General features: G+C 49.9%; 10 protein-coding genes, 2 long non-coding RNA genes and 6 other non-coding genes across 26 annotated transcripts; 7 read left to right on the top strand and 11 right to left on the bottom strand.

Annotated features, from left to right (window-relative positions):
* The first annotated feature begins 2,092 nt into the window (after window positions 1–2,092).
* MLLT6 (MLLT6, PHD finger containing) lies at window positions 2,093–24,155 on the top strand. Of its 4 annotated transcripts, none has more exons than XM_036091652.2 (20): window positions 2,093–2,434; window positions 3,639–3,718; window positions 4,189–4,243; window positions 4,476–4,585; window positions 5,514–5,617; window positions 5,803–5,896; window positions 8,186–8,347; window positions 9,158–9,256; window positions 11,578–11,803; window positions 12,321–12,935; window positions 13,394–13,581; window positions 13,817–13,925; window positions 15,114–15,180; window positions 15,380–15,525; window positions 16,055–16,252; window positions 16,359–16,447; window positions 17,553–17,902; window positions 18,342–18,432; window positions 19,378–19,728; window positions 20,290–24,155. In XM_036091652.2, exons 1-20 carry the CDS (start codon window positions 2,326–2,328, stop codon window positions 20,329–20,331), a joined length of 3,285 nt encoding a protein of 1,094 aa, XP_035947545.1. In that variant the 5' UTR covers window positions 2,093–2,325; the 3' UTR covers window positions 20,332–24,155. The 4 variants fall into 4 exon arrangements, with proteins under 4 accessions (XP_035947545.1, XP_035947548.1, XP_035947547.1 ...); XM_036091655.2 differs by having other exon boundaries at window positions 11,578–11,716; XM_036091654.2 differs by having other exon boundaries at window positions 8,189–8,347.
* A 526-nt stretch (window positions 24,156–24,681) lies between these two features.
* CISD3 (CDGSH iron sulfur domain 3) lies at window positions 24,682–27,765 on the top strand. Of its 2 annotated transcripts, none has more exons than XM_078065654.1 (4): window positions 24,682–24,827; window positions 25,143–25,199; window positions 25,747–25,866; window positions 26,237–27,357. In XM_078065654.1, exons 1-4 carry the CDS (start codon window positions 24,786–24,788, stop codon window positions 26,477–26,479), a joined length of 462 nt encoding a protein of 153 aa, XP_077921780.1. In that variant the 5' UTR covers window positions 24,682–24,785; the 3' UTR covers window positions 26,480–27,357. The 2 variants fall into 2 exon arrangements, with proteins under 2 accessions (XP_077921780.1, XP_035947526.2); XM_036091633.2 differs by lacking the exon at window positions 26,237–27,357 and adding an exon at window positions 27,364–27,765 and having other exon boundaries at window positions 24,698–24,827.
* A 224-nt stretch (window positions 27,766–27,989) lies between these two features.
* Window positions 27,990–40,812, bottom strand: PCGF2 (polycomb group ring finger 2). Of its 3 annotated transcripts, XM_078065655.1 has the most exons (11): window positions 40,632–40,812; window positions 39,739–39,851; window positions 33,245–33,396; window positions 32,588–32,684; window positions 32,233–32,288; window positions 32,100–32,150; window positions 31,766–31,874; window positions 31,535–31,589; window positions 31,347–31,442; window positions 30,244–30,324; window positions 27,990–29,695 (listed from the first exon to the last, which is right to left on the bottom strand). In XM_078065655.1, exons 3-11 carry the CDS (start codon window positions 33,354–33,356, stop codon window positions 29,318–29,320), a joined length of 1,035 nt encoding a protein of 344 aa, XP_077921781.1. In that variant the 5' UTR covers window positions 33,357–33,396; window positions 39,739–39,851; window positions 40,632–40,812; the 3' UTR covers window positions 27,990–29,317. The 3 variants fall into 3 exon arrangements, with proteins under 3 accessions (XP_077921781.1, XP_035947529.1, XP_035947527.2); XM_036091636.2 differs by lacking the exon at window positions 40,632–40,812 and having other exon boundaries at window positions 39,739–39,852; XM_036091634.2 differs by lacking the exons at window positions 39,739–39,851; window positions 40,632–40,812 and adding an exon at window positions 37,918–38,044.
* A 2,566-nt stretch (window positions 40,813–43,378) lies between these two features.
* TRNAN-GUU (transfer RNA asparagine (anticodon GUU)) lies at window positions 43,379–43,452 on the bottom strand. Its single transcript has one exon. It is a non-coding gene; the product is annotated as a tRNA-Asn (tRNA).
* A 798-nt stretch (window positions 43,453–44,250) lies between these two features.
* Window positions 44,251–54,382, top strand: PSMB3 (proteasome 20S subunit beta 3). The gene is made up of 6 exons (XM_036091644.2): window positions 44,251–44,407; window positions 44,724–44,908; window positions 47,543–47,650; window positions 51,277–51,454; window positions 53,037–53,131; window positions 54,269–54,382. The coding sequence occupies exons 1-6, from the start codon at window positions 44,405–44,407 to the stop codon at window positions 54,315–54,317; spliced, it is 618 nt and encodes a 205-aa protein (XP_035947537.1). The 5' UTR covers window positions 44,251–44,404; the 3' UTR covers window positions 54,318–54,382.
* Window positions 54,383–55,428: 1,046 nt separating this feature from the next.
* On the bottom strand, window positions 55,429–80,720 carry PIP4K2B (phosphatidylinositol-5-phosphate 4-kinase type 2 beta). 3 transcript variants are annotated; one of them, XM_036091643.2, is made up of 11 exons: window positions 80,448–80,574; window positions 79,799–79,898; window positions 71,421–71,518; window positions 68,516–68,612; window positions 66,011–66,163; window positions 65,015–65,161; window positions 64,051–64,089; window positions 63,456–63,569; window positions 60,527–60,785; window positions 60,000–60,103; window positions 59,347–59,522 (listed from the first exon to the last, which is right to left on the bottom strand). In XM_036091643.2, exons 3-11 carry the CDS (start codon window positions 71,483–71,485, stop codon window positions 59,442–59,444), a joined length of 1,059 nt encoding a protein of 352 aa, XP_035947536.1. In that variant the 5' UTR covers window positions 71,486–71,518; window positions 79,799–79,898; window positions 80,448–80,574; the 3' UTR covers window positions 59,347–59,441. The 3 variants fall into 3 exon arrangements, with proteins under 3 accessions (XP_035947533.1, XP_035947532.1, XP_035947536.1); XM_036091640.2 differs by lacking the exons at window positions 59,347–59,522; window positions 79,799–79,898 and adding an exon at window positions 55,429–59,071 and having other exon boundaries at window positions 80,448–80,720; XM_036091639.2 differs by lacking the exon at window positions 79,799–79,898 and having other exon boundaries at window positions 59,346–59,522; window positions 80,448–80,719.
* Window positions 80,721–81,657: 937 nt separating this feature from the next.
* Window positions 81,658–104,090, bottom strand: CWC25 (CWC25 spliceosome associated protein). The gene is made up of 10 exons (XM_078065656.1): window positions 103,755–104,090; window positions 101,153–101,325; window positions 94,484–94,720; window positions 91,046–91,115; window positions 90,284–90,411; window positions 89,544–89,607; window positions 88,706–88,917; window positions 88,191–88,289; window positions 83,593–83,754; window positions 81,658–83,091 (listed from the first exon to the last, which is right to left on the bottom strand). The coding sequence occupies exons 1-10, from the start codon at window positions 103,770–103,772 to the stop codon at window positions 82,977–82,979; spliced, it is 1,278 nt and encodes a 425-aa protein (XP_077921782.1). The 5' UTR covers window positions 103,773–104,090; the 3' UTR covers window positions 81,658–82,976.
* Window positions 104,091–116,560: 12,470 nt separating this feature from the next.
* Window positions 116,561–116,632, bottom strand: TRNAC-GCA (transfer RNA cysteine (anticodon GCA)). Its single transcript has one exon. It is a non-coding gene; the product is annotated as a tRNA-Cys (tRNA).
* Window positions 116,633–117,355: 723 nt separating this feature from the next.
* On the bottom strand, window positions 117,356–120,793 carry SPMAP1 (sperm microtubule associated protein 1). Its single transcript, XM_036091631.2, has 3 exons — window positions 120,587–120,793; window positions 118,490–118,589; window positions 117,356–117,618 (listed from the first exon to the last, which is right to left on the bottom strand). The coding sequence occupies exons 1-3, from the start codon at window positions 120,791–120,793 to the stop codon at window positions 117,461–117,463; spliced, it is 465 nt and encodes a 154-aa protein (XP_035947524.1). The 3' UTR covers window positions 117,356–117,460.
* A 2,940-nt stretch (window positions 120,794–123,733) lies between these two features.
* RPL23 (ribosomal protein L23) lies at window positions 123,734–129,172 on the bottom strand. The gene is made up of 5 exons (XM_036091632.2): window positions 129,062–129,172; window positions 128,399–128,482; window positions 127,977–128,105; window positions 123,959–124,072; window positions 123,734–123,856 (listed from the first exon to the last, which is right to left on the bottom strand). The coding sequence occupies exons 1-5, from the start codon at window positions 129,072–129,074 to the stop codon at window positions 123,774–123,776; spliced, it is 423 nt and encodes a 140-aa protein (XP_035947525.1). The 5' UTR covers window positions 129,075–129,172; the 3' UTR covers window positions 123,734–123,773.
* LOC118535304 (small nucleolar RNA SNORA21) lies at window positions 128,233–128,367 on the bottom strand. The gene has a single exon (XR_004917121.1). It is a non-coding gene; the product is annotated as a small nucleolar RNA SNORA21 (small nucleolar RNA).
* A 4,377-nt stretch (window positions 129,173–133,549) lies between the features above and the next one.
* On the bottom strand, window positions 133,550–133,621 carry TRNAC-GCA (transfer RNA cysteine (anticodon GCA)). Its single transcript has one exon. It is a non-coding gene; the product is annotated as a tRNA-Cys (tRNA).
* Window positions 133,622–137,471: 3,850 nt separating this feature from the next.
* On the top strand, window positions 137,472–137,543 carry TRNAC-GCA (transfer RNA cysteine (anticodon GCA)). Its single transcript has one exon. It is a non-coding gene; the product is annotated as a tRNA-Cys (tRNA).
* A 1,698-nt stretch (window positions 137,544–139,241) lies between these two features.
* TRNAC-GCA (transfer RNA cysteine (anticodon GCA)) lies at window positions 139,242–139,313 on the bottom strand. The gene has a single exon. It is a non-coding gene; the product is annotated as a tRNA-Cys (tRNA).
* A 675-nt stretch (window positions 139,314–139,988) lies between these two features.
* LASP1 (LIM and SH3 protein 1) lies at window positions 139,989–179,302 on the top strand. The gene is made up of 7 exons (XM_078065657.1): window positions 139,989–140,249; window positions 147,329–147,423; window positions 156,535–156,619; window positions 164,185–164,292; window positions 172,984–173,110; window positions 173,522–173,625; window positions 176,325–179,302. The coding sequence occupies exons 1-7, from the start codon at window positions 140,181–140,183 to the stop codon at window positions 176,496–176,498; spliced, it is 762 nt and encodes a 253-aa protein (XP_077921783.1). The 5' UTR covers window positions 139,989–140,180; the 3' UTR covers window positions 176,499–179,302.
* LOC144380849 (uncharacterized) lies at window positions 140,268–146,534 on the top strand. The gene is made up of 3 exons (XR_013445067.1): window positions 140,268–140,471; window positions 142,449–142,555; window positions 146,297–146,534. It is a non-coding gene; the product is annotated as an uncharacterized LOC144380849 (long non-coding RNA).
* A 2,668-nt stretch (window positions 179,303–181,970) lies between the features above and the next one.
* Window positions 181,971–183,822, top strand: LOC118548194 (uncharacterized). The gene is made up of 2 exons (XR_004923510.2): window positions 181,971–182,338; window positions 182,920–183,822. It is a non-coding gene; the product is annotated as an uncharacterized LOC118548194 (long non-coding RNA).
* Window positions 183,823–187,158: 3,336 nt separating this feature from the next.
* Window positions 187,159–209,604, bottom strand: FBXO47 (F-box protein 47). The gene is made up of 11 exons (XM_036111991.2): window positions 209,438–209,604; window positions 206,601–206,810; window positions 206,002–206,172; window positions 203,244–203,320; window positions 201,390–201,467; window positions 200,191–200,299; window positions 195,558–195,734; window positions 193,856–194,002; window positions 193,053–193,195; window positions 191,453–191,612; window positions 187,159–190,779 (listed from the first exon to the last, which is right to left on the bottom strand). The coding sequence occupies exons 2-11, from the start codon at window positions 206,782–206,784 to the stop codon at window positions 190,667–190,669; spliced, it is 1,359 nt and encodes a 452-aa protein (XP_035967884.2). The 5' UTR covers window positions 206,785–206,810; window positions 209,438–209,604; the 3' UTR covers window positions 187,159–190,666.
* Between the last annotated feature and the right edge of the window lie 16,085 nt (window positions 209,605–225,689).

Below are 225,689 nucleotides of genomic sequence, written 5' to 3' on the forward strand. Positions count from 1 at the left end.
CCTGGATGTAGGGACCGATGGGCCTTCGAGTGACCCTCGTCCGGCGAAACCCAAAACTTCGGCCACTTCGGCCGCGGTCGGTCCCAAAACCAAATACTCAAATATTCCGAAACTGGTGCATGGCTAGGGCTGACATTTTTGCGTTTAATTTTCTTGAAGTTTTATTCTTGTCAGGAAAAGTAATTCGTTCGAAACTCCTAAGTGAGACTTCTCGTCTGTTTCTTAACTTTTCGTATGAGCGAAGTTCACAAAGCAGACCAAGATACGGGCACTTGGCAGTCCTCGCAGGGGGCACCGACAATCCTCGGGCTCTCGGCCCCCTCCCCCAGGCACGGAAGCCGCAGAGACAGGCCTCCTCCCCGCCGCGCCCGTTTAGACAGAGCTTCTACGTCCTGGCAGCCCTCCGGGATTCTCTGGTCCCTTGCCGGAGTGAGGGGAGCTGGAGGGCTGCAGTCCAGAGCTCAGCTTCCCCGACCTCCCCAAACGCCAGTGTCGCTGGGATTAGGGAGTAAATCCCTGACGCCAAAGACCAGGTCAAGGACAAGTTCTCCCCCGTCCTCCTCCCCCCCCCCCCCCGGCGGGAATTCATCCCCCCCCCCTTCCCGGATGAAAGGTACTAAATAGACGCGAAGGGAGGGGTGGCGGCGGGTCCCGGCCCCTTGATGTTCCGGTTGAACAGGTGCTGGTGAAAAGGAGGCGGTCCCGGCGGAAGAGTCGGCCAGGGGGGCAGTGCGCCGAAGTGGGGGCAGCCTCCTCCCACCCTCATAGTCCCCTTGCCGGTCTTCCCCTCTCCTCTCCCTCTGCCCCTCCCCCGCAGGAAGCGTTCCCGGGCGCGAGGTCTTTGAAGTGTCGCTGAAGCCCTCAGGGCTGCCTTCTCCCCTCCGCCACCCCACCTCCCGCTGAGGGAGTGTGACCTTTGGTCCCTGAGGGCGTCCGCCCCGCTTTAGGAAGGGGGGGTCAGATTGCGTCCCACTGGCCCACTCCGGTCTCGGGATAAAGCCATCGGGCTGACGCCCCTCACTTCTTCCCAGACCCAATTTCAGGGTCTTTAGTCCTTTGGGGGTGCTGTGTGTGAGTTTATGTTCTGTGTTTGTGTGCGTGCCTAGAGGTCAAGTGTAACTGTGCTGTTTCCGGGCACTTCCGTAATCGTGGGTCTCTAACTGGCGTGGTTCTCTAAGCGTGCCTGCGGGGCCGGACCTGGGGTTTGTGTCTCTCTGAAAGAGTCAGGTGGTGTGGCCGGATGAGGCTGGGGGTGAGTTTGTGTCTGTGGGTGCCTCGGTGTGCCTCTAAGGGGTGCGAGTCCCTGTGCGCGCGCGTCTGAGTCTATAAGCTGGATCAGAAGCTCCCTGAGGGCAGGAATCAATACCTGTTCTGTTCACTGCTCTATCCCAGCGGCTGCACATAGTAAGCATTCAATAAATATTTGTGTAATGAACAAACGTCTGCATGTGAAAGTGTCTACCCTCCAGAGGGGCCTCCGAGGAAAGACCCCACGAGCGGCCACCCAAAGAGCACCCCGCCCCAGACACGGAAGGGCGAGCGGCCCACGTAGCTCCCGTTCGTTCTAGCGCCCCTTCCTCTGATCTCCACCTCGGAGTTTCCTTGGAGTTGAAGAGCAGAGACGAAGCCCTGGGCGGAGGGGCATGGAGAATTGGAGAACCGGGGCCGAGACGGAAGGGCAGGCGGAGCGAGAGCTCAGGAGCAACCACCGAGAGCCACCGAAAGAAAAAGAAAGAGGGAAAATACGCGCGGAGCGAGCGAGCGAAAAGCTCCCTACCAAGCCAGGCTTTGTTCCCTGAACCTAAGACTTTACCCGGCGGCGGGCGGCGGGCGGGCCGGGAGCGAGCGGAGGCGCGCGGCCATGGCTGCCGCGGCGGGGCAGGGGGGCCGGGGGGGCGGCGCGTGAGCGGGCGGCGCGGGGCGGGCGCGGGGCGGGCGCGGGGCGGGCGAGCGCCCGCGATGTGCCACTCGGCGCCTCCCCCGCCGGGCCCGGGCTGTGCGGCGGCCGGGCGGCCCTGGTAGCTGGGCGCGCGGCGCGGAGGGGGCGAGCCCGGCGCGCGGGTCTTATTGTTGGGGGGGGGGGCCCGTCGGGGCATGAGGGCGAGAGCACGGCGGGGGGGGCGGCCAGACAGAGCGAGCGAGGAGGAGGAGGAGGAGGACGCCGAGGAGGAGGAAGGAGGAGGCAAAGAAAAGAAGCGGCGGCGGCGGAGGAGGAGGAGGAGGGAGCGAGGAGGCGCGCGGCCCCCCGCTCCCTCCCTCCCCCCCTGACCCCCGACCCCCGCCGGCCGGCCCCCCGCCCCAGCCCCGGAGGGAGCTCATGGGAGTATGAAGGAGATGGTAGGAGGCTGCTGCGTATGTTCGGACGAGAGGGGCTGGGCCGAGAACCCGCTGGTCTACTGTGATGGGCACGCGTGTAGCGTGGCTGTCCACCAAGGTACGGGGGTGGCCCGCGGGGGGCGGCGGGACCCCGGGGGCGGCGCGCGCGGGGAGCCCCGGGCCGCGCCCTCCGGAGACCTCCCGGGGCCCGGGCGCCCCTCCCCCACCCCACCTGAAGGGAAGGGAGGCGTCGGGGGGCTCCCCCCGCCCGGTCCTGGAGGACCGGGTCAGGCATTGTTTTCTTGCCTATTGTTCCAGTCCCGCGCCCCCCACCCCAAGTTGAGGGAGTTTGGGGACAGACTAGGGGGCAGTGAGTGCACTCTCCGCGCCCCACACCGCCAGTGTCGGGGCTGCTGGGGGAATGTTTACCTGCGAGGTGTCCCCTCCCGCCCGGTTATTTTGGTCCCGGCTCCCGGAGGGAGAGGTCAAGGGGGGGTCATCCCCCCCTCCCGCTTCCGGATACTGGGAGGAGCGGAATTGGGAAGGGAGGAGAAGGGTCCCAGGGGAGAGGGGACTCCTAAAATCCTCCGGGAAGAGCTGCGGATAGGAGAGAGGTTGTGAAGGGGGCCGGGAATTGAGAAGAGGGAGGTTTGGAGTTTCCCCCAACAGCACATGGTTCGGGAGTTAACTCCTTGAGGAGTCTTGCCGAGGGCGCAGGCTGGCATCTCCCGCCTGTCTGGCACAGCCAGCTAACCCCCCCCACTTCCTGGGACAACCCTTAATGCTGTCTCTGTCCGGGCTTCCCGCCGCTCTCCTATTGGTTACCTGCACTGCACCTGCCCTTGGCCTTGACTTTTGACCTGTACCTATTATAATTAGAGGCTTATGATGAGGTCCCTGGACCCCCTACTTCCCCACCTCTTCCCTTACTGGCCCTTTAAGAAATGCCCCCCCCCCCCATAACAACAAAACGTGTTTGACTATCGTAAATGTTGTCCCTCTGGTTTTCTCTATTCCTGATGATGAAGACTGTTCCCAGGCAGGAGTTGAGAAACCGATCCAGAAAGAGCATGGGGTGGCGGTGGGGGTCTTCTAGAAGTTTAAGGTCAAGGACTCAGACTTCTCATCCCTGTTTGGAGTGCTTGGTTGTGTGGTTGAAGGCTGGCCATGTGCCGTTAGGCATTCCTTGTGATCCAGCTGTCTAGTGAGTGACTCCAGACAGGGGAGCAGCCCCACCTCCTTTAGAGTCACCCCCTTCCCCCAGTTACTCTGAGAAAAGCCACTGCCGACAGATTTACTTGGTGATTCTTCCCCACCCCCAGCTTGCTATGGCATCGTGCAGGTGCCAACGGGACCCTGGTTCTGCCGGAAATGTGAATCTCAGGAGCGAGCAGCCAGGGTGGTGAGTTTGAGACTCCCTCCCCGCTTCTGTACACCTGAGCATCTCCTCCCAGTTGAACTAGGGGACTCAGCCTCAGGCTGAGGCTAGGGCGGGACTGTCACACAGGACTTCCTGTTTCCTGCACATCTCTCACCAACCCATCTCTCCCTCAGCTTATCCTTTACTCTGCCCCACCCCCAGCACTGGGCCTTTTATTTTTGTTAGTTGTTTGAACTTTTTATTATGGAAAGTTTCCAACACGTATAGAAGTAGAGGGAATACTATAATGAATTTCACGTCCCCATCGCTCATCTCCGACAATCACCACTCATAGCCAACCCGGTTTCTTCCATACCCCCGCCCATCCCCCATAGACCACTCATTTCATCCTGGGGCCCTGTGAATGTGTTCAGGAAGGGCCCAGCTCAGCAGATCCCCCCCACCCCCTTTTGGAAAGCCCCCCAAAATCCCTGTGCCCCTTGCATTGGCAGAGGTGTGAGCTGTGCCCACACAAAGACGGGGCATTGAAGAGGACTGATAATGGAGGTGAGGGGGGCCCTGAGCCCCAGAGCTCATCGGTCAAGGTCAGCAAGGCCCCCTGAGCGGGGTCTGGGAAGGCAGGAGTGGACTATTTTGGGGTGGCCAGGGTGGGGCTGGAGACTGGGTTTTCCTTCCCTTGCTGGCAATGGAATCTGATGGGAAGGCTGTGGAGGGGGGACCGTGTGCAGCTTGGGGCAGTGAGGGGCCAGGGTCTCAGGCCATCCCCCCACCGCCCCAGGCTGGGCCCACGTGGTGTGCGCCCTCTACATCCCGGAGGTGCAGTTCGCCAACGTGCTCACCATGGAACCCATCGTGCTGCAGTACGTGCCTCACGACCGCTTCAACAAGGTCAGTGGGCCCTGTCCGGCCCCATACCAGCCAGCCGTCCTGGGGTCCCTCAAGCTCTCTCTCCATCCAGTGGAATCTGATTCTGTCCAGCCAAAGGGGGACTCAGGAGGTGGGTAGGCGCCTTCCCCTGCCAGACACCTGCCTGTGCTCTGGAACTCCTGGGGACGAGTAGGCTCCGTGGCAGTAGTAACGCTGGGTCGTGGACCTGAGCAAGCGCGTCACTTATTCATTCACTGAACCCGTTGTACAGAATGCCTACTATGTGCCAGACCTGGGCCGAGGTACCAGGCGCACGGGGTCACTTATCAAAACAGATGTGTTCTCTGCCCCGTGGAACGCACACTTTTGTGTGGGAAGACTAAATATCAATAAACAGGCAAATAAAATAAATGCAGTTTGTGGTCAGTGCTGTGAAGAAAAGAAACAAGGTACAAAAATAAAGACTACCTCATAGGAGGTCTGACGTTAGATAAAGTGGTCAAGGAAAGAGACATGTGGGCTGAGGCCAGCCTTGAGGAGGGTGGGGTTCTGGATCCAGGCATAAGGAACAGCATTAGCAAAGGCCCAGAGGTGCAATAAGCTGACTGTAAGCAAGGCAGACATAGTCCCTGGCCTTACAGGGCTCACCCTCCAAGGACCGCTGTCCAACACAGTAGCTACCAGCTACATGCGGCTACGTAAATTAGTTAAAATGAAATACGATTTAAAGTCCCAGTTCCTCAGTCGCACTAGCCACATTTCGGGCGTTCAGTAGCCTGCGTGCTTTATGGCTACTGTATTGGACAGCGCGGTATGGAAAATTCCCATCGTCACAGAAACTTCAATTGGATAGCACTGGCCTAGGATCCCGCGGAGAGGATAGAGCTGAGAAGGCCGAGGGGTCCCTCGGGTAGAAGGGAGAAGGGGATGACTGTACCGTGTCCTGCAGACGTGCTACATCTGTGAGGAGCAGGGCCGGGAGAGCAAGGCGGCCTCAGGAGCCTGCATGACCTGTAACCGCCACGGATGTCGGCAAGCTTTCCATGTCACCTGGTGAGACCCCTGCCTGTGCCACTCCCCCTCCAGGGTTCTCTGGAGTCCCTGGGCAGCTGGCCCAGCCCCCTCCGAGGCTTGCCACGGCCAGCTGTCTTTTTGGTGGCGATAGCAGTGACGGTGGGAAGAAGGTGGCCGGTCTGGTCTGCGGCCACACGCTTCTCAGGCTACCCTGTTTCGCTTAGCGCCCAAATGGCCGGCCTGCTGTGTGAGGAAGAAGTGCTGGAGGTGGACAACGTCAAGTACTGTGGCTACTGCAAATACCACTTCAGCAAAATGGTGAGTCTTGTCCGCCAGGTGGTGAGTGGGTCAGTCAGTCCTGCTTTAGAGGGTAGGGGTTCCAGGCCAGGCTGGAGCCAGGTGCTGGGAGGATGGAGATGGAGGGAGCCCAGGCCCTGCTGTGAGGAGCTGTGCCACTGGATAAGGAAGGGGTTGAGGTGCAGCCCGTGGGAGGTGAATGAGGGCTGAGCCAGGCGGTCCGTCCCAGAAGACAGCTCAGACCCTGCCTGTCAGAGTCTGGGAGCCTTCAAGGAAGAGGCAGCATTTAAGCGCAAGTAGAAGCAATAAGAGCCAACCTTTGTGGGGGTGACTGTGCTCTGGCCTCTGTGCAAAGCTCTTTACATGTGTCATTCTACGTGGTCCTCCCCGCAACCCTAAGAACTGGGTGTACAGTATTCTCCACGTTACAGATGAGTAAACTAAGACCCACCAAGGTCGTGTAACTTATCCCACAGCTGGTGTGCGGGATTCGGAACACACAGTTTGATCTGAAAGCTCCTTGGGGACCTGCCAAGCAGAGACAGAAAGAAATGAGTCCTAGGTGGTGCCACTGGCATGGGCCGAGTCCTGAGGTGATAAAGAGAACTTGGGGACAGAACAGGGTGCTTGGGGAGAGTGAGGCAGGAGATGACCACAACACTCAGGCAGGGCCAGAGCAGGGCTGGCCTCTGCCCTGGGCTTCCGGGGCCCAAGAAGAGCCTGGAGGAGGGCTTCTATTCCATGGTTGTGGAGAGACCTGCATACTCCAGAAACTCTGGCGGTGTCCTAGAGAGGGAGGCTGCAGCCTGAAATGGGAATTCAGCTTGGACCTTAACCCCCCCACCCCCACCCCGCCCCAGGGCCACAGGCTTCTAAGCGGGAGGGTAACATGATCAGATTTGTTTTTTAGGAAGATTACCCTGGCAGCCACTGTGAGGCTGGATCCCAAGGGCTGAGGCTGGAGGCTGGGAGACAGCTGCGAGAAGGGGGGGCTGGAGGGATAAGGCTGGACTCTAGAACTGTTTCTAGGTAGACAGGCCTACATGTGGGGGTGGCTGAGAAGGAGGATTTGAGGGTGGGACAGAGGACCCAGGCTCTCAGGGCTTGGGCACCTGGGCCTGCTATGAACAGGGGGATGCAGTGGGCTTCTGTAGGGTTGGCCTATGTCCTATTCTGCCCTGGATAGTTCCAGTTTGTGCCTGTCACCCTGGTGTAATTAATAGTGTCCCCTTTTGTTTTCAAAAGTGTCCTGGTTTGGATCATAAATTATATGGTCACCTTGGTTTCAGGGTTTGATGACAACTTAGGACAAGGTAGGGAGCTCCGTGGGGCTAACAGGAGGGGCCACATGGGGATGTTCAGGTGTGGTGGCTGTCGCCCCCCGCCCCCCAGCAGGGTGGTGGTGGCAGCCCCAAGGAGAGAAGGCTGGACTGGAATCCTCAGGTGCCCACCAGGATACGGTGGGGCAAGGTGTGAGGGGGACCGAGAAGGGGAGAGTCTTGTGTTTGGCAAGGTAGGAGCAGTACCCACCACTGGGGAGCAACTGGGTTGGATGGGGCTTGAAATTAGTCCTTGGATTTGGCAACTGAGAGGTAGTGGGTGACCTTAGAGGGGACACCTGCAAGTCTGGGACAGGTGAAGCTGTCAGGCAGGGGGCAGTCCTCAGCTGTAAAGGGAAGGAGGGGGCAGACACTGGCTGGATGGAGAGGCAGAACGAGGATCATTTGGGTTTTTGCTGTTGTGCATGTTTACTTCCCCCTTCTTAAGGGCATCAGGTCCTTTGGGACAGAAGGACCCCCTGTGGGTTTGATGGAGGGGGAGGGCCAGGATCAAGAGAGGAAAGGGCTGATGGCTAGAGCGAAGTACCAGGGGGCATGGGGCGGAGTGCAGGGGAGCAGGGACTGCCCAGGACTGCCCATGCAGCCTCTACCCCAGCGAAAGAGGTGGAACTGGGCTGTGGCTCAGGCTGCCTGAGGTGGGCCAAGAGGCACCATGGAAAGATGTGGGCAGAAAATAAGAGACTCAGGCCCCTGTCCTACCTCCAGTGGTTCCTTGCTAGGGCCAAGATGCCTCTAGCTCTTCTGGGCCTCAGTTGCTGAATCTGTGCATTGGATAAGCCAACTGGGGAAGCTCTAGGATTTAAGACTAGAGAATGCCTTCTGCTGAGCAAAGCAGCATTGAAGACACAAGGTCCTTTTAGTGACAAGCAGGGTGGGAGGGACTGGCCACCCGGGATCGCTTGACTTCCAGGAATCTTGTCCTAACCTAGCGAAAGGAGGGTTTGGCACTTCCTCTCTCTTCTTTCCCCAGAAGACATCCCGGCATACTAGCGGGGGAGGCGGAGGGGCCGGCGGAGGAAGTGGCACAGGGGCAGCTGGCAGTGGCTTTATCAGTGGCCGGAGAAGCCGGTCAGCCTCTCCATCCACCCAGCAGGAGAAGCACCCTTCCCACCATGAAAGGGGCCAGAAGAAGGTAAACGTCTTCTCCCTTTCCTTCTCCTGCCCACACCCACAAACACATAACTTTCTTTCTTTCTTTCTTTCTTTAATATTTTACTTATTTATTTGAGAGAGAGATTGAGAGAGAGCACGAGCGGGGGGGGGGGGGCGGAGAAGCAGCTCATGACCTGAGCCGAAGGCAGACACTCAACCGACTTGAGCCCCCCAGGCGCCCCAACACATAACTCAGGAAACCACCACAAGGTGCCCCTGAGGCCACTAAAGGCCAGCAGGGGACTGAGGCAGTGACACACGAGGGACAGGGCGGGTAAGGTGAGGGCCTGGCTTCCCTGGAGCTCTCTGTGTGGTTGCTCCGCATCCTCCTCGTGACATGACAGTCTCCAAAGCCTTCAACACACAGCCCTGCGCGTTTGCAGACACCTCCACAGTCTAGCCATGGGGCAGCCCACTTGTCTCTGTCCCCTCGTGCTGCACATCCGGGTGTGCCGTGTTCCCATCCCAGCTGCACGCACAGCTCCATGTCCCAGGTGGACACCCTCGCAGGTGCGGGCTCCTGTGTGTGGTACTCTGTGTCCCTGATGTGCTAATGGGACAGGCTATTTTTAGCAAGCAGTCAGGAGGAGGGGGAGGGGCCTTTGGCTCCCAGGGCAACCTGCCTGAGCCATTCTTGTCCAGCCTAAGTCTCCCAGTCTCTCCGTAGGGGGAGATGATGCCCACAAAGCCCATCCCTGAGAGGGGACTATTCCCCCCGTGCACATGGCATGTGTATCCTCAACCAGACTGTCCCCCCACAACCCAGATCTGGTCACTTCTCCCTCCCCAGAGTCGAAAGGACAAAGAACGCCTTAAACAGAAGCACAAGAAGCGGCCTGAGTCACCCCCCAGCATCCTCACCCCGCCTGTGGTCCCCACTGCTGACAAGGTACTCTGCCCACACGCAGGGGAGCAGCCGAGGTAGGGGAGGGAGACAAGTTGCAAGGGGTGGGGGTGAGCCAGGGACTCTGGGCAGCCCCCAGCAGCTTCAGGTTACTGTGCCTCTGTTCCCTACCCCACCCCTCTCCACTCCCCCCTTCTACCCTATGCTCCTCAGCCCCACCAGTCACTGACCAACCAGGAGGGTCGGGGTGGGGTGGGGGGTGCTGCCCTGCCTGCTGGCTGCCAGATGTTTACATCTGCCTCTGTCCAGACAGAGAGCGTCAGCACTGGGCTCTTGTCTGCGGGTTCAGTACTCAGGCTGGTTCTTCACGTTCTGGGGCCTATTTCCCCAGAGATAGGCAGAGAGGACCCCTTCGCTCTTACCCCTCCCCCACGTCAGGACACTGCCCAGAGCCTGTCTCCCAACCAAAATCCCATGGTGGCATGGGCAGGCCCACGGACAGCACCCCGAAACTCCCACTCATCCCACCCTTCCCAGGCTTGGTATGTCGGGCCTGTCTCCAGAAATGGGCAACATCTGGAGGAACAGCCAGCAGGCCCTCCCCGGGGCTACAGAGTCGCTAATCCAAGCCAGAGCACCCCTTCCTTCCCCCCACCCCCCACACCGAAGGAGCACAGGGGCCTGGAGAAACTGCTTCTTCCTGTCCCCGTTACTACCCCACTCACCTCCACCCACCTTAGGAGGTTGGCAGAGCTCTGGGCATCTTAGCAGGAGGCTTGGGTATCGGGTTTCCAGGATGATGTTGTGGCAACTGTCCCAGTAACCCTCTCCCCGCCTGCTTCCCAGGGCTCACCTGGAAAAGCTTGTCATTCATGCCCTCTGACCTTTCCCTGGGGCCTGCAGGGCCAGAGATATGGGAATTCCCAGCGGCCAGGTATTCTCTGGACATGTAGGAGACTTCTGCCCATCCCCCTCCACCCACCCCAGCATTTCAGCTACCCCTCCCCCTTGCCCCTCTCCTCCCTTGCTCTCAGAACCACATCTGGCTCCCTTCAGAACTCCAGCTGTTGAAAAGAACAAAGAGGAAGACAGAGACCAGGGCTCCGCCCAGGGAAGGGCAGCGCAGGGTGGCTATCGTCCCCTGATCCATCCTTCCTCTAGCATTTGTTCCGTTACTGAATACCTGGTCTCCACCAGGAGGAAAAGCACCATCCCTGGCAGTAATACGAAGCCCTAACTCACTCACGCATCACATGCCAGGGTCCCTTCTCGAACAGGAGGATAGAAGGGGTCTGTGGGGATTAGCTCATTTAATCCTCAAAATAATCCAATGAATTAGGTATTTTTATTAACCCAGTCTAATAAATGAAGAAGCCGAGGCATAGAGAGGTTAAGTAATTTACCTTAAAAGCACACAGCTCGTGAGTGGGGGAGCGGAGATTTGAACACAAGCAGTCTGGCTTGAAGGCCCACTGTCGGTCTCTGCGGCATATTCATCACGGCTACCGGCGTCTGCCACTGTTGACCCCACGCTATGTATCTGGCTCTGTGCTCCTCGTGCCAGTTCCAAAGAGACCTCGCTGGCCCTGTCAGGACCCTGAAGCTCAGCAAGGTTGAGAGGCCACACCGCATACCACAGCAGTAGATGGCAGAGCCCACCAGGCCCACAGCCTGCCCTGCCTGACCCCAGAGCCCATGCTGCCCTCCGGGGCGTGCTGGAGGCCTCCGATGTGGGGACTGGATATTCCAGTGCAGTGTGGCAACTGTTGACAAGGCTGATGTGAGGACACGGTGCCCTAGAACTAAGAGGACAGAGTGACCCCGTCCACCCCAGGGATCTAGGTGGCCTCATGGATCGAGGCCTCGTGGACTTCCAGGCATGAGAAGTTTCCCAGGCAGAGTAAGGAGAGGCCGTGCTGGCAGAGGCTTGGCACTACAAGCTCAGGTTGTCTAGGAAGGGCCCAGGGTGGCCAGGGGAGGGGGTGTCCGCCAGGTGGAAGGGCGGTGACTGGCGGGCTCAAGGATGGGGCCTGGGCAGTGCTCCCTCTGCCCTGCGCACGTCACGGCCAGCACAAGTCCAGCCTTCTGGGACCCACTAAGCATTTCTTCAGTGGATGACTGAACCGATGGGCACATCTGGACAGGCTCAGGGACTGTTGTCACTCTCCTTTGCCTCAGGTGAAGGACAGACTCCCCTCTCCTCACACCCACCTCCCCGATCTGGGCTCCCCGCCCACAAGTCCTTCCCGAAGCCAACCTGGACTCTCCCCCTAGCGCCCGGGGCCGTGTGTCCTCCTGTCGCACTGCCAGGTCCAGGTGAGCCCAGGCAGCTGGCCTTGAGCCTTGCCCTCTCCTCCTTCCCTCAGGTCCCCTCCTCAGCTTCGTCCTCCTCCCACCATGAGGCCAGCACTCAGGAGACCTCTGAGAGCAGCAGGGACTCGAAGGGGAAAAAGTCTTCCAGCCATAGCCTGAGTCACAAGGGGAAGAAACTGAGCAGTGGGAAAGGTGTGAGCAGTTTCACCTCCGCCTCCTCCTCCTCCTCCTCCTCCTCCTCCTCTTCCTCCTCCTCTGGGGGGCCCTTCCAGCCTGCAGGTGAGTGTGGGCATCCTGGAGGAAGCTGGGGGCGGGACAGCCTTCGGCCCAGAGCTTCTCTAGCCAGGGCCTCTGCGCACTGCTTTGCGTCTCATTTGCTTCTTAAATTGGTTAAAGATGGGGGCTCCCCACCAAGTGACTCCTCTCCGGACCCTCCCCTCAGCCCCTCCTTCTCAGGCCCCCCACCCCCCCACTGCCGGGACAGTATTCATTATCCCCTGCACTTGGGCCATGAGGTGCCATTTTTAAAGTACCAACACTAATGATATCTTCTGTAATCTCTCCAGCCCAGTGAGGTCAGCTGGGCAGGAGTTCTCTCTCCCCTTTATGGCACGTGGGAAAGCTGCGGTGGGGGTGGGGGTGGGGGACACTCATGCCAAGACATAGAGACAGAGACAGAGCTGGGACAGGAACCCAGGCTTGCCCCGCCCCCCCGCCGGAGCTCTCTCCAGCTAGTGCAGTTGGGTGGGGGGTGGGATCTGGGGCGCAGCTGTAATTCTGTTTTCCCTCTGTGCAGTCTCGTCCCTGCAGAGCTCCCCTGACTTCTCGGCATTCCCCAAGCTGGAGCAGCCAGAGGAGGACAAGTACTCCAAGCCTGCAGCCCCTACCCCCTCAGCCCCCCCCTCTCCCTCAGCCCCCGAGCCCCCCAAAGCTGACCTCTTTGAGCAGAAGGTGGTCTTCTCTGGCTTCGGGCCCATCATGCGCTTCTCCACCACCACCTCCAGCTCGGGCCGGGCCCGGGCCCCGTCCCCTGGAGACTACAAGTCTCCTCACGTCTCGGGGTCCGGGGCCTCAGCAGGCACCCACAAGCGAATGCCCACACTGAGTGCCGCCCCTGCGCCTACGGAGGAGACCCCTGAGACAGGCCTGAAGGAGAAGAAGCACAAAGCTAGCAAGAGGAGCCGACATGGACCAGGTCGTCCCAAGGGCAGTCGCAACAAGGAGGGGGCTGGGGGCGCAGCTGCTCCCTCCCTGCCCAGTGCCCAGCTGGCCGGCTTTACCGCCACTGCCGCCTCGCCCTTCTCCGGAGGTTCCCTGGTCAGCTCTGGCCTGGGCGGTCTGGCCTCCCGCACCTTTGGGCCTTCAGGGAGCCTTCCCAGCCTGAGCCTGGAGTCCCCCCTGCTAGGGGCAGGTTAGTGACCCTTGGGCATCTCAGGGCCCAGCCAGTCTAGTGAGGGAACAGAGGCATAGGCATACAGTCAGAGGGAAATGGGATAGATGCTCCGAAGGACAGAGATAAGGGATGCAAGAGCCAGTCAACTCTAAGACGCTCCCCCGTTCCTGTCTTCTGCCGGCTCGTGGTGGGAGAGATTGGAGTAGACTGCCAGTAGGACTTACCTATTAGAAAAGCCTGGAATCCCCCTGGCCTGGGCAGGGCAGTCTAATAAGCAGGCATGTCAAGCAGCTGTCCCGTAGGCAAGAAGTGACATCTTTGCAGCAAGAGGGTTAGACTGATGTGATACTCCCCAGATCCAGGGGAGTATTATCCCTGGGGAGGGGCTGCCCCAGCCACCTGACTGAGGAGGGGCCTGGGGCCTGGGGGGGAGTGGTGACCCGAAGCTTCCCTCTGTGTCCTTCTTGTGCCTGTAGGCATCTACACCAGTAATAAGGACCCCATCTCCCATGGCGGCAGTGGCGGAATGCTGCGCGCTGTGTGCAGCACCCCCCTCTCCTCCAGCCTGCTGGGGCCCCCAGGGACCTCGGCCCTGCCCCGCCTCAGCCGCTCCCCATTCACCAGCACCCTCCCCTCCTCCTCTGCTTCTATCTCCACCACTCAGGTGAGGCCTTACCCCTGGGCTCCTCCATCCCTGGGCAGGTGGGGGACAGACAGGCTGCCTGGGACACCAGCTCTCCATGGGAGAGACTGAGAGATTGGGCTTGGTCGCCACCAGAATGTCTGCCTCTCTGGTCTTCTCCTCCCCGGCACACCTGATCCCCTCCCCCTCTACACACACAGTTGTGCCCTAGATCCAAGAATAACCACCAGGCTGGACTCTACCTCCTTTCCCTCAGGTGTTTTCTCTGGCTGGCTCTACCTTTAGCCTCCCTTCTACCCACATCTTTGGAACCCCCATGGGTGCCGTTAACCCCCTCCTCACCCAAGCCGAGAGCAGCCACACAGGTATGTGTCTCTGACCCCATTCCCCGTTCTTCCCAAAGACCTGAGGGGCACCCATCACCTGCATGTCACCCCAGACAGATGGGAGGACTTTCCGGCTGCCCCCTCCCTCTGGCCATTGCCCGCCCTGAAAAAAAAAAAAAAAAATTCACACACAACAAACCAGGGTATACTTAAGCACGTTAAAAAAACAAAACAAAACCGTGGAGGGACGGGGACAGGACCGGCAGAATTACTACTGCTCACAGAAGAAAAAGGCTTAATGGTTTGCTCAAAGCAGTTGAAGTGAGAAAGGCGGAGCCAGAGCTCACATTCTGGCCCTGTCTCCAAGCCCAGTTCCCTGCTGGCCTCTTAGTCCTCGGGATGGGACCTTTCGAGTCCACCAGCTGGGCAACCTGCGCTCCGGGTATTTCGGAGTTAAGGGGGAGGATCACAAGCGCCCCTCCCCCTCCCTGGAGAGTCAACCCAGCCCCAGAGAGCTGATTGGTGCAGACACACCACCTGGCCGGTTAGGGGGCGGGGCTCACCTCCCGGCCGCCCGTTCAGGTAAACCTTCTTAAAGGGGCCGAATCCGATTCCAGAATTAATGATCTGACAGCGCAGGGTGACTACCTTTTCCAAAACCCAAATTGGAATTCTGTGGCCCAGCAAAAGGTTTTGCAGTCTAACTTACGAGTTTATGAATATGAGAAGTCGCACAAGACTAATTGTAATAGCTGCAGTTTTTAAGGGCTTGCTGCAGGACAGCTGACACTTCACATTTATTACCTTGTTTTTAATCCTCCTAACAGTCATTTTAGTGAGATTAGTTTCAAGCCCAAGGTCACATAGCAAGTATCAGGTCCAAGTTCAACCGAGGACTGTCTAGACCCTGAATTTCTATAACCCTGAGTCTACCAGGAAAGAAATTGAGAGGTGGTTCTGAAAGAAGCCAGGCAGCGGCCGCCTTTCTGCCTAGAGAAGGGGAAAGAGGACCAGGTCCCATGGGGCTGTGCCTCCCAAGGGGCCAGGTTTCCAAGCCCGGGCTCCCAGCGCCTTACGAGCTAGAACTGCCAGTCTGGGGTTGGGGGAGATCCTGGGGGAAAGGGGTCTGCGGTAAAGTCCCAGATCCCGCACCCACTTCCCAGGCGGGGACCGTGAGGCCGACGGCACCTCTTCCCCGCTGATCCCTGCTCCCCTTCTCCTTCCAAGAGCCAGACCTGGAGGACTGCAGCTTCCGGTGTCGGGGGACCTCCCCCCAGGAGAGTCTGTCTTCCATGTGAGGGAGGGGGCGGCGGCTTGGGGGAGGGGCTGGGAGCGGGGCTGGAGGGACACTAGAGGGAGGAGGGGACGGAGAGACGGGCGCCAGGAGAGGGTGGGGTCCAAGAGGGGACGACTGGAACCCCTGAGGGGGGAGGAGGGAGACAGGAGTGGGGACGTGAGGTAAGCCTGAGTCCGGTTTTCTCTTCCGACCCCAGGTCCCCCATCAGCAGCCTCCCCGCACTCTTTGACCAGACAGCGTCTGCACCCTGCGGGGGTGGCCAGTTAGACCCCGCGGCCCCCGGGACGACTAACATGGAGCAGCTGTTGGAGAAGCAGGGCGACGGCGAGGCCGGTGTCAACAGTGAGGAGGGGTGGGGCCGGGCTGGGAGACCTGCCCTGGGACGCCCAGACTCGGTCACCTTTCTCGCCGAGGTCCCCAAACTTCTTTAAAGTTCCGCCCCTTGGCCCCGCCCCAGCCTTAACTCTTGGCTACCCCGAGCCTTACCTCTAACCTTTGCTAGGCCCGGCTGCTGGACCCTCCACCTGTGCACCAAGCCTTCGGCCTCCGCGGCCTCCTGGCCCTTACGTTACTAGGCTCCCAACTTCCAACTTCCACCCGCCTCTAACGCTCCCAGTCAGGGCCTCGACCCCCAGCCTCAGGCCCCGCCCCTAGTCCTCACACCTCTGGCTCCCCCCGGGTCCCGCCTCTCCGAGCTCACCTGAGTCTCTTGCTATTGCCAGCGGGCGCCTTCTCCTTCGGGTCTGAGTCTGAATTCCTCCGCCAGGCCCCGCCCTCCAAGCCCCGCCTCCGGCTCTCTCGCCCCGCCCCCCGCCCTCGCCCCGCCTCTCCAGGCCTGCAGGGCTCAGGCGCTCTCACCCTCTCTCTGCAGTCGTGGAGATGCTGAAGGCACTGCACGCGCTGCAGAAGGAAAACCAGCGGCTTCAGGAACAGATCCTGAGCCTGACGGCCAAGAAGGAGCGGCTGCAGATTCTCAATGTGCAGCTTTCTGTGCCCTTCCCCGCCCTGCCTGCCTCCCTGCCTGCTGCCAACGGCCCAGTCCCTGGGCCCTATGGCCTGCCTCCCCAAGGTAAGGGGATTCCCACCGAGTCCGGGAGTGGGAGCCTCTGCCGGGCAGTGGGACGATCCGGCCCCGACTCCAGCCCTTGACCTCCTTCCCTGATCCCCTCCTTCAGCTGGCAGCAGCGATTCCTTAAGCACCAGCAAGAGCCCCCCGGGGAAGAACAGTCTTGGCCTGGACAACTCTCTGTCCACGTCTTCCGAGGTGGGCGCTGCAGGGGGGAGGCGGGGGGGGGGCAGGAGGGGAAGCACCAGGGCCTTCGGGTCTCGTCTCCACCCTGCAGCTATTGGAGGCTGGGCAGTGAAGTGATTGGCTGAGCAATTGGTTGACTGATCCATTCCTTCCTTCATTAAATAATAATTATAGGTGCTTACTTAATGCCAGGCCCTGGTCAAGCAATCAATGAGCAAAACGGTCACAGCCCTGCTCCTGAAGATAGACTAGTGATCCAAGAAAATAGTCATTACAAACCAGGAAAAGTGCGAAAATGGAAATATCTTAAGGGCTGTGAGGCAGAATCGGGGTGGGATTCTTCTGGAGTTAGGAGGTGGTTAGGGAAGGCCTCTTTGAGAAGTATTTGGGAAAGGTTTATTACGGCAACTGGCACCCAGTAATCCCCTTGTGATCGGCGGTGTTGGGGGGAGCAGTCTATCCTTAGGTTGTGGTCACTGTTGAAATCAAACAAACGGGGTGGTGTATACCTGAGCAACAATAATCATAGCACTAACGAGTATTGATTGCACACTTGCTCTCTGAAATCATGTCCTGTGCTGAGACTTTCAAAGCATTGGTTTGTTTAGTCTTCCAATAACCTTATGGAACAGTACTACTATTCCCCCCATGTTATGAGTGAGGAAACTAAGACAGAGAAGCCAGTGAACTGTGGACACAGAATTTGAACCTGAGTCTTTCCCCTCCAGCTGCTGTTCTCTTGCCTGCAGAGTTACTTAGCCTGCTTAAGAATCAATGGCTTCACCCATATATGGGAATAAGGAGATAGTTCGGGGCAAGCAGTGAACCCTGGGTCTAGTTCACTAGATGGCCACCACCACCGTCCCTGTTCATGATTAACAAGGAGTGCGAGGGGTGCTGGGCCCCCAGGAAATGATCTGTAAACGCGATTTGTGAAGACTATTTGGATCCTTAGCTTTTATCCCTGGGTCTTGCTTCTTCGTCCTGGGTGGCTCTGCCTGGGTGCGGTGGGGGTGGCTGTGCTCTGTGAGAATGCTGGTGGGTGCTGGGCCGGGGGCCAGAAAGGTCACGCTGGCCCCCCGCCCCTCTGACCCCTCCCTTCCCCCTCCCTCCCCAGGACCCACACTCAGGCTGCCCCAGCCGCAGCAGCTCGTCGCTGTCCTTCCACAGCACGCCCCCACCGCTGCCCCTGCTCCAGCAGAGCCCCGCTACCCTGCCCCTGGCCCTGCCCGGGGCCCCTGCCCCGCTCCCGCCCCAGCCACAGAACGGGCTGGGCCGGGCACAGGGGGCAGCAGGGCTGGGGGCCATGCCCATGGCTGAGGGGCTGTTGGGAGGGCTGGCGGGCAGCGGGGCCCTGCCCCTCAATGGGCTCCTGGGGGGGTTGAATGGGGCTGCCGCCCCCAACCCTGCGGGCTTGAGCCAGGCTGGCGGGGCCCCCACGCTGCAGCTGCCAGGTTGTCTTAACAGGTGAGGGAGAGCTCAGGCTGGGGAAGGGAACGGGGAGGCTGGCTCTGGGAGGGACTCCCCCCAACACCCACAGCCCCCCCAAAAGGAAGAATGTTCTTCAGTCTTACAGGGCATAGAATCTAGTCACCTCTTGGCCCCAGGTACTCCCGAGATGTTAGATGTGGGTGCCCTCTGGATGTGCTCTCCAGGGACGAAAGCATCGGTTTCTGTCTTGCACCCCCAGGCTTCCTTTCCCTTCCGGGAAAGTTCTTCCATCGAACTTGGCTCCCTCCCAGTGGTCTCTGAGCTTGCTCTGTTTCTCTGTAGTCCTCCTCTAAAACCGCACATCCCTGCCTTTCTGCACCTGGGCCTGAGGGAGTCTGGGAGCTTGGAGGGGCCGGGGTGGGGGAGGAGCGTCTCCCTGCCCCTTCCCACGGCCTGTGTTTGTCTCCTGCCTCAGCCTATCGGAGCAGCAGAGGCATGTCCTGCAGCAGCAAGAGCAGCAACTGCAGCAGCTCCAGCAGCTCCTGGCCTCCCCGCAGCTGAGCCCGGTAATGCGCTCCCTTCGCACACGGCTGCGGCCTGCAGCTCCGTGGGGAGGGCCCGTGTCGGGGGCTGGGCAGGCACGGCGCGGAGCGGGGGTCGCCCCAGGCTGGACCCCTGCGGGCTAGAGGGGATAAGGTTGCTCTCAGGCTCTGGGCGTTGCGGAAGGGGTGCTCACACCCTAGAGGGTGGTGAGCCCCCAGTTCCTGAGCATTTCCAATCCCAGCCCCAAGGATCTTCAAGGGGAGCTGCAGGGTCTGTGGCTGAGCAGGTGGGCACCCTCTCAACCAGAGCAGCCCCTTTTGGGTTCGGCGAAGGTTTCCTTTGGAGAAAAGGAGTTCTGCCTTTTAAAAAGGAGGGAATTGAAAAAACAGAAAACATAATCATTTTCCTAGAAAGAAACACAAGAAATCCAATTCAGCTGGTTACCTATAGTGGCCAGATGGGAACAGGGGTAGGAGCAGGATTTCTTAAGGTAAACGTTGATATTGTTTGGTGTTTGGAACACGACAACGCCTTGCCTGTTCAGAGCAAAAATAAATAAATCTTAAAAGAAACAAAACAAAACAAAAAGAGGGGGAGTTGAATACTATTGACCTAGCCTAGTTGTTTCTCAACTTGGGGTCATACCACCCCTGGGGGCATTTGTGGTTGTCATAGCGACTGAGGAACTGATGCAGCGAGGGGGTGGGGCCAGGGCTGCCAGACATCCTCCAGCTCTCGGCCAGGGATGCCCCGGGGAGGGGTGCCCCGGGTCGACAGTCAGGGCCCCAACCGCTTTCTTATCCAGATGGGGAGACTGAGGCCCCGAGTGGGGAGTTCGAGACAGGACCTTGACCGTCCCCCAGGTCTCCTTCCTCATGGCTCCAGTGAGATGGGATGGGGCCCCGGGCCAAGCAGGGCAAGCTGGCTCCGGGGACCACTGGCCCCTGAGCCGTCTGGCCCCCTTGCAGGAACACCAGACTGTCGTCTACCAGATGATCCAGCAGATCCAGCAGAAGCGGGAGCTGCAGCGGCTGCAGATGGCCGGGGGCTCCCAGCTGCCCATGGCCAGCCTGCTGGCAGGAAGCTCCACCCCGCTGCTGTCCGCGGGCACCCCTGGCCTGCTGCCCGCCGCGTCCGCCCCCGCCCTGCTGCCTGCCGGGGCCCTGGTGGCTCCCTCACTCGGCAACAACCCGAGTCTCATGGCCGCGGCGGCGGCGGCCGCAGCAGTGGCAGCGGCAGGCGGCCCTCCAGTCCTCACGGCCCAGACCAACCCCTTCCTCAGCCTGGCGGGGGCGGACGGCAGTGGCCCCAAAGGAGGGGTGAGTAGAGGGCCCCCGGGCCGGCCTGGCCGCCCTCACCTTCTCCGGGATGGGCAGAGGTGGAGCATGAGAAGGAGGACGGAAGCCACCCCTAGGTCAGCCAGGCGCCCCGCTCCAGGCCCCAGGGCCTCTGCTGGCTCCGCCAGGGGCGGACTCCGAGCGTGGGCTTATAGCAAAAGGACCAGTTAGAAAATGGCTTTCCTCCGGGGAGACCAATTAGAAAAGTCCGTTTCTTCTCTGAGTGGACCAGTTAGAAAAAGAGGATGCTCTGGGTGGGCCCTTTGGAGAAAGGCCCTCCCTCCTTCCTCTGAGGGCATATTGTCAGAGCCCAGGGTGCTGGCCTTGCTTAGCTGGGTGCCCTTGTGCAGGGCACCTTGCCCTCCCCTCCCCCCAACACACACACACAAACACTCGCCTTAGCCCAGGAGCCCAGGGCAGGGGCTTCAGCCGGGCTCCCTCCCTGTGTCCTACAGCAGTGGCCCTAGCCCAGGCACCTGTTCTCAGCCGGGTGGTAGAACCAGACACCTCCTAAACCCCCAGCCTCCCTTCCTCTCTTTCCAGACCGCTGACAAAGGAACCTCAGCCAACCAGGAAAAAGGCTAAATCCACCCAGCCCCTCCTGACCCCCAAATGGAGGGGGCAGATCTTGGCCTGAGGGGTCCTACCTAGCCTGGAGCAGGCACCTGCACCCAGACACTGGAGAGCCCCAGCCCAGATCGTGTGCTGAGGCCCAGGGAGTGTGGGTGCTCCTGGTGCCGAGGACTGAGCCGGAGAGGGATGCCCCTTCCATTGGCCCCTCTCCCTCCGCACTGACCCCTTTGTGAGGGGCTCAGAGGGAGGACAGGCTTCAAGCCCACCTAGGAGCCCCGACTCTCAGCAATGTTTTGAGGTCCTCCAAGAGCCACGTGGGCCATGGCATAAGTGGGGGGTTGGTTGGACCCCCCACATAAAATGGATCAGCACTTGAGTGGGGAGAGGTGGGGGGACAGGCCCTGGGCCTGCCCGTGCGCGGAAATCTCTTACGAAAGAAGGGGTGGCCCTGCTTTACCTGCAGTTTCTTCCCAACTTGGGCAGATGGCAGAAGAGATCCCTTGGACTGTGTCTCCCCGGTCCCCTGCCCCTGCCCCCTAATGAGGGTTACAAGCTGAGCTTGTAAAAGCCCACAGATGAGGGAGCTGAGGAAGGGGCAGGACGGCACCAAACTAAGCCCACGCCTCCCCACCTCTCGGGAGCCCCCCCTCCCCCCCGTGACGGTGATGGGATGGGGGAGGGCAGGGGGGGCGAGGCCCAACCCTCTTGGTGCCCTGCCCCTTGTTTGCACTATTGGATTTAGGAGTGCGGAGGGTGGGAAGATGGAGCTGCCTGACTCAGAGAGCGTGTGTGCCTGTGTGCGTGTGCGTCTATGTGTGTGTGTGTGTGTCTGTCTGTCTGTCTGTCTGACTCCCCCTGGACCTGGGGCAGCCGAGGGCAGGGATAGGAGCAGTGCTCAGATGAGGCAGCAGCAGAAGAGGGCTCCCAGCTTTTGTTTGCACCCTCCCCACCTCACCAACTTTGGTCCCTTTCTGGGGCGTGAATGGTTAACAAAAACCAGAACAGTACTCCAATATTGGAGAGTAACTGGGGGCTGGGGGCTTTGAATCAGGGTAATGTCCTGCCTTCCCTCCCCCAGGCCCCCACATGGTCTCACTGCCCCCTCGGAGCTCCCCTTCCCCCACTGACAGTTGGTCCTGCTTCCCTGGCCCAGGGGGAGCCCCAGGGATCTGGGGGATGGGGCAAAGAGGGGGAGTAAAGTGCCACTTCCTTTGGTGAAAACCTCCCAGAATTAGCCAGCTTGCTTCCCCCCCCCCCCGCACCCCACCCCCACCAACCAGGGGAGCCTTCAGCTCAAGCTGACCTGACAACTGTCCCTTCACCCACCAGCTATTTCCCCGGGGTGTAGGGGGGCAATTCTCACCTTAAAGAGCCCCCACCTGCCCAGAGCCTTTGGTGGCAAAGGCTGCGGGGCCGGGAGGGCAGCCGGGAGCGGGGCGAGGGTGAAGCCTGTGTCTGTTTCAGTTGCACTGGGGTTGGAGCCGGGGGAAGGCGTTTCCAGCTTTCCCTGATGCTCGCGTCTCGTCAGTCTTTGCATGTGTGGATTTTTTGTGTGTGTTTCTGTTTGGGTTTTTGTTATTGTTGGTTTTTTTTTAAATAAAGAAAAGAAGATGTGTATATTTTTGGCAACGACAGAAACGTAGTGCAGATATATTTTTGCCTGTGCTGCTCAACTGGTTTTTTTCTGATACTGAAAATAATATTAATATTCCTGTTGATAAGACTTTGTAAGATGTTAGGGAGCCGATAAAGGAAGGGGTGGGTGGGAATCCTTCAGAGGCAATTTCTTAGGCACTTGCAAGGGCTTGGGGGTGGGGGGAAGGCAGTTGTGATGACCTCAGAAATACTCACTTTTTATTAATGCTAAATATCAATTAGAAAGAAACGATAGGATTCAGCGTTTTATTCATCTTCATCTATTAAGCTCTCTAATTCCCTGCCCCCAAACCACTGAAAAGAAGAATAACCTTTAGAGGTTCTTAGAAGAGTTGCTCATTCACACTCACACCCTTGCCCAAGGCCAGCCCACTAAGAGCCTAAGTCAACTTCTGTTCTGGATGCTGAGGGAAGCCAATCCTCTCTGAGGCCGCTGTGGCAGAGAGGGAGAGGTCCCTAGGATTTAGTGCACTGGAACCAAGACCTCCCCGCTCCCTCCCAGCACCCATGAGCCTGGGCTTCTCATCTCCAAGAGCCTATGTTTTTCCAGCTTTCCCCAGGCTGGGGTGCAGCCGTAGGTAGGTTAGGTTGGAAGAAGGGACCCAGGCTGAGTATGGATTGCTGCTGTCCCTCAATTTGGGGCAGGGGGGGCAGGAGAGAGGTCGTGCATTTCCTTCTTCAGAGGGAGCTTTATAATAGGAAAGTTCTGGAGATCTTCAGGATCCCAGTGCAGGGGGAATGGCTTTAGTGACCTCACCCTCCTTTTCCAGCCTCTGTCCCTTTTTCCAGGACGAATTTGGATGGGGAGTGGGAAAAGACACAGATTTGTAGATCTCTCTGCCTAGCAGAGAGAAAGGATTTGGTTTGCAGGGCGGAAATGGAGTGTGAAAATGCATGAGAGGTGCTTCGTGTGTGATCACGCTCAGCGTGGAGGTGTGAGGGGGTGTGCATGCTGAACCCCTGTCCGGCTTTGAGGTCACGACTGGTGCATGAGTGTCAGAGTTGGAAGGGACCTATCTTTAGGGGTGGTTGGAGCCAGTTCCTTGCTTCACAGGTGATAGCTCCAAGCCAAGGAGGGGCAGGGGCTTGGGGCAGAGCCAGGACCAGCCCTCAGGACCCTGGCCTCCTGGTCCTGGGCTCTCTCGCCCCCCACTGCACCACCTCCATGTGGCTGGCTGTCTGTCCCTGTGTGTGTGAGTGCTGGGCTGGGCCCCGGGGTGGGAGGGTATCTATGTAGCACTGATTGTCTTAGCTCAGAGCTGATGGATCCTCTCCATAGACAATGACACTTTAAAGATTGCTTTTTTTTTTTTTTTTTTTTAAGTTTTTCCTATTTGTGTATGTCTTTCCCCTCAGGCTTCTGGGTCTACCGCTGTCTCCTGGTGCCCTAACCTTGAGGCTGAGAGCGCCCCACCCATTCCTGTACTGAGTTCTAGGGAAGGGCCTAGACAAGTGAGGGGAGCCAGAGCCAGGGGCCAGCTCTGAGAAAGGGGGACCTCACGTTTCCCTTTCCCCGAACTGGAAATGCAGACAACTGTTCAAAGGCACGGGCTCCCCTTGCCAACCTCCAGCATCTTCCTTGGTGTGTGGTGGGCCCAAGTTAGGAGTAGGCGGCTTGCTCCCAATTCTTATCTCAATGGGGAGAGGTGCCCAGATGGATTAAGGTCACTTCAGTGGGGAATCTGGAGGAAGTGGGGCACAACACCCTGGCTCCTTCCAGTCACATCAATCCGGATTCAAAGTGTGTCCAGCTCCCGACCACTTTGACTTGATCTACTGAAAAGTTGGGGACTGGGGGGTGCCTTCATTGCCCTTTGTTCACTTCCTCCAGCCCAACTTGGGACTCAGGTGGCAGGACTGGAGACCCAAACCCTGACTCCCAGCCCCATTTTCCCCCTATCCATCCCAGCCTGTCTCAATGTAGCAGAACCTTCCTAGGGGAGCAGGGAGGGGAAGCCAGAGTTGCAAACCCAGGGGCTCCTTTTACATTCTTTCTAGAACCTCCTTTATAGCCTCAGCCCAAAAGGCAATGCCCCCCTCCTCTCACTTCCAAGCCTGGAATTGTGCATAACCCGGATCTTGTATCTTTGTATAACGGATGTTATTTGTACGAAGGGCAGTTCATAAACAGCACTTGTTCTTTTAATAAAAGAATGTTTTACAAAAAAAAAAAATCCAAAGACCCCTGCTTTGTCTGGCTTTACTGAAGGGAAAGGGAGGGGAGTGCCAACGGTGGGAGCCTTGGGAGGGGGTGGGGGGAGGGGTGGTCTGTTATTAAGCACTTAGAATCGTAGTTCACAGACCAGCACGCGCAGGACACCCAGGTTCCTGCTGGCAACTCAGCTACCTGCGCCCACCCACAAGGCGGTAATGCGTAGCCCGGGCCGGGCGGGAATCTGTGGCAAAAGCAAGCTCCCTGGGCCCTGAGCGGGAGCCGCGCCGCACTCCTGGAGACGCGGCCTTAGCCTCCGCCTGAGCCGCCGGCTCCCGGGAGGTCCCCGCCCACACCGGGAGGCGCGGGCCGCGAGCGCCGAGGCGATGCTCCCGGAGCGGGCGCCCCCTCCGCACCCCTCCCCCGGGGGGGCCCGAGGCGGCTGCGGGGGGCGGGGGCCGGCCGGGCTTCCGGCGGCGGCGCGGGGAGGGGGGGGCACCCCGGACGGCGCAGGCCCCGGGCCCCACCCGCGCGGAGCCCCGCGGCGTCTTCCGGGCCGCGGCGGGCTGGGCCGGCCGGTTGGGCGGGGGCGAGAGGTGACCCGGGCGCGGGGCGGAGCCGGCGCAGCGCGGCGGCGGGGACCGGCGTGGGCGGCGGCATGGGCGGCGGCGTGGGGGCGCCCCTGCGGCCTGCGGCCTGGGTGAGCGCCCCGACCCCGCGCCGCCGGCCGCCTGCCCCCCCCCCACGCCCCGTCCCCGCTGCCTCCCTGCTGAGCGTCCCCAACTCCCATTTCGCCTGGTGCCTTGCAGCCCTCCCTCTCTGAGCGCCGGCCGGGTGCAGCCAGCAGCCCCCAGCACCTCCACTTCCTGTCTTGTGACCCCTTTTTCTTACCCTCTTGTTTCTCCTACGCCCCGAATCCCTGGCGTCTCGTCCCTTCCAGATGACTTCCCTCTGGAAATCCAACGCTTTCCACTGACTTTTTCTCCCCCCACCCTGCTTCCAAACCACCGTCTAGTCCTGCCTGCGTACCTTTCAGAAGCTGAACCAGAGGCGGGACATCTCCTCCTGGTTGGTGAGTACCCCATTTCCCTTTCCCTCCGCCCAAGTCCCCCAGGCCCAGAGACGCCAAAGGTAGAAACCAGAGAACCAACCAGAAGGGGTCAGCCCTACTTCCCAGACTCCAGTGTCAGAAGGCCCCTGCCTGTCGTCCCCTTCATGATGGCTCGGGGGAGGTGGGGTGACCAGAGGGCCCAGGGCAGGGAGCCAGGCTTCTCCGCTGGGAAGAGCAGTGCCTGATAAACACAGCGCCAGGGGCAGGTGACCCCACTTAGGCTGGCAGGATCCTGGCCCTCCCCTTCCTGGCCCCCAGGTGGGAGTTTGAAAGGGAGGCCGCTGGGCGCAGAAACCGGAGTGCCTGCGTGGGCTTGAAATCTCTTCCCTGTCTGAAGCTCAGGGTCCTTATGGTGTCCTGGGGAATGTCCTTGTGGGGTGGCATCCTGCCTCCTGCAGAGGAACATTGCCCTAGGCCAGGGCCACTGGGAACCTGGACAAGGCCATAGGCAGCAAAGTGCTTCCAGGGCATGGGCTGACCCCAAGCCCTTCGTCTCCCCATGCCACAGATCCGATGGTTCCCTAAAACCCCAGCCAAGTCCGTGGTGGCCCTGAAAACGCCCATCAAGGTGGAGTTGGTAGCTGGGAAAACCTACAGATGGTGTGTGTGTGGCCGCAGCAAGAAGCAGGTGAGAGCCCCCTACCCACGTCTCATTAACACAGGACACCCCTGGTTGGGACAGTAGGTCTCTCCTGGGAGCTCCTGCCCGAGACCCTCCTCTTTTCCCACACATACCTGAAGGACAACAAAGGGAGGTTGGGGGTGAAGGAACGCTCTCAGGCCAGTGCCACCCACAGCCCTGAGCTCCCTGTTCCCTGTATCCACCCTTTGAGATGAGGCCAGGGAGACCGAAGCTCAGTCTCATGGCCAGGCCGCTGGAGCCCAGGGCCGTGTCCCCCGCTTCCGGTGCGCCCTCCTTGGAGCCTCGGCCTGGACTCCCTGCTCTAAGCACCGAGGCGCCGGGTTGTCTCTCTCCCCTCTTCTCTCCCTCCTTCCAGGAAGCACCTGAGCCAGAGGTTCCCAGGCCTTGGACCCCAACACTGGGACGACCGCGGGCGCTCCTGCTCCCAAGAGCCCCTCTCCACTGTCTCCTGCAGCCCCTCCCTCTCTCGGCTGAGGGTGGTTCCCTGGTTCCCTGCTGCTACCTGCTCTCACCTCCCTCTCCCTTCCGCCCCAGGAGCCTTCCTTCCAGCCGGAACCTGACCCATATGCCCAGCCTCCTGGGCCCCTTTCCTTCCTGAGCTGGGCTCTGAACTGTGTGCCTCGAAGCCGTGTGACAGCCCAGGTCCCAAGTCCTGCTTTGCCCCGGACTTGGCTGTGGACTTGGCTGGGCGCAGTCCGGCCCGAGGGCGCGGCAGCACGAGAGGAGTACCCTCCGCCCTGTGGCCTAGCGCAGGCTGGCCCTCTGCCTTGCTGCCTTCTGCCCTCTGGGGCAGGTTACTGGGTTTTATTGGCGGACTTCTCTCATCTCTTCTCCCACCCTACCCTGACCTCAAGGGTCAGCAAGTCAAAGCCAGTTTCCATGACCCAGTCTCTGCTGGAACAGCTTCCAGGGAGGATGGGGAATGTTCCCCTGCACCAGACAGCTGGTTTACCCTTCCTCCCTGCCACATCCACTCCCTGTAACATGCCCACTTGTTTCCCCGGAGCCAAACAAAATGGATACCCCAGTCGCAAAGCATTGTGAGGCATGTAGGTTCTCTCCCACGCAGAGAAGTTTTTACCCTGAGAAAATGTGGAAGGAAATGAATTTATGAGCTAGTGGAGACTCAGAGACATTAAGAAAGAACAAAACAAAACTATCAGTGTAAACATTGCTGATACCAAAAGTCCCGCTTCACCTTGAAAAATCTGTCCCCGTATCCCAGTCTTCTGGGGCCCCCAGAGACAAATATTGTAAAGCCTCCTACTTAAGTGGGCCAAGTGCCTAAGAACCACTATTTATTCCATTTCCTTGGCACGGCTCTCCTCTCACCCCTCGGATGAGAGAGGTCAATGAGGACACCCCGGTGGTCTCACTCAGGAGCCTGAGCCCTAGACACAGCGTGCCCGTGCCCTTCCTTCCAGACCTGCCCCACCCCAGCACGTGGGGTTGGGTCTCTAACGTCTCTCTTTCCCTCACCAGCCCTTCTGTGACGGCTCCCACTTCTTCCAACGCACTGGCCTGTCCCCACTCAAGTTCAAGGCCCAGGAGACCCGCACAGTGGCCCTCTGCACCTGCAAGGCCACCCAGAAGGCCCCGTACTGTGATGGCACCCACCGGAGTGAGCGGGTGCAGAAGGCAGAAGTGGGCTCCCCACTCTGAGGGGCTGGCTGCCGCCTAGCCCCAGGCCTCTGGCAGGCACCCCATTTGTGGGGAAGGAAACGGAGTGCTGAGCCCAAGAAGGGACCACCCAGGGACCCCAGTCCTCAGTGCTGGCTTGTGAAGGGCTTGCTCCCAATACCTGAGGTCTCTCGGGCAGCCAGGGAACACACCTCTGGCTCATCACCTGCTGGTGAAGGTGGTATTAAACACTGTGCCCACCCAGTGCGGTGCTCTTGTGGTCATTGGTGGGGGGCACACGGCCTACCCCCGCTCGCGGTCCTAACCTGGGATGGGGCATCTGACTGGCCGCAGGGAGGGGGCAGTTCACATTCATTCCATATGGGGCCTCGCAAGGCAGGCCAAGCCCAGAGACGAGAGACATGAGGAGGAGGCGGCCAAAGGCCTCACCCACCCGTTCCCTGTCCCCTAAAGAACTACAGCTTCCGGAGAGTATGCAGCATTTATTACAAAGCCAGGAGATACAAATGTCCCAGGGCAGGAGGAGGGTACAGTCACGGCACCTCGGACACAGGACGAGGTGCAAACACAGACAAACCCGATGGGGGGGCTCCCGACCCCAAACACCTAGGTTGCAAGGGAATCTTGCCTCCTCACCTCCTCCCCGATCTGATCTATGTACATTGGAGGAAAAACAGGTGGGCAGGGATCTGCTGGGGTCCGCCCTTCGGGGGGCCATCCACTGACCTCTCGGGATGGAGCCAAGGTCAGAGCTTAAAGGTCTCCACCTTCTTGTGCTTTTCGATGCCTCTGCGGCTCTGTCCTGACTCAGCCTCAGCTGGGGGTGGGGAGGGGCCTGGAGGACTGTTGGCCTTTGGCACAATCTGGGATCTGTGCTTGTCTGAGATGAACCCCACTCCACCTTTCCACTGCACTCCGGGCTCCCAGGTGGGACTTCGCCAAAACCAGCCTTGCCTGTCGGGGCTCCGGGGTTGGGGCAGGGGCAGGGGCAGAACCGGGCCAAGCGTTCACCCTGCTAAAGCCACAGTGGAATTTCAAGGGCTGAGGCCTCCCGTGGCCTGAATCTTTTCTTCCACAAGATAAATGATGCAAAGGCCACACACACGGGGGTGGGGGGGGGGTAGGGGGGGGCAGAACTATCTATTCTTTGCACAAAGTTTCCACTGCAAGAGGAGGAGGTAAGGGAGATGCATCTTTACCACCCACTCAATCCTCAGAAACCAGGGGATAAACTGCATTTGTAAAAGGCACTGTCTTAGCGATTCTCTGGACATTCAACAATGGGGGCGGGGGGCACTGGCAGGGGCAGGACAGCAGCCGAGATGGGGGCAGAGAGGGCAGACCCCATACACAGCCGGCTGGAGTTGTGCCTAAAGCTTTGGGGGCTGGTAGGGCTCCTGGAACACCCCATCTGCCTTGGGAAACGGAAGGAGGATGGAGCGGAGCTTTACTGAGCCTCAGGTGGCCCCTCCAGTCCACCTCCAGGCACCCCCAAAATGAGAGCAGGGCAAATTACACAAGACCTCCTAAAAATGAACACTCCACCCCCCACACATACACACACACATAAAGTTTGTTTCCTGTGGCATTTAAATTAATCTGGTTGGTCCATAGAAAATAAGTATGTATATTTGGTTTTTCCTATGTACATATATATATAGATTTATTTATAAAACCCGCCCCCCACCCCTAAGGCGGGAGGAGCTGGGGAAAGTAGAAGAGGTGGAAAAGGGGCCCAGAAAAAGTGGAGGGGTGGAGAGGCATGGCTGGAAAAGGAGGGAGAGGGTCCCTTTCCTCAAGTTAAGGGGGGCACAGGAGCTCCGTTGACAGTCATCTTGCGCCCCCTGCTGGTGGAAGATGGTGTCTGCAGGCAGTTCGAGGTACCCCCGTTGGCAGCTGTGGTGGTCCCACCGGCTGTCGCAGGGGGAGTGGGGGAGGTAGGGTGGGTGGCCGGGGGCCCGTGGGAGCTGGGAGAGCCATGGCAGGGGGTGGCTGGGCTGGGCAGGGAGGAGGAGGTGGCCGGCAGGGTGGCAGGGCTGGGAGCCTTGTCGCTGACTGACTCACACTCAGACGCCCCGCTGGTGTTGGTGCCCTCCGAGGGGGTGGGCGCTGTAGGCAAGGTGAGCCGCTTGCAGGCCGGCTGGACCCGATACTTGAGGGGGAGAGGGCCATTCTGCCGGGAGAGGGAGCAGAGAGAGGCAGGGAAGGGGAGGATGTCAGGAGAAAGAGGCTAACCAGGCAGCTACCCAACCCTCACCCCACGTGCCCAAACAGGAAGAAAGGGCTCCAGGCCTTGGAGAGAAGGGGACAGGCAAAGCAAGACTGACCGAGCAAGGCCAGAGATACAGGGGCACACAGAGACCCGGAGAGGCAGAAAGAACGTGCAAGGCCAGAGGCTGCAGAGGAGACAGGGAGGCTGAAAAGCAGGGAGCAACATTTGCTCCCCAACAGCCACCCAGCCCTCCTCTCTGACCCAAATCAGGGCACGTCATCTGCCAAAGAATCCTCTTCTACTTCAGAGTGTGGCAGGTCATCATCGAAAGATGGCCCAGAGGCTGGCCTCATGTGGCAGGCCACCCTGGACACGCCCAGCTCATGGGACAAGGCGCGAACGGGGATTACCGGTCACTGTGTGGTCACTGTGGCCACAGACCGACGCCAGACCCTGCACGGCTCCCCTCCCAGCCCTGTCCTCACCCGGCTCCGCCCTGCTCAGCTCACCCGCCGCCACGGATAGATGTAGGCGATATCCATGAGGGTGTAGTATTCCTTCAGCGGTTCATCCTCGTAGAGAACCTCCACCTGGAGGAGGAGACGGAGACGGAGGACACCATGACCCTGGTCAGGTTCAAGGCTCTAGCCATTTGGCAATGAGGCTCTAAGCTAGGGGTGGGCGGTGGGACACTGGGGAGGAGGGACTAGCAGGTGTTCCCTTATTTCTCTGGGGTTTCATGGTGGGTTTGACTTCCCTCCCAGACCTGTCCCAACAGAACTCCTGACCACCAGACGGGAAAGGATCCAGAGAAAGCACCCAGATCATTAACAACCCCTGCCCGCAGCCATCCACACAGCTGTCTGGGTCCCCTTATATCTCTTGCAGGTCCTCCAGGGGGCAAAGAAAAAGCCCAGGTGGGAAAGATCTCGCAGAGCACTGACTCTCACCCAGGCTGCAGTGGAACGACCCAGGGAGCTTTAAAAGAAATACCAATGCTTGGATCTCACTAGAGATTCTGATTTAATCGGTAGGACGTAAATCGGGTTTTAAAGCTCCCTGCGTGATTCTGATCTGCAGCAAAGTTCGGGATCTACTGTCCTAGAGCCTTGATACCCAAAGTGTGGTTCACAGACTAGCAGCATTGCCAGCACCTGGGAGCTTGCTAGAACAGCAGAACCTACTGATCAGAATCTGCGCTTTAACAAGATCTTCAGAGAATCACCGACACATTCAAATTTGAGAAGCAATGTCCGAGAGCGCCGCTGGAATTTCAGACTGGACTTCCTTCAGCCAGCTGGCCCCAGATAAGACCCAGTATTTTTGCACACATGCCTCTGCCACAGTTCTGAGCGTGTAAGCATGAGCGTGTGCACACGCGCACACACACACACCCTCCATCTTGGTCCCATACACCTCTGCACACTGGTTTCAATGGATGAAGACTGCCCCGCCCTGACCTTGGTTTCAACTATTCTCCTACTTGAGCTCAATCACACAACCATGCAGGCCCTCGAGGACACCGAGCCAGCTCAGAGCAATGGCTGGGACGCACAGATTGTCAGACAGCCACACAAAGACACTTAGTTTCTGAAAGGGCCCGGGGACTCGCCTTGTACTTGCTGGGCACATCCATCTTGTTGCGAAGAAACTTGGCGAGATGCATGACGGTCATGGCCGCTGGGCATTGCAGGAATCGCACCCCTGTCTGCCGGGGGAGAGGCACCCAAGGGCTGGGGTCCATCCCAGGCACTCTTTCCCAGCCCACATCCCACTCCTAAGCAGGTTCCCAGCACTCACCTTCTCCTTGTCCCCATCCCCATTCTCCAGAGGACCCTTCTTTTCCTCCCGGTCCCTGGGGGAGGACAAAGAACGAAGCTAGGGAGACCCTGGAACAGGGGGGATCCCCTAATGCACACATCCAGAAGACCCTCCCGGAGGTACCTTCTCTTCCTAGGGGAAGGGAGCCAGGGTGGGAAAAAGGGGCGACCCAACCTAGGACCCCAAAAGACCAGTGTGGGTCAGACTTGCCTGACACCTTCGTAGAACTCGATGGAGAGGCTGACGATCTCGTTGTCGCTCAGAGCCCCCTTCTCCTGCTCCAGGACCTCGCCGCGGTCCTCATTGGAGCCGTTGGGGACTGCGGAAGGAGAGGGCTCTGAGGGGTTGGCCCAGGACGGGGGAAGGAGGCCCGCCAAGGACCCCGGGATCTCGGAGCTCAGCGGGGTGAGCCCAGCCATCCTGTGGGCCGGGGCAGCGGCGAGCTGGTATGTCATGTGCAAGACGGATAGCCCGGTGCGTCCAGCCCGCGTGCCCGGGGCACCACTGCGAGCGCTCGCGCGGACAGACACGTAAACACACTCACCTTCAGTCAGGGGGTACGCTGCATAGAAATCCCGCCGTCGTTTCATCTCATCTGGAAGAGGGAGGCAGGGTGAGGATGGAGCGCCAGGCAGGGCAGTGGGGGGCGGGGGTCAGGATGAAGGGTGTGTGGGTACCTTTAAAAAGCCCAGGGACCAATTTATAGACGATGTCTTGGAGAGTTTTGTCAGACCTGGAAAAAAACATAAAGAGTCCTATCCATGACCACCTCACCCTGATCTCCCCGGCCAGGAACCCCCATTCCCACCTCCCTTCCTTGATCCAGGGCCCAGGCGTCAGGGTCCCTATAGGCGTGGTCTTTACCCCTCTGGTATTTCTCAGCCTGGACAAGCTGGATACAAGACAGATGGAGAGGAAGGGCCCTGGGCTGACACCCTGTGCCTCTCCCCAAACTGCCCCCGCGGCGATGGGAAGCAAGGAGGGCTGAGGGACAGAGGACCGGCATGGCAGGACGGACAGCGCCAGGCCCACCTGATGCTCAGCAGCGGCCTGGTTTTATGGACCTGCACGTCACACATGGGGCAGTACTTGTTGGTCTCCAGGTAGCGCACGATGCAGGTTTTGCAGACTTGTGGGGGAGGGTGGAGAAAGAAAGCAGAGTCAGAGCCCCCTTCATAATCCAGGACCAGCACGCCCCCACGGCCTCTGCTCACATCCAGGTTGCCCCTCCTCTCCACCTTGTCCCCACAGCTCAGCCCCTTCAGAGGCTCAACGTGGTCCTGCTTTCCACAGATGGCAATCGCCCCTGATCCGTCCCCGAGGGCGTGTGTGCGTGTCTGGGTCGGACCAGCGCCGTGCACCCGGCAGAAAGTGAGCCCCAAGTCTGAGGGAGCGCAGCCCAGCAGCCAGCCTGCCGGACGCCTCCCAGTGTCCCCAACCCCCTTGCCGCCAAGCCCGGAGTGCATGCCAGGGGCACCTGTGTCTTCCGGGGCGGCCAGGGACCCTGGGAGACACCTGAGCATTCAGGTGAAACTCTGGGCTGCCCCCTCGAGTCTCCCCACCCAGACAGTCTTTCTGCGACCAGGGACCACCACCAGACACATGGAAACAAGCCCTCCCCGCAGCAGTACCCCTCCAACCTGGGCAGAGACTGCCCACCCCGAGAAGCAGCCCCTCCAGCCAGCTCACAGGAATGCAGGCACTCCACGATGGTGGTAGCGTCGATGAAGTACCCTCCGCAGAGGGCACACATAAGGTGAGGATTCAGCTCCGTGATTTTGATCCGTGTGGTCCGATGCATGATGCCGGGGTGGGGGGTAGGGGGCCTGGGGAGCGTCACCCTGAGAAAGGAAAGTGGAATCAGAAACCCAGAGATCCGACGGCCCCTCCCACAGTCCCCGCCACACCACCCGGTTATCTTGTCCCCGAGCCCGAGGCCCTTGCTCTCTCTGCCTCTGAGGCCGGACTGGCGACACACACGGGGCCGCCTCTGTCGGGCCCCTCTGAGTGTTCACTGGGCGTGGGGGGCTCTGGAGATTCATGTGACCTTGACTGACAAGGTCAGGCTCCATCTCAAGAGCAGGAGCAAAGACTGAGGTTAGACCAACTCTCCAGAAGATATAGGGAGGCAGGAAAATGGGAGAGAACAGAGTTTTTAAAAACTTCCCTGATCCCCATCCACATTCTCTCAAATGAGTGCTAGGAGTTGAGGGACGTCGATCCCCCTCTACCCAGGTGCAAGCCCCCGCCTCGGTGTTTCTACTCCATCCGACCCTCCTTCCATCCCATCACTCTTCTCCCAGGAAGGCAGCCCTGGAAACACCGTGGGCATAGGCTGCCCTTAGTTTAGAGGAAGCACCCCATCGCCTGTCCTAGCTCTGCATCCAGCCTGGCCCCGGAGCAGCTTCCCGGAAATCCATGCAGGTGCTAGGCCTGGTGCTCAGGCAGGAAATACTAAGGATGGTTCTTCGATGCCCACAGCGGGGAACACGCAGCCCCAGTCGGACCCCGGCCCCGGCAGGTCACGGCCAAGAGCCTGGGCAAAAAAGACTTAGCCACCTTTCCTGGCCGGACAGCCCCCCGCACACGTCCCCTGGATCCCACACACATTCCAGGACCCCTATCCCACGCACACACAGGGATTGCCCCACGTGGGCACCGTCTCCATGGGCTGCGACCTGTCCACAGGCTGTCCAGTGACAGACCCCAAGCTCTCAGAGATGCCTGCCAAGGCTGGGCAGAAAGTTCTCTCTGCAGCAGCCCCGAGCACCCAGCCAGGCCTTGGCAGGGTCTGGGGAGGTCAGTCAAGGCCCAGCTCTGGGTTGGCTGATGTGCTTAACTTCTTGGTATAGAAATCAAACCTGCACCTAGAAAGGAAGCCCCCCCCCAACTCTTTCCCAGAGGAAAAGCCCAAGGGGTGGGGCTCGGGAGGGTGGCCAAGCCCCAAGGACTCCTTCACAACACACACCCTTCTCTCCTTTCCAGAAAGATTTCTAAAGCCACCACATCGGGTTTTCTAGGACCAGAAATTCACAGCCAGGATCAACAGTTTCTATAGAGACCCCAGGATGAGTTTGGCCAGGACCCAAACAGCCAACAGAGGCTGGCCAGAGACCGAAAGAGATGGAGAGACACAAAGGCCACATGTGGGAGAGACACCAAGTCTGCAGGGCAGACAGAGGGAAACAAGTGAGCCCAGAGAGGCAGCGAGACGCCGCGGCCGGGAAGCGCAGGCCTGGCCTAAGGAAGGAGAGGGGTGCCTGTCCCACAGGGGGCGGCCCCCAGCCCTCCCTGCAAGGGCTCCCCCTTCACAATCCCGGCTACTCCACTGTTTGCTCATTTCCATGGTAACCCTCTCCCTGGCAAGATGCCCAAATATTATTACAACCATCCAGAGGAGAGAGCAAACTCCAAGTGGTTGTCTCGCTGAGTGTGTGTAATATCCACGGGATGTGGACGTGACGTCTGGTACCCCATGTTCGGGTCCAGCTGAATCTGTGTGTGCATGCACGGCCAGAAACGGCACATTCTGGGTGATGCTGGGTGTCCGGGCTGCCACCAGCGCATCTCACACCGCCGTCTCTCCCGCTCACATGCACACACATGGGTACACACACACACACACACACATACACACACACGTGCTTCCCCTGCCTAAGTCACCTCATTCACACACTGGCTGTGTTTTCGAAACAAGATACTTTCTCTTAAGAACTCCCATCCAGTTCCTGACTGTGGCCCCCACACACACAGGAGTTCCCAGGCAAGTGGCCATGACCTTTACCCTTTCACTTCCCTTAGCATGTGTGAGAACTCAGACACAGATTATCCCTTCTAGATGCAGGGGTCAAGGAAGGAGCTGTGGTGCTTAGTGAATGAAATATTCCTCCTTCTCTGGTGTAAGAACAGGCCCCCTTGCAGCACTCCCTCTCCCCCCACCTCATCCCCAGGGGCCTCACACTGCTACCTCTGGGGCTGGGGGCGGGGAGAAGTACTGATTGGCTCCTCACCTGATTGCCATGGTTACCTGCAGGGCCCTACCAGCAGGTGCCAAGAACAACTGTAAACAGGAGCTCGGTTCCCCCACCTCGCACCCCCCCCACCCCCCCACCCCAGGCCTCAGGGCCCTACACCTGACACCCAATTCCTCCCCAGCTGCAACTGGCCGGTGTGTTGTGGGAAGGAGAGGGGAGAGGGGAGAGGGGTGCTGGTGGCTGGACCTCCAGCTGTCATCACTCTAGGGAAGAGGTTGGGAGATGGGAAACAGCCCGAGGAAGAGAGAGAGACAAAAATCCGTGAAGAGGCCCTGGGCCATTTGGAAGCGGCTTCTGTGGAGCCCTGGGGCTTTACCAGGTCACTCCCAAGGATATCACCACAGGGACCTGAGCACTGTCCCCCTCCCCCCCCAACTGCAGCCAAGTCCTTTAACACCTTTTGTCCCCAAACCACTGTCTTTGCAAGAGCATGATCACTGGGCAGCCCATGTTCCTGGCCCCTGGGGATCCAGGTCTGGCCTACAGTGGCAGCAAAGGACCTTGGGTCAGCACCCAGCACCCAATCCCAGCTCCTCCTGGCCTTTCAAGCCTGGCACTTGTCTTTGCCCTTCCTCAAAGCCCCTACTAATTAGAGACCACCCCCCATCTCTCTGTTCTAGCCGGTCTTTTTTGGACGCTACCTGCAATTTAAGCCTCTCCCACTGTCAGGTTTTGTTTTGTTTGTTTTGTTTTTCATTTTCCTCTGCCGAAATAGCCTGTCTCTGATACCCCAGAGACCCCTGCTCCTTCAGATGCCCCCAGACAGCGTTCTCTGCTCTGCCTTTCCTCCACATGAAATCAGCCCCACTCCCCCACTAGAAAATCACCAGGCCTTGGGAAAAGTCACTCAAGGTCACATCCGGACACCTAGAATTGCAGAAGTAGAAGGGATCTTAGAAAGCCCCTTGTCCAGGGGCTCCTGGGTGGCTCAGTGGGTTGAGCGTCCAAATCCTGATTTCAGCTCAGGTCATGATCTTGGGGTGGTGAGATGGAGCCCCACGTTAGGCTCCATGCTCAGCTTGGAGTCTGCTTGAGAGTCTCTCTTCCTTTCCCTCTGCTCCTCCCCCTACACCCACCCCTGCTCTCTCTCGCTCTAAAATAATGAATACATAAATCTTAAAAAAGAAGGAAGGAAGGAAGGAAGGAAGGAAGGAAGGAAGGAAGGAAGAAAGAAAGAAAAAGAAAGAAAGAAAGAAAAAGAGAAAGAAAGAAAGGGAGGAAGGTAGGTAGGTACTTGGGTGGCTCAGCTGACTTCACGACTTAAGCATCTGACTTCAGCTCAGGTCATGATCTCAAGGTCCTGGGCTCAAGCCCTGCAGGGAGCTCCCTGCTCAGCAGGGTGTCTGCTTGTCCCTCTCCCTCTGTCCCTTCCCCTGCTTGTGCTGTCTCTCACTCAAATAAATAAAATCTTTAAAAAAAAAAAAAAAAAGAAAGGATCTTGTCCAACCCTTTCATTCTCCAGATGAAGAAATTCACCTAAGGTCACCCAGTAACAAAGTGGCAGTCCTAGAATAGAAACTGCCTGACTCCCATTCCAGTGCTCTTTACACACTGGCACCCAGGCCAGGCTCCCCACTCATTTAAGAAATCAATAAGCCTGGCCCAACTCCATCCAGGCAGGTAGAAGGTAGGACTCCAGGCTCCCTAAAAGACCATTCAGTGAGCCTTCTGGGAGGGGTCAGAGTCTGGCCCAAACATGACCTTCAGAACACATTCTCACTTTTAAGTAGATAGAAGGGCAGAAACTAATCCCCTCACCCCACTTCCATGGAACAGGTAGGAAAACTGAGGCTCCGTGGAATATACTAGGTCCATTCCTCTCCTAGCTGTGTGGGTCCAACTGCACGAGCTCTGTGTATTTGCGTGTGGAGGGGGAGTATAGGGGTCTGCCTGGGGACAACGTCAACCTCTCTGTGTTCCCTGATCCTTGACCCTGGGACCTGCCCCTCCCTCCAGCAGCATCGGAACATCCTCTAGTCTCCTGAAACTGGGCTTAATGTCCCCTGCCTTTCCCCCTCTCAGCTTCCTAAGACCAAACAAAGACAAAAACCCAAAATATACACACAGAGCTACACACTGCCGAATACACACAGATGCACACAAAGCCAGACACACCCCCTCCATCTCTCTCACACAACACCCAAGGCCAGACAGACACTTGGCCAGACACACACACGTATACGTACCAGGCCAGACACACCCCATCACACTTACCGCCAGACCAGAGCCAGGCCCACACTTGCCAGATGCACAAGCCACCCCCACCCACCCCAGAAGTACACAGTCTGACGTGCCCGCCTGAAACCAGAGCTGCAAATACACACTAACCTTTTGTGCATCCCTGGTCCACCCAGGGTAAATTGTAACATAAGTCTTCCAGCAACAAAAGCAGTGCAGCTCCCAACTCCACTCTGGGGGCCAGAGGCTGGAGGAGCAGGGTGGGCATCTGACCTGCACAAAGATGTAGCCTCTTCCTGCTCAGGCTCTCTCCATTCCCATGGCAACAGCTCCATCAACCAACATCTCTCCCGCAAGGCCAGGGGCAGCAGAGAGCACCCCCCCTTCCTGCCCACCCCCAAAGACTTCAACTTGAACTCCACTCAAGCTACACAGGGTCCCGATCCTGCGTCCAAGGTCTCACCCTGGGTCTGTTTCCCGGCCTCCTTCCAGAGACAGCTCTAAGACCTCAACCCCCAACTCCAAACCAGGGAACCCCTGGGAAAACCTCCCTACCCAAAAGCTGCAACAGAACTGGCTTTATGCTCCTTCTCCAAGTACTAACACCTTGGAACAGAGTGGAGACGGGAGGAAGAGAAATTAGAGTTTCAGGAACAGATACAAACTGCAAGAGGCCCAGAGAAGGAGGCATGAGAACAGAGCGGGAGACAACCCGGAGACCAACCCCCCCCTTCCCCCTCAAGCCACAGGGAGTCCGGGAGAGACTGAGGCATATATATGTATGCGAAGAAGGGGTTACTCTAAGAGACAAAGACCAGGGAGAAGCGCGGAATAACACTTCCACAATATTTACAGGCAAATTCCCCACCCCCAGGCCTCTTCCTTCCCCACCTCAAGCCATCCGGAGCAATTCTGGGCAGATGGGGGCAGTGGGGGAGGGGGAGAGGCATGCCTGGGCCCACCGTGGAGACTGGAGGGGCAGTGGTGTCTGCTGGCCGACAGGTCCCACCCCCTCAGAGCTAGAGGCAGGAGGGCCTGGGCTGGGAGGGGGCGGCCCGGCTCTCCAGGAGAAGAGGGGGCCGTTCGGTCAGACCCCTCCTGCCTCCGCTGGCGATGGGAAATATCGCGATAACTCCCCCCCCCCATCTCCATTCTACTCCCCCCTCCCGGGCTTCCCCCGGAGCCTGGGTCAGAGGATCAGGGACCCCAGTTACCCGGTGGCCGCTCCTACCTTCCCTAGAGTCAAACTTTCGGCGGGGCCCAAGGAGGGGGTGTTCCAGAGAAAGAGGCTCTGCCGAGGTGGTTCGGGGAGGGGGCGGGGCGCCCGGTCCTGGGGCGGGGGGGTGGGGTGGGAAGGACCCGCTGGGGGGGAGGTGCCCGGGAGGCCGGGGACCCGGGCAAGGAGGAGCGCCCTCCCCCGGCCCCGCAGCAATCAGAAAGGCATGTCGCCTGGCTCCCGGCCTCAAGTCCTTGCGCGTCCACGACGCCCCAGTGCCCACGGCAGAAGCAGAGAGCGACCCCTCCCCAAACCGAAGGGGGTAGTGGGGCAGGGCCAGGGGCCGCTCTGGCTCGTGGGGCGGGCGAAGGGGTTAGAGATCCGGCCCGGCGCGTAGCCCACAGGCCCTGTGGCTGCCTCGGACCCTCCCCCTCGCTACCTCGGGAGCAGGTCTGCGAGGGGGCTGCGGCACAAAGAGGTGGTGGTCGAGGGAGACGCCAAATCGCTAAAAGGGGGAATCCATTTCGGCCATCTTGGAAGGGAGGAAAGGGAAAAGGGGAGAGAAAAGAGAAAGAAAGGCGGACGGGGCGAGCTAGGATAGGGGCTGGCGGGGTGGGGCGGGGACGCAAGAAGCAGGCCCGGCTCCGAGTCTCCCCCTCCCACAGGGGTGTGTAGAGAGGGATGGACCGGCCCCCCATCCCCATTCTGGTTGCGTGGTAGGAGAAGGAAAGGACCGGGAGTCTGCCTCCACTTACCTGGGTTCGGGGTCCGGTGGGTCTCGGGGAGGGGGGGATGGGAGGGAGGGAGGGAAGGGAGGGGAGGGGGGCCGCAGCCGTGTCGCTCGCTCCGGCGGCGGGAGGGGAGAAACCTACGGTAAGAAAGGAGTTTGTGAAAGCGGCTTGGGGTGGGAGGGAGAGAGGGGAGGGGAGGGGACGGAGGGGGGAGGGGAGGGACCGGGGCTGGGGGGGTACAAAATGGCTTTTTTCCTCCAGACAAGAGTAGGTCCCGCCCACTACTCACCCACGTGACCTCATTCCTTCAGGGTGTTTGCGGAGAGGGGAAGAGGAGGAGGGGGAGAGGCTAACGCGGCTGCCCCCACACTGGGTGCCGGGCCCCCTAAACTGGGACACGATCTCACTCTTCCCAAACAGCCCCTGGCCCTGGAAGATGTATCTTCTTCTCTGTTAACCTCCTTAATTAACCCTCCCCCCACAAAAAATGTGTGTGCGCCCCCACCCCCTGACCCTGCGATCCCCGCCAATAAGCTGGGGCGCCTGGAAAATGGTGAAATGAGGACTGGGCTGAAATGTGGTTCGTTCTGCAGCCCTACCCGCCACGGCCTGGGCCGAAGGGCGATGGGCTCGGGTCGGGGACGCGACGCCTCCGGCCACGCGTCCAGGGTATTTTCATTCACTCTAAGCGACACTCCCTTAAAATCAATAACTGCAATCGTGGGAGAGAGCGTGTCCTCCCCACCCCCCTGGCCCCGCTCAGCGGCCCGATCACCGGCTCTAAAAGGCAGACCCCCGGGATCCAGTGGAGGCGCCTCGGAGGAGAGGCCTGGGGGTAGCCTGAGGGCGGGGGTCGGTTTGCTGGGGTGGAGGCTGGCGCCCCCCGCGTGCTCGCGCGGAGAAGAATGGAACGCAACCTGGGCCGGGGGACAGGCTGAAGACGCGGACTCAGGCTCCGGGTCTGGGACACAATAACCCGGTCGAATACGAGAGGCCCGACTGGACTAGAAAACCAGGCGCCGGGGCTCGAAAGTGGGCCCGCGCTTTTTCTCCTGCCTTGAGCTGCTTCCCGCATTTTTCTCCCGGCCGCCGATCGCGCTTGGAGCTCTGCGCGGTTGGTGCGCCTCCCTCGCCCCGGCGGCGGGAGGAGCCCGGCGAGCGCAAAGGCGGCTGGTGCCAGTCCGCCTCCGACCGTCGCTCCCGGCTCCTCCCAGCGCTCGGGCTCCCGTCCCCAGTGGCTCCCGCCGGGAGGGGAAAACGAGGAGGGAGGCTTGGAAAGGCGGGGAGGAGCGGCCGAGCCTGGCGCCGGGGAAGCCAATCGATACTACGTTACGGCGACGACCCGGGCCCTGCCTCATTAGGACGGTCGATTCGCTTATTCGTTATTCAAGATTTATTAGAGATGGTCACTGGGTTTGTCCCTCCAGAGAGCTCGATTATCTGGCCAGACGGGCCATTAAGCGCACTGGCGGTGGGTGGCTCGAGTTAGGAAATTAGGAGACAAATCTTCCGCAAGCTTCGGAGTGACTGCCTCCTCCTCTTCCCTCCGCGCTCGCAGCTCAGGCAGAGCCGAAGCTGGGCCCCCCGGACTGAATGCTTTCACCCTTTTTGGCCAGCGACCAGGAGACCTGCGGACGCTGGCCGCCGAGTGACCCCAGCTTCAGCCTTCAGCCCGCACCGGCCGAATGGGGGCGGGGAGGAAGAGGATGGGCGGGAGAGATTTCCTCCCAGAGGGGGTGGTCTGAGAACCCGCGGGAGAAGGTCCGGGAGAGGACCCGGTCACCTACTCCCCTGTCCTTGCACGCGAAGACTGGGATTTCACCACCCCTCTTGGAAAGGGGGCTTTTGGGGTGGACACACCCTCTGTCCCTAGGGCAAGTGTGTCGCCAGCATCCCCAACTCTGCCAGGGAAGACTCGTGCATCCTCCACTGTCTCCCAATTGCCCTGCGGGGAGGGCAGCGCATCAGGGACTCCTGGTCTGTCACTCCTGTCCAGCTAGACGATCCCGGGGCAAGGCAAACCTGTAGGGGCTTCCCGTAGATCTCCGTCACGCACGATTCACATGGGCACCCAGGGTGTTTGGGGGGGGGGGTGGGTATCAGCTACCTGGAAGAGGGCTGATGAGTCCCCACTTCGGTCCTTTATCCTGGAGTGTTGCAGTGAGGAGGCCCACCATGCTGACTGGGCATCCATTCACTTGTTCCTCAGTTATTAGCGCCAGTCACTAGCAAACTACACGACAGAGGGATGAAGACCCCACTACCCACTAAAACTTCATTTTAATCATTTCCATCCTGGGCCACCGGTCCCCACATCCCTGGCCTTTCTGCCTTATCAGAACCTTCTAAGACCCAACCTTTCTCACATCTGAAGTTCTTTGGTTTCCCTGCAAAAAAGCACCTGTCCTGTACCAATGTCAAATACTGCGCTAGGCACCAGGGACCTAACGCTGATGAGCCGGATTTTTGCCTACAAGGAGCTCACAGGCCAGTGGGGCTACCTAGCCTGTCCTGTTAGCTTCCATGGTACTGTGTATCCCTCTGGTTTGTCCCCACCAGCCCCGTCAGCGCCTGGTAAGGGGCGCGGGGGGGGGGGGGGGCGGTGAGCCCTGGGGAAGGTTTTCAGAAGAGGCGTCCTTTGAGCCCAATCTTTAAGAGAAGCCAGATATTGAAGGGAACTGCCTGAGAGTCCTTTGCTTAGCTCCTGGTCCTGGGATGTGCCCCTGGCTGCATTAGATACAAATGCTTCCCCTGCATTCTCTGCTAGTTGTAGTATCTCACAGGGTCCTCTAGCTGAAGAATCACTGTGTCTGTCACAGACTAGAAGCTTCCAGAGGGCAGGAACCCGGGAAATCTAATCAACTATTTCTGGCACATGCCAAGAGCTACTGCGAAGGTAAGATCCCCTTGAAGATGATGACAATGGTAGGAGCGGGCAGTTCCTAGAGTGATTTTTTTTTTACGGTCTTTACCTGTGTCCTTCACTCCTCTCTCCCCAAGACAATGTTCTTTGTCAGTTTCTGTTTCTATTTCTCCATCCTCTGCCCCGCTTCTCTGTGTGTACATCTAGAATAGTTTTGTTTTTGTTTTCCTTTTTCAGAAGCTTCTCATATTAACTGCATCTCTTTTCCCTCCATTTTCTTGGAGTCTTCCTTCCACTCACCCCGCCTATTTCTCTGTAGTGTCCCTTTTCCGTCTCTGTATATCACAGCTATGTTTTCCCTTTTTCACCTTTTGCTTCATCCCACAGTTTCTCCCCGCCTTTGTCTCTTGCGCTACTTTCTTCCCTTCCAAACGTAATATTTCGAGACTGTAACATCGATTGAAGCAGGCAATGGAAAACTGTCCAACCTCCACTGTAAATTCATTCTTAATCCTACGAAAAATGCAACCCGAAACGTATTGCACAGTGAGACAAAAACCTCTGTCTTCGCCGTTCCTGAAATCCAACCTGGGGGTGGGGTAGGAGGTAGGCGGTGGAGGAAAGTGCTGGAGAAATTATCCCATCATTGACTGAACAACAACGAATTTTCAATTACAATGATCCTCTGATTTGCTATAGAAAAAGTATCTCTGCCATTTCAAAACGAAATTTGGCATTTTAGAGGTTGAGAGAATAACGCTTAGGTTTTCCTTTTAACAGAAAAGGAGCAAAAAAGGGCTGCGTCCCTGGGTGGGCTCGAACCACCAACCTTTCGGTTAACAGCCGAACGCGCTAACCGATTGCGCCACAGAGACTCCGACAGCTGCCAGCGTGGCGGCGAGCCGAGTCAATGGGAGCGAGCCTGCGACGGCGCAGGACTGCAACGGAAACCTTGTAGTCAGGCAAAAGAAGTCAGACTCTGGGGAGAAAGCAAAGGGTCCCGGACGAGGGAGGGGAGGAGGGGGGACCTTCACGTCTTATCCACTGGTTCTGGGAGAGGTAGTCGCCGCCTTCCTCTGGATCTCTCTTAGAGGAAGATAAGATGGGGAAACCCGAAACGTCCTTTTTTAGGGTGACCTGAGTCTTGGGGATACATGAAGTCGACCTCCTGAGAGTCCCCAAAAGCATAACAACCTTTGGTCTCCAAACGTCCCCTTTGCAGCTGAACCCCTGCCGCTCCGCAGTACACCCGCGACGCCCTCCCCTGCTCCTCCTCCTCGAAACATTAAATATGTCTGAATGCGCACCTCCTAAATACCAGGCACCGTTCTAGGCCAGTGAATGTCCAGAGCCTAGTATAGTACCTGGCACATAAGACATGTAAGGATTTCTGGAGTGAATAAATGAAACAAGCTAGCATGAGTAATACGCCCGACGCACACGTTCATAAGCAACACCATGGCCCTTTAGCTGGGGACCGCGTCCCCTATTTCGGGCTTCACCAGCCCACGTGCACACAGGTCCCGGCCCCGGGATCTGGCGTCTGGAGTCCGGGTCCGCCGCGATCCCAGCTTGCACCGCGGCGCCAGGCCCTTCCGCACTCACGGTGACTTTTCACTTTCCGCCGTCCCATTCTCGGTTTTGGCTTCTCAACCAAACTCCCGTGCTGATGACTGACAGAGAGGTACAGCCAATAGGAAGTCAAAGTGTCCCGGAAGGGTCGGCCTTTCGGCGCGCACCGAGAAGGCAGCAAGAGTGGCTGCGCTGGAAGGGCTATAGCCGGTTGTCTGGAACTGTGGTGGTTGGAGGTCTCACAACACCGCCGTCATGGTGAGATGGGGGGCGAGGAGGAGGGACGCGGGGTAGGGACTGAGGAACGGGGAGGGCGGCATGGGAGGTTTGGGAAGCAGAGAGGGCCTGGTGGTCGTTTGAAGTTTGAAGGGAAGCTGACCACCGTGAGGACCAAGGGCTTGAAGGCGGCTTCCCGCAGCTGCACAGCGCTCATGTCAGAGCTGGAGCTCGCGGTGTGCAGCCGCCTCCACAGTGGAGGACGGTGCGTACAGGAGGCTCGGGATCAGGGGCCGCGCCGGGGGCTCTGGCCGCGTTTGGCCCCTGGCGCTGAGCCCCTCCGCTCTGTCTGCCGCAGTCTATAATGTCCTATAACGGAGGGGCCGTCATGGCCATGAAGGGGAAGAACTGTGTGGCCATCGCTGCCGACAGGCGCTTCGGGATCCAGGCCCAGATGGTGACCACGGACTTCCAGAAGATCTTTCCCATGGGCGATCGGCTGTACATAGGCCTGGCCGGGCTCGCCACCGATGTCCAGACTGTGTAAGTGTCCGGGGTCCCCGCCCACACGCAGGGCTCTTCTTGGGCTAGCCTGGCCTGGCGTCTCGAGTGGCCCACGTATCAGTCATCTACCAAACAGCACCAGTGAGTCAGAGACTTTGCCGGACGCAGTAAGCCTTACAGAATTGTGTCCTAACCAACTGACACCGGCATTTACTCAGTGCTAGACTCTGCGCAGAGCACCTTACATGCATGGACTTACTTAATCCTCTTAACTACATTACCAAGTTGCTGTCCCATTATGCAGATGAGGAAACTGAGAGTCTTAGAGTTTCTTGCCCAATGTGCAAGCTTACGAATGCCATCCAGGATCCCAGTGCAGGTCTCTCAGGCCTGTGCTCAGTCCCTAAATAAATCCAGTTTTAGTTGGGAAACGCTATACAGAAAGATAACTAACCCATGATGAGCTGGTGCATATTAGCTGCTAGATTTGTCATCTAGTGGACAGAGGCTCTGTGATTTGAGAGGAGGGGGGAATCTGGGAGATGACATAGGTAGCTGTTGCGTTGGTCCAGGTATGAGGGTTATTGTCCGGATGGGTGGTAGCGGTGGGAAAGGGAAGGAAGGCACTTCTAAGAGTTGTTGCTGACCAGCCTTAGTGGCCACTTGGATATCGTGAGACTACATTTAGAGTCATTCATTGAGGGTGAGTCTGTGTCTTTTTTATCTGTTACTAGTATCTAGATCCATAGGTGGCATGTAGGTAATCCAGAAATGTTTTAAAGATGATTTCTGTTTTGAGCATGTCGCCTGAAATACAGAAACTGGGAGGGCTAGTTTTAGGGGAAAGGTGATGGCTGATTTTGACACTACTTTTGAAGGGACAAGGCAAGCCAAGGAGAAACATCTTTCAAGCAGTCGGGATCTTGAAATTATCTATCTCAGGGCTGGCGAGGCACTGGTGATCTTTTAAACCTATGGGAGAGACAAACTATGGAGAGGAGAAAAATGAGCTGCTGTTCGAGAGCTGAACTGAATATTAGCAGTGCGGGGAAGTAGAGAGGCCAGAGGGAAAGAATCAGGATAGGGTTTTAAGAGGGAAGATGTCACAGGTGGTAGGTCCTGCAGGAAGCTGGTGGCCCAACAAACAGCAGTTCCTGGACTTAGTTCTTAGAAGACCAAGAGAATAGTTCACTAAGGTGAGTGAAAGCTTGTCAGAGAATTTTTTCTCTCATTTCCCTCGAAGCTCCCTCAGTCTCAAGAACACACGACTTGGAAATTCTTCCTAGATCTAAGCCAGCCACATCCTGGTGGAATCAAGGTGACAGCTTTGATTTCCCATCCCTGTAAAGGCCCCCATCAGCCTTCCTCTCCCCAGTCGTGGCCGGTCTCCTCACACCATTTCCTTTTCTTCAGGAGGCTTTCTCACCAAGTTTGTGTGTTTGGGGGCAGTAATAGCTAATTTTGCTAGGCCTCAGTTTCCTCCCCTGTCAGAGGAAACTCAGGTTGTATCTGAGGCTTTGTTCTGTGTCCTTTGATCACTGCTTTGCCTCTGGCAGCTCTGGCATTGGTCTGCCCCCTGCAGGGGCCTGTTCTGGGCTCTGAGCTGTGGCACTGGAGGAGGTGTGTGGCCTTTTTGCTTCGGCACCTTCCAGATCGTTAGTACAGCAGCTGCTGCTTTTTTTTTTTTTTTTTTTTTAAGATTTTATTTATTTAACAGAGAGGGAACACAAGCAGGGGGAGTGGAAGAGGGAGAAGCAGGCTTCCCGCCGAGCAGGGAGCGCGATGTGGGGCTCGATCCCATGACCCTGGGATCATGACTGGAGCCGAAGGCAGACGCCCAACGACTGAGCCACCCAGGCGCCCCCAGCTGCTGCTGCTGCTTCTTAACACACAGAAGACTTTGTAGTTTTCCAAGCACCTGGTCGTCCCCCCATACATTGTCTCACCACTCTGTGATTTGTTGTGTCCTCATCGTACGGATGGAAAAATTAAGTGGGAGGATGAAGGCTTAGGTCAGCTCTTGCAGTCCATTGCTCTTTCTTTTCTTTCCTTCTTTTCCTTTTTTTTTTTTCCACTGCTCTTTCTGCTGTCCGCTCCTGTCAGCGTGTGTGCAGGTGGACTCCTGTGAGGAGTGTAGAGGAGCTGTGCGTTTTATATAAATTGTTCCTCAAGAAAGAGAGGCAAAATCCACTTCTTTTTTTTTTTTTAAGATTTTATTTATTTATTTGACAGAGAGAGAGATAGCGAGAGCAGGAACACAAGCAGGGGGAGTGGGGGAGAGAGAAGCAGGCTTCCCGCTGAGCAGGGAGCCCGATGCGCGGCTCAATCCCAGGACCCTGGGATCATGACCTGAGCCGAAAGCAGATGCTTAACGACTGAGCCACCCAGGTGCCCCGCAGAATCCACTTCTTAGTTCTCCTTTCCTCACCTCAAAAAAAAAAACTGTGGGAAAAGCAGTGTTAGCAGAGTGGCATGTTTACAGGTGGTAAGTGTCGGACAGTCTGAAACATGGACATGAGGCTGGACTTCCAGTGAGAAAATCACTGGGAAGGGAAGAGAGGGGCCTTGTCAGGGGTGGGGATTGTGTGTCTCCCTCCGTACCTCCTGACCTCTGCAGGGTGGACACCAGGGGACATTCAGTAGTGACTTACTACCTCACTTTTCCTATCACAGTGCCCAGCGCCTCAAGTTCCGGCTGAACCTGTATGAGCTGAAGGAAGGTCGGCAGATCAAGCCCTACACCCTCATGAGCATGGTGGCCAACCTCCTGTATGAGAAACGGTGAGTGGAAGTGTAGCCTGGGACTTGGGGCATGCAGGGACCTTTGGCCAAGTAGGTACGTAGTATGGAGGGATGCCCAGGAAGATTCCTCCTCCTCCTCCCATTGCTTATTTGCAGGGTGATAGTCTTACTTTTTGGGTCTGTTTTCTGTGGGTCTGACAACCAAATAGGAAAGAAAAGGGTTACTTGAGAAGAAGGCAGGGAATGCAAATAGCAGACAAATGTGCTTCCAGGCAACAGAATTAACCCCTCCAAAGAGTGCCTGGTTAGGCTCCCAGCCAGGAGCCACCTGTGCTCCAGAGCTACTTCTTAGGCACTAGATTCTCAGGACCTAGGAATTGGGTATCTGAATTTTTGTCCGTTTTCTTTGAAGACTTCATGACGAGGAAAGCAGAGGCCTAGCTGCAGAATCCAGTGCAGAAGCTGGGATCGAAGGAGAGCCCCACAGGGACTTTTCCACTCAGCTCTGGGCTAAACTGGGTGGCAGACAAGTGGAGTTCTTTTTTTCCTTTTTTTCTTTTTAAACTTTTTATTTTGAAATAATTTCAAACTTTGTGGAAAAGTTACAGACGTACTCTTTAGCTTTCAAAACTAAGTCTTTGCCATTTCCATACCTGGAGCAATACTGTTGCCTTTTTAGTCTCACAATCTAAAAACCATAAAAGGGTTGCCTTTTTCTAGGTGTATGTTAATATCCTCAGATACAAACTGTCTGCATGTGTGGTAACCATGTTTATCAAAATCCCGAATTGAGAAAGGCTTAAATGATTTTTTAAACTGATTTATAGAGGGGGGAAAATGTTTTATTTTTTTTATTTTTTTTTTTATTGTTATGTTAATCCCCATACATTACATCATTAGTTTTAGATTTAGTGTTCCATGATTCATTGTTTGTGCATAACACCCAGTGCTCCATGCAGAACGTGCCCTCCTCAATACCCATCACCAGGCTAACCCATCCTCCCAACCCCTTCCCCTCTAGAACCCTCAGTTTGTTTTTCAGAGTCCATCGTCTCTCATGGTTCTTCTCCCCCTCCGATTTGAGGGGGGAAAATGTTTTATACCTTTGTGAAAATTAACTCACATTACACATTTATTTGTGTAATGGCTCATGTTTTTGTTTTAAGTAAACTCTACACCCAGCGTGGGGCGTGAGCTCACAAGTTGGGTGCAGAGATTACTTTAAATAAATAAATAAACTTAAAAAAAAAAAAAAAAAGTCACATGCTCTACTGACTGAGCCAGCACCCCACCGTGTTTATAGAAAATAAGAAAAATACAGAACGGGGCGCCTCGGTGGCTCAGTCAGTTAAACGTCTGCCTTCAGTTCAGGTCATGATCCCAGGGTCCTGGGATCAATCCCCGCGTCGGGCTCCCTGCTCAGCTGGGAGTCTGCTTCTCCCCCTCCTTCCCATTCGTGCTCTATCTCTGTCTCTCTCAAATAAACAAATAAAATATTTTAAGAAAAGAAAAGAAAAATATAGAACATTGAGGCTGACCTGGAAAATTCTAGGTTCTTAGTTAGTCAGCACCTTTCTCTACAAGCCCAATTGAAGTCAGTGATTTTCCAGCAGAATAGGCTAATGCTGTGATTTGCAAACTTGAGCAATGTACAGAGACTTTTTTTTTTAAAGATTTTATTTATTTATTATTTGAGAGAGAGAGAACGAGCAGGGAGAGGGACAGAGGAAGAGGCAGAAGCAGGTTCCCCCTGAGCAGGGAGTCCGACATGGGGCTCAATCCCAGGACCCTGGGATCATGACCTGAGCCGAAGGCAGACGCTTAACCAACTGAGCCACTCAGGCGCCCTTGTACAGAGCCTTTTTAAAAGAAAAAACTTCTCATGAATCCCGGAGAATCCATCCAGGTACCTCTCTTTGTGAAACACTGCCGGTAAAAGTTTAACAACCTTCAGTGGGACCTTGGCATCAGTGTGACTGGAAATACAAATGCAGACCCCGAACTGTGTTGTTGTATTTAGTTTTAAGGTTGTTACCCAGATAATCTAGAATATTCTTGTATTTATTCCCGGTTATTGAGAAGAAAATACAAGATTTAAAAAAAAATTTTTTTAAGATTTTATTTATTTACTTGACAGAGACACAGCGAGAGAGGGAACACAAGCAGGGGGAGTGGGAGAGGGAGAAGCAGGCTTCCCGCTGAGCAGGGATCCCAATGTGGGGCTCGATCCCAGGACCCTGGGATCATGACCTGAGCTGAAGGCAGATGCTTAACGACTGAGCCACCCAGGTGCCCCAAATTTTAAATTTTTTTATAAAAGTTGATACAGGGATCTGTTCAAGAAACACGGGATCAAAGCACACTATCTCAACCCCTTCCTTTACTTTAGAATTAACTAGTTTTTTTTTTTTTAAGAATTATTTTTTACAGAGCTATAATTTAAGGTCATACTCTTAGATATTACTGAGAGCTGATATAAAACATGGGTAAGTAAAGACAAGACATCTTACATTCTTTTTTTTTTTAAAGATTTTATTTTTTTATTTGTTTGAGAGAGAGCGAGCGAGCATAAGGTGGGGGGGTGACAAAGGGAGAGGGAGAAGCAGACTCCCCACTGAGCAGGGAGCCTGATATAGGGCTCGTTCCCAGGACCCCGGGATCATGACCTGAGGCGAAGGCAGGTGCTTAACCAACTGAGCCACCCAGGCGCCCCACATCTTAACTTACTGTTTCTATTGAGAATAGTGGTCATTAGTTTTTATATAGAGTGTTTTATGTAGAGAGATTCCTGAGATTAATTCTTCTCAGAGCTCAGGGTCTAGAACAGGTTGGAAAGTCTCCCATTTTCTGTAGGCAGGCAATGAAAATAACCCGGCTCACTGAATATCCTTTGCCTTGCCTGCCAGGAGACTCACAACAAAACTTTGTGTTCGGTCTGAGTGTCTTGTATTGTTTTAATGGTTTTGTTTTATTTTTCAGTATTTTTCTTTTTTTCTTTTTTTTTTTAAGATTTTATTTTTATTTATTTGACAGAGAGAGACACAGCGAGAGAGGGAACACAAGCAGGGGTAGTGTGAGAGCAAGAAGCAGGCTTCCCGCTGAACAGGGAGCCCGATGTAGGGCTCGATCTCAGGACCCTGGGATCATGACCTGAGCCGAAGGCAGACGCTTAACGACTGAGCCACCCAGGTGCCCCTTTTCAGTATTTTTCTTATAAACTGCTTCAAAGCTGTTTTCAAAAGGAGTGGAGGTATAGATAGATGTATGAATAGAGAATTGAATGGTGGTAGGACTTTGGTTAGGATAGGGAAGAAATCAGAATTTCCAAAAAAAGGAAGTGGAAGAGAAGGTCAGGGTGAGGAGGATAAGAAGGCAAGTGTCAGGGAAAAGAAGTCTTTGAGCATTGTCAGATGCCAGGAGGTGGGGAAGGGTGAACCAAAGCTGGCTCATTTGTAGAGCATGTGACTCTTAATCCTGGGGTCGTTGAGGTTGAGCCCTCTGTTGGGCGTAGGGTTTAAAGAAAAGCTGGCCTTGGGGAAGTGGGTCTTCCCAAATAGGCCCTCTGTGCTCCTCCCCAGTCTGAGCCAGGGCCTCGTCTGAGTAGGCCTGAGCAGGAAAGTGGATGCGCTTGAGCTGTGGTTTCTTTCTGCTCCTGGCCTGCACAGGTTTGGCCCCTACTACACAGAGCCCGTCATCGCTGGGTTGGACCCGAAGACCTTTAAGCCCTTCATTTGCTCTCTAGACCTCATCGGCTGCCCCATGGTGACTGACGACTTTGTGGTCAGTGGCACCTGCTCAGAACAGATGTACGGGATGTGCGAGTCCCTCTGGGAGCCCAACATGGTGAGTCGGCGGCACGGAGTGGGACTGGGCTCTGAGGTGTCCACCCCTTGGCCATCATGTGTTTACGTGGTGTGTGATGTCCTCACATCAGGAGGAGATGCAGGTAGGAGAGAAAGCCCAGCTGCTGGGCCTTGGGAAGGTGTCCAGAAACTCCATCTGCCAGGCCTTGGTGTCGCTGCTGGTTAGTGGAGGAAGTTCAGAGCTTGAATTCTCCTTCACTTGCCCTTCCATACCCTGCTTCCTTTTGAGGAGCTCAGGGGGCTTCCCACATCCAGGGAACCATCCCTCACGTCACCTTCTGTTAGGAGACCCCAGTCAGATATTTGCTGCAGCAACATCGTTCTCACCTTGGCTTTAAGGGGTTCTCGCATCCATTCACTGAACAAACAGTGAACAAGGGGTAGAGTTAGAAGCGGCTCCACAGGATGGGCTCTGAGGCCGGGGTGTCTGGGTTGGAAACCTGGATCCACCTGTCACCTAGTTCTGTTCTTAGGTCAGTCATTTTACCTTTTGGTGCCTCCACTGGCCCAGCTGGAAGATGAGGATAATGACGTGGCCCACCTTAGGAGGGGCAGCGTGAGGAAGACACGAAGACTGGAACGGTGCCTGGCAGCGGGGGCTGGCCGTTCTGTCAGCTCTGCCGGGCCCTGGGAAACCAGGCAGGCTGTCTTCACGGGCTTACTGCAGTCTGATGAAGCAAGACAGACACCCGAATGCACGCTAAAATGCGTTTGTCAGGAAGCGGGGAAACGAAAGGGCCTGGCTGGCAGAAAAACAGCCTGTGGGAAGGTCCCAGAGGGGCCAGGTGTGTTCAGTGATGAGAGAGCTTGCCGTGGCTGCTGGAGCGTGGGCCGAGCGTGGGGCGAGATGATGGTGGAGGGCAAGAGTGGGCCGAGACGTCAAAGGCCTCGAATGCCGTGCCAGGGAGCTTGAACTTTTCCCTAGTACCTTGTGTGAAAGGCAGTCAGGGTCCAGAGCCCGCAGGTAGATGCCATAGGCTTATTGTGGTCACCTGTAGGAGGAGCAAAGATAGTTGCGGGGGGCGGGGGGGGCTGTGCAGCAGCTAGATTGTAGAGGATTTGGTCGCTTCAAACAGAAGTGAGGGAGGTGGAGATAATGTGGATGTCTGAGTTTTCTAGCTAAGCCAACTAAGATGGAGGATGTAGGAGGAACAGGTCTGGGGGGAGGGAGTGGGTTCATGGTTGGACAGGTAAGTTTTGATGCACCTGTGTGACACCCAGGAGGAGAGCCCATAGACAACTCAGAAAGCACCTGGAAGTCAAATGGATTCACCTCATTTTACAGAAGAGGGATTGAGCTTAATAAAGGGATATGTAACTTGCCCAAGGTCACTGCTGGTTAGCGGAGGAAGTTTAGGCTTAAATTCTCCTTCACTTTCCCTTCCATACCCTGCTTCCTTTTGAGGAGCTGAGGGGGCTTCCCACATCCAGGGAACCATCCCTCACTTCAGGCACGGGCATAGCCAGAGTTGGGGACCTTGAGCCTAGGAAAAAGAGAGCTAAGGGGTCAAACCAAGTTAGGGTCCAAGGCTCTGGGTCTGAGGCTTCTGCTCTGTTGGCAGGATCCAGAACACCTATTTGAAACCATCTCGCAAGCCATGCTGAATGCTGTGGATCGGGATGCAGTGTCAGGCATGGGAGTCATTGTCCATATCATGTGAGTATGAGTTGGGGAAAGCCAAGAAGCTTTGCAGACACCTGCCTTTCCCCTCCCGGACAAACACCTCCTTTTCCCATCCCCCTGAGCAGGTGTGAGGGAGGAAAGGCACTTGTGGCAGGCTTGGGATAGCAGAAACCCAACCTGGTTCCCCTGGCCTCGGTCAGGTGAGGCTCCGTGACCCTGAGTCCGCCCCCGCCCCCCGCTTGCTCACAGCGGACGTTGCTTTCTTAAGTATCCCCAAATCTCAGGGGTCTGTGTGGGGATGCGCCACAGCAGAGCTACTGCAGATTGATCAGAACTCCAGGCGACTCCCTCCTCTCCCAGCTCCTGCTTCTGGATGACGTTCTGAGCCCCAACAGGGTGATACTCTGAGCTCTGGGAACAGATTTTCCAACCCCAGCCAGTTCCCTACCTGCCACCCCCTATTTCCCCTTACGTGTCTGGAGCTGTCACCAGGAACCTGATTGGATGAAGTAGATGTCCTCCCAACAGCTTTCCTTGGGTACATCCCAAAATAAGCATTTGGACCCTTTTTTTAATGGGAGAGCTTGCTTAATTATGAAAAACAGACTGGGGCTGATACAGAGAATTGACCATTCGGGCCTTTTATGTTCCTTGGGATGAAACACAATACTCCTCCTTCCTGACTTGGTTCTCTGGGCCGGGGGGGTGGGGGGAGGCGCTCTGCCCTTCTCTGGAGGGCTGCCCAGTCAAGCCCTGAATCACCTGGACTCTTGGTGGGTCCAGCTTTGGAGATTCTTCACTAGTCTCCCTGTTCCGCCTTTCTCCCCTTCCTCATCCCAGGCTGAGCAAACTGTTAATATAAAACAAGCAAAAAGGGGCGCCGGGGTGGCTCAGTTGGTTAAGCGACTGCCTTCGGCTCAGGTCATGATCCTGGAGTCCCGGGATCGAGTCCCACATCGGGCTCCCTGCTCAGCAGGGGGTCTGCTTCTCCCTCTGACCCTCTTCCCTCTCATGCTGTCTCTCATTCTCTCTCAAATAAATAAATAAAATCTTTAAAAAAAAATAAAAATAAAAATAAAACAAGCAAAACAGTTAAACCCCAGAGCTGGCAGCGTAGCTGTTCTGCATTCTAGAATGGTGTAGATGTTTTGTGACTTTCTCCCCCTGCAGCGAGAAGGACAAAATCACCACCAGGACACTGAAGGCCCGCATGGACTAACCCTCTCTTCCCAGAGCCTACCTTTTTTTTTTTTTTTTTTTTTTAAATAAATAGTTTTTCTTTCACTTCTGCTTCTTTGTCTTTGGGTCTTTTGCCAGAGATCTTTGTCCCCAGCTTGGTAATTACAAAGAGCTCCTCTGGGTGCAGCGCAGCCCTCGGGTTTCTTCTTGCCTTAGAGCATCTCCTACTGGTGCCACCAGTGGGGTGACAGCTACAGATGACTTGCTGGGCGCCTGCTGGGCGCTGGGCCTGGCACAGAGTGCTTCACACGTTCTAAAATGTAGTCATCATGGCGACTTAAGGCACTTAATTTGCTCAAGGCCACTTTAATAAGTGGTGGAGCAACAATGGAAACCCATATTCCATTTGACCCCAAAGTCTAGAATCCTTTTCACTCAGTTCTGCTGGAAAACTCTGAAATCTTTCATTGTTTCAGGTAGAAATTGGGCCAAGTAGCCACAAGTAATACCCTTGTAGTTCAGCGTTTCTTAACCTCGGCTGCACATTAGTCACACAGATACTTTGATCCCATCCCTCAAGATTCCGACTTAACTGCCTTTTAAAGGCCTGGCACCTGTCTTTCCTAAAAGCTTCCCAAACGATTCCAGCTTGCAGCCTGTGGCGGTGGTTCCCTAACTTGAGCCTCCATCAGAATCACCTGGAGGGCCTGTTAAAACCGTTTCTGATTCGGATCTGCAGAGGGACCGGGGAATTTCTATTTCGGACTTGCAGCTGCTGCTGATACAGCTGCTCGAGGACCACACTGGGAGAACCCCTAGATTTTAAGCTGAGAGTCTACATGGAGAACATGAGATGCACGAGGTGACCACGTAGCTAGTGAAGGGAGAGCAGGGACAGGTGTGGTAGGTGTTTGCCCCGCCCCCCGCCGGTGTCGGTCTTACACAGCTGGAGAAGTGAGGGCCGGTGGTTTGTCCATTTCTCGGTGTGCGCAGAAGGAAAGTCGGCGGCCAAAGTCCTAGCCTATATTCTTTCTCCAAACTCAAGTCACACAGGGATTTTGTCCAAGCAACCTTTGAAACTGGGACCCAAACCTTTTAATTCTGGAAAAAATAAAGGCTCATTTCCAAAGGACTCATACATGACAGATGTGTACACAAAGCTTTTTGAGTTTTATTTGTTCCTTGGGTTGGAGATTCATCTTAACATGCATGCATTTTAAAACAGTAACAGGGTCTCGAACTGTTCTGAGCAGACATTAGACAAGCACAAGGGGTTGAAAATTCCTATTTAAAAAAATGGAGGTCGCAGTGAGAAACCGAGAAGTCACGTCCGTATGACGGGTGCCAGTGTGTCCCACTACCCCACGAGGTGAATCTAAGCTTCATTCACATTTTTTGATGACAATGATCTGACCTGATGTCCGGGTGTGCCGAGCAGCTCGGGCCCCCCCCAAAGGCTGCTGGTTCACAACTCACAAAACAGCTCTGAGCAGGGGAGGGGGTCCCTGGAAGTTTCCTCCCCAGCCTCCCAAGGATCTCAGCACAACCCACTGGGGACAGCTGAGTCTCCTCTTCCCATTAGAGGTGCTCGTCGTACGTGGCACGTCTCCGAGGGAAGGTGGGCCATGTCCCTGCCCCCTGCAGATGGCTGGTAGATTTGGGGGCAGTGGTCCAACTGGGTTTTCCCTGGGATTCCTGTGCTCAGGCTGGACCCTCCCACCGCCATTTCTGCCAGAAAGAAGTGAGGTCCCTAGACTTGGGGGAGCCACAGTTCTAAGGCCAGAGCTGTAAGTTCTAAAGTCAGAGCTGTTAAACACACAGTCCCTTCTGGCCCCCGACACTTGAGTAGCTCAAATGCCAGGGAGTGCCGAAATTTCTTCCCTCCCCACTTGAACTGGTAAGACAACTGGGGGGTGGGATTGGCTGCTGAGAAAAGTCCCGGGTCTTTGGTCCACCTCCCCAGGGCAGGTCCTGGCGGACGTTAGGGCAGGAGTCTGTAGTCCCCAGCCCTGAGCACGACCAGGGGACCTGTTTGAGGCCTAAAGCACAGGCAAGAGAAACGAGGAAGAGGGAGGGAGAGGAGAGGAAGAGCTGCCTGTGGTGGGAACTTAGGGGGGTGCCACTGAGACCAGCCACAGGGGCGACTCGCGGCACCTGCCCCAGACCAGTAACCCCTGAGCTAGGTAAGGAGAGGGGGAGCACCGGCTCAGTCCGCTCCCGGAACTGCTGGCTTCTGCCCGGGGCCCCCACACCGCAGGGCACGGGGAAGGAGCCCGCACTGGGGGGCACACTCCGTGGTTCATTCAAAGGAACAAGGGCCAGAGGCCTTCCTCTAGTGGTCTCAGTGGCGTTCTCGGAGAACCCTCGCTTGGGCTGCGAGGCCCGGGAGACTGGTTTCTCAGCCACAGGCTTCAGGGCGGGAGAAGCTGCAACTGGCCTGGCGAGGCGGTTGAGGCGGGGAAGGGCGAGGAATCTTGCACAGGCTTCCCCCTCCAGGCTTCACCCCGTCAGTCATGTCCTATTCTTACACCCTTGTTCTTGGGAGACCCCGAATTATTCTGGGATGCTGTGAGACTGTTGGAGCTTTTCTCCCCGGCTCCAGAGAGGGAGGCTGAGGCTAGTCCCTTGCCCTTGGACGCCTTCTACAACCCAGAGAGGGAACGGTGGGGCTCAGAGAAAGGAATGGGGGCAGACATGAGCTGGGGGGGTCAGTTCACTTTCTCCACATTCAGACCACAAACCAAATATACCTGCATCATTACAAAAAGAGAAAGAAAACTGGTATAAACCAAGATAAACAGCTTTTGAACATTCGAATGCCAAAGGAACTAGAGGGCTAAACCCAAGGTTTTGAAGATAGCACAGAGAAGGACCTTTTAAAAAAAAATCTAAAATCCATCCAACCACAGTTCAAATGTTTTGACCCAAACAATACTGTCAGAAAAACAAAAAGAACATTTGAAACAGAATGCTACTCTCAAAATGTAAACAATATACCAAAAAAAAAAAAAAAAAAAAACCATAAAAACACAAAAACTCAATGTTAAAGAAGTTAGATACCTGGCAGCTCATCTTTAACTGATGGATTATGTGACACTTTTCATACACACGATGGCAACATGATCAGCGGACCAAATGCAGGAAGCCGGCGGGAGCCCAAGGCTCGGGCGGCGGCGGGAGCACAGCCCGCCAAGCTCGGAAGATGCTGGGCCTCTCGAGGGGCAGATCTAAATTTTCATTCTTGATTAGGAGGTGGGGAAATCAAGTCCAAACATTATTCCTACGTAATCCCTTCCTAAGTCAGATCGATTTTCTCCATGAGCCGCTTGGTTCCAAGTTCTTCCCCAAGTCACTTGGTGGTCTTGCCGCTGCGGTTCAGAGCTACCCGCGACCCCTTTCCGGAGCCAGGGCGGTCGTTTGACCTGTTTGCCTCTTCCAGAACGGCTCCAGCAGCCCCCGCGGGGTCCAAGAATGCTGCCTCCGTTCCTCTCTGACCTAAAAGCTGCGGGTAGGGCCCGGAGATGGTGCTGGTTCCTGCTTCAGAAGCTGAGCTCGGCCAGGCTTGGCGGGAGCCACAGGAAACCAATCCATTCGTTCCAATGTTTCTACAAACTTCCTTCGCATCTGTGGGGTTATCTACAAGTTTTACCATATCTCATCCTAAATCCCCAGTTCCCGGTGAGGGGGTGAGAAGATGCAGGAATGAACCTCCCCCGACACAGGGCTGTGTCCTTCCTAGCCAGACCAGACTGCTCTGACGGTGTCACAGGAGGGCACGGGGCTCAGTTCCGAGAACTGGGTCGCTCAGCAGCTGGGCGGAGGCCCTGAAGAAAGCTGCAGGATGCCACTCGGGGGGAAGCCCGGGGGTGGCAGGTCTGCTAAAGGTCGAGACAGGGGCATCAAGGAAAACAGTCCCAAAGGCGGGGCCAGGTCGATCCCCGACATCAAGCCCCCAAGTTGCATTTCCTGGGTCCCCTCCTCAAGTGACTCTGAAGCAACCTCAGGCTTGGGTGCCACCCTCCAAGGTGGGGGGGGGGTGCACACCCTGCTGGCCACGACCGTCCAGGGGACAGACCGCAGGCACAGGGCATCAGATCATCTGCACGGTGGCCCTGGCGCTTGAAGACATATCTCTGCAAGGAGCGCCCCAGGCGTGTGGAGATGGGCCCCAGCGAAAAGCTCCAGTACAAGGGCGGCCACCTGGGCCAAGGTCAGAGGAAGTAAATGGATGGAGGGCACAAGGCCTCATTTGACACCCCGCAGCGTCTGGGGGTCCTGCTATCCGTAAAGATGCTTCCTAGTTCCTCTTGACCCAGCGGGAGGCAGGCTTTATAGACAGGACGTGACAAGGCCAGGGGCCAGGGGCATGGGTGATGTCCAGGGGGTTCTGTGAGGACCAGCTGTCCGAGTGCCCAGCCGCGACCCCCACCCCCAACCAGCCCATGAGGATGAACTCACGCCGCTGGGAGATCTCTCCTCATCCAAGATGCCTGATGTTGATCTGGAGCGTTCCTTCGGGAGGACAGCATTTACATGGAGGAATCCGGTAACATTTCACTTGGATCCGAGGCGAAAAGGTGGAGGAAGTTGTACACAGTACTCCATAAAATTAAAAAGTTAATCCAGACAAGACCCAGCGCAGCAGGGCTGAGGTGTCCGACTTCCTCTCCTCTGGTGTCAGAGTGCTTGGACCCTCAGCCGGGTCCATGGGGGGCCTCTTTAAAGGGAGCTCAGAGCAGGGCAGGGATGGGGAGGGTGATGGGGTGATGACATACTTCATTATAAATAGCAAACCTGGAGCGATGAGATTGCAGAAACGAAACCCACATAAACCTACAAAGTCCTCTCTAGCCCCAAGGTATTGTAAAAAGTTACAAGGGAACAAAAAGGAAACCCCTTTTCAACCTGGGTCAAATGGGGGGCAAATCCAGGGTGAGCGGAAGGTGAGGTGCACCTTGTGAGTACGTGAGCACGCAGCACCTCCCCTCCCCCACAGCTAGTCTCTCCATCCTGGGCTGCCGGCTCCTCACCAAAGCCCTCCCCTCTGCTCCCCACCCTCACCACTCTGCTCCCCACCCTCCCATCCAGCCCAAATACACCCTCTCCCTTTTCCGACCCCGACCCCACATCCGGCTCTCTGGCTCTGGCTGAAGGTAGAAGGTAACTACGTCAGGATGTTGGACATGAACTCGTTGAAGCGTTTGGAGTACTGCTCAGGGTTCACAGTCGAGATCTCGGCCCCTGCCTGGAACACACACAGGCCAAGGCTCAGGTCAAGCTCCTGGCCCTAACGGGGTGGCTACTGGGAGGCTCCAGCTGGGAGGAGCCTGGGGATTCAGGAGCCTCCAGCTCGGCGCAGGAGAGCAAGGCTACCCCTCAGGCTGGCCAGGCCGCCTGGAGGAGCGGTTCCGTCTCAGAGTGGCTCTGGCCTCACTCCTCGGATTCCCAACCCCGAGCCTGCGCCCCCTGAAGGAGCAGCAAGGTGGTGGGGAGGCGGGAGAGAGACGCGGGATCTCTGGGCGGGCTCCCTGTGTGGAGACAGGAGCTTCAAGTCCAAGGGGAAGAGGGTTCTCTGGGGAGGAGCGTGGGCAGGTAAACCAAGCTGTCACCTGTGGTCATGCCCAGGGGCCCTGGGGAAAGGAGCTAGCAGAGCAGGGGGAAATCGCCGAGCAGGGAGAGCGGGGGGGGGCGGGGGCGTCTGGGAGCGGCAGGGAGGACTCACCCCGTGCTTCACCGTCTTGGCAGCATGGGCAGCTTTCTTCTTCGCGTCGTACGGCGTGAGGATATCGATGATGGCCATGAAATAGACCTCCTTCTTGGGGGCACCTGGGGGGGTGCAGGGGAGGAGGAGGGCAGGAACCCTGCAGACCTGAGGCCCAGACCCACCCCTGGCATCATGGCCCTGAGGAAAGGAATGCTAATGGGCCCTTCTCAGAAGCCTCCAGAGCTCTTCTCTTGTTTGTGGACAGTCTTTCTCAGGGTTTAGAACCATGAACCGGGGCCGAGCCAAGCCTCCGGCTTCCAGGACAAGCAGAGAGGGGAAGGACAGCCTGATAGAGAAGGACCGCAGGGCCCCAGAAGCAGAGTTCCTGGCGGCAGATCGGGAGGAGAGCCCGCAGGCAGGAGAAGGCCAAAGTCAGCAGTGAATGAGGTGGGGGTCCAGACACCCAGAGGGGCACCTAAACCATGGGCCTGAGGGGGTCGCACGGGGGCCAGGGGTGGGCAGGGCAGACACGGGCTCCTACTTACTTTCATGGCTTTTCATGGCATAGACGTCAACAGAGGGGTCGAACTCCCCGGGGCCAAAGAAGCGGGGGAAGCTGAGGAGGTTGCCCGGGCTGTCGGGAGGCGTGCCGTAGGAGCAGAGCAGGTTGCCCCCCAGCCCGTCGTTCTCGCACTCCTCGTCCTCGGCCCGCTCCTCCACCTCCATCTCCTCCTGCTCCGCCCGGTCCACGTCGTGGATGCCCACCAGCAGGCTGTAGTCCATGATCTTCAGCTGGGCCAGGAACTAGGGCAGGTGGGGAAGGAGAGATGGAGGAAGAGGTTACACGGGGCATCCCCGGGGGCATCTGGAAAGGGGAGAAAAGGCACTCCCTTTAAGGCCATTCTCCGATTCTCAAACACGGGCGAGAACAAGCCATCGAGGCTCTGCCTTCAGTGAGCTCAGTGTCCTGCGGGGAGGACAGCCATTCCCGAGGGCAGGGAGCCGTGGGAGCCAAGGGTGGCGGGGCGGAGGGCCTCCCTGGGGACAGCAGTTGAGGCAGCCTGCGGATGAGGAGCGGTCAGGCAGGCAGAAGCTGTGGGAGGAAAGGCAGAAGGAGCCCCGAGGGAAGAGGCCCATTCGGTCTGGGATCAAGAGAGGCTGCGGCGAGTCGGGGCGAGGAGCGGGACGCCGCCGTGCGCTGCGGCGCGTCCTTCGGGCCACACATCTCACCCATCAGGGGCCCGAGGTCTGTCAGTAGGCTGGGGCCAGGATTTTTTTAATTATGAAATACTATGAAATAGAACAGAACACGTGAGAGGTCGTTAGAGGAAGTAGGCGGCCGGTGGTTCCGTTGTGTGTGTGTGTGTGTGTGTGTGTGTGTGTGCCCACGTGCTGGGCTGCGAGCTAACACGTACTTGTCACCGACGGCCGCGGGCGCGGCCCGGAACACCGCGTGACTCGGCTTCTGCAGCGGGCGGGATAAGAACGGGGAGACGAAGAGAAAGAAAAGGGACGAGCCCCTAAGACAGAGCCAAGCGCCACTCGAGCGTCTTCCCAGAGGTCCGACGCGGCTGCGGCGCGGGGCTGGCACCTGCACGAGCGTCGCGCGCAGGACAGTGGCTCAGGTCTCCTGGGCTCGGACTCCGTGACTTGAAGGACGACAGGAAGGGGCTGACACAGACGGAGCCGGCCGGCTGGAATGCCAGCTCCGCGAACGCCGAGGCCACAGTCGCCGGCGCAAACCCTGAGGGAAGCGGCCGCGCGGCACCTGCCGGGCTCTGCCGTGGTCACCGGGACACCGCCCGGCGCAGCGCCGTGACCACAGCGGCCCCACGCACAGGCTCCTGGGCTTCTAAACGCACAAGAAGCCCTGATGACAGACGATCAGCAGCCTCTGCTCTAGAGAGAAAGGTGGGGGGCACCACACCAAGCACCTCTGGACGAGCCCTTCCCAAGGTCCAAGGGGAGGGGACCGAGGTCCCAGAAGAGAGAGTCCACGACCCACCCCCACTGCTATCCACCCGAGAACACTGAGAGAGCAACAGGCAAGTGAAAACAAACGAAATGTGCAAACTGCCTTAACTTCCTCTCAGGAGAGTAGGGAGAAAGGGAGGACAGGAAGGAGAAGGACTCTGGGCAAACTGAGGCAGAATGAAGGCACAGACGGAGCAGGCGGTGATGAAGGAAAAGCTTCCTAGGAAGGAAAGCCGTTCGTAAAACCCACGCACATAGCCACATTATTCACAGTGAATCGACCCAAGTGCAATGGTCAATTTTTGGTGCCCGGACATTTGGTCAGATATTATTCTGGGTGCATCTGTGAAGGTGTTTGTAGATGAGATTAACATGCGAATTAGCAAAATGAGTAAAGCAGACTGCTCTCCCTAATGTGGGTGGGCCTCATCCAATCAGTTGAAGGCTTGCACAGAACAAAAAGGGTGACCCTCCTGTGAGTAGAAGGGACTCCTCCTGCCCGAGTCCCTCTGAGCTGGAACATTAGTTTCTTTTCTTTTTTTTTTTAAGATTTTATTTATTTATTTGACAGAGAGAGAGACAGCGAGAGAGGGAACACAAGCAGGGGGAGTGGGAGAGGGAGAAGCAGGCTTCCTGCGGAGCAGGGAGCCCGATGCGGGGCTTGATCCCAGAACCCTGGGATCATGACCTGAGCCGAAGGCAGACGCTCAACGACTGGGCCACCCAGACACCCCGGAACATCAGTTTCTTCCTGCCTTCAGACATGGACTAAACATTGGCCCTTCCTAGGTCTTGAGCCCATTGGCCTCCAGACTGAAACTGTATCATCTGCTCTCCTGGGTCTCTCTAGCACGCCAACTGCAGCTCTTGGGAACATCAGCCTCCATAACGGTGGAGGCCAATTCCTTATACTAAACACCTGGCTGTCTGTCTAACTACTGACCCATCCATCCATCCATCCATCGGCACCATCTATTGGTTCTGTTTCTTTCTTTTTTTTTTTTTTAAAGATCTTATTTATCTGTTTGACAGAGAGAGACAGCGAGAAAGGGAACACAAGCACTGGGAGCTGGAGAGGGAGAAGCAGACTCCCCATAGAGCAGGGAGCCCGATGCAGGGCTCAATCCCAGGACCCCGGGACCATGACCCGAGCCGAAGGCAGACACCCAATGACTGAGCCAGCCAGGAGCCCAGTGAATTCAATTTTTCTTAAGGTTAAAGAGGCTCCTGGGGCGCCTGGGTGGCTCAGTCATTAAGCGTCTGCCTTCGGCTCAGGTCATGATCCCAGGGTCCTGGGATCGAGCCCCGCATCGGGCTCCCTGCTCAGCGGGAAGCCTGCTTCTCCCTCTCCCACTCCCCCTGCTTGTGTTCCCTCTCTCGCTGTGTCTCTCTCTGTCAAATAAATAAATAAAATCTTTAAAAAAAAAAAAAAGAGGCTCCTGCTCTGAGGACAAGAGGGGGCCCTCCTCAACCAAGGTGAAAATGAGGGTTAGTAAGTACCTCTACGTCCCGCTTCAGTTTTTCCAGGAAGTTCTTTTTACTCTCCTCTCCCACATGCAGCTTCTGCCCTTCATTGAGGAAGTCGTTGTCTTTGAATGTTGGCAAGTCCTTGGCCTGGGAGAGCAACAGCAGTGTTAGGCTGGGTGGCCCAATACATTCACCCCAAGAGGCGACAGCACAAAAAGGGGAAGGGTCCTTAGAGCACAGAGGGTCGACCTGTCAAATCACCAGGCTCAGCGCAGGAGGCTGCAGTCCCAGCCTCGGGAGGCAGGGATGGTGACTGTGTGGCTTACGTCAGCCAGGGAGGACAGACCAAAGCGTGTCTTCCTGCCGAGCCTGGACTACCTCGGGGCTCAGGCAGCCACGGCCCGACTGAGGCTGGCCCATGGACAGAAGTCGCCAACCCTGCAGGACTGTGGGCAGCCGGCAAGGCGGAGAGCGCGGCCGAGGCCAGGCGGGTGCTCAGTGACACAGCCCGACAGAGGCGTAAGTGGGAACCAGGTAGGGGCTGTGGCGGAGGAAGGGCCAGGCCGACCGACAGAAGGTGACTCCAAGCGGCCCAGGCCACACTCCATCAGTCCGGGTCCCCGCATACCTTCTCCTTATCACTGGCTTCTCTGGCGACAGTAGAGCCCTGCAAGGATAGGAGCCGTCAGGGGAGGTCCAGCTGAGGCAGAGTCCGCTGAGCGAGAGAACATGCACCCGTCTCTGGGGAGAGGCAGCAGGTGCGCTGAGGGAGGCTGGTTAGAACCCTCGAGGGGCCAGGAGGCAGCAACTTGCTCACGCCCTCTGTCACGGACACTGACAGAGCTCTGGGTAGACACGAGGCTCGCGCTCAGCCAACAGGGCCGTACCAAGGCTCAGTCCCTGCCCTGAGGGGACTTGCCTCCCAAGAGGGGAGACAGGCTCTAACAAGCGGTGACATGATTAGCTAACCCGTTAATTACACCGGTGCCAGGTGGGACACGGGAGGAGGACACGCTGAGAGCAGGTGGCACAGGGGCAGCAGTCCAGGCCGGCTTCCTGCCGGAAGTGACACCCGAGCCAGGCAGGAAGTCACCGGGTGACGGAAGGCGGAGATGGACAAAAGAGCAGGGAGGGAAGAGGCCGGGCGGCCGAGAGAGGTGCTGGGGACCGGGCGGGAATGGAAAGGGCAGCACTGCGGCTGCAGCGGGGACAGACAGGGCTGTGAGGTGACGAGTCAGGAAGCCGGCTTCGAGAACAGCGGAGCACTGTGGCTCCCAGGCACAAGCGTGCTCCTTTCTGGGTCTAGAAATGTGTGTGTCCTGGACAGATGGCAGAGTGCGTGCATCAGACGGCCGCCCCGGAGCGCACATGCCCCCAACGGGAGCTGAAGAACACCGATGGTGACACAAATACAGCACATTAAGTAACCTCTCGTCCCTGTCACCTGGACTTCCAACAGCCTCTGACCCAGAGGAATTAGGCACGTCAACTCCAGAGTCCTGACTGTGAGGAAACCTACGCCCCGGGGGCTTCCCGTCGTGTGGGGCCTGAGGGAGGGCAGCCCCAGAACTGCGGGCCGCAGAGCCCTTTACCTTGAGGTCGTACTTGCGGTGGACAGTGAGCCGGTGGCTGAACACATTCCTGGTGACCACCATGTAGGTCTCGACGCCGTCCACGGTCAAGCGGTACATGCCCAGGAACTGCGGCAAAAGGGTGCTGCCGTGACACTCCACTATGAACTAGAGCCAAGGGAGGAAGAACGGGCGGCTGAGGAACGGATGAAGACGCCGGGACGGCCGGGGGAGCCCCCCCCAGGCTCAAACGCTCCCGGGGAGTCGAGCCTCCAGGCCAGATGGTCCTGTGAAGTCATGGGGCTTCCTCGGACTTAGAGAGGCCATGGCCCACCCCCCACCCCCAGCCGGCCGGGCAGAGGGAGAGGCCGGGCGGGCCGGGCAGGGCCCCGTTGGTCTTGTGTTACTGGGCCGCCCCTGAAACTGCCGTCTGAAACAGAATCACTGAGGCAGGCCTGCGAGCGGGTCGTAGGGAAAGAGAGCGGCTCCCTCCTTGCCAGGAGTTCTTAGCCAGGAGGCACCCCAGGGGTTCCGCTAGCCCCAGAGACCAGAAGTCCCTTTCACCACCTCCCGGTGCCCCAGAGAGAAGGCAGCGTTCCCTGAAGGCCCAGGCACTAGGCCCGGCGCTCGGACGCCGCTACCGCACTCCCTGCTTCCCTCCGGGACGGCGTCCCCAGGCCGCGGAGAGCCCGGACGGGAAAGGAAGCGACCCTGCCCAGACCACGGGACCTCTTCTGGAAGAAATGCGGCAGGTGCCAGAGGGGGCAACTTCCCGATCTGACAAGAAACAGCTGTTCCACGGGGACTGAGTAGGCAACAGGCCTTCATTTCTCCTTTTTCCCTTTTTGCAACGGGCATTTGAGCTCCGCACCCGGCCCCGGGGAAGGCCAAGTGCTCGGTTCTCGGGAGGCGGGGGCCGCTGCGACAGGACCCATCCCTCCCCAGGAAGCCGCCCAGGGGCTCTCTCCTCCCTCCGGCCACCCGTCCTCTACCGCCCAGGCTCGGGACTCACCATACCTGGTGGTATTTCTTTAAGATGTTGTGCATCTCGGCCACATCCTCACTTGACACGGTCTTGATGACAAAGCGCCGGTCGTAGGTGGTGAGGAAGCGCGTGCCACAGCGGCCCTGGCTGTCGCTGTTGATGGGGGCGCTGCGCGTCACTGAGTTCTGAGGGACCAACACAAAAGCAGGCTGGTCTTGGGAGAGGAACAAGGGCTCTGACCTTTACTTGGGCCAATCACGCTGGGACAGGCGGGACCTGACCCACCCCTGGTGTCACGGGAAGTTCACTTCTCTCCCGCAGGTCTTCCTGGAGAGTGACGAGAGTTGCTACTGACCACCTGCTCCTAATCCCTGACCGGAGGGGCAGCGGGCCAGCTGCACACGTTTCCTCTCCTTCTGACCCCTGAGAACTACCCTGTCCACGAAATCCCTGCCTCAGACATTAGGGCTGGGCCCTGACCTGATGCCCACAGGTAACCTGACCTTGGGTGAGCCATTTCACTTCTCCACTCCTGAATTTCCTGACCTGGAACACAAGGAGGCAGTCCAAGATGCTTTTCCCAGTTTCCTGGGGTGACAAAGACAAAGCCTAGGGAATATTCAAGAAGTCCAGCATAAAGCAGCAATGGACAATCATCTCTTTTCCCTGGACATACCCCGGTGCTGGAAAACCCTTCCCACAGCAGGCAGGGGTTCCTCACCTCTCTGCCCAGCCCCTCTCCCCTCACCTCAAACTCCTGCTTGTCTGTGCAGAGCTATGAGGCAGTTCTGGGGAGCTTTTCTGGCTCTGCCACTGCTCCTCCTCGAGGCCCCATTCCCATTAGGATCAGAGAGCAGTAGAAGCCTCTAGAGGGGGTGGAGGGGGAGGTGTGAGTCAACCAAAGGGATGTGTTCACCAAGCAGACACCGGGAAAAGACCTTTGAAAGGCAAGGCAGAGAGGAGGCCCCAGCTGTCCCTGTTCCCAAGCAGACACATGTGGGGGTCTGCTCGCAGAAATGCCTCCTCTCCAAGCCCCTTCCTCGGCTGTTATCTAGGATTCGATGCTCTGCCCTCACCCAGTGCCTCCTCACGAGACCCTGGGGGAAGGAGAGCGCGCCACCTTCACGGGGAAGACTCAAGTCTGAAGTCGTGAGTGCTCTCTAAACTAAAAGGGCACCCCCAAAACAAGGTGCCCCCAATCCAGAAATGTTGAGTAGGCTCCACAGCGGAGGGCCTCATTCCCCCAGCCTGGTTCTCCTTCCGGGAAGACGAGCAGGCCCCACGCTCCCATCCCTGCCTCGTTTCCAGGCAGTGTGCTCTGACCCTCTACACGGTTAGTCCCCTCCCTGAACACCACACGTCGTGAGCACAATCACTTGCCCACAAGGTTATGAGAGAAAAAATGCAGACACGGAGAGGATGTGGTTAGAGCGCCGAGGGGAAGGGAAGGAGCCACAGCGGAAGGAAGGTGTCCGAGCAATCTGGGGCTGCAGCAGTGGCAAGTTTTTAGAAAACCTCCAGCTCCAATCAGATCCTGATTTAGCTCAGGGTTTGGTCCTAACAGAGGGGGCTGGAGGCACCTCCCAGTACCTCTCAGGCACAGCCGTTCTGGAGCCTTCCGTCCCTGGCATCTCCTCCTCCGGCATCCCTGCGCCCTCCTCCTGGGGATGGCATCTTTGCAGGCCGCCCTCCAGAGTGGACAGGAGAGGAGAGGGGCCTCACCCAGGTGCATCCTGCTCCTCAGGAACTACTCCATGAAAGGCTTACTAGGACCCGGCCTGGAGGGGTTACGGTATTTTAAAAGATTTGGACATCCATTTTAGATTTCACCAGGCTGTACGCTCCTTTTCCCCCCCAAGACAAACGCAAGTCAGCTGTATTTCTTACTGCTAGCAAACTGAAGTGGAAAATTCTCCCACCGTCACCAGCAGGCTGTCTGCCAGGGGCAGAAGGTCCGCGGAAGGTGCTAGGTGGAGCAGTAACAGAAACCACAGACTAGGAGTCAGACTGTGATGTCCCTGAGACTGGGCCACAGGCAGCATTACCAGCCCTGGGAGGGGGCAGTCGCCGGCCATGCCGGCCCCCTTCCCGCAGCAGGCTGGACCATGGAGGCGGCGGCGCGCATACATGCCAAGGTTACACTACCCTCCAAGTCTTCCTTTTCTACTCTGTCTTACCTGCTTTAAGAGGCCTCATCACCCGCTGGCAACAACTCGCTCTTTTAAGTCAAACTACGGAGGAGACGAGTTCTTGGGCCTAGACTGGGAATGTCAGACTGAGATGAAGCAGCTTCGGCAGCCCCTCTCCCTCCCAGGGAGAGGAGCCTGAGTCTGCCTGCGGCTTCAGAAGCACTTAGCACTTCTAGGGCCCCGAGCTCCAGGAGCCTGCTGGCACCCTGGGAGAGACCACCCGGCTGGAGCGGGACAGGACAGGAAGACAGAGCTCGAGAATGGGAGACCTTCCTCTCAATGTCTCCTGTGGCCTCCTAACCCCACTCCACTCCCTGACCCCTCCTACTCTGCAAAGACACCCCGTACCTGGTAATCCTGATCATCAATCCCAAACCTCTCCCGGAGATTCCGGAACACCATGGGGCAGTACTCCTTAAACTTGAAGCGGCTGGGGAGGTTCTCCCTAGGGCAAAGCAGAGAAATGTCTTCGTGAGCCCTTCCTTGCCCATCTGTCTAATTCTTCATCAGAACTTCCCTGGGTTTGGGCCACAGGTCACCGGGACCTGAATGATCTGCGGCGCTCAGAATGTAGGTTTCTAGGCCCCAGGAATTCTGGAGAGGAGTCTGGAGTATTTAACAAACACTCCTGGTGATGCTGAGCGTGTAAGAGTTTTAAAACTTTACATCGCCGTGTTCACCTTGTAAAAATGAGTCGAGCTGTATCTTTACGATTTGTGCACTTTTTCTGAGTGTATGTTCTCTTTTGACAAAATTTACACGAAAGGGGAAAGCCTCACGTGCCAAGAAGCGAGCCGGGGCGTCGGCCGCACTGCATAAGGGCTGTGCTTGCACACGGGAGTGACTGCGTGTGCATGGCTGGTGTGAGGCGGCCGGCAGGCTGACGGCTAAAAGGAGCGGCCTTTCTCAACCAAGGCACCCTCTCCTCTGAGGACGCTTCTACCAACACGTCCTGAAGATGGTCACATCCGGGAAGCCCTGAGCTTCCCCCGGGATGGAGGACGAGGGTGCTTTGGATTGAAGAGGTCCTCCGTCAGCTGACCGGGATCCCATCTTTTCGGGAAGCCTTGTCTGTGGGCTGCTAGTACCAATCTCCACCCTCCCCACTCCCTGGTCGATAAGCCACAGACTCCCAGGAGGGGACAGAGTCGCCGTGAAGGGAGGCCATCTCCACATCCTCCATCTTTACAATGGTCCCCTTGCTTGGGAACTCCCTTTGAGAAATCCGTGCCCCTGACTACACTCCAGGATGACACACTTCGAGGAAATAAACAGCAGTGGCTTCTCCTGCAGGCAGGGGCCGCCTCTGCCTCCTGTCCCCTTCTTCTAGTAAAAGGCACCACAGTCTAACAATCAGCACATCAACAGTTATTGAAAGGACAAAAGGAATAAAGAAAGATAAAAGAAGAGATTGGATGCTCTGCTTTAGGCCAAGATGTCAAGGTGGTGGAACTTCACCAGCCATGGACCCTGAAATAGGCAGTGGTGCGATGCCCCCTTCCAGAGCCCTGAGCCCTGGGACAGAGCCACCTCCTTGCCTGCCACAGGGCCAAGGGCTGCTTCTCCCTCCTTAGGGGGTGTGATATTGTGATATATTTGGTCTTTGTTCCTGTTTCAGGCACAGAGCAACTAAACCCCTTGGAATTTCTGAAATCATAAGAGCAATAAATATGTCTTTTTTTTTAATTCATAACAAGCCCCTTTCAACCACATCTGAGTTTATGTCAATAAGGTGACTTTTGGAAGGGGGGGGGGCGCCTGGGTGGCTCAGTCGGTTAAGCATCCACCTCTTGATCTCAGCTCAGGTCTTGATCTCAGAGGTCGTAAGTCCAAGCCCCACGCTGGACTCCACACTGGGCATGGAGCCTACTTAAAAAAAAAAAAAAAGTGACTTTTGGAAAGCCTCAAAGGATGGGTTGCTGGTTGCCAGGGGAACCAACCAGGATGAGAAGGTTGGAACGTTCAGTCCCACTCCCCTGACCTGCAGGGAGGGGAGAGGGGCTGGAGATCGAACCCATCACCAATTGCCAATGATTCATCAATCATGCCTTTGCAATGAAGGTGGGACTCAGGAGCTTCCAGGCTGTTGACAGGTGCAGGTGTGGGGAGGGTGGTGCACCTGGACAGGTCGTTCCTGAGTTGTATCCTTTATAATAAACCAGTAAGCAAGTAAATAAACTGTTTTCCCAAGTTCTGTGAGCCGCTCTAGCAAATTAACCAAACCCAAGGGGGAGGGTCGTGGGAATGTGGGACCCACAGCAGGCTGGTCACTAACACAGGTGACGACCTAGACTTGCGACTGGCACCTGAAGGCAGGGGGGCAGCTTCGTGGGACGGAACCTGCGGGGCCCGATGCTACGTCCAGGTAGACAGTGTCAGCTGCGTTGGCAGGACACCCCGCTGTCCCACAGAACTGCCCCACGTGTGGGAAACCCAGGGAAGTGCAATGTGGTAGCGGTGTGAGAGCAGAGCAGAAACACAGGAGTTTTTCTTCTACACGGTGGCTGCTTAGCTCTGAAGACAGATGGCTTCTAGAATAAAGTGTTGTTATTACATACTGTGGCTGAGAGAGGCCACTAAGGGATATTTTCAAACCAAGCTTCCCCTCCAGGCTAACAGTCTGGTAATGGTGGGGCGACAGAGCCCAGCTGGAGGAGGGGTGCCGGGGACCGTGGGGCCCCGGGATGCGAGCGCAGAAAGGAGGATGTGGGCAGCAAGCGCTTCCCGGGGCGGCCCACAGTGGGCTGAAAAAGCAAGGCCTCCCAAGGGCTTAGGGCAGGCCCCACCCTGCACCAGGTGAAACGGCTGCTTCAACCCTTCAGACACCAGCGTTAGTCCCAGAAGCCACACTGAACAAAAGTGGGAGCAATTACTTTGGGTGGCGCCCTTGGGCACCACGCTCAGCCTGTGGCTCACATGCCCGTCGGGAGAGAGAAGAGCTGCATCCCGGGCCAGGAACATGTCTGGCAGCTTCTCTGCTACCTAACCTGGCCCCAGATGAATCACCCTGAGCCGGGCCACACGCCCCGAGGGACCCTGGAGGTAGGCAGATAAAGGAGATGACAGAATGACACAAAGGGGAGAGGCACATAATGAATGCATTTTCCCGGCCAGTTTGTCAGCTGGGAGATCCAGGTGTCGCTGTCACACCCTGCCAGGTGCCAACCACTGCCATGCGCGAGTTTTCAGAAGTTCTCCGCCTTGAGGGAAAGGACTGCCCACAAAACCTGAGCCCACTCAGGAGGCCACTTACTTATTGAAGAGATGATTGTCCACCTTGATCTTGCTGTATGCTTTGAAGTCATCTGGCATTAGCATGACAGGCACAGGGACATTGCTCAGCTCATTGATCTGCAAAGCAAGGGGAAAGTAAGGTTCTCGGCCGGTAGGCCACCAGCCTCAGAGACACAAGACGCTACAACACGAATGCCACCATCTCACCAAAAAAAGCATGTCCGCGGATTCCCTCCTTGTCTTTCTGCTCTTCTCTTCCAAGAAGTTCCCAACCTCATCTCCACCTATTGAAATTCTCCCAACCTGAGAAATTCCAGCTCAAAAAGCACCTACTCCATGAAGCTTTCCATGATTCTCTAGACCATAAATGTTCTCTCTCACTCTGGAATTTCTGAAGTAGTGTCTGTATCCATCCTTTGGCCATCACACAGCCTCCCTCACATTGTAGTTAATGCTTATCAACCTCACAAGCTTGCTAGACTATAAGTGAGGCAAGATCGTGGATCCTTGTAAGCAAAGGTCATCTAACTGATCTCTGGAGGCTCCACAGTGCTTGGCCCCATGATTTGCATATGGCAGGTACTATATAAATATTTGTCAAATGTAGCAATAAGTGGATCAATGAATAAACATCACACAACCTATGTGGGTCCTGAGGCCTTTAACATTTTCATACAAATTGTGGGTCACTCAAGATGTTGGGTTGGGGTAGGAAAAAAAGCTGGATGAGTTTGTGTGGGTGTATAACTCATCTCCAAAGTAAAGAATTAAATTTAAAGCAAGAAGAAGAGGTAGGCATCTGGCCACTGGCTCACTCTTCCCCTCCTGATTAAAACAGGGCCAGCTCCTCAAGCCATGTCCTGCCTTAGGCTGAACTGGACGAGATGGTGTAGGGTGCCTTGCCCCCACTGCAAACAAACCTTCCCATTGGCTTTCATCCCCCTTCAAGGAGCTGGAGGCTGACGGGGCTGGCTTCCCATTGGCACCAAGCTGAGAGCGAGCATCCTGCCCTTCCCTGTCCCCAGCTTAGCCAATTAGTGGTCTAATTAGCCACAGATGTCTTCTCCCTTCACAGTGGAGTATTTGACATTTGACCCTCAACCCAGTGGCCACTAATGCATTCAGGATTTACAGAGGAAACCCTAGGTTCTGCCTTAATGGATAGGGGGGAGGGGACGCACAGCCTTATGTCTCCCAGAGACTTTCCTTGCAAATCCTATTATCTCAATGAGGCCCATGTGGTAGTGAGGGAATAACCGAGACTCGTTAGGAGCATAAATGGGGGGAAACAGCATTTAATTTGCTGCCCCTTTCATGCTCCAAACCTTTTTTATGTAGAAATGTCAGAGGGTAGAATAAGTTCGAGTTAATGCAGTATCTGGGCTGGGGAACCACACTTTTCCTAGAATTGCTGAAAAAACTAATTTGCTCCCATGGAATGAAGGCAGATGCAGGCGCGTCTATGTCTGGGGAGGGGGGCGGCAGGGTAGCAGCAAAGTTGGCAGTGCGGCAGGGACTCAACAAACTGCGGGCAGAAACTGACGGGCATAGACACCAGAGTATATCCTGCACGAGTCCATTTATTTGAAATCCTAGAACAGGAATCTACGGTGAGAGCAATCCAGTAAGAAGCTGCCTGGGTTGGCTGAGGGAAGTTGATTGTAAAGGGACATGAGAGGCATGATTCTGGGGTGACAGAAGTGTTCTATGTATTGTTTGGGGTGATAATTACATGACCAAATATACATTTGTTGAAACTCATCAAACTGGACACTGAAAATCCCCAGCACCCAGGTCTGTGATACCCCCCACACTGGCTTACCAGCCACATGACAAAAGCCACACCAACTCCCATCCAGGGGGTGCTCACAGGGAACCTGATTGTGAAGTGTGTGCCTATGGAGGAAACCATTCCACTTCCTGGTCTTCCTGCCAACAGAAACAATTCATGGGAGCTGTCCCACTTCCTTTTTCCTGGCATGTATTGCTTGGCTCGGACAGTTGAAGAAGTTCAGACGTTCACGGCTCTTGTGTCATCCCACCTTGCCTAGTTCACACCTCCACACTAGAAAGAACACACCGCACTGGCTCAGAGAGCATGGTTTTATACCAGAATGTTCTAGGATGTACTACTCATTGATTCTGCGTTAGTCTAAAATCCAGATTTGGTGCCAAGACCAAGGCACCAAATGCTGGGATGACTAGGAAAGACTGAAGCCCTTGCCTGATAGGGTCAGCTATGCTGGGCCAGGGTGAATTTTTCTAACGGCAGCTATTCAAGAATGCGCTATTTGTTAATTCTCTGTAACTTCTGGTTCAGCGTACTTCGAATGGTTATAAGTTGGCAGGTTTTTAGTTCTCCCTTCATCTCTCTTCTTGACTACACAACCCAATAGCAGGAAATTTCTGAGAGAATCCATATATATGAACTCTGTAGGCTCACCCCTCATTTCCACTGGGCCCCATGCAGATGATTCACTCTAGGGATTAGCTGTACTAATTTTTTAGTTGTGCTAAATTTTATAGCCCCAGAGAGTTCTATTCAATTTCAATTGAACAAGCACTTACTAAGATATCCACTACATGCTGTACTTCATGTTAGGGAGGAGGGGGCGCACGAGCGGGGGGATGTGCACACTGTGCACACAAGAGGAAGAGGCTTATTCTCTTATCGGGGAGATGACACAAACCCATGACACAGAGAAACTCAAAGTCAAGTGGTATACACGTAGTGCAAACACAGGGACAGAGACATCAAGAACAGCAGAGGCTCGAAGGGTGAGGTTAATATGGTCACAAAGACTCCTGGCCCTCACACATCAGGCTAGAAACAGGGCACCTCGTGCCTCTCCTGGTATTGCCAAGAGCACTTGACACTGGAAGAATCTACAACAAGATCATGTTACACCCCCACTTAAGATGAACCTCAGGGTAAAGTTTTACCTCCTTAGCCTGGCATTGAAGGCCTTTCCTGACCTGGCTCAGGTGCTGCCAAACTCCTAATCAGTTTACTTCTACCCAGTGTATTGAGGGCCTTACTGTTATGCCAGGACAGTGCCAGAGCTGGGGATGCAAAAATGAGAAGACATGGGCTCTGTCCAGCTGGGAAAACAGACAGCAAAGAATACAATTTGATGAGTGCTATGGAGTTATAAATAAAGGGGAGGGGGAACAGATGAAGAAACTGGTGCTGCCTGGGGGTGGGAGTCAGAGAGCCGCTTGCCAGAGGAAGCTGAAGAGAAATAAATACATGTCAGAAAGGCCTAGGATCGGGGTGCGGTGGCTCAGTCATTAAGCGTCTGCCTTCGGCTCAGGTCATGATCCCAGGGTCCTGGGATCGAGTCCCGCATCGGGCTCCCTGCTCAGTGGGGAGCCCGCTTCTCCCCCTGCCTGCCGCTCCCCCTGCTTGTGCTCTCTCTCGCTCTGACAAACAAATAAGATCTTTAAATAAAAAAAAAGTTTTGAAGCATGAAAGGTCATGACTAAAGCAATGTTCTAGGAAGATGTGCCTGTCCTCGACTATCTAGCACAATCCTGGGCCGACCCCTCTTCCCTTCAGCACAAGTGCACTTGTGGAATGCATATTCATTCAAGTATCACACTAAATACAACATATTCGTTTGGGAAATCTGTTGTATCTCACGTCACGTAAATGGTTTTTGGATTAACCACACGATTAACTCCAGGAGCCATCAGCATAAATAATGAGGAGGCTACACAAGCTGAGTGAGAAATTTAGGAGCAGAGAATTCACTCTGTGCTGATCCTACTGGAGATGAAAATTCAGCCACTAGTTCTGGTCTGCTGAACTCTGATTCCAGAAGTCTCTATTTCCCTGTGTGACCTTCCTAGGAACCCAGGAGGCGTGGGCAGGGCGTGCAGGTTTCCTGACGTGTCCTGCGGTTCTGTGGGCGGCACAGCAGTCGATGGCCAGCACCGACAACCAGGTGGTACCTGCCGCCACCAGAAAACACGGTGGTGAAAAACCCCAAGACCGAGGAAGTCCAAGTAAGACCTCAGACTAGGGAGGAAGAGGGCAAGAACAGAGCCACAGGTGCCAACAAATTCACTCCTACGTTTATCCCTCCTTTTTCACACCACGGTTTTTCTTCTCTTCCTGTTCTCCGTGAGGTGGAAAGGCCTGGCCGAGGGCAAATTTATCCAAAGGCCCCACTAGACCAGGAATACTTACTAAAGAGTTGTAAAGTCACAGAGCAAGAGAAAAAGGCAGGTAAAAGAGGTTCTGGGTCTGCATTAAGCAAAGAAAATGCACGGACAGCATGGGGGTGGAGTGTGGGAGAGAATTGAGCAGACTTAAGAATGAATCTGTTCCTTACACCATACACAAAAATTAATTCAAAATGGATTACAGACCTAAATGTAAGAGCTAAAACTGTAAGAGTTTGGGGACACCTGGGTGGGTCAGTCAGTTAAGCATCTGCCTTTGGCTCAGGTCATGATCTCAGGGTCCTGGGATCGAGCCCCATGTCAGGCTCCCTGCCTTGCAGGGAGTGTGCTTCTCCCTTTCCCTCTGCCCCTCCCCCCCTCGTCCTCTCTCTCTCTCTCTCTCTCTCTCTCCATAAATAAATAAAATCTTAAAAAAAAAAACAACTATGACAGTTTTTCTTAGAATAAAAAATAGGAGTAAATTTTCATGACCTTGTGTGAGGCAAAGCCTTCTTAGAAATGACACCAAAAGTGCAAGCAAACAAAGAAAATACATAAATTGTACTTTATCAAAATTAAAAACCTGAGCTTCAAAAGATACCATGAAGAAAGTGTAAATGATAATCCAAAGAATGGGAGAAAATACTTGCAAATCATATATCTGATAAGGGACTTGTACCTAAAATATATAAAGAACTCTTGGGCGGCTGGGTGGCTCAGATGGTTAAGCGTCTGCCTTGGGCTCAGGTCATGATCCCAGGGTCCTGGAATCGAGTCCTGCATCAGGCTCCCCACTCAGCGGGGAGCCTGCTTCTCCCTCTGCCTCTCTCTCTCTGTCTCTTATGAATAAATAAATAAAATCTTAAAAAAAAAAAAAAGAACTCTCATAATTCAAGGGGTACCTGGGTGGCTCAGTCTGTTAAGTGTCTGCCTTCAGCTCAGGTTATGTCTCAGGGTCCCGGGATCAAGCTCCCTGTCTCCCTGCTCAGCAAGGAGTCTGCTTCTCCCTCTCCTTCTCCTTCTCTTTCTCCCTGTGCCCTCCACCCCCCCATCTCATGCTCACACGCTCTCTCTCTCTCTCTCCCTCTCAAAAAAAAAGAACTCTTATAACTCAATAATGAAAAGACAACCCAATTAAAAATGGACAAAAATGTTTTTAAAAAATGGACAAAGATCTTAACAGACATTTCTCTGATGAAAATATATAAATGGCCCAGGTGCCTGGGTGGCTCAGTCAGTTGAGCATCTGCCTTCAGCTCAGGTCATGATCCCAGAGTGCTGGGATTGAGCCCCATGTCCGGCTCCCTATTCAGCAGGAAGCCTGCTTCTCCTTCTCCCTCTGCCCTTCCTCCTGCTTATGCTCTCGCTCTCTCTGTCAAATAAATAAACAAATAAAATCTTAAAAAGAAGAAAATATATAAATAGCCAATAGGCACATGAAAAGATACTCAACACCATTAGCTATCAAGGAAACACAAATCATAATCACAATGACGTAACACTTCGCACCCACCACGGTGGCTATGATAAAAAAGACAGATAATTGCAAGTGTTGACAAGGATGTGGAAAAATTGGAACCCCCCCACACCCTGCTGGTGAAATGTACAATGGTGTAGTCACTCTGAAGAGCAGTCTAGCAGGTTCCTATGTGGTTAAATATAGTTACCGCCAACTGCTCCTAATCCTTGTGATCACCTGAGTGAGGCTTCACGCATACCTGGTTCCTAAAATGGCCAATAGGTCATCAAGCCAGGTCTGCCTCCTCTGGTCTCCACGCCCCTCTCCAAGGCAATCTTCTCTACCTCCAAACTGTATTTCATCCACTAAAATACTGGTGTTCTCTCTTTACTAGTTTTCCCCTGACAGATCTAAAGTCTTCTTCTTTTTTTTTAAGTTTTATTTGTTTAGGGCACCTGGGTGGCTCAGTTGGTTAAGCGACTGCCTTCGGCTCAGGTCATGATCCTGGAGTCCCTGGATCGAGTCCCGCATCGGGCTCCCTGCTCGGCAGGGAGCCTGCTTCTCCCTCTGACCCTCCCCCCTCTCGTGTGCTCTCTCTCTCTCATTCTCTCTGTCTCAAATAAATAAATAAAATCTTAAAAAAAAAAAAAAAAAAGTTTTATTTGTTTAAGTACGCTCTACACCCAACGTGGGACTCAAACTCACGACCCCGAGATCAAGAGTCACATGCTCCACCGACTGAGCCAGCCGGGTGCCCCAGATCCAAAGTCTTCTGTCTTTTTTCCCTGCAGTCTCTCTCCACAAAGTCCATGGGCTGCATCTCTTGTCCCCGAGAGGAGCTCCTGTGACAACACCAAGCTCAAAAACCTCTCTTTTTCCAACTGGAAGTAAATCAACCACCTCAGGAGAGAGTCACTGACTGCTGCTCTCCATAAAGGCATATCCACCCACCATCAGCTATAGACTATCATGCCCTAAATGCCTAAAGGGGTGAGAAACTAAAGATTCAAAGAAATGTGATCTCTGAAGCCTCACATCGCCAAAACTGGCACAAGTGGGCTTCTGAAGGAAGGCAACCTCCCAGAAAGGCTAGCAATCCACCAAGAACTATGTGGTCCTGCCCCCCTAGAGAACTGCAAGATTTTATACCACTCTTCTTCTGGGGACATGCCTCCATTTCCCAGATGGGGGATCCTAAAGTACCAGACCTTAGCGCAGGCCCCGATGAAGCAGGAACCCTTGGGGCCAACTGAGCTGCGCCGCTTGCCCTGTCCAGGGACTGCTGCCAATGCCTGTCTCCTGAGGCACCTGCTCATTACGCCCAGAACCCTGGGTCTTGCTTAACGTCAACGCCTTTCCAGCTAGCCCTCAAACTCTTCTTCAAGTTGGCAAAGAAAGAGGGTGACTGCCTAGTCCAAGAAAGTAAGACTCACAGATGCCTATCCATCTACCATGCATAGGCCCACATCTGGGCAGACTCACCGCCCGCCTACCAGAACACCCAACATCACACACACTCCCGGGAGCTGGCACGCACAGGCACACACACCTGAGCGTGCATTCAGGTTCTCTAACAAGACCATCATCCCCACTTATCCTGGCCCTTGGCTGAGAAACGGACTAAGGAACGGGAGGCACAGAAAGCGAGACCTGCCATTCGAGACCACCACTGAATAACACGGCCCGTGGTGCCCGACAATGAGCTGCATCTTCTGCTGTGGCCATGGGTGAGCTAATCCTCCAGCTGGGCCTCCATGTCTTTGTGTATAAAATAAGGGACCCCAGGTAGTTAGCAGCAATATTCCAAGTAGGAGCTCTAAGAACCTCCACCAATGCTCTATATAGACAGGATGCTTTCTAGTGAGAAGCAGGCTGTAGGACAAAATCAAGGACTGACTTCCAGGCAGGGACACAAGGTCCACATTTTGATGACCCAGTTTCCCTTGCAATGTTGTCAGATGACCCCTGAGGCAGCAGGAAGCAGGAGAAACAAAGTCTGCTGGACTACAGGCCCCAAGCAGCTTCCAGGGGTCTGGGCATTAAACCAGCACTACTCCCTACCCTGGCCAGGACCGTCACCTGAGGGAGGTTACTGAAAACAGTAACCTGCCCAAGACCAAAACACCAACAAAGACCTCACCATACTCATGCACTTTTCTGTATCAGATGTAAAGATCCAGAACCCTGGCTCAGACTATGGTTCATCAATCTCCAGCCAAAGGTTCCTCTACCAAAGCAAAGCAAAAAGTCTTGCTGGCCCCAGGCCCCGTTGTCATCATTTGATCTTGTGGGCAATTTCAAGTGCTCTGAAAAGTAAGGGTGCCTAAAGAACTGAAATGCACAGGAAACCCAAGCCAACAGTTTCATCTTCCTCATTCCAAACTTGTAGTTGGTGAAGTTGGGTGTTTCAGGTCCTTTTACTTCCTCTGCTCATTCCTGGTGTAGGGACTCACAGTGCAAATGGTCAGAAGGCAAGGAGCAAGTGGTTGGAAAAGAAAAAAGACCCTAAACAAACAGGGCGCAACCAAAGTCCTCCAGCTCAAGCATGAATCCTGGGCTCCAACTTCCTGATAGGACAATCTCAAAGCACCCCAAGTGTTCAGGGGACTGCCCTCTCATCCTAACCACCCACCACTATCACACCCTTCATGATGGTACAACAGAAAGCCCAATAAAAGAGAAGTCAACGTCTTTGACATGAACACCATAGGAGAATGCAGGAAGACACATTATTTCTACTACGAATAGTCTTCCTTATAACCAGGCCTCACCTTCTCTCAAATGGTTACATTCTCTCTTCTCCCTAACCCAGGAAGACCCTGGTAAAGTGTCTGTGGTTCAAGGAAGCCTGTGCTTCTCCAGTTGATACATCTTGTTCAAGGAGAAAAAAAGGAAACCCAGGGAGAATTTCCATAGTCAGGGGTGAGGAGGTCTGGAGGATGGGAAACTTTAAGCAGTCGCACCAACCAAATAAACAGAAATAGAGGAATATTCAGGCAGGCCAATGCCACTTGCCCTGTCAACTGGACAGGGAGCTGGCAGCCGGTTGAAGGAACAAGGGGGGAAACACATGCAACAAACAGGGTGAGGGGATGAAAGCGATTCCGCTGCACCCAGGCCTTCCCCCTGCCCTCCAGGGACTGCCCGAAGCGAGCAAGCCAGACACTGGAAGCTGGAGGGGCTGGAGGGGAGGGAGGGGGCGACGGCATACCACCGTCGGAGACACCAGGCCTCGCGTGGCGCGCGGGGAGTGCACACCCGGCCGGGACTGCGTGCAAGGGTGGGGTGGGCGTGCAAGTGGCTTGGCGAGGGGCTGCGGGCGTCCCCGGCAGGGCCCGCGGGGCGAGGGCCGGGCCTGCGGGGGGGCGTGGGAGCGCACGGGGCGGCGCTCGGAGGGGCGCGCGCGGGGGAGCTGGTTACCGTGTGGTTCACCCCCCACATCAGGACGCTGAGGATCGGCTCGCTGGCCCGGAATAGCTTCACTTTCTGGCACACGAAATGCTTCTTCTTGGTCTTGGTCTTGCTGGCGCTGAGCGGCGCCACCGCCACCGCCGTGGTGCTGGTGCAGTTGGACGACATGCCCGGGGCGACGGCGGCGGCGGCGGCGGCGAAAGGGGGGGCGGCCGAGACGGCGCACAAGCCAGCGGCCCCAGGCCTCCCCGGGACCGATCCCCACCCCCGCTCCCTCACCGCGCCATGGTCGCGCCCGTCCCGTTACCTCCCCACCCCGCCCCGGTGGTTCCGTCCGCCCCACGCCCCGCCCCCCCACGCCCCGCCCCGCCCCGCCCCGCCCCGCTCCAGGGAGCCGGCCGGCTCGCTCCGCACCCCTCCGTCACTAAGCGCTCTTCTCCCCGCCCGGGTGGTAGCGCCCGTCCCGGGGAGGCAGCGGCTGCCCCGCACGCCCCTCCTCCCCGGGCCTGACAGGAACCGGGTTGGCCTTGGGACGCCTCAGAGCCCCGCACCGGAACGGAGAGGGGAGGAGGGCTGGGGGTAGGGCTCGCCGTCTACCGCGGGAGGGTCCCCCTGTCTGGGCCCCCCCCCGCCAATCCAGGGTTTGGCTCTTTCCCTCAACCTGATGTGCCAAGATGGCGGCGGCGCCCAGTCTCCGGAGGGGAGGAGGGGCGGGAATGCGAGGAGGGTGGGACGTACCATCCCACCCCGGGGGAGAGAGGAGGAACCCAGCAAAGGGAAAAGGAAGTCCTGCCGGGAAAACCAAGGAACGCCCCCTCGCTCCACCCAAGCGTGGATCTTCCCACTCCCCTGGGCCTGGAGTGCGCTCCACCCGCGGGTCACGCCCCTTTTCCCCGGGGCCAATGAGAGCAGCGGGCCGGGAGCACTGGGTTTTATGAATGGGTCCCGCACCCACCCACCGGCCGCTTGGCCTCCTCCCTCCAAAGGGTCGAGTTTAGAGACCGGCGGCACCTTTAGACATCTATCCTACAGCAGAGAATTCTAATCGTCCTATTCTCTGGCTCACTTCATGACATCTTTGAGTAAACTGCCCACGCTTTGTTATATAATTCCTCTCGGACGAAGGATCTCCAAACATTTGACACAAATTACGGGTCAGTATTGTTCTGTATGGGAATTTGTAAATTCGGTACTCAGCGCATGGTTGCTCTTTAAACAGTTACAAAAATAAATGTAGCCTTTATTACCAAGTAATAAAATAAAAGACATAATTAGCATAGAGAAGCAGGATGAGGTGATTAAATGAGTAACAAGTGTGTGTTATTTTCTTTCTGGGGAAAGACTGGGTTTTAAGTATTATAGTGCCTGGCATCATAAATGCACAAAAATATAAATCCAAATTCGTTTTAAGCAGAATTAGGGATTAGCAGAACAAGGAACTAGCCCGGCTAATGTGTGGGTCAAGAGGGCCTAAGGAGTTCATGGGTCAAATGAGGGCTTCTGGTAAAAGAACAGAAAAGGGAAAAGAGTAAAGGAAAGAGACTGGTCCCAAGTCTTTGGGGTTTTTAATACCTGACTAAAAAATAGTAGCAAACTCCTGAAAATCTACAATTGTAATAAGATTACTACATGATTAAAAGGAAGCCATGAAATAAAACAGCTTCCATTTTATTTTCTTTTAAGAGCCAGGGTGGGAGCACACTAGTAATTTGGTCCTGACTCCTAAAATCATCTGACTTCACCGCTGCACTGCCCACAGGGGAGCCTGTAAGCAGTGTAAAAGGACAGATACCCTGGATCCTATCTACAAACCCAGGCTCCTCCTAAACTAGCCGGATTCAGAGGGGAAAAAAAGCTGACCTGCCTTACTGTATTACTCAGTAACATAGAGTACAGTCACTTACCAAACAAGATGTTCTCACAAAGCTAACTCTTTAAAAAGCATGTAAAAATTATACATTTATACACATACACACTATACTTTTACAGTTCAAAAGATAGTCAACAGCTCATCTAGTGCTTTTCTGGATTGTTTCCCCTTCCAGATTCTTTGTCACCCCCTTGGCTCTGCCCTAAGCTGACATCATTCTGTCACATTATCTACTAAATCAAGTAGATGTTCATTTACCCTACTAAGCACAATCTATCTGGGTGACTCGAGAGAGAGGTTTCTGCAAGGTCCGGTCTACAATGAGGCACACTGTTCTCACAGCCGGGAAGAAAGTGGCATAGTAAGTATCATGACCGCAGGAAACAGCCTTCCAGAGCAGGATGAGTGCTCACACCTAGCGTGTCCAGTGCCCACTCACTAAAACCTACAAGGCACTCAGCAAAAGTTACTGAGGGTCCCATAAAGTGCGCCACACTGGTTCCCCAAGGAAGTAAGCTGTCTCAGGAATCGCTGGAGGAGAGTCACTCTGAACAGCGGTGCTCTGACAACTGTACAAGAAGTCACTTGAACTCTTATAAAGAGAATGTTTAAGGGATCAGCAGCCTCCCTGGAAAATTCAGGAAAACCAGCACGAGAGGGGATGGCTTTCATCTTTTCATAAAGTTCTTCTCCAGAGCTACTGAGGTTCTCTGTAGAGAGTAGATGTTCCGTTTCACCCTATCCTCCAGGGAGGAGGTAGATGCGCTCTCCAGCTTCATGCGGCTAGGAAGAGAAGACGGGAGAATAACGTGAGTAACAAATATTTGTCAACTGGTCAACTATCTGGCAGAAATAGAAGAAACAGGTTGCCAGCCATAAAGCAGATGCAGAAACCCAAGCTCTTTTAAGCCCATGCAGGTAACCTTGGAGTGGACTCCATCTGGAACTCAATTTGTTAAAACAACTTCCATCAAGGAAAAGTTATCTGTTTTGGAAACCAAGTAAAGCCTCATTGGAAAAAGGCCTCCTGAGCCATGAATTCTTATTTAAATGGAAGGCAAGGAGATTCAGTGAAAATACCAATTCACTCCTCCTTCCTTCAAATAAAAAATATCCCACTGTCTAGCTAGATGCTGGGAGTAGTAACAAAGGTGGCTTGGAGGCTGACCTCCCTGTTCTTGCTGCAGACACAGAAACACCAGGAACACAATGAATGAATCAGCTACCCAGCTGCCTCCTTGGGACCACAGCCATGAAAGCCCTTAGGCAGCAAGATGCACTCACTGGATAAACTTCCCATCCCGGGCACCCAGCTTCTCCAGCCTCTGTTCCCGTTCGTCATCCTTAGCGTGCCTTTTGAGGATATTCAGCCTCTCTTCCTCCCGCCACTTGGCATTTTCCATCATCTCTTGACGTTTTCGCTCTAGTTCCTCTGATGAGAGCTTTCTGTTGAACACAAAACCCATCCTATCAGGTCTACTTCTCTCCCAGCAAAAAAAACCAAACAGGGAGAACAGGGAGAACAGAAATCAGGTAGGATCCCCCACCCTGCTCTCTCTATGGAAATGCTCAACCCAAGGCCACACTCAGCATGAGTTTCCTTCCTTCCTAATATCTTGGGCAGGTGGCTTCATCCAAATTTCAAAGACTTGTAGTGACAGATTCCATATCTCTCTCAGTAATCTCTGGAGTGATTCATTATTCTAAACATTAAATACAAAATATTCCAATTGTTTGCTCAATGACTTATTGAAGAACACAGGACTAAGTTAGCCATGTGACTGCTGACACCTACCATCTACCCACTGGAAATGCTTAGAAATTCATGGACATAGCCCAGGAGTACACCGCTTTAGGAATAAGCTAGAAGCCAGATGCCTGAAGAATTCAAGTCAATTCAACTTAATCTCAGAGAGTAATAGGTAGGTCTTCTTCCCTGGCACTCACTGCAAATGAAGTCAGACCAAGAAGAGGTGATGAACCAGGTCAATCACTATTTAACAATGTCAGAAATCCAAATCCATTGCTTCTCAAATGGGTGTGATAAGCCCATTTAAAAGATCCCCCTTTAAGAGGAAAAATAATTCGTGGAGTCCCATTAGGGAGTGGAATTCAATTTTGAGACAGAAATTTAAAACACTAAAACTTGACATTTAGTTGTCTATAGTGAAATGACAATGCTCCGTTTCAAAAAACCCACTAAATAAAATATATAAAACCACAAAGAGAATAGGAGAGGAGATGACATTGGATAAGAGATGTCTAAAAATTGTTGGAAGATCGAAGTGGATGAAGGGGTGGTAACTCCTTTTTACAGATTAGAGAAAACTCAATCCCTTTAAGTGCCCAATACTAATCAGAAGCAAAATCCAGGAAAGGCTCAGAGACTGCAGGCACCAAGTAGAGGATGGTGGTAAAGCTCAGTCTTTAAGTCTGTATGAGGAGGGGCGCCTGAGTGGTTCAGTCGTTGGGCGTCTGCCTACGGCTCAGGTCATGATCCCAGAGTCCTGGGATCGAGCCCCGCATTGGGCTCCCTGCTCTACAGGAAGCCTGTTTCTCCCTCTCCCACTCCTCCTGCTTGTCTTCCCTCTCTTGCTATGTCTCTGTCAAATAAATAAATAAAATCTTTAAAAAAAAAAAAAAAGTCTGTATGAGGAGCAATTAAGACACCCTGGGTCCTCATGCCTAACTTGGGGAAGCCAGTGATTGTTCTCCCAAACATCGACAGGAGACCCTCCAGAAGGGAGACCCTTCTAGGAGTTTCTGAAGAACTAAGCTAGACAGGAAATCAGAAGTTGCAGGCTAATCAGGCACAGCAAAGGAAGCTGGCAGGGCCACCAGGGGTGGAAATAATTCCTCCCAAAATGCCAGCAGCCAGAGTTAGAGCCATTGGTCACGCAGCCTGAGGGCTTTTTCCTTCTATAGAAAAAAAAAATTTTTAAGATTTATTTATTTATTTGAGAGAGAATGCAAGCAGGGGGAGGGAAGAAGGAGAGGGAGAGAATCTCCAACAGGCCCTCCACTGAGTGTGAAGCCCAACACAGGGCTCAATCCCATGACCCCATGATCATGACCTGAGTGGAAACCAAGAGTCAGGCGCTCAACCGACTGAGCCACTCAGGCACCCTCTTCTACAGAAATTTAATGGTTCCTGGGGGCCTGGGTGGCTCAGTCGGTTAAGCGTCTGCCTTCGGCTCAGGTCATGATCTCAGGGTCCCGGGATCGAGTCCCGCAGCGGGCTCCCTGCACGGCGGGGAGCCTGCTTCTCCCTCTCCCTCTGCTGCTCCCCCTGCTTGTGCTCTCTCTCTGTGTCAAATAAATAAATAAATTTTTTTTTAAAAAGAAGAAATATAATGGTTCCTGACAAGAAAACCAAAGATACTGATATAAAAGTGTCCCCAGCTAAAAACTAGTTCAAACCCAATCTCCCACCAGTAGATAAGTCCTGCCCATACACAATACAGTGATCTCAGCTTTAATTCCTTACTCTTACATATGAATAGACAGTGAAATATCAAACATTTCAGGAAAGCCTCTCACATGAAAGAGACCAAAGGAAAAGGGAACAGACGAAGATGAAGCACAAAACTTATTAAAAGTTTACAATTAAAAATTTCACTCAGAGATAATGAAAGATATTACATCGATAAAATGGAAAAGGTTTTTAAAATGAAACATTAGGGAGGGGGCACCTGGGTGGCTTTGTCCACTGAGTGCCTGACTCTTGGTTTCGAGGGATGGAGCCCTGTGGCTCTGTGCTCAGCAGGGAGTCTGCTTGAGATTCTCTCCCTCTGACCTGCCCCCACTCTCTCTCTCTAAAATAAATAAATCTCTCTAAAATAAGTAAATAAAATCTTTTTTTTTTTTTTTTTTAAAGATTTTATTTATTTATTTGAGAGAGAGAGAATGAGAGACAGAGCAAGAGAGGGAAGAGGGTCAGAGGGAGAAGCAGACCTCCTGCTGAGCAGGGAGCCCGACGTGGGACTCGATCCCGGGACTCCAGGATCATGACCTGAGCCGAAGGCAGTCGCTTAACCAACTGAGCCACCCAGGCGCCCCAGTAAATAAAATCTTTTAAAAAAATTATAAAAGTGCTGTGTTGCCTGTAAGAAATTTTGTAATTTCAAAAGCAATGGAAAATATTAATTAAATGGGAGTCCCACAAGACCCCAAAAAATTTTTACAAGAAAAAATAGCCTTATTCCATAAAAGTTGCTTTTTTTAAGAAAAGATTTTATTTATTTATTTTGACAGAGAGAGAGAGCTCGCAAGCAGGGAGTAGGGCAGAGGGAGAGAGAGAGAGAAAATCTCAAGCAGACTGCCCACTGAGCATGAAGCCCTACGTGGGGCTCGATCGCAGGACCGTGAGACTATGACCTGAGCTGAAATCAAGAGTTGGATGCTTAACCAACTGAGCCATGCCCCCAAATTTTGGTGCCCCCAAAATTGCTTTAAATTGAGCATCTTACTACAAAAGAGAAGCTTCATCTTTTCAGCTGTTAAAGTCGTTTTAGATCACCAATTAAAACATACACACGAAAGAAAATGCACACATTTAAAAATTCTCAATTATAGCCATAATTTTTCTTTTTATCTTGATTCACTGTCATCTTAATTACATAAAACCACCTCCACCACCTGGAACACCAAACCAAAACACACAATGAGATCACAAAATCTATGCATGGAAGTTTCTGTGCTTTTACTCCTGGGAGAGAGAGGTCTTGAGGGCTCTAACCCATTTAAATCACAAAATTCAACACAAATATTCTAAGGGGGATAAGAAAGGCTGATAAAGTAAAACAAACTAAAGTGATGGCAGATGGCAAAAGAGACAGAAAAACAAAGCAGGATCTGAAAAAGCATAGTCACACACTGACCAAGAGCCTTAAAACACAAAAACAAATACATACGCTCATGAGCATTGACCCAAAGAGCAGCATAACTTCCAGCCCAGCTGAAAAACTGTCACCAATAAAAGATTAAATTCTACGTAACATACTCTGTCTGGGCAGGCAGGGAAACATATAACATATTTTAGAAAGTTGTCAGTCAAGATTAAAACTTTTAAAAAAGTTTCTGTTCCTTAGAAACTTAGGGAATCAGGCAATCAAGAGTTAAAAGGGACCTGTAGGGTCTGCCTCTTTTTTAACATAGTGAATACAAGAGGTGGTGTAGATTCCCAGTGGTTCTCAATGTTGACTGCCTGTTGAAATCACTGGGAAACTTTAAAAATACTGATGTCTGGGCCCACCCGCAGAGATTATGATGTAACAGGGCTGGGGTACAGCCGGGTAATGGAATTTTTTTTAAGCTTCCCAGATGATTCTACTGTGCAGACAGTTTGTTTAGGCAGTAAAAGGAAGTTCATAAAAGTTGCCCGGCTCCTCTCAACTTCTACAAAGAGTAAGCGAGACCCCCCAGAAACAGCCTTTTGTGGGCACAGCCAACTCCCCTCAGGTCCCAGGGCTGAATGCCCCTGTTCCGTCTAACTCACTCCACACCCAACTCCAACACAGAGTCCATCTTAGGGTGTCTGCCTTCAAGGAGAGCACCCTGCTTCCCCTTCAGCTGATGCCTCAAGAAAGGAACACTCTCTCGAGAAAAGCTTCTCTGTGGAAATCTCTGTGAGAATTAGCATGTTTACAGATGTCCAGAGACAGTCACTTAAGCAATTGTTCATTAAGTTAAAACTATTACTTTGTCCTTTCATTGTGCCTCGCAGGGAAGGGAGGTGGGCCAGACTGTTAAAAGCTGACAGGAAGAATAAAAGCTGGTTTGGTAAAAAAAGGTGATGCAGATTATCCACTTGCCCTGGTTTGAGCCACTCCTAGACTCAGGCCTGCAGAGTCTGCAGTTCACATCCGGGGCTCCTGACTCACCTGGTGTATCCAGGAGCATGCCGCCTTTGGTAGATCTCCTTTTTAGGTGATGGGCTTTTAGTTCGGCCTCTCTCTCTCCTGTTGACCTTTGAGTTGTGCCTGTGACAGACACAGAGTGGGCAGAGAGGAGAAAAGCCTTTTCAATACAGGGGCTTTTATCATGTCCCTCAAATAATGGGAGAAAAGCTAACAGTCTTAGAATTATAATCCAAACTGAAGAGAACAGAGGGCAGAAGTGGAAGAAGAGCAAACACATAAAGATATATAAGATTTGATATTAAACTCATTCCAGAGATTCCACATATATAAATATGTAGTTCTAGGGGCCTGAGCTTTACAGTGAGGTGGCCGGGGGTGGGGTGGGGGGGTGGGTAACGACAGGGACACACAATATAAAGTAAATAAAGCAAAGACATTTGGAAAAATTAATGAACAGACATCAGTAAAAGCAAATATACCTGCTGTGACCAGCCCCCACATTTATAGGCCATTTCCCAGTGAATTCCCACACTCACGATTTGCTTGGCCTCGGGGACCGTGACCTTCTGCCTGGGGATCGAGAACTCCTGTCCCGGGACCCCGCTTCTCGGGTGCTCTTCTTGTTGGCATGTCTGGGAGGTGAGTGGGAGGAGCTTCTGGACCTGGAATAATTCTTCAACCCGTGCATTCCCTTTTGCTTGGCCGTCAGAGAACTCTGCGCTCCGTGGCTATGGTAGGAGTCCCTGATCTGTAGCATCAAGGAAAGGAAGAGAAGGTATTCATGGGAGAATCTGCAGCTCAGGAGAAAATGCAGTGAAACAAGGCAATGAATGAGCACTGAGGTTCTGTAAGAAGCCAACCGGGCGTGCCCAGCCCATCACACAGTTACCACAGAGAAGCACTCAAACTTAGCAAAGTTCTCTGCAGAATCCCCTCAGAGAATGGACCCTGCCCGCCACCTGCGCTGCCTTAACTTCACCACAGCCTGAGTAGGAGCAAGAGGCAGGGCATGGAGACCAGGACCTAAGGTTAAACCTACTAAGGAAAAAAGGAATCTAGAGGGATGGTGGTCAAAAGCCATCAACCTGGAAGCTAAAAATGCCTGCATTTCATGGAAATTATGTGCAGAGGGAGAGGCAGAATGCCTGCAGGCCCCACTAGTGGTTTAGGCTCTCTGCTCAGAGGGCCCTCAGCCCCGGTTGGAGGCTCAGGGGTAAGGAATGGGCCAGCTCCCCAGCAGCCCTGACCCTGGTGGCCCAAACTCCTTCCTTCCCTCATGATGTCTGATTGGCTGCTAGAAATGCTCTCTGTCCAAACAGGCTCTCAAGTCAACACATTCCAAAGTCACTCCCCCTGAGATGCTCACATCCTTACCTGTAAGCCATATCCCGGGGCTCTGGACAGCACAGGGGAAGAATCTGCCATCTTCTTTTGAGATCTAAGCGATTAAAACACACATTCATTGAAAAGAAAACGCATAAAGGTCCAGTTTAAATCCTTTGTGCTGAAGCAAGCTTCCTGCTTCAAACGTGACCTTTCCCACTTGTGCTATCACTCGGCAGTGTGGCTGTCTATTTGGACTGTCTCTGCTGGAGAATGCATCAGCACAGTCATGTTTTTCCTGTGAAAACCCGTGGGCCTAGCTTTTCAGCCCCAACGCCTGAACACATTCTCCTCTCACCTCGTGCTGCTATTCTAGGGACTAAGAGTGAGTCAGCAGTGCCAATGCTCACTGCTCCCACAGACAAGACACACAGAATGGGCCCACATGGGCCCATTAATGCATTAAAAAAAAAAAAAAGAAAGAAAAAAAAAGAAGGCTACATAAAATCCACTTCCGTCTCGGAGGAGTCACGAGCAGAGATGAAAGTCACATCTAGGATGTCTGCGCTGAGACCTACAAGGCTACGGTCAGCTCCGTGAGGGGCCGCGCCGAGACCGCCAATGAACGCGGTGCTGGATGGTGAGTTCTGTGGGCATGGGGCCCACGTGCGAGTGCTCACCCCTGAAACCCCAGTGCCTGGCAGTTCCCAACACAAAGCAGGCGTCCGTGACTATCTGGAGAATGAATGAGTCAATGAGTCAACGAGGGAGGCCCGCCTCCACATGCTCACCTCCCCCGGCCGCGCTCCTCCTCGCTACTGCAACCATCACTACTTGAGCTTCTGTGCTTATGTTTCTTGTGCTTCTTTTTCTTCTCCTTCTTCTTCTTCTTCTCCTTTTTTTCCAGACTCATTTGCAACTAGAAAACAGCCAGAACATAGCCACGTAAGATCAGGGAGAGCCCTGAGGGGCCTGGTTCATGCACAAACTACCTGACTCTGTGCCTCTGGGTCTATAGCGGTCCAGGATGCTCACAGAGCTTCCCTGTCAACAGGAGGAGGCAAGTGTTAACCCTGGCAGTGCGCACACACCTCCTGGACTACTGAATGGACACTCTGGTGGGTGGAGCTAGAACTCGGTATTTGTAAACCATCCCCAGAACCAATGCCTTGGAATTCCCAATCTGTCCAAAGAACTCCAACTCCACTGAAAGCAATCGGGGACTGCAAGATCAATTTTTACATTTTCCTTACCAACTAATCCAAAACACAATCACATGGTATGTCAAGTGAATGATAAATGGGCCCTAGAGGCTCGACACCACGTGATCTCCTAAATACACTGTATGATCAGGACTTCCAAAGGCATGTCCCATACTCCTAATTTCTAAAAAAACTGACATCACATAGTGCTTTTCCAACCAAACAACATGAAAGAGGAAATCATTCTGCTTTCCCGCTCATAAGGTAAGAGTGAAATGAGAGAAGTTCTCATGTTAAGTAGCTACAAGATCCTCTTAGTGCTTATTTGATAAACTACAATAAACTACTTACCAATTCTTTGATTTTCTTCATTTTCACAGGATTATTCAACACCTCTCTTTTTTTCTCCTCCTCCTTCTTCCTAAAAAAAAAAAAAAAAAAGAGGAAATAATAAAAATCATGACTATCTCTTTTGGCAAGGGGATTAAGTCATTCACTCTACTCTCCACAAGTCTACACAGCAATCTTTTTTCCAAATGCACGCAGACAGCGTTTGTGTTAAAAGCTGTATGGTGGTGTGGAAGCCTTCGGGCTTCTTCCTCAAACCTACAGAAGGGACTGAATATTGGAGGGCAAGGTCACACTGCTTTCCTGTGGTACAGAAGAGTGCATGTGGGGGCGCCTGGGTGGCTCAGCCGTTAAGCGTCTGCCTTCGGCTCAGGTCATGATCCCAGGGTCCTGGGATCGAGCCCCGCATCGGGCTCCCTGCTCCGCGGGAAGCCTGCTTCTCCCTCTCCCACTCCCCCTGCTTGTGTTCCCTCTCTCACTGTGTCTCTCTCTGTCAAATAAATAAATAAAATTAAAAAAAAAAAAAAAAAAGAAGAGTGTGTGTGGGCTGTTCCTCATTAGGCTTTATGCTCAGGGCTTCCCGGCTGGTCAAGTAAATGGGTGTCATCCTGTGTATCAACCGGTTACTGCTTAGCACAAAAACCAGCTGGGAAATAAAGAGAATGGATTCCTCTTTCAAGAAGTCTTACTCTCGGGGCGACTGGGTGGCTCAGTCGGTTGAGCGTCTGACTCTTGATTTCGGCTCAGGTTGTGATTTCAGGGTCATGAGATACAGCCTTGTATCAGGCTCTGCGCTCAGTGGGGAATCTGCTTAGATTCTCTCTCTCCCTCTTCCTCTGCCCCTTCCCCATCTCTCTAAAATAAATAAAATAAATCTTTAAAAAAGAAAAAAAAAAGTCAGGGCGCCTGGGTGGCTCAGTTGGTTAAGTGTCTGCCTTCGGCTCAGGTCATGATCCCAAGTCCTGGGATCGAGCCCCACATCGGGCTCCCAGCTCAGTGAGGGGCCTGCTTCTCCCTCTGCCTGCCACTCCCCCTGCTTGTGCTTTCTCTCTCTGTCAAAGAAGTAAATAAAATCCTAAAAAAAAAAGTCTTACTCTCATTTATTGCTCATGACGGTAAACTGGTCAGCCTTCATGGAAGACAATTTGGCAGCACTTATCACAGCCCGCATAATCTTTAATCTTATAAATTCTTCCTTAAGAATTTGTTACTGTAAGGATATAATCCAGGAAGGTCCCTACAAAGCTGTCCATATTATAACAATGAAAATTTGGAAACAAGTTAGGGCCCAATAAGAGAATATTAATAAATAAATTATGGTATATCCACACAATGTAAACATAAAAAACAGTATTATAGGAGCACAGTTAGTGACATAGAAAGATGTTTGCTATATATAACTAGGTGAAAAAAAGGAGTTTATAAAATAATATGCATAATATTTGTACATCAGTGTTCAGAGCAACATTATTCACAATAGCCAAAAGGTGGAATTAACCCAAATGTCCACTGACAGATGAAGAGACAAATAGAATGTATACAGTGGAGTATTATTCAGGCTTAAAAAGAAAGGAGGGGACGCCTCGGTGGCTCAGTGGGCTGAGTGACTGACTCTTGATTTCGACTCGGGCCGCAGGATAGAGCTCCTCGTTGGGCTCCCCACTCAACAGGGAGTCTGCTTGAGGTTCTCTCTCTCCCTCTGTCCCTGACCCTGCTTGCACACGCTCTCTAAAATAAAGTAAGTCTCAAAAAAAAAAAAAAGGAAAGGAAATTCTGACACATGCTACAACACAGATGAACCTGTGAAGACCTTATGCTGAGTAGAATAAGCCAGTCCCACAAAAAGATAATTACTGTGTAATTTCACTTATGTGAGGCTCCTAGAGTAGTCAAACTCACGGACACAGAAAGTAGAATGGTGGTTCCCAGGGGCTGGGGGAGGGGGAAACGTGGACTTCTTGTTTCGTGGGTAAAGAGTTTCAGTTTTGCAAGGTGAAAAACTCCTAAAGATGGGTGGTGCTGATGGCTGCCCAATAGGGTGAATGTACTTAATGCCACTGGGCTGTACACTTACAGAGGGTTACGACTGTAAATTTTATGTTATGTTTTACTTACCACGATTTAACTAATTAAGAAGCTAACAAAATGGAAGAAAATATTTGCACATACATACACAGTATCTTTACATACACCTAGGCAATACCTTTACTATGTAAATAACTTCAAAATTTTTTCAAGGGGCGCCTGGGTAGCTCAGATGGTTAAGCGTCTGCCTTCGGCTCAGGTCATGATCCCAGGGTCCTGGGATCGAGCCCCACATCGGGCTCCTGGCTCAGCGAGGAGCCTGCTTCTTCCTCTCCCTCTGCCTCTCTCCCTGCTCATGCTTTCTCTCTCTCTCTCTGTATCTCTGTGTCTCAAATGAATAAATAAAATCTTTAAAAAAAAAAAAAAAATTTTTTTTTTCAAAATTAGAAATATAGGGCACCTGGGTGGCTCAGTTGGTTAAGTGACTGCCTTCGGCTCAGGTCATGATCCTGGAGTCCCTGGATCGAGTCCCGCATCGGGCTCCCTGCTCAGCAGGGAGTCTGCTTCTCCCTCTGACCCTCCTCCCTCTCATGTGCTCTGTCTCTCATTCTCTCTCTCACAAATAAATAAAATCTTAAAAAAAAAAAAAAAATTAGAAATATAAATGACAAATGTTTCTCGATGTTCAACCTTATACACTTGAAATAAAATGCTGCAAATTAAACCAAAAAAATTAATATGCACAGCATGAGTTGGCACCCAAAATGCAACTCGACTTTGATATGTTACATATTAGGATTTCAAGGAAGATTCTAATGTTTCTTTTTAAAGGCTTCTGCTGTACAAAAAAAAAAGAGGAGGGCGCCTGGGCGGCTCAGTTGGTCAAGCGACTGCCTTCAGCTCAGGTCATGATCCTGGAGTCCCGGGATCGAGTCCCGCATCGGGCTCCCTGCTTAGCGGGGAGTCTGCTTCTCCCTCGACCCTCCCCCCTCTCATGCTCTCTCTCTCTATCTCATTCTCTCTCTCAAATAAATAAATAAAATCTTAAAAAACAAACAAACAAAAAGAGGGGTTGGGCGGGGTAGAAGGCCTGCTCTCCCACCTATCCTGCTCTATACATAGTCCCAAATTTCCAAGAAGCTGCCAGCCTTTCTCACCTTGCTTCTAACTCCTGTTTTTGTTCAAGAGCCAAAGGTAAATGAATAATCTGGTCCGGTCCGGTCCACTGGCCATCACTTATCACATGGCCTAGATAAGACACCCACGATAGATCCTCCTTCCCAACATCAGGGAAACCAAATAGAGATAGATCCTTTTACAGGGCAGACAGAAGCCAAGAGGAAACCAACTGTGAAGCTAAGCAACTCTGAAAAAACAAAACAAAACAAAACTCTTCCCAGCTGGCCACCAGTATACCTGATGATGAAGAGTGGGTCCTCCCGGATTTTGCTGGCCATATCAAGAAGGGAATTGGCACCGGAAGGGGCAAAAATAGAGCCTGGGAGTAGTCCTGTCTCTGAAGAACAGCCTGCCTCCTTCTCCTCCATCTTCTCGAAAACGTACTTGTCAATGGGGCGCCCCAGCAAGTACTCATCGCGGTTCACCATCCCACCAGGACCCTGATACATCCAGTCCAATTTTTCTTCTTTTTTCCTAGTTCAAGACAAAAAAAACACAATCAAAGGAAATGTAGACTCTTGCAGACCTACACATGCAACCCAAACACGAGGGCTAGAGGACTCCAGCTGGTCGGAGCAGGACTCATTCTCCAGGCACCTGGCAGAGCTAAACCCTGTGCTCCATGTGGCGCACGAGAACACATGGCGCTTGTCGGCATGGAGCTCACCATTCAGGGGAGAGATCGTTTACCCACTCTTAACGCCATTTATGTGGAGAAAGTATCCCTCAACCTGAGGCGTGGACATTTGCTCAGGGCTTCTCAAGCCTCCTTTACCAAGCCTTTATATTCTGCTTTCATTTTGAGGAGAATCGGAAACAAGAAGCAGATTCTGGATCATCTCATCACCAAAAACAATCTCAGGGACCGCATGTGCAGTTCCGTGGAGTGTGTTTGGGTGCGTGTTGTCACATGGGCGGCAGCAGCAATTCTCCACTTGGGAAGATAATGAGAAAAGACCAGGGATAACTGAATAAGCAAATTATGCTTTCAAGCCAAAAGAGAGGGGCCAAGTTATGTCCAACATTTGCCAAACCAATACTGCCGTGTGGTTCTGAGAGAAAAAAGTGGTGGGAAAATCGCACCTCCCACGACAGACAGAAAAGGCATGCTGAATTCACAAGTGCCTGTGTGGAAGAGCCAATACCACGTTCACGCTGCAAGCGGCAAAACAGTTTCATCAAAACAGTATTATCCGTAACGTTAAATTCAACGTTTATTGAATATGGCTTCTTAACATTTGTGTATTTATTTTTGCTTAAGATTATGTAACAACTATGAGCATAAAGGATGTCTTCCTAAGTTATATGTCTTTGGACAATTTTTTTTAAGATTTTATTTATTTATTTGAAAGAGAAAGAGTGTGTGCAAGAGCAGGGAGATGGGGGAGGAACAGAGGGAGGAGAAGCAGACTCCCCACTGAGCAGGGAGCACAACACAGGGTTTGATCCCGGGACTCTGAGATCATGACCTGAGCCAAAGGCAGACACTTAACCGACTAAGCCACCCAGGTGCCCTGGTTTAAAATATTCTTATTAAAAACGTCCAGGGGTGCCTCAGTGGCTCAGTCGGTTAAGTGTCTGACTCGATTTTGGCTCAGGTCATGATCTCAGGGTTGTGGGATCGAGCCCTACATCAGCCTCTACACTCAGCGCAGAGTCTGCTGGAGATTCTCTCTCTCCCTCCATGCTCATGCTCTCTAAATAAATAAATAAATAAACAAATAAACAAATAAATAAAAAAAATCTTTAAAAAATAGTATTTTAAACCAATGATGGAGGGGCATAACCCTTAGTTTTAGTTTAGTTTTGGTTTTTTTTCCTATTAAAAGGATGGGTTTGAGAAACACTATAGTCTAGAATTAAGAACTGATTGTGGGCCACTGGGGTCGGGCTCCACCCAGCTTGCCTGGCCTCACTCACACCACTGGAGTCAAGATGGAGGAGTATAGTGAGGACCATGCCCTGTGGGGGGTCTTTATAATGAGCACCATAGGTACTGATATCTTTCAAGCAATTAAAGGTTCTCACCATTCTCCAGCTGGAATAAACCAAACTTCAAGGGAGTTTGACAGCTATTAAAATCAGGCCTCCACAGCTGGGAGGTAGCTTTATAGTTTAGGGACGCCTGTTTTCCAGACTGACTGTTGAATGGTTCAAGCTAGAGGGAAAGAAGATCTCTGGAACTCCACCACAAGTGCTGCCTTACTAGGAGCCACAATGGCAGCAAGAAATGGACCAGTGGCCATGGTTGTTGGGTCAGCTAGGATGGGTGATCCAAGGTTTAACTGGAGGAGCTGGTACCCGGTGGACAAAACTTGCCTTTGTGCAGTTTCCCAATTGTCCTTAGTTTGCTGAAGACCCCTCCCAGTTGCCTTCAACCCAGTTACCACCCTCACCATTGGAGACTATGGACAATGCCAATAGGACTTCTCTCCCTGGATTTCTTTTTTTTTTTAATCTATTTTTTTTTTTAAGATTTTATTTATTTATTTGACAGAGAAAGAGAGACAGCGAGAGAGGGAACAAAAGCAGGGGGAGTGGGAGAGGGAGAAGCAGGCTTCCCGCGGAGCAGGGAGCCCGATGTGGGGCTCGATCCCAGGACCCCGGGATCATAACCTGAGCCGAAGGCAGATGACTAACGACTGAGCCACCCAGGCCCCCCATCTCCCAGGATTTCTTTAACAGAATAAGTTGTAGTTCAAGAAGGATTTGGGAAGACCAAGGCATTCAGAAGAGTGCATGGCACAAAGTAAGTACTAAATAAACACTAGCTGGTCCTTTTATTACCTATGTATACGCTTCTCTCTCCCACCAGGTTTACTCACCTGTGAATCCCAGACAACTGCCTAATGATCACGTGTTCAGTGTTTGCCATTTTATGGTCAATGGATCTTGAGCGAGGCAGTACTTTTTGAAAGAAAAGCATGTCTTGGTGATTGGGTCAGGGGAACTTTCAAAGGACATATCAAAGACGACTGGAGGGATCATGTCTATGCATGCCTGCCACTAAGAGGGATGGGGAAGCTGAGAAAAAAGATTCATTTATCCATTTGTAAACATTTACTCTGCTACTTCCTAGAGCCAGACAGATGAGGAAGGCCAGAGGATGAAAAAGATTCAGGCAGCCAGGTCGCTCATAAGCTACTGGATGAGGCACAGAGGTCCACGCATTACCAAGCGGTGCTGAGGAGCACTAAGCATGTGCTGAGGGGACTAAGGGAGTCATCAGCATGAAGGTGACAAGCGGCACTGCAGGAATGAAGTAAATCTGACAGAGAGAGAATAAAGGGAGAAGAGCAGCTAGGAGATGAGGGAGAAGCTAAGTAAGTGAAGGAAAGAGAAGACAGGATATAGGAAGAGGTAGGAGGACAAGCAACCTGTAGGTCAAGAAGCAAAAACGCTCTGGGCAAGGGCAACTGGGTCAAATATAGAAGAATGGATATAAAAAATGAAGGCAGGGGCGCCTGGGTGGCTCAGTAGGTTGAACATCTGACTCTTGATTTTGTCTCAGGTCCTGATCTCAGGGCCAGGGGATCGAGCCCCATGTCAGGCTCCGCACTGGAGTCGGCTTGAGATTCTCTCCTTCTGCCCCTCCCTTCACTTGTGCACGTGCTCTCTCTCCCTCAAATAAATAAATAAATAAATAAAATCTTACAAACAAACAACCAAAAACAAAAAACAACAGCAGATACTTCTATAAAGTAGTATTTTCACGGCTCTGTTGAGTCTTGAAGGGACTCAACAAGTATCAGTCCTATTCAGTCAGGCCCTCTAGTAAGAGAACACACTGAATTGCCAAGATCCAGGGCTTGGCCTGGTTCCACCACTACCCAGTTGCATAGTTACTTCTGTGCATGCAAGTTACTTCCATATCCCTGGGTCTAAAACAGAGCTAGTAACCACCATCTCTCACTGTTAACTCTGAGTTTTTAGATGAGAAGATACTTGGGAGAAAAGCCATGTAAAATCAAAATGATCTTGGGGTGTCTGGGTGGCACAGATAGTTGAGTGACTGACTCTTGGTTTCGGCTCAGGTCATGATCTCCGGGTCCTGGGACCGAGCCCCACATTGGGCTCCATGCTCAGCGTGGAAATTGCTTGAGAGTCTCTCTCTCTCCCTCTGCCCCTCCCACTCATGCTGTCTCTCTCTCTAAAATAAATAAATCAAATCTTTAAAAAATAAAAAAGGCAAGATGATCTACAGATTTTTTGTTGTTGCTATCATTAAATATATAGACCACGTTCTCAATCAAGCTGCCCGTTAGGATCACCAAGAGCTCTTAAAAGATACAGATGGCCTTGCCCTACACACCCCCTGCTATTCTTAGGGAACCACTCCCATCTTTAATCTTCTAAGAATACTCTAAAGTGCAAAGGCTGAGAAACACTGGTATAGACCACCGTCTAGAACACATAATTTTCTAGCATTATCAGTAAATACTAAAGCAACACTATTGCAAAGAGGGATTTGGACATCCAGGATAATACGTGTATTAAGTTTTCTATTTGTTCTGAGAGATGCATTATAAATTTAGAAAAGATTATCTGACCCATGGAAGTGAATCATTACATGGTAAAAGGATTCTACTGGCATTTTATAGGATAAATTAAAAGCATGTCACTGTGCAAAGAGCTATGCAAAGCAGTGAGATGGACAAGCAGATGATTAAATACAGCTGCAAGTAAAGACCAAAAAAAGGACATACATGCTGACCTTTGTGTTTTATAATGTTCAAGGATATGTGAGGGGGCAAAAAAAAAAAAAATCAAAAGAATATAAAATCAACTTCCTCCTACTCACAACAGGTAAGCAGGCATGAGAGTCAGCAAAGGATAAACGTTTAACTCCTAGCTCTGAAGCTGTTCATCTACACTCCCATCTCATTAACTAGACTCCGCAAAGCCCAGATTTCTGATACAACAGGTGTATGATGTGTAATGCTTTGCTGAATAAGAATTTCAAGGGGTGTCTGGCTGGTTCAGTCAGAAGAGCATGTGACTCTTGATCTCGGGATTGTGAGTTTGAGCCCCACGTTGGGTGTAGAGATTACTTTAAAATAAAATCTTAAAAAAAATTTTTTTCGGGCGCCTGGGTGGCTCAGTCATTAAGTGTCTGCCTCCAGCTCAGGTCATGATCCTGGGGTCCTGGGATCGAGCCCTGCATCGGGCTCCCTGCTTAGCGAGAAGCCTGCTTCGCCCTCTCCCACTCCCCCTGCTTGTGTTCTCTCTATCTGTCAAATAAATAAAATTTTTTAAAAATCTTAAAAAAAAATTTTTTTTTTCAAAAATAATTTTTTACTTTTGGTTAGTGGAAAAGCAAAATCTTATGACTAATAAGTACTGAATCTAAAATTGGTATCTGTTTTAAAATCAAGGGTTCACAAAATCTAGTTTCACATAGAACAATGTGTGTTCACCTTATAAACTGCCCAGGAATTAATCTGAATGTGTGAAATTTATTGACATTAAATTATAATGTAGGCACCTGGCTAGAGCATGCAATTCCTGATCTCAGAGTTGTGAGTTTGAGCCCCACATTGGGGACAGAGTTTACTTAAAAAAAAAAATAACAACAACACATTTTTAAAAATGTAAAGTATATAATTTACATAAAGCATATAAAGTAAAATAATTTAACGTATGTCTATGGTACTAAAAAACATAAAATTTCATTCCCTTATCTCATTTGATGTATTAATGTCATAACTATATTTTGTTCTATTTTTTTTTTTTTTTTAAGATTTTATTTCTTTATTTGAGAGAGAGAATGAGAGAGAAAGCACATGAGAGGGGGGAGGGTCAGAGGGAGAAGCAGACTCCCCGCCGAGCAGGGAGCCCGATGCGGGACTCGATCCAGGGACTCCAGGATCATGACCTGAGCCGAAGGCAGTCGCCTAACCAACTGAGCCACCCAGGCGCCCTATATTTTGTTCTATTTAAAAATTCTAAAAAACTCTATTTTAAAACATTCCAAGTTTCACACTTGAGTCAGAATGGCCCTCCCCGCAAATCCAGTATCCTGAAAGAATGTGACTGTCACCATGCCTAAGTTCCATAATGCCATTTCCATGTGTATGTTTCACATACACACACCACCCTGAATGTCACAGATCCTCTTGTCATGAAGTATGAAAGAAAAGCCCTAGATACCCAATGGGGAGAGTATGCCACCCACCACCCCAGAGACATGAACAAGGAGAATGACAGTACAGATTACTCCGATTTTAGTCTGTATGTTGTTTTCACTAAACTTAAGAATGCGCCGTACGTTTTATGCTTCTTATTTTTCTCAGAATACATTTGCTCCCACCTCATTTTATGAGATGGACAGCTTAATGATCATGTGCTGCTCCTATCCTGTATCACACATGAGGAAACTGAAGTAGGGTGAAACGGAGTGGGACTGTCCACAGTCACAGGATTTTTACTGACAGACACCACCCACCTGCTTCCATGAGACCTCACTGCCCCCCTAACATGAGTCTGCAGTACATAAACAAACAAAAGCAGGACTGAGGCCCGGACACGCTGAGAGGTGGGGAGGAGGCAATCATCCTCAGGCATGCTTATTAATCACCAACCATGAGCGAGGCCTACACTAAGCCCTTTACACGCTATCTCATCTGATCCTCCACAAACCTTGGGAATTGGGTACTCTCATTCCCCTGGTTCTACTGAGGTAACTGAGGCCCCCACACTTGCTCCCAGTGACACAGTTAGGCTGTTACACACAAAGCCAGCCTGAGAGCCCAGGCCAGACTGACTCCAAAACCCATGCTCGCAGCCAGCAGTTCTAGGACAAGTGGATGATGCCGCGGCAGGCCAGCCCCGCAGTGCCCCAGGCCACCGGGACAGCCCTAGCCCCACTGCCCCACTGCCCCACTGCGGCCTCAGCCTCTCACTCACTTGACAGCCCCAACATCCTCAGCGTAGCGCTGCATCTCTTCCCGGGCCCTCTCCTCCCGCAGCTCCCGCTGCAGCTCCTCGATCTTCTTCCGCTCAGCCTCATGCTTCTGCTCAGCCTTCCACACCTTCTCCACATTGCGGAGGGTCTGTGGGTGCCAGCTCTTCTTCAGATTCTGTGGTGAATGAAAGAAGGGAGAGAACAATGCAGGGGGTGGGTATTGGCCCCTCCATTCCCTGTTCATGCCCAAGCAAACATCTAAGGGCAAGACGTTCTTCACAATGGTGAGATTGGCACCCCATAATCTCTCACACATCTGGGGGTTTTGTTCAAGTATGTAAAGCTTCAGCATAGAACAGGCCTTTTCTGGATTCCCTTTGAACACTGTTAGCTTGAAATGTTTATGGATCAGACTTCCATTGGCCATGCCTGAACTAAGGTACGGTGGTGACAGGACAGGGGGGATGGGCAGAGAGGTGGGAAGGTAAACTCTGAAAAGCAACAGAACTCTAGTGCGTTTGGCAGGGGACATTCATTTTTATGAACACAATCTTCTTCTCCTTGAGTCCAGTTAACCTGCCTTAACCTTATGTGGTTTATGACCCCACCAAGTACCTCTTTCAACCTTCCTTCTTGGGAATCTCCCCTCGGTTCTGATCTCCCCTTCACGCTGCACCCTGAAGCACCTCAAGAATTCTTCTCGTCTCCCTCCTCCCCATCAGCCACTGCTTTGGTTCAGCTGCTAACCAGTGAAGGTTTCCTGGAAGAAGTGACATCTAATGACAATTACAATTTAGCCCAGTGATGTAGGAAGCAGGGAGGAACAGCGGTAGATTTCCAGAGGGAACAGCACACACAACTGCAGGCCCAGTGGTGAGAAAGAACATAGCACAGGAGATTCCGTGGAGCTGAAGAAGGCATGCAAGCTGATGAGGAGGGGGGTCTAAGATGAAGCCAAACAAACCAACTAAGAAAGGAATAGAGTAAGGGCCTTATAAACCATGTTAAGGGGGTGGGCTTTATCCTGTGGACAGTAGGAAACACTTAACAGTCATATGCAGGTGACAGGCATGACTAGCTATCATGTTTAGAATGCACTGGAGATGGCAGAGAATGAGGACCAGGAGACCAGTTAAGAAGCCTAAATGAGAAAACCTACAAGAGGTACCTGGCGTGTAGAAGGTATTCAGTCAATGAGGGCTCTCTTTTCTTTCTTTTCTCTTTTCTGCCTTGTCCTTTTCCCTTCATCAGGCTGCTCAGTCCCCTACCCCACCCGTCCCCAGCCTTGTCCTACTGGTCTTTCTCCCCTTCCTTCAACATGGGTGATTCTGCCCCCCAGGGAACATTTGGCAATGCCCAGAGACATTTCTGGTTGTCCCAACTGGAGGAGAAAAGTGCTACTGGCATCCAGTGGCTAGAGGCCAAGGATGCTGCTAAACATCCTACAATGCATAGGACCACCCCCCCAACACACACACACACACACACACACACACACACACACAAACCAAAACAAAGAATTATCCAACCCAAAATGTCATTAGCACTAAGGCTGAGAAACCCTGAATTAGAGCTTTCCTGTCCCTAAATGCAGTTACCTGAAGAACATGCTAAATTGGGGCGCCTGGGTAGCTCAGTCGGTTAATCATCTGCCTTCAGCTCACGTCATGATCTCAGGGTCCTGGGATGGAGTCGTCAGGCTCCCTGCTCAGTGCAGAGTCTGCTTCTCCCTCTCCCTTTGCCCCCCCCCCCCTGGGCTCGCTCACTCACTCTCTCATAAATAAATATTTTTTTAAAAGAATACACTAAATTGTATGAATCTTAGAGTCTTGGAAAGCATTCTTATCAACAACACCTGACAAACTCTAATACAGATACTGGACAGGTGGCAAAACCGATCTATTTGCTGATTCAATCAGCTACACTTTAAAGAGGCTAGCATCTTTCTGATCTTGTACCATGTTCTTGTGGGTCCTCTGCCCTATCAGGAGCTCAGCACACTACAAATGAACTATACAGTTTAAGAGAAATTGCCACATAACTTATATTAAGTGCTATAAACTCAGAAGAAAGCTGTCACTACAGATCAGAATGCAGCATTGAAGGAGGAGTGGAAGTCAGAAAGGTGGACGTGAAGAAGATAATTTCAGGTTTAAAATAGATATGGCTCAGGGATGAAGAGAATGGGGCACGACCACCCCTACTACAGCCCAAAACATGACTGAACTCCCAGCTGAGGAAGAGAGAAGTGTCCCACGACAAGATATACAAAATCAAGCCTGCGTGACTTGGTATCTGCCTCCTTTCGTAGGCATGGTTCCACCACCACCACCCCCTCCCGGACCTTCCCAGAATTTCCAGCCGGGAGGGCCCCCGGTAACAAACACACAAACACCAGCCGCCACAGCTTCGCACACCTTCCCAGATCTCTGCCTGGTCCCTCCGTAGCCCCAGAGATCGGTCCCCTCTCCAAGACTACGCTCCCTTCTTGCGAAAGCACGGCTGTGTAGCCGTGGTCACCCACTCCCACACCCTCCAATTTCCGTCCCCAGCCGGGGTCGGTCTCCCGCTCCGTCCTCCCCCGCCCAGGCCTCCCTCACTCACCAGATCTCCGCCCCCCATGACAGCTGAGAAGTTTCCTTTCTGCGCGGACCTGGAGGACTCGGGAGGGATCGAGACGAAACGCAGAAAAATAGTTCAGCTGCGACCTGCCAGCCACTTTTACTGCCCGATCTAGAGCCCACTTCCGGGAGGGCGCCCTATTACTGCGTCGGCGTCGCGGCACGATGACGTTTAGTACTCTGTCGCGCAGTGCGGTGTTAGCGTCACGGGCAGTCTCACGGCTTGGGGCCCAGATCTCGCGGCGCCTGCGGTCCGGTTTTGGACACCTCTGTTGGCACCTCACCCGGTTTCGGGAAAGCTGTGTTGAGACGGCGCTGCTCGGTCCTCTTACGGTCGGCCGGGGGCCCCGCCCCCGCCCCGCCCCGCCCCGCCCCGCCGGCCTGTTACCATGGCAGCGCGCCACGACGTTCCTCCCGCCGCGCACAGGCTCCACCCTGCTTCTCCGCGCCCGGCTCCAGTGCCAATTCGCCCAGTTCGCCTCCACGCCGCACACCCCCTCACGGCCTTTTAGAAAGGCTTTTCGAAGCCGCACTCCTCTCCAGCCTCCACGCAGGGTCAACTCTTACTCAGGCCTAGTTTATCGAGGGAAGCAGAAAGCATCCCGCCGAAATTCCATCGGCTTCCCTGCACCAAACCTTTATTATTTTTTTATTGGATGAGGCCCACCCACATAAGGCTCTCTACCCAAAAGGTGGGGCTCGAACTCACGACCCTGAGATCCCAAGAGCCTGCTCTACCCACTGAGACCGCCAGGTGCTCCCTCCTGCACCAAACCTTTAGAATCTGCCTGCTTCTCCATTTCCTTTCCCTTCATTTATGTCGGAAGAGGCGTCCTTCCCGTCTGAGTCACGGTTCATCAGCTCTGCATCCGACCCCTCACATCTGGTATTACAGATACCTTCCTCCATCCTGTAGCGCCCTCAGTATTGGCCCTTTGTCATCAGCATTTTTTTTTTTTTAAGATTTTATTTATTTGGGGGCGCCTGGGTGGCTCAGATGGTTGAACGTCTGCCTTCGGCTCAGGTCATTGATCTCCAGGTCCTGAGATCGAGCCCCACGTCAGGGTCTCAGCGCAGCGGGGGGGAGGGCTCTGCTTCTCCCTCTCCCTCTGCCTCTTCCTCTCCCTCTGCCTCTTCCCCCGCTTGTGCTCTCTCTCTCAAATGAATAAAATCTTTTAAAAAGATAAGATTTTTTTTATTTTTTAGAGCTACAGAGTGAACTCGAGCAGTGGGAGCAGCAGAGGGAGAGAGGGACACGCAGACCCTGCACTGCCCACCGTGGGGCTCGATCTCAGGACTCTGAGACCTGAGCTGAAACCAAGAGTGAGATGCTCAACCCGCTGAGCCACCCAGGAGTCCCTGTTTTCAGCATTTTAGATGCGCTCAACTGACCCTTTAAAAAAAAAAAAAAAAAAAAAAAACGGGAAAATAACCATGTCTTTCCCCTAGCTGCTCCACTTTACTTCTTAACCAGACTGTAAATGGGCTGTCTCCACTCAGGAGACAAGATGCCTCCACTTCATCTTCTGCTTAACCTCAATCCTCCACTCAGCTATTTTTCCCCCATAATCTTAAGCAATCCCCCCATACTTAAATCAAAAGTCACATCCCATCCTCATTTGACCTCCCCTAGCCTTTAAAGGTATTTCCCCTCTCGAAACACTACATATGACTTCTCTGCACCACTCTCCAGATTATTGTTTTATTCTCTAGTCCCTTCTCAGGGAACATTTTGTTTCTACTTCATTTTGCCTCTTCATCTTGCTCTAGGTTCTGTCTTGGGTCTTTTCACACTAAATGCTCTCCCTGGGTGATCTCATTTACTCACAGGGCTTCAGTTCCATCTATATACTGATGGATCCCAAATTCATTATCTCCAGTGGTATTTCTCTCTCAACCTCCAGGGTTTTAAGCCTGGCTATTAGACGTTTCCAGTTGGACATCTGGGAGGCACGGAAACTGAACTCATTATCTAACCTATCCTTATGCCCACTATCCGGCTCTTTTCTCCGTTACCAGCGCTTCTCCATCTTGACATCATCCAAGACCTCTCCCTCACCTCCAACATCCAATCAGTCAACAAGATCCTTGCTGCTAAACATCTCTCACACCTATCCACCTCTCTGTCACCATTCACCACCAGCCTGGTTCAGACCCCATCATCTGTCCTCTGGGAAGTCTCATTTCCTCACTTTCAGTTGTATCCCCTACCCATCTATGCACTCCTTTAGAGCTAAGAGTGATCTCTCTAAAATGCACATCTGATGTATCAATCCCCATGTTCTAAAACCCTTAATAATTCTCCATTTTTCATACTATAAAGACCACATTTTTAACATATCTAGGCCCTTCATGACCTGATCCTTCTTACCTCTCCAGCCTCATAAGACTCCCTACCTGTCCTAGAGCAGGCAAACTTTTATTTCCCTGGCCAAACCCTCTTAACATTTTTTAAATAGGTTAAACATTGTAAATACGTTTTAAAAGATGCAAAAGGCAATGCAGTAAAAAAGTCACCCACCATCCTTATACCCTCATCAGAGTTCGTTTATCTCATGTGTCCTTTATAATTTTATATTAAATATTTATATTTGAAATTTTGATCCATGTGGAATTTATTTTTGCGTATTATCTTTCCAGTTGGCTACACATTTGCCTCAACGCTTTACAGAATAATCTTATTCTGGTGTGAAATCTCCCTCTATTATGTAGTGTATTCCCATTTGTATCTGAGTTTGTTTCTGGATCCTCTATTCCATTTCATTAGTCCATCTATTCATATGCTCTCACCAAACTGTCCTCATTATTGTAACTTTCTTTTAATGACTGGTAAGCCTACCTCTCCCTCACTACTACTCTTTTTCTAGAATTTCCTGGCTCTTCTTACACTTTTATTTTTCCAAGTGAACTTTAAAGTCAGTGTGTCCATTCCAGAAATAGTCCTGTTTGTGGTTTTATTGAAGGACATATCAAATTTTTAGATTAATTTGGAGAATTATATTATAGCACCTATCACTGTTTTATAAATTGCTTGTGTACTTGTCTGTATCCATATGAGTTCCATAATGCTAGGGACTGTAGTTCACCTTTGTGTCCTTTATGCTTGGCACAGATTCTGGTGCACAATAGTTGCTCAATTAAATGTGGTTAAATGAATGAGTGACTGGATTACTGATTCCTTAAAGGCCCTATGTCCCGGAGTCAAAGTTGACCAAGATATTTCTTTAGGGCATGGCCTCATATAAATAATAGTTATATTAATATATTAATATCTTGGTTATTAATAATTACACAATAATAAAGGGGGTTATATATTTGAAAAACCAATGGCTTTGATTTGAGTTTGAATCTCAAGTTGGCTATATATGTTACTGTGACTTTGGACAAGTTTTATAACTTCTCTGAGGGTTTTTCCCCATCTGTAAAATAAGTATACTACCACCTACTGTGAAAAGTTGTCATATGACATGAAATAGCATTTGTAAAGCATTTCACATAGTGCCTGGCAGATAGCAGCTGTTCAATAAATGATAATTCTACCTACCGTGTGACTAGTACCCATAGTAACCGCTTTTCTAGGACTCCATCTGATTGACACCAAAGGTTAGGAGGACAAGGGGATGGTCCTAAAAGTCAATGGTGCCATAGTTTTGTGGTGGAAAATGTTTGAAAACAGGACAGGGCTATATTTGAGGGAAAGAGAACTGGAAATAATCAATTTCTTTTCACCAGTGTTTTTCACATTGTGATCTGGGGACTACCCATAATGGATTGCCCTGAGGGTATTATGAAACCCTACAGAATCCTGGGCCCTACCCCTGAACACTCAATCAGACTTCCCAGAGGGTGAAATCCCCAGATTCTATCAAGATCCTAACTAACTTTAGAATAAAGTTAGTTTTTCCAAAGTAGAAAAAAATAAAAAATAAATAAATAAAAAGCACCAAGTTCCAAAGTAAAAAAATAAAAATAAAAATAAAAAGCACGAAGTTCCAAAGTAAAAAAAATAATAAAAAAAATAAAAAATAAAAAGCACCAAGTTCCAAAGTAAAAAATAAATAAATAAATAAAAAGCACCAAGTAAAAATAAATAAATAAATAGATAGATAGATAGATAGATAAATAAATAAATAAAATAAAAAGCACCAAGTTCCAAAGTAAAAAAAGTAATAATAATAAAAAATAAAAAATAAAAAGCACCAAGTTCCAAAGTAAAAAATAAATAAATTAAAAGCACCAAGTTCCAAAGTAAAAAAAAAAAAATAGAATAAAGTTGGTTTTCAGGAAAAATAAAGTAGCCTTGTCTGAAGCCTAGAAGCATGAAGGTTGTTTACAAACACTGTAATCCAGAGCGGTCTCCCCAATGAGGAGAGGTGAGACATCACTGTTGATCAAAGAATTAATCACCATGGCTGACTTGTGTTGCCTTTTCATCCAGCTATACTTCATGCATTCATCCATTCAATAGATGTCAGACACTGGACAAATTGTACTGTAGCCATAGTCTGCAAACGGATCAACGCTCTTCCCAAGGTGAAGTCAGGTCTTTGCTAGTCCTCAGCTATTCCAAAGACAGATGCTCCAACTTCTGTTTCTTTGGGGCTTGTAGCAACCAGCCCTGTCAAGTAACCATAAATAAACAGCTCCACAGTCGTTGAGCCAGGTGAACAAGGACAGGCTCTGATCAAATGGTCTGGTGAGGCATGGATCTTTGCAGAAAGTGGTGGGAGAGGGAGCTTTGGAGGTGGGTTAAGCCAAAACATCATGAAAGTTAGGAAGTCTTCCTCCCTCCTTTCCTTCCTTCCTTCTTTCCTTCCTTCCTTTTCTTCATCCATCAGCACTTTAAGGGAAAGATGATTATAGGCTAGTTAGCACTATATTAAGCATGGAAGCGACAAAGATGGAAACTGTTTCTGCCCTCAAGGAGCTCATGGTATGAAGGAGGTGACAGACACCTAAGCACCTGACATCACTATAGTATAACAAAGGCTATAATTGAGAAATGTACAAAGTAACGTATTAACACAGAGAAATACTTTTTTGCACAAGCAGCAAAGCATAATGAGCTCTGGAGTCAAAACATCCTTGGGCTGGGATCCTGGCATGCCACATTGCAAGATGGGAAACCCTTCTGAGCCTCGGTTTCCCCATTATTAAAACAAAGCTTTTATTACTACCTAACCTACCTCATAAGGTTGCTGTGTGGATTAAATGAAGTAACGCCCTGCTAACCCACTTCAGTCATTCAAATACCACTGTCATGAGTTTGTCATGTTCATATAGCAATGATATTTAATACTCTTACTTATATTGATTCAACTTTTTTAAAAAGTCTCCAACATTATGAAAAATTTCAAACATTCAACATAGGTGAAAGAATTTTATGTGGAACACCTATAAACCCACCACGTAGATTCTACAGTGAACAGTTTTACTATATTTACTATACTTGCTTTATCATATTTCTCTCTCTCTATATATATATATATATATTCCTTTCTCCATCCATTAGCCATCTGATTTTCAGTGCATTTCAAAATAAGTTGCAGACAACAATGCACTTCCTCCTAAGTACTTCAGCATGCTATCATTTTTAGAGAGAGAGTACAAGCTTACATGTGCACATGCACGGTGGGAAAGGGGAAGAGGGCGAGGGAGAGAGAGAATCTTTTTTTTTTTTAAGATTTCATTTTATTTATTTATTTATCAGAAACAGAAAGCACAAGCAGGGGGAGTGGCAGCTGCAGGCAGAGGGAGAAACAGGCTCCCCGCTGATGTGGGGCTCCATCCCAGGATCCTGGGATCATGACCTGGGCACAAGGCAGATGCTTGACTCGGCCACCCAGGCGTCCCAAGAGAGAGAATCTTAAGCAGGTTCCATGCTCAGCACAGAGGCCAAGGCAGGGCTTGGTCTCATGACCCTGGGATCACGACCTGAGCCAAAATCAAAAGGTGGATGCTTAACCAACTGAGCCACCCAACCATCCCTCACCATGCATATCATTAACTAGAGTTCATATTTGTTTATAGTGTTTTTCATTTTATGTTAAAGTTACATAAAATGAAATGTGTAAATCTTAAGTGTCCATTCACTAATTCTGACACATGCATACACCAATGTAACCCAAGCCCCCATCAAGAAATGGAACATTAGCATCATCCCCATAAAATTCCCTCATTCCCCTTCCTGGCTAATCTCTGTCCCACCCCCACCCCAGGGGCAACCACTCTTGTGATTTTTTTTTTTACCATAGATTAGTTTTGCCTTGTTCTAGAATTTCATATAACTGGAATAATATGATATACACTCTTTTCTTTCTTTATTTTTAAGATTTTATTTATTTATTTGATAAAGAGAGAGAAAACACAAGCAGGGGAAGCAGCAGGCAAAGGGAGAGGGAGAAGCAAGCTCCCTGCAGGGCTCGATCCTAGGACCCTGAGATCATGACCTGAGCTGAAGGCAGACATTCAACTGACTGAACCACCCAGGCGCCCCCTACACTCTTTTCTATAAGGTTTTTATCAGCTTAATGTTTGTGAGATTCATCTATCTTGTATCAGTAATTCATTCCTTGTTATGGATGAGTAGTATTTCATTGTATGAATAAACCACAGATTTAAAAAATCATTTTCCTATTGGTGGGCCCTAGTCTGTTTCTGGTTTTGCCTATTATGAATAAAGTCTCTATGAACATTTCTATATACGTCTTTTTATAAGCATGTGTTTTCATTTATCCTGAGTAAAATCCTAAGAATGGAATTGCTGGGCCAGAAGGTCAGTCTACTCTAGTTTTGTACAAACTGCCAGATCTTTTCCCAAAATGGTATACTATTTTACATTCCCACCAATTAAGAGTTGGTGTCTGGTGTTGTCAGTCTTTATAATTTTAGGCATTCTGATGCGTGTATGGTGTAACAATGTGATTTCAATTGCATTCCTCTGATGACTAACGATGTCAAATACTTTTTCATGGGTTTACCCGCCATTTGTATCTCTTCCTTTATAAAATGCCTCCTCAAATCTTTACTCCATTACCCTTGTCTTTCTTTCTTTCTTTTCTTTCTTTTTTTCTTTCTTTTCTTTCTTTCTTTCTCTCTCTCTCTCTTTCTTTCTTTCTTGTTGGTTGCTTGGAGTTTATTTTCCACTTGGTGCAAGTCTCCCAGTTACAGGGTGTCAGGAAGGCTCGCGAGTGGAGCTTGGATAGTAAAGGGGGGGTTCTGCAGGGGAGACCAGGAAAGGCCGCTCCACCACCTCGGTGCACCTGGCCTTCACCCCATTTCTTAACTGGGTTGTTTACAAGTCTTTTTACTTTTTTTTTTTTTTTTTTTTTTGCGAGAGAGAGAATGAGAGACAGAGCACATGAGAGGGGGGAGGGTCAGAGGGAGAAGCAGACTCCCCGCTGAGCAGGGAGCCCGATGCGGGACTCGATCCCGGGACTCCAGGATCATGACCTGAGCCGAAGGCAGTCGCTTAACCAACTGAGCCACCCAGGCGCCCACAAGTCTTTTTACTTTTGCGCTGCAAGAGTTCTTTATATATTCTGAACTCCAGTTCTCTATCAGATCTGTATTTCGCAAATCATTTCTCCTAGTCTGTGGCTTGCCTATTCCCAGCAGGGTCTTTTGACAAGCAGACATGGTGAAGTCTCATCCGTTAATATTTTCTTTTATGCTCTTTGTATCCTCTTGTTAAAGAAAAAACTACATATAACACTGGTTAAAGAACAAGGGTAAGGAAGACTTTATTTAAGGGGGACCTTGCAGTGGGGGAGAGAGAGGGACCTCAACTCTGAGAACAGCATGGCAATTTATAGCCAAGCAGCAGGGCCGGGGGGGGGGGGGGGGTCCGGGGGGGGGGGCTGCGGGGGTGGATGGAAAATTACTCAGAGGAAACATCAGGGGCAAGGGGGGATTATTTCTGGCTAAACTCACTTTACAGGATAGTGACCGACGGCAGGCCAGGATGATCAGACTTCGCCTACAGGGCGGTGGGGGATGAGGAAGCTGATCAGATATTGAGGGTGATCAGATCAGATTCTGATCCTGGCTAAACTGGCTTAACAGGATTCTTGCGAAAATTGAACAAGGCAGCTCTCGGCCTTAGCACCATCTTTTTGGAAACCTCTGCGCAAAGACAGCCAAGTGGAGGAAGAAGCGAATGCCCTGAAGTGTAAGAGAAGATGAGGCAGAGGCCCAGTAAACTGCTAGCTTACGCACTCATGGAGTCATAGGAGCAGAAATAAGGAAAGCCAGAGGCCAGGGACGATGGTATCAATGGTTGGACTGCATGCCTACCTTCTAGAGCTTGATTCAATGGATATAGGACATCCATCACCATCTGATCTCAACGCCCACCTTTGAGAGACCCGCATTGCTCATACCAAAAGAGTCCCTTTTGTGCTGGTTTCCACAGCACATATACTAAAATTGGAACTAGAACAGTCCCTTTTGGTCCTTTGCCCTGGAACTATGACTTTCGGGACTAACTGTTTCCATTTGTGGCTGAATGTAACACATGTACAATAAATCATCTCTTCTGCTGTCTTCGCCGAAGGAAAAAAAAATTGGACAAGGCAGACAAGAACTCAGAAATCCCAAAGTCAGGGCCTAGTTGAAAAAGAGCTCAGAAGAGTCCGTCCAAAGTTTTGATTGTGGAGAGAATCTCCTGGTCACTCACTAAGAAACCTTTGCCAACCCTCAAGACAGAAAGCCATTTTCCCATGTTTTCCTTTAACAGTTTGTCCATGATCCTTCTTGAATTTTTTTGAGACAATCATTTAAGTATTGGACAGGGCAAGGTCATTTAAAAAGGGGAAACCTGGGGCACCTGGGTGGCTCAGTCGTTAAGCGTCTGCCTTCGGCTCAGGTCATGATTCCAGGTCCTGGGATTGAGCCCCGCATCGGGCTCCCTGCTCGACGGGAAGCCTGCTTCTCCCTCTCCCACTCCCCCTGCTTGTGTTCCCTCTCTCGCTGTGTCTCTGTCAAATAAATAAATAAAATCTTTAAAAAAAAAAAAAGGGGGGGGAAACCTATCTGTAGAAATGTGTGTAGCTTGGTGTCACAGGCATCAGTACTCACAACTCTAGTCCAGGTCACGTACAACCGGGAAGAGGTGGTCATGCCAATCAAAATGCTTAAGAAACAATGAGGGAGTTACAGAGCATGATAGTCTCTGATTCACTGATCTGCATTTTCTGCAGTTGGGCCATTAGCCCAGAGCATCTGGCTGCTTCCCTGGTTACTAAGAAGTGAGTCTTCCGGTATTCTAAAGAGCCTTAAATAGTGCACACTTCGGGATGTCACTGAAATCATAGTCTCCTGCAGGCTTAACCGTAGTTATCTGCTGTGTAACGAAAGCTTCTGTAATGAGACCACCTTGTGTTCACTGTCGCAATACGTACTTTAAATGGTGGCCTTTTAATTACTAGGGTGAGAAGGTGGAGGTGGCTAGGCGTGATGAAAGCAACTTCAAATATTGTCCGGCATGTGTCTGTCAAAACAGAGACACCATAAAAAGGGCAAGAAACTGAAGACATTTGACCAAATATGTGTATTGGTAGAATTATGTTTACTGGGTCGCTGACAACTGCCATCCTTTTTTTTTTTTTAATTAATTAATTTATTATTTGAGAGAGAGAAAGTGCTAGGGAGGGACAGAGGGAGAGAATCTCCAGCAGATTCCCCACTGAGCATGGAGCTCGACGCCGGGCGTGATCTCAAGACCCTGAGATCATGACCTGAGCCGAAATCAGGAGTGAGATGCTTAACTTAACCCACTGAGCCACCCGGGCGTCCCAGACAACTGCCATCCTATATGGAGGACCCGGTGTGTGTCTAGCACATAGTAGTCATCCTGTATTTTGGCTACTATGGACAAATGAGTGAATGAATACAAGAATGCAAGAAAACTCTTTCCCGGCCACTGTAAAGAGAGAGCAAACATGCCAAAGTGCTCGCTCCTCAGAAATTTCAACCCAAGAGATAGGCCACATGTATATACATTTGAAAATTCATATATAAATACTTCTCATAGAGCAACAAGTTTCTATGGATCATTATGTACTTATCTCCACTCCCTCTCCAAACTCTTAAAGTGTATAACTCTTAAAGGACAAAGAGAAGACTGGACAGGGAACAGAAGAACCATGCCAAACAGTTTTCAAAGATGGAAAGGAGGGGTGGGGGTGACTTTAGCACAGCAGAGGAAGCTGAAACCCAAGTGCTAGCTGAGCCAGTGGTTCCCAATCTTGGGCGCACATTAATGTCACCTGGGAGAGAAACAAATCGGAAGGCCTAGGTTCCACTAGGCATCAGTAGTTTAAAACTCTCTCTAGGTGTTTCAGCTCAGGTCATGATCTCCAGGGTCCTGGAATCAAGCCCCACGTCGGGCTCACAGCTCAGCACATGCTTGAGGATTTCTCTCCCTCTCCCCCTCCCCCCTTAAATAAATAAATAAATCTTTTAAAAAAAAATCTCTCTGGGTATATGGCAGTCGTCAAAAACTTAAACATGGAGTTACCATATGATTCAACAATTCTACTTCTGGGTATATACCCCAAAGAATTTAAAGTAGACACAAACAGTTATGTGTGTATCTGTCTTCCTAGCAGCATTGTTCAGAATAGCCAAAAGGTGGAAGCAACCCAAGAGTCCATCAGTGAATGGATAAACAAAATGGGATATATCCATACAACGGAACATTATTCAGCCTTAACAAGGAAGGAAATTCTGACATGCTTCCCCACTGGGGAACTTGGAAAACTTTATGCTAAGTAAAATAAGCCAGATATCGTAGGATTCCACTTACATGAGGTACCTAGAGTAGTCAAATTCATAGAAAGTGGAATGGTGGTTTTCAACAACGAGAGCTGTGGAGAGGGACACAGAAGAGAACTGATTAATGTGTGAGGAACCCTGGGAAAGTGGACTTCCTGAGAAGAAAATCTGGAATCACCAGGAAGGGCTGAGGAGTGGAGCAAATAGGGAGTTTGGGTGAAACTCTGTATATGGAACGGCTAAGATCCTTAATCTCTATCTCCAGTCCCACAGGTGAAAGATTTGTTGGAGAAACTGGATCTGTGAGGCCCCTCCAATTCCAACTGGGTGGCCAAGGGCTTTCAGAATAGCAGTGGGGATTAAACAAAAGTCTGCATGTTGAAAAGTGGGGTCACCAATACCCTTCCTCCTTCTTCTCCTGCTCCCACGATGCCAGCATCGAGGGGATATCCCAGGCAGGAGATCTCAGGATTTTTCTATGGAGAAACTGAACGGCCCAAGGAGTCAGGGAAGATGGTGACCCACAGATATAGACCTTTGGAAGTTCCCAAATGAAAAGGCTGGGTCACCGTTGGAGAGCCCACAAGGGAGTTCACTAGTCAACAAGCCTACCCAAGAACAGAGCTTCCAATGGCCTTTAACCTATTAGAGGGAAAAAAGGCAATGCTTGGAGAAGAACACTTCAGAAACAACAATTATTTTAAAGAAACAAGAGAAAAAAATGGTATCCATAAAACTAGAACAGGTTGTAACGACAAAAAAAGCAATTGGGGCACATGAGAAAACTGAAACCCAAAAGCCAACAAAAAAGTGGAAAGACAGGGCACCTGGGTGGCTCAGTTGGTTGGGTGTCTGCCTTTGGCTTAGCTCGTGGTCCCAGGGTCCTGAGATCGAGCCCCGCATCGGGCTCCCTGCTCTGCGGGGAGTCTGCTTCTCCCCCCCAATAAATAAAATCTTTAAAAATAATAATAATAAAAAAACTACTAAGAGGAAAGTGCCCCTAACCTTTCAGAGAGGGAATTGCACAGTGTCAGAAATAATAAACTCTTCAGATCAGGCAGACATGTCCCTTCAAATTGTAGGAAAGCCTCAGTTAGAAGTTAGTCTAGAAAAGGTGGGTAGGTATTTTTAAAAGATGTCTCTTCCTTGAGCTACAAACAAGTGTCTCCCCCCGACCGCCGTGTGTGAACATGTTGACTTCCAGCAGACACAAAACTCCCTGAGGACAGGGGCCCTATTTCATGTTTTCATTCACAGCTGTCTTGCATGTACTATACTAAGCTCTCTCAAAAAAACATGTTGTCGGGGCGCCTGGGTGGCTCAGTTGGTTAAGCAACTGCCTTCGGCTCAGGTCATGATCCTGGAGTCCCTGGATCGAGTCCCGCATCAGGCTCCCTGCTCGGCAAGGAGCCTGCTTCTCCCTCTGACCCTCCCCCCTCTCATGTGCTCTCTCTCTCTCATTCTCTCTGTCTCAAATAAATAAATAAAATCTTAAAAAAAAAACAACATGTTGTATGAACCTCTTTGTCTGTACTCTCATGCATCAGATTGCTAAACTTGTGTTCATAGCTCTCACACCTAATTATTTTGTTTTATTTTATTTCTTTATTAAAGAGATTTATTTGAGAGAGCACAAGCAGGGACGAGGGGCAGAGGGAGAGGGAGAAGCAGACTCCTGGCTGAGTAGGGAGCCCGAGGTGGAACTCTATCCCAGGACTCCAGGATCATGACCTGAGCCGAAGGCAGAGGCTTAATGGACTGAGCCACCTGGGCACCCCTCTCATACCTAATTTTAGATTTAGAATTTCCTTAGGGACTTTGATTTAATTGAAGCCCAACGGGGTCCTCCAGGGGTCTCAGCTAAGTGTCATTGGAATGTAGGGGAAACTAGTAGTGTTTCAGTACAAGAATGAGTTGAGAGTTCCTTGTCTTCTCTATTAACTCTGGCTGGAAGTTGAGAGGTACAGTGCATTTCCTTGCTTCCATGTAATGGAAGTAAAAAAGGGAGGAGGAAGGGGGCACCCGGATTTGAACCAGGGACCTCTTGATCTGCAGTCAAATGCTCTACCCCTGAGCTATACCCCCATGCCCTAGTATCCTTCTCTTCCTTGTCCACTGAAGGTGACTCAGTACCATCAGGTTCCACCCACACTGGAGCTCTGGAGAGCTTTGTGTTCTAAAGCTCCACCTTCTTTTGTATCCATCATCTGCTTTGCCTCTTCTCTTGGCCACCAATAAACTGGGTGGGGACACTTGAAAAATGACATCCTGGAAACTAGCTGAAAAGGAAACTGACAGAGCACCAGCGGAGAAAATGTCCACGAGCACTGTGTCAGAATTACCATGGTAGAATCCAGAGGCTAAAAAGCAACCCTAGATATCCCCTTGTTCACTGCCCTGACTCTTGATGGACTGAGGGTGGAAAGGAGAAGGAAGATGTCAGTTAGTTGGGCTGGGACGACTCTCAGGAAAATCAGGAAATCCTTCTCAGGGCAACCAAGGACCATCTCTTTGGACAAACCGCCTGCTCCTTTCTTGATGGGCAAACGGCAGCCAGCTTCTAGCCTGGGGCACTGCTGCTCCCTGAGCTTTGTGGAGGCTGAGGTGAGCAGTGTCGTTCCTTCTTCTGACACGGGCCCGGGAGAACGGAGGCCTCCTTTCAAGCCTGGCACTCGTGGGCATGGAGTGTAAGGGAGCAGGTCTGAGGACGCCCTCTCTCCTCCCACCTCCTCTGCAAAGGCTAGAGAAGCTGAGGGTGGAGACACTAGCCCCCCCTCCCACACACACCTCAGGAAAGAAACAGCACACTTGGAAACACAAATAACATCATTGTTTATATAAAAATAGCATTAAGAATTCATCTAAACATCCGTCTTCTATTCAGGTCAAGGGGTGGGAAGGGAAGAGATGCTGTTAGAAGAGAGGGAACGGGGTGACCTCTCCAAAGACAGACGGGCGCTGGCGGAGGGCTGGGGTGTTTCGGCGATAGCCAAACCGACCATTGAACCCCTTGATCGTTTTCAGTTCAGCATTGTAGTGATCATGCCCGGTCACCTGCTGGAGGGAATGCCCTTGGGGGCAGAGAGAGAGGCCTGAGCCCCCATTCAGCCCCCTCTTGCTTTGCCCCTGCTCCCACGGGGCTGGTATAGAATGTGCTCCCCATGTCCCAGCTGAACCCTCCATCCTCAAACGTCTCAAGCCTCTTGATTAAAAGCCAAGGGTTGATGAAGTGCAGGAGACAGACAGCTTTCTAGAAACCAACCCGCACACCAGGAGTAGCACACAGGAGGAGCGTGAATGCTATGTGCTAAGACAGGAGGGGACAGAAACTTCTGGGCTTGGCTGAACTTGCCTTGCTGCCAGGAAGACTGCAAATATTTCACCCTTGCTTCTGACCCATGTGGAGAAAATGGATGAGCTCAATTTGGCCAAAGGGTGCAAAGGGTCATGTGACTAGGGTGTGACCAAAGGGCGTTGGGGTTGGGGTGGGAGGAGGGTTCACACTGTCTGAAAAACCTCTCTCAACCCTTCCTTTCCTGTTGCTCAGTTGGGCCTGGAAAAGGAGCAGGACACAGCCTGTTCAGGGAGCAGGGAGGGGAACATGGGCTTTCGAGTTGGAAAGAGTGGAATTCCGATCCCAGCTACCCTCCTCAGCCAGTCACCTCACCTCCCTACACTTGTTTGCCCCACTGGAGCGCGGGGAGAGCGTGAGCGTAAAACCCACCTGACCTACAGCAGGTGCTTAGTCCCTAAATAGAAGGAGCATGGTGACACCATCAGCTCACGTCTGAGAAGAAAAGGTGGGGACAGAGTCCCAAGGCCTCTCCCCCACCCCCCCAAACCAGGGCTCCCTGTGGCCTGATTTCTCTCTCTGAACTGGGGACCTCACACCACTCTTCCAGGGGGATCCACGTCGAGGCTGAAAAGCCAGGTGGCACTTGCCTGCCCCTGCCCAGTTTCTCCTGTTCAGGTATCTCTGTCCTTCCCCAAAAACGTGGAAATAATCCACTATCCAGCCGTCTCTTCCTGTGCCACCGTGATCCTGAGGGTGAGGGAGAAAACACAAGACTGTCAGCCACCATGCTGAGAGGTGCACATGCAAAACTCCCTTTGGGCTTGTTGCAGGGGGAGAGAGCCGAGGTCCCAGCCAGGGGTCGCCAGGCCAGACAGATTAAATATGAATACATGTAGTGACCTATTGCCTCTCAGGGAGAGGCAGCCTAGGTGTGCAGTTAAAGGCTCAGGGTCTGCTGCCAGACAGACTGGTTACTATCCCAGCTCTGCCACTAACAAGCTGTGTGACCCTGGGCCAATGACACAGCTTCTCTGGACCTCAATTTCCTCCTCAGTAAAAGGAGGGTTGCTGTCAGATTTAAGTGAGATAATTCAAATAAAGGGCCTGGCAAAGTAAAGGTTCCTTTTTTTTTTTTTTTTTTTAAGATTTTATTTATTTGAGAGAGGAAGAAAATGAGCAGGGGGAGGGGGAGCAGGGGGAGAAGCAGACTCCCTGCTGAGCAGGGCACCCCAGGTGGGGCTGGATCCCAGGACCCCAGGATCACGACCTGAAGGCAGACGCTTAACCGACTGAGCAATCCAGGCGCCCCTAATTTACTTTAAAAATAAGCAATATCATGGGGCTCCTGGCTGGCTCAGTCCGCACAGCATGCCACTCTTGATCTTGGGGTTCTGAGCTCAAGCACCACGTTGGCAGCAGAGTTTACTTAAAAACAAAACAAAAACCCCATTATCTTTATGTAAATAATAAATGTAAAAATGACAGTTGTGATGATTAAACCCTTATAAAATGGAACATAGGGGCACCTGGGTGGCTCAGTCGTTAAGCGTCTGCCTTCGGCTCAGGTCATGATCCCAGGGTTCTGGGATCGAGTCCCGCATTGGGCTCCCTCCTGGGCGGGAGGCCTGCTCTCCCTCTCCCACTCCCGCTGCTTGTGTTCCTGCTCTCGCTATCTCTGTCTCTGTCAAATAAATAAATAAAATCTTAAAAAAATAAAATAAAATAAAATGGAACATAGAAAGTTTCCAAATTGTGCACACCATATTATTTTCAAGCTTTTAAATACTCAAGTTTTTCTCTTTTTTCCTCCCAGACTCTGGTTCCTTTGGTCATAAAAATTAGGCAAGTAGAGAGCCCCCGTACACACTCCGGCATGGGACATACAGACAGGTCCATACACATACAACGCACACACCCAAACACCAAGACCACACACACACACACACACACACGCACACACACACACCCCCCAAGATTTGTTCACAGAATAACCCCCATTAACCCCGCCTGTCCCCTCCCTATACCACTGTGACGTATGTACACAGAATAACCCCCATTAACCCCACCTGTCCCCTCCCCATACCACTGTGACATATGTACACAAATACTGAAGGCCAAAGTGTTGGGGAAAGTAGCAGCCATCAGCAAATAGGGACAGGATCTTTGATCCGGGTAGGACTCTGCTGAGGAGAGGCAACACCCACGAGGGAAAAGGCCGGGGGAGAAGCGAGGTCCGCAGAGGTTTGGGAAGTTTCCTTCCCACCTGCTCACAGAAAGTCCCATCGAGCGAGCCCCCCACCCCCCCGGCCCCGGTAATTGTGACATCACCAAAGGAGGGCGCCCCGCCTGGAGGGTCTAGGCGTTGCTTTGTCTCGTTCGCTGAAGTCACAAGGATTTTCGCGCTTTTAGAGAATCTGCGGGTCCGTAACGTCAAAAAGGACAATGAAACCGATTGGTTTGGCCGAGGCGGGCTTCAAGCCCCGTTCCCTAAGGTTTGCAGAAACCCCAAATGAGATCGCTCTCAAATTCGGGGGTGGAAAGTGATTCCGTGAGCTCAGGGAGCTCAATCCGGGTCCGCGGCCTGCGCTAGTTCCCTTTCATGGCGAAAGCCGAGGGGGCGGGGGCGGGAATGGGGAGCCCTCCCGAGCGCTAAGATGCCCGGATTTGCGAAGTCGCGCCCCTCCACCAGGGTCAATCTCTGCGGGGACAGCCGGTGGGATCGTCCGGGGCGCTCTTCTCATAACCTGTTGGGTTTTCCGCAGAAGGGGCGGAACCACGCGGCTCTGGAAGTACCGGCGGGCGTGGTGGTCCTGCTGGGCGTTGTAGGGCGGAATCGCCGACCAGAGCTTGGGCCTCAGGAGCTCATAGGCGCGGCCCTTGGTGCTCACCGCCACGCCGTCCAAGACGAAGCTCTTCTCCAGCCGCAGAGGACACTCGCACAAGTGCGACATCCCAACCACTGCAGCCTCCCAGGGCCCTTCTGGTGGGAGTGGAGGGCCCTAGCTAGCAGCGGCTCCCCTGCGCATTAGTCGCATTGTTACGTGGTGCGGTGTCGAAGACTCCTGTGACACAAACCGTACCGTCCCACCCAACAGGGTAGACTCTCAGGGCTGTGCGGCGAAGTCACTCGCAAGGCCCTGAGGCGAAGGGTGACTAAGAGGAGACCATGCAGGAGGCATTGGATTTTGGAGAGGGTATTACTGAACTTTGGCGGTGCGAACGCAGGCCCACTCCTCCTCCTCCCCCCTCCCCACCTTACTGTATACATTTACCAAACTCAGTTCCGGGGAAGAGCTCGTACCCAGAATGGGTCAGAAAGAGTTCAGATACCATCTACTTCCAACTCTCATTTTTCGTAATTCTAAATTGAAGCTCAGAAACATTGGGATATTCCCTAAATCCATTTAGTGGCAGATCCAGAACCAGGATTCAGGTCTCCTGACTTCCACTAAGTCCACTTAAAGCACTTCTCCCCACCTAATTATTTTCATCAGCCGGTACTCCTCCTCCTCCTGTTTAAAACTTTTTTAAAAACCAAGAGAGCCCGAATGGGGCTCCCTGCCCAGGGAAAGTCTGCTTCTCCCTCTGCCCCTCCTACAGCCTGTGCTCTAATAAATAAAATCTTTTAAATCTTTAAAATCTTTTATTTTTTTTATTTTTTTTAAAGATTTTATTTATTTATTTGAGAGAGAGAGAATGAGAGAGAGCACATGAGAGGGGGGAGGGTCAGAGGGAGAAGCAGACTCCCTGCCGAGCAGGGAGCCCGACGCGGGACTCGATCCAGGGACTCCAGGATCATGACCTCAGCCAAAGGCAGTCGCTCAACCAACTGAGCCACCCAGGCGCCCTAAATCTTTAAAATCTTTTAAAAAACCCAGCAGGTTAACACATTACCGTATTTTTTCCTCTAATTTTGTGGATGTGACAGGATACAGCAAACCATGAACGAGTTCCTCTAGTTGCCGTGATTACAGGCAACTTTTACTTTTTATTTCCAAAATTTCCCCCTTGAATAATAAACCCTTACATAGATGCTTTACACATCAAGGTGCCTTATTCAGTGCCTCTCACACCACCTCTATGAGGTGTTATTATCCTAACACGAGACAGAACACGAGACAAAAGGATCAGGGAAATCTTTTATATTCACTATTATATGAAGGCACGTTATTTTTTTAAGATTTGAGAGACCGTGAGAGAAGTGCGGCATCAGGGGGGAGAGGGAGCAGACTCTCGGCGAACAGAGCGGGGCTCGATCCCAGGACCCTGAAATCATAACCTGGACAACTGAGCCACCCGGATGCCCCAAAGACACATGTACTCCATCTATACACAAACCCCACTAATCCTAGCAATTTAATGCTCAGCATACTTCATGTTTCTATACTATGACACGTAAATTCCTAGAAATCTGAAATTACAGGAAGTAGGTCTACAGTTTGAGTCCATTCTATTAGAATTTGGAAAGAACCTGGAAGACAGAAAAGGCAGGGAAAGAGGCCCAGCCCTCACACCTCTTATTTGAAGCAGGAAGGTGAGACATTTCATACAGAGCTCACACAAGGGGATAAAAAGCATTAATTTTATTAATTTTTTAGATATTGAGAGCAAGCAAGCACAAGCGTTGGGGGGGAGGGGAGCCTGATGCTGGGCTCGACCCAGGGCCCTGGGATCATGATCTGAGCTTAAGGCAGACACTTAACCCACTGAACCACCCACGTACCCCAAAAGAATTTTAAATGGAGGACCTGGGGGCTTCACATCACATCAAAGACTTCAAATTCACCAGGGTGGAGGATAGGGTAGGAAGACAGGTCTGTTTTAAGAGACTTCTGGATTTAATATTCCTAAAACCAAGATAGGCTCAGTCTAGACAGCCCTGGTTCTCAATCTTGGCTGCACCTTGGAATCTCCTGGGGATCTTCAAAAAGTACTGATGCCTGGGTCCTACCTCCACAATGACTTAATTGGGTCTGGGACATTGCCTGGACACGTTTCTTAACTCCTCTGGTTGAGAACCACTGATTAGGTCTAGTACATTCCATTCTGAATCTTGAAGGACAAAAGGGTAGTCATCTTACCAAGTGAGTATGTGCTAGGGTCTAGGCATACTCTAATCTTCGGCCTTACAAAGAACACCTAAGGCTGAGTATTTTCAGATACTAGATGTGTGAACACAAATTTTGGTCTAAAAAGCCTATTCCAACATCCAACATCTTTAGGCCAGACTATTGACCCAAACCTGCTGAATGCTCATTTTCCCCCCTCAGGCCCCAAATGTCACATAAAGGGTTTAGGAAGAAAAGCACAATGTCCGATGCTTTCAAGCAGAATTTGCCAAGGTTTACGCCCACTGTTGGTTAATTACATCACCTTTTATTCATGAATTAGGGTTTGGCAGGTACATTATACAGCTATCCTGTCAAAACGTTTTGATAGCAAAAACAATGCAGGTACTTTTAGTAACTTATCTTCCACAAGAGCACATTTACATGGCAATTGTGTGTTAGGTTTTACAAATACAGTCCTTTAGGTGCTGGTTTACCCAAAGAAAACCTGTAACTGCAAGTGTGCACATATACACACACCTGGTCCTTCCTCACATCACTCCGTGAACTCCATGTGTCCACCATCTGACCACTCACTCCACCTTATCTCAAATTAAGCACACTGCAGATACTTGGGGTAACCTCTCATCAAACAAACACCATCTACTATCCGCAATTTACTTTTGTAAGGACTCCAAACACAAATAAGTTTTTACAGCAGAAATCGGGAAGTCCGAAAGTTTCGTAGAGTCACAAAGCACAAGTACTGCATTGAGCAATTTCATTTTACAAAAGGTTAGGGGGCGTCAAGAAGAGTGACAGGTAGAACAAGAAGGCAAACACTGAGAGTAAATAATTTTTAATTAACAAATACACCAAAGAATCATGCAATGCTGCCAGCATTGGATGCAATCCTAGGCCACAAGTCTGCACACTCCTTTGCGACTGGTCCTGTGATAGCAGAACCTACATAAAAAAAAGAATGAGATGACAGATAAGATCGGATAGATCCAGAGGTTAAATCATCCCATCTCAAAGACCTAGGCATCACTGTGGTTTCTTTCTTACCTTTCATTTCACCTTTGTTGTTTACTATGACCCCCGCATTATCTTCAAAATAGAGAAACACACCATCTTTTCTCCGGTATGACTTTCGTTGTCGAATTACCACTGCTGGATGCACTAAGAGGGAAAACAAGACAGCAGTCACTTACCTGTCAAGTAAGTGACACCACAAGAAAGCAGTTTACATCTCATCCAGTTCCCCAACATTTCCCACTTGAACAGAATGTAGACTCACCGTTTGCTTTTTATTTCCTAAAAGCAAGTGTGAAAGAGCAAATACCAATCGCCCTTTAAGGAAAGACCTTACTCCAAGTCAAACAGCCAGCACTTCCTCCAAGTGTAAATCTGTACTCTTTTTAGAACAATTAGCAACACACTAGTAGCAGGAAACTTGCCAAGCACCTTCTATACTTGTTCCCATTTCACCCAACAGGTGGATACTGTTAAGATCCTAGTACCACAGGGGCGCCTGGGTGGTTCAGTTGTTAAGCGTCTGCCTTCGGCTCAGGTCATGATCCCAGGGTCCTGGGATGGAGCCCCGTATCAGGCTCCCTGCTCAGCGGGAAGCCTGTTTCTCCCTCTCCCACTCCCCCTGCTTGTGTTCCATCTCTCGCTGTCTCTATGTCAAATAAATAAATAAAATCTTAAAAAAAAAAAAAAGATCCTAGAACCACAAAATGGGAACCCCTTTGGGCCTGCGTAGAGGCCAAGCTATTAACTCATTAGGCAATATTCCATCCCAGTATATAACAAAACCTCCAAGAAAGTACATACCTTGATCTAAAAATTACTGCTTTTGAAAGTTTGTTGGGATTAAATATGTACCATGTTAGATTTTAAGAAGAGAAGCTCATTTACACACAAAATTTTTTTTTTTTTTAAAGATTTTATTTATTTATTTGAGACAGAGAGAATGAGAGAGAGAGAGAGAGCACATGAGAGGGGGGAGGGTCAGAGGGAGAAGCAGACTCCCCGCCGAGCAGGGAGCCCGATGTGGGACTCGATCCAGGGACTCCAGGATCATGACCTGAGCCGAAGGCAGTCGCTTAACCAACTGAGCCACCCAGGCGCCCCACAAAATTTTTTTTTTTAAAGATTTTATTTATTTATTTGACAGAGAGATAGACAGAAGAGCACAAGCAGAGGGAATGGCAGAGGGAGAGGGAGAAGCAGGCTCTGCACTGAGCAGGGAACCCGATGCGGGACTCGATCCCAGGAACCTGAGATCATGACCTGAGCCGAAGGCAGACGCTTAACCATCTGAGCCACCCAGGCGCCCATTTACACACAAATTTAACCAAAGAAAACCTACAACTAAAGATGCACATATATGTATACACACTCTTTGAGCCCCAGGAGTACATCCCAGGATCTTGACCACACACTCTACACCCTATCTTAAATGCCCAACTGCAAGCACATGTGTTATTAGAGCAAAAACTTGGAATTAACCTATCTCATGGCAAATACACAAAAACAGAATTATTTAAAAATGATTATGTCCATCTGTAACTTTCCACATGTAGGACAACAATCATTTATGAAGCAAAAAGAACGAGTTATGGGAAGGCCATGGTCCCATTTAAAAAGTAAAGTTTACAAGCTAATTTTTTGCACATTAAGGCAAAAAGAAAAGACAGGGCACCTGGGTGACTCAGTTGCTTAAATATCTGCCTTTGACTCAGGTCATGATCTCCGGGTCCCGGGATCAAGCCCTGCATCGGGCTCCCTGCTCAGCGGGGAGTCTGCATCTTCCTCTGCCCCTTCCCTCCCACTTGTGTGCTCGCCCTCTCTCAAATAAATAAGATAAAATCTTAAAAAAAAAAAAAAAAAAGGCAACAAAATATTAACCGCGATCATCTCTTGGAAATCTGAAAGTAGGGTAATTGAAATTTAATTTCTGAGGCGCCTGGGTGGCTCAGTTGTTAAGCATCTGCCTTCGGCTCAGGTCATGGTCCCAGGGTCCTGGGATCGAGCCCCGCATCGGGCTCCCTGCTGGGAGGGAAGCCTGCTTCTCCCTCTCCCTCTCCTGCTGCTTGTGTTCCCTCTCTCGCTGTCTCTCTCCGTCAAATAAAATCTTAAAACAAAAACAAAGACCCGGAGATCAAGAGTCACATGCTCTACTGACTGAGCCAGCCAGGCGCCCCTACTCATAACCATTTAAATTCTCACAAATGACCACTCTAGTAGATGAGTGAGACCACACACCAATCCAGGACTCTGGACTTCCAGAACTGCCCCTTTCCACATTTCTGTCTGTTATATGTAAGTCTAAGGTGAGGGGATGTATTCTTTCAGCAGAAACAAGGACAAGTAAGATTAATAGAGTTAATAGAGTTGGCAATTCACTATTTTTCAAACCATCAAATGTCCTCTCGTCTGTACCACGACAATCTGATAGAGACCAACAACACACCCGGCTGCCATCTCACCAACGGTGCTAGTGGATTGCTCTGTCCTTCTCTGACGGCTTCCCAGGCCATAGATCAGACCCAGCAAGTGTTCTAAGAGGAAAGCCTGTCCAGTTGCAGGCAGATCCCAATCTACATGTTGATTAATCAATGCTTAACCACAATGCTTGGTACTCGCAAGCCCTCAAGTGGGTATTAAAGGTAAACAAAGACTTTGGACCCCCCCTCCAAAAAAACACCAGGGGGTGGGAGGGGTGCTTGTACAGGCCTACACAGAGTAACTTGTACTGACCAAGACCGTATTTGTACTGTACATCAAGAGATGGCTAGGACTCTTCAGGAAGAGCAAGATATCCCAGGGCAGAGACAGACTAAGCAGGAACACGACGAAAATTTAGGAGCTGAAGTTAAATGCGTGGAGTATCAGGAGCTCCAAAGCCAGACAAGGCATTACAAGTCAGAAGTGCTCTGAAACCCTCCCCCCTCAACTCACACACCTAGGGGGATTAAGCAATGAGCAGCTCCTTATTTTAGTTTCTACCAGAAGAGATTTAGAAGCAACCATGCGTAACTTTTGACAAGTCACAATTTTGAGTTAATCTCTATAAAAAAAACAAAAAACCATTCTTAAATCAGGAGGCATGTCATTCTATACTTACGAAGTGTTAGGTCACAGGCCAAATGCTCTATGTGCTTAACTTATTACCTGAATCTCACAATGATTTGAGAAAGTATGCAAGTTATCATTCTTCCCCTTCAAATCAGTGGTTCCAGAAAAAGAAACTTGCCTGACACCTGGTCAAACTCTAAATGCCTCCCCCCGCCCAAAAAAATACATTTACTGGGGCGCCTGACTGGCTCAGTCAGTAGAGTGTGCGAATCTTGATCTTGGGATTATGAGTTCAAGCCCCATGTTGGGTGCAGAGATTACTTAAACATTTACTAAACACCGCCATATCCTTTTGTAGCCAAGGAATCAGCAATGAACGATGCTCCACCAACTGAGCCAGCCAGGTGCCCAAGATTTACATCTTTAAAAGATGAGCTCTGACTTCAGTGTGGCAAATACATTTAAGGAGTAAAGGGGGCAAGAACAAATAGAACAATGGGGTGCTTGGGGGCCCAGTCAGTAGAGCATGCGACTCTTGATCTCAGGGTAATGAGTTCAAGTCCCTCACTAGACACAGGGATCACTTAAAAAAAAAAGGAGGGGCGCCTGGCTGAGTCGTTAAGCGTCTGCCTTCGGCTCAGGTCATGATCCCAGGGTCCTGGGATCGAGTCCCACATCGGGCTCCCTGCTCGGCGGGAAGCCTGCTTCTCCCTCTCCCACTCCCCTTGCTTGTGTTCCCTCTCTCGCTGTCTCTCTCTCTGTCAAATAAATAAATAAAATCTTAAGAAAAAAAAAAAAAAGGAAACAAATACAGCAAGACGAGGTAGGAGAGAGAATAGTCTCTAGGACAGCAAAAGCAGAACTTCAATTGCAGATATTTCTCTCACACTGCCTCCCCAAGGAAATCAAGCTTTAAGCCTTCAGAATGGTAAAAGTTTTATTCCATTTTCCAATAAAGGGAAAAACCCAGCAAGGAGGAGGATTCGGTGTGTCTACTCACCCTTCTTTCTGAGCTCTGGTTTGCCTTTCTTCACTGTGGCCATCACCATGTCACCCACACCAGCAGCAGGAAGTCTGTTCAATCGTCCCTTGATCCCCTTCACAGAGATGATATACAGATTTTTGGCTCCTATGGAGAATGTAAACAAAAGTGGTTTTTTTTTTTTGGCCGGTGTAACATTTTCCCGGCACTTCCCAAAGCCTCTCCCTCAGCTCATACTCCCAAGCGGTGAGTTCCCCCCAACCAAGGCGGAACACCTTGTCACACCACCGATTGAAGCAAAACAACACAACATGCTGCTGCTTCACCCAAAAGCAGTGTTTTTACTCTGCCCTTTCTTGACGGCTCAGTGGGTCAGCAGTCAAGGCCCACCGAGTGCTTTTAAAAGGGGGAGTTGGGCAGAGCGCAGCTGAAGATCTCACCTGTGTTGTCCGCACAGTTGATCACCGCACCCACCGGAAGACCCAGGGAAATCCGGAATTTCGCACCGGAGGACCCACCACGTCCTGTGGGTAGGAAGGAAAACAGGACAGGGGTCACTGACTAGTCCTGGTTCCGAGTTTCCCTCACACTCTCAAGGCATAAATTCACTCGCACATGCTTTGGGCAACGGTATACTCAATTCCCTCTCTCTGGGACCCCGGCCACCCCTCCTCACGAACCACCCGGTTCCCAAAGCCAACAGCCAATTCCTCACTATTAGTGCGCTCACGGTACGATTAAGGGGCCTGAGCCACCCAATCCTCGCTCCAACTTCTGCACCACGTAGTCCCCCCTGCAAGGCACAAGGCGTCCACTCTGGGGCCGAAGCCAGTCCCACTTCAATACCATTACTGGAGCGCCAGGTGCAGAGGGACCCCGCGGGGTTTGGTCTAAACTCCTGTCCGGATCCTGCCAACTCAACTCTCCAGGCACCCCCCGCCGCCGCTTTCGGGGGCCCTTCCAGTGCTCTCACGGCGCCCTCCTCTCCCTCTCCGCCCCGGAGAAGAGCGAAGCGCCCCAGCTGCCCATGGCCGCCGCTCCGGGCGAGGCCAGCAGTCACCCCGCGACAGATGGCGAAGGATACGCAATTGTCAAAACCTCACCTCGCTTCGACATCTTGAACGCCGGAAAAGGACAGAAAGGAAGTAGGTACAAAGGACCCTGGGATATGAACTTTGATGCCCCGCCCAGTCTCGTCACGTGGCCCGGAGCTTGCTCAATCGGCCTCTTCCCCTCTCCCCCCGCCCTCCGCCAGGGCGCTGTCTTATTACGTAGTAAGTACTGGACGTGGGTTTGAGCTTACGTTGCGGAGTGGGAGGTGTGGGTGTTGAAGGCTGCGACGGGGAGCGACGCCCCGCGTCTCCTCTTTATGAGCCCTAAAGTAGTTGGGGATACGGAAACATTGGTTGGCTCTACCTCCAAAATACATTTACAGTACTGCACTGCGTTTAAAAAAAAAATGAGATTGCAGTTCAAACCCATGTTGTTCTAGGGTCAACCATGTTTAAAACCATGACAGTAGATGAGCTCATAAAGAAGTAGGGGTAGGGGTGCCTGGCTGGCTCAGTATGTGGAGGGTGGGACTCTTAATCTCAGGGTTGTGGGTTTGCGCCCAACGTTGGGTGTAGAGATTAATTAAAATTAAAAATCTAAAAAAAAAAAAGTAAGGGCAAATAAAGACCATGAGCTAAGCTCTGGGGCACTTGAACATTAAGAAGTCTATAAATCTGTACATTTATAAATCTCTCTTATCACCCTTAATGTGTCTTCACTTGATCTTGCCAGCTTCTCTAGCTACCAATTTTTTGCTCTCCTTCACTTCTCAACCAAATTTCATGTGTTCCTCAATATATGACTTCTTTACCAAATTAGTCTCTCTTGTTAAATGGAACCGCCATCCATCCAGGTGTCCCATCTGAGACTCTTGTCCAAGTTCTTTTCAGTTTGTCTTCTCAATGTCTGTTACAGGGGTGCCTGGCCGGCTCAGTGGGTAGAGATTTGACTCTCCATCTCAGGGTTGTGAGTTTGAGTCCCACGTTGGGCATGGAGATTGCTTAAAAAATAAAAAATCTCAAAGTCTGTCACATCTATCTACTTCTCTCCATCTCCTCTAGTTAGTACTGCTCTGATCCATGTCTTACCTAAACTACTTCTGAAGCCTCCTAGCATACTTCCTGACCTCTGTTTCTCCCTCCACCCACTCACTTTTCATACAATGACCAGGAATAATTTTTCAGAAATACAAATATTACAATGTTGCCCTCCTGAAAATCCTCCAGTGGTTTCTAGTGCTCTTAGAATCAAAGTTAAGGGGCACCTGGGTGGCTCAGTCATTAAGCGTCTGCCTTCGGCTCAGGTCATGATCCCAGGGTCCTGGGATCGAGCCAGATCGAGCCCTGCATCGGGCTCCCTGTTCCGTGGGAAGCCTGCTTCTCCCTCCCTCACTTCCCCTGCCTGTGTTCCTTCTGTCGCTGTGTCTTTCTCTGTCAAATAAATAAATAAAATCTTAAAAAAAAAGAATCAAAGTTAAAATCCATTATCATGGCCTACTAGGCCCTGATCTGGCATTACTCTACCTTGTCAACCTTACCTTGCACCACGCTTGCTCTTGTTCTGACGAGTTGACTTTTTAGTCCCGGATACTGCCCATGCTCCTGAATACCCATAGGCCTCACACATGCTTGGAGTACTCTACCCTGCCTACCCTCTTCATGTACACCATGTCTACTGATCTTTTAGATTTCAGCTTAACTGTCTCTTAGGGAAATCTGCCCTGACCCTCTTTCTAGGTCATAAGTCTTAACATGCTGCATTTTTCTTTCATATCTTTCATACTACTTATTACAATTCATAACTATATATTTGAAGATTGTTTGTTGGATCACCCCCACCAAAGTCTATAAGCTCCATAAAGGCTGGGTCCATGTCCTTTTTGTTCAACAGTATATCCCTAGCTCTTAGCATGGGGCCTCACTCAATAAATACATGGTGAATGGCTGCTGAACAAATGAAGTCAATCTCCATCATCTCCATCTGTCAGCATCCTTGCATGAAGAAGCTTTCATTCACTTATGGCAAAATTAGAAATATTTGGAAAATATAGTGTTTCTTATAAAGCTACATTTGCTCAATTTATTTTTTTAAAAGATTTTATTTATTTATTTGACAGAGAGAGACAAAGCGAGAGAAGGAACACAAGCAGGGGGAGTGGGAGAGGGAGAAGCAGGCTTCCTGTGGAGCCGGGAGCCCCATACAGGGCTCAATCCCAGGACCCTAGGACCATGACCTGAGCCAAAGGCAGATACCTAACAACTGAGGCACCCAGGTGTCTCAATTTTTTGCTCAATTTAAAATACTGCCTTAACATAACAATAAAAAAATTAAAAAAAAATACTGCCTATTATTCTGGAATTATCTTCTTTCATCTTTTTTGGTGTTAAAAATGTTCCTTACAACTCTCTATCAGCTTCCCATTCTCCCAATGCCATTGTTTTTTTGGTCATTTTCATGGGAAATGATTGGTCTCTACTTCCTTATTTCCTGCATGTACACATTCCTTGAACCCTGTAGCTTATGTCCTCACTACATGACTGAAGTTATACTAGAAATGATGTATGTTGAAAAATTATACTAGAAAAGTCACCGTGACCTACTCATTTTCAAATTCCGAGGACACTCTTCAGTGTCTTACTTGACCTCCACAGCATTTCACACTGGGATCATTCCCACCTTCTTAACACTCTTCACCCATGTTTTCCATGATGCTGCTAATAATAGAATTTACTATTTATGGAATGTTACTGAGTCCTAGTCATCGAGGTAAGCATTTTACTGGAATGTGAGGATCCTCCCAACAACCCTGGGATGTAGGTATTATTATTATTCTCATTTTACCAATGAGAAAACAGAGAAATGAAAAGGTGAAGTCATGTGTCCAAGATCACACAGCTTGTGAAAGGCAGAGCTGGAATGCCACCCCAAATCCGGCTAATTCCAAAGCACAGGCTCTAAGCCACTAAGCTCTTTCCTCCTTTATTTCCCTAGGTGATCACATCCACCCAGATAGCTTCAATTGTTGTCTATATGCTAATCTCCCCCCCATCTATATCTCCAGTGCAGACATTTCTGCTTAGCTCTTGCCAATATATGGAAATGGTGATTGGGATACCTCCACCCCACAGGCACTTCAAAACTGGCATGTCCAAAACAGAAATCATCATTTTCCTCGGAGATCTGCTCTTCTGCCTGTATTTTTCTCTTCTTTTTTACTTTTTAAAGTAAACTCTAGGGGCGCCTGGGTGGCTCAGCCGTTAAGCGTCTGCCTTCGGCTCGGGTCATGATCCCAGGGTCCTGGAATCGAGCCCCACATTGGGCTCCATGCTCAGTGGGAAGCCTGCTTCTCCCACTCCCCCTACTTGTGTTCCCTCTCTCACTCTCTCTCTGTCAAATAAATAAATAAAATCTTTAAAGAAAAAAAAAAAACAACTCTATGTCCAACATGGGGCTCAAACTCACAACCCCAAGGACAATGATTGCATTCTCTACCGACTGAGCCACCAGGTTCCCCTTTATTAGTCTTCTTAGTTGGTGCTACCACCAGTGTCTCACCATAACATTCCATCACTAAAACCCCGTGCTGGCCTTCTAGTGCTTATAGAATAAAGTCCAAGCTCCTTAGCATAACACTGGAGTCTCCTCCTGAAATGGCTTACCTTCTCTCTGGCCTCATCTCCAATCACCTTTCCTCTTACACTTCATTCTCCAGCAACACCAAACTGCTTAGGATTTCAGGACTCATATTTATCCTCATCTTCTTCAGAATTGTGCTCAAATGTCATCTCTTCCCTGTGCCATTTCGCAACCCCAGGATGCTCTCCCCTGAGCCACCTCTTTACTTTTCTCAAATTTTCATCTGAAGACCACTTAACATTCTTAAATTATCGAGGACCTCAAAGAGTTTTTGTTTATGTAGGTTATATCTATTGACATTGACTAGACTAGACATTAAAACTGCGAAATGTTTAAGTATTTGTTAATTCACTTAAGATAATAAGTCCATTGCCTATTAAAAAATACATAACATCTTAAAATGAAAAATACATATTTCTAAAGAAGAATAATTTAATGAGGAGTGTCTTTGCTTTACATTCTTTTGGAGATCCCTTTAATGTCTGGCTTAAAGGAAGACAGCTGGATTTTCATGTTCCCACACTTTATCTCTTGTGATAGCACACATCATGGTATAGCCTCTGGAAAGCTCTACTGTATACTCATGAAAGAACAAGAAACAGATAAATAATGTAGTCTTATAAAATTAGCTTTTCTCTTTCTAGAAAGGGTCTCAGGAATCCCCCAGACCATTGTTTCAGAACCACTGACCTGGATGGAGGACCCCAGAATGGTTGCAGACATTCTCGCCTTATACAGTAATTACTTTGTTTTCATGTTGACTCAGCCATTAGCACCTGAAATCCTTGGTGCTGTAGTTTCTTTCCCTGTTCCCAGGACACTCTGCAGGGACGCCTGCTTGGTTAGTATTGTATCTCTTTCCTATCATCGTGAGGGTGGTAGGGCTTAAAAGTGAATACAGTAGGGGGCACCCGGATTTGAACCGGGGACCTCTTGATCTGCAGTCAAATGCTCTACCCCTGAGCTATACCCCCTCTGCTGGAGAGAGAGGGATTATACCTTAATTGTGGCGTTCGCTGACCAGACCTCTCTGGTGGTTAGTAATAGTTTAGTACCTGTGATTGACTGTTTCAGGTTTCCAGGGATGATAGAATCAAGAGAAGATTGCAGAGACAATCTCGACCCAAGTGGTGGGAGAGGAATGTGAGGTCTGCTGTGACCCAGGCTTGAAGGTCCTGTGGGGGGGTGTGAATGGGATTCCTTCTCTCCATCAACGACAGGCTTTTCTACCTCTGGTGTCTGGGAATTCTTCCGTGCATTGCCAGCCTCCCTGCCTGCAACCCGAGCTGCACTGAATCCCCAGCCCAGTGCTTTGTGCAAGAGAGGAAATGCTTCCCCTGTCCTTCTTCAGACCCTCTCTCCTCCTGTACCAGACAAGCTTCCATTGTCTCCATTCTCAGCATCTTCAGTCACTTCCTCTCCCCTGGCCTCTTCAGACATCAACAGGTTTCCCCTAGATTGGGAAGCCCTTCCTTTGCTTTGTGCAACTGCAATCACTTGCACATTTCTTCTTTCTTGAGACCCATTTTTAAGAAAGCCAGTGACTTCATTTCTTTCATTATCAACGACCTGTCTCTGCAGTTCTGCTACTCTGCATTTACCTTCCTGATTGTCAGTAGTTTTTTCCCCTGGAGTATGTATCTTGGTTCTCCAGCTGGATTGTAAGTTCCTTGAGGGCAGGGATGACTTTGCATTCCTCCTTGTTTTCCCCACAGCAGTTGGCACAGCGCCTGCCTGGTTCACTATACACCCTAGTTTGTACTTGCCAGCCAAACCACAATCCTGATAAAACTCAACTACCACATTACACCAAGCTAGCACCCAGTCCACTGATTTTTGCTGGAGAAGAGCTCACAAGTCCTATGTCACCTCATCAATCTCAAACAGGCTAGTGTTCCCTGGCTAGAATTCTTACACCACTGGCTGGCTAGGTTCACGTTCTCACTCTCCAAAATGTCTATTTCACACACTTTCTCCTGTCTCAAACCTTCCATATCTTATCTTTCCTCACTCTCTTAGCTGAAGAGCTGGCCTATTTCTTCCATTTTGGAGAAAATCAGAATCAGAAGCAGTGGTGTGCTGGTAAATGGCTAACAGTGGGCTTCAAAGGACCTGGTTTATAGCATTTGCTAATTCCCACGGTGCAAATACTCCCACCTGCCAATTTCAAGCTACCACAAGGAAGTCAACTGGCTTTTAAAATTCCTGAAAATTCAATCATCAGTTCTCACAAGCAGTATGAGCCAAGTCTAGCACACTTCTGGGATTTACTACCTCCTTCGTCAACTCCCCACTATACACTGACAACTCCCAGAATTACATTTCCAGCCCAGACCTCTCCCTGGTCCCCAGAATTCACTGGATCTTCAACTGCATACTTAACATCCCCTCTTCAATATCTACGGAGCACCTCACTCTTAACATGTTGACCCATATTAGCATGTGAACCAGGCAGGCGCTGTGCCAACTGCTGTGGGGAAAACAAGGAGGAATGCAAAGCGATCCCTGCCCTCGAGGAACTTACAATCCAGTTGGAGACAGGTCGTTGATAATGAAAGAAATGAAGATGTGAACTGTTTTACTTTCTGTGTAAGAGTTTTAAAAAGAAACTTAATTTTTTCCCTTCTAAACTTACTCCTTTCCCGGCATTCTTTATCTCAGGAAACCACACCACCATCCACCCAGATGGTGAAGACAAAAAAGAAGAGTCACTCGTGATTCTTCTCTTTCGCTCCTCTTCCTCAAGCCATCCAAATTACAGGAAGCACGTAGCTTCTCTTCCATGGCCCATCTGGAGGCCTACACTCCTCTCCAGCTCTGCTGTTCCCATGGTAGTAGGCTAAATAAGGGCCTTCCAGATATGTCCATGTCCCAATCCCCTTGTGAATCTGTTAGCTTATAAGATAAAAGGCAGATGTGGTTGCAGTTAAGAATCTTGAGTTGGGGAGATTATCCTGGATTATGTGGATAAACTCAAATGAATCACAAGGGTCCTTATGAGAGAGAAGCAGGAGGATCAGAGTCAGAGACAGAGAGAAGATGTAAGGATGGATGCAGAGATCAGAGGGTGAGAAGATACTACGTTGGCTTTGAAAATGGAGGAAGGGGCCATGAGCCAAGAAATGCCGGTGGCCTCTGGAAGCTACAAAAGCCAGGGAAACTGATGCTCTCCTAAAGCCTCCGAAGGAATACAGGCATGTCAACATCTTGAGTTTAGCCTAGTGAATTTGATTTTGGAATTCTGACCTCCAGAAGTGTAAGATAATATTTTTGTGTTGTTTTAAGGAAATAAGTTGGTGGTGGTTTGTTATAGCAGCAATAGGAAAGAAGTCCACTATTGTAGTCTAAGACACCACCATCATCTCTTGCCTGCACTACTGCAATAGAATCCTAGCCTGTCTCTCTGTGTCCGTCTTTTTCTTCTCCTTTCTTGTGGCAAGAACACTTAACATGAGATCTACCCCCTTCACAGATTTTTAAAGATTTTATTATTTATTTATTTATTTATTTGTTTGTTTGAGAGAGAGAAAGAGAGTGTGTGCATGAGCAGGGGGAGGCGGAGGGGGAGAGGCAGAGAATCTCAAGCAAACTCTGTGCTGAGCATAGAGCCTGATGTGGGGCTCAATCTCACGACCCTGAGATCATGACCTGAGCAGAAACAAAACCAAGAGTTGGACGCTCGACCGACTGAGCCACCCAGACGTCCCTTCACAGATTTTTAAGTGTACAATACAATATTGTTAACTATAGGCACAATATTGCATAGCAGATCTCTAGAATTTAGTCATCTTGTATACCTGAAATTTTATGCCCATTGGTTAACAACTCCCCATATCTCTTTCCTCATCCCTGGCCACCACCATTCTACTCCCTGCTTCTGTGAGTTCAATTGTTTTAGATGGCTCATATAAGTGGAATTATTCAGTGTTTATCCTTCCGTGATTGGCTTATTTCACTTAGCATAATGTCCCATGTTGTCAAATATTGCAAAATTTCCTGCTTTTTAAAGGCCGAGTAATATTCCATTGTGTGTATTCTCTATGTCCATTCTTGAGTCCCCATACCTCTTCCCCACAGCAGCGTGGGTGATGATCTCAAATACCTGCTCAAAACTGTCCAATGGCTGGCTTTTCATCCATATGCAATAAAATCCATACTCCTTGCCTTGGATTACAAGGCCCTTGATGGCCCTGGCTACCTGTCCAGCTCTTTTGAATTGCCCTCCCTTTGTCCACCTCTCCAGCCACTCTGGCTCTAGGGACATGGTGGTAGTCATTCCCACTACCTAGAATGCCTGCCCTCCCCGATAGCCAACTGTCCCTTTCATGTCTTTCAGATCCTAACTTTCTGGTTTCTGGTTTGTCTTCACTAGATTTTAGACTTGGTGTGAGTGAGAACAGAAAGTATGTTCTGCACCTAACGTGGAGTAGTTGCTCCATAAAAAGAGAGAGCGACCTCAAGAGAGTATAGGCAGGGAGTGTCTCCCAGTGGTGTCCTGTTAGCTGGTGTTTGTATTCTTTTTAGAGAGACCAGGGAAAAGGATTTCCTATCCAGTTTTGCAAAAGATTGTTTTCTGACTTTTTTGGGTAAAGAGATGGGTGGGGTTATGGATAGGGAATTGAGTCTATTTTGAAAAGGCAGATTGGTACCTGACTTCACATGTTTCCAAAATGCCATGTCTTCTATTGGTATTTTAGTTCTGTTCCTCCTTACTAGAAAATTCAGTATCACCTAGCAAGAAGAAACTAACTTCCAACAAATAATTTCCAGGATGAAAAATTTAGGATTGCGGTAAAGAGAATTTATCACACGTTTGCCAGCAGAGGGGGTATAGCTCAGTGGTAGAGCATTTGACTGCAGATCAAGAGGTCCCCGGTTCAAATCCGGGTGCCCCCTTGGTTACCTTTACTGTTTTTCACAGTTGTTCAAGTATAACCCGGACATTTGTAGGTCTTGAATCCGAAACTCTTTGGAATCCTGGTCTCTTCCACTTGGCTGATTTCCCCCAGCAAGTACTTGTTCCTTGTACCTGAGAAGCAAAGAGCAACACCCCAGAGGTTGAACAGTAGATTATTACTCTGTCCAGTCTTACGGTATACCCCAACTCAGTGGCAAGAAGCCCACTTGTGGGTAAAAAGGAAGCACCAAACTATTTTCATCTCTGAGACAGTTTGAGATCTATTGGTTTAATGTTAATTATAGTTTTCTTTTTAGGTTAACAATGGAGTGCCTGGCAGGGAGGGGGGGAGAGGGAACATTATTTAGCCTAGTTCATACTCTGAGAAGACTAGAACAGAATCCAAGTTCAGAAGGTTTATCTACGTGGTTGAGAAGTTTAAGACCCAGCACAGATAGAAGATAGGTCAAAAGTAGATGGCTTTCTCCTTCTTTATGTTAGCTCAAAGGGAGGGCTTTGGCCTGATAAAAGTGCAGGTGGTAAATCTGAGGCCCACTGTCCAGAAAAGGGGTGAAAAGCTGGCTATTCCCTGGGATTGGGCTTTGCGCCCCGACAGTGGTTCTGCTCAGTCTCCATGCCCAGGCTTTTGACGCCTCTCCCAGTTATGAGAGCCATGGGGAAAAATGCACTCAAGTATTCCCCAAGGGCTCTGAAGGATGACACAACCAGATTCCGGGTTTAAAATATCACAGCTGCCCCCTGACCCGGGCAGCATGTCTCTCCCTTTCTCCTTTATTTTTCCTTTTTTTGGGCAAAATCTAGTCGAGGGGGATGCCCTTGCTGCTTTCACACATTGTTTCCCTGTGGCCCAACAATGTTAACTGTCAGTCAGGAAGCCAACAGATATCTGTCCCACCTTTAGGTTGTGAAGCACAATCGCCTCCTATTACTAATTCAGTGGCTCTCGAAGTGTGGCCCCCTGACCAGCAGCAGCAGCGCCCAGGAACTGGTTACAAATGCAAATTCTTGAAGTTGCACTCCAGGCCTACAGAGTCAGAAACTGGGGGTGTCTCAACAAGCTCCTCTGGTCATTCTGCTGCACGCTCAAATTTGAGAGTCATTGCCTTAGTATATATCAGTTTGCGTCCGGATGTAACTTTATTTTTGTAAATTAAAATGAGCCTATGGGTGTGAATTCGCCATTTTAACATTCTTGAAGTGCTTTCACTCTGCCTGTGTCATGAGCAAGAGGGAAGGGTGAACACGGCAGGTCCATGACACCTTACTTAAGAAAGAAAGTTGAAGTTGGGGAAAGGTTGTGTTTGTGGGTTTCCCTCTCTTGACCATCCACCTCCCCCATCGGAAACGGAAACCCAAGTTGGGGGAGTAATCTTGTCCTCTGACCCGGGCGCCTCGAACTGCCTGACACCCTTGAGGTTGCTGGCGGTGGCCGCAGAAATCCCAATTCTGGCGCGGATAATAGGGAGCTGCAGCTTTTGAACATGGTTTGTGGGCGCACCCACTCCTCCTCCTTCTGCTGGGTACAAAGCAAAATCGAAAGCTTTCTGCTAAGGTTGGAAAATGAGGATGGCATTTGTAAAAATTCGACTTTCGGTTTTCTTTTGACCTAGGATCCAACGGTCAATAGTAAATCCAATTTATTAAATGCTCGTGCCAGAGTGAAGGAAAAACCACGAAGGGGGCACCCGGATTTGAACCAGGGACCTCTTGATCTGCAGTCAAATGCTCTACCACTGAGCTATACCCCCACGCCGCTGTTGCGCCTGGACATGGCTCTTTGGATGCTAAAACACTGCTACACTGAGGGTAGGGAGTAAGAGAAAGGAGAAAGGAATGAAGAAAGGGGGCCAAGCGGAGAGCAGAAGGTGTCCGGACCCGGAGAAACCCGGGAAAGCCGCAAGGCAGAGCGCGGGGAAGGAAGAACTAGCCGGGGCTGCGAGGCGCAGCGTCCAGGCTGTAGGGACGGGTTCCGCCCTACAAATGTGGGAAAGGATGTGGGGGAAGGGAGGCTAACTGAGGGGCGGGGCAGGGGCTTCCCGTTCCGTCCGCAGGTTCACGCCAGGTATCGACCGGCACAAAGGAAAGTCCCCGAATCTGGTGAATCCAATCCGGCGTTCGGGAGGGTTCCAGCCCCACCCTCGATGGGTGCGAGGGGTTGGCCCGCCTCCCGCAGCCCGGGCGCCCCAGATGTGCAGCCAGACGGGCTCCGCGCCGCCTCCAGCGCCAAGGGGTCCCTGGCCTCCGGGCGCGCTGAGGGCACCTTCCGCCGGAGAGCGCCGGGGCACGGGGGACCCTCGGGACGCACCTAGGCGCGCGCCCCCGGCCCCGCCGCCCTCCCCGGAATCCGCCCCCGCGCAGCCCCACGTCGCCCGGGAAGCGCGCCGCCCGCGCGCGCCCCTGCCCGCGCCCGCGGCGCGTCCCCGCCCCGGTGCAGCCCCTCCTCCCCGCTGTGTTTATTAGGGGAAGGAGGGCGGAGGCGGAGGCCAGTTCCCTAGCTCCAGCCGCCGTCGCCGCTGCCTGTGTAGTTGCAGCCGCGGCCGCCTCCCGCCAGCTCGCTCCGGGGAAAGAGAACGCGCGCGAGCTCGGGCGTCCCCGCCCCGGCCCTTCCCGGAGCCATGAATCCCAACTGCGCCCGGTGCGGCAAGATCGTGTACCCCACGGAGAAGGTGAACTGTCTGGATAAGGTGAGCCCCGGGATCCGGAGGCGCGTCGTTGCAATCCCCGAGCTATGTTCCGGATTAGGGGAGGAGAGAAGGGCCGGGTCGGTGCCGCCTCATCCCCGCGATCCGGGGAGGAGGAACGGAGGGCGGTGTCATGGGGTGTGGGGACAGACCCCAGTCTGGAAACCGGGAGATCTGCGGCGCGGCAGGGAGTCCACGCGTGGCGGCAGCCACTGCTGGAGAATAGTGGGCTCTGTGCCCTGGGGCTGGGAGGACGGAAGAGGAGTAGGGAGGCCAGGCCCAGGGGTGGGGGGTGGGGGAAGGTTAGGGGTGCAGTCCCGCCCCCTAGGGCCGGGAGAGTGAGAGGAGACGGCCGCTCCCTCTCCCCGCCGCGCTGAGCGCCAAGTAGGCGGAAGCGCGGGGCGCTGGGGGGAGGGGGCGGTGGGGGGGGCGGGGCAGAGGCTGGGGGGCCCAGCGAAACCCGCAGCTCTGGCCGCAAATGGCCGGACTTCATGGCCTGGAGACCCGGGGCGGGGGCTATCAGCCGGCCAGTGTTACATCTGGTGAACTGGGATTCGGATAAGGACCCAAGCCCCACTGCGAGACCCCTTTTTTTGGACGACCTGTACCCCCCTCGGTGGTTCCGCGCTTAATAGACTAGCAGACCTCCTTCATAGCTTCCCAGCCCCCACCTCAAATTAGAAGCCAACTCCCGGGGCTGGGCCGCCCAGCCAGAGCGGGGCGGGGTCGGGTGCTGGAGTAGGGTGGGTGGGGGGTGCTTTGCAGAGATCTCCTGAAATTGTGCTCAGAGCCTGAGACCGGCTTGTAGAACAAAGAGCTAACTTTTCAAAGCAGGTTTCCCCAATGAAGGGTGGGGTTGGCTGAGTTCAGGGGAAGCCCAGAAGAGGGGGAGGTGTTAGGAAGAGGGGAAGGTGGCCTTCTGGAAATTCACGGTCCCTTGGGGGCCCTTACGCATCGTTCCTCCCCGCCCCCCCAATCCGTGCTGGACTTATTCATCTGGTTGCTATTATACTTTTGGAGGGAGGTGAAGAGTAGAACTGGGTGTTTCCAGCAGTTTCGGGTAGGATCCGGTTTTTTAAGCTCCCCAAGATCCTAATGCGATTCCTCCCCCTCCGCATCTTCTCCCCACTCTGGAGGAGAAGCCTCTGTGGTTTTTCTCCTTCCTTGTCATGCCTTTCACCCACCTCCCAAAGCTGACTCCAAATCCAAATATCCCCTCCTACCTGTCTGAACTGGTAGGGGTTGGGGGGCATGGGATGGAAGAGGGGTGCAGAGCCCTGGGGCCTGCTTCATCGCACACCTGGAGCCAGGTTTTGTTTGGGAAAGGATAGTTCATTGGATACTTTTTGTCTCTTCCCTCTCCCTTGGGATTGGAGCTTCCTCAGTGATCTTTAGCCTCTGAGTCAGGGCAATGGGGTAGGGTTCCCAGGTCCTGAAATACATTTGAACTTGCTCTTGGAGGAAGCAGATATATGGGGCTGCTGCTGTTTCGTTATCTCTCCTGGGCTGGGCAGGAGGAGAGGAGAGCCATAATGTGGGCACAAGCAGTGGGGGTGCTGATCTTCCCAAAGACCATTCCAGCTTCTGGAAGGCAGGACTTGAGCTTGGAGGCACTAGCTGAAGAACTAACTGTTCGGGGTTCTTGCCTTTCCTCGATGGGAGGGATTTTGGCCTCTGCATCTTGCATTTGGCCTCTGCATTCCATGTGCCCCGCCACTCCCCCATTCTCCATAGTCATGAACTGGGAAGAGGCTGTGGGCTCTTTCACCTATATAAGGCAGAAGCAATATTTGGTGGAGGGTTTGCTTGGCCAGGAGCCAAGGGGAGACTTGGTCCTAGTTCCAGGTCTGCTCCCACCAACTTTATGAATGGCTTTAGGCCTCAGTATTCACCATCTGTCACATGGGTATGAATGATGTCATTTCCTTGGAGGTGGGGCAGTGTACTACAGCTCCTGCCAAAGTGCCTGGAAGGGGATGCGGTGTAGGCTGTGTCCTCCCTGTCTTTCTGAGATACTCGGTCCAGCCCCACACCCAGCTCCCTTATAAAATCTTTTGGTGCTGTGTGCCAGAGGTGGGGGTGGGGCGGGTAGGGATCCTGCAAGATGCCGTCTCCTGGGGTTCTACTTGCCCTAGCTGGAAGAGGACATTCAGGTGGGGTTGCCCTGGGAAGTGGGAGATGGTGATTCCTCCCTCTTTTTAGAGCTCTCCTTACAGGCGGTGGCCCTGGGGAGACCTCCCCCTCTCCACTGAGCAGGAGGCCTCTAATATTCAGGTGTCAGACCTGTTCCTCCCAACCCTCTTCAGACGGTAAGCACAGGCACTTGGACTGGGGACCTGGTGCCCAGAGGACCGAGACCTGGGAGGGGGGAGCATTCAGTCTCACAGATGCGGTTGCTAACCAACTTCTCAAGGCCTCCCATTTACTAGAGGAGAGAGTCAAATTAGACTCATTTCACTACGATTTCCCTATGGTACATAGCTCACGATGTGACCCAGAGCACAAGCTACGTCCTTGCTGTTAGCTTTTTCTCCTCCCTGAGCCTTATCTCCCAAAGGCTTAGGTGGGTAAAGGCCGTGTCACCGCTGATGGCCACCCTGCCCCCAACCGGCAGCACCCAGCGTGCTGTGCATGCTGAATAAATATATATCGCCGATGATGGCGTTTGAGGAGGGAGGTCGAAACGTGCTTCCTCAGAGGACTTCTGGGCTTAGAGTTGGGGGAGAAATGGGGTGACCTCATTTGCTCGTTCATTCAACAAATATTTATTGAGCACTTGCTTTGTGCCAGGCTCTCTGAATGGCTGCTGCAGGGCCTTTGGGGAGGAGGGGAGTCTGTGTCCCAGAACGTCCTCTACATTTGGAGAAGGGCGGAGTTTTGTCCCGGACCCTATTGGGGATGCATTTGTATCCAGGGATCTGTACTGTCGAGTACTCTCCGCTGACTTCCTTTCCCAGGCCCCTGAAAACAGGTGGAGACCTTCGGGAAGGGTAGAGGATTGGTAGGCTGCTAGCTCCCCTTGGAACGCCTCATTGGGAGGGGAGGGCGCTCTGCCTCTGGTGGTCTGAGCCACCCCCCCACAGGGGGCAGCAAGGTAGAAGGCGGCTGGGCTAGACTAGAGAGAGAGAGAGAGAGAGAGAAGGCAAGTCCACGTAGCTGTGGTGCCCTATTTTCCAGCTGAAGCTGAGCGTACCCCACGATCACTTCGTGATCATCTGTTCACGGTAGCTACTACTCACTGCAACGTACCAGGTTCAGTCTTCACAAAACAGATGTGATTGCTCCCGTGAATTATGAACCCCGTACATGGAGGCTCAGACAGATCATGTGGCTCATTCCCTGCTCAGCCAGAGCTGGAATTCAAATCTAAAAGTGCTTTGTGCTCAGCTTTTCTGCCTGTTCTGTTTGCAAAAGGTACTTTTATTTACACCGTCTCCTAGTGTCCGTAGTGGTCCACCCCTTTCTGACCCTGGCCTGAGGAATGTTGTGGGCCTGGGCTCCTGTATGGAGCTGGGGCACTAGGAATAATAATCTCCCCCTGGAAAATTGGGGAGTTGCAGCCAAGGTCTTTGCCTTTAAGCCGGCCGCCCAGGTGGCCGACTGAGCTAGGATGGTGACCCCGGCCCGGCCAGGGGACAGCTGGTGTTGCTCCCGGAGGAGGGAGGCACTGTAACACTTGGCAACAGGAAGGGAGGGGAGGGCTTCATCCTCCAGCCCTGAGTCATGGCCACCTCGGGCAGCCTGGGTGCAGAGGGCGAGGTGCCAGGCTGCAGGCACAGTGACCTGAGGTTCGCCGCAGCCCCCTCCCCCAGAGCTGTGAGAGCCGCTTCCCCCAGCTGCACAGTGATTCCAGAGAAAGAGGGAGGCTGGCCCAAGCCTTGACCACGTGTGGGGGATCTTGCTTCTGCCCCCACCAGCCTCCATTTGCCTTTCTGTGGAGTGGGGCTTCCGTGGAGCGGATGGAGCTCTGGAGGTGTAGGTGGAGGGACCTTGTGGGCACCACTGGAGCCCAGAGACAGGCCGAGAGCCTTCTAACTGCCCCCCCCCCCGGGGGGGGGTTTGTGATGAGGGGAGGGAAACAGTGGACTTCCTGCAGGCAGCAGGAAGGATTAGAGCTGCACGCCCAGAGGTGCACTTTGCTCTCCTGAGGCTAGAGTCTCAGGAATGCATCTCTGAAATCTTACCTGGGGCCTCTAAGAAAGGGAGGGGACTCTTGCTTGCCACAGGGCCTATGGGGCAGGGGAGGGAGGCAGACAGGTCATTGTGGGGCTGTACTGACTTAGTTCCCTGTGTCCTTCACCAGACCGATGGAAATGGGGATGGGGTGTCCTTCATCTTGGGATCCCCTTGGGGTCCCCAGCCCCGGCTTGGCCCACAGGGGCTGTTGGGTGACTTGCCATCTTCTGCTCCCCCTTGCACTCCTCCCCCGCCCTTGCCCGAAGGGGACACAGTAGCCAGAGCTACTGGATTTTCTTTAACCTTGGAGCCCTCGCCTAGAGGGGAAGCAGCTCGGCGCTGGGCTTGGAGCCTGGACCTGGGTCATCTCGTCCCTCCCACGCCCCCACCCCGCACCTCTGTGAGACCACTCTGCACACGGGGAGCATGAGTTCAGTAGCGTCGCTGGAGGCCGTCAGTCCACTCTCGTTTTCGTTACCCAGCTCCTGAGCCCCGTGTAAGGGAGCAGGGCACTACTGCCCGGCCTCTCATGCGCCCAGCCGAGAGCATGGTGTCTCTGGAGCTGAGGGGGGGGAAGAACTGCTGGTGGAAATGGGCCCCATCCCCTCCTGGGGGCTCCCTTTCCTCCAAAAGGCAGCTGGGAGGTCTCTTGTGGCATTCCTGTACCCCCAGGCTGGCCAGGAACCCCCAGCTCCTTCCTGAGGGGTTCGGCTCCTGGGCGGGGACCTGGCCATCTCCCTCTCTCCCTGTGTCTCCCCCAAGTCTATCAGGAGGCAGCTTTGGAGGTCCCCAGTCCTAGGACAGTGCATATTCCTGCATATGTGTGTGTGTGAAAGTGGGTCATGGTCCGGATTCCAGAGAATGTTTTTCCTGGCAGGCCCCTGAGGGGGTGGGGGGAGGTGGAGGCCCAGGCAGGGGCCTGTGCAGCTAGGCAGGCAGAGGCCAGCAGACTGGGTGGTGACAGGGCTGGGGCACTCTGCCAGCACCTTCCAGGCATTGGCGCGGGGGAGAGGGGCTGTCACTTCGGGGGGGGCTGATGGGGGGCAGGGACTACCCTGTTCTAGTTTTCCAGCCAGGTTGTGTGTGTGCAGGGGTTTTGTACTGGGAGCAGTCTGGGCTGGGCTCTGGGATAAGCCCAGGTGGGGGTGAGGGCCAAGCTTAACACCAGCCACTCCTTTGCTTCCAGACTTCCAGCTGGCCTTCTTCCCAAAAGAGTGGTTCTCCTATCTTCATTTACTAACTGTTCCACCTTGGGCGAGTCTCCTTGATAGGGAAAGTACTCTACTAGAAGGCGCTTACCCCCAAATTATCCCCTGGCCTCTGGTTGAGGTGGGCCAGGGTCGAGGAGGTGATATCTCAGCTTCTCAGCTTCCTTTTTTCTGCTCCCTCCTCCCAAGTGTCCCAGAGGCGCCCGTTGGCTGGGCAGCACGTTTAGAAGAGCACTGACTTGGGAGAATTCCTTAACAGGTGGCTGAGAGCCAGCTCTGTGCTGGGCACCTTCGGAAGTCTCCCCCTGGGCCCTTCCCTGGCTCTTGGCCTCCTCCTTTGAGGGGTCAGGAGTGTCTTCCTCTGACCGCTAGGAAATGGGGCAGAGGCAGGCCCGCCAGGTCACCAGACAGCCCAGATTCTGGGATCCTGGAAGCTGGACTCCGGGTCAGTGTTGATCCTGGGGCCTCATCCTGGGCTGCCAGGGGTGCAATCTCTCGATCTCTGTCTCATTGCCGTGGGTTTGCCTGGGCATCACCATTTCTTAGGATTCGGTCCTCCTTCCCTCCTGGTCTTCGACTCTCTTCCCCTCGATTGCCCCGCCCCATGGTTTGCTCCCTGGGTTTTGCTGGAGTCTTACCTGCCACTCATTCGCACATGCACTGTAGCTGTGGTTGGGCACGGTGGAGCCCCCCCTGCTCCCCAGCACACACCAACCTCCACTGGAAGCTGCTGGAAGCTGCTGAGCCCCCTCGGCTGGGTTTGTACCTGTCGCAGTGCCCAGTACCTAATATTTGGGTACTTAGAGGGGCCAAGCACCGTGCTGAGTGCTTTACAGGTGATTTCTCATTTAGTGCTCGGTATTCGGTATTATTTTTACGTTCATTCTGCACACGTGGAAATGGCTCGGAGGCATGGGCCCTGACCGAGGTCACACGGCTCATCAGGGTGGAGCTTTGATGTCCCCTGTGGGGCATACCCTCCAGGGAGAGCTCTGTAGTGCCTCGGAGGGAGAGCTGCGGGGGGGCGGGGGGGGTGGCCTCTCCTACCAGTTACCTGGCTGGGGCTGGAAGAAGGGTGAGGGAAGGTAGAAAGGGTATGGGTGTGGTGACCAGAGCTTGGGGCACCCACCCCCCCCACTCTGGTCACGGGGAGGGGGGCCCCCAGGAGGCAGGAGGTGAGAGATGAACAGCCCTGGGGTGGGTGGGGGGGGCCTTGGAGTGGGAGTAAGACGTGCCGGGCTTCCGGCCCAGGGCATGGCGGCCGGGCCCCCCTCCGCTTCTCTAGACCTTGTCAAGGCTGAGGAGCTGCCCCTCCGAGTTCAGCAGCAGTGGCTTCTTAGCAATCTTGGTGCAGCTTTGCATCAGCGATGAGGCTTCTCCGGCTGGGGGTGTGTGTTGGGGGGACAGCAGGAGTGGTCTGGGGGCGATGGAACCAGCCTTCTGGGGGCCTTTTCTGCACTCACCCAGCCTGTCTGCCCGCCTTCCGCTCCTGACAGCTCCAACAGCTGACCGGTGGCGAGTGGGGAAGGGGAGGCGGGTGTCGTCAGCTTTCGGAGCCTGTGACCCGAGATGGCCCCGGTTCACCCAGGGTGATGCTGTGATCCATCCCTGGGACGGCGTGCTCCTTCCTGGGGCTCGAGTCCCCCTTCCCGAAGTCCCCGTGTCTCATGGCTGTCCTCCCTCTGCCTCTGTCCCTAGTTCTGGCACAAAGCATGCTTCCACTGCGAGACCTGCAAGATGACACTCAACATGAAGAACTACAAGGGCTACGAGAAGACCCCCTACTGCAACGCGTGAGTCCTGCCTCCCTCCCTCCTCCTTCCTCCTGTTCCAGGTTGTTGCCCAGCACTGCCGCACAATACCTGATAAGCACTCATCACCTTTAGTCCTCACCTCAGCCGGATGAACTAAGGGCTACTAATAGGCCCATTTTACAGGCAGGGAAACTGAGGCTGGGGAAGGGACCGGACTCACCCCAGATGACATGGCTAGTGAGAGGCTGGTTCAAACCCAGTAAGCATGTTGCTCTCTGCCAAGCACGCCTGTTCCCTCCACTGCGCCCCGCTACAAGAGAGGGGCCCAGTGTGGCCCTTCCGGAGACGGTGCTCTGCCCTGTCGTGTTTGCCTTTTCTCATTTCTCTCTCTTCCTTGCCCCCTGCCAGAGGGTCTGGGCCCTAGGCTTTGGGGGCTTCTGGCTCCAGCCCTTCCTGGTGTTCATCCCTTGAGAACCAGGGGCAACATGCAGGGGGCACCTGGCCTGGGGGCAGATCTCTTTCCTCCCTTTCCGGTGAGGGAGGCTGTGGAAGGCTGTGGAATCCTTCGTGTCTTTCCCAGTGGAGTTGGCTGGGGGTCTGTCCCTTCCACATGGGGACTTGCAGCCCGTCCTGCTGCGGGGAGGTAGGGAGAGGTGGGGTAGGACACCATCCAGAAGGACACCCCCTTCCCATCCTGTGCACTTGCAGAGAGTATACCACCTGCAAGCTGACCTCATGTGCAGCAACTGTAAACTCAGCGTGGGGGCCACTGCGTGTGCGGGACCTCACGCCCCACCTGCCAGGTGAGGGCTTCAGAAGGTCAAGTCACTCGCTAAGTAGTGGCAAAATCAAAATTCAGAAACATCCAGCATCTGACTTGAGTCCAGGCTTTTTCTCCGTCAGGAGGTTCTTTGCTGCTGAAGTTCCCCAAGGAGGGGAACACTGGGCTCGGGAACTCGGCTAAAAGGGCTGGGGGGCTTAAACCCCTTTGGAAGGCTGTCTCTCCCTTACAGCACCCCCAGTGCCCTCTGAACCCCACTGTGTCATCTCCCTGGGGTTTGGACATCCATCAGGCATTTACTGCCTGCTAGCTGCTCTCTGCCAACCTGAGCCAGGTGCTGGCAAAAAGAGATTTCTGGAAGCAGCTTGGACATTGTCCCTTCTGGAAGGGACTGGGGCACTGGGAAGGTTGCCCCTGGGGAAGAAGGAGGGTCACAGCTCTGTCCTGGCTCCTCTTTCAGCTCCTCTGCTCTTCTCTTAGCTTCCACTGATCCTCTTCCCCCTACCAACCCCTCCCACCCCCCCCAAGGGAAATGGGACATTCTTAGAATTCTTAAGGGCTCACACAAGCCCTGATTCTCTGCCACTTCCTCTCTCTGTTGGGGAGTGGGGTGGGGTTCAGTAAAGCCAGAGGCCAGGGGCAGTGTAACCCCTTCGTGGCTGGACCACGTGAAGCTGGATTCTGGGCACCGAGGCTCCTTTGGGGGCAGCTGCTGAGCAGAAGTGTGGCTGAGCCCGGAGGCTGGTGTGGGTGGCAGGGACTGATGCTTACTCACGTCTCTTCCTAAGACTCTAGTAGCCTAGAATTCAGTGAGCATTGGGAGTTGGCGAAAGAAGTCAGAGGCTTGTCCTTGTTTTCTCTGCAATTTCTCAGCCTAGTGCCAGAGTCCCAGCTTAGCTGTTCTACCCTCTTCTGGGGAGGGTGCAGCAAGTGGGGGTGGGGACTCCTGCAGGTGTTGGGGTCTCCAGGGAAGGCAGAAGATGAAGCAGCTCTTCCCAGATGCTGCTTCCCAACTGCCCAGGCAGAGAGGTTCCTATCTCTCTCCTGGCCCCTGGCCAGAGAAGCAGGTTGGCCCCTCGTTCCCCCAGCCTTTACAGCCCTAGCCTCTGCCCGGCCCCATTGACCTTTGGCCCAGCTGGGATGTTATCTAGGGAGGACTCTGAATGAGAGCGGAAGCCTCCTTGGATGTGTGGCCCCGCTGTGTCTCACTTCAGCCGGGAGTGAGGAGAGTCGCACCTTGCCCGAGGCACTCACACTCCCTTAACCTGGGCTTCTGCTGAGCAGTCGGTCTGGGCCCGCAAACCTGACCTGGTGAGTCCAGAAGGAGCCGGATGTAGTAGGCCTGGCCTGCAGGGAGTACCCTCTGGACCTGTCCGAGCTTCAGGTTCTCCCCGGTTACGAATTCCTCCCCAGGGATGCGGGCCCCTAGACCAAAGAGGATGAGCCCCTGCCACGTGCCAGGCCCTGTGCTGACGTCCCCTCTCATTCCCTCCTGTTCCCTTTCTGCCTCTGGCCCCATCTTCCCAGTGGCATTCAGGTTCCTGAATCTTGGGGTTTCCCAGGGTGTAGCTGTGCCCCCACTCCCCTCCTGGCCTTGCTTTGTAGACCTCAGGCCTGGCTTCCTTCCTTCTCAGCAGTACCTCCTGCTCCAGACCCAGAGGGGCTGGTGATCTCTCCCGGCACGTTGCCAGGGAGTTGGACCCCCTCGGTGGGGGAGGGTGTGAGTTTGGTTGTGCAGGGAGGCTTCTGTGGTGTGCCTATTTCTGGCCAGTCCCTGAGCCAGCATCTGGCAGAGGGGTGGTCAAGAGAGAAGAAGGCTGTCTGTCATTCCCCAGTGGCTTCTCAAGACTGAGATTTTAAAATGTTCTAGAAAGTGACTGTTAAGTAGCAAAAAGGCCTCTTCTATTTCTCTTCTTGCACCAGACTTGTTTTGGGGTTAGGCAGCAGAGAGAACAGGCTAGAGCTCCCAGCCAGCCTGCTGGGCGGTCATGGACCCCCACAAACATGCCCTTAAACACACGCCTGGTGCGTATCCAGACACACGCTTGGATGTGGGGCTGGGGAGAAATGCCAAGGAGTCAGACTGAATGGGCGTGTGTGTGTTCCCAGCTCCCAGGCACAGCCACCCAGGCGTTGCTGTGACATGGTTAGAGGTGTGTCTTTCTGCTTGTGTACAATGGCTGGTGGTGTAAGAACCACCGTCAACGTGAAACTTCCAGGTAGGTGGGGTGAGCCTCCTTGCTCCCTTGGTTAGAGGAATATTTTATGCCCTCGATTATTTGTTTTGTAAACTACGTTTTGTGAAAGTGGAGCTGATGTGTCCACATGCACAAACCTGCGCCTTTGTCTCCATGCAAATAGTCTAGGAGTGTGGAGGTCAGGGGTGGGGTGGGGGTGGGGAGAAATGGGCCCGTTCCCTCCTCCTTGGGGGCCAGGAGTTAATGGAGGCTGCGCACCCCAGGCAGAGATTCAGGCCAGGGGAACCAGCTTTTGGGGGTATCAAGTGTGGGGGTGGATGTAGACTGGGGAAAGTAGGGGGGACATTCAGATGCACCTTCCCCCTCTTCACTGAATACAGATTTCCAGATCCATCCTTCAGTTTCCTTGAGCTGTGTGGTGGGGGGCTGAGGACGGTGGAGATGGCCCAGGCTCCGGAGAACGAGGGACTATCATCCTGCTCCTTCCCTCAGGTCTCAGAGTGTGGGGTGGGGTCTGTGCTGGTGGGATTGGGGGCTCAAAGTGTCTCTGGATTCTAGCGAACTGTCTCGAATCCCAGCTACTCTTAGGGTTGGGGCGTTGGTGGGTAAATCCAGGACTGGGGCCTGGAGCTTTCCCACTTCCCTCTTTCCTGCCTCTGATTGGGAACAGTGGGATCAGATGTCCCAGGGAGCGGATATTGTGCCAGGAGTGGGAGTGAGAGGGGCGTGTGTGATGTGTGTTTGGGATGGAGGAGGCAGGCTCAACAGGGCATCCACAGTGGCCAGATGCACGGCCCCCAATACCACCACTCTCATCCCTAAAGCCTTACAAGCAGAGATGTCGGGGCCTCAAGGAACCTCAGAGATCACTTTGTTTCCTAATGCCCCATTTTAGAGATGAGGAAACCAAGGCCCAGTGTTTGCATGCCTTACCCAACTTGGCAGAATCACTTCTTTTTATGTACTGCCATCAGGGACGGGTACCAGCTTTGATTTTTCATCTTGTCTCCAACGCCTGAGGGCTGGTAAGTTCTTCTTCATGTCTGGCCTTGATCTTTCTGGCTGCTCATTTTTTTCCTCTGGTCAAACAATGCTTCCTTGTTGCTTCCTATCCCCACCATTTCAGCTCCTCAGGCCTGGGGGACGGGTGAGAAACTGGGTTAGAAAGGAGCCCCCCCCCCCCACCCACATGGGCAGTGTTCCCAGCAGGGGAATCAGCAGCTCCTTCCAGAGGCAGGATGTAGGGGCTATTTTTTTTTCTTTTGGTAAAACCAAAGGCTCCTTGTTGCTTTTGTTGATGTATTTTTGTTCCTCCCTGAACAAAAAGCTGTGGTTTTTGAAGGGGTCCAAGGCTGGAAGGGGCAAGGTTGCTTGTAGAAAGGGGGAGCTGGGCTTTCAGGATCTCTGGTCTATTCTGGTCCTGGCTCTCCCTCTGGAATGCGGCGGAGGGCAGGAGCGGAGTGGGGCTGTGCCCTGCAAGCTGTCCCTGTCACCAATGTGTCTGTAGCAGGGGCCTCGCAGCTTCTCAGCATCCTCCCTGTCCTTCTAGTTCTTCTGAACAAGAAGGTGACTCAGAGGTCCTTAGGGCAAACCTCAGAGAGGCAGAGGACCCTTCTGCATCCATGTGGGTCATTATCTACACTCTTGAGACACTTGGCTTTAGAAAAGTTTTAGGGAGTAGGTGGCTTCTGATTGCCTGCCTTCTGACCCCCAGAGGGTCTCTCATAATGACCAAGCGTGGGAACTGGTTGGGGTTGAAAGATAAAGTTCTTTGTTCGCCATGCACCCCGCCAAGCACCTCTTTCCCCAGAGCTCTGAGAGCTAGCCGTGTGGACTGGGGTCCATCTGAGAGAGATGTCAGCCTGCCCTTAGATGGCCGGGCACTTGGGGGGAGGGGGAGTGCACTGGGCGAGGTCTTTGTACTTGACACTGAGCATCAGTTTCTTTATCTGTAAAATGGGCACAATGAGAATGCCTGCCTTTCCTAACCCAAAGCCTTGTGGCAGATTTCAAGGGAGAGTGGGCACAGGATACCACAGGGCACACACCAAATCAAGGCACTTGATGTGCCCGTAAATTCTCCCAGAGGCCTCAGCTGCTGCAGCCGCGCTGCCTGATTGCCCTGCGGGTCCCTGTTCTTTCCCTCATGGCTGCTAGATCCCTTCCCCTGCTCCCCCACCTCCAGGCTGCCCGTCCTAGTGGACTTGGACCGTCTCCATGCCTCTCTCTTCCCCAGAGCAGCTGATCCTGCAGTCAGAGGTGGGGAGGGGCGTCAGTGGAGGGCCCACTGCCTGGGGTAATGAACAAGGGGCTGGGTGCAGCCGGGCCCACGGAAGGGACAAAGAACAGCTCTGCTCTGCACCCAGCTTCAGGTAGGGTTGGGACACCCAGTTCTTCCCACCATGCCCCCCACGCCCGTTACCTCACCGTGGCCCAGGCTATTGGTGGGTTGGGGTCCCAGCTGGGGTGGTAACCCCTGGGCGGCCTCCGCGCCCTGCACTGGCTTTCGCGCACATCCATTCATCCCAACTGGGATCTGAGGGTAATGGGTGGGGGGAGCTTCAGCCTGAGGACAGAGAGGGAGGGAAAAAGTAGAATTCCCAGCAGTGGTCTCTGGAAGGTCAGAGCAGTTGCAGCCCTTCTTGGAAGGCAGTCGTGTGGGTGAGGGAAGGGCACAGCACCCATGTTTGTGCGTCCTCCCCCCTGAAACACACCCGAGTCACCTGTCCTCCTCACTGACACTGTCTGCAAGGATCCTGCATTCACAGCCTCCTGGTTTTGCCCTCGTGGGCTCCTCGGCAGCTGAGGACAGCCTGGCTGTCTGCGCCTCTCCCCCCACCCCCACAGACTCTGTGTCTGCCCTGCTCTGCTGCTCTCCAGCCTGGAGCTGAGGATGGGGTTGCTATGGGAACCTGAAGCGCAGTGAGCAGGGGAAGGGAAAAGGCACGGCTGGCTCTCCAGGGCCTGGGGCTGTGGGGAGGGGACAGGTTGGACCCGGCAAGAGGAAGAGATAACTGCCTGCCTTCCTCTGGTCCAGGGTTGGGGTCCAGGAGGTGGGCTAAGAGATTGGAGGTTCTGGAGCGCCTCTTGAATCTAGTTAATCTGATGCAGGATTAAAATCTCCCCTCCCCCCCTTCCCGCTAGATTAAGCTGCATGAACATCTAGGCTGGTCTCCCCTTCCGTTCTGACGGATTGGTGTTTGGCCATGGGGGGGCTGAGATCTGGGGGTCATGGTGGCTCCACGGAGAAGGTGAAACACCTCACAGTCCCATCCAGAAGCACTCGCTGCATATTGGGGGGGTCTCCCGATACCGTTCTGGTGCAGTGGTGGAGACGGGGACCGGCTGGCCCCCGTGTCTCGGAGCCGTGCATCGCTGTGGAGGGCCCGTGTCTGCATCCCGCGGGTGTGGACACTGTAGGAGCCTCGGAACTGCACGTCAGCCGCCCGCGTCGGGCTGTCCTTGGGCCACCGGAACTGGCACTCCATTTTAACCTCATACATTCAGGCAAATGGGAAAAGCCCAGGTTTGCGGACTGGCTGCGGAGCGCGTGTGTTTGCCGAGCCTGCCCGCCACCCTTCCCCACCAAATGCTAAGCAGCACCATCTCAGAACGGGCCAGAGCTGCCCGGAAGGTCTTCCCCTCGGTCCGCCTGCTTCAGGACCTCACCTCCCTCCTCTGCCACCGATGCTCTCCTCACCACACCCCCCCACCCCGTGACACCTTGGGAAGGGCTCTGATTTGGTGGGAGGGCCATCTCTGAAGCCTTCCCTCCCAGGACCTCGGGGCCAGCCAGTTCTGCTAGAGATCCTAACTTGGATCCCTCCTGCCGTTCTCTTTCTAATCTCCAGAAGCAGACTCCCAGTGGACCCTCCCTTTTTCTGGAGCTGCTGAGGAATTTTGAACGGAGCACCTCAGCTGTGGGTGGCCCTGGCCTCCTGCAGCTGGGCCAAGCCTGGGGCCTGGACCCGTAGCCTTAGCCCTGCATTCATCCCCAGGCCATTTCTGTTGCCAGCTGTAGGCACCTGTGTTTACTTTTCCTCTCCCTCTGCTGGGGGAGCTGAGGGCCCCAGCCGAGCCCACCTGGGAGGCAGGACCCAGGTGGGGCAGTGGAGGCTGGGGGAGGGGCACAGCTGGAATCGCCTAGGTCCAGGACCCTGGAACCAGCCCAGGAGGAAAAAGGATTTGCTGAAGTCACCCAGTGAGTCAGCGGCAGGGCCAGAGCCCAGCACTGTGTCCATTGTAGTCACCCCTTCCCCCACCCTGGTTTAGTTCTGCAAACCCCAGTCCTACCCTTCACAAGTGGTGGCTGCGGGGGAAGTCACGTGTTCACAGGTAGCTCTGGCTCAGGGTGGTGCCCGCAAGAACCTCCCAGCTTTGGTGAGCACACAGTAGGAGGGCAGCTCATTTCGGGCTCTAGGGCATGTCGGCCAGGCCAGCCGGGGTGGAACATGCCTGGAAGGCGGCGCTCCATCTCTTACCTGAGGACAGCCTGTGACTTGGGGATCTGCAGGTGGTCACGGTTGTGGTGAGGTGTGGTCACCCAGGGCTGCAAATGGCCAGACCTCAGCTCCTGCTCAGAGAGGCCACTCGCCAGCCCCTGAAATATTTGGAGCCCATGTGGACCCGCAACCATTTCACATTCCAGCACATTCCCACAAACCAGTGACTCAGGGCTTCCTCTCCTTTAGCAGGGTTGCTGGGGGCCTTTGGGATGACCCAGTGGGACATAGGAGACTGGAGTTCTTGTCTTGGCCCAGCTTCAGTGCCTGGTGGGACATTCATTTATCCATCACACGTTTGTTGAACACCAGGTTCTGTTCTGAGGAGTTTGGGATAAATCAATGGACAAAAGAGACCAGAAACACCTCACCTCATGGAGAAGTAGAGAGGATAAGAAACCAATGTGATAAATGAGTTAATTATGAAATCAGCTAAGTGCTAAGTGCCTGGCACCACAACACTGTTTCCTCCTCTGAGAAATGAGGGGACACAACCACATGATCGTGGCGGTCCCTGTGGGCCTCGCTCTGAGGGCTGCCCTGGCTCCTGCTACCTCCAGTCCGGCCCCCTTTCTGGGGAGCAGCCTCCTGGTCTGTCTTGTGTCTGGAGATGGGAGGGTTTGGTTCAGGATGCTGGGCCCTGGGGAGATTGGGTACAAATTTATATGCCACCATTTACTGGCCCTGTGACTTGGCCACAGTGTTTAACCTGTCTGAGCCTCAGTTCTCCCTTCTGTCAAAGCAGGAAAATAGGGCGTTTGTGGGGATTTGATGAACTAAGACGCTGGGCAAACATCAAGCTTTTGTTAAAGTGTTATCTGTCACTTGAGGGCCTCAAGCTGATTTTCTGACGTCAAGCTGATCTCTCACCTACTTCCAGTTAAGTTAGACCTTGTTAGCCCTTCGAAACACTACTCTGGATGTGTGCATTTTCTCTCTCACCACCTCCTCCAGGAAGCCCCCCCAGATATGCGTGTCCCATTCCCCTTTACTACTTTTTTTTTAAGTTGTTATTTTAATCACCCGATGCTCATCACGACAAATGCACTTCTTAGTCCCCATCACCTTCCCCCCCCCCATAACCCTCAGTTTGTTCTCTAGAGTTAAGAGTCTGTTTCTTGGTTTCTCTCTCTCTTTTTTTCCCTTTGCTCGTCTGTTTTGTTTCCATTCCCCTTTACTTTTATCTCCACATCCCTCCTGCCCTTCCTCTGCTTGGTTGGTGTCTGTTTCTGCCTTTAGCTGAACGCTTTGTTCTGGCCCGTGCCCATTTTCTTTCTCCCCAGTCTGGCAGGGCTATCCCGGGTGGCCCAGGCCTCTCCACCCCCCTCCCCGCCCCGCACGCTAGATTCTAAGGCATGGATTATTTCCAAACAAGGGTCATCTGAAACCCTCAGACACTGTCCCCAGGGCCTCCCGTTGGCTCAGGACAGTTCTCCATGGCAGGCCAGCCCCTCAGGCCTAATGCGTCTTCCTAGCTTGGCCCTGGCCAAGTCTGAGACATGGTTGCCTCCTCTCAGCCAAGGCTGGTGCACATCGTGGTCCTACTGCTGGGCAGGGCAGGGGCTGCCCACGGGTAAGAGGAAGTTTCCAGGAGAGTCAGGCCTGTGAGAAGCGCAAAGATTCCCGCCCCTTCCCCAGAATGACGTCCGCCCTTTTTTCTGTCCTGCAGACACTACCCCAAGCAGTCCTTCACCATGGTGGCTGACACCCCGGAAAACCTCCGCCTCAAGCAACAGAGCGAGCTCCAGAGTCAGGTGAGGGGGCGGGGTGGGCCCTGTGGCCTGGCAGGGAGGGAGGGCTGTTGTAACCCCTGGATTTGGCAAGGGCTCCTTCCCCCTTCCCCCTGTGGTTACTCAGCGAGGCCAAGGTCCTGAAATCCTGGCACTTGCCCTGTCTCCCTGCCCCCACCCCTGCGCCTGGTTACTTCATATTTCCTGACTTTGTCAAAGGAGTGGAGGAAGTGGGTTCGAGAGGTATCTCTGCTCCAGGAATCTCTTGTGGGGCCTCTAAAGCCTGCCTCCTCCAGGAAGCTGTTCCTTTCTCCCTCCTCTCCACTCCCACCCCACCCTCAAAGGAGGGGACTCACCTCCCCAGGCTCAGGCCAGTCTGAGGTCAATCCACCCTTTATGGCCATGTCTCCGAAGCTCCTCCACTCTGCAGAGGGCAGGCTGCGAAGGGGGCCTCGCCCTGGGGGCCTGTCCGACTTGTCTCCTTGGGCCTGATTTTTCTGGAGCACTTGCTTTGTGGGGAGTGGTGCATGCCGCTGTAGTGGGGAGGAGATGGGTTCCTGCCCCAGGCACGACTCAGTCTTTAGGGGACAGTGAGGAATAAGCAAAGAATCCAGAGCCCTGAGCCCCAAACAGGTCACTGTGCCTGGAGATCTGGGAGGGCTTCTGGGACCAGCCTGGCCTAGACTGGGGGCGCTGGGGTAGGGTGGGGTGGGGCTTCTGCAAAGACCCCTTGAGGGACTTAGCCGAGTGGGCAGGGTGCCCAGGGCTGGGGAAAGTGTTGCAGAGGACCCCCCTCGGGCCACAGAGGGGGATCTCTCCTGATCCCTCTGGAGTGGGGTTCCTGCTGTCTGACGTTAACATGACCTCTCTGGGTCCCTGTCTCCCAGGAGGTCCTGTGAAGGAGAACCAGCCCTGTGCTCTCTAGTGTCCTCTCATTGACTTCTGGCAGCCGTGAGGGTGTTGTTTCTCCCGTGGTACAGATGAGGAAACAGGCCCAGAGACATGAGGGGACTTGCTAAGGTCATATGGGGTAGTAGTAGGGGCAGGAACACTATTAACTGCTCTCATCTTGAGCGCCTAATGCCCTGGGCATCTAAGTGCCCTCAGTTCACGAGCCTGTGCAGTTGGCAGGATCACCCCCACTCTAGGGAAGAGGGAAGGGATGCCCCCGACTTGGAAGGCCGGTTTGTCTAATTCTGAGACTTGTGTTCTTTCCAGAGTTCCACCCAGCTCCCTCAGGAGAACTTATCTCTGCCTTGATAATAAACACGGTAGTTCCTGGTGCTGGTGAGAACTTTTATAGCTTAGCAAGCGCTCTTAGTTACTTTCACCTCATTCATCCTTGACCCCGCTCTGGGGGCCATCAGATGAGGGAACTGAGGCTTTGCCTGTTGACACGCACAGTGAATGAAGTTTCAGGATCTGGACTCTGGTTTTTCCACTCCCGAGTACGGTGACCTTGACCATGTGCAGTCCTGGTGAGGTGTGAGGTGCAGGCCTCCTGCGTGCCCCACAGCAGCCGGGAGCAAGTAGGGGAAGCTGGTTTTTCCCTCGGCGGCAGCTTACAGCTGCTAGGCCGGATGCTGACCCTGCTGGGCGTGAAACCCACAGTTTGGGGGGAGCCGGTATGGATACCGGACCTCTGCCCCCTGAGGGAGGCAGTGGTCCAGCTGGCAGGGAGAGGGGCTGAGGCAGCCCTGGGGCCTGGGCCTGGTCTGCACAGGGAAGATATTGGCCAGACCCTAGCTAGCTGACGACTTTCCCGGGACCCCCCATCCTGGAGAGGGCCCCCTGGGGCCAGAGGTGGAGGGGGCTTCGAGGGGCATGCAGGCCACAGCATCCAGGGCGACCTGTACTCACCCCACAGCTTGAGAGGGGCAGTCAGAACCCCAAGTGGTGGGGGCCCCATCAGGGGGACCCAGAAGAAGAGGTGTAGGGAGGAGACGTCAGGTGCAGCTCCCCGAGGTGCGGGAGTGTGTGCACACACTCAGGCAGAGGCAGGGGCAGACACACACACACACACACACACACACACACACACACACACAGCGCCCTACTCTCAGGAGGAGAAATTCAAACCCTGTTAATTCCCTTAGCTTTTGTCAGTCCCACAAAAGCGGGCTTGTAGCCCTTTTTGCCCCTGGAACCAGATCCCTGAGGGGCGGGGTCTGGAGGAGGAAGCCGCCGGGCTCAGGCTCCCCAGGTCCCTCTGCCCCACCTCGGCTCAGCTCACTACTCCCCTCCCCGGAGCCTGGCCTGCTGCTCGCCTCCCGGCCCCTGGGGCCCCTGTCTCTCAGGCAGGCTGAGGAAGTGATGAGGATGGCAGTCATCCTCCATGAGGTCCTCACCGAGGGCCAGGCCCTGACCTCACAGAATCCTTGCAACCACCTGATGAAGGAGAGATTTTTTTTTTTTTTTTAATTTTATTATGTTAGTCACCATACAATACATCATTGGTTTTTGATGTGGTGATCCACGATCCATTGTTTTCGTATAACACCCAGTGCTCCATGCAGTACGTGCCCTCCTTAATACCCATCACCAGGCTAACCAATCCCCCTCCTCCCTCCCCTCTAAAACCTTGTTTGTTTCTCAGAGTGAAGGAGAGATTTTTTTTAATCCCCATTGTACAGAGGGGGACACAGGTTTAGAGAGGCCTGCCACTTGCCCAGAGCCCAGTGACAGAGGCAGATTTCAAGCCCTTTGCTCTTGCCAGTTGCGTACCTGATGCGGCCGGCAGCCAGCCGTAAGCTCTCACCCACGGGATGCACAGTTACCGATGCGGGGTGGGGAGGAGAGTGTGAGTGTGTGTGTGTGTTGGAACGCAGATTCCTAGGCCCCACCCAGGGGGTTTCTGGTTGGCAATTCTGGGCAGTGCCCAGGAATCTGCATTTTTTTTTAAAAGATTTTTCTTTATTTAATAGAGAGAGAGAGACAGCGAGAGAGGAAACACAAGTGGGAGAGGGAGAAGCAGGCTTCCCGCTGAGCAGGGAGCCCGATGCGGGGCTCGATCCCAGCACCCTGGGATCATGACCTGAGCTGAAGGCAGTCACTTAAGCGACTGAGCCACCCCAGGCGCCCCAGGAATCTGCATTTTGACTCCCCTGGTGATTCTCATGAGCCTTTTGGACTTACTTTGCGAGACTTAGAGCCAGGCTTGGGGGGCAGGCAAGAAGCTGGGTGGAACTGACCTGAGCTCACCTTGCTTCTGCTCTGGGGGTGGGGGGGCGCGTCATGGAGTCAGGGCTCTGCTGCACTGAGGATACCGCTCTAACCTGAGTCTGGCTCCTGGGGCCTGGCAGCTGGGGTAGGCAGAGGGTGGAGGCCAGGGCCCTGCCTTCTTTGCAAGCCTGGGTCTGTCTTCCTTCTCCCTCGCCCCCAGCTCTGTGGTCTGAGCCTGGCCGCTTTCCTCTCACAGCTTTTTTCCTCCCCGGTAAAATGGGGACAGCATAGCCCTGTTGCCTGGAGGTTGGGGGCTGGGCTGATGCGCTGAGGTTTGGAAGGGCTGAGTGGGCCTGGCCGGGGGTGGTGACAGGTTCTGGTTCCTGTGGCTGCTGTGGGGGCAGGGCCGGCTAGAGCAGCCTGTGGCTGGCAGGAAGGGAAGTGGGAGCCCCTGCCTCCGGTGCCCCACCCCCCACCAGGGTGTCGCTTGGTCTCTTGCCAGGGCCCCTTCCTGGCCTGCATGCGTGTGTCTCAGCCCTCCTCAGTCTCTGGAAGCTGCCAGTGCTAGTTCAACTTTATTTGCTTTCCTGTGTCTAGATTGGTTCCCAAAGTGGTACTTTGGGTGTCTGGGACACCTGGAGCCTACAGGGGAGGTAACCACAGAACTGACCAGAAATGACCCTCTGGGTGGTCCTGCCCAGGCCTGGCTGAGGCAGGGAACGGAGGCTGGGGCCCAGCTGCACCCCCTCCCCAAGGCAGCTCTCCCTCCCCCAGCCCCAGGCTGAGTAGAGGCAACATCTTTGGGGGGGGCGGCGCTGAGCGCTGGGGGGTGTCTGTGTGACCCCCGGAACCGAGGCAGAAGTACAAGGAGAATGCCTCTCTCGTTCTTTCCCCCATTGTCAGACCCCGTGGCGCTGTACAGTCCCAGGCACAGGACAGTGTGGTCTGTCCCCAGCACTGCAGGGAGCACATGGTGTCACTCTGACCTAAGCTGGCTGCAGGTCAGATCCTGGGTCTGCCACACTAGCTGTGTGACCTGGGGTAAGATATTTCACCTTCCTGAGCCTCAGTGCCTTCATCTGTAAAATGGGGATTACCTTTCTCCAAAGGTGGTTGTAAGGATATAGCGTATGTTACGTAGTATACGTAACATCATATATTACAGCGGATATAGAGAATATTAGTATATGTTAGGCATTTAGAACGGTTCCTGGCATAGAGTCAGCACTCAGTAAATGTTCACTATTAACTATTCTCTTGGAAAGGAGAGGAAATGGAGCTTGGGCACAGTGAAGCTGGGGAGTAGACAGAGTGACCTTTTGATGATTGCTTCCAGCGCTGACCTTTCTCATTCGCTCTCCTTCCCATCTGTGTCTGTCTAATTTTCAAGCTAATTTCTTTTTTGTTAGAAGGGGGTAAGTTACATAGTATGTGGGCAAGCACATAGTAGGCACATAGTAAGTGGAAATGGTTGGGACTGTGTTTTTTTTCAAAAAAACTGTTTTTGTTTTTGTCTTGTTTCATACTGGTTTATTTAGGAGAAAAAATTTTTTTTTCAAGTCATGATCTTTCCTCTTTATGTTAGGTCAGCAAAGCAGTGACTTTCTAAATTGTGCTGTCTGTTTGATATTTTGTGTCTATTCAGTTCATTCATCGTTCATGCAACAAACACTTGTACCTACTTTGTTGGGATAAGTAACGAACAAGATAGACCCAGGGAGTTGGGTAGTGTTTGTTGGGTGGGAGGAGCCTCGGGCATCAGACCTGGCCCTGCCTCAGCAATTGTCAGGATGGGCGGCCCAGGCAGCTCCCAGGCATGGAGTCATCCGCCCCCAGTGCAGAGTTGCATCCTGCCCCTACCAACAACCTTGAATGACCTTGGGTGGGTCCCTTCCCTCAGAGACCCCCCACCACCACCACCACATCCTGCTGAGCCGTCCCAGATGTGGGCAAACACTCCTGCTTGGGTGACCAGAGAACCCTGAGGGAGGGGCTCTAGGCAGGGCCCTCCCCACCCTCCTGGCTCTCTACCTTTCACCTCTGCCACCCACTCCAGCACCAAAAGGCCTCTCAGAGAATCTCCCTCACCTTGATTCTTCAGTTAAGGCCTGCAGGTACTTAAAAGTGGTCACAAACTCCAGAGCTGGGTGGGTTTTTAGAGATCAGCTAGCCAGCGCCCCCCTCCCCCCCCTCCTCACCCCTGCTCAGGGGATCCAGAGAGGGGGACTGACTTGCCTAGTGACATACAGCAGTGAAGTGCTGAGCCCAGACCTCCCTCCATCCCTTCTCAGTCCCCGGTCCACCCCAGCCCCGCCCTATCTGGCTGCCTGTGCCAGGAGTGAAATGCATTCTCCTTCCCCAGCAGGGAGAGGCAGTTCCTGAGCCTGGGAACTAGCTGACGTCATTGTAGTGTCGCCATGGCAATTACTCCCCTGGATTAGGGGCCTGACCCTAGCAAGGCCAGGAAGTGGAGGAAGGAGTGGGGGTCTGGCACTGGTTCAGCACTTTAATGTTGACAAAGCACTTCCACACCTGCCCTTAGCAGCAGGTGCAAAGCCCTGCCCTGCTTCAGGATGCCCGGGGGTACATTTTGCTGTGTTCGAGCCACTGTCTAGTTTGCGCCGCTGACTGGAATGGGTGGTACTCTCCCCATTTTACAGATTGGAAATGGAGGCTTGAGAGGTGAAGTCATTTGCCCAAGATCGCTTGGCAAGTGGAAGACTGAGCACGCGTTAGGACCAGCTCCCTCAGGCTCTTTGCCCATGCTTGGCGATGGGAAGCCCCCTCCCCGTATTTTAACTGATTCCCATGACAACCCTTTTACAGACGGGGAAATCGAGGCCAGAGGCCTTGGATTTGGGGCTTCCGCATCCTCTCCCTGATGCCCCTTTCCCGAAGGGTCTCCCTGCCCCCGGCATTAAAGGTCACCACGCTGTTCCAAGGCTTTCTGGAAGAGCTGATGCTGGGGGCAGTTCTGGGCCCTTGGGGTGGGTCAGTCCTTGTATTTCCTGCATTAACTTCCAGTCTTTTGGGAAATAGCACATCCAGGCCTTTGTTTTCAGTCTGGATCAGAACGAAGGAGCCTCTTTTAAAAAATAAATAAATAAACAAAGGAGCTTCTGAAACCTTTTAGGATCTAGAACCCCATAGGTGGGTAAGCTGGGCTCCAGAGGATGAACAAGGACCTCTGACCCTTGGGCGATGTGCAGAGGAACTGACAGGCGTGGCCACGGATGCATATGTGGGTGTTGTCGGTCAGGTCAGGGTGCAGCTCAGCCCCGTGGCCAGGTGACTCCTGACAGCTGCCTGGGCATCCCATCCTGGAAACTCCCAAGGCCCAGGGCCTCGTGTCCTGAGCTGACCTGCTTCTCGGGGAGTGCAGCCCCCCTGGAGGAACTCCAGGCAGCTGGTGGGGCTGGAACAGCTGGCTGGCTGCTGGGCGGCTGGGGGGGGAGGTGAAGTCTCTGGAAACCAGGGAACAGTTCTCTATCCCATGGGCGTTTCTAGCCTCCATCCTGTTCTTTAAAACCCCCAAGGGAGAATAAGATCTTTTTCATATTTCAATTCCATTAGCGTTCGGCAAGTCCTTTCTTAGGTCTGACTTGAGTCCCTCTGGTGCTTGAGTGTCTGCGAATTTCTCAGGAGAGGAGGGCAGTAGTGGAGCGTAGGCTTCTTCCCTGGATCTCGGAGCCCTGTTCCGAAGTCCTGTCTGTGCCGCCACCGACGTCATCCCCTCCCGAGGCACTGATCTCAGAAGCGGGCCTGGCAGGCTCCGGGAAGCCGCTGGGCCTGTGAAAGGCTCGTTGATGGAGCCCTTCCGAGTGGCTGTCTCACCGACGTCCTTTCTGGAAGCTAGCTTTGTGCCTTGGCACAGCCCTCACTCAGCTGGGCGCTCAGAGACTCCTCCGGGTTCTCGGTGGGTCAGGCCACATCCTGGCAAGGGTGAGGGCTGGGGCAGCCTTTGGAGCTCTGGAAAGAACCTTCTTCCTATAGCTTTCACGCAGGATAGGCCAGCGGTGAAGGGCCAGGAGTCAGGCAGACGAGAGTTGGCACCCTGGTGGCTCTGGACATTTATTGCCGAGCTGTGTGACCTTGGCAGGGGGCTCTGCCTCTCTCTGGCTCAGTTTCTTTATCTGCAGAATGGAGCTAATAATAGAATACAGTAAGACTTAAGTGAGATAATTCATGTAAAGCACTCGGCACTCAGAATGCACTGAATACGTCTTTGTGGGTTATTGTTAGTCAAACGCTTTTTGGCTAAGGCTCCTGCTTTGAGTTCGGGGGTGGGCAGTGGATGTCACTGCAGGGGGATTTCTGGTCAGGGTCTCCCTCCTGGCTGGGGGTTGTAGCGGAGGTGGCCGCAGGCTGGGGCCCCCTCTGCCGCCTCCGTCTTGATGCTAACCCCTCTTTCCCGCTTCATCCTCCAGGTGCGCTACAAGGAGGAGTTTGAGAAGAACAAGGGCAAGGGCTTCAGCGTGGTGGCAGACACACCTGAACTCCAGAGAATCAAGAAGACCCAGGACCAGATCAGTAACGTAAGCTCCCCTGCCCACACACCCCCCCCCCGCCCCCGTCCTGCCCCCACTTGCCGGTCTGACAGGCACGAATGAGGCCAGCTCTCTGCCGCCCCAGCTCTTCTGGGCCTGCCTGGGAAGCAGCTGTTTGAGCAGAGGGAAGGAAGGGTCTGGGGTTCCCAGATGACTTTTTTCTGTGCACCCCCATATTCCCCTGTTCCACCCTGTGCCCACATGGCATTTCTACCATAAAAGCAGTCAACTTTTGTACAGGGAGGGCCTGTGTGCCAAACCACTCCCCACCCTCTCTAACGTGCCTCCCCCCCGCCCCCCCCCGGCTACGGTGGGTGTCAGGGTCCAGACGGACTGTTTTGTCTAAGCATAAAGGTCATAACTGGGTGGCAGGGGTGGGGAGGGGCCAGCCCCCCTCTTGTCTGTCTCTGGGTGCTGATATTGCAGTATTTCCGCCCTCCTTTGGCCTCCGCCCCCACCTCGGCTTGCTCTTCCTTCCTGTGTAAAAACCCCGGCTGGCTTCGCTGGCCGGCCCCGTACCCCTCGGCCCAGCTTTCCCGGGCTGGGGGTGGTCGGCAGCATCTGGCTACGCAGCACGGGGTGTAGAGAGTGGGTGGTAGAGCGAGGGGCCCGGGGCACCTGTGGCCGGGGAATAGGCATTGGTTTCCTGCTTGGCAGAGCTACGGACCAGCAGCGTGTGTATCTGGGTTTGTGGGGAAGCTGCCTGGGGAGTTTGGGGCACATGGGGGTTGGAACACTGCTGTGTGCGGGACCCCGTGGCACAGGGGCCTGGGGCACAGAGTTGTGGTGTGTGCCCAGCCAGCCTCGTCTGTTTGGGGGGGGGGTCCTATAAATGGAGGCCTGGGCAAACAGTTGTCCTTAAGTCTAGAACAGAAAGGAGTCGGCAGGTTGCCCAAGGTCATTCTGGGCGGAGGGTCTGGGATTCTGGTGGGCCACCTGGCACCTGTCCCCGGCCTCCATAGCCCTCCGCATGCCTCTCCCCGCCCCCCCCCCCCCCAGCCTCCTTGGTGGCACTGTGCTTAGATTGGGCTCCACAGTGGCTCAGGTGGATTTCAGAGCCAGGGCCTAGGTCACGAGAACCAGTCAGGCCCAAGACTGTGGCTTTTAGACTTTGGAACTTATTACGATATAACGTACATTTCACATAGTGACCCACCAAACAGGCCTGCTTACTTATTTAGAGAGAAAACCAAATCAAAGCTTTCATCAAAGAGTCATTACTACTTGGAGAGCATTCAGATATTTTCTGTTCTATTTTATTTTGTGAACTTGCTTGCTGTAGACTTAACTAAATGGGTAACTAAGTGGGTTTTTTTTTTTAAAGATTTTTTTATTTATTCATTTGACAGAGACACAGCGAGAGAGGGAACACAAGCAGAGGGAGGGGGAGAGGGAGAAGCAGGCTCCCCGCTGAGCAGGAGCCCGATGCGGGGCTCGATCCCAGGACCCTGGGATCATGACCTGAGCTGAAGGCAGACGCTTAACGACTGAGCCACCCAGGCGCCCAACTAAGTGGGTTTTGCAGCAAGGCCGTTGACCTACAGTTTGGAAATCTGTGGCTGGAGGAAATGGAGAGCTTCCCTTGGGCTAGGAGGGCTCTAATCCACCCCCTCACACACACACACACAAATAAAGCCTGTTTCAGTTGCCTTATAAGCCAGGGCCTGGCCTCACACCCTAGAGCTTCCCCACCCACGGTGCCCAGACCCTCTGCAGGGGAAAGAAGGTTAAAGAAGGCCTGTGTCTTCTAGCTCTCCACATGGCAAGTGGGAGGGAGGGGAAGCCTTGGGCAATGGGGAAAACCTGGAATGGCTCACAAAGCTGGAGTCTTGACTCTCCAGGCCTCTGTGGCCTTTTCATTGCAAGGACACATGCTCTCATCTACAACCCCAACTCCCCAACACATTCACTCATTGCTTCCAGCCTGTGGGTTTTAGAGGCAGAAGACAAGCAAGCACAGTCATCCCTGCCTTCCTTTCTGGAAGGTTTCCAGAATATTCCATACCCAGTTATCTGAGGTGCTAATATCTGAGGAGCTCTGGTAACAGAACTCACTGTGACCAACACATCTACACCTAAGGAGATAACCATCTTATCATTAACCACAGGGCTGCCATTAGCTGATTGTCCTCTGCTCCGAGGTGGGGGAGGTGGCTTGAACCTGACCGGGTTCTGCTTTTGCAGCTTTAGCTAGGACATCTGAGGTGTGACTGACCACAAAGCTGGAAGACTCTTGGTTTTAGTGAGCACAGTTAGAGTCTGTCAGACGTGGGCCTCTATAAACAGCTGTACTAGAACTACATGGGAAAGAGTTTTTTGGTCTTGTTTAATTTTAAAGATTTTATTTATGTATTTGAGAGAGTGTGTGTGTAAACAAGGAGGGGCAGAGAGAAAATCTGAAGCAGAGTCCGCACTTAGCTCAGAGCCCGATGCGGGGCTCGATCTCACAACCTTAAGATCATGCCCTGAGCCAAAACCAAGAGTTGGATGCTTCACCAACTAAGCCGCCCAGATGCCCCCATGTGGGAAGGTTTATTGAGAATGCAGGCTCACAGGCGGGCTCTTCATAGGCTGCCTGACTCAGCATCTCTGGGAGTAAGACCCAGGAACCGGCATTTTATTTTGTTTATTTTTTTTTTTTAAGATTTATTTATTTGAGAAAGAGAGAGAGTAGGGGGAGGGACAGAGGGAGAAGGAGAGAATCCCAAGCGGACTCCTCGCTGAGTGGGGAGCCCGACACAGAGCTCCATCCCATGACTCTGAGATCACGACCTGAGCCGAAATCAAGGAACCAGCATTTTAAACACATTCGCTGGGTTCCGGTGGTGCTCAGTGAAGTTTGAGAACCATTACTTAAAAGCCTGGAAAAGCTTCACCAAGCCCTAAGTCAGAGAGTGCCAGGCCCGGCCACATCCCCGAACTCTAAGGGAGCTTGAAACCACGCTTAGAGCCGTCGTGAAGTTGTCCCAACCTCCAGAAGAGTTTTGGCAAAGTTAGTGTTTAGAGAGCCACCCCTTTGTTTAGTATCCAGTCTGTGTAGTTTGTCACTCACTTCCCAGCTTAGCGCCCAACGACCCCTAGCTGTTTCCAGAGAGGTCAGACCATCTTGGGAAGAGATGAGATTTACCTCCCCGGAGGAATATGCTCCAGAGTAGAGGATTTACAAGCGAGACCATTTTGAAAAAGTGTCTGGTCTCCCCAGGTGATGTTTAAAGGCTTTGGATGTGTGCGGTCTGTCATCCATCAGATCAGTGTGGTCAGTATAATTACCATTTCTGTAAAGGCAGAACTGTCTGCTTTCTGCACTGTGACTAAAGGAGAGGCAGGGAGTAAAGCTTGGTTGAGAAGTTGGGCCATTGTCTGGTACTGAGAATGTGTGAAATTTTCTGGGGGAACTGTGTCTTCGTTAAGGGTATGGAAAGGGTTGAGAGGCCAGGGCTGCGTGCTCTGGAATGCAGTGTATCCTTCTGGAATGGCCTTTGGTCCTGAGTTCCAACGGCTGGGAAATTTTCACGGCTGAGACCCTTTTATGGGAGCCCCTGCCTCCCGGTAGAGTAGTTCTGCTTTTGTTTATCTTACATATCTACTTATATATTGATTTTCTGTATACAGTCCTGTGTCTTTTTCTGTGCAGTGTAACACCCAGTAACAACCCATACAGTAAACACCTGTGTTCACTGTGCAAGTCGAGAAACATTCCCGGAACTCCCCTCCCCCCAACCCGAACTCCTCTTAAAATAGAGCTTTTAGGGCGCCTGGGGGGCTCAGTTGGTTAAGCAACTGCCTTCATCTCGGGTCATGATCCTGGAGTCCTGGGATCGAGTCCCTCCTGGGGCTCCCTGCTCAGCGGGGAGTCTGCTTCTCCCTCTGACCCTCCCCCCCTCATGTGCTCTCTCTCTCTCTCTCTCTCTCTCAAATAAATAAATAAAATCTTAAAGAGAAGATAGAGCTTTTAAAGTGCTAAAAACCTAACTCTCCTACAGTGAGCACCTATCATGTATTTCACTTAATTATGCTGGAGGTTAGGACAGGCAGACCTGCTGCCTAGTCAAAGAGCTGGATACAACGAGACCCAGAACTGGTTACTGCCCTGCCATTATCTGCAGAACTGGGTAATGTTCTACAGGACCATAAAACCATAAACTTTGGGAGTATCTTTGCCACAGGCAGAAATGCTTTGCATTTCTATCAGTGAAAAATAATTAGCAACACCTATTCTGTAAGTTAGCTTCAGTCTTTAGAGGCTGGGCCTAATCAGTAGTAAATACTAATGTCAAACAAAAATTCCATGCCCAGGGTCAAATGACCGGGAGGCAGGCTCGTGGAATAAACTGAGTGTAATTTTTGAGAGCATGTGCTTTCTCTTTTCTAATTTTATTTTATTTTTTAAATATTTTATTTATTTATTTGAGAGAGAGAGAGGGAGAGGGCACAAGCAGGGTGAGGGGCAGAAGGAGAAGCAGACTCCCCACTGAGCAGGGAGCCCGATGTGAGGCTTAATCCCTGGACTCTGGGATCATGACCTGAGTGGAAGGCAGACACTTAACCAGTGGAGCCTGGGGCACCCCTCTTTTTTCTAATTTTAATATATAACTATGTATTACTAAATGCCATAGTTTTTGTTTTTCCTGATTTTGAACGTATACTACGTATTCCTTTTGTGTCTTTTTTTTTTTTTTTTTAAGATTTTATTTATTTATTTGACAGAGAGCGAGAGAGGGAACACAAGCAGGGGGAGTGGGAGAGGGAGAAGCAGGCTCCCCGCGGAGCAGGGAGCCCGATGCGGGCTCGAACCCAGGACCCTGGGATCATGACCTGAGCCGAAGGCAGATGCTTAACGACTGAGCCACCCAGACGCCCTTTTTGTGTCTGTCTTCCTTTGGTCAACACTGGGTTTAAAGATTCATCTACATATTTGCACGTAGCTATAGGTCATTCTTTTTCATTGCCAAATAGTATTCCATTTAATGCTTATACCACTGTTTATTGATTCTGGTGTAGGACTTGAGATTACTTCCACACGCTCTGGATGTCCCCATATTTCCTGGTGTTCACGTGGAGTGGAATTGCCGGGTCTTAGAGTTTACGATCCTTCTATCTTACCAGATAATGCTGATCTATTTTTCAAGTGGCTGTACTGAGTTATTTTGCCAGCAGTGATGAGTTTCCATTGCTCTACATCCTTAGACTTACTCACTTTAGCCATTTTGATTGTGTGTAATGGTGTCTTCTGTGGTTTTAACTTGCATTTCTCTGATGACTAATGAAGGTGAACACAGATTCACGTTTGTTTAAAAAAAACATATTGTTAGTCTGTGATAGGGAGCAGTATTACATGATAGCTGAGATGTAAGGATGCAATGTGAGAACTGGATTCTGCTAACCCACCAGTTACCCTCCTCTGAGTGTCGGTTTCCCCATCTATAAAACGGGGGGTGATAGTGATACATTGTCGTAGGGCTGGCTGAGAAAAGGAAATGAATAATCCATGCAAGGGCACAAAATCAGCCCTCAGAAAGTGGGAGACATTGTTATAAAAAAAGTAGACTCTGGCTGGTGAGTTGATGATTCCATTCAGAGCCTATGTTCCCTTTTGGACCATGATGTAGAATCATGTGGGAACGTCGTGCATCGTCAGACCTTTGTTTTCCACCACAATCAGGAGAGCAGGGGTTCAGAAAACAGAACGTTGGCTAGCCGAGAAAATGGGTTTCTTTATTTAGCTGTGGAATGGACCTTCCACTAGTCATTCCGGAGCCCTGGCCAACAGGGGCTTGGGCCTCTCAACCCATGTGCGCTTGGACCTTCTGGGCATAGAACAGGGTGCTCGGGGGCCCACGACAGTTCTTTATTTTTTTTTAAGATTTATTTATTTATTTGAGAGAGACGGAGAGAGAGGAAGAGAGAAAGTGGGAGGAGGGGCAGAGGGGAGAGAAGCTTTCAAGCAGACTCCACGCTGAGTGCAGAGCTACACAGGGGCTCGATCCCATGACCCATGAAATCATGACCTGAGCCGAAACCAAGAGTCGGACGCTTAACCGACTGAGCCACCAGGTGCCCTTGACAGTTCTTAAGCTGAGGCCCTGGTGACACCTCTGGGCTTATGGTGACCCCTATTTAGGGCTCTTGGAAGATCGAACTCTGCTGACTGTGGAGCAGGGACCAGCCAGAACCCTGGAGTCTGGAAAATGTTTCTTTCCCTTTCGGATATGCAAACTCCCTTTAGCGTGCCTATTTGTTTCTCACGTCATTCGGTGGGTCGGCAAAGAAATAACACAATTTTCTCATTTGTTGGGGAAGGGAGGGAGAGGAAGTGAGGAGTGGTGGGGCCATCCCAGTTGGCCCAGGCGGAGGGGCTGCACCCCACTTATCCCTGCTGTGCTGCTTCTTCTTCCCTCAAAGTTAGGGTGACCTTGTGGTCATTGTCCCTGTTGGCGTGAGAGGCGCGCTACTCACGTTTATTCCAGAACAACAGACGTGAAGTAGGATGGGGGGGAGGGGCTTGGGCATGTGGTCACCCTGCTCCGCACCTGCCCCCAGGAGAGGGCCTATCTAGCAGTGACTGTGTCTATGTCACCAGCCTCAGCCCTTCCTGAGCAATGAAAGCTCTGTCTTGGGAAGTCATTGAACTTCTGAGCACGTTTTCCTCTTCTGTAAAATGGGAATTAAAGTGTACCTGGCCAGCTTCTTTTTCTAGGGTGATTATCACCGGGGCCAGAGGAGATAATGCTCAGAGAGCCTTCGTGCACTCAGTGTGAGTCACTGAGCAAATGGGAAGGTTATTAATATTAACAGTAACAGGTGGTATGTACGTCGGTGGTGGTGGGGAGGGTTCTTTTGTGTTCTGGCCGCCACGACTCCATCCACCTGGGGCAGCTGGCCCTAATTTTATAAATATTTACTCCTGTGTAGTGGCTTTGTAAGGACCAAGAGCGATTCTACTAGCCACTTGTGGAAACGCATGCATGTCCATACTTGCTTTCAGCTCTAGAGTCTGGTTCGGTTGCTAGACCTGGTCCGGAGCCTCAGGACCTCCTGGGAACAGATGGTACCAGGGCCTTGTTTACAGATCAGGAAACTGAGGCCCAGAGGGGTAGGGACTCTCGCAGGGTCACACTGAGTCAGCAAAAAGCTGATGACCTTCCAGGGGTGAGGCATGGGAGGGCCACTGCGCCCGTGCTGAGGGACTGAGTCTGTAGGACACAGGACAGTCCCCCTGTTGTACAGTATGCAACACCAGCAGATGTGCACGCCCAGTGGGGATAGCTCTAGGCATTGGCTCCTTGGTAGGGAAAAGGAGCTGGGACCGATGTACCCTCTTCCCCAGGGCTCCCTGTCACCCCTTCACACCCAGAGAAGCTGGGCCCCCAGCATTAGGGACACCTGTCCCCCCAGTGCAGGCCTCTGTCCGCTTCTACACATGCACTCCCCTTCCCCTGGTCACTAGCTCCCAGGGTCAGGTCTCTTTTCTTCCACAGAAAGTAAACACAGGAAGCTGACCCTTCTAACCCCTAGGACAAAAGTCGGAAGGGCAGTTGCCTTGTGAGCCTCAAGACCTCAGGAGGGGTGGCCCCTCTCCTTGTCGTGCCCCACTCCCCCCAGTGGACAGGGGTCCCTGAGGGAGTGGGGCTCAGGGACACTCGCCTTTTGCTCTTGTCTTCAGAATCTCAGAGCAGGGCACTGGCCCTGTGTCTGAAAACTTCACTCCTTCACCCTTCCGAGTAGGAGTTGAGGGATCCCGTAGGTTTTCAGTCTGGCCAAGGCTGGCTGCCTCCCCCTGAGGGAATGACGCTCAGCCCATCTCACCATTTGGGGGTGGGTCCCTGCTGGGGCCCGAAGGGAAGGGGCAGGGAAGGGAGGGGCTGGTGGTGACCCAGACCCCGAGGTGGGGCACATTGCCGCCGCCCTGCCTGTCCTGCCAGCCCAGGCCACGCCCGCAGACCTTTAGCCCAGCTGCTAAGCGTTAGCCCTGCCTGGCCAGGTGTTAACTCTTGCCCTCCTTGCAGAGCGAATGCCAACGAGTGGGAGAGAAGGCAGCAGAGGAAGTGGGAGCGGATGCCAAAAGGGACTGCCCTGGTTCGGGACAGCTCCCATCAGGCCTTGGGGCACAGACTCAGTGGTTCCTTCTGCTCCAGAGGACAGGGCGGGCTTTGCTCTCCTCCCTTCCTTGATGAGGAGGGAGGACCCCGCGTTGCTTGTCCTCCAGCCTGGGGTCCTCAGCAGAGCTCTGTGAGGTCACACCCACAGAGGCCGAATTGCCTCGTGATTAAGCGCATGGGCCCCGGAATCTGCATGATCCGGGGCGACTCACTCAGCTTGTGAGTGCCTTCGTTTCCTTCTTGTTAGACGGGGACTGTCATATACCCCCTCCTGGGCGCCGACAGGCTAAAATGAGCCTGTGAGGTAGAAGGCCTAGCGCGGTGCCTGGCGCCCAGCAGGTACTCAGCAGGCGTCCCTGTCATCCTCCCGCAACGCCTGAGGTAGACCGGATGGCCCATATTACAGAGGTGGAGACTGAGGCCCAGCAAAGTTAAGTAGCTTGTCCAAGGGCACACAGGAATCTGGTCCCCTCTGCCTGTAGCCCTCGGGGAGTCTCTCCTGGGAGATCTTAAGTGGCCACAGGAAGGGAGCTTTGCTTGGTTTGCCGAGTCCTTCACCCAGCCCTTTCTGCCACTGCAGATAAAATACCACGAGGAGTTTGAGAAGAGCCGCATGGGCCCCAGCGGGGGCGAGGGCCTGGAGCCTGAGCGCCGAGATGCCCAGGAACGGCAGCAGCCGCCCCACCACATCCCAGCCAGCGCCCCGGGTGAGCGTGAGGCCTGTGGAGGGGACGGGCCTGAGAGCAGGCCCGCTGTGGGATGGGGAGGAGGTTGCAGAGAATCCTTGTGCATGGGCACACCCGTGTGTGCGCTTGCACAAGCCCTCAGGCCCCATCCCAGCGCGGGAGGGGGGGGTGTGGGGTGTGGGGGGGCCGTGAGCACCGGGGTCAGGGTCCATGCCAGGTCCCAGCGTGTTGGTGGAGATCCAGCCCCTGTTGTAGAGTATGCAACACCAGCAGATGTGCACGCCCAGGCAGATGAGCCTTTGAGAAGTGAGGGCTGAGCAAGGTTGGGCAGGGTGGAAGCACGTGATAGGGGCCTCGTGGGGGAAGGACGGAGGTGTGGGAGAGATTGGGTTTGGCATGACAGTTTCTGAGCCCCGTCCCCCTCTCTTGCAGTTTACCAGCAGCCCCAGCCGCAGCAGGTGGCTCAGTCCTATGGTGGCTACAAGGAGCCTGCGGTCCCGGTCTCCATACCACGCAGTGCCCCAGGCGGGGGCGGGGTGAGTCGCTCTGCCTGGAGCTGGGAGGTGGGACAGGGGTCGGAAGCCTGAGGAGGCCAGAGGTGGATGGGCTCAGGGAAGGCCTCGTGGTCACAGCTCCTAGATTCTCCTTAGAAACCCAACCAGGAGGCTTGGCTTCCCCTGACCTTTGACCCCAGCTCCTAGTGTCCTCGGCAGGTGATAAGGACCTCAGCCTCTGAGCAGACGCATTGTGGTCAGTGCACCGAGCCCTGGGCTGGGGTTGGGGCCCAGCGTTCCAGCTCCAGGTGTAGCTTGCACAAGTCACCTCCCCCTGCTTAGTTTCCTGCCTCTAGCTTCCCAGGAGCACATGAGGCACCTTTCTGTCTGGGGCCTTCCAGACCTTGGTCCTGCTCCCCACTCTTCATGAGCATGACCCCCCCAACATCCTTCAGATCTCAGCTTGCCCGTGCCTCCGAGGGGTCCTCCCAAACCCCCAGATGTCAAATGGGTCTCCCCTGACCTCTCTATCACTCCCCCCCACCCCACCGGTTCCCCTCAGAGCACTTTTCCCAACTCAGAACCGTTCTGTTAACTTCTGTGTGCATCCCCTGCTGGATTTGTAGCTCTGTGCGGGCAGGGCCCTGTCCTCTTGGTTCAGCGGCTCTGAGTCGGGCAGAGCGGGCACTCAGCGACGTTGCCAAGTCAGTGATGAGCAAAGTGGAAATGGGGCAGGATCAAGCTTACCGTCCTTAGAGTTGAAGTCCCTGGTCTGTAAACCCTGCTGCCTATCCCATGACCCAGCCTGAGCTCCTGGCTGCACTCAGCTCCTCTGTGCTCGGTTCCTGGGAATCGGAAGTAGCTCATGCAGGAGCAGGAGAGACGATACTTAAAGAAGTAAAATAGCCTGAGATAGGGGTCCTCCTGGAGCCTCATGCCCTGGGCACAAGGGAGTAAACAAGGGATTGTCCATGCCCTGTGGGGTGCTGGGCAGGACCTGAGAAGTCATCTGTAGGATAAGATTCCAGATAGACTAGCCAGTCCTTCACATACTCGCTAAACCTGTTTTGGGTACTAGGGGTTCGGCTCTGAATGAAAGACCACCTTCCTGCCATCTTGGAGCTTATATTTCAGTCAGGGAGACAAATAAGAAGGCAGTGAATAAGTAGGTGTATAATATTTAAGGTCCGATAGTGGCACATGCTGGGAAGAAAAAGACAGCAGAGTGATGGGAGGAAGAGCAGCAGAGTCCTCAATAAGATGAAAGAGTGAGTGGTTCAGGGAGAAAGCAACTGCAAAGGCCCTGGGGCCAGCAGGAAGGCCAAGGCGATTAGAGGGGGAAGAGGGTAGGAGATAAGGTCAGATCATGCAGGGACTCGTAGGCCACAGGAAGGCCTTTGTGATTGGTGAGCTGTGCAGCATGGCAGGTTTTGATTTATGTTTTTAAAGGATCACTCTGGGGGCTCAGGGAGCAGAGGCCACAGAAGGTTGAGGGTGGAAGCAGGGAGACCAGGGAGACGAGAGGAGGCTGTTGCAGGACGCAGGCGTCGCTGGCGGCTCTTCAGCCCAGGAGGTAGAGGCAGAGCGTGGGGCGGGGTGTGACCTCTTATCCCACACATAGCCTTTGGGGCTGATGGAGCTGGTTTCTCAAAAGAAAGTTTGCAATTTGGTGCTGGCTGCCTCGGTCGATAGAGCATGTGACTCCTGACCTCGGGGTCTACGTTAGGTGTAGAGATTACTTAAAAATAAAATCTTAAAAAAAAAAAGAAAGAAATTTGGTGCTAAAGAAGGTGGGACACTGCTGAAGGATTTTAAAGCCAGGGAGTAACAGGACCAGGTTTGCAGTTTGGAAAGCTCCCCCTGAGATCACAGTGGATGAACAGATCAGAGGCCAGAAACAGAAGGGCTGAGCAGGGATCCCAGTGGAGTGGAGCCATGGGGGCAGATCTGGGAGGTCCCTGAGGGGCCCCTCCAGTCCTGGACCCATGGGCACACAGATCCCAGGGCCCAGCCTGGGGGACCATGAAGGCTGAGCTGACCCCCGGAGTCAAGTCCATGTAAAGGGCAGCGAGGACGTTAGAATCTTGCCCACCTCCAAGACCACAGGTGGACGGCAGGTGCTTTCACATGGCATTTCCCAGGCCAGGGGCTTAAACTTAGGATTTTGGCTGAGGTTGGAGAGTGGAACCTCTTGTGGCCCCTGGAGATTTTTCTCCCCAGACGAGGTCTTTATTTATTTTTTTTTTTTAAAGATTTATTTATTTATTTGAGAGAGCGAGAATGAGAGAGAGTACATGAGAGGGGGGAGGGTCAGAGGGAGAAGCAGGCTCCTCGCCGAGCAGGGAGCCCGATGCGGGACTCGATCCCGGGACTCCAGGATCATGACCTGAGCCGAAGGCAGTTGCTTAACCAACTGAGCCACCCAGGCGCCCCCAGACGAGGTCTTTAAAACACGACCAAGCCTTGTATTCAGCGGACCTGCTGCATTCCTGTTGCATGAGGTGGGACAGAGCTGTGGCAAATCTCAGTCCCTGTCCCGGAGCCTGGCTCTTCGGAGATGCCGGATAGGGCTGGAGAGGGTGACGGGTCTCAGACAGTGAGACCCAGAGGTGAGAAAATTCATGGCAGAGCCTTCCCGGCCCCCCGGCCCCGGGTTCTTGCTCGTCCGGGCTCTTCCCGGGGTCCCATGGGGTTAGAAAGAAGGGCCGGGCCCTGGGCCGACTGCGTCCCCACCCTTGCAGAAGCGGTACCGCGCTGTGTATGACTACAGCGCCGCGGACGAGGACGAAGTCTCCTTCCAGGACGGGGACACCATCGTCAACGTGCAGCAGATCGACGACGGCTGGATGTACGGGACCGTGGAGCGCACCGGCGACACGGGGATGCTGCCAGCCAACTACGTGGAGGCCATCTGAGCCCCCGGCCCCGCCCCGCCCCCGGCCGTCTTCAGTGCATTCCACGCCATCGCATCTGTCCTGGGCGGACCTGTCCACCCTTCAGTGTCTCTGTTTTTTTAAATCTGCGACAGCTTGTTTATTCCCACCCTCCTCCAGCTTCTCTTGCCAACTGAAGCCTTGTTCTGCCACTTTCGCGGGCTCTTCCTCTGGCAGGTTCTCCCCTTGACCAACTTCTCGGTTTTCTCTCTGGACGGAACAGGTGTGGGGCTCTGGGGCGGGTAGCGGGGGCTGAGGCCCGGGGAGCTGGTCTGGGATTGGAGACCCGTTGGCTCCCAGGCCTCTGCCTTCTCTCTTTCCTGCCCCCTCAGACCTTCCTGCCCTCCTCACACACCCCAACTTTCCAGGACTCCCAGGGGAGGGGCTCCGTGCATTCCCAGATGGGACCCCACCACCCTTGCCCCTGGGAGGGGCTTTGCCCCTGCTTCTCAAAGACAGGGCTGCCGGCCCTCCGAGGGGGCCCCTCACCACCCTCTCCCACTCTCAAGGACCACAGAGGAGGGTAGAGTTCCCGCGTTGGGGTTCATTCGTCCCTCCCCACATGTGTTCCTTCTCACACTGTGATTTCGCTCTCCTGCCCACGCAGAGCCGTGTGGGCGAGGAGCTCCCCAGGAAGCACGGCTTGAGTCAAGTGCTCTCGCCTTTCTTACTTTTAGGGACAGCTGCAGGAAGGAGGGGAACGGGGTGTTCTCTCCCACAGCCCCTTTCCTTCCCCCTCTCCCCAGTCCCCAGGCGCCCCGGCTGTCTCCTGCACTGTGAGCCAGCCCCCCTGAGCTCTGGGTTAGGTGGGCCACCCCCCCCATGGGAAAATGTCTCAGGCCTCTCTAGGCCACCCCTCCTCGGCCCAAAGCCAAGTGGACCGGAACTGTGCAAAGCCACAGGACCTCTCCGTCTCCAGGACTCCGCATGCGGGGGGAGGAGCACGTCTGTATCTGCCAGGCTAGCGGCAACGAGGCAGTCAGGGTCCAGGCCCGTGGGAGTCTCTGGGAGGGCCCCAGGGGAGAGAAGTCCCTCGTGGTTTCTTTGGTGTGAAAATTCCTCCTTTCCTTCGATTGCCAAACGGCGGAAGCCCACCCACCCCCCTGCCGGTGTGCCGGGCAGAGGTAAAGGGGGGGTGGTTGTAGAGTTGGTAGGGCTGATGTTGGGGCCCGCAGCTTGCTGGGGTGAGGGTGGGGGCAGGCTTCGTGGCTCTAGGCCTATTCTTTCCCCCCAAATCTGTGCCCTGGGCTGCCGAGGAGGGCACCAGACCACCCTGTGTCACCCACACTGGGGTGCCTCGCTGGCTCCCGGCCTCCCCCTCGCTAACCTCAGGCCCCCTTGAAGCAGAAGGAGAAGGTCCCAGGGCTTCAAAACTGGAAGCACAGACCCCGGGATGAGGAAGGGAAAGATGGTGCTATCTCCAAGTCCCTTCTCTCGCTCGTTGGCAGCTGTGATGACCCTTGCTTGGCTTTATTCATCTCTGGGCAGTCTCAACAGCCCTCTGGGCCTCCTCCTCCTCCTCCTGTCTTCACCTTAGGCTCCCCAGTTGACATCTTTGCCTCCTTGTCCCTTCGGGGGACAGGGGGGACCCTGCAGGCAAATCTCAGCAATCAGGTCCTCACTGCTTGGGGGTTGACGGAATATTTTCCCCAAATCAGAAGGATGAAGAAATGACTGTTGGCGGGGGGTTGGGGGGGAAGCCCCCGGGAAGCCCCCTGCCTGCCCCATCTCTCTCCTCTGGCCCCGGCCGAGGTGAAGGCAGGTGGAGGGTCTTTATTGTTGGACGATTTGGGGGATAAGGGAGGCAGAGAGGAAACAGTTTGGGGAGCTTTGGGGGAGGCACCAGTCCACACCTTTCCTCTTGATCTCAAAGCACAACTTGGATTTGGGGACCAAAGGTGAGAGACGCCTCCTGTTGGAGGATTTGCTGGGAGCGTGGAGAGAGGCGGGAGGAAAGCCTAGAGGAGCAAGAAGCGGCCTGTTTTCCCTTCGCTTTGTTTTCCTTCCAAAACAAGGCAGGCCAGCCACCGGAATCTTGCTGCCGGCCCCTCTGCTCCTCCCATCCTAAAAATAGGGGACTTTTTCTTATACACCCCCAGAGAGAAGGACTGTCACACTGGTGCTGAGGGACCCGGGGGCTGCTAGGCATTCTTGCTTCTTTGCAGAACCATCCATCCCTACAAGAGCACAGAACCGAGGGTTGGGCCGAGTCCCTGGCCTTTTCATACAGTTCACAAAGGTCTTTGGCCGATCTAATCCCAGGAAAGACGATGCATCAAAGCTAGAATGTGAATTTAAATTTAGTGGACCAATAAGAAAATACAAGAAGCCCAGTGGTGAGAAAAGTGAATTCTGTCACACTGCTTCCTATTTTCTTCCTCATGTCCCTCCAGGGAAAATGACCTTACTGCTTCATTTCTGCCTTTTTCCTCTCACATACGCACTTTTGGGCCTTTTTTTTTTTTTTAATAGCTGGAAAAAAAAAAATACCACCCCACAAACCTGTATTTAAAAAGAAACAAATGACCATGTGAAATTTGCCTCTGTCCAAACATTTCATCCGTGTGTGTGTGTGTGTGTGTGTGTTTGTGTGTGTGTGAAGCCGTCCGTTCATCTTTTTATATGGGGTGGTTGTCTTTTCTTGGTCTGTTCTGGTCCCCTCCCTCGTGGGCTTGTGCTTGGGATCAACTCTTTCTGGCCTGTTACGATTCTCAACATTTGACTTGGACCACAAGTGAATCTTTCTCCTGGTGACTCAAATAATAAAAGTATAATTTTTACCTGTGGACTTGGTTTTCTCTCTGGCTCTGAAGTGCTGTGTGTGCAAACGTCTGCGTGCGTGCTTGTGTGTGTGTGTGTGCGCGCGCGCCACGTGTTCGGGCCATTAGCCCGGCACCCTCCCGACAGCCCTGCTGCCCTTCAGGGAGAGAGTGACCAGTTTGAAAGCTGTCAGCCTGGAGCAGAAGTTGGCTCTGCGATGGGGACTTGGCACCTCCTCCTCACGGAGAATTCTTCCTGCCACTCTGCACCTGCCCAGCGTGATGGCCCTCCCGGACACGTCCCCGAGCTCCTGGATTTCCCTCTCCCTGACTTCCCTGGTTAACACCTGCCTCCCCGCTAGCCAAGGCCCTCACAGGGCAGGTAATGGGTCGAAGTCCTCGAAATCCCCAGGGCCCGCCCTGGGCCAGGCCCGTCACTGCTCTTCAAGGATGTGTCGCACTGATGCCATTTTAGCCCCGCCCCCGCCGCTGCCTGGCGCCCGGGAAGAGCGTGGCGCAGTATGAGGAATGAAATGACGGGGTCAGTCTGGGTGGGCTAAGACGGGATGAAGCCATCCTACCAGCCCAAAGCAGTACGCGTCAGCCGAGGACCTACGGCCATGTCTGTCTCACGGATGGGGTTCTGAAACCCGGGGAGGCCGTGATTTCGTGGCAGTTGCACAGCCGGTGTGGCAGGGCCCGAGGTCTTAGGACCCGCAGTGCGACGGTCACAGCTTCACGCCACGCTGCCTGGCCACGGTGGGCCCTGCGCCCCTGCCCTTTGCAGCTCACGTCTTTGTATCCCCCCCCCCCGCCCCCGTCCTTTTGCTCCAGGTGCTCTGGGTCCGACTTCCCACCAGAAGGCCAGGTGGCCTCCCCTCTTCTGCAGCGTTGGGAAGGGGACAGTGGTAGAGAAGGAGTCTGGAGCCTTCCCTCCCAGGCCCGTGTCTCCCGTCCAGCTGCTTTGTGCAGAGGGGCACTTCCCGCTGGGGGCTCAGCAGGAAGGCCTCGGCGGAGTTGGAAGGGGGAGCCTTGGTCGTGGGGAGAAGGAAAGAGGTGGGTCTGCAGGGCTGGAGCGGTGTAAGGAGGTGTTGGGGGGGGGGGAATACTGAAGACAGTACCAACACCCGCTCCCTCTCCGAAGGAACAGGCCGCCTGGTATTTTCCCAGCAGAAGGGACTGAGTTGGCAGATCTTGCCTCCTGTTGGCCTGCCCCCTTTTGTCGGCTGAGGGGCAGCTCTCCCTCCCAGGAGGTTTCATTCCCTGGAGCGACTGGAGGGGACAGTCTGCCTGGGAGGGAAGCCGCTCACAGAAAGCTCTGGGCTCTACCTCCTGGGCACGGGCCAATGGGAGCAGTTTCTAGACCCCCTTCTAGAAGGGGCCTCAGTTCCTGCGGCCTACCATGTGGAAGGGGGTCACTCGTGCCCTCCCCCCCCCCACGCCCCCCGGGGCCTTCAAAGGAACTCTTTAGGGTGGAGCCGAGGACACCAGCCCTCAGAGATGTCACAGGGAGTATTTTTAATTTAATAGGGAATAATTAAGACATAAAAAGGCATAAAACAACACAAGACATAACTGAGTACCCACCACCCAGTTAAAAAAAATAAAACATTAATTCTCCTTTGCCCTCAGAAGGCATCTTGAATTTGCATATCTAGGCACTCTCCCCGCACAGCGACAGGCCTGGGAGTTGACAGTGCGCTCTTCGGATAGGACACCGTCCCCAGCTCTCCGAAGAGGACACAGAAGAGAACAAGAATGCGGGTCCTGACCGCAAAGAGACGGAGTAGCTGGAGGAGAGACCCCTGGCCCTCCCACCATACACGGAGGGATTTGAGCCCTGCAGGGAGGGCGAGGGGCGTTTCAGGCGAAAAGGGTGGGCCGGGGGGGGGGGGGCGAGAGAAGAATATGGATTCCCGAGTGTGTAAGCCTAGTTTTCCATCTTGGTCTCCCCTACTTACAATGAAACATCAGGCAAGTTCCTGACCAGCTCTGAGCCTCATCTATAAAAGACTTGGAGGGAGGTTGAAATTACAGCCCGTGAGCAGTATCTGGCACAGTATAGGGATCCCACAAGAGTTCGCTCCAACCCCAGAGAGACCAACTGGGGCTCACATGAGACCTCTGTTTATGTCCCTCCATAACTTGACCTTTACAACCCGCCTATGGCCCACCCAACTCCCAACCATTCTTTTTCTTTTTTTTATTTTATTTTTATTTTTATTTTTTTTTTAAGATTTTATTTATTTATTTGAGAGAGAGAGAATGAGAGACAGAGAGCACGAGCGGGAAGAGGGTCAGAGGGAGAAGGAAGACCCCCCGCTGAGCAGGGAGCCCGATGCGGGACTCGATCCCGGGACTCCAGGATCATGACCTGAGCTGAAGGCAGTCGCTTAACCAACTGAGCCACCCAGGCGCCCCCAACCATTATTTTTCTGAGAGAATTTGCCACGGATGTGTTAGAGGACAAAGGCAGAAGGAAGGCAGTGAGGAGGATTCGTTCCTAGGGGATCCGGATAGAGATCAGATCTCCTCCTACGTCCCTATCGTGCAGGCTCCATTTAGATACGAAGGGGTGGGATTGGGTTCCTGGGGAGAAATTGAGCCTCTTCACTGCTGCCGGGTCTAAATCCAGCAGTGCCTTGGTTACCCGCTCCCGGGCTTTGTGATTGGTTGGCTGGGGTTGGGGGGGGGTGGAGAAGGCTGCTGATGGAGCTGCAGCATCCCTTAGTCTCGGGCCCTGGGAGGGGGAAGGGAAAAGACCGAGCAGTGGAGGGAAGAGGGAGCCATTTCTCTCCACTGGCTGCAACCTCCGTGCTCACAGCTCACGTTTGCCCGGAATCCAGGGGCTTCCTCAGCCAAGGACTCCATAATGCTGGATATTTTCATCCTGATGTTCTTTGCCATCATAGGCCTGGTCATTCTGTCCTACATTATCTATCTGCTCTAGTGGCCTGCAGCTGCGGCGGGGAGCCCTCAGAACAGCTCAGGATGAAGCTGACTGGCCGAGCATCCTGCTTTGCTGACGCACCGGTGGATTTTTGCTTCTGGTCATTATTTCGGGTATTGATTCAAAAACAAAATTGAAAGAGATCTTTTTTTTTTTTTCCTCAGATGTATTCATATAGCCTTTCTCAGACCACTCTGCAAAGAATAAGAAATGCCAACTTCTTTCTTTGAGACCTAATTTAAAATAACGATTTTTTTTACAATGAAAAATAAAACCCACAATGCAAAGGATTTTTAGATAGAATGGGTTGGGGGAGTGGTGTGCTTGGGGGGAGGGACTATTATTTCCTAGTATTTTTCCTTCAAGTTAGGTGCTCAGGCTCCAAGTTGTCTTTTTCCCCCCCCCCTCTTGGTAATTAAAGGTAAAACACATCTGTATATGTCAGCAGAGTGGTTTGCAATTATGCTTCCATAGTTGCATTAATTAATTAGTGACTCATTTTCACTTGAAGATGAAGTAGCTAATGAAATGTACTGGGGAGTGGGGTCTGGGGGAGACGTCCATCCTTTCCCAGCCGTGGGCTTTGGTGGTGAGGAGAGAGGGACGAACTCATTTGTTGGTCCATAGCCAATACAGGGTTGCTGATAGCATCACTGCTATTCCCATCTGAGCCTTGTTTCTGGGTTTCCCACAGCTCCTGGTCTCCAGTCCAACCAGAGGCCTCTTATCAGCAGCAACCGTCCTGCTGCCCAGCAGACCTCTTCCAGAGCCTTCCGGATATGGTTAACCACTGGCGAGCAAGGGGCTTTTTGAGCTCCGAGGCAGAGGCCCTCAGCTGGGACCTCAGGAATTCGTGGGCATGCCTGGCAGATGCCGTGTGCGTTCGAGCCGTATGTAGATAGAGGGTGTTGAGGACACGGAGCTGAAATGCAGACTCATTAAAGTTACCATGGAGAACTGCTCAAATACTCATCCTGACAGCCTTTCTTTAGGTGTAAGTGCAACATATGATGCTAAAATATGTTCTTTCCTTTCCCTCTCACACGCAGGGGGTCCCTTGTAAGTTCAAGAGCACATCTGTCTTCGTCTATGAAGTAGTCACCTTGTCACTGTCTTACAGACTGCAGTGTGACCTTGTGTGGTGGCCCTTGTCTTGCTCTCCAGCCAGAAGGAAATTGTCGTTTGAATTTTTAAGATTTATCATATTTTTTTCCACTCCATACCCCACCTTCTCATTTCAAGAGAGAAATGGTTATATGGTCCTCATTCTTTGTGACTGGCTGAATTATAAATTATTGAAATAGGGTAGTTATACCTCATCTTACTTGTTATTTGGGGGGAAAAAAATCTCTCTCTTACCCAAATAAATGTTTTTTATATTGTCAAATGTTCCTTGTCTGTAAAAAAAAAAAAAAAACCTTTCAACATTTTTTGGGGGGGGTCCAATTAGGGTTGAGGAAACCATATATTGTGGAATTCAGGGTAGACGTGGGCCCCAAATCTGTGGTAACTGTTCCATTGAAAAGTCCATCATATTTGTTCTACATTTGATTTTCCTTTCTAGCTTAAAAATAAACAAGGAGAAAGATTAACTTAATAGTTTTTATTTATAATATTGTATTCAATTTCCATGTCTTAAAAAGAAGTAAAATTGAGGCACTACAATATATGATCCAGTTAAAATGGAAAACTTGCCTATGATAAAATTCTGGCCAAGAAAAAACACTGCTCTAGAAGCATTATCTTGCTAACAAATGAATAACCTTCATAAGTCATTTAACCTTCAGGGCTTCTGTTTATTCTGACAAATGAAAGGGTTGGACTACAAAATTGTTACTTATTTACTATTTATTAAATTTTAACCTATTTTAATTTTAAAATTCCCCTTTCCATTTTAAAATTCTACAATTCTAGGGGCGCCTGGGTGGCTCATTTGGTAGGCGTCTGCCTTCAGCTTGGTTTGTGGTCCCAGGGTCCTGGGATCAAGCCTCGCATTGGGCTCCCTGCTCTGCGGGAAGCCTGCTTCTCCCTCTCCCACTGCCCCCTGCTTGAGTTCCTTCTCTCGCTGTGTCTCTCTGTCAAACAAATAAAATAATCATTTTTTAAAAAATTCTACAATTCTAGGACGCATTATCTTTGGAAACCACACCTTTGAGAGCAGAATTCCTATGGAACAAACTTTGAATAGTTTACCTTTTCCGCTCTCTCCACATGACATTTTATAATGAAAACTCAACTGCAAAACTTTTTTTTTTTTTGGCACCACCAACCACACTGTGAGGAGAAAAGGACAATATTTATTTACTCCAAATATGTGGCAGTGACAATTTGCCTAAGCTGTTTAGGGGATATTAACAGGAGCAGTACTACGCCTATGTGGTGGTATGTAAGAGCAGGAGGTGATCTGACAGATATGCTAATGTAGGAGGCGTGGGTCTGTACATTAATACGTTCAGGGATGATCTTCAGTTATCTGGGGAGTCCTCGACATGACATTTCCCACTAAAACATCCCTCTGACTCTTTGGCATAACTTCGTGTTTCAAACTAAAGTTTTTTCGACTGTAAGGCGAGTGTCAGTGTTTTGGAGGGGTCCAAGGTACACAGTTAATTACAGTAGTATGGATCTTCAAGTTTTAGTCTCTAACCAAGTTCTCTCTGAAGTTCTTTTATGAGCTCAAGGCTCTTTAGGATGTATACGTGCATAGCTGGAACCACTAAACAATTCAGTGAAAACAAGCAGCCAGTTTCAGTTATAAATATTCAGTCAGTAAATAAATATTGTCATACCCCATTGATACATATCACTGGTATTGCGTGCAATGGAAGGACATAGAAAGAGTGCCCATATTACTTGTGAAATATTATGGTTCTAAAAAATAAGTGATTATGTTTTGGAAGAAATTTTAGGACTTTGCGGCTATATCCATTGCTATAATATGCCAGCTTATAATAGAGTTTTATGGTGTTCATCATTTCAATATTTTTTTAATTTCACATTTAAACTATTTGTATACTGGCATATATTGGCATTTCCATACAGAATAAAACACTGGAAAAAGTTACTTCTGTAATATGAAGTTTTGTATAAATTTTACAAATCTGTCATAAGGCAATCCTGTCCTATAGAGTGGGTATTGTACTTGGCCCACATCAACGCAATAAAAACATCTCTAAATAATTGTAGGTTACTTAGAAAAAATTAATGTGGCAATACACTAATTCCTGCTTTCTTGACAAAAAAAATAGAGATTTGTATGGGAAAGTGGTGTATTTTATTTCAGGAGAAAGAGGATATATTTTGGGAAATGGTTAAATAATGGAAAGAGAAATGTTACTAAGTTTTGAGCCACCTAAGACTCATTGTTCTGGGTATACAGAATCAAATCCAAACTTGTTGAGTTTGCAACTTGGCATGACATGATTTATTAAATTTCAGAAAATGTCTTTGCTTTTAAAGGGCTTAAATTAACATTATTCAGACTTCAAATCTCCTAAAAGTATCATTTTAATTTTAAATTACTCAAAAAAGGGGAATTTCCCTTAATAAAAGACTTAAGCATAGTTGAAGTAGAAAATTGTCTTTGTGGGCACCTAGGTGGCTCAATTGTTAAGTGTCTGCCTTCGGCTCAGGTCATGATCCCAGGGTCCTGGGATCGAGCCCCGCATCAGGCTCCCTGCTCCACGGGAAGCCTGCTTCTCCCTCTCCCACTCCCCCTGCTTGTGTTCCCTCTCCCCCTGTCTCTCTCTGTCAAATAAATAAATAAAATCTTAAAAAAAAAAGAAAATTGTCTTTGTAAATTACATGCTTTGGCTTTAACACACTCCAAATATTTGCTAAACCTAGAATGACCTCTTCTAAATTAGTTTTGCTCCCATCAATTTTAAACAACCAAAGTTATATATAAAAGAGGAAACAGAAAAAGCCATTGACACAACTTCCATTATGAACTCAAACATGCTAAGGCAGATACATTTAGACATATTTAAGAACTTCTTTGTTCTTAGAAAAACAAATCTTGGGGTGCCTGGGTGGCTCAGTCGTTAAGCGTCTGCCTTCGGCTCAGGTCATGGTACCAGGGTTCCTGTGATCGAGCTCAAGACCTGCTCTGTGGGAAGCCTGCTTCTCCCTCTCCCACTCCCCCTGCTTGTGTTCCCTCTCTCGCTCTCTCTCTCTGTCAAATAAATAAATAAAATCTTTAAAAAAAAGAAAAAAAGAAAAACAGATCTTGTGGTCATGGGAAATTGCAGGTAATCCACAATATTTAATTACATATTTTGTTTTTTGAAACTGATGTTAAACTATGATAATTGTAGTATTTGGAACATTAATTGCTTGGGAATTTGGTCTCTGAATTAAATAGCAGAATAGTATAGAATACTGTTCTACTTACAGATTATTGTTCAATTTATGAGCTATTGCTAGTAAATGAAATTATTTAATTAACTTATATACTGTAATACTAAGCACAAATATACATAGATATGTAGCTAATTGCAACATTTTTTTTTTAAGATTTTATTTATCCATTCGACAGAGAGAGGCACAGTGAGAGAGGGAACACAAGCAGGAGGAGCGGGAGAGGGAGAAGCAGGCTTCCCGCTGAGCGGGGAGCCCGACGTGGGGCTTGATCCCAGGACCCTGGGATCATGACCTGAGCTGAAGGCAGACGCTTAACAACTGAGCCACCCAGGTACCCTAATTGCAACATTATATTAAGATGTTTTGTGTTTTGATCATGGTAGAGCTGTAACTAACAGCTTAAATAAAAATAAGTTCCTCCATAAGAAATAAAGGAATTATACTCAATGACTTGCATAATAACAAACTCTATACAAGTTAGAATGTTTCTAATTTAAATTTTATTAATATTAATAAATAACAAATTAAATAAAATTTAGCAAATATTAATATTTAGATATCAAAGACATTTTGCCATAAATACAATACTTTAAAAATAACAGTGCATATTTTTCACTTTTGTACATATCTATAAGAAAGCCTTTCGAGGGCTAAACTATTTTTTTTTTAAGTCTCTGGTTACTTGAAGAATTTTCTGGAATTATATTTGCTCTCTTGATGAAAAAAAACTGTGTTCTTGGTACTTCAGCACTTTTTATTTTAACCTAGAGAAGACTATCCAATACAGCTGTCTTTCAGGTCATCTTTCCTATCTTAGTGATGTTTCAATAAAGCAAGGAGCATATGTCCATAACCTGATTTCTTACAGGTTTCACCGCTACCTGCTAGTGGAATTGAAAAGAAATCTGTAATCTTATAATTGAGTACTATTCACTTAAAGACATTGACTCTCAGGTAATAATCACACAAAGAGGTAAAGGTTTGTTTTTTATTAACATAAGATGGTTCTCCCAGTTGCATCTTTCCCTGCACACCTCATGCTTGCTCTAATCTCCACTTAAGGTGGATGACTATCCTGGCAATAAAACCTTTGTTCTTATCGGAAGAACAGGAAGAATGAACTAAAACATCAAAGCATTGGAAAAGTGTGAAATAAGGTGTCTACTGTTCATGCTATGGAGAGCAGCCTGATAAGCAACCACTTGAACTTCTGGAATGATTAAACCACTTCCCGAATACAGTAATTTACTGCCTGCATTGTGAATACGATAAAGAAGTTGAGGGATCAGAAGGGCATGAGAAGGAATTATCAAAAAAAGTGTTAAGGATAGATGTTCCATGGTTTCTTAAGGTATAGAGTATTTATCACAAGATATAAACATTAAATTAGTTTCTAAGAAAAGAAGTGTCCTTAGTTTATTAGTATGGTGTGTGTGTGTTCAGAAACAACGGTAAGATAAATATAATGATGTGTCATGCGGCTTGCTTCCTAGTAGAAGTAAAAATCAGCCTCAAATGAAAGTCAAAGGAGACCAAGGGAATCACTATCAAAAGGAAAAAAAGAGCTAGAAGACCAGGTCAATCTTTAATCTAGGAGAAGAGATCGGATAAATTATCTGACCTGTTAGCAGCTCACGTTGTTATGTTATGACTGTTCTGAAGTTGGTTAGAAGTGGACAATCTCCTAGTAATTTTAGGCTATGCATTTTGCCAATACTCCTTCTTTGGTGGTACTATGAGTGTCTATTCTGTCACTTAAACATTGATACCAGTAATAACAATATGTGCTTTTGAACAAGTTAATCTCCCTCTTAAACATTTGATATCACACTTTATTCCTGATGACAAATGCATTTGGCAAAAAACAAAACAAAACAAAAACAAACAAACAAAAAAAAACTGGGCTGCTGAATTGAGGAAATTGCAAGTTTGGTTTCAGTGTTTTTATCTATTGATAACTGAATTAAGAACTTGTCAGTTTACTTTTTATTGGTAGCAAGACGATATCCTTTATCTACTGCACCCAAAGAATGAATTTGATTTTTTTATGTTCCAAATTTTGGGAGAGGGTGAGATAATAATCTCACAATTATCCAGGATAATATAATAATATGTTTAAAAAATTTTATAGCAGCAGTCATGTCCGTTCAAGTGTATAAGGAGATTCAAAATCTGGGCCAAAAACATGTTAAGTTAAACCATGCTTCTTTTGTAAACCACTGTGGGGACTTAGATAATTCAAGGAAACTTCACAAAGCCAAATTTCTTTCTCTAAGAGAATGAAACAGTGTCTATTGAGTGAAATACTGAAAATATTCAGTTTACATTAAAATTTTTACTTTTTCCTCTACTTTTCTTCACCCTCCCCCAAATAATCTAATGGGTACACTGTTAACTTGGAATCACCAGTGTTTTGATAAATAAATGGATTAGGCTTTCCAGAGCATGTACAGGAAAAAGAGTGAAAGAGGGAGAAAGAAAGGCTAAAATCAAGGTATTATTTTGTATTCTGGTATCTGCCAATTTTTAATCTTTATAATTTAATTGTGGGTGAATTCTTAAAATGAGAGGAAGAAAATGAAACCGGGAGAAAAGCAAGAACTTTGTTTCTGCATGAATATGCAAATACTAAACTCTAGAGAAAAAAATTCCTGCCACCGATGAAATTATAGTTGGACGATTCATCAGGGAAAGGTAGTTAATTTCTGATATTTTAAAAACTAAGGTAAGTGCTTTTGCTACTGAAATATAGTAACATTTTGTTATCACAATTTATATTTTTCTCAAAATTTTCACTCTTCCTGAATCCTATTAAACTCTTGGCAAACACTTGAGAATTTCCCACAAATTACACAATTTACATCCCACTTCTGTGGGTTATTTCTATATTTTCTAGTGCTCCTTTCCTTCCTCAGCTGCAGAGGTGAGTTAAGTCAAGGGCTTAGGAAAAGAAAGCCAGCCTCTGAGAAGTCCAGTGGGAATGGGTATGCCTTCAGCAGAAATAAAATGATCAAACCCAAGGAGAAGAAAATGGGAGATCCAGGAGGGCCCCAGCATGATTTCAGCCCCATGAGACACTATTGGTTTCTATTTTAATAGTAAAAGCGGTGGGTAAATGTTAATCAGACTGAAATAGTCCTGGAGCTTCTTTGGAATCCATTTACTGGAGTGAAACCCCACTCTCTCAGGGCGGCCCTCACCATGCATGCTGCTTCCGGGTTCCTTCGAGTCCCGCTCTTTAAGATAGGGAGGAAAGCTTTAGGAAGAAGTGCAAATTATCTGTGAAGATTGTTCTGACAGCAGAATGGGTACTTTCTTTCATTTTATATTCTCCCTTATTTGCGACATTTTACTCTAATCTCCAGGAAGGAATAAAAGATGACTTAATTGTATTAAGACAACATATGCTTTCCTCTATTTATAGACTTCTGTCTTAAAGAAGGAAATGTGTATGTGTGTGTGTGTTTGTATGTATATAGATATACAGACATACTTATATATGTATGAATATGTATATACACACATCCTTTGGTTTTTGATCTGTTAGTTCATGTAAAACATCAACAAAATATAATGTTCTATGCCAAAAAGGTGGTAAAAAAATGTGATTTATATCTACACATTCCAAAGCATCATATTGCAGATCTTTATCAAGCATTCTAGGTTATGTCTATACAACCTAAGCAAAGCGAACAGATAGATACAAGCCATTTAGTGAATTTGAGTCACCTCTACTTACAAAACAGAATTTCCTCTTGCTTCAAACATCCACACATACAGGTTGGCCCCCGATTCTTGGACACTAATGCTCTATTTAGTTGGGTGTTAGGTTTACCAAAATCTGGAGAGACACAGCTTGTTTTCTGGAGAAATCTCAAAACACTCTTGGGTTTGCCTGTAATTTTTATATTAATAATGGTGCAAGCAGTTGCTTCTAAAATTCTGTGCAGCTTTGGAGTTGTTAGGTTATTTAGGTGATAAAAAGTCCCATGGATGCTATTCTTTGAGTGTGGAAAAGTAGAACTCTTCCAATTGTTTGTTCGGTGAGGTATTCTCTAAATGCAAGGCTTTCTGAGTATTTAGGTAGAGAGAGTATTCATGGTCAAATACAAGACCTCTTTATGGAAGTTTGCCTGAGCGTGCACAAGATGGAACAAATTCAGAAAGCTTCTGTCGTCTTCATCACGGTCTCCTGTATGCCACACACAGGAGTGGACAGTAGGGAAAAGAAAATGACCGTTAAATTTTCAAATATATGATTTATTTGGAATAAAATGTTCCAATTTTCCCTAAAAATAGGTAACAGAAGACTAGTTAGTGATCTTTATTTACTAAGTCAGACATTAACCACCCAAATCAGGGAACTATATAAGAGCACTGAATAAGAAGTCAGAGGAAAAGGATGCTGGTCCATGCTTTACTGCCTCTAACTCTATGATCTTGGGCAAGTCAAGTAATGTCTCTAAGCCTTAGTTTTCTCATCTGTAAAATAGGGTTGATTATCATGTTGGCTAACTAATAAAACTATACAATAATATGTGTTGAAACTAAACAATATAGGGCATTATTATGATGATTAGGATAGTTGGTAAGTGAGCAAGTGAACATTTTGCTGTGCAAAACTGGAACTGGTTCCTTTCAGGGCAGACTCTTCAACTTTAGGTTTTCCATTGAAATCCATACAAGACTTAAAAAGTAGCAAAACCAAGAGCTAAATATATCTCATGGAAAAATAAACAAAAATGTCTGCTTCTTCTATTCTTGGTTTAGAAATAAAAGTCTACATGGAATTAGCGCTGTTTTAAGTGGAGACTAGAATGCATTTTAGTCACACCTGTGCACCGTCTACACACACACTCACTCACCGGACATAACTGCCTGCAGCATTTCCATTATAACACATGCAAATGCATTCGCCACACTCTGCAGGAAGTTATTTCTCTCCATGGGAGTGCTAAAGACTTTACAGACTTTTTGCATCATTTTAACTGCCCAATCCATGCAGTATAGTTCTTTCTCACACACCTGATTTAGATATAAGAAGAGTAATGGTAAAGCTTCATGTGAAGAAAACTGTAGAATTTGAAAATGGTATTGACAATGATGGTTTATGACTTTACATAATTTATTACACATGACATCATATTGAGTTTATAAGTGGGAAATGCTCTTACATCTAATTCTCCTTTCCTTTCAAATGGTACAATTTTAGTGGAAAAAAAGTGTGATGTAAATAAAAGCTCTGTCCAAGATTATCATGGCATATTATTCATTAATGTAAGAACTAATATTTCAAATAATTGTTAAACATATCAAAAATAAGACTTCTGCTCATTCATTCATTCAGTTATTATTTATTGAGCAGATGCTAAGAGCTGGAGAAACAATGGTTAAGCCATAAAAACAGGGCCTCTATTTTCCAGAAATCCAATAAGGGTGACAAACAGGCAATTTTAATAGGCAAGAGAACTATGGTCTTATCAACTCTCCACCTTCAGAGTTGTAGGGAATATTTATCTATTATTTAAAAGATAAAATATTTAGGGATGCCTAGGTGGCTCAGATGGTTGGGCGTCTGCCTTTAGCTTAGGTCATGATCCCAGGATCCTGGGATCAAGCCCTGTGTCTGGGCTCTCTGCTCAGCAGGGAATCTGCTCCTCCCTCTCCCTCTCCCCCCCGCTCCCCCCGCTGGTGCTCTCTCTCTCTCCCCTCTCTCGCTCACGCTCTCAAATAAATAAATAAAATCTTTAAAAAATAAAATAAAGGACAAAATATTTAAAGATTACATGTTAATAGTTAAAGCTGGCCAAAAGGAAAAAGGTTTATTTACTAACATTCTAAATGGCCAATTTAATTCACATAGCCAAATAATATACAGCATGAAAATAAACCCTATAGTAGTGTAACATTTAGTTATAATGTAAACCTGACAGGAAAGATTTGTTGACTATGTATTATGTGTAAGGCACTGTTCCAGGCACTATGAAAGAAATAAGTCACTCAGGCGCCCCTAATGTTTTATTTTGAAAAACATTTTAACTATACAAAAGTGGAGATAATAGTATAGTGAACTTCTAATATCCATTCCCCAGCTTCAGCAATTACCAATCTTGTCTCCTCTCTACTACCATTTACTTTCACATCCTCTCCCTGCTGCCCAATGATTATTTTGAAGCAAATCATAAAAGCTGTTTTTAATGGAATTTTAAAAAAAGAATATAACTCAGCAGAGCTGTATAATGAAAATATGGACATTAAGTGGGGAGAGGTTAATATAAGGAATGATTCCAAGTATGATCTTATATTATATATATTTAAAAATTTTTAAATATACATAAAATATACGCTTAAATACTTATTCTTTCAAAATGTTTTGAACATATTTCAGTTCCTTCAGGACAGCTCCCTGGTAGGTCAACTATAATGTTAAACAACTTGCTAGAGAAAAACTTGGTTTTTACTTACCAAAGCCAAAAAGACTATCAGCTTTGCCAGTTCAATGGCCCGTCCATTCACAGCTTTACTAGCCATGAAAGTGAAACAGATGTTGTTCCCACTTAGGATTAGGAGACGTGCATTATTCTCTAGAAGCCACTCACGGGGAACCACTTTTATTAGAGGAAGAACAGTTATTTAGTGAGAAATTACATAATAGCTCTAGTAAACATCATTAAGTACATGCAGTATTATATTACCTTATTGGAAATACAACTAGAGCCAAGGGAAAAGCACAGAAAAAGTGCTTTAGTTTTGTAATTACTGCATTCAACCAGAGATAGAGATTACTGCCAAGTTATAGTGGCTTTTACAAATGTCCTAGCAATATAGTCAAAGCATTTCTCCTACACATATATCAAAAGGCAAGGTAGTCTAATTCTGTATAAGGAAAGAAACCTTATAAACTTTAGAATCTAAAGGATTCTGCAGGAATGGAAAAAATTTTTTTCCATCTGTGCCAGCAGGAGAGGGCTTTCTTCTTATACAACCTAGGAGGTTGTTTGTGAGAATTTGCAAAATGGAAATAACTGAGCTATTTAAATGTGAAACTTTCAAATAATAATAAATATATATTTATTGGCAATTGGAGGAAAGGAAGTTGATTATATGCATTCTCTTCAAACATATACCAAACTCTTTAAATATTTTAGAACATTTAGTGATTTCGAATAGGCAATTCATTTGTTACCTATAGAATTATCCTTACAATTTTATAACTGTATTCTAAGAATATATTTCTACTACTCTGTGTGGTAAATATGTACTTTTACCTGATAGTTCATCTACAAGACTGATAACATCATCTGCTGTCCACTCTTTGGTGCTTGTGTCATACAGTAATTTAATAGCATCAGCCAAACCTTTCAGACTGGATTCATCTGTAGGTCCTTCTATCATTTTCTGCCAAACCACCTGTCCTGGATAATTGAAACAAAAACTAGGCTATGACAGAACAGTTGGCTTTGTAATAAAGACTTCATGGATTGTTTAAAAAGGAAACTGGATTGCATTATAGAATCCCATTTGCTTATATATGCTACTTTCATAATGAAAAGTCAATTCCAGGGGCGCCTGGGTGGCTCAGTCGTTAAGCGTCTGCCTTCGGCTCAGGTCATGATCCCAGGGTCCTGGGATCGAGCCCCGCATCGGGCTCCCTGCTCAGCGGGAAGCCTGCTTCTCTCTCTCCCACTCCCCCTGATTGTGTTCCCTCTCTCGCTGTGTCTCTATCAAATAAATAAATAAAATCTTAAAAAAAAAAAAAAAGTCAATTCTGATAACAGTATAAGTGTGACTGTCTCTGACTGATGTGATGCAGTTTAGCAACAATTGCTACATGAAATAAAGAAAAGGTAGTTTCGCCAAGTAGAATAGTGCTTCTAGTTCAAAGATAATGCTATGCCTGTAACAAAAATTATAATAGGGGCTTCTGGGTGGCTCAGTCGGTTAAGTGTATGCCTTCGGCTCAGGTCATGATTGGGCCCTCTGCTCAGCGGGGAGCCTGCTTCTCCCTCCCCCACCACCCCGCTTGTGCTTTTCTCTCTTTGTCAAATAAATAAATAAAATCTTTTAAAAAATTATAATAGGCAATTGATGTAATCGTACTAAAATCAAATGAAATCTATCGATATCCTTCCAAAAAGAGAACATGCTGTATTTGAGTATCTTCCAAATGTTAAATATATCAAAACACAGTAATCCAGCCAATTTTTGAATATTTACCTATGACCAATTCTCTTTGTGAATTACACAAAACAAAATTTGATCCCAGATCGGCTTCCTGCTGCTACTTTAAACTGGTTACCTCCTGACATAGGCAATGTGAACCAAAGAACTGTACGCTAATTTTAACATTAATCTAAGCAAAACTTAATTAGAAAGGCAAAAAAATGCACATAATCATACTATGCACCCAAAATTAAGTAAAACATCAATTTAACTACTACTGTGCTTTACAGACACTATTATTCCCTTCCAGCAGCAAACATAATCTTGAGGTAAGGTAATGTTTAGAAATGAAAAGTAGTGGGCGCCTGGGTGGCTCAGTTGGTTAAGCGACTGCCTTCGGCTCAGGTCATGATCCTGGAGTCCCTGGATCGAGTCCCGCATCGGGCTCCCTGCTCAGCGGGGAGTCTGCTTCTCCCTCTGACCCTCCCCCCTCTCATGTGCTTGCTCTCTCTCATTCTCTCTCTCTCAAATAAATAAATAAAAAATCTTTAAAAAAAAAAAAAAAAAAAAAGAAATGAAAAGTAGTGATTTTTAGGTATACCAGAGATGATAGGAATATATTTGGTAATGGCCTGCAGTCTTGAAGTTTAAGTTATGCATAAGCTAATGTAGTGTACATCTATGAAATCATGAAACACAGTTTAATCATTAGGAATGAGGAAACTGAGCAGGTACAAAAAGATATGTTTCCTAAAGTAGAGGTAATTAACGTTTTGTAACATACATCCCTAAAAAATGTATGCTCACCATCTTGAGGAGATATTGGTCCAAAGATGATATACAATAATCTTGCCTGATTCACCATTGGCCATGGTTTTAATATACGTGTCAACCAAAAAGCAGAATCACTTTGATGTGTCCAGTGATCAAGCAGGACGCTCCTACAGAACAGTCTGATCCTTAACTCCAGTTTTCGGGCACTTCCTATGAACACAAAAGAATTGTAAACCATTCTTCCTAGAAAGGCTGATGTGCACATTGGATATGCACACAGTGGATGTGGTCAGTGATAGACATCTGTAATATACTTTGTACGGAAAGTATTATTTCATTTTCCTCTGTAAAAATTTTAGATTATCAAGGGACTATTTTTTAAACAATTTTATTGAGATATACTTTACACCTCATACAATCCGGTGGTTTCAGTATATTCCCAGATGTGTACAGCGAGCACCAAGTCCATTTAGAACATTTTCATCACCTCAGAAAGAAATCCTGTTCTCTTAGCTATCACCCCCCATCCCTCCATTCTTTACCATCCCTAGACTTATGCAACCAATAATCTACCCTCTGTCTCTAAAGATTTCCTTTTTCTGGACTTCATACGAATGAAATCATATAGTATGTGGTCTTTTGTGACTGATTTCTTTCACTTAGCACGTTTTCAAGTTTCATCCATGTTATGGCATCTATCAGTACTTCCTTCATTTTTATGGCCAAATAATATTCCATGGCATAGATATACCTCATTTTGTTTATCCATTCACCCGCTGATAGACATTTGGGTTGTATCCACCTTTTGGCTCTTACAAATAATGCTGTTATTAAGATTTGTGTACCAGTTTCTGTGTGGCCATATGTTTTCATTTCTCTTTCGGATATACCTAGGAGTGGAATTTCTGGGTCATACAGTAACTCTAAGTTTAGTCATTTGAGGAACTGCTAGACTACTTTCCAAAGTGGCTGCACCATCTTACATCCCGACCAGCAATGTATGAAGGTTCCAATTTCTCCATATTTTCACCAATACTTGTTGTTATCTGACTTTTTGATTTTAGCCGTCCTAGTGGGTATGAAGTAGTACCCTGAGTTTGTTTGTCTTTTTTAACAGACTTATTGAAATATATATAATTTACATACCAAAAAATTCACTCATTTAAAGTGTATAATTCAATAGTTTACAATCTATAATATTATTGGGGTGCCTGGCTGGCTCAGTCAGAAGAGCATGTGACTCTTGAAGTTGAAGTTGTGGGTTCATGCCCCATGTCAGGTGTAGAGATTACTTAAATAAACTTAAAAAAATCTATTATATTATTAATTTTTAAAAATTGTGGTAAATATATTTATTTATACATATATAGATATATATAACACAAAGTTTGCCATCTTAATCATTTTTAAAGTGTACGATACAGTGGCATCACTTAATTCACAATGCTGTTCAACCATCACAACTGTTTATTTCCAAAACTCTTTATCACCTCAAACAGAAACTCTATAACCATTAAGCAATAACTCCCCATTTCCCTCTGCCCCAGTTCCTGATAACCTCAAATCTGCTTTCTGTTTTAATGAATTTGCCTGTTTGAGATACCTCAGTTAAGTGGAATCACAATATTTGTCCTTTGTTGTCTGACTTATTTCACTTAGCATGTTTTCCAAGTTCATCCATTTTAGCATGCATCAAAGGTTCTTTCCTTTTTATAGCTGAAAAATATTCCATTGTATGAAGAGACCACATTTTGTTTATCCATTCATCTATTCTTTGATGAACACCTGGGTTGTTCCCAATTTTTGGCTATTGTGAATAATGCTGCTGTGAACATTGGCACATAAGTATCTTTCCAAGTCCCAGCTCTCAACACCCTTAGGAATAGCTAGGAGTGGGGCACCTGGGTGGCTCGGTCGTTAAGCGTCTGCTTCGGCTCAGGTCGTGATCCCAGGGTCCTGGGATCGAGCCCCACATTGGGCTCCCTGCTAGGCGGGAGGCCTACTTCTCCCTCTCCCTCTCCCCCTGCTTGTGTTCCCTCTCTCACTGTGTCTCTCTCTGTCAAATAAATAAATAAAATCTTAAAAAAAAAAAAAAAGAATAGCTAGGAGTGGAATTGCTTGGTCATATGATAATTCTATGTTTAGCTTTTTGAGAAATGGTCAAGTTGTTTTCCATAGTGGTGGCACCATTTTACATTTTTATACCATTTATGTTCTACTTACTTGTAGATAAGACAAGAGTAAATAGAAAGTCCACCAATGATCTAAGGCCGTATGAAGTAAGTACCCCTTGATGTATTAAGCCAAGTAACACAGCAACCGGAAAGGCTTTACAGAGAAAGTCTGGCAAATTGGGTCTTAAAAGATGAAGAGAGATGGTATTTTAGAAAAAAAAAAAATGAATAAAAGACATGAAGTAGAAATGTGTAAGAGATATGTGACACAGTGAGGAAAGTGATAAAGACCACTCTATGTCAAACTGATACAGAGAATAATGGGGAATAAATTTGAAAAAGTAGATTGGGATGAGAATGTGAAGGCCAGTATAAACAGTTTGGACTTTATTTTGATGACATTGGGCAGCCAATAAAAGGTTTGGAACATGATAAATCAATTTTGTTATTGTTTCATTGGGCTTCTAATCTGCTTTTTTGATCCATAATTTGTTTCATAATGAAATATCTCAAGCTGTCAGAAAAGCAAAGATACTATAACAAATATTGTGTACCAGTCACTTAGCTTTGTCAAAGCTTTACTTTTTGCTATATTTGCTTCAGATTTTTTTTTTAAGATTTTATTTATTTCTTTGACAGAGAGAGACATGGGGAGAAAGGGAACACAAGCAGGGGGAGTGGGAGAGGGAGAAACAGGCTTCCCGCAGAGCAGGGAGCCCGATGCGGGGCTCGATCCCAGGACCCTGGGATCATGACCCGAGCCGAAGGCAGACACTTAACGGCTGAGCCACCCAGGTGCCCCTATTTGCTTCAGATTTTTTAAAAAATAAATAAAACATGGGGCGCCTGAGGGGCTCAGTCGTTAAGCGTCTGCCTTCGGCTTGGGTCATGATCCCAGGGTCCTGGGATCGAGCCCCGCATCGGGCTCCCTGCTCTGCGGGAAGCCTGCTTCTCCCTCTCCCACTCCCCCTGCTTGTGTTCCCTCTCTCGCTGTGTCTCTCTCTGTCAAAGAAATGAATAAAATCTTATAAATAAATAAATAAATAAATAAATAAATCAAACAAACAAACATAGGTAGGGTTACAGCTTCTTGTATATCACTCCCAATCCTCTTCCCCTTCATCCTTGGAGGTAATTACCATCTTGAATTTGGGTTTTGACCCTCTTGTACTAGTCAGGGTTCTCCAGAAAAATAGAACAAACAGGATGTGTATATATACATGGAGAAGAATTTATTTTGAGGAATTAGCTCACGAGATTGTGGAGGCTTGGCAATCCAAAATCTGCAGGGTATGCTGGCAGACTATAGAGACCAGAGAAAAGTTTCAGTTCAAATCCAAAGGCAGTCTGCTGGTAGAATTTTTTCTTGGTTGGGAGGTCAGTCTTTATCTATTAAGGCCTTCAAGTGATTGATGAGCCCTACCCATGTTATGGAGGGTAATCTGCTTTACTTAAAGTTTACTGATTTAAGTGTTAATCTCATCTAAGAAATAACTTCAGAGAAACATCTAGAATAAAGTTTGATTAAATATCTGGGTACTGTGGCCCAGCCAAGTTGACATACAAACTTAACTATCACATCTCCCAACTAAATTCTTACATTTTTTAATATATGTATATTAACCATAAAGAATACATAGAATCATTTTACATGTTTTTAATTGGTATATAAATAGTATCATGTGGAAAATATCCTTTGGTTACCTTTTTCTCAACTTACATTTTGAGATTTATCCATATTAATATATGTGGCTTTAGTTCATTCATTTTAACTACAATGGTTTTAACTGTATGGATACTTAATTCATTTATCCATTCTCCTGACGATGGGCATTTATTTAGATTGTTTGCAGTTTTTCATGGTTACATGCTGTAATGCTCATTCTTATACAGGTCTCCTTATGCACACTGTGGAAGTATCTCAGAGTGAAATTGCTAGATTGTAGGATTCCATAATTTTAAAAATACGAAGTATTTCATATATATATATATATATATATATAAAGGTTTAAAGAATACTATAATGAACACCTTTGTATCCTCCATCCATTCTTAATTAATAAAATATTATTAATACAGCTGAGCCCTCTGAATACTTCTTTCTCTAATCACATGCCATGTTCGCCTCACAATCTAATTCAGTGTTTATCATCCCCTTACATTTCTTTGTCCTTTTACTACATATGGATGTCATGATTTTCTTTTAAATATACTTTTGAACTCTGCTTTTTTCTTTTTTTTTTTTTAAAGATTTTATTTATTTATTTGACAGAGAGAGACACAGCGAGAGAGGGAACACAAGCAGGGGGAGTGGGAGAAGGAGAAGCAGGCTTCCCACCGAGCAGGGAGCCCGATGCGGGGCTCGATCCCAGGACCCTGGGATCATGACCTGAGCCGAAGGCAGACGCTGAACGACTGAGCCACCCAGGCACCCCGCTTTTTTTCTATTTTAATATCTGTATAATATTATCTGTGAATTGTAGTTTTTTTACCTGGTTTGCTGCAGACAACGGTCTGCATCTTGCGGGAGAGATTAGTCAGCTCACATAAGAAGATATATACACGATGGCACTCGAGTTCATCCCAACCTGCTGTTAAGGTCTGAGAATAATAAAATAAAGGAAACATTACGGATGTCCAGACCATCAAATCAAAATGTAAGTCACTGCTAGCTTATGAGCATAACTGCTGTAGCACATGATTGAGGTGATGCGCAACTTTTATCCATTATGGAATGTTCAGATTAATAAGAAAATTTACATAAACAAATCCTAGAAATGCTCCAAAACCCAGTTTCTTTTTGGTTGTAAAGGGAGTATCCTTTCAAATGGTACCAAATCCTGAACTCTGACAGTGTGGGTAAAGTAACAAAGGCCAAAATCCTAGAACACAACATTAGATATCTGACTCACAATCATACTGTGGTTTAGTTTTCAACAGAATCCCTTTGAGGTCCTCTAGTTACCATTTATGATATTGCTTACAAATGATAATGATCTCATCTTTTGGTTTTTTTGTTTTTTTTTTTAAAGATTTTATTTATTTATTTGACAGAGAGACATAGCGAGAGCAGAAACACAAGCAGGGGGAGTGGGAGAGGGAGAAGCAGGCTTCCCGCAGAGCAGGGAGCCCGATGCGGGGCTCGATCCCAGGACCCTGGGATCATGACCTGAGCAGAAGGCAGACGCTTAACGACTGAGCCACCCAGGCGCCCGATAATGATCTCATCTTAATGTGACAATTATGAGCATTTACTAATAACATTTTGATGTGAACAAGCAAAAATTTTTTAGTAGGACAAAGTTTAATAATTATCTTTGAGCCAACCAGAATGTACAGTTAAACATACATGAAAAGGAAATTCAAATGGTACGCCACTCTAGTTAGACTTTGAAAAGGTTGATTAATCATATAAATTTTTCTTAAAACAGTTGAACTGGATTTTAGTAGTTTAAGAATTAATCTCATTCTCTGTGGAAGGACATAGAAGAAACTGCTAACAACAGTTACTTCTGTTGAAGTCAACTCAGTGGACCAGAGACAGGCCTTGATGGTAGAGTTACTTTTCATTTTATACAAGTTTGTACCTTTTGAATTTTATATAAATATATGTGTTTATATTACCTGTCCTTCCTCCCCCAAAAGCAAAAATCTATCTTAGAAGAGGGATGGTAGGAAGGCAAAAATGTACCTGTAAAAACATGCCATAACATGGTAATCCTAAACATTGGATAGGAGCTGCACAGCCATTGAATTTAAAACAGGAAACCTGTAAAGAGAACAACTATTAATTCCTCTTTTTCAGTGGAACTGTACAACGACTGGACATTGAAATTTAATGGAAATATGCAAGAATTTTTCAGTATTAATTGAAAATAACTAAAATGCTAAATAATTAGCATTGTGTTACATAGGTAAGATCACAAAAGAAATATAAAACAGTCTATCTTAAAGGAGTTCATAAATACATGCATGTGAAATTATTTTGATCATTCAGGTTAGAATATACATAAATGTTAAAATGACTAAATATACACTGTATCAGATACTGTGAAAGCAGAAACAAGATAAATTTGGGAATGATCAAAACAGCTTCTGAAGCATGTGAAAAAAGCATTGTCTTAAAGTAGGATTCAAATATAAGAAATGAGAGGTGATCTGGGTGGCTCAGTCATTAAGCATCTGCCTTCGGCTCAGGTCATGATCTCAGGGTCCTGGGATCGAGCCCCGCATCGGGCTCCCTGCTCGGCGGGAAGCCTGCTTCTCCCTCTCCCACTCCCCCTGCTTGTGTTCCCTCTCTCGCTGTGTCTCTGTCAAATAAATAAAATCTTTTTTTAAAAAAAATATAAGGAATAAAAAAGATAGGAAAGATAGGTGAGGGGAACAATAAGGACAAAATTGTATAGTGGTAGGAATAAAAAGCTTTATGTGGGAAGAAAGATATGACATGCTTAACTGGGCTCAATGTAGTAGGGAGTAAGGTTGCATTGTCAGGAAGAGCCCTAAATACCAGCTACAGACTTTAGACCTTATCTTGCTGAAATTGAGTAGCTACTGAAAGATTTTTTAAGTAAGAAAATTAACTCAATGAAAAGGATGCTTTAGGAAGAATAACCTTGATTCAGCATACAGAATGTCTTGGGAAGTAAAGAAATAGATGCAGAAAGATCATCTGAGAAGCTGCTGTAATAATATAGACCTGAACTCAGTGCAAATGCTGACATGAAAAAAAGCTAATGCATCAGAAACAGTTTGCATACTACTGAGTGTAGAACTGAACCATCAGTGCTGGATGCATGTTTGAGTTTGTACAGTGAAACTCAAAACTTACACAGAGATTATGCCTAAACACATGGATACACATTCAAGTCATAAATCATCATAAACATTTTATTTTATTTTTAAAATGTTTTAAAGATTTATTTATTTTAGAGAGAGTTAGAGAGAGAGTGTGTGCATGTGTGCGTGGGAGGGTAGAGGCAGAGGGAGAGGGAGAGAGAATCTCAAGCAGACTCCCCGTTGAGCGCCGAGCCTGGTACAGAGCTCAGTCCCACGACCCTGAGATCATGACCTGAGCTGAAACCAACAGTCAGACGCTTAACCAACTGAGCCACCCAGACGCTCTCAAAAGTTTTGTTATTTTAATATTAAAAATACTTTCCTATGTTTTCATACATTTATAAACAGTAAGATTAACATTCAGAAATTATTTCATTTTAATAAAATATCTAAAACACTTTAAAACAGCCTCAGGACTCTCATGTAGGATAAAAAATACTTTTATACTCTGATAAATCTAATAAACTTGAATGATATTCTTAGGTATACATAAAAATTGTTTTATGATAAGTAAAAGACTACTACATTTGGTGTTTTATAATCTCTGGGTACTTGGTATAGTATTAGATTATCATCAATCAATTATTAGTACTAATTCATGAAATTCTAATAATTGAAGATGGATCTAAAATGAGTGTAAGATATTAATAAAAAATATCTTTACTAGAAATCAAGACTGTGAACCAACTGAGAAGTGTGATCTTACTTCTGCCAGTATCTTGTGAATGTACTTTAGTCTTTCCCTCGTGGGTAGCAGCAACGTACATCTTTTAAATAGCAGACCTGAGAATGTAAAGAGACACATGAAAAAAATGACAATACAATTAATGTAAGAGTACCTGTAAAGTACAGCATAACATTTCCTTGAAAGTCAAGTATGGTAAATCACAGTGGACTGTGAGCTGATATGGTTCTGAAGAGGAAGTTTGGGAGCAAGGGTACCAAACACTTACAATATATGGTGTTTACCAAGTAACTGTGATGTCCACTAAGTGGTATAAAATCTTACAGAAATGATGAAATTGATGTTATAAGACAGATATTGAAAGTATTTAGATTTAAAAAGATATAACAACAGACACAAAGATACACTAGTGGAACTGTCTCTTTATTCTATAGAAAACAGATTCTAATAGTTCTTGAAATTAACATGTTCACAAAGGAAAATGCTTTAAGAGCTTTTAATGTAAAACATGGAAAGAATGAGAAAAGCGATTTTGTATTCCTTTCTCCATATAAAATTTTTTTAAAATCGTAAGTACTTAAAATTTCAGAGGTTAGAAGTTATTTTCACTCACAGAAAGTATCCAGTTTGGATGAAATATCCATTTCTTCCTTCAAAGATATCCTTTTATGGGGCATACATGTTAAGAATGTATAGAATTTTGTGTTCAGATATTTTAAAAAAGAAAAAAAACCAGTGTGACATATAACTTGAACTACAGTGACAGAAGTGTATGATTTGTTTCCTCTAACTTCATGTGTTCTGTTTTCCTAAAATGGCAATACATTGTTAACATTCCTATAAGGGCAATGTTTTCCTTACACTAAAAATAAGATATATGGTAGGAAAATAAATACCTGAATATCATGAATTTCTCCATTTTTATCTTCTCTGCATTTACTTTTTTTTTTTTTAACATATATGATAGCTGCTTTATATAATTCTGTAGAATCTATGGGAATCCAATTTATTTTTAGAAGTTGCTATGTTTGGACAACACATGACCAGAATTGAGTTTGAATATAAGCCCTCCTTATTTTTGTACATAAAAAGACATTTTCAGTGTTTGGTTTTTAAACTGAGTTCTTTTCCTTTCATGTTTTGGCATCCAGTCCCATGGCAGATCATAGCTGGGGAAGTGTAAGCTATAATTGCATGCTGGTTGCTTTTTCTAATGTAAAACTCCTATTTTTAAGGATTGCAATTTACCATAAAAACCAATACTGGCTGACTTATTTATTTTTTTAACACAGGTGCTCTGCTATACCCTTTAGAGACCAACTTTTAAAATTTCTTCCTACTAAAATAGAGTCAGATGTAATGTTCTTTTCACACTGGCCATCTGCGCTGTCTTGTATGAAGAAGCAAATTAAAATTTTTAATCTTCAGAGCACAGAATTCTGAAAATGTTATTTTAATGTCTGAAAACAAGAACGGATCAGATAGGAATGGCAACATGAGAAAATGGTAAGTACATCAAACATTTACCTAAAGAATCAGTCATAAGCCAGGTGTCTGCACCAAAACTAAATGGAAGGTTGAAATCATTACATGAATAAAACTGTTTTTAAAAGCTGGCTATTAAGATCAATACATATTTGTATTTTTCACTGAATTATCCAAATAATTATCTTAATGCTTTTTTGCTTCTTTGAGCGACTGAGTCTTGGTCAGGGAGAAAAAAAAAATTCTTTCAGGTCAAAACCAAAAAATAAGCTCTTTTACTGTACCACTTATTCTACAACTAAGGATGTTTGAAAAAAGATATTTACAATGACATGTAGCAAAAAGTCTTGCTATATTCTATTACAGGCTTTACTAAGTCTAATCACAAATACTGAAACCAATAACACTGTAATCAGATTACATACCTTTCATTTAATCTTATTAATCTAAATATAATAGTAATTTTATTAATATTATCAAATATACTTTTATGTATTTACACATGGATATAGTCTTATTTTATTATCTTAAAGCTAGGCATCGTTGGGCTACTAAAAGGTAATAATTATTTAACTTCACTATTATGCCTTTATTTAAAAATTGAAAACATCACCTTAATTTTTGGTTTTATTGCTATGCTTCAGTTAATTATAAGGTAGTTTCATAATTAAACTGGTGCCACTAGTCAAGTCAAAATTAGAATTTTATTTCAGCACAAAATTAGAATCTTATTTCAGCACATCAATGAATGGGGTGAAAGACATAGATGATTATAAATCAAGGGAAGAGATTATATGGAATTTCCTTTGATAATTTATTATAGCATAATGATTTATTAGTAAATGTGTGGAGTACTTAAGAAAAGCACATTGTTTCTGATAAGAGAATAAGTGATCTTCCACAATAATGTGTTTACATTTCTTTTCAATTTTAAGGACTAGATTATGGTTGAAAGAGAAAAGAAGTTTAGAAATAAAACTCATTAGATCCACAGGAAGTGAAGCATTGAAAATACATCAATTTCACTGGTAAGCCACCTAGACAATAAGCAAAGGTGACACTGTATGCACATGAATCACAAGGACTGATACTTTAAAGTGCATTCTCTCATCTTTAAAGATACGTATAAGGGACTATTATGGGAAAGTCTTCACACTGAAGAATAAAAGCATCATAGAAATAGGTACATTTTAAGAAATATCCCATTTCCCACAGGCCTTACAGAATTGTTTAATAAAATCCCCTTAATTAAGTGTAGTTTTTTACTTGTTACAATTCTCATTACATAAATTACCTAGAGATCTGTAATGTTCCAGTATGGCAGAGTCTTGTCTCTTGCTAGGCAGCTCAAGGTTATGAAAATCCTGTAGTAAAAGTCTTTTGCTTCCTGACGAGGTTGAAATATAATTAATAATGTGCTGGCTGACTGTTTTGGACACCATGCTTAGCATGCTGATATCCTTCACTACCAAAAGAAATATATATACATATATATATGAACAGCTTAATTACAAGAACATCATTATTATTACAATCTATTAACTTATAAGTTAGCTCATTAATAATATACTAAATAATAAAATATATAAAAAAGTGGGGAAACGGGGGAAAATCTTAAAATTGTTTTAAATCTCCTGTTCAATGAATTGGAAATATTTAGGGATGTAACAGTCAAATTACCATGTTGTTATAATTAGAGGCATGCTTTAAAGAGTTTGAGTGTCATACTTTCTTCATTGTACCTCTTACCTAACAATGATGAAACTTTAGAAAATAAACATAATGTAAATACCATTAATATTCTAGCAGAGCCTAAGATGACAAACTAGTTCTTGAGGGGGGGGAAAAATATTCAAGTGTTTATATAGCCTACTCATAGTTCCCAGACCTCACCTGACAAATATCTTAAGATTATTTGGAATATTTCCAATGGCAAGGCTTTAAAATTTCCAAGCGTTGATAAGGGCTGAGAATCTGAGCCAAGGGTGTTGGAAAAAGAGCTGCTGGATCGACGATTACTACGTCTATATTTCTGGTTGGGAATCAAAGTGAAACTGGTATTTACTCTAGATGCCATCCTTTTTCTTATCTCATGAATTTATCCTGGTTAGAAAAATAAAATACAAGAGACAAAGGAGAAAGGAAATTATAGCAACAAAGAGCTGTTTTTTAAAATGAAGAAGTTCATACTTTAATGGGCAATAGCTGTCTATCTATTTACAAAACTTTTTTTTAAGTGAGCTCTACCCCTATCGTGGGGCTCAAACTTATGACCCCAAGATCAAGAGTCACATGCTCTACTGACTCAATCAACCAGGCACCCCTCTATTTACAAAACTTTTAATATAATGTCCAATTTATGGAGTTCCCACCAAGAAGAGTGTATTTATTCATCTCACATGATATTAAATGCTTAAAAGTTTTTTCCCTCTTAGCCAAATATTCTAGATAAAGAATTTTAGTAGAGTAAGAGACATGTATTTGGATGAGATATAGTCTAAGAAAATATACAAAATCTTTAAAAAGTAAAAGATTTGACACAAAAAAACAATATAACAAATTCAAAACATTCAAGATCTGTCAATTAGTATGTTGTTTTTATAATCTTTACCTTCTAAAAAAATATCAAAATATCAATGTACCTTTAAAATTTTGTAGTAAAGTTTTCCTATTTCTTTAAAACTGAATACTGACATTTTCTTTGTTGGAAACAGTAAAAATAGAGATAAGAAATAGAAATTCTAAGTTTAGACCTTTTAAAATTTACGAGTTCTAAAAGATTAAGAAGATTGCAATACTATTACCAATTATGTGCTGTGCTGTATAACACAAATAAACAGTGAAATTAAAGTCTTGTAAAATTAAAAAGACTAGAATAAATAAATGAACAATGATTTTCATCCTAATTCCACTTTTGGTTACTTATAAGTCTTAGGAAGGGCCTACACAACTTGATTTTGAAGTGAACATTTCTTAGACAGAACTTATTAAAATCACTGATAATTTACTTACACCAAAAAATAATTCTTAAAAAAATATTCATAATAGGCAGTGACTTTGTGTCACTATTGCTCCAATTCAGAAAACATTGTCTTTTGTATATGTACATGTACACGTACATGTTACAACTCCAATCTAAGGCTCCCTGTTTCTGAAGTAACAACTAAGACATTTCATCAAAGAGTTACAAATATATCTGACCCAAATGCATTTTCTCCTTTTGTCACAAACTTGCTAAAATCACATTGTTACTTATTCATTTAAAAGGTTACATATCAACTTAAAATTAGTTATACATTCAAAAACATGGCCAAGAAATTTAGTTCTTAGTGAAAAACATACTGAGAACCTCCTTTAAAACAATACCATAGCACTTTGTTTCAGCATTCCATGAGCACTTAAATTAGAAGCTATTTTAAAATAATCAATAAGGGCGCCTGGGTGGCTCAGTCGTTAAGCGTGTGCCTTTGGCTCAGGTCATGTCCCAGGGTCCTGGGATCGAGCCCCGCATCGGGCTCCCTGCTCTGCGGGAAGCCTGCTTCTCCCTCTCCCACTCCCCCTGCTGTGTTCCCTCTCTCGCTATGTCTCTCTCTGTCAAAAAAATAATAAATAAAATCTTAAAAAAAAAAAAATAACCAATAAAATTACACAAGTAACATATCCCATGTCAAAAAGTTTATAAAATACAGCAAAACAAAAAGAAGACAATTAAATTCACTTATAAACACTTTGGTTTATATCATTCCAGAATCATATATATATATATATATATATATACACAACTATATAGAGAATATATATATATATTCTAACAAAAAAAATCACTGTTCATACTATTTTGTAATCTGCTTTTTTCAACTGTAATTGTAAGTAAAACTAATTTCTTTCCATGCCAATAGATACTTCTACAAGGATATATATTTTAAAGGCTGCATGTAAATCCACCAAATGGAAGAATGTTGATTTATTTAATCCATGAGGTTGTTTTTAACTTTTCACAGTAGGCACTTTAAAGCATTTTCATTGTAATAAAATTACAAAACTGGCCTAGGATTTGTCCTGTCTCTGAGGAACGTGTCAAGTGAGACTTGGGTGGGGCCTGTGGGCTCTTCACAGACTCACTGACACCTGGGACCCAGGGGACTTCAGTGTGTCAACCACTGAGTGTGTATATTTAAACCTCCGAGAATTACAACGCATTGGGCCCGTTCTTTTAACACCGAAGTCTCTCTTATAATTCCTTATTTTCCTCACTCAGACCTGGACGCTTTGGGGGGAATGCAGGCTTTTCTGAAAATCCTGAAGGTGTAATCCCAAACTATTTCGGGTTTTCTCCCCCCCTCCCCCAAGAGAACGAGAATCACTGACCAAAATAATAGTAATAAAATGTTTCCATGCCTCCGTTCCACCCTACTCGTTACTGACTGTGAAAGGCTTTGAGGGCCTTCTTGGCTGAACTTCCCCCCGCTTTCAGAGAAAACCGTCCAACAGCAATTCACCGCGATTTCTATTTTGTTCCAACCTAAGAAAACCCTTAAAAGAGACCCACCACATCTGCTCGGGTATTGGCCCCAAACACCTCCAGAGAGGTAAACCAGGGACACCATAAAGCATAAACTGGCCGATACAAGAATCCAACCACATGGTGATGCATTTTTTACCCCCTTCAGTCCATGAAAAGATGAAACTATCTCAAGAAAGTACTGGGGAAAAAAAAAATCTCTTTTTACCACAGATTTTGACAGTTTTCCGGCTAAGGAATCACAGGCAAATGGGATTTAGTTGTTCTGCCCCACCATCCTCAAATTTCTTAATGTTTAAAAAAGAAAATATCTCCTCAAGGTTTTCCCGCCGGCTTGAGGGCGGGTCCAGCTCCAGTCAGCTCCGGAGCTGCGTTCCCGCCTCCCAGGCGCCCCCGTGGCCTCAAGAATATTTTAGAACCCTCCCAGGAGCCCCAGCGGGAAAGAAGCCCCGCCTTCTCACGAATAGCAAGACACGCCCCCCGCTCCCATAGTGCCCTCCTCCCTCATGAATATTTTAGAACCCTCTCAGGAGCCCCCGTAGGAAAGAGACCCCGCCTCCTCATGAATAGTAAAAGCCCGGCACCCAATAGTGCCCCCACACCATGAATAATTAACGAGGATGAGGTCCTCGGAGCCCAAACCGAGCCCAAGCTGAAGACAGGAAGGGGTGGAGCCGTTAGAGTCTGGGGGAGGGGAGGGTGCAAAGGAAGAGCCCTAACCTGGCGCTCCAGGCATCAGTTCCAAACCACTTCATTTCCTTTCAACCTAGTTTTGAGCCCGTTTTTTGTTCTCCCTGCCCCCACCCCAGAAGGGTAAGTTACAAGAGCTTTCATCAAAACTAGTGTTGGAAGAAACCTGCAAACATTCCTTTTTAAACCTATCTGGGTTCCTAGAATCAGACGAGGATTTGTGCCTCCAGCCTTCCAAGATGGAGTCCAAGACAGAACTTACCAGCTGGGCCCTCTTCCCTCGAAGATGGAAGTTCTCATTCATTTATTCATTCATTCAGTAGCTATTTATTTATTTATTTTTAAACATTTTATTTATTTATTTGACAAAGAGATGGAGAGAGAGCACAAGTAGGCAGAGCGGCAGGCAGAGGGAGAAGCAGACTCCCCGCGGAGCAGGAAGCCTGACGTGGGGCTCGATCCCAGGACCCTGGGATCACGACCCGAACCGACTGAGCCACCCAGGCGCCCCTCAGTAGCTATTTATTAAAGCCTGCTCTGGGCCAGTTACTGGTGCAGGCCCTAAGGATACATCAGAGAACAAGACACATGTATTTTCCGGCCTTAATGGAGCTTATTAGTCTAATGGGAAAGATAGCATAAACAGACAGTGTTATGGAGGAAATAAGGCAACAGAAAATAAGATGGTATGGGGGCTGCCTACTTTAAAAGGACTGGTCCGGAAGGGCCCTTTAAGGAGGTTACACTTAATTTGAGAACTAGCGGAGGAGAAGGAACCAGTCAGGAAAAGGGCTTGGGGCAAAGGGAACAGCAGGAAAGATTTTGGTACATTGTAGGGATTTGTAAGGCTGCCTGGCTGAGTTTAGTAAGTAGGAGAGTAGCATCATGGAGACCATGGAGAGGTAGGCACAGATGGGGTACAAAGGACCCTATATAAAGGCCTTAAAAGAGGCTCATTGTAGAAACCCTGTAGGCTCTATATCCTCGAGCTTTCGGGGACCCACTCCACTTTATACCCACATCCTTTATTAAAATAAAATACATAAATGACTACATAACGATTGATTTTACATTTAGGATTAGTTGACATATTGTTATATTATGTAGTCACAAACATTGATTAATTTTGACTTTGTAGTTTTTTGGAGCTAGTTCTTTTTTTTCCCTATCTCAAACATTTTTTATAGCTTCATGAAGATCTCAGCCCCTAGGCAGTGGGCCAGGAGTACCTAATAGATACAAAGATTCTGAGTGGTGAGCAGTTCACATTTTATTCAAAGTGTCATGGAAAGTCATGGAGGAGTTTTAAGCAGAGAGTGATATAACCTGATTTATATCATTGAAAGATTTCTCTGGCTTTTATGTGGAGAATAAATGAGGCTGGTAGAAATAGAAGAGGGGAGATCTGTTAGGATGTTGTTGCCTGACTAGAGTAGTGGCCCTGGAGAGATAGGTTTGAGATATATTTTGGGCATAGAAGTAACTGAATTTGCTGATGTATTAGACATTGGTGGGAGAGAAAGGAAGAAGATATGAATGATTCCCAGGCTTCTGATTTTAATGAGTGGGTGGATGTTAATCCCATTTACTAAGATATGCAAGTGGGGAGGAGTGTTTCTAGCAGAAAATGAAGAGTTTAATTTTGCAGATAGTAAATTTGATGTGTCTAGGAAACATCCAAGTAGAGCTATCAAGAAAGTAGCTATCTGGAGGTTGGAAGAAAAACTCTGGGCTGGAGAGATACATTTATGGACATTCAAAGATTGGGAAAAGTAAGACAAGTTCTTAGAGCAATTCAAAAAGGAGCCTCTGGTAGAGTAAACTGCAGAAAGCCATGAGAGAATGGAGTCGTGGAAGCTGGAAATGGAGTGCTTCAAGAATGAGGCATGGTCAGTAGTGCTGAGTGCTGCTGAGTTCCACAAGGTGTCTGTTAGATGAATACTACCGGTGCCCACTGGATTGGCAATCCAGTTGAGGGAGAAGTACTTTGGGTCCACGTTGTCATTTCCCATCTCAAGAGTGTACAGTTACTTTGTCTTGCCAGCCACATCACACTCAAATCTCTATCATTTCTTCAGTGTTCTCTATTATCTCTTTCCCTCTACTTGTTCATTCATTTGTTATATTTGATCCAAGCCTACTTTCTGCCAAGCCCAGTGGTAACTGCAGGGTAAGTACAGTTTCTGCCTTCTAGTGGCTAAGGGTCACAAGCACCTGACCTGGACTAACATGTATTCTGTTCCTTCCCAAGGAGACAGACCTGCTACTCCTGTGGGGATGAGGGGTCGGGAGAATGGATGGAGGAGGTGTCTCCTTAGCAGATTTACACCTACCTCCTTGTGTTGAAACTTCCATCAAAAATGATTTACCGGGGTGCCTGGGTGGCTCAGTCGTTAAAGCGTCTGCCTTCGGCTCAGGTCATGATCCCAGGGTCCTGGGATCGAGCCCCGCATCAGGCTCCCTGCTCGGCGGGAAGCCTGCTTCTCCCTCTCCCACTCCCCCTGCTTGTGTTCCCTCTCTCGCTGTGTCTCTGTCAAATAAATAAATAAAATCTTTAAAAAAAAAAAAAGATGATTTACCAGGGTGCCTGGCTGGCTCAGTCAGTAGAGCATGTGACTCTTGATCTCAAGGTTGTGAGTCCCAGCCCCACGTTGGGTATAGAGATTACTAAAAGAAAAAATAAATAAACTTAAAAAAAAATTATTTCCCTCCTTCTAAATCTTCCCCCAGGTCCTACTTTAAGAGTCACACCTTGCATGTAGCTTGTTTCTTCAATAAGTATGCTTTCCCTCCTAAACGACATTGTGAACTCTTTAAGATGCCTTATATCTCTTTTGTATTCTTCATATATGGAAGAACAACAGATACAGGGATGGATCTACCATGAGCCAACTGAAATTTAAGCTTCAGGGCCTCCTACTGGGACAGACCCCTTCCAAGGCCCTGCACTTAATTTTGTAGTCATAAAGAGCAGGGGAACATTGAGTACATGTTTGCTGATGGACTCCAAATTAAGTAACTTCAAATATTTATTGATTTATTAAGCTTGTTTTATTCATTGGGATTTATATGAAGATTTTAGTTACTGATTATATCATTCCCTTTCCCAAAAGCCTTCAATGGCTCCTTATTGCCTCTAATTAAGTAGAAGCTTCTCAACCTGGCCTTCAAGGCCTGCCTCAGGGTGGCTGAATTTTATGTCTCCAGGTAACTCCTCAAACTCTCCTTACTTCCCCAACACTGACTCCCTTGCTGTCACCCTGATGGTGTGGTTCATGCGGATTTCTCTGCTCAGAAATCTCCCTCTTCAAACTCTACCTTTTGACATCCTAACTTTAGACTATTGCTTCTGGAAGAGGAGTCCCAGGACCAACAGCCTGACCTGAGAGCTTGTTAGAAATGCAGAATCTCAGACCCTACTCCAGGCCTCCCAAATCAGAACCTGCATTTTAACAAAATCCACAGTCAAGTTTGAGATATATGGACTTAGGCCATTTCCCAGGCTACTTCCTCTAAGCATCTTAAACCTTTAAAAATGCCTATAATGAGAAATGTTTTTCCTCTTTTGAACCTTCTTCATTCTGGTACTGCTCTGTAGGCACTTCATTCTGCCTTGACTCATGGTTAATTATGGACAGGTCTTGGTTATCCTGTTATTCCGTGAGCTCTTTGAAAGCACTAGCAATGGAGTCTCAACTTAGAGATGAGTTAGTTCACTTGGTATTTCCTCTCTGCTTCTGCTACAATCCCATACACACACGTACACCCACCCAAACTTAGATGGTGCTGTAGCTGTTTTACTTGATACTCAGAATCTTGCAAGGATCCAAATATAAATTGACTCCCAGATGTGCCACGTGTGGGCAGGGAGATGGTTCGCAATTATTTTTATTTAAGAAAATGAGCATCTCACTAGTATGTCACGAAAATCTTGAATATCATTCCCTTTACCTTTGGTTGATACTGTGTGATAAAATTATATCTTCAGCCCTGAATTTCAGAGTAGGGGGAAAGCTGGCCTAAATTATTCAAAAATAGCTGGTTACCTGTAACATTCTATAAAAACTTTGGGGGAGGAAATTCCACAGATTTTTTTTTTTTTTAAAGATTTTATTTATTTGACAGAGAGAGACACAGCGAGAGAGGGAACACAAGCAGGGGGAGTGGGAGAGGGAGAGGCAGGCTTCCTGCCGAGCAGGGAGCCCGATGCAGGGCTTGATCCCAGGACCCTGGGATCATGACCTGAGCCGAAGGCAGACGCTCAACGACTGAGCCACCCAGGAGCCCCTCCACAGATTTTTATAGGTTAAAACAATATGCTGGGTTTCTTCTTAAAAATATTAATAGAAAATTCCTACAAGAAATCAATGTTCACTGCAGAAAAAAAAATGTAAAAATGTACACAAGTCCCACCTCTCCCCCCACCCCACCCCCCACCGCCAAAATCAACCTAATCTTTCTACGGGGTGATAACTACTAATGCCACTTTTGTACATTTCCTTCCTGATGGGATCTTTCCTGGTCAAAAATATAAATCGTCTCATTCTTCTTACTAGTTACATAGTATTTCACTATAAGTTATATCATACAAATTTGTTTAATTGGTTCTTCATCATTAGATTGTTTTCAATATTTTGCTACTTAAGGCTGCAAGGAGCACTTTGTATATTCATCTTAGGATAAAGTTTTTAAAGTTAATTTCTGGTTGTCAGAGTGATATCACTTAAAATTAGGTTAGGCTGCAAGTGATAGAGAACTCCCAACTACTGTAGCTTAAGCAAGATAAAATGTGTTTTTCTCACATAAACAAGGTCTAGAGATAAGCAATCAGGGCTGGTGTGGCAGCTTAGCAATCATCTGGAATCCAGGCTCTTTCTATCTTCTTGCTTTTCATCCTCCCCCTGTGGCTTCCACCTCATGGCTCAAGATGGCGGCTTGAACTCAAAGCATCATATTCACATTTCAGCCTGCAGGAAGAAAGAAAGGGGAAGAAGAGACTTCTCTCTGACCCTTTATTTTATTATTATTATTTTTTTAAAGTTTATTTATTTGAGAGAGAGAGAGAGCACATGCAAGTGTGGGGAGGAGCAGAGGGAGAAGGAGAGAAACAGACTCCCCACTGAGCACAGAGCCTGATGCGGGGCTCAATCCCATGAACCTAAGATCATGACCTGAGCAGAAACCAAGAGTCAGACGCTTAACTGACTGAGCCATCCAGGTGCCCCCTCTTTGACCCTTTAAAGACTCTTTCCTTGACATGGATTTGGTCAGAACTTAGTAACATGGTCACTCTTAACTAGAAAATATTTCATAGGGCCCTGTGCCCAACTGAAAAATAGGGGATTCTGTTACTATGTAAGAAGGGAGGAACAGGGGGCATCTGGGTGGCTCAGTTGGTTGCATGTTGGACTCTTGGTTTCCACTCAGGTCATGATCTCAGGGTCCTGGGCATGGCATCTCCTGGAAATTTTCTCTCTCCTCTCCCTCTGCCTCTGCCCCCCAAAAACCTCTTAAAGGAAAAAAAAAAGAAGGAAAGAGCAGATATCAGGGTATAACCGCCATCCCTGTACAAAAGGTTAGCACATTTTCCATTTTCGGTACATTTTGCCTTCTTTTCCATCCCTTTATCAACAGTTTTTAATGTAGAAATTAATCTAACGACAGCCTAAACCAATTTCCTGTTGGTTCTTGATAGAGAAGACACACAATTGGCTTATGTCTTTTATATAATTGAATGCAATTAAAGCCACCTCTAACTTCCCTTCTTTAGACAAAGTAATTTCCTTTCTAGTTGGATTTCCTTAGAGTTTCCAAATCCTATTCTGTCCATCTGAGGTATTTGTTGTGTTCTGTTGATGTTGCCTTATTTTCGTCCCTAAGTTTCTTACCTTTTTTTCTTACCTTTTTTTCCTGATCTCCTTTCAAAAGAAGCCCTACCCCAAGGTTAATTTTTAGAAGGAAGTAGGATTCTAATTTTATTGCCCTTCAGATTACATCAAGCTCCTGGCAATATAATTGAATTGAAATTAAATTATAATTGTCTGAATTGAATTGAAATATAGTGATTTTCCTCCTCTACTTTTGTGCATTTCTTTCTTTTTTTAAAAAAATATTTTATTTATTTATTTGACAGAGGGAGACACAGCGAGAGAGGGAACACAAGCAGGGGGAGTGGGAGAGGGAGAAGCAGGCTCCCGGCGGAGCAGAGAGCCTGAGGCGGGGCTCGATCCCAGGACCCTGAGCTGAAGGCAGATGATTAATGACTGAGCCACCCAGGTGCCCCTTGAGCATTTATTTCTTTACACATCAAGAGTAAAGCCCAATGATGGATATTTTAGCTTCTCTTTTGTCATCCTTTTTTACTAAAAAGATGATATTTTATTTTTATTTTTTATTTTTAAAGACTAGTCAGCTGAATCACAAAAATTGCTAGCAAAAATAATAAGGCAGATTCCAATGATTTGCATAGGGCAGTTGAAAATACATACTAACAAAAAATAAAACTCCGTATAAACTGAGGGTATGTGGAGCTAGGGGCTGTTACATAGAGTCCTCAGGATGTGACATAGTGATAAAATATCATCCCAAAATAGGCTTTGGCAGAGAATGGCAAGAAATTCTTCACTTTTCAGACAAGGACACCGAGGTCCAAGGAATTAAACGTCTTTCCCAAGGTTTTCAACTCCAGCATCCTGGCAGGAAGCCAGTTTGAGGAATCACACTTGAGTCACATCAGAATTTGCCTAGAAAAGTATATGTTAACAAATATAAAGTCATATGTATAGTGTAATACTATTTTTGAAGGAAAAATGTGTCTCTAAGTGTATAAAATATTGGAAGGAATGACACCATTAATATGTTGGCATAGTTATTTTTGCATGGCAATATGAAGGGAGCTGTAACTAAGTGGTTTTTTCTTTTCTGCATTTCCAGGTTTTCCAAGCTCTGTGTATGGAGCCAGTGTTATTTGTTTTATCAGAAAAAATATTAATAATATGCTCTGTTGCATATTACGGTACCATAAATGGAAGGGTTGGAAAGTAGTTTCGGAAGTTTTGTGTGTTTTTTTTTTTAAAAGATTTTATTTATTTATTTGAGAGAGAGAGAATGAGAGACAGAGGGCATGAGAGGGAGGAGGGTCAGAGGGAGAAGCAGACTCCCTGCCGAGCAGGGAGCCCGACACGGGACTCGATCCTGGGACTCCAGGATCATGACCTGAGCCGAAGGCAGTCGCCTAACCAACTGAGCCACCCAGGCGCCCAGAAGTTTTAATGAGTATCATTATAAACCAAAAGATGGTAATAAATAAATGTATTCAACTACCTAAGCCTGTTGATAGTTCTGTCTGGGAAGTCACGAGGCAGAAGGAACAGAGAGCACAGCCATTAGTGGGTATTACCTCTTTTTCCCCAAATCTTTTCCTGATCTCCTTTCAAAAGAAGCCCTACCCCAAGGTTAATTTTTAGAAGGAAGTAGGATTCTAATTTTATTGCCCTTCAGATTACATCAAGCTCCTGGCAAGTATACAACAAAACCCTGAGATAATGTGGATTCAGATATGAAGGGACTGGCTGTTGGCTCCCACCCTCTCAAGGGTGACTCAACCCCAACTGGCTATATATTTAGTCCTATATTTTATATTTTATGATTGAATTATTCAGACTGCTCTTTTAGCGTTATGATGGGAATTCTGGAAAGTGGTTTTGTTTTAAAATTAAGGCCGATGAACCACAGAGTGGGAGCAAATACTTGCAAAAGACATAGTTTATAAAGGACCGTTATCCAAAATATACAAAGAACTTCTAAAACTCAACTGTAAGCAAATGAACAACCTAACTGAACAATGAGCAAAAGACCTGAAGAGATACCTCACAGAAAAAGATACACAAATAGCAAATAAGCAGATGAAAACATGCTCCACATCATCATGTTGTCATCAAGGAATTGCAAATTTAAACAACCATCCCAGGACACACTTATTAGAATGGCCCGAATCCCAAACTCTGACAACACCAGATGCTGGTGAGTTGTGGAACAATAGGAACTGTGATTTATTGCTGGTGGGAATGCAAAATGGTACAGCCATTCTGGAAAGCAGTTTGGTGATCTCTTACGAAACTGAACATATTCTTACCAGATGATCCAGGAATCATGCTCCTTGGTATTTACCCAAAGGAGTTAAAAGCTTATGTCACACAAAAACCTGCACATGGATGTTTATAGCAGCTTTATTCATAACTGCCAAAACTTGAAAGCAACCGAGATGTCTTTCAGTAGATGAACAGATAAACAAACTGTGGTACATCCAGTCAATGGAATATTATTCAGTGCTAAAAAGAAATGAGCTATCAAACCATGAAAAGACACAGAGAAAACTTAAATGCATATTACCAAGTGAAAGAAGCCAGTCTGAAAGGCAGCATATTGTATGATTCCAATTACGTAACATGTGGAAAAGGCAAAACTGTGGAGATAGTAAAAGGACCAGGGATTGCCAAGGATTGGGGAGGAGGGAGGATCGAAGAGGCAGAATGCAGAGGATTTTTAGGGTACTGAAAATATTTTGTGTGATACTATAATGGTGGATACATGTCATGATACATTTGTCAAAACCCATAGAATGTACAACACCAAGAGTGAACCCTCATGTGAACTGTGGACTTTGGGTGACAACGATGTATCTATATAAGTTCGTCAGTTTTAACAATTGTACCACTCTGGGCGGGGATGCTGATGCAGGGGGAGGCTGTGTGTGTGTGAGGGTGGGGCACGGGCATATGGAAAACTTCTATAACTTCTACTCAATTTTGTTGGGAGCCTAAAACTGCTCTAAAAAATAGTTTATTTGTAAAAAGTATTTTTAAGGCCATTACTGAGCCTTAATTTTTTTAAGTTTTTTAAATTTTAATTCCAGTACAGTGAACATACAACTCAGCCTTTAATTTAGGAATTTTTTTTTCCAGTTAAAAAAACTAGACTCCAGGGGCGCCTGGGTGGCTCAGTTGGTTAAGCGACTGCCTTCAGCTCAGGTCATGATCCCAGGGTCCTGGGATCGAGCCCCACATCGGGCTCCCTGCTCAGCCGGAAGCCTGCTTCTCCCTCTCCCACTCCCCCTGCTTGTGTTCCCTCTCATGCTGTCTCTCTCTCTCTCCCTGTCAATTAAATAAATAAATAAAATCTTTAAAAAAAAAACAAAAAAACTAGACTCCAGGGGTGCCTGGGTGGCTCAGTCGGGTAGGCATCGGCCTTCCACTTGGGTCATGATCCCAGGGTCCTGGGATCGGGTCCCTGCTCAGCGGGGAGCCTGCTTCTCCCTCTGCCTCTCTCTCTCTTTGTCTCTCATAAATAAATAAATAAAACCTTAAAAAAAGAAAGAAATCTTTAAAAAATACTTTAAGCAAAATATCTTTTCTCTGTTCTACTACCTTTCATAAGACCTCATGAATGCAACACTAATGGCAATTTTTTGTTTTGTTTTGTTTTTACTAATGGCAAGTATTAAAGCAAATTCCATGTGAGTAGATCTGGCAGGACAGTCATTGCAAAACACTGGACAAGTATAAAAAATACATCCCTGTGGGAAAACCTGCTAAAAATTTAATTTCCAGATGGTCAAAGTTCAGGCTTGACTCATTTGGACTGTCTTACAAATGGAAAACACTGAAACTGAGAAAACTCAGAGAACTATAATTCTCATTAATTGACTGAAATTATTAAGTAAACAAGCTTCAGGATCAAGGGTACTGGCTGGTTACCGAACAGAGCGCATTTCAAGCAGAAATGGGCTCTGTAATTTTTCCGGCAGGTGGCAGCAGAGAGCCGTAAAAGATCTTTTTTTTTTTTTTTTTCGGAGAGCCGTAAAATATCTTAACATGTCATTTCCCCCCCCCCCGCCCCGCCCACCGCATGAGGCGTGGAAATCCCAAAGGTAGAGGACTGGAAAGCACGTTAGTTGTCACAAACCCCTTCTTTTCACAGATGAGGAAACCGAGCTCCAGAGAGATTATCTGACCTTCCTAAGGCAAAACTCATTAAAATTCCTTGAAACATGTCAGGCTATGCAGATTTCATTTATAATTACATTCCATGCCATGCAAACACACTTAATTAGATATAATAAAATATTTCACATGAAATATTAAGTTTTGATTAAAAAGACTTTGGAGTATTTCCAGAATGCTCTTTTTTAAAAGTTTTTATTTTAATTCCAGTTACTTAACATACAGTGTTATATTAGTTTCAGGTGTGCAATATAGTGAGTCAACACTTCCACACATCACCCTGTGCTCATCCCAAGCACACGCCTTAATTTCCGTCACCCATTTAACCCACCCCCCACCCACCTCCCCTCTGGTAACCATCAGATTGTTGTCTATGATATGTCTTGCTTTGACTCTCATTTTTTTCCTTTGCTTTTTTGTTTCTTAAATTCCACATATGAGTGAAATAATATGGTATTTGTCTTTCTCTGTCTGACTTATCTTGCTTAGCATTATACTCTCTAGCTCCATCCATGTCGTTGCAAATGGCAAGAGAACTCTCTTTTCGATTAAAATCTTTTAAAAAGCCATGTGAAAGCTTTCTAGTAGAAAGTGCACAGAGAGGGAGAAAGTACAGATTGGGGAAGCAAACTTGAATTTGATTCTTCATCCATCCCATGTCTGCTGTCTCAGCTTGAGTAAATTACTCCAGCTTTGTGTTTACTTATAAAATGGAGTAATAAGATAGGACTGTGTCATAGGACTGTGGAGTGATAATATAGGGTTGTGCCATAGGACCATGGCAAGATTTAAATGAGATCTCACTTGTAATGTACTTGGCTGATCCATAGCAGACACTCAATGAATGTTACTTACTTTTTCTGCCCACGCCAAGGTACACAGAAATGGAAAGACTGAGTACATCATTACTAGGGCTGCCAGAAAAAATATAGGACACCCAGTTAAATTTTAATTTCAGATAAACAATAAACACTTTGTTAAGTGTAAATATGTCCCTAATTTTGTATGCTACATATTCATCCTAAAAAATTACTTTATTTATCTGAAATTAAAATTTAACTGGGTGTTCTGTATTTTTCCTTGCTACTTCTGGCAACCCTAAGTTTTAAAGTCTCCTGATTTATTACAAAATGAAGAAATGCCAAAGCAATGTTATAAAATTTGCACTAAATTTTTAAATACTTACATTTAATAAATTGGAATTCCGAAACAAAAACCACTTTGCCGTATAACTGCTGGTCCCAAGATAACGAAAGGACTCATAACAACTATTAATTCTCAGGACACCTGCAGAAAGTGTGGCCTGGTATGGAGACATACACTTAACTGCGTAACAAATGTTTTCATCTTTTTTGTGTGTCTTTGTGACTGTATCGTAATCTCATTTGGAGATGAAGTCAAAGATCTAAGTCTGAGGTCTTTTGTGACTGTGAGGTCTCAGCCAAATGGCTCTCCGGCCCCCCATGATAAGCCCTACTCACTTTCTGATAGAATAGAGATACTTGGTACTTCATCCTAGAAAAAATGTTTCCTTTGTCAAATATGACAGGATCTTTTATGTGGTTGTATTTTCCGTATTGTTTCTTTGTTGATGTTGGGAAAAAGACAGAGGAAGCTAATGGGCTGAATGCAGCCTGGGGACATAGTGGCCCAATTTCTACCCTGTAAGGAACTGATAGAGCTGCAGCAGAACTTTAATATAGCCCAAAGGAGGGCACGTTCTCCTTTTAACCACCTGCATAAAGGAGAGTGATCGTTTATTAGGCTCTGAAGTTGTCCGTTCATCATGTCACAAGACCATGGTGGTCATCCAATGGCTTCACAAAGGTTCTTAGGGAAGAAGTAGCCTAGATAATTACCCCGATGAAGCAGCTGGCCTCAGTGTTTGACACATGCCGCATTTACAGATAAAGCCAAACTTTATTTTATTTTTTTTTAAGATTTTATTCATTTATTTGACAGAGAGAGAGTGAGGGAGCACAAGCAGGGGGAGCAGCAGAGGGAGAAGGGGAAGCCCACTCTTGGCTGAACAAGGAGCCTGACTTGGGACTCGATTCCAGAACCCTGGGATCATGACCCGAGCAGAAGGCAGACGCTTAACCAACCTGAGCCACCCAAGCGCCCCATAAAGCCGAACTTTAAAAATATACACATATATTAAGTATTTCTTTTAAAATTACATTTATTAACTATTGAATAAATAAAATGAGTAAAATACATGTAAGGAGTAAAGAATCACGATGTAAGGGACTCCGGTGTCTACCTCACCACTCAGTTTTAGAAAAAAAATCAGCGTGACCTCTGAAGTTCCCTAGGGTCCCCTTCCTTCCCTCTCCCCTCGGAGGTAACCATTATCCTGAATTTGTGCTTTTATATCTCCTTGCTTTTCATTATTGTTTTAGCACGGGTTTATATGTGCTTAAAATTTAAGAGGAATATGGCATGCATACAAAATCATGCATGCATACATACAAATCATGCATGGAAATATATGTTTACTTTAACAAACAACAATAGGGGCACCTGGGTGGCTCAGTCGTTAAGCGTCTGCCTTCGGCTCAGGTCATGATCCCGGGGTCCTGGGATCGAGCCCCGCATTGGGCTCCCTGCTCAGCCGGAAGCCTGCTTCTCCCTCTCCCCCACTGGTGTTCCCTCTCTCGCTGTGTCTCTCTCTGTCAAATAAATAAATAAAATCTTTAAAAAAAATAACAACAACAACAACAATAAAATGAACACTTGGGAATCTATTTCCAGGGCAAGAAAGAACATTATCATGTCCCAGAAGACTCATGTGTGTACCTCTCCAACTGCATCTCCTATTTTTACCCCAGAGATGAATATTATCTGGAATTTTGTATTAACCATTCCTTATTGTAGTAAAATATACATAACACTTACCATTTTAACAATTTGTAAGTGTATGTTGCATAAGTACACTCACATTGTTGTGCAACCATCACCATTACCCATCTCCAGAACTTTTTCGCCTTCTCAACTGAAACTCTGTCCCCCTTAAACACTAATTCTCCATAGTCTTCAAGGTTCGTCCATGTTGTAGTATGTGTCAGAATTTCTTTCTTTTTAAAGACTTAATTAATCTGTCAAATGGGGATTGCATTGAATTTATAGGTCAATTTGAGAAGATGGTATTTTTGCTAATGAGAGTCTTACAGTCTATGAGCATAGCATAGCCCTTTATTTATTTTAGTATTCTTTAATATCTCTCAATAAAATTGTATAGTTTTCTATACATAGATTTTATATACATAAGATTTTATTCATTTATTTGACAAAGAGAGACAGTGAGGGAGCACAAGCAGGAGGAGCAACAGAGGGAGAGGAAGAAGCAGAATCCCCGTTGAGCAGGGAGCCTAGGACCCTGAGATCATGACCTAAGCCATAGGCAGACACCCAACCAACTGAGCCACTCAGGCGCCCCAAATGATATCTCTTTTAAAAGTATAATTTTTGGGTACCTGGGTGGCTCAGTTGGTTAAGCGTCCGACTCTTGGTTTCGGCTCAGGTCATGATCTCAGAGTCATGAGTTACAGCCCTGCATAAGGCTCTGTGCTCAGCACGGAGTCTGCTTGAGATTCTCTTCCTCTACCCCTTCTCCCCACCCCTGCGCTCACGCTCTCTCTCTCTCTCTCTCAAATAAATAAATCTTTAAAAAAAAAAAATGAAAGTACAGGGGCGCCTGGGTGGCTCAGTCGTTAAGCGTCTGCCTTCAGCTCAGGTCATGGTCCCAGGGTCCTGGGATGGAGCCCCACATCAGGCTCCCTGCTGGGCGGGAAGCCTGCTTCTCCCTCTCCCTCTCCTCCTGCTGTGTTCCCTCTCTGTGTCTCTCTCCGTCAAATAAATAAAATCGTTAAAAAAAAAAATGAAAGTACAATTTCTACCAGTAGATGGTATATAGAAATGCACTTGATTTTCATTTATTGATTTTTGTATCTAATGCTTGCTAAATTCTCTTATTAATTCTTGTAACTATATCTGTAGATTCTTTGAGATTTTCAAGTAAATAATCCTATTATCTATGAATAATGACAGTTTTGTTTCTTTCATTCCAATTTTTATACTTGCTTTTACTCTGCTGGTCTCCAGTACAATATAGAAAATCAGCCATTTTTGTCTTGTTTCCAGCCTTAAAGGAAATTATTTTTATTTATTTATTTTTAAAATTTTATTTATTCATTTGAGACACAGAGATACAGAAAGAAAGAGAGAGCATGAGCAGAGGCAGACAGAGAGGGAGAAGCAGGCTCCCCGCTGACCCAGGAGCCTGATGTGGGGCTCGATCCCAGGACCCTGGGATCATGACCTGAGCTGAAGGCAGACGCTTAACGACTGGGCCACCCAGGCGCCCCAGAAATGATCTTTATATACCACCATTATGTTTGCTAATAGTTTTTTTTTTTAAATCATTAATGGATGTTCAATTTTGTCAGACTTTTTCCCTTACTCAGTTAATGTGATAAATTTCATTACTTGGTTTTCTTTTTTATAATTTTTCATTATGAATAATTTCCAATGTACATAAAAGTTGAAAGAATAGTACAATGAACACACATATATCTATGACTTAGGTACAAAAATCGTTAACATTTTATTATTTTTGCCTTATCTATGTATCATATCTATCTATATATGCATACATGTGTATAAATTTAATATATATAGATATTTTTTTCTTAACCATTTGAAGGTAACCTGCAGATATCATTACACGCCACCCATGAAATACTTCAGCATGTAGCTCCTAAGTGTAAGGACATTTTCCTACAAAAACACAATATATTATCACACCTAAAAGAATGAATAATTAGTTGATTTCTTAATATTAAATCTATAAGGCATTCCTGGGATAAATCCAACTTGGTAATAACCTATTATCTTTTTAAATACTGCTGACAAGTTTGTTAATATTTTACTTATCATATTTGCATCTATATTTGTGAGTGAACTTGGTATATAATATTTTTTCCGCATTCTGTCCTTGTATAGTTTTGGAATATTGCTTTGGCATTGTTCTATGTATGTCCATTAAATTAAGCTTGGTGATGGTGCTATTCAAATTTCATAAATACTTACTGATTTTTTTTTTTTTTTTTTTGCCTGCTTGGTTTATTGGTCACTGAAGGGTGGTATTGCTTACTATCTCCCATTATCATGATAGATTTTCAGCCTCCACTTTTGGTCTGTCAGTTTTTGCAATATATTTTTTATCATTATATGTATAGTGATCTAATAATATTTTTACCTAATAACATTTTTTTTTTGCTTTCAAGTACATTTTGTCTGATACTTACATAGTTATATCAGCTTTGTTTTACTTAGCGTTTGCTTAGTGTGTCTTTCCCATTCTTTTGATTTCAATCTTTCTGTATCCTTATGTTCTAGGTGGGTTTTTTAATAAACTGTATAGAGCTGGGTTTTTCTCTACTCTGACAATCTTTTAACTGCAGCATCTATTGCATTGCACATTGCTAATAAATTATTTTTTTCTTTATTTTATTTTTTTAAAGTTTATTTATTTAAGTGATCTCTACACCCAAAGTGGGCCTTGAACTCATGACCCTGAGATCAAGAGTCACATGCTTTACTGACTGAGCCACCCAGGTGCTCCTATTTTTCTTTTTTAAATTGTTGTTTATAGTTGACCCTCGAACAACATGGGTTTGAAGTATGTGATTCCACTTATACGTGTTCTTTTTTTTTTTTACAGTACAGTCCTGTAAATATATTTTTTCTTCCTTATTTTCTTAATAA

Source organism: Halichoerus grypus, chromosome 2 (assembly GCF_964656455.1).
Source record: "Halichoerus grypus chromosome 2, mHalGry1.hap1.1, whole genome shotgun sequence".
NCBI classification, from domain to species: Eukaryota; Metazoa; Chordata; class Mammalia; order Carnivora; family Phocidae; genus Halichoerus; species Halichoerus grypus.

Excerpts from the sequence above, each read along its gene's own strand:
- MLLT6 (XM_036091652.2), top strand. The coding sequence starts at position 2,326 with ATGAAGGAGATGGTAGGAGGCTGCTGCGTATGTTCGGACGAGAGGGGC. Across the intron at positions 5,618-5,802 it reads CAAGCTTTCCATGTCACCTG|CGCCCAAATGGCCGGCCTGC; the intron begins GTGAGACCCCTG and ends TGTTTCGCTTAG. Across the intron at positions 5,897-8,185 it reads AATACCACTTCAGCAAAATG|AAGACATCCCGGCATACTAG; the intron begins GTGAGTCTTGTC and ends TTCTTTCCCCAG.
- CISD3 (XM_078065654.1), top strand. The coding sequence starts at position 24,786 with ATGGGCGGCGGCGTGGGGGCGCCCCTGCGGCCTGCGGCCTGG. Across the intron at positions 24,828-25,142 it reads CCCTGCGGCCTGCGGCCTGG|TCCTGCCTGCGTACCTTTCA; the intron begins GTGAGCGCCCCG and ends ACCACCGTCTAG. Across the intron at positions 25,200-25,746 it reads GGGACATCTCCTCCTGGTTG|ATCCGATGGTTCCCTAAAAC; the intron begins GTGAGTACCCCA and ends CCCATGCCACAG.
- PCGF2 (XM_036091634.2), bottom strand. The coding sequence starts at position 37,958 with ATGTTACAATTTACCCTGGGTGGACCAGGGATGCACAAAAG. Across the intron at positions 32,685-33,244 it reads CGTGGAGTGCCTGCATTCCT|TCTGCAAAACCTGCATCGTG; the intron begins GTGAGCTGGCTG and ends CTCCCCCACAAG. Across the intron at positions 32,289-32,587 it reads AGGCCGCTGCTGAGCATCAG|GTCTGACAAAACTCTCCAAG; the intron begins GTGGGCCTGGCG and ends GTTTTTTTCCAG.
- PSMB3 (XM_036091644.2), top strand. Across the intron at positions 51,455-53,036 it reads CCCTCTGGGAGCCCAACATG|GATCCAGAACACCTATTTGA; the intron begins GTGAGTCGGCGG and ends CTCTGTTGGCAG. Across the intron at positions 53,132-54,268 it reads GGAGTCATTGTCCATATCAT|CGAGAAGGACAAAATCACCA; the intron begins GTGAGTATGAGT and ends CTCCCCCTGCAG.
- PIP4K2B (XM_036091639.2), bottom strand. The coding sequence starts at position 80,606 with ATGTCGTCCAACTGCACCAGCACCACGGCGGTGGCGGTGGCGCCGCTC. Across the intron at positions 60,786-63,455 it reads AACTGAAGCGGGACGTAGAG|TTCCTGGCCCAGCTGAAGAT; the intron begins GTACTTACTAAC and ends CACCTGCCCTAG. Across the intron at positions 59,523-59,999 it reads CCAAGACGGTGAAGCACGGG|GCAGGGGCCGAGATCTCGAC; the intron begins GTGAGTCCTCCC and ends TGTGTGTTCCAG.
- CWC25 (XM_078065656.1), bottom strand. Across the intron at positions 94,721-101,152 it reads GAGGATGTTGGGGCTGTCAA|GAAAAAAGAAGAAAAATTGG; the intron begins GTGAGTGAGAGG and ends GTCTTGAACTAG. Across the intron at positions 83,092-83,592 it reads CGGGATGGGAAGTTTATCCA|CCGCATGAAGCTGGAGAGCG; the intron begins GTGAGTGCATCT and ends TTCTCTTCCTAG.
- SPMAP1 (XM_036091631.2), bottom strand. The coding sequence starts at position 120,793 with ATGTCGCACTTGTGCGAGTGTCCTCTGCGGCTGGAGAAGAGCTTCGTC. Across the intron at positions 118,590-120,586 it reads TTCTGCGGAAAACCCAACAG|GATCACGGTGGCACAGGAAG; the intron begins GTTATGAGAAGA and ends CCTCACCCTCAG. Across the intron at positions 117,619-118,489 it reads GAGAAACTGGGCAGGGGCAG|GGCATTCCCTCCAGCAGGTG; the intron begins GCAAGTGCCACC and ends TCTGCCCCCAAG.
- RPL23 (XM_036091632.2), bottom strand. Across the intron at positions 124,073-127,976 it reads ACCAGAGCTCAGAAAGAAGG|TGCATCCAGCAGTGGTAATT; the intron begins GTGAGTAGACAC and ends TTTCCCTCTTAG. Across the intron at positions 123,857-123,958 it reads CAACAAAGGTGAAATGAAAG|GTTCTGCTATCACAGGACCA; the intron begins GTAAGAAAGAAA and ends TTTTTTATGTAG.
- LASP1 (XM_078065657.1), top strand. The coding sequence starts at position 140,181 with ATGAATCCCAACTGCGCCCGGTGCGGCAAGATCGTGTACCCCACGGAG. Across the intron at positions 147,424-156,534 it reads AAGACCCCCTACTGCAACGC|ACACTACCCCAAGCAGTCCT; the intron begins GTGAGTCCTGCC and ends TCTGTCCTGCAG. Across the intron at positions 173,111-173,521 it reads CATCCCAGCCAGCGCCCCGG|TTTACCAGCAGCCCCAGCCG; the intron begins GTGAGCGTGAGG and ends CCTCTCTTGCAG.
- FBXO47 (XM_036111991.2), bottom strand. The coding sequence starts at position 206,784 with ATGGCATCTAGAGTAAATACCAGTTTCACTTTGATTCCCAACCAGAAA. Across the intron at positions 200,300-201,389 it reads GTTATGGCATGTTTTTACAG|ACCTTAACAGCAGGTTGGGA; the intron begins GTACATTTTTGC and ends TATTATTCTCAG. Across the intron at positions 194,003-195,557 it reads ACCAATATCTCCTCAAGATG|GACAGGTGGTTTGGCAGAAA; the intron begins GTGAGCATACAT and ends TCAATTATCCAG.